Here is a 258,293-nt window from a genome sequence, read left to right on the forward strand (position 1 = left end):
AAGGAAAAACTTAAGGAATGATTTCACTAATTGATCCTAGTATAATTCTAAAGTATACTAGAGTAAAATAACTTTACAAAACAAATTTGATGTACTTAAAATAAGTGTGAAAGTGACCATGACAGTTTTGCAGTTGAGAAACATGAAGTTGGGATGCTGAAAGATGTTTAATATTTTAGATATGGAAATAAGTAATTTGGGGAGTTTGTGATTAAATACTCTCAGGTATCTGCATTCACTGAAAACCAAATAAAGCACAAAAAGCTGGTCTAGATCTAATAAGTGCTGATTTTAATATGTTAATATTAAAATAACTATGCAAGGGAAATTTGAAAGGTGAAAGTGTTGTGCTGTCACCTCCTTCTTTGTACTTGGCAGCATTTTCTTCTGGTTTGTATAAATGTCTTTGCTTTCAAATGTAATTATTAGGCCAGCTGTGAAACAAGTGATGTTTTAGGAATCAAGCGGATTTTGAGGAGCTCTCTAATGATCTGCTAAAATTTGAAGTCCCGCCCAGTTAGTGATTGTTGCCGAAGGGGCAGGAGGATCTCCGAGATCCAAGGCAGCATGCCCAGAGAGCAGGGACAGGTGACCACCAGGTGGCCCTGCTGTAGCGGAGAGCTCCTCAGTACTCAGAAGGGCTTACACAATTTGTCATGTAACAACAGTTCAAAAGAATTGGTAAAGTGCAAGTTACAATTTGCTTTAGGCAAAATTTTTTAGAGTGATCGAATTTTTTTTTTCAGGGTCTATTTCTTCCAAAAAGGAAAAATAATATTATCTTTTGTCTCAGTCCTGCACAGATTTATGTGTTTATATTTGTTAGACAGATACTTGGCAAATTGATTACATTTTTGAGACTTCCCACCTGTATAAAATTAAGACTATGCAGATTCATGTGCAGTATAAGGGAAACATTGTTTATTGGAAGTTCTTGGAGTTTTCTCTGTAGGGAAGTGCTAGAACTCAGTTAATTAACATTTATTGAATTATATTGATGTTGACTCTTTACTGCCACTCTTATTGTCTTATGTTTAAAAAGTAGTTAGGAGAATTATAGCTAACTTCATGTCATGGAAGAGTAATATGTGCAGAAGGTACTAAAATCAGTGGACAGGATGGGATTTGTTTACCTTTGATAACTCATTTGTGTGTTCATCATATTCTGTGTGATTGTTGATTGTGCTAAGGGGTTTCCAGAAGTTCAAAGGGCTGTGGGATGTGATAAGTGTTGCACAAAAGAGGTCAAAAGGCATGGTAGTGTTATAGGTCCAATGTTCAGCACTGAAAGAAGGATCCGTTTAGCAGAAGGACCATTTGGATTGGCAAACCTGTTCTTTGGGGAAGATTTTTCAGAGTTGTACTGTAGTATACCATGGGACTTGGTGTGGAAAATATAATAAAAGTACAGTAACATTTGCCAAAAATGAAACAGCATCCATGGATGCTCTATGAGTGTTACATCATTATAAGAAAGTTATCTACTGCTTTATGTAATATGCTTCAGAGCAGCAGCAGCAGGGGTGGTTTCCCTGCTGGGCTTTGCTGGAAGCTGCAGCATTCACCCAGCTGGGACAGGGGCAGAGAGGAGAGGGCCAAGTTCACTGAGGGAGATGAAGGTGGGAGGCAGCAGCAGAGGAGGGGCAAAGGCCGTTACTCACTGCTGACAACAAGGGTGTGGTGGAATGGATGTGATGTGAGGGGGAGCCTCAGAAGGTTGCAGTTTATTGCAGCCCCTAGCCACATGAAAAGTCACTGTTTCGGCCCACACGTTCAAAGAACGAGTCAGAGTTCTTCAGTTCTCGGTCTCAGAGTTATTTATTGTATCTTATCTATAAAAATTTTTCTCCTGCCCTGCTGAGGTCTGTCCAGAAGGACAATTCCAGGCACACTGACTTCCCTCGGGGCAGTGTTATCTCTTTATACCACAAACTACGTATAACATATTTACAATTACTTTCCAATACCCATCACCTATGTTAAACAGTGAGTGTCTACTCTAAACCAATCCAAAAGTGCCAACATAACAGCAGAAGATGTAGGTAGAGAAGAAGAAGAAAGGCTGGACATGCCCAAGTCCCTTCGTCTTGTCCCCAAAACCCCTATTCTAAAACCCCCAAAATCTACTTTTTCACCTAGTGATAATTTTATTATTACACTACTTAAACGTCTGTGGTTTTCAGGTCTTCATAAAAGCTGATAATTTGCTTAACGGGTCATAATCAAACCCACAAGTGTTCTAGGCTGTGTGCCAGGGTCTCTGAGTCCCCTGGCAGGGGTCCCGGCAAATCTGGACGCCCAGAGGGTGTCCTGAGTTCCGATAGGGGAGCTCCCCCTGTTCCCTGGAAACACTTTTGATTGAGTGCACTGCATGGGATGAGTTTGACAGAAACCCTTTATTAGTAAAAGAATTTTCCTGGGAGAGATTCTTTTATGTCCTGTCTGGGCACAGCAGGACCAGCAGTGACAGCAGCACAGGTGAGTTCCTCATTCTCTTCTCCTGGTGCCCCACAAGGAGAGGTGCTGGTTGAGAGGGTCCCGGGCCAGGAAAGCATTGGCACATTCAGCTCTACAGTTGATTCACATGTCCTTCACAAAATCACAGAATGGCCTTGGTTAGATGGGACCTTAAAGATCATGTTGTACCACCCCCCTGCCATGGGCAGGAACACCTGTCACTGGAGGAAATGACTCATAGCCGCATCTGAGTGGCCTCAGATGCTGCCAAGGATGGAGCATCCACAACTTCTCCTCAGCCTGTTCCAGCGCCTCAGCACTGTCACAGTAAGGAATTTCTTCCTAATATCTGGTGTAAACCTACCCTCCCTCATGCCTGTTATCCTAGCAGGACACCCACCAGATGCTGTGGAAGAAGACTACAGTTCTCCAAGATTATCATGTACTTTCTTGTGCCTTGCAAGCCTCACTTCAGCCCCAAAGTGGGCTGATTTAAGTGCTCAGCCAAAACCAAAAATACTCTGTAGGCTGTTCAGACAGACCCACTGTACAGAACTCCTGGGACACAGAGTAGTTGGCTTTGATTCCCTTTCTGTCTTCTGCATGGCACAAGGGCTGGAAAGCAATTCCAGAGGACGGATGCTCTATGGCAGGTATCCCATAGGGTTGGCAGTGTTTGAAGTTGAAACCAACAAATTTCAAAAGACCTGTAACAAAGAATGAATTAATTCACCTGCTTCCTAGATAGCATCCCATACAGATGGCTTATGATTTCATCTCACTGCTAAGGACATAAATGTGCCAATTGCGCTGGCACTTCATGGCTCTGAAGACGTGTCTAGAGTCTGCTGTTGAGCGGATAACCTACACAATGGTCATAAAAAGATCTTTCAAATATGTACTGTTATTTTTCCTAAAACATCTGTGTGATGCTCTAGTCCTCCAGACCTGCAAACCCACCACTGATGTGTAATGAGAATTTCTGTCTGCCCTGCTTGCAGTTGTTAAGGGCCATGGGGAGCTGGCACCTCTGCAAAACATTTGAAATGTATGTAATTATTGTAGGGAGTTGATACTGAGATGCTGTTGCTGTGCAGATTTTTGTATCTGTTTCAGGCAGGAGGTTGTTGTTGTTTTTGTCTTATCCAGGTAATAGAGGGAAAATAAGATCAAACTTGTATGTCAGCAAGCATGGCTTTAATGATTAACTTTTTAATGGCCAATCCTGTGTATCTTCATTCTACAATATGTGCTATCTTGACTTGCTGTATGTAGCCATGTGTTTTATAAGCTTTAATAGCTGATCTGTGAGGTCAGATGCCATTATACACAGGCACAGACCTCAAGGTATTTGTGTTCATCTTGGTAGTCAGTTTTCTGTCCCCCTCTTTATGTTCTGGTTGTTTGCTGCCTGTATCAAAGAGGTGGAAAGACGGTAGAATATTTGACAGAAATCTCTGTGGAACAGATGCTGAAACGCACTTATGAGGGCTAAGTACAAATCTTATCTTTCCTGGTGCCAACATCAGGTTTCTGTAATTTTTAATTATGAGTCAGAGTCTGATATGAGTTCCCTTATTAATGACCCAGCATTGCATTTCTGTCCACGGTGTAAGTGGGCACCTGTTTCAGAGACAATTTTTGCATTCTACTGTGAAGGACAAACTAGACAATATCCTACAGGATTTTTTAGCAGTATTGATAATTCCCTATTCTAAAAGATGCCCTGGTGCTTTAATTTCCATAAGAACAGAAATATTGTGTACCTCTTACAAAACCTCTTACATACCGCTAGTATGAGGCAAAAAGAGGTAAGGAAAGTGGGAGTTAGATTCACCCTGATATATTGTACCTAGCAGAGATATAGAAAACAATTCTGACAAAGATCTATTAAAATGAGCAATTGATTGTGTTCACCCTAATGGAGGAGAATGGCTGAGGGAAAAAATGTTAAAATAGAGACCAGGACTCTTGGAGCAATTGCTGATATTGAGTCCATGCTATCATAGAATGATGGAATATCTCAACCTGGGGGGGACCCATTACGACCATAGCCTTACCTTTTTGTTCTCTTTTTTTTTGCTCAGAAAAAATTCCTTTTTGGGACTAGCTGTGACCATAGTACATCCTCCAGAATTTTGCTCTGCAATTACATTGCTAAGGAGGAATTTTACTTTATGATTTCTGTTAGCCTAGATATAGCACCTCTAGCACCCACATCTGTGTGTTATGGGACACAAATGCACATGTAATGTCTCTTCCCCATTACAGTCCGTACATTTCTCTGAGGTTGTTCCAAAAAGAAAACTAGAGCAGGAGAAAAGCCTCCATTCTAAGATCAGGATCTAAAGTGGAAAAATAAGAAGGAAAGAAGGAAAAATTAGGAGAGAATAGTACAGAGCACAGTGATGGGTCTATAGTAGATGCCCATGGTGACATCCACGTTATTTGTTTGCCCCTTGATTGTCACCCAGAGGCTCTTAACTGTGCCCTTACAGCTGCATACATTCCAACCCTTCTATTCCATGCAGTGCCACCCCCCTGCCTCTTCTGCCCTGCCTTTCCCTCCTGAAGAGCCTGTAACCATCCAACAGGGCGCTCCAGTCACAGGACTTGTCCCACCAGTTTCACTTATGCCAACGATATCAAGTCTCTGGCACCTGGCGAAAGTTTCCAGGTCACCATTGCTTGTTCCTCAAGTTGCATTCATTGGTATAGAAACATTTTCATGAGTGGTGCTTTGCAACCAACACTTGTGAAGGAAATTGAGGGGTTCCCTTACTGCTCATTTCCTCGTGTTTTGGCACACAATGCCACTGTTGATCACTGGCCAGCCAGGTATTCTCCCATTCCCCTTCCCAGACTAGTTTAGAGCTCTGTCAAAGAGCCCTGCTTGCTCCTGTGCTAGAACTCCTTTCCTTTTCCCCTCTGAGAATGGCTGAACCTGTCAGGTGTGTGTAGACGAGGGGGTGAATAGATCACCCCACAGTCAAAAACCCAACATTTTTTTGCTTGCACCAGCCTTGGAGCCATGCACGGACCCCATGGATCTGCCTATTCCTACCAGTATAATTCCTCGTTACCGACAGGTCAAGGAAATTACTACCAGTGTTCCTGACCCGTCAACCAATTGTCCCAAGGCCCTGGAGTCTCAGTTGATGGAGTGCACTGTGTCAGATGAGTTGGTTTAAAAACCTTTATTGGTAAAAGCATTTTCCTGGGAGAGACGTCCTTTTATGTCCTGTCTGGGCACAGCAGGACCAGCAGTGACAGCAGCACAGGTGAGTTCCTCATTCTCTTCTCCTGGTGCCCCACAAGGAGAGGTGCTGGTTGAGAAGGTCCCGGGCCAGGAAAGCATCTGCTGCGCTGGTCCCTCCGCTCGGCTTCCTTGGCCGTGTCCCTCAGAAGAGCAGGACAGTGCGGATACTGAAAGGTGGAAGGGAAGGGAGGGTTGGCTGCAGCTCAGGAGCAGGCAGTGTGGCAGGCAGGTGTGCCTGGGGACCGGCCACCTTCTCTGTCATCCAGCCTCTTCCTGACTGAGCTGCATGAGGCATGCAGCAGCGGGGCAGCCTTCAAATCCCTGCTGAGGGGATTTGGCCACAGGATCTGTGCTGAGCTGAACCATGAGCAGGAGGGTTCCCTGTGCTGAACATGGGCTCTTTCCTCTGGGCTATGGCAGAACTTGCCAGCACTCAGCTGGGAGGCCCTGCTTCCTCAGAAGGCTCAGGTGCTCTTTGGGAAGCCAGTGTTGCATGCTCTGCCTGTTGGAATTTTAGGAGGAGGTGCTGAGGTTTGCTGAACTTCCTGCTGGTCAGGGTCTCACCTTTTTCCTGCACGTAACAACTCAAATCCCTCGTTCACTTTAGCGAATGGCAGCGTGTGCGTGATCAGCATGTCCGAATTGAATTTCTTCTCCAAATAGCCGCAAATTAATTTGGGGATACAGTCTCTCATCTTCCAGCCTAGAAAGAGGAGAGAGCAGCTGCATGAATAATGGGAGAAAGGCTGTTTTGGTAAGGTAGTGTTACTGTCAGGGTCAGGACTGAGTGACCAGTGCTGGTGCCACACCCTTGTGAGATGTTTTCTGCTCTTTAGGATGAGTGGGTCACTGTGTGGAACGGGTGGAGGATTATTTGCATGTCTAATGCTAATGTTCAATACAGGCAATGCAGTGCTCCTCTTTAGTTGTCTTTAACATGAAAACACTCTTTTACTAGGATTTGTCAACTGCCAAGAGAGGAAAAGCCAAAATATTAAGATTGCATTCTTAAGTTCACTACCTCCAACCACAGTCCCCTTCCAGGTACGCCCAGTCAGCAGAAGTGTGGGATCGATGGAAATCTCTGAACCAGAATCCAGTTCTCCGATCATCACACAGACACCAGTGCTCATATTGCTGGAAGCCAGGGCAGCAATCTGATGGGACAGGCAGGAGAATGAGAGAAAGCCCTTATGGGTTAGTCATGAGAGTGCTCTTTTTTTGCAATCTCCTGCTCCTCCCTGGTAATCTGAAAACACATATTCCCCCTTGTGGAGCAGACCTGGGGAGCTTGTGGCCTCTTTTAAGATTCCTGCCATTTTCTCTCACAAAGATATGCCCAGCAGTGCAGGCAGCCTGTGAGGAACTTCCCATGGAGGTGATTTTAGTCCTGAGAGGAGCCTGTGATGATCTGGGAGGGAGGACATGTGCTGACATTCCACCTACCATGGTGTCCGCGTGCCCGATGGCCTCAAAGGAGTAGTCCACACCCTGCCCGGTCATCTCAGTGAGCACCTCCTGGATGGGCTTCTGGAAGTCTCGAGGGTTGATGCAGTCAGTGGCTCCCAGCTCCTTGGCCTTGGCAAACTTGTCCTTGTTGATGTCCACGGCAATGATGCGGGAAGCTCCAGCTGCCTTGCAGCCCATGACAACAGAGAGGCCAATTCCTCCAAGTCCAAAAACAGCACAGGTGGAGCCTGGTTTTACCTGCACAGATGGGAGCCTGTGAGTCTCCAGCAGGAGGAGGAGGAGGAGGAGGTTTCTTTTGCACAGGATTGATGAGCTTGTGAGGGTGGCTGTGGTGTGCTAGACACACCTGAATACCAACCTTGGCTGTGTTGATGACAGCCCCATAGCCTGTGGAAAACCCACAGCCAAACAAGCAGACTTTGTCCAGAGGTGCTGCAGCATCTATCTTGGCAACGGCGTACGCTGGGACCACGGTGTATTCTGCAAAGGTGCTGACCCACAGGAAATGATGGATCTGCTTCCCTTTGCACGAGAAGCGGCTGGTCTTGTCCGGCAGCAGGTTTTGTGCTTCAGAAAAACTGTGGAGGAGATGCAAGTATTTGTATTTGATTGTCTGAAGCACTGATGGGGGTGTCAGATTTGTCATAAAGTCAATCCCGTGTGTGTGTAGGGGAAGGCAAAGTAAACTTACTGGGACTTCTGGCAGAAGTTGGATTCAGGATTCTGGCAGAAGCTGCATTCCCCACACTGAGGGTGGCAAAGTGGGATTACTTTGTCACCTGGAAGCAAGGAATATCCCATGTTATGTGGGTCTAAGTATGTTACTTGTGTCAGATCTGATTCCTGGGCATGTATTTTTGTGTGTGTGTGTGTGTCAGTTACCTGGTTTCATAGAGGTCACTCCTTCTCCAACACTTTCCACAATTCCAGCTCCTTCATGGCCAGGGATAACTGGGAATTCTGCGTTGGGAAAGCAGCCTTGCAGAAGGTGTTCATCTGTGCAACAGATGCCTGTGGCCACAAGCTATTTGGAGAGGAACAAGCAGATGTCCTGGCCTCTGTCTAACTCAGTTTGTGGAAGCAATTTTCCCAGGGGTGTTTTGATGCCCCTCAGTCAGTGCTGGCACTCTATGCCAGCACACTGAGCCCAGGCTGGGCTTTCCCCTTCTGCTCACTCTGAATGCTCCATGTGGCCTTTCTCTGCACTGAGCTGGAGGTGGAAGTGGAGGGGAGGCCACAGTGTGGGTACCAGAGCCCTGTCCAGCAGAGCAAGGGCTGGAGACAGGAATTCCTATGTGACACCTTAGACAAGAAGTAGTCCAAAAAGGAAACCCTGGCAGATGGTGCATTTGAGCCAAGGCAGCTCTGGGCAATGAAAGCCTCTTGGAGGATGCAGATCCCTGAGTTTTACTGAAGGTATAACCATAAAGAGCAATTCCCACAAAGAAGGAAGAAAAAGTTATTGAGATGTATTTTTACCTTGATCCGGACTTCCCCTGCCTTTGGGGGTGCAACTTCTACCTCCTCAACAGAGAGTTTGCCCGGGGCCCAGGCAACAGCAGCCCTGCACCTGATAACCTGGAAACAACCAAGAGGAATACATTGCATGGGAACGTTTGCATTTAAAAGCACAAGGCTGGGGGAAGTCATCCTGCAATCACCTAAACCTGAGGTGCTCAAACTGGGTGATGCTCAGCTGCACCTGAAACCAAGTGCTGTCCAATGAACACTGGCCTAGTTTGGGGTCTGCGGAAACCCCATTTGTGGTTTGTGACCCAAAGATTTTCAAGTGTAGCCTTGGAAAGTTACTGGGTTCTGATGGCTTTGGTGGATTTTTCATAATATCCCTATGTGTTACTGGTCAGACCCTGCTGTCATGAGCACTGCAGACTCTGCCTAATGGAAATGCCCATGGAGAGCTTTGATGTCAGCCTTGTGACACGCTGGGCTGAAGGTGAGAGAGAGGGATTATGGAATTGTCCCCATCTGATTGGCACCTGGATAGTTTTTTTCCTTTAGCAAGGTTTGATTTATGTGTGACATGGCACAAACCCTTCCCCAATCAACTCAAAGCAGTCTGGCATCAGCAAGATGGGGCTTGCTGCCTGAAAAGGGTATTGCCATGGACAAGGCTGAGTGCAGGAGGTGAGCGGCTGAGGAGGGCACCACTGAAGAGCTGCGTTTGCTGCCAGAGCAGGAGCACAGGGTGGGATTGAGCAGGAGGGTGTTTTTCAGGGCAGCACAATTGCGTATTTTGTCTCCTGAGCAGCCGGGCTGGACGGAGGGGGAATGCACTACCGAATGCAGGTCTGGACACGTGCAGTTGCCTGAGAGCAGAGTCTGGAGAAATTTTCAGGGGTTTGGGAGAGGTGGGGGAGTAAGGGAAAGGGAGGAAAGAGGGCACGCGGAGTGGTGTGCAGGCTGAGCCTTCTGCAGCGGATCTGGCCGAGAGCAAGGCACCTCGGAAAGGAGGATGGGAAATGCCTTGTCCTTACTTTTCCCGCGGTGGCCATGTGGTCTTAGCAGAGCTGTGTCTGTCGCTGTCGCAGGCTGGAGGGAAGCTGCTGTCTGGGCGTGTTGCAGGATCCGCCAGGCGTGGAGCGGGAGCAGTCCCGGTGCGGCACCGTCTCTGGAGAGCGCTGGTTAATGTGTGCCGGGTGCTGGATGCTGGGCGGCACAGGGAGTGCTGAGGGGAGGAGCTGGATAGCGTCAGGGAGATGGATGGGAGCAGAAGTCCTCCAGGCAGGCTTTTATCAGTGACCCTGCCCTTGGGTCATTGCCTGCCCTCCGTGCCTGAAAGGCTCAGAGAGCTCAGAAAGGTTGGTTTATTTCTTCGGGTTGCTTCTGGCAGGGGTGGAGGGAGGAGATCTGCATCTCTGCTGGGGCTTCCTTGGCATCCCCTTTTTGCCAGGTTGGAGCATTTGACCTGGTGGCCATTCACACCACGATATTTGCAAAAGGATTAAAAATGTTTAAAAACTAAAATAAAACAAATCAAAAGTCAGTGAAAATGTGGTGTGGTGGATAAAGACACATTGCTGTCTGGGTTGAAGCTCTAGTGTCTGTGGTATTGGAGTTATTTTCTCCAGAGTAGTAAGGCAGAACATGTCAGAAGAAGATTCTTTTCCCCAAGGACCCATTTGCTTCACTCCAGTGTAACCAGGTTTGTAGGTGGGTTCACTCCACCCAGACTTTTCAGGTTCTCCCAGAGCTGTTTTGTGCTGAGACATTGGACAAGGCGATGTATTGCAGGGATTGGATGAGCGATAGCTCGTTGGAGGACCAGGTAGAGATGAGCAGCCCGAGTGTGATGTAACCCCCACAGTTCGAAAGGAATCTTCCATCTGTGTGGCTGAAAAGACACTTTTGCAAACCAAAGGAATGGGATAATTTCCTAGAAGACTGCCACTAATGACATAAAGCCCCTTTTTGGATCACTAGCCATTTAGAATGCTATAATGAGGAGAAGATAGCTCTTTGGCTATTGAGAAAGTTTATATGCGTGTATATATATTTTTTTATTTAATGAAAAGACATCTGTTGACATTTGGATTAGCAAACAGGATTAGACATGATCAGAAAAAAGTACAGCATTCCTGAATGAGGAGAGCATTGTTCTGTAGACTCAAGCTCGGCACATTCAGCTCTACAGTTGATTCACATGTCCTTCATAAAATCACAGAATGGCCTTGGTTAGATGGGACCTTAAAGATCATGTTGTACCACCCCCCTGCCATGGGCAGGAACACCTGTCACTGGAGGAAATGACTCATAGCCGCATCTGAGTGGCCTCAGATGCTGCCAAGGATGGAGCATCCACAACTTCTCCTCAGCCTGTTCCAGCGCCTCAGCACTGTCACAGTAAGGAATTTCTTCCTAATATCTGGTGTAAACCTACCCTCCCTCATGCCTGTTATCCTAGCAGGACACCCACCAGATGCTGTGGAAGAAGACTACAGTTCTTCTCCAAGATTATCATGTACTTTCCTGTGCCTTGCAAGCCTCACTTCAGCCCCAAAGTGGGCTGATTTGAGTGCTCAGCCAAAACCAAAAATACTCTGTAGGCTGTTCAGACAGACCCACTGTACAGAACTCCTGGGACACAGAGTAGTTGGCTTTGATTCCCTTTCTGTCTTCTGCATGGCACAAGGGCTGGAAAGCAATTCCAGAGGACGGATGCTCTATGGCTGGTATCCCATAGGGTTGGCAGTGTTTGAAGTTGAAACCAACAAATTTCAAAAGACCTGTAACAAAGAATGAATTAATTCACCTGCTTCCTAGATAGCATCCCATACAGATGGCTTATGATTTCATCTCACTGCTAAGGACATAAATGTGCTACTTGTGCTGGCACTTCATGGCTCTGAAGACGTGTCTAGAGTCTGCTGTTGAGCGGATAACCTACACAATGGTCATAAAAAGATCTTTCAAATATGTACTGTTATTTTTCCTTAAAACATCTGTGTGATGCTCTAGTCCCCCAGACCTGCAAACCCACCACTGATGCGTAATGAGAATTTCTGTCTGCCCTGCTTGCAGTTGTTAAGGGCCATGGGGAGCTGGCACCTCTGCAAAACATTTGAAATGTATGTAATTATTGTAGGGAGTTGATACTGAGATGCTGTTGCTGTGCAGATTTTTGTATCTGTTTCAGGCAGGAGGTTGTTGTTGTTTTTGTCTTATCCAGGTAATAGAGGGAAAATAAGATCAAACTTGTATGTCAGCAAGCATGGCTTTAATGATTAACTTTTTAATGGCCAATCCTGTGTATCTTCATTCTACAATATGTGCTACCTTGACTTGCTGTATGTAGCCATGTGTTTTATAAGCTTTAATAGCTGATCTGTGAGGTCAGATGCCATTATACACAGGCACAGACCTCAAGGTATTTGTGTTCATCTTGGTAGTCAGTTTTCTGTCCCCCTCTTTATGTTCTGGTTGTTTGCTGCCCGTATCAAAGAGGTGGAAAGACGGTAGAATATTTGACAGAAATCTCTGTGGAACAGATGCTGAAATGCACTTATGAGGGCTAAGTACAAATCTTATCTTTCCTGGTGCCAACATCAGGTTTCTGTAATTTTTAATTATGAGTCAGAGTCTGATATGAGTTCCCTTATTAATGACCCAGCATTGCATTTCTGTCCACGGTGTAAGTGGGCACCTGTTTCAGAGACAATTTTTGCATTCTACTGTGAAGGACAAACTAGACAATATCCTACAGGATTTTTTAGCAGTATTGATAATTCCCTATTCTAAAAGATGCCCTGGTGCTTTAATTTCCATAAGAACAGAAATATTGTGTACCTCTTACAAAACCTCTTACATACCGCTAGTATGAGGCAAAAAGAGGTAAGGAAAGTGGGAGTTAGATTCACCCTGATATATTGTACCTAGCAGAGATATAGAAAACAATTCTGACAAAGATCTATTAAAATGAGCAATTGATTGTGTTCACCCTAATGGAGGAGAATGGCTGAGGGAAAAAATGTTAAAATAGAGACCAGGACTCTTGGAGCAATTGCTGATATTGAGTCCATGCTATCATAGAATGATGGAATATCTCAACCTGGGGGGGACCCATTACGACCATAGCCTTACCTTTTTGTTCTCTTTTTTTTTGCTCAGAAAAAATTCCTTTTTGGGACTAGCTGTGACCATAGTACATCCTCCAGAATTTTGCTCTGCAATTACATTGCTAAGGAGGAATTTTACTTTATGATTTCTGTTAGCCTAGATATAGCACCTCTAGCACCCACATCTGTGTGTTATGGGACACAAATGCACATGTAATGTCTCTTCCCCATTACAGTCCGTACATTTCTCTGAGGTTGTTCCAAAAAGAAAACTAGAGCAGGAGAAAAGCCTCCATTCTAAGATCAGGATCTAAAGTGGAAAAATAAGAAGGAAAGAAGGAAAAATTAGGAGAGAATAGTACAGAGCACAGTGATGGGTCTATAGTAGATGCCCATGGTGACATCCACGTTATTTGTTTGCCCCTTGATTGTCACCCAGAGGCTCTTAACTGTGCCCTTACAGCTGCGTACATTCCAACCCTTCTATTCCATGCAGTGCCACCCCCCTGCCTCTTCTGCCCTGCCTTTCCCTCCTGAAGAGCCTGTAACCATCCAACAGGGCGCTCCAGTCACAGGACTTGTCCCACCAGTTTCACTTATGCCAACGATATCAAGTCTCTGGCACCTGGCGAAAGTTTCCAGGTCACCATTGCTTGTTCCTCAAGCTGCATTCATTGGTATAGAAACATTTTCATGAGTGGTGCTTTGCAACCAACACTTGTGAAGGAAATTGAGGGGTTCCCTTACTGCTCATTTCCTCGTGTTTTGGCACACAATGCCACTGTTGATCACTGGCCAGCCAGGTATTCTCCCATTCCCCTTCCCAGACTAGTTTAGAGCTCTGTCAAAGAGCCCTGCTTGCTCCTGTGCTAGAACTCCTTTCCTTTTCCCCTCTGAGAATGGCTGAACCTGTCAGGTGTGTGTAGACGAGGGGGTGAATAGATCACCCCACAGTCAAAAACCCAACATTTTTTTGCTTGCACCAGCCTTGGAGCCATGCACGGACCCCATGGATCTACCTATTCCTACCAGTATAATTCCTCATTACCGACAGGTCAAGGAAATTACTACCAGTGTTCCTGACCCATCAACCAATTGTCCCAAGGCCCTGGAGTCTCGGTTGATGGAGTGCACTGTGTCAGATGAGTTGGTTTAAAAACGTTTAAACATTGGCAGTGTATCATTTTAGAAGTTTAAAGTTCTAGGTCTTATTTAGAAATGTATTCAGATCTGGATTCACATTCTTTACTCACAGAAAGACCTTTACTGAATTGGAAGGATTATTAATTTTTGACCTAGCCTGCAATCATGGCACTTGAGTAACTTCTCACTGAACTGTATGTCTGGTTCACCTGTACTCAGTTGTAGAACCTGAGTCCTTGCAAGTTCTTCAAGACAGAAGATATATCTAATTCATTGTCTTTATTTTGGAAGGAAAAAACATATATTTGCCTAAGAGAAATTTTAAAATGTCACAGAAACTTCACATTGATAAAAGACAGAGAATAGATGACATTGGATGTTCAGTATGACAAGTTTTTTTCTGTAATAGCCACTGCTCATTTAGGAGTGCTATATAATTTGAAATTAATGCACCAGACTTGGGTATAATACAGTCCTTTTGTAACCTGTCTCCCTTGACACAGATCTAAGTAGGTATATATTTAAAGGCTTCTTATTTTTTAATAAAATTGAACAGACTGAATATGATGTGCTAGGGTGCTACTTCAGAATTTGCAATAATAAAATGTCAAAGAACAAGCTGCAAGCTGTTTTGTTTTTTTTCTTGAGATACTCAAAGAATTAATTTTATGCTGGCATATATTGTAATTAGAAATAGCTCTGTGCATCATAATTAAACTAGTAGCTATGGAAACCAAAACAGACTAGAATAAGTGTAAAAGGAGAATAGTGAAGAAGCCAATCATAAAATTCCTTTAATCAGTTTATTTTTAATCTTTCTGGGAATGCAAATTGGAATACTAAGGGTCAATACTACTTTCTTACTCTTTTTTAACCTTTGTATGTTTGGAAAGAACAGTATTCTTTCCAAACTACTTCCTAGGTATTAGATTTTTTCACTCCAGAACTTCTCTACCCACACAGTCTTAGGTGTTAAAAGCACACCATTTTTAAAGAACCATTCTGTACTAAATAATTGTACCAATTTATCCTTTTTTGAAATGAGAACTCCATGTTTTCAACAGCTGAAAATCTCCATGGTGCCCTACCCCCTTAGCTATTCCGACAGCCATCCGCTGAACGTGTTCCAGTTTAGCAGCCTCCTGATGGGTGTGGGGGAAGGATGGATGCATCTCTGAGCCGTACTCACCTGATGCAATCTCGAGTACTGAATGAGGGGGAAGAATCACTTCCCTTGCTGTGCAGGTTGCTCATACTATGACCACCAAGCAGGCAGACAGCCTTTGTGACTCAGCGCTGACTCATGTTTAAATTCTCACTCAGCCTCAGGTCTTTTCTGAAAGAGCTGATTCATGGCAAGTCACTCACCAGCCAATGCTGTTGCATGGGGTTATGCCAGCCCAGGTAAGTCAGTTCTTAACAAATTCCACCAGGTACCTCATAGTCAGGTTAGCTGAGGTCCCTTTGAATGCTATCCCTGTGTATAGCCCAGTGTACAGGCTGACTCGCTCTGCCACCCATTTTGCTGTCGTTTACAAACAAAAGGGCACTTTCCCTGCCATCATCCAGGTCAATGATGAAATTGTTAAGTAATATTTGCACCAGTATCAGCCTCTAAAATGTAGCCACTCCTTAGACATCATGCTGTACACCTCTGTCCTTTGAGACATACAGTGGAGCTGCCTTCTCACCTGTGTTCTGGCCACTAGTCCCTAATGCTTTAAGAAATCATGTCAAAATACTTGGTTTAGTCAAGGTAAACAAGATCATTTACCTCTTGTACTCTTGTGTAGAGACAGGTGCCTCATTACAGAATGTAATCAGGTTAGTCAGACATGGTTTGTCCTCAGTAAAGCTATGATGGCTTTATGAATCACATTATTTACCTTGCTGTGCTTAATAATGGCTTCCAGAAAGATTTCTTTCATAATCTTCCCAGGAACTGAGATGAGACTGTGCTGTGTACAGCTCTTTGAATGTCTTTCCTTTCCCTTTTGAAAGTGGGCATATTGATTAGCTTTCTCCAGTTACTGAAGACCTCTCATAATCACCACAATATTTAAAGAAAGACAAGAAATAGCAATATTGGATGCACATCCTGCAGTCTCAGTCTGCTAATATGAACACTTACCTCAGTCTTCCTCTCACATAGTTAGCATTCCTCCCCCCCAGGCTTTCCCAGGAGGCACAGAGGTCTGGGAGGCTAGTGACCTGAGGCCCAAAGATACCACTTTAAGGTTGTCAAAATGGAAAAACAGTAGGTACATTAGCTATATTACATATGAGCAAACTGTACCTGCCTTCAGACAGGGGCAATTTATGACACTCAGTGTCAATATTTGGTACATTCTTGGGCCATTAAAGTAAGAGAACTGTTCAAAAAGTACACTTTTCTCAGAAGATGACTGTGGAAGGGGATCTGGTCCAAGCCATTCTCTGGGCTATGGCAAAGGATGAATAAACATTTCAGATATCATGCTTAATATCAGTACTTTCAGACAGACTTATTAAACAGTTTCCTAGTATGTAAGACCTGACATTGACCTGGTCAGAAAGTACTTAATTGTTGATCAGTATCACGCTTTGAAATGGAAAAATACTATAGATCAAAGCAAAACCTTTTCTCCCCATTGCCCAAATAATAAAAAGCAGATAAATCTTACACTTCTAACTCTCTTTTCAAGAAAACACTTGGTCTAATAAGTTCAGTTTCGTCATTCTCAGTTAAGTGTTTTCCTGGCCTACTCCTCCTGCTGCCTGTCAACACCAGCACAAATATTCATAAAACAAAATATGAAGAGCAACACTTTGAAGGACAGAGACCTTTTTTCCCCTGCTACTTCTGCCTGGAGTTTTTGCTTCAAAATGTGCTTCCAACTATTTTATTTCCTCTACTGCATAGGCCTCAACATCTTCTAAAGGAAGAAAATCTAGTAGAATCAGCCACAGGATCTCATCAACACTCATCATACTAGCATCACCTGGGTGATAAAAACCGTCATTATAATCATGTTTAAATTCAACATCTGAGTCCTGCATGGTGACTATATTCACCAATTTTTGCTGCATTTGAAATCACAGCCTCCTCAGTAGAGGCCTTCATCAGAGAGGTAATAATTTCTTCGGAACCTTGGGAAAAAACAGTTACCAACATAAACTGGATTTAGTTTTGCAACTGTATTTTCACAGCTGGAAGAGAAGAGAATGCAAAATACAATGAATTGTAGACATATTCATGTCTACAAAAATATTCTGACTAGCCATGTCCCATGACCTATACAAGTTTTACACTGAAAGATGAGGAAAACCTCAAATTACTATCTTTACTATGTTATAGAAATAAATATAGTTTTAAAAATCAGCTGGAAAACTTTTCCTCTCAGAATACTGGGATTCTGTCAATGAATCTAAGTGATTCTGGGGGAGAAAAGCAAATCAAAAAGGCTTCAGTGAAATGAATTAGTATTCAGGATAAAGAAATAATGTCTGCCTAGGATACCTGTGACATTTTATCTATTTTGTTAATAAAAGCCAGGAGTTCTCAACACACAAGTCATCAGCAAAGTATTTTCGGTATTATCAATATTTTTCCTATTTCAGTTTCACTCCCTTCATTCATTGATGCTACTATCATCCTTTTTTACCCCATGCTAATAATTTCAATGATTGCACTAGCTTTCTCATACAGTATCAAAGCACATCTGACAATACTCTAATCAGTTGCACTACTAGCAACAGGATTCTCACAGAACACAAAATTACTCAGGATGAGATTACAAAGAGGGTTTGGATTTTTTTTCACAGAGGAGAGCATTCTTCTTTTCAAAGATCACCAAAATATTGCATATTTTACAAGCAACAATTTGGAATAAGCCTTCTCCAACATGCTCCCTTTACCCTCCTTACTGCCTGTATATCTTATTTTCTTTGGCAGAAAACTGATTACTGCAACTCTGTTGAGCCACTGTCTACCCAGCTCTGAAGCAAGCACTGGACTGTTACACGTGCTTGTGAAGACAGAAGCAATCCCCTCTAGGACTATGTGTTTTGGCAATTGTACTGGGGTTATGCAGTGAGGTTTTGTAACAGGGGATGGGGGCTACAGGGAGACTTCTATGAGAAGCTGATGGAAGCTTCGGCTTTGTCCACTGAAAGCACCGTTTTTCATTTGAACTGTATTCATCTGTGAACCGAAACAGCTCTAATCAATCAGAAAAAAAAAAAAGAAAAAAGAAGAAAACAAATAGAAAAAAAAACAAGAAAAAACAAGAAAAAATGGAAATAATAGAGAAAAAATATTATAGAAAAAATATTATAGAAAAAATATTATAGAAAAAATATTATAGAAAAATATTATAGAAAAATATTATAGAAAAATATTATAGAAAAATATTATAGAAAAATATTATAGAAAAATATTATAGAAAAATATTATAGAAAAATATTATAGAAAAATATTATAGAAAAATATTATAGAAAAATATTATAGAAAAATATTATAGAAAAATATTATAGAAAAATATTATAGAAAAATATTATAGAAAAATATTATAGAAAAATATTATAGAAAAATATTATAGAAAAATATTATAGAAAAATATTATAGAAAAATATTATAGAAAAAATAATTATAATAGAAAAAAACAATAATAATAGAAAAAATAATAATACAAAAATAATTATAGAAAAAATAATTATAATAGAAAAAAACAATAATAATAGAAAAAAATAATAATACAAAAATAATAATAGAAAAAGGCTGTGTTTATGATGAGGCGGCGACTTGAATCAAGATCGACCATTCTGACTTCAAGAAATTCCTGTCTGAGATTAGGAGCGGAGTTGTCTTCTGTGTCCGACAGCATCAAACCTTAAATTAGCCTCCAGCTCTCCACCTGCAGGAGGCTGCGGGAAAAACAGTCTCCCTCCACTCCTCAAGGAAAAAGGATTTCCACTCGCTTTAAGAACAAATGATGTAATCCCTGCTTTTCCTTTCTTTTTTTTTTTTTGGGGGGGGGGGGGGGTGGGGCGCTGTTTTGTTTTGGTTTTGCATGGAACAGAGATAATTACCACGCGGTTTGAGAGCAGCCCCCCGGTGCCAGCCGAGCCCCGCTGTGATGGCGTTCGCAGGGGTTTTAGGATGAGGGAAGAGACGAGAATGTTGACTCCATGTTTCAGACGGCTTGATTTATTATTTTAGGATATATAGTATATTAAAACTATACTAAAAGAATAGAAGAAAGGATTTCATCAGAAGGCTAGCCAAAAATAGAAAAGGAATGATAACAAGGGCTTGTGACTGACCGAGTCAGTCCGGACATCTGGACTGTGATTGGCCATTAATTAGAAACAACATGAGACCAATCACAGATCCACCTGTTGCATTCCACAGCAGCAGATAATCATTGTTTACGTTTTGTTCCTGAGGCCTCTCAGCTTCTCAGGAGAAAAAATCCTACGGAAAGGATTTTTCATACATGTCTGTGGCACCCCGCACCCCCGGCGCTGCGGGGACAGAGCGGCGCCCCCTGCCGGCCGCGCTGCGCACCCGCGCCTCCAGCACGACATGGCCGCAGCAGCGGCTGCGCTCCGCCCGCCACCCAGCGGCACCGCGGGCAAATGTCCCCGCGGGTTTCCACCCTGCTCTTGCTTGGGTTTTGCTTTTTTTTTATTTTTCCTTTCCTTTCCTCTCTTTTCCTTTTTGGTACGTCTTTTAAATAGCTGGCAATCAATGTCTGCATGCTTTTTTTCTGCATAAAAAGAGATTGGATTGTTTTTTATAGAGTTGTCAATTATTTTTTCCAGCATGGCAAGACTCCTCTAATAAATTAAAATATTCATTACGGCAGATGCTCTCAGCAAGCTTCTTTGGACGAACAAATGAGATCAACCTGAAAAAACACTGTTTGGCTGAATATGAGCATCACTAGTAAAATCACCAAACCATTTTTTTCCCCTGTGGTACGAAGTAGCCAGGAAAATCTATTTCAATACTGAGTGTTGTGAACTAGTCACATGCATGGGATTTAAGCCATCCATGGCAATGTTGCTGGTCTACTAGAGAAGACAAATCATGAGCTGAGCTGATGCAAAGACCCCCAAGACTGTTGAAATAATCTCATGCTTTACAGATCAAATTCAGTACCTGACATATTTAAAAATATGAAATTATTTTAATAAGTTTGTTTACATTTTAAACAAATCAGCAAACATCATTAAAATTCACTTCATCTCAAAATCACAGAATCAAATACTCTGTGAAAATACACCTTACAGTTTGACATTAATCCAACAGATAAAATAGTATCTGGAATGATTCTACTGATTTCTGCAGCTCACTGATAGAAAACATCCCAACCTACTCAAACAGTAAACAGAAAAGCATTATGATTTAACCCTTATCTCAAAATATCTTTTTGAAGTTACTTAGCAAAAATAAAAAACTCTGCACTTAAAATAAAGGATGTACAATTACAACTGCTCTTATGCAACCTGTAGTATAATCTGTAAAAAAAAAAAACACTCATTTGTTGTCATTATATTGCAAAGGTTCCATATTGCTAGTTTCGTACCTCCTTGATGTTTCTCTCAGGCAGCTCCTCTAAGCACTGATTTCCTTCTTCTCACAGCAGCCAACTGACTCCAGTCCCCCTCAACCAACCAATCCACTCTTTTATAGCACTCTTCTCCTTATTGGCTACAGCTGCAGCCTGTTCCTAATCTCTAATAATTGGCTCAGCTGCAACTCCTTAAGGGGCAAGATTACTTTCTATACTACCTTTATTTTCTTATATTGTATCCCCCTATACTCATTTGACTGTGAGCCTGGTTCCAGACCTGTAAATAAAGACTAGTGATAAAGTCTCTGGCTGCCACCATGCCCAGGGGAGATCTGCTGAACTAGACTCAATTTTGTCACAGAAACTTGCACAACCGTAACTCAGACACAAAAAAAAGTAAATTACCATGGTACTTCAGAAAAAGAGGATACTACAGTCACTACAGTAAAAAGCTTGTATATAAGAATTTGTACAAAATCTGGGCTGACAGATAAATGGCGCTTTAGGAGAAAGCATATCAGAGATTTGTATTTTACCTTATGAAAATCCATCAAGTAGGGCTACAAAAGGACAAACAACTATGAAGTTCAACAAAGTTCTCTACAAGAGAGCAACTATCTGCTTTCATGCAAAGAAAAACCCCAAACAAACAAAAAGACCAAACTTTCAGGGGAAAAAAAAAAAAAAACAACACCAAAAACCATAACTCTGAAGCAGTTATGACTGTCCAAATCTGTGACTCAAGAAAGAAATCATATGAAGCAACTGAGAATTGACTAATACTTCTCCCTCCTGCATGAATTTACAATGGAAGTTTTCACAGTTCCATTGATGCAGTTTAACAGTCAGAAGAGCAAAGCAGGGCTGGGAGGAGTTGGATTAGTCAAACAGTCAGTGTTCTTAACAGTTTATTAATTGGTTATTTTGTGTCCTGAATGTAGGTGGTAAAAGGGTGAATTGTAATACAGAGATAGCAAATTTTTTTTTTTTCAAACCAAGAGCAACCAAAATACATTATTCCACTTTTCAGAACAACCATTCTAATGCAAAGTTGATCACATTAACGGTGCACTTTGTAACAGCCCATGGAGACAAAGCAAATTAGTACTTTGGCCTCTTCTGAATATCATTTTATCTGAGGCCTGGGGAGTAAGCACAAGTTGCTAGTAATTAACTGTGGCCATTAACAATAAAATCATATTAATCTTCCAATGCTATATTTTGTAATAAAGGCATAGCTCCATGGTGGCAGAAGCACAAGAAGATACCAAAAATAGCTGAACATGTCTTTAGCCATGAATGAGAAGATTCTTGTTTTATGTCATAATCACAGAGCATGAAATTTTAACAACTTGGCATGTTTTGAACTTACTTTTACTTCACTCATTTTTAAGAGCAAATGGCTGATGGTGTCTAAAAACAACATTAAATGAAGGGCAGCTTTGCAGGAATAGGAGATGGGATCCTTAAAGTGAAAATCTAAAGAACCTTCTTGTTTGAAACAATAGAAAAATACCATCATTCTACATTAATGAAATTTTTATTCAACACCCAGCTCTTCCATTTGATGGGGAAGCAGACAAACATATTCCTTAAAGAAGAACCTCAAACAACAGAGTACTCCTCTACTGCTTTAGAACTGATGAATGCACACCCATTTCTCCTAGACTTTGTAAAAAAATTTAAAAAACTGGTAGGAACCCTTAGCAGAGTGCCTCATCAGGAAGGGCCAGCCCAACCACTGCTCTTTCAGTTCTTCCAGGAATGGCTTATTTGTGTGCAATGAATAAGCAGATGCTAGATATCATTGGAGTACATCACAGTGAACAAATACTGCCCACAGGCTGGGGTAGTACAGCAGCACACAGGCCCAATCCCTCTTTGCAGGTGTTCCAATTACACCTTCTTAAAAGCTTAACACTTTGTCTGGATTCCAGATATCAACCTCACTGCTAGCAAAGTTGGAAACAACAACAGAAGTCATCAGTACAAAAAGAAATTGCTGTAATAGGCTTCAAAGAACAAACAGCTTCCGTGCTCCTCTTTATTCAACAGAGATGATTCGTTAAGGTGCTTTAGGGTTCTGCACGGCAGACAAGCTGGCAGAGGTGGCCATTCGATAAGCTGTGGAGTCTTTAGCGGGTATGTGAGGGCAGCCCCCGGGCAGAGCCCTGACCTGCTAGTTTCTGTAGCGGGGCATCTGTGGAGCAGGGGCTCCCTCTAAGGGGCCTGAGGAGGAGACTGTCATCAGCTGCCCACCGTGAATTCTCTCATTCACCCGCAGGGCACAGCCATCCTGCAGCATCCTGATAGCGATCCTTGCAATGTTTTTGGAGTCATCAAGTCCACTGTGAGGTCTCCCATCATAACTCATGCCCAGATTTTCAAGCATGATTGTCAGCTTGGTCTGATTCCTAGGAACCTGATGGAGAAAGTGAGTAACATTCAAGGATTAGGTTGGGTACCAAGCCTTTTTAATCTAACACGGGGCAATAGAAACACATGCAGATTTTAAGCCTCCTTAAGTCACAAATTACTGTCATGTTGCCTTCTGTCAGATCACTTACCATTTAACTTCAAAGCACCTTGGTGAGACAGAGACTCTCATTTTTACAGAGGAGAAATACTCAACAGGAGTTTGTCTAGACCTGGGACCTGGGTCAAGAGCCTCTGACCAGCACCAGCTCAAGATACACTTGTGCTGGCAAGGGTGGAAGCTGTGACCTAGATAAGTTTAATCATCTTTATAAAAAACAAAAAACAGTGACATTGCAGAGGGAATCTAAGTTTGGTTTTCCTTTTAAATTCTAAGTGATTAAAGAAGCACCAAGCTCCTGATTCTCACTGACCATCAAGCTCCTGAATGCATTCAACCTTCACAGGATCTGATCAGCAACACCTACAGCAACCCTGTAATATTTGTCCAGCACAAAGTAAAGCTCTTCCCTAATTAAATGTCAATCTCTCTTTTATCTAGAGGTTACATTTAGTATGAAAAAGCCCATCAAATGAAGATCATTAGCTAGGCTGAAATCCCTTTCAAAAAAAGTACTTGAGTGTAGGCTGATTGGGAATTTGCTAGAATCTCCAATAACTCATTTTATGGTAGTCTGACAGAAAGCAGCAGTAAGGTCCAGCACTGAACTCAGTATTACTTTTCCCTTGACAATTTGATTCCACTGTAGATACATCCTAATCTTTCTCTGCCTCCATTACACTGTCAAAAGTCAAGATTCTACAAATTAGTTTTGTAGTGTATTGCATGAAAACAGGAAAAAATAATCAAAAAATCAAGACAGTCTTTTCAGCTGAACTACTTGATCTAAGAGGACCGGTATAACATTTTTAGACAATCCTTCAAAGAGCACAAGCCGATTCTTAAAAACAGGATTAAAATCAAAATGCAGTAATTATATGATCTTCAATTAGTGAAGTGAGATCTGCACATGAAACACATTTGAAAATCAGGCACCAGGCAAGTAGTTCAAGTACTATAATTTTATACTACACAAGTAGAGATGACAACACAACAGGTCATTCTAGACTTTTAAACCAAAACTTCCCGTAAGAGAAACAGCAATTTGTACAAACCTTGTAGAAGTTCCCATATGATTTGCGAATATTGATCCACTTTTTGGCAAAAGAAGGGTATTTGATACGGCTAATACGGCACTGGATGTTCAAAAATTTACTCATGTCCCAAGATCTTAGAAAGTCAAAAGAGGAAAACATTAGTCATTTATAACCCTGTGTTCCACATATTGCACTGGTGTAGAACTAAAAGCTGTCTTGTCTCTGGTGATCAGTAGAATGAAAACAGTTCAGTGAAGGCTCATTTGGTGTAATCCTGGTAAAGAATTTTTTATATGAATCTGTTAATCATGGGGAAAAAAAAATAATGAGAGGAGCAAGACTTTCACCAGGATGGTTTCAGGTCCACAACGGTTAGGACAAAAAATAGCACACCAACTACCACATCAACACTGAAAACTGCCAATAAATTAGATGCTCACACAGCCCTCAGGGAAGCAAGCAACACCTTAAATCTTCCTGATTATTTGGGTATGCATTTATCTCTCTACTTCAGGTAGGTTATTGAAACTAGACTGCACCAAGTTTTATGAGAAACCAGATCTCTAGGAAAATATGGAGAAATTATAATCCTATTTATCTAGCAGCCTGCCTTCCTGAAGGAAACCACCCCAACAAGTCTGTAAGCTGCAAGCTAAAGTAAAGCTTTTTTCCCCATCTCTTCTAGTTGTCTATGCTATCTCACCTATACAACAGATATTTCAATGCACCTGTTTTCCTTAAGGAATTTCACTGAGGGGACTCCTCTGGAGGGGAATTCCAGAGACCCAGTAATATAACCAGTCTTGCATCAGCTTTGCTTTAGCATTTCCTTTCTTTAATTCACTGTTGCTTCCAGAGATAGCAATGTAATTACAGGTAAAAAATTAAAAATTGCAGAGTGTTATTTTCAGGTATTATGTGCCAGATATAAATGGAGAATTACAGTAGCAACAAAGTATAAAGTCTTCAGCAGCACTCTGCTGCATACAGACCACTAGGAAAGAAATGGCACCATCTGATGGATTTAAGCTTCATTTTGAATAGTTCAGTTCAGTTTTACCAATTTTAACAAAAGCTTCAATTAAAATAAACCCAGCAAAATGGCAGTGTCCTGATCCATCTTTAGCAATGCTCTCACAAATATTAAACGTGGTTTTGCAGTTTTAGATATTGTGCTGAAGGCTGCATAAGGACATACCCATCAGTCAACATGGAATAGCTGTACTTTGTTCCCAGGTCTCGTTGTCTCATCCACTCTATGACATTCTGCAGAACTTGAGGAAAAATATCAGCTTTATCAACAGTGTCCTAGGGAACAAAAAAAAAAAAACAAAAAAAAACAAACAAACCAAAACAACAAAACCAAAAACCAACAAAGTAAGGAACTTTTTTTCAGAAAAAAATTCCTCAGCATTAGATGTATCAACCGTATTGGTATATGGGCAATTAAAAACTTGGCTTCATCAAAATCTTTACAAAACCAGATTACACATTAACAGATGACTGGACAGGTTTTTCTAAACTGAAAAAATAGCACCACAAAATAGCACCACAAAAGCTCTGCTAAAGAGGCAACCTCCTAATAGCCTCTGTAAAGGTAACAAGGTTAGTCTGTAGTTGAACCTGGATTAAAACCTTTGAGGTTGTTTCCCAGGCTTCTTCTTAAGTCACTTACCACAAGCCATTGCCATTCTAAGACTCTAAACTCTTCAGAGCAAAAATATTAGGAGAGGAACTGATACAATTCAAAAGATCCTTTGCCCTACTAAAGATTAAATTTCTCCACATGAATTAAAAAGAGAATATTCTTCCCCACAAAATGACCAACTTAGTGAAATCAGCTCTGTGATAATTGGGAGAGGGGAAAAACAAGGATTAAGAGAATAGGCCTTACAGAAAAGTAACCATGAAAGACTACCATTTAAGGTTTCCAGTCTGAACACATCAACAACACATCCCTTTTTTTTCCCTATTTCTTCCTGAAGAAACAAAAGTGCAAATTACCTGGGTTATTCCTGTCAGACTGATGCAGAAGTCTGAAAGCTTGGGATTAATCTCTGGCTTCACGTATTGCTGAAAGGTATCCTCCTGTAACAGGAGAATCAATCTCTCAGCTGCAGCACACTCTGCAGCCTGCAAGGCAACTTCTCTGGCTCGCCTGCAGCCCAGAGGCAACAGCAGCTACTTGTCCTGCTGCAGGCAAAAAGGAATGTGCACCTCCTGAGCCAGCAGGAGCTTCCTGACTGGCCATCATCAGATTCCTAACAGGACAGGTGGCTTTCCAGCCAGAACATGGCCTTCCTCTCAGCCAGTAGGTACCAAAGAGTGGGAATGTGGATTTAAGAGGGAAAAAGGACTTTTTTCTGCAAAAAAGCAGAGGATTTGGGAAGAGTGAAAGTAAGTAAAAAATAAGTGAGAGGCATGAGGTTTTTTAGGTGGTATCTCTAAAGGTTCACCTGCAATTCAAGGAAAGCAACAAGCCGCATGTCTCAGAAGCTTCAGACAAGAAACTTCCTACACCTCTGGATGCCAGCCAGGCAAAGACAAACAAAATCTCACTCTGGGAAACTGAGCAACACAAGAGTGAAGACTGAAGGCAAGTTTCATGGAAAAAAGAAAGCCCCAAATCCCTGCTGTTATACAAACCCTTTTAGACAAACAAAAAAAAACCAAAAACCACTCTAAGAGCCATAAAAACAATCCTGGTAATCTGCACAACCCTTTTTCTGCTCTTAAGTCATACATGCAGCTATTCTTTATTGTAGCATCAGAATGATTACTGAAAATCCTCTTTCCATTAAGAGTTCTTCATAAATGAATCGTTAGTCAGAGGTGTGTGCACATCCTCTGTTTCACTGGGTGACTCAATTTCAGTTAAGCAGCAGGTAGTTTGTCCTAAAAGAAAGCTGTACTGCAACAGAGCACTTGAGGCTACCAAATGCCTGTGAAGTATGTTTAAAATCAGGTTACACAGCTGTCAGTCTGTTGGGTACCATGTGGAAACAGCTGAGCCTGGCAAGAAGTGGAGTTCACTCAACCTCACTTTCCAGGCGTCTCCATTAGTGTCCTCTAGATCGCCTCACAGAGGACCACAGAATTGATCATTTTTGATTATGATGAATGCCTTGAGTCCTAGAAATAGATTTGTGGGCCTTAAAGCAGGGAAAGAAAGGGCAGGTGGGAACATACATGGACAACTGAGAAACTCATATCAATAGAGGGAGTCAACAGCAGGAGAATGATCTACTTGGATGATCATTTGGAAAATGCTTTCAGAAGAGAAAGTTTTGTTTGTACTTAAGAGGCACAGAGGATAAAGCCTTATGAAAAAAAAAAAGTATGCTATTTTTAATGAAGTTCAACATCTACTTAGAAACTAATCTAGACTTTCTGATGCAAACAAGTTACTTCAAAGAATAGCAGACCAACACAGCCATTAGATCACTTACTATTTCCAGGGTACGTGTGTTTACCAAGACAACAGGAAATTCAATTATTTCATGAACAAATTCAGGCGGATTTCCTTCTTCACAGGTTGCTTCAAAGTCCACAACACAGATGTAGTCATAGCAGCTGTCTCCACTAATGTGTTCCTTCTGCATCAGCTTCTGTTTCTTATAATAGTTTTTCAGTCTCTTTTTCAGTACATCTTTCACTCCTCTAAAGAAATAGGGAAAGTGACAAAGATCACACTCTTGTTTAATTATTTCCTTGCTGTAAAACTGAAGCGATATTTAACATTTGAAAGCTCAACACTTCTTAACCTCATTTTGAACAGCAGCATATGTGAAGTCTGAATTCCACTTTACCATAGAGGAGCGTTAGCCCCATTATCTACACTACATTAAACCCACTTCTGGGATAACCCAGAGGCTGTGGTACCCCTCACAATACAACACCAGAGACAGACTGGGAAGCATGGCACAGAGACACTCTGCAGTCACCTCTGCTTCGGCAAGACTTGATATCCAAAGCCTTTCCAAAGCTCAAGTCTTTGTAGATTGCTCATGGTTGACCTCTGGCCCTGGAAGAAGTACTGCTTCACCTGTATTCATTCCCCTCTACCTGAAGTGATGCATGCCTGAGGCCTTTCTGCATCAGTGGCTTTGTGTGACAACACACAATCCATCTTGAATGTCCACATCTTAGATTTTTCTCAATTTAAATTTTTATTGAGCTTGAATAACTCAATTAAAATAAAGTATTTGAGATTTCAGTTGTCAGAAAAACCTTCTGGTCAAGGTCCTGCTTTTCAGGAGGTTTGTGGCTATAAATAAATTCACATGGCAGGCAATTGAAGTTACTTACCGTGTCCTTTTAATATAAACATTTTAATATATGAGTGCATATGCCAGAACTGCCATGTACCAAACCAGAGCTAAACTGAATAAATGAAGATCATTTACCCTTCCAAGGAAGTGATTTTCAAAATTATTCATTGCAAATAAAATCACAGAAGCTGTAGGAGATATGTGTAGCAAGTGGTATTATCAGAAAAGCAGCCCAGTGAACCACAAAGAAGAACTGAAATCAAACTCCTAAACATGCATTTGAGAGCATCAGCTGCTTCTGCAGAGGTAACTCTTCTTCACTCTGGTTTATTGGTCTATTTAAGCCAATGACCAGTTCATTAAAAATTGAGACAGTATGGGAGCTGATGGAGGGGGAAATTACCTCTTTCTTCACCAAACTTATAAAAAAAAGTTGAAAATAGGAAATGATTGACTATCACAATAACCTTGAAGGAAAGGATGGTGTGTGGTAATCTGTCCAATACTGTACATTAAAACTAATGCACTATTTGTTTTACAGATAAGGCACATTCTGACTAGACTTACTTAAATATATTGACAAGAGAAACCCAGCTTGGGGAAAAGAGAAATTTTAAGCCTTCAGCATTTACAACTAAATTAAAAAACTCATATAGAAAACTTATAACCTAATGAAGGCCACAAACACATAATATACTACCTGAATTCTGCTTTCAATTTTTGAATCACAGCAACTGCTAAATAGCTATAGAAATCTAATGTGTTTTACCAAAAATTCTTCCAAGTAACAATAAAATTTTCTCCTCATGAGGCACTAAATTAATTTAACCAACCAACTCCCCAGCACTACTTCCTCATTCCTGCTGCCGACAGGAACAACACACTATTTTTCTCAGCTGACCTTCTTCACAATAGGTCAATATCTTGCCTGGTCACAGAATTATTAATTTTGCAGGTCATTTCCAATACAGCAGGAACTACACTATACTCCCTTGCCTCTGCCCCAGTGAGCAGCTTATCAGCTTATAATACATTCAGCTTATTATACATTATAATACAGCTTATAATACATTCATTTTTTCACATTTTTCTAGTACACATATTCAGAGTAGTAAACTCTCCATCTAAAGGTACTTCTCTGCAGTGATTAAATCCTGAGCCACATCACCAGGGTTTGTAGCAAGTATCGGATCTGTACTGGTACACTAAATAAAAATATGGATGTTCTGAAGCAAGTTGCTGTATGATGAAGGTCTGCAGCACCAGCTGAGAACCACAGCAGTTTTTCTTTCCCCCTTGACCAAAAAGTGATGAGAAGTAACTTTCAGTTATGTATTCTTGCATTTCTTTGGGTTGCCAGTTGAGACAGCACACATTAAGCAGTATGCATTAATCCTACAACAAAAAAGCTGCAACAAGATCGCACATAAAACAATTGGTGTCTGGTGCTGAGTCTGCTTTTCACTTTGTGCTGAGTTTTTAAGCTTTAAAATAATCATCCCTCATGACTCTACTGCTCTCAAAGATAAATCAACATATTTACAAATCACCTGGTTTCAAGCTTGAACTCTGCGAGTTTACTCCTGAGCTCTTCTCTGGTCATTCTGTTGATATAACCATTGGTTATAGCAATCTCTTTGTAAATCGGATCGCTGAAGTCGTTTGAACTGGCAGCTGAGGTTTTGCCATTAGTTTCTTGATCACTGATCTTACAATGCTGTCTACCCTAGAAAAGAGAGAAATCAGGAAGTCATTTAAGAACTTCAAAACAAGATGCTTGAGCATTTCACAGCTCGTTTTGGCACCAGATCGCAGTAAAGCGGCACACTGTTACACTTATGATCAAACTGAGTGAACTAGTTTATAGATAGGCAAGAGAATCAATACTGAAGCCTGCTCTGAAACAATGTTTTCCTAAACAGCAACACAGAATAAAGGGCTACTAATGCCCGAGTCTCGAGCCACGTCGAACAGCAGCTATTGGAGACAAAACTTGAGTACGCATCCTAATATCAACAGAAAGAGTTCTCTGGTGCAAACGGGCAAAGCCTTCAGGAGCAGCGAGATTTCTCTCGACGACTGAATTAACCAGAATCCACATGCGGGCCGGTGCCCAATGCGTGCAAGATAAACAAAGCAGTAAACGAGAGGGAAAACTACGGGCACTTCCCGGCTCCCGCCCGCTGCTCGCGGCCTTCGTGGGGCCCGCACACGGCGCGGCCGCGGATGGGCCCGCGGCACTGGCGGCGTCCCCCGGGCCCCTGGGAGGGCGAGCCCCGGGGCGGGGCAGGGCCGAGCGGGCCGAGGCCCAAGGCAGGCAGCCGGGCCGCCCTGGGCGAGCGGGCGCGGGGCCGCGGCCTTGGCCCGGCCCGGCCCAGCATGGCCCCCGCCGCCCCACGCACTCACCGGCAGGCGGGCTGCAGGAGCAGCCGCCGCCTCGTCCCGGGCGGCCTGCGGGCGGTTCTCTTTCTGCTCCTCCATGGCGGCGGCGGCGGCGGCGGGAACCGCGGCGGGGACGGCGGCCCGTTGGAGGCGGGAGAGCGCGGAGCCCGCCCCTGGGCGGAGCAGCGGCCCCGTGAGAGCCGAGCAGCTGCGGCCGCGGCTCCCGGCGTTTCCGTCTGGCACCAAACACTGCGGTGGGCAGGTGCCAGGCGTGCCCGGCCGCCTCAGCCTCACCCCCGCTGCCCCGCCAGCCCTCGGCCCTGCCCCTCTGCAGCAGCACCGCCGCCTCCTGCGCCCGCCTCAGCCCTCCAGGGCTGCCGCCCTGCAGTGTCCCCGGGGTTTGGGGTCACGGCAGCTCGCTGGAAGCGCTCTCCGTGTTACGGGAAATACACACTGGGCAGACGTCTCATTTATGCCTCCGTCCTCCTTCTCGTGGCATTTTCATCATCTCCTGTGATTTTGCACAGAGCACGCGAAACACGGATCTAGGACACCCGTGGTGTGTTGGGTGCCAGGTCACAGGCACCAGAAGGATGCAGTTGACCCCCAGCCCCTTCCTGCCAGGGAATTTGCCGTGCCTGCTGTTCCCCATATCCCTTAATCCACAGTCAACAAGCAGGGTGAGGTGGGCGACACAAGACGTGTAAAGCTCTCTGGATCTTCTTGACCAGGAGGTGGAGGCAAAGCGCTGAAGTCTCTCTGTCCACCACAGGTCAGTTTATTTTCTGCTGGTGCTTCCCACAGTCCCAAAATGCCGCCCAGTATCCCTCACTGATGGAGGCTCATGTGTATTGGCACCCAACTAAAGCAATCACGCCAATAGCTCCACATCTGCCAGCCACTAAACAGCACAGAATCTTCTCTCTGCCCTGCTGTGGCTGGGACCCCAGCACCCAGCCTCAGTCTCCCATCTCACTCTGGTACACCAGCATCTCCTTGCAGATGATGACATCCCCTCCCCAAGACCTGCTGTGCAGCATTTGTCATCCTCGGGTGGGTGTGCCACAGAGGTCTGTCTCCTCCACATTGAGTGCTGACAGAAGTGAGATCACACACGTCCTTGGGGCTATATGTGCATGTCCTGATTTTGGCTGGGATAGTTAGCTTTCCTGGAGGGTGCTGCAGCACTGTGTTTTTTAGATTTAGTATGAGAATATTGTGGATAATACACTGATTATTTAGTTGTTACCCAGTAGTGCTCATTCTAAGTCAAAGCCTTTCAGTTTCTTGTGCTCTGCCAGTGAGAAGGTGCACAAGCTGGGAGGGAGCATGGCCAGGACAGCTGACCCAAACTGACCAAAGGGATATTCCACACCATGGAACATTTTGCCTAGTATATAAATGGAGGGGAGGAGGAGGAGATGACTGGGAGCTGCTGATGCTCATCCCCCATCACTGGGGGAGGGGCTGGGCATCAGTCAGTGAGTAGTGAGCAACTGTACTGTGCATGACGCATCTTTCTTGGGTTTTATTCCTCTCTCTTTCATTGCAATCACTATCATTAGTATTATTATATTTACTTTGCTTCCATTCTTAAACTGCTTTTAACTCATGGGTTTTACTTTTTTCCTATTTTCCTTTCCACCAGGAGGTGGTGGTGAGTGAGCAGCTGTGATGATGCTTAGTTGCCAGAGGGGGTTAAACTGCAGCAGTGGGAAGGGATTTGCTCCCTTTTTAAATTCATCCTCCTGGTGCTGCCACAAAGGCTCCTGCTGCCAAGCAGAGGACCACCTGCCTTACTACCCTGCCTCCAAAACCTGCTCTGAACATGAGCAGGAAACGAAGCTTTACACAAATGCAAACAACATGGTACCAATGAGAACCATTGAGTGGGCCTCACAAACCCATAAAAAAACCTTAAAAGTGAGTAAAAAAGCTATTCCCCAGAAACCACCTGCCTTGCTGAAATGGACAGTGACTCACAGATACTAAATAAGGGGCTCCATGCACAGATTCATTCAACAACAAATCTCTTCATGACTTTGCTACAGCACAGATCACCAGCTAGGTGCAGACCCTTCCAGAGCTAGAGCCCAAGGAGGCACTGCAAGAGGAAAAACAAATCACACAGCCAGGACTCTCATGGAGATTGAGATCACTTTTATTTTCAGTCATTTTGGCGAGGACATGTGGGCAAGTGTGGGTGTGGTGCGTGTATGTCTGGGCATGCATGTGTGTGTGCGCAGAGTCCTGCCCAGTGATGTAGGTTATATGAATACCTGCAGTTACAGTCCTGAACTGAGCCATGAAGCGTGTGATGAGTGCTACACTGAGGCCCACTTGCTTGCCTCTTCTTGTGCTTACTGCAGTGCAGCATCTCCACCTCCCGGCACAGCTGTTACAAGGATGCCAGCCCAAGATCCCATCCAAAGGGCACGAGAGGAACTGAGCTCCGGGATCTGGCTCTGCAGGAGTGAGCCAGTGCATTTTCATCTCACTTAGTGAGTTCCTAAATAACATTTGCAGCTCCCTTTGACACAACTGTATCTAACTCCTCACCGTGAGGAGCCTCAACTGCTTGGACATCTTTAGCTGCCTCAGAGGTACAATGGGAAAGAGAACAGGGACCCCACGTAAGTTCCAGTGCTACAGCACAGCCATGCACATCTTGAGTTCCTGGGAAAGCAACACCCAAAGACACTACTGAGTTTTTACAGCCACCATGAAACTGTGGCATGGGGGATGCTGCAAGGGAGATGACCCGTGCTTCTGCAGCCCCCAGTCTCTTCCATCTGATCTGAGAGAACATAAGGCGGGTGGGGTAAATCCCAAACTTGCCTCTATTTCAGTTTAACTTTCTAAAGCTGAATCCCCCAAGCTCGGAGCACAGACAATGCAGAAAGAACAGCACTGCCATGAAAGGAGACTAGTCAAAGGGACCCTGGCCTTGTGGCAGACTGGAAACAATCTTACTTCTCTGACCTTTTTGCTTAGAGCAAAGTTAAAACAGAGGTGTCCCATCACCCAGGACCCTCTGCAGCTGCCAGAAGTCTCCAAGTACTCCTGTAAGCCCTAAAATGACCTAAATGTGCAGCATCACCCTTTGGGCTCACTCTCTCTCACCTCTACCTAGTTGTATGCTGCTTAGGGACATGCAATTCCTCACATTACACAGACCCAGAAGAAGGCAAAGCTGCTATCCTGGGAGTTTGGCTTGGACGGATGCAGTTTTGAATCCCAGGTTTTGCTTCAGAGCGTAACACAAGGTACTCCAGGACATCTTCCAGCTGCTGAAAGTCCTGGAGTGCAAAGCAGCTCCTTAGCTCTGCTTCCAAATCTGTCTGAACCAGTTTCAGCAGGAAATCAAAAACCGGCCAAGCAAGGGGTCTGCAAACCAATAAGTAAAACCAGTACAATTGTCTTGGGTGAAAGAGGCGTCTAGGAGATTGCCAGGAGATTCTCCTCCTATTCCAAAGGAGTTAAAATTCATTGTCAGCTCCACAGGGCTGATGTCCCAGTCCTTTCTGACCTCTTTATAATACATCTTCAGTAAAGGCTGCAGAGTGCTCCACAGAGGCCTTAGTCATTTCTAACAGTTTGGTAACTCTCTGAGCAGGGACAAGAACTGGAACATAATACATACTCTGAACTCAGGTATCTGCTGTTAGGGCACTGCATTCAAACCCTCTTTCCTTGTGGATTGAATAATGAAAAATTACAGATCCTTCAAAAATACAGGGCCCTCATCCCTGGGGCTGAGGGATATTAAGTGAGGTCTGAGGCAGGAGCTCAGCAAAGGGATGCTGTATGAGGATCCCAGTGTGCATCCTTAAAAACAGCGACAGCAAAATCAAAAGTACTATGAGCCGCTTGGTTTGGTTCTCCTGCATGGATCTCCCACCTGGCAACTGCAAAGGTGAGATGTTTCTGAACTGCATAGAAAATTAAATGGCTTTTGCATATTAAAAAAATTTGGATGAAAACACAGTTACACCAGTTACTAAACAGTGGGTGGATGAGCAATCACCGTTTTGTATTAAATAGACCCAACTAGATTGATCTCCATACTGCCACACTCCCGGCATTACGGCTTCAGTGCACAGCAGCAGCCTGAGTGCCTGCAAAGGCCAGGGAATGCTCCCACGGAGGTGGCACACCCTGGCAGGAGGGCTGCGGTCCCAAGGAGCAGGCTGTAAGTCCTCTTGCAGTCTGCTCTGTCCTCTCATTCCTTCAATGCTCACGCATCCCAGACCAGATGGGCACACTGGGAAACAGGCCTCCGGCTGGAAAAGGATTCCAGTTTGTGGTTGCTTTACAATGTGGTTTCCACGCAACTTCACAGCAACAAATCGCTAGTTTCTTCCTACGGAGAACGGAAAGAGAGGTGAGTAGCAGCAAAACAGGAGGAGAAGGCCACCCAGCACGGGAGGTGACAGTAGGGAATGCTCTAACACAAGTTCTGCCTGCACCAGGGATGGTTCATGGGCAGCAAGACTCAGGACAAAGGATTTCCTAGCATTATTCCTGAGCACCATTCAAAGATCTCACCTCCTTTTCACCTTCTCCAGCCACCACTGACAATTTTGAGTCTCCAGTTTATCCACAGCAACACAGAAGCACAATCAGTTAATGATATTCACTGACGTAAGGTTCATTACCAGAGGTAGCAGGTCAACACATGAAATCTGAGCCCAAGCTATCCTCCCAAGCTGGAACGATACCCTGAAGAGACAGGAAGCTGACTGAGCTGCCAGCTTTTATTTGGCAGCTTTTCCCCCTGCAGTAAGGTATGTGGCTTGACTTCTTCTACCTGGCCTCTGGATCTCCTGCTGGAGTGGATTCTGCCCTGTTTTCCCAGCATTAAGTTCTTGCCAATGGGAAGATTTACAACCTTGCACATAAGGCTGGCATCTGAAGGATGAGAAACCAGGGGAATATCATCTGTGCAACTGCAGCAGGTCCCAATAGGACACATCACTCTCTTGAAGGTTGCAGGCCTGGCCAGCTCACATCCTGGTGGGCACTGCCTGCTGACCTGTACCACCCACCCCAGGTCTGCCATCACAGCCCAAAGAGTTAAGAGCTGTACATTAACACAAGTATTTTAAGTCCCTCATCTCTCAGACCTCCCCCAGGATCTGATGAAGGGATCCTGGCTCTGGAAATGCCTGCCTCCTATTGATTTACATTAAATAAATATTTGCATGGAGCAAGACTCACACAGCACAATTACCAGGGCTCAGCTGCAGGCATAAACTAACAGCAACATCTTAGAAGTCCTCAAAGCCACACAGCTGGGGGAGAAACCTGAACTTTGGTACCAGTGCTCAGCCTGCCCTTTCCCACATCTGGAGAGGGAAGATGGCTACTCATGAACCATGGCTGCCAGGGGGATCCAGGATCAGCTTGTACCACACAGCCACACACTGCTTCTACCAGATCTCTGCACAAAGATGCCTGGGTGGCTTTCCTAGGAGGACGACCAAGATCTAGATTTTTAGTGCTCCAGTGGACACAATGCACAGAGAGTACCACAATGGCAGCGCAGCAGTACCAGCCATGGCAGACCAGCAGCTGTTCAGGGATAATGGTTACACTAGGGATAAGAAATAGCATGTGCCAGAGGCACACTGACTGCCCTGCTTTTGTCTCTGCATGATCACAGCACGTCGTCACCACTTCATGGCACAACATATGTGAACGTACAGGGCAGGAAACATGTCCCAGCCTGCTTCTCTGCCAGCCTCCACTCAAGATTGCTGCATGGGACACAGCCAACTGTTTTGTGGTGGAGCAATTTTAAAGGCTTCACAGTACCAACCCATTCCCCAGCAAAGCTTTGGCCAGCTGCCACCAAACTCACTTGTCCAGGAACAAATCCAGGGAATCCCGCTACAGCTCATTTCAAGAGACTTTCTTCCAAGCAGGTCTGAATTAAATGGTATACCAAGAACATTTTTACATTCATCATGAGATCCAAATGGGTTTTCAACACGCATTCAATGGGTCCACAGAAACCTATCCCCAGTGTTTTCCCTCCGGCCAGCGGCCCTGCCATCTGCAGCAATCATTTTCCTTCATGCCTTGTCATCCCCAACCTCCAGATGACTTCATCCACTCCAGCCATGAGGCCCCCACCTGGGAGCTGCCCCTGCCCCACAGCATTTCTTTCAGGGTCCAAAGTCCAAAGTCCCATTGATCCCCCTCAGCATCAACTCCACAACTGGAAAGATGGGAGCACTGCAGAGCATCGGCCATGTTCTGCCCGGTGGAAAAACCTTTGGCACCAGCACTGACAGTTTATCTGGAAGAGAAAAGGATAAAGAAAAAGTGATATAGCAGGGTTGATAGTGCTTGTGATGAATAACATAAGACACATGATTTTCTCTAGGCTTCTAAATAGGGAGAGAGAAGTGAAGAAAAAGTAACACAGGCCTTTTTGAGAACACAAGTTTCCTGCCAGCAGAGTGACTGTGAAACTGGGACACAGTTAACAGACGTTGTGGAAGGCCGGCTAGAGGACAAGGAGGATTGGAGGCATAGCCTGACAGCACAGTACAATAAAAATGGCACCTGCAGGTTAGAAATGTGCTGTGCCAAGTACACACACACAGAAGAACCAAATGAACAGGCAGTAATGGCCTGTGGCTCAGTATCAGAGCATTTTTGTTTTCTGCCCCACATGGGTACTTCAACCTCACCTTCACACACAGGTCAACAACCACCCATCACTGGAGCTATTCTCTACCAGGAGTGGTATTTTGGAATGGGAGGGTACTGAACAGAGAGAACAGCATCTAAAGCTACTGTCAAGACACTGAAGTGAAAGTAACAGGCATTCACATACAGCACAGCAGCAGACACCAGCAAGACACTCAGCTGCTCCTCTAAGCTCCCTACCAAATTCCTTTGTGCCACTCCAATTAGACAGACCCTGGGTGAATTTCTGTTTTTCTGGAAAACCCATGCATCAAAAACCCAAGGCACTGACTGCTTTTGTGAGTGTTGTTCCACCTTTTTTCCCATCACAATACAGCTCTGTTTTCCAAGCACATTCCCACTCTGTGGAGTGAAATGCATATAGACTATAGATACACAAGAGGGTAGGGCTCCTGTCCAAGGGGGACCTCACCAAGTTGGAAGACTGAATCAACAACAGTGCTGTAAAATTCAACAAGGACAAGTGTATACCTCTACTCCTACAACAGGACAACCCCAGGCACCACCATAGCCTGGAGTCCTGCTGGCTTGGGATCTGGTGGAAAACATGTTGAACACAAGCCAGTAATGCATCTTATAGCAATGAAAACCAAGTTAATAAAATAAAATAAAATAATAAGAGAGACTCAGATGGAACAAAAGGAAAGAAGTTCTGTCCCAGAATAAAGTCTGGGGGGGGTGGCAGCACCTCCATCCTTGTCATCCAAGGATGACACCCTCACGTCTACAAGGTCCCAAGGAACCTGACCTGTTTGTGAGAGTGGTCCTGCTTGAGAAGGGGGTGTACAGAAATCTCCTGAGCTCCCATCCTACCAAAACCTACCTATGACTGCACTATCTCCTGATCTTGCATCTGCCACAACAGCTCAGAGAACACCTCAGCCCACTTCACTGTACTTATCCTCTGAGTGGGCTGTCTATAGCCACAAATAATTAGAACAGTCCCCAGGCTGTGGGGCTGCTCCCTTCCGAAAGAAGTGCTTAGTGAGGGCATGTTTTACGTAGGCTTTCTGGTGTCTACTGACAGGGGAATAGGTCTGCTTTCTGGTCTCACTTGGAACAAGGGCTGATCACAGTAGGAGTGGGGGGGTAAACCAAGGCAACATTAACTCGCTCGCTGCCGTTCTTGGGACAGATGATCTCCGTCAGTCCCTCTGGTCTCGGCTGACTCAGCAGTTCTCCTGTGAATAAAGGAAAACAGTGACAATTTTTAAACATCAGCAAGGCAATTTTTGCTTTTAGTATGCCCTTCCTCTCCCCCTCACCAGGTAAGCATCCATGAGTGATGCAGGCAAACACTGCAAGAGGGCTTCCTGGTCCTGCATTGCAAGCAGGTCCCATACATGTAACCATAGTGAGTGTCCTGAGTGCAGCTTACAGACATGCTGTTCCCCACACACATAACTGCCATCTTTCCAGTCTCTGGTCTGAATCACTGCACACAGCCTCAAGACCTCCTTAGGCATTCATAGCATCTAGATGGAAGATTCCCTAATGCCTCTCTCTCCCTGGGTGCATTTGCCACAACTGCCATGGGACTGCTGCTGCATCCTGTCAGGACCCTTGGCTATGCTGTACTCTGCTGAGCATGCAAATCCCAGCTCCCAGCTGTCAGCTCTTCCATTTGGAAGCAATACCAGCTCTGTATTGAGTCACTAGCAGTGGGGGGCTCTCACAACGCCTGGTATCCCTCTGTGAAATGAGTTGCCTCAGCTTCACTGTTCAAGTGCCAAGTTGGCAGCTCCTTACTGCTGGCACCCTTGCAGAATGCAGTTCAGGGCAAGACACAGGTCAGCACAGTGACAGGGGAAAGCCAGTTGCTGAGATGTGTCCAGCCTGCGGAACACTCCTCAACAGCTTGCTCAGAGCAAATCAAGTTTCCTCCTGGCTCCATTCCACACATGACTGGCCCCAGCAAGGCAGATCCCCCAGCCATCAACATGTCATCTCCTCAAAGCAGTCCATCTACAGCTTAGACACCCAACAGCACCAGAAACACCTCTTGATACCTGTCTGGGAGATAGGCTATTCAAAGGCAATAGGGGATTACCAGCAAGGGCTCAATTCTTCTGAGTTTGCCTGCATGGGTGCCAAACAGACCTACCCAAAGCAGAGGCACCAGGTCACAGCTGGCTTGAACAGTGACTTTCTTTACAGAGGCAGGTCAGCTGTGAGTGGGCTGCAGCCACAGGTCCACACAAAACTCTCTGGACCCATCAATCAAGCAGCCACTGCAAGCTGTCCCCGCTTCCACTAAAACACTCAAGACAGATGGTCCTTGGACTCCTCTATTTTTAAATGCGCTTGCAATAAACTCCTCTACTGTTAAAGAACATCAGAAAATGTCTTCTTCTATCTAGTGGATATTGCCGGGAACCCCAGGAAAAACAGAAAAAATTACACTTCAAAGTACTGCTCAGTCTGTGCAGCAATAGTACAACAGGCTGCCCCATCAAGGGGCATGAAACCGTACAAATGCTGCTTCCCTCTTCTCCTTCCCTCTTCTGCTTCTCTTCTCGCTTTCAGAAAACAGCACATCATTTCATATAAAGAAAACAGAGGGGAGGGCTTGGCAAGGAATATGCATGGTTCCATTTGAGAGATACTTGTAGGGCCAGCAATTCTAGTTTGCTCCCATAGTCTGCAGTCTAAATTCACATTTGGTTTGAGTATCTCCCCTCACCTCACACCTACACTTAAACCTGAACTGGCAGAACAGCTTTAAAGTGAAGAAGATGCGTCTTCTAAACCAGAAGAAATGTGATGGCATTTGCAAGTCAAAGTTAAGTTTGCAAGGCAGCGTCTTCAATTACATGAGCTGTCATATTTTGAAAGCAGCATTGCACCCCATCAAGCATGTACACCACAGGGCTTCAGCTCCCAGCAATTCCCAGGTTTCCAACCCCAGGCTGACTTCCGAACTGCAGTACTGATAACTGTACTGAAAGTACTAGAAAATGAGTCACAAAATCAGTGCACCATTATGCACTTTAAAGACAGGGCTAATATCCACTAAATCTTAAATCAGAGGAGTGCAAGAAGATTGGTCTGTCTGCTTGAGCCTTCATGCCTATTTCCATCTTCCCACTTTAGAAATACTTAGATGGTGATTTCTCACACAGAGGAGATTGCTGTAGGGTAAAACAGATGTCTGATTTGCAGGCAAAACCCTTGCCACGGCTCTTCAGTCACCCTCCTTGTTTTCATGGCTTTACCTTCCTCCCTAGGCTGTCTCTATGATAAAGCTCACCTTACCCTGTACCCAGCCCCAACCAAATCTCTTCCAGCCCCACTCCCATTTCCTGCTGACATACATGCTGCTCCCCAGAAGAAAGACTTTTCTTACAACTTCACCATAAGACATATCGTGCACCAAGTGGACAGAAGGTCATCTATGTGTCCTTCCCCCTTTCAGCTAAAAGATGTCCTGCTGTTTTACTATACTGTTCCCATCCCCTTCTCATTGCAAACTGGTCATCTTTGCTGCACAAATTCATCACAATACTAAACTAGGTATAACTATCTAAATCACACCTCATATCATTTCCTGAATAAAAGCCAGTGCAAATGCCATTGCAATATGCACTGTAATGTATGCTATAACAAACTAGCATTGAGACACCCTGCTTGGATACAACTCTCCAGCCCAGAATCTCTCGGAGGTTTCAGAAACCTCACATTTCTATTCAGAAATTATTCAAACTGTAGATTATTATTAGATAATAAAAGTCCTCAGGGCCACAGCAGGATGGGAAAGAGGAGATCCAATGAGGTATTGGACTGATTGATACAAAGCAAAAAGCTAAGTGCCGGGCATGGGGAGGTGTTTGCTTGGTTTAATTGCAAAGCTTAAATGCAGTTTAAATGTAGCACCTAGTGTTTGCAGTACTTGTTCTGCCCCTATGTACAGGCTGTATTTTGCACATTCCTCTGTGAGCCTCTCACAAATTTTACTGGAAACCTCAGCTCTGCTTGCCCCCTCTGAAAGGTTGCCTGCAATAGCACACACAACCACAAAGCTTATCTTAGTCTAAACATGGACTTAGTTTTAATGTTAACACTGAAGCCAATAAGGTTTTAACCAAAACTCCACCTACTTTGTCTTAAGGTTAAAGACTATGACAGTCAAGTGTGTGAAGAACGACTTCATTTTTCAGTAGACAAATCTGCTTGACTAAGATTATTCATCTGATTTAAGAGCACGAGCCCTATTTTTAAAGGCACTTTAATGCTGGGTACTTGATGATCAAGGCCTGATGTTTAGATGCATCTAAATCCCAGATCAGTTTATAGTAGAGAGCCTGGTTAAAAGCACCTGCAAATAGAGAGCAAATGCTTAAGAAGATTCTCCTTTGCTGCCTCTCATTTGCAATGGCACAAATGGTGCAGAAAAGTTCTATCTGTTCCATGGCCACCCTCCTGGTGTTTTGGCACAGAAATTGGTCTCCACAACTTGGTAAAATGTGCTGCTCAGCAAGTTAAGATTGAGGCACAAACCAAGATCCTGTCATGAAACTACCATGGTAAGTTTGGCTGCTGCCATAAGTTGGCTTGTAAACTCTCCCAGGCAGATGGGCTGAGCAAGTCATGATGCCCACATTGAAAAGAAATGTGCTACACATGGGCAGTACAAAGGAATGACAGGAACAAACCTTCACCCTTTCCTAGAGCTCTACCAGAAAGGCCTGCTTCCTTTCGGCATTAGCCAGCTCACCTGAAGCAGTTACTTCCATGTCAGCAAGGTGTTCTTCACTGCCACTGTTTTATCCCAGAACACACACAGGCACAGGCTCACTCAAAGCTCATGCCAGTGATCAGAGCCATGCATGCTGCAAAGCACACTTCACTGGCCTTTAGAAAATACCCGTGAAATGCCAGATACCCGTGACAAATCAGAGTGCTATGAGAGAGGCTGACAGCAAGAAAAGCGAGTACTTGTAGCAGTGTTTGGTTACTCCATGCTGGCAGCCAGACAGTGTCAGCTGTAACCCTACTTGGCTGCCTAACAGAGGGGAAGGTTTGCATGCAGGAAGAAAATCCCACCTAGAGCACTTGCCTTCATGGAGTTCCCACTTGCAGTGGCTGTGCAAAGTGGGCCAAAGTTCCCCATTTATGTATGAAGACTCTGCTGCAAGGGCATAGGGATGAGATACTCTAATCCAGCCTGTCATGCCATCTCCTCTCCCTCAGAGCTCCCAGGACAGCACATTTGCACAGTATCAGCCTATGTTTACCACTTTCATGCTGTCAGGATCTGGGCCCCATTGGGACAAACAGTCAGAAGTGGATGAGCAGGACCTGGCCCCAGCTCTGTGGTGTTGCTTCTCTCTCTTCAGTCTGCCAGAGACTTTGAGGCTATATTGCTCATGCTTTACAACAAGGGAGTGAGAGCCAAAACCAAGCTGCTCCTACATCTTGCCCTGCTTCAGCACTGACCCGCTTACTCCATCATATATCCTAGAGCTGCTCTAAGCAAGGACCCACTGGTTTTTGCAGCCTCAGTACTCATATGTTCTCTTACCCTAAATCCCTCTCACTCTTCCTCCTTGCTGAAGGCCTTCCAACACAAACCACTGCAAGTGTGGTTGACTGGGGATAGACTTTACATCTAAGCCTCAAGTGTTTCTCCCTCAAGCCTCCTTTGACTAATCTTTGCTTGTGACATCTCTCAGCATAGTACTCAGCAGTCATGCCTTCAGGAGAATAGAGAATAGAACACTTTAACACTGCCTGCATACCCAAAGCACATGCCTCATGCTTGGTTTCCAGCAGCAGTCAGAAAACAGGGCTCACATGAGAGCCCTGGCTCTCAGAACACCCCTCTGTGTTGCATGCAGTCCCGTCCCGTTTCATCCATACAACTGCAAAGAAATTGGGGCTGGAGAAGCTACAGCTTCTGTGCCTGGCTGTTTGTTGTTTTAAGGTTCAATAGCTGGAGCACGTACACAATTACATCAAAGCTGTCACAGAGGCAGGGTGAGATGAATACCCATGTGCACAGATTTCCCCTTCTGCTTTAAGCGCAGGAAACGCCCTCACACACTGGGACTTCACAGCCAGCTCTACAAGAAATCTTCCAGGAGTCTTGGCAGAAGGAAAGGGAAGGAGATTGTGTCTCACAACAAGCCTCCATCTACTCCACACCATTTAAATCTTCTCTGCTTAGATGAAACTAATTACTTGCTTCATACAAATGTTGCTGTGCATGACACACAAGCTTATTCTCAAGCACTGTGCACAGAAAATACTGCTCTGTACTGGTATGAATTTTTAATATGCTCCTTGCAGCACTGCCTGCATGTCACGCACGAAAATATTCCCCAGAAAGAGAGAACACTGCACTTGATTTATTTCTGGAGTCCTGAGCGACCTAATCTACCCGGCCTGCTTGAGGCAGAGGGATGGATAGAGACCTCCAAGTTAGGATTCAATTTTTTCTCACTCAAGGTCATTCTCCTGGCGACAAATCAAACCAAAAAAAAAAAAAAGGGAGCAGTGCAGGGTGAAATGCACATTATGAACAAAAGTTTCGTAAGCCTCATGTTGCAGTCCCCAGTCTGAGGAGCTTAGAACTAGCAGACAAAATCAACAACAAAACTCCCAGCCTGTCAAAGAGCCCTACTGGGAGAGACTGCTGCGCAAAAAAGGCAACAGAGAAGAAAAACTCTGTTGGTAAGTAATCATCACAACAGTAGGCTGGTGAGCAGAACCACCATCGGGTAGAGTAAATGCCTAGGAACAAATGAGCCTGGGATTTGATATAGTTTAAAAAGAAAAGGAAGGCAAAAAGAAAGTTTGCTCTGGAGATGTGGAGTGGGAAAGGCAGCCAGATGCAAGGCAAAGGACTAGCCTACAGAGGTGAGTCCCCAAGACCAGAAACTGATAGCACAGAGAAAAGGGCGCAGAGAGCAAAGGTCATAGCTTTCCAAAACATGCAAGAGGAACCAATTTCCCCTTTGAAGGGTTCAAGACCAAAAATAGCAACAGCTTCCTTGAGCACAGAGCAGTCTCCCGTGCCTGCCCAGCTCCAATCTAGAGCATTACAAGTGTTAGAGGGGTAGGCTCAGCCTTGGCCGATCCAAGCATTGGACAACTTTCCAGCTTCTGCATCCACAGCATCAGCTGTCTCTCGAGACAGCACCTCACCTCTAGGCCTCACAGCTCTGACTGTGGACATATATATGGCTCACCTTGCCATCCCCCAGATGGCTTGTTTTCTTAAGTCATGTGAGGTGAAGGAAACACAAAACAAGCTTTGGAAACAGACAGCAATGCTTCTCAGCTTGGAGCTGACAGGTCAAGCTTCAGAACCCAGAGCTGCATTTCTCCAGGCCAGGAACCCTGGAGGTGCTGCAGAAACTGGGTTCTGCTCAGCTCAAGCCTAGGCAGCTTTTTCCCCAGCAGCTGAGATCACCCTGCACTCTACCTCCTACCTAAGGAGCTACCAGGCTAATTACCCTGGCAGGAAGCCCAGGGCTGTGCCAAAGGCCAAGGTGCTCTGCAAGGCCTGTCCAGGAGACACAGGCAGACAGATGCTGTACCTGGCAATCACTAACTCTGTTTTCTGCCACTCAGGGAATGGGAGAGTCACACAAACACCAGCTATGGTCTGAAAGGCTTAAGGGGGTTAAATACCCTCCATCTTCCCCGAGTCATTATAGGGTTAGCCAGCTCTTAACACATCACTGTCACAGCAGAAGAGGACGTTGACACACCTGAGCATTTGCAAAAGCTCTGGGGAAGCCCTTGGCACTGGACTGAGCACACCTCTGGGTGGAGAACTTAAGTGGAAAGTGTTCTGGATGTTCCACTCAACAGCTACAGGGGGTTAATTATTCAAATTCAAAATACCAAATTACAACTCACACACTAGTTTTCTCCTCATGAGTTATTTGAGATCATCCCTTACCAGTGTGCCCGTACAAGGCTTCCAAGTACAAAAGTTGGAAAACACTATGTTTCCCCAAAACATTAGTTAATTATGTTTTTCTCAGGCACAAAAAAATTAACTATAGTTATAAATGGAATTCAATTAAAAGCAAATTAAAAAACCCCTTATATTCCCCAAACCACACAATTTAGTACTTCCCATCTGCAGACTCACAAGCACAAATGCAGAGAGCAGTAAATGATCAAAACAGCTCCATCAAAATAACTCCAGGAGCAGTCATAAAAGTTTGAGCCTTGTGTCTCCTGCTGGCAGTACAAAATAAGCAATTCTGAAAAATAAAAGATGATTGCCATCTAACCTGCTCCTAAGCCAGTGTGGGTAAGTGATTGACCATCAATGTGGCTGCACAATGAATGCAACTTCTCTCTCCTCCTTCTGCAGTCCATGAGATACCGAGTGCAGACAGCATGCATGCCAGGTAACACTGACATCTCAGCAAACTGCCATGAGGGGAGAGGGCTGTGACTTTTGACACTACTGCTCCTTCCAAAGAGATGAGGAAAGGGGACGAACGAGATGCCCTTTCTCCACTCTGTTCCACTCTGTTCCACTCTGTATAAACTCCTTATATTTCAAATAGTATTTCAGCATGAGTAGTCTCCCTCGTCCAGCTTCATCTTTACCTATAGGCACTCCATCTCTCTTCTCCCTGTGCAGTAGGGAAGGTGGGAACAAGCCATCTCTTCCCACTAGTGACCAGAGTAGAACAATGGAGAAAGGACGTGACCAAAGGGGACAAGCAAACAGCACAGCATAAAGTCTTAGAAAAATGAGAGGGGGCACTGGGGAAAGATTGAGAAAATAAAACATCCTTCAAATTGCTGAATGTTTTGCTGTCCTTCTAATATCTGAAAAGCTTTTTGAATTGGCAGGCTGCAACACAGCACTTTCTGACAACTGCAATACAAAGCCATGAAAAATTGATTAGCTTCATTAACATTTTAGGACCTTATTAGCTGGAACGAAATTGACTGTCAAGGCATTTTAAGGGAGAGTCATGGTGTAATGAGCTCAGTGCGAATTATCCTCATCCCAGAATAGAAACAGGCCTGTCACCGAGTAACCAAGCCCAGAATCTACCTTTTGGTTATTTTTAATTCCACTCCTTCAGCCATATCTGCCATAAGCACTTTTTCAGTTTGCCAAGGCAAGGCACCAGCTGGAGAGAAAGCTGCAGCCAGCCCCAACCTGTCTGTTCTCATTCAGTAACAGCGAGGGACACCTGCACACAGAGCATCCACCTGAACACTAGACACCACTGGCTGCAGACAGTCCACACAGCAACAATTCCCACCAGCCTCAGCCCATCTTTCCAAACAGTAATTTCAAAGCTTTTACTCCTCCATCACAAAGGAGAAGCTCACCCTTTTTTCATCTAGATGATCAGCATACTGCAGGTCCAACTAAATGGAAAAATAAAAGCAGTTTAAAGGAGTTCTCAAAGCCATTACTATTGATAAACAGTTAAGCAGGGTCCACTAAAGTCTTCAGGGAGTACCAGGACTTGTCACCATCCTGCTACCTCTCTTTCTGTGTTTAGGTCACAACACATGAATAGGTTGAGAGAAGCCAGCCCCCAGAGCAGGCCATACAAGACTCAGTCCCACTGACTTCCAGCCTTAAGCAACTGGTGAGACAGAGCCAAGACTCCGCCTGTCCTTTTACTAAATTCAGAGAATTAGTCAAGTCTGCAAGACATATTTCCTCACAATAGTCTAGCTACTAATACTGCACCCAGAACTGGCTGATGGTTTTCTGCCTGCTCCAACACAGAAACTAGAAAGCCTTAATGCAGGTACTACATGGTGCACTTGAGGAAAAACAAAAGGAAGCACCTGATGCAGACTGCTGCAACACAAGGGTTCACAAGCAGACCAGACCATTAACTGGAAAAGTGTTCTTAAACATTACTAAGGAGACAAATCCGTGTGCTGATGTCATCTGCTGATGACAGACTAAGGCTGGGAGAGCACTTGAGACAAGTCTTTTCCCCTCTTGGCTTGCTCCTTCCTCGCAAGATGTCCATGCATGCCATGGTTGAAGGTTGGATTCTGACTAGGAAGCCCCTCTTCTAGAAGTTGACAGGTGTCCAGCTGGTAAGTGAAAAATTTGGAGTTTTCCCTTTTCCCTTGTTGTAACCTTGTACACTCTGCCACAGCATCCTTTCTTTTCTTCTCTCTTTTTTTTTTTTTTTTTTTTTTTTTACCATTTACTTACCTTCTGCCAGCCAAGAAAAAGGAGAACAAACCAAAACACACATGCAAGACCTGCATCTACATGTTCTGCCCAACAGTTTTCTCTGAGATTAAATAAACTCCTTTCTGGATAAAAGTAATTTGACTCCATGAGAATTGCTGTTGCCTTAGGGCCATTCCAAGGTTTCAGTGTGTTTTGCAAACTGAACTGGAAGGAACTGTATTTTCAGACCTGTGGTGGTAAGTATTCTCTCCCAGATCACTTAAGGTGAGATGTATGCACAATATTCCTCTGTAAAGCTATTTTAGTCACCCTAAAACATTCGCTGCTCATCAGGACAACCACAGAGTCCACTTAAACACAGGAACATTTATTTTTTACCCTTCAACATCGACTGATCTAAGGAGAAAAGTCTTTACACCAAAGGTCTTGCTCATATTCAAATGTTAAATCAAGTGTTTTACCCACTTATTGAACCAACTTGAGGTCATCCCTGTTCTAATCTATCAACATGACTTCGTATTGAAGTCTCTTTACTGGGGAATTTGGTCTATGCACGTACATCACAGAATTTATTCTAGGCTCATGCTTAATTGGAACAAAGTGCCTCCTTGGCATTTTTCCTTCAAAGCTATCCACTTTCTACATAATAACAACTAACCCCACACTACATGCTGTCCACAGGTATGGCTTTAGCTGACCACGAAGCTGCAGGATCAGAGAGGTTTCCTTAATTACAAGGACATCAGATATAACTTCCTTCTTTGCATATATTTGTTTAATTTACATTATAGTTTGTTGAGTACATCCTTAGTCAAGTATTTCTTCCTTATGAAACAAAGTGTATGCAGATTTGCATCAAGATATATGGCTAAAATCAGAGGGAGCAGAGAGAGCACCAATACCAGCCAATTCTCCTTTTGGAGGAGGAGAATTGCATAAGGCCACAATAAAAGCATTAATGGCACACATGGAAGTGCCAGCAATCCACAGAGCTCAGATCCTGAGTCTCCCTATGCCAACAGAGGTGGAAACCTGATACTGTTTTCAATCTGCTCTATTTGTTTGGCTTAAAGTATCTTTTGCTATTACCAAAACTGCAGTCTTCAAAGTTTGAGTGACCTGCTGGCTTTCTCTTGCTCAATGATAGAATAAAGCTCCATCTGTCCTTTTACTATTAACAGCTTTTACTTGCTCCATTTTCCAGATGGGATGAGAACTAATCTTTTAACTTTTCTTTTTGTGTTGATTTGTGATTCCTCAACATTTCCAATAATTTAACCACTCTTTTCTGACCCCTCTCATTCCCTAATATCCAAATAGATGACAGACAACTAATTGCCATAAATCAATGCAATAGCTAGCTTTTTCTTACAAACACCTTTTTCCCAATGAAAAGTGCTTGTTTATGAACTTAATATTATTATCTCTGCTGAGGCCAATGCTTATTGCTTTTTATTCTACTGTTGAAATGCCTCCCAGTGAGAAGTCATGCGAATACAGAAACAATAGCTTTGCTACTTAACTCTTACAGAGTTCACTGCCCGCTAAATGTCATCTGGTCTGGGTTCTCAGTGCCCAAAAATCACCTGCAGCATTCATCTTTGCTGTTTAAAAATCACTTCTATAGTAGTCACATTTTTTACTGTAACAGGAAGGAGCTCTGGGGCCCAGAAAGAACTCATCAGCCTCACAGGGAAGCAGCAGTACTGCCAGAAGAACATTTAACTCCTCCACCATTTCTTCTACTCCTCTGCAACTTTCTCTCATAGAGAATTCTGTCCTAGAGCTGAGCTCTCTCCTGGTCCCCTATTTGTACTGTAAACCAGTATTACTTCTAGGTTTCCACCAGGTGGACAACTCTGGGGTACTTACTCACCAGTGTCATTGTAACACAACCCTGACCCACGCCCCCCCTCCTTCAGATGTTTTATCAGCTCACCTGAGCTGCAAGCTTACCAGCTCTCCTCTGGATGGGATCTGTCTTGGGGAGGAATCACCTTAAAACTTCCCAGTCATCAACTTACACTGATCAAAGAGGAGACTCAGGGATATCTAAAGCATACACTGGAGGTATGCTCCCCAAGCGTGAGGACTACTAGGATTGAAAAAAAACAGGAAGCAGCAGAATGCTTGCTCTCAAATGCCATTCTGTTCAAACATTCTCAAACACCAAGTGCCAGAGTTCAAGTCCTCAGTCAGGCTTGCTCTGGGGGGAGGTGAAGCAGGTGTAGCAGCTCAAGAGGTGGCTACTGCCAGAAAAGTGGGAAGAAGATACATTTCAGAGCTACATAGGAGTTCACATGCTGTTTTAGTCAGTGCACTTTCCACAATACAACGGCAGAGCAACAGCCAAAGAAATAAGGTCAATCACACGCACTGTATGCCATTGCCATTACAAGAGAAGTAAATGCTGCCCTTTGTCCAGGACCACAGCTTGTTTTGAGATGCAGGAGGCCCTAGAGGACTACCAACCAGTGTTTTGGACACAGAGGGTTAAAAGAGGGAGTAGAAGTCAGACTGGACTAGATCGAGCCTTTCTTTCTCTCCACCACCAGAAGTCTGCTCTGTCAGTGAAAAATTCTGAGAAAGCACAGACGTACGAGCTGCATCTATCTGGGCTCGTAAGGATTTTGCATGCTTGGTGCTACTGGAAACGTGTCCCACAGTTCTGGACTTCACCAGCAACCGCCTGGGAGCCAGACAGAGGCACCAGCCTCCCTCCTCCCTCAGTCTCCTGCATTTTGTTCTTAAACACTCAAGCCAGGAAAACAGTCCTCCAAGCAAGGCAAAGCTTTATTAAAAATGAGTTCTGATTAAAAAGGGGTTTTAAATCCTTTTGTAATGATGACCGGATTATCCACATCACGCTGCATTACGCAACTGAGAATAAAGCAGCACAGAGCAAGGGATGAAAGTGCTGTCTCCAGCAGAACCATAACTTTGTAGGCAGCTCTCAGTTCCAGTGCTCACCTGCAAGATTCAGATAGGATCAGGTGCACTTTGTACATGCCAGAGAAGCAGAATCACACACAAACCTTGTACGATGCAGCAGCTGCAGAGCAGAGGGTGTTTTGCCACACAGCTTTCAACCAAAGGTGCTATTTCAGAGAAATACTGATGCTAAATGCTTCAGGAAGCACAGCTAAGAGTAATAAACTCTGACCTGAAGCCTGGGCATGGGTCTGCCATAAAATGTGACAACTGGTGATCCCACAGTGGTGATAAACCAGAGGCTGGTCAAGAACTGCCTTCAAGGTGCCCACCCTCAGTACAAGGACTCTGCTGCCAGCATCCACCCTGGGCCCAGGGGCAGCAGCAGCCATGCAGTAAGTGAACAGCCACACTGCTCAGCTTCCCTTAGCCAAAGACACCTGGCCACACTCACACAGCTGCCAGCATTTAATGTGAAGCACTGCAAAGTGCTGGGCCAGAAGTCCAAGTTACAGATTCAGAGCCAACCTACCGCATTTCCCAAAACAGCCCACTAAGCATCTCCTCTCATCACACCCTCTTCAGCCCAATGGTTGGTTGGAGAGGTTTCTTTACTTATTTTCACTTTTTTTCTCTTTTTTTGAAATCAGATCCTGTCTGAATCACTAAACTGAACATGATCTTGCCGTGTTCAGTAGCCATTTTCTTAACATTGTGTTAAACTTCACTGTAGGCGTTCAAAAATGTGCATGTGTGTAAGTCCATAACATGCCAAACTCTTGTCAGAGAAGTAAGATGTGATTTATTTCAAAGAAGGATAAAGAACAAGTTAAAATTAACAGGCAGCTTCAAAAGTTTTGTGGTAGCTTTCCATTACAAAAGACACAGAGAAAGGTAATTTTTTTTTCTGATCCCAACGGAAGGTTCCCAAGCTTTTCTTTCATCCAAGGAAGTCTTTAGTTTGGCTGAGCCTTTGAGGTCCAAACACATTGCTTAGGAAAAGACACGCACAAGACTCAACTCTTGATTGTTTATTTCAGCACCTCACCCTAGGAAGGCTCCAAGCAGACCACAGCAGCCACTTGCCAAGCTGAATTATTTTCCTATGCAAGCAGCAGCTAAGATCTTTCCAAAATCCAGTAATGATCACCTCAGAGCCTGTAGGGCTCCCTCTGGGCACACACATGCTCCTTTGAGAAACTACAAACTTCCTGCTTGCTCAAGCTGCCATTAAAATGCCACCAGTGCTGGATCACAGCATGACCCTTCATGTGACAGCGTGAGCGAGACTCCCTGCCCAAAACTCCTGACGCTACACATTCAGGTATGCAGATCTGGCTGGACCTTTTAGTGAGGACAAAGCACACTGGAGGAGTTTCACTCCCTACACAGCCCTCTAGCACCGTCATGAACCTGAACAAAACCACCTGGAGATGACCAAAGTTCCAGAGTGAGGCTCACACTGCCTCCATTTTCACCTGCTGAACATTTCTACACAATTGTCCACCAGAAGCTTAAAATGATGATAAAGTAAGAAACAAATTCTTGCTCAGCAGATTTCTGGGATACTGAGGTCAGCAAAAAAAGGCATCTCTTCCCAACATCCCAGCTGTCTTCCTTCACTCCATCTCAATATGAAAGCAGGCGTGGGATGTTCAGAAACAAGTCAGAAGGCTGTTGAAGCGGAGCAGCTAGCTATAATAAAATATGAGCTTGAACCTCCACAGAGAAAGTTTTATCAAAAGAGATGGCTTTAAAAACACCAAACAACCCAAACAAATAAAAATGCCAAACCAAAATGAGTAAAAGTTGGCAATATGCATGGTAATATGCCAAAAGTTGGCAGCTTGAATTACATATCCCTGACACCAAGAGCTAAAGGTGCTCAGCAGGGCATGATTCCACCAGTGCATTTTCCAGGCAAGGATGGCTCAGTCCTAACAGTGTACAGTGAAAGATCCATGTATTAAAGAGACCTGTGAAACCAGAGGCATGACTAGCTCCCATGTAAAGTCCCATTGCATCTTCTACTTTGCTGCCAGTCAAACATCTTTCCTATACTGTCCTCCTTGAATATGGACGATGAGTGAAGTACTGGGGTGGGGGGGTGTGTGTGTGTGTGTGTGTTAAAATCCATCACCACTGCCACTCACTACATCTACAAGATGTTGAAGAAGTTCAGAGCCATCAAAGCTCCGAGCCCCAGAGACCCTGTACTGAGCAGTCAGAGCTCAAGAGAGCTGAGCAGGGCTGTAAGGGGGCCCCAACACAGCACTGGCACATACTCAGCATGAGCAGGCTGCCCTCAGAGCCCTGAAGCTGCAGCACGGCTGCCTGACTTCACAGAAACAAATTTCTTCTTTCACACTGTAGCCATCACTTAGTGCCCAAAAAATAGATTTAAGCTGTTCCGTAGTAAAAATAACAGCGACCAAGAAACATTATGCCAGATCACAGGAAGGGGAAGCTCTTTTTTGTTAGATTTTCTAAATTTAACCACTTTGATATACCAGAGTCATATGGATATGAGACTTTTCCAAATCTAGTGCATGCATCACTGTCTGAAATAAGAGCATGAAAATCTCTCGGACAAAGAAAGAGGCTGCTCAAAAGGAAGATTTAGAGAAATGCACAGGGAGCTGAAAACTCATTTGATTATGCAATGAGTGTAAGTAGGCCTGGTGCTTGCTGCTGACTCCCTGGTTTGGAAACCTGCCACCAAGCATCCTCTGCTTCAGTACATTCAACCCCATCCAGCAGTTCTGCCTATAAAATTGTGGTGGGTTTACCCTGACTGGATGCCACATGCCCACCAAAGTCACTCTTATCACTCCCTTCCTCAATGGGACAGGGGAGATAAAATACAACGAAAGGCTCATTGAGGTAAGAACAGGGAGAGATCACTCACCAGTTGCTGTCATGGGCAAAATAGACTTGACTTTGAAAAATACTTTAATTTTTTACCAATCAAATCAGAGAAGGATAATGAGAAATAAACCCAAATCTTAAAACACCTCTGCTCTACTCAGTCCTTCTTCCTGGCCTCAACTTCACTCCTGACTTTTTCCTCCTAATTTTGTCTACCTCCTTCCTCCCCAGTGGCACAGAGGGTCAGGAATGGGGTCTGCAGTCAGTTCATCACAGATTGACTCTGCTGCTCCTTCCTCCTAAGGGAAGGACTCCTCACACTTTTCCTCTGCTCCAGTGTGGGGCCCCTCCCACAGACTGCAGTTCTTCATGGACTGGGGTCCCCCATGGGGTCCTAAGTCCTGCCAGCAAACCTACTCTAGTGTGGGTTCCTCTCTCCATGGGTCCACAGGTCCTGTCTGAAGTCTGCTCCAGCACAAGCTTCTCACAGGATCACAACTTCCTTCGGACATCTGCCTGCTCCAGCTGCAATTGCTGCTGCAAGGGCTTTTGGTTTTTCTCCCCTTCTTATCTGTTATCCCAAAGGTACTACCACCATGGCTGATGGGCTTGGTTGGCCTTGGCCAGTGGTGAGTCTGTCTTGGAGCCATCTGGGACTGGCTGTCAGAGAGATGGGAAGTGTCCAGCAGCTTCTCACAGGAGCAAACTCTGTAGGGCCCCACTCCTGCTACCAAACCCCTGCTATGGAAACCCACTGCAAAAATACAGCCACAGACAGCAAGGGTGTAAGAAGCACTGTGCAGACCAGGAGAGGAAACAAAATCCTCCATCTCCTCTTCACTGCAGTAGCACAGACATATAAAAAGGATAAGTCTGTCCATCTTCCCCTGCCTGGAATATGCTGGAAATGTGGAGAGGTCCACCTGCTTGTTTCTCTCTGAACACACAGTATGTTGGATTCCTGAAGATACAGTCCAGATGAGGCTTCCCCAAGAAAGCCAATCCATCCAAAGGACTACCCAGGGAATACTTTGAGCCAGAACTGATTATTCCAGCTCTCACTGCTTGTTTCTAGTTGGGCTGCTCAGCAATACAGAGGTGCGAAACAGAGTGACCCAAGAAGTTCAATAGTGGGACAGAGGCTGGCTGGCTCAAAGCCCACATTAAGGCAGTGGAGGCCAAGACAGCAGCTGTTCTTTCAACCTACAGCACACTTTATAAAAAGCTCTCTATCATTAGTGAGAGTTTGTCACCACACAGCTGTTGCTGAGTCAGACACCAGTTTGTCTGGATTTGCAATTTCCCATGCCCTGTGGCTACTCCCGGGTGCGTCTGCAATTTGCAAGACACATTCTCTCAAAGGTGTGCAGAGCAGCCCAGCTGCCACCCCACTGTCACTTTGCTCCAGCTCCTGTGTGTCCCATCATGACTAAATGCCCCTGCTAAGGAAGGTCATTGCTCCAGTGAGCCACTCAGCTTCACAGATGAAGAATTCCAAAAGTAAGGTGACAACTAAGTTATGTAGTTGCCCCTAGTCCCCCTTTGGTGCCATGTACACAAGGTCTGAGCTGTTCAGCTCTTTTTGGGGGAAAAAAAAATTCTGCATAAACAACTTGAACTATTCCCCATCACACATGACAATAAATACAGCTGCATACTATTATACATTGAGGGTGTAATCCTGTAAAATGCAAAGATCAGCAATTTGACAGACAATCAAGCTGTTTTCCCCATAATGTAGTAAAAGAGAATATGTGTACAGACTGGTGAATTAGACACGATATAAATATAGAGAGAGGGTGGAATGATAAAAATTCAAGTGTCAGGAACATCAACATGGGATGACTGCTTCTCAGAATGGATCTTCATCATCAGCCATTAACCCATCTTTTAGTACTTCATTCTTTATTGATCTCAATTTATCTGAGAATTTTCATGAGAGATGAAAATGCAACTATTTGGACATGGGCAACAGGAATATTTAGAGTACAAGACTGAAGTCAGGCAGCCTCAGACAGAAGTCCCTGCCTCTCCATCCTCCACACTGTACAGCCTGTGCATTTCAGCTCTGCACAGGGCTAAGTTCTTGCTTTCTAACACTATCTGTTCAGAGAAAAACTGCTTGCCATCCATACCTGACTGCTGCTTTTAGCAAAGAGGCCACAGGGAGTGGAGAGAGCTACTAAATAGCCAGCAACAGAGTTCCACAACAACAGCTAGAGATGCAGCAGGGAGCTGCTGCACCATGCAGACTCATGGTCTGTACTGCAGGACAATTTTGCAGTTCTGCTGTGTCCATCATAAGTTTTCAGAAACAGCATGATAAAGATGCCTTTTTCTTCTGCTGCAAGAAGCTCTCCCTCTGTATGTTGCCCATGCAGCAAGCGAGAGGGTCTTCCTAAATATGAGAACACTTAGGGATAGCCTAGGGACAAATCAGCTCTTCTTGCAGTCCTCTGCTGCCAACCATGCACTGATACACAAGAACCAAATGCACTGCACACATCTCTCAAAGTCAAGCAAGGCCAAATCACTGTACACCTTCAATATTTTTCCACTGCATGGTTTCATGGGGCAGAAACTGCTAGATGCATTTGCTAAAGCAAATTAGGTCAAGCACCTCTGTCTCAAATCAAACCCTGCAGATTTTGATGCTGTGGAAACCACAGCCAATTAATTTTTCAGGAAGTTCATAAACAATCCTACCCTGCTGTATGGCAGGATCTGTTCCTTATCAGATACCATTGCTCACTTGGTATTGCTGGAGAGAAAAACACCTGAAAAAATGTAAAGAACATGATCCAAGGGGAATTCAGCACACAGACTGGAAAGTTACTACGTACACATCATTCAAGAAACCAGTCTTGAGTGAAGTGTGCCATAATCTTGTATTCTGTTAGGACAAAAGCCTACAATATTAATTTTATCACCAGTCATTTGTGGGCAAAAGGCACATAAATCCCTGTCCTACCACTGTTGTACCTTTGTTTTGTTCCTGGCACACTGTAACAGGAAGAGACTGAAAACTCTACAGAAAGTGATGGGTACCATGAATGGAGGAGGAAGGAGCTTTCCCAGAACAGTGTAGGTTCCCTCAGATAACACAAATAAAAGTGCTTCTCTAAACTAGACTCTTGGCAAACATCATCCTAAAACTGGATAAAAGAGATTTCCTGGTATTGCTTCCATAAAGAGTCTCGCAGAAATGCACTTGGAAAAGCTTGCGAAATCCCGCCAGTAAAAGCCCAGCAGAAGTCTCCCATCATCTTACCAGCACAATTCAATGTATCCTAGATCAACCACACTACAGCTGCTTCCTGGAGTGTTCAAGCACCAAATCCGAGTCAGCACTTGGCAATACAAGGCAGGTCTGAACAGGATTTGAGACTGAACTTTATTTTGTGCTGAAGGTTACTTGCCCTGAGAGTTCAGTGTAGTGTGATCTTCACAAAGTGCTCAGTTTAATGGCCTTCCCAACTGAAGCACCTTGCTCATCTCAAAGCTGTTGTTTGGCTCAGGCAGAGCTTGCCATGCTCAACTGCCAATTCAAAATTAATGCTACCTTGTAGAGTGGTTAAGTCCTAGGCCATTTTCACACTCCTCCCCCAGGAATCCACAGCTAAAACCAGTAAGGAGTGTACTTGGCACACCTTTGGGTAAAGCTCAGAGCTCTTGAAAATGACCACTGGGAAAACAAAAAAAACAAATCTGAAATTAAGGTCTTGCTTTAAACCACAACCAACTCCAGCAGGCAAGCACTCCAGCAGTCACAGCTCAGTCTGAGCACAGCCTCCATCCACTGGCCACAGACAAGTCACCCCTAACCACAGAACCTGCTAAGTCTGAAATCACAGTACCACTGACCATGTTGGCAACCCAACCAGTGTTACCACCAAGCTTTAGCCAGCAAAATACCACAAGTGCAATATGTCTTCAGCCTCCAGCAGCCTCCTGAGGAAGAACCATAAGCCCTCCAAGGTGGGGATGTTCGGTCCATTTGAGCATCCCAAATTAAATTTCTAACAAAGCCACCAGCCATTTTATTTTCACAGGTCTCGCATCCCCCCATCTCAGTTCTTACATCTGGTTCCCCAGAAAGAAATTGCTAGAGGACAAAACTCTCCCACCTGGTCTAGCTGGAACAAAGGCTACATTCACAGAGGTGACCTTGATATCCAAGACTGTAAACTTCATCCATGCAACAGCTTCCAAAAACACCACAGCCTCCTCATCCTCTGCATAAGACAGCTCCTTCACGCTGTGGTCACCAGAATCCCATCAGCTCTCCTGATGTAGGCAAGACCACCATATAACACACCATGGAGGCAGGCTGAGACTCCTGTAACCCAAGTGCATTACTTTCTTAGACACAGGTAAGTTCTTAGCTAGTCAAAAGCACTGACACATTTTGTTTGCAGCAGAGGAGTTTGGTGGTTATAATTCACACTGTACTCTAGGCAGTCTCTTTCCACTCCTTGTCCCTACAAGGAGCTCCCTGAAATAGGTATCCCACAAGTTCCAAAGCACCTGAGAAGAGCTGATCTTATTTGGCACCAGCCTGCTTACTCTCACAGTTGTCCACATGTGTGTAACAAGCACAGGTACCACAAATAAGGAGAGGGAGGTAAAAGGCCACAACTGATGATCTTGTACTCAACCCCCAGAACACAATTTTCTTTACATATCTACAGAGGTTATTCCTCTATTCACAGTGGGGGTGAGGTAGAAAAAAAATTGTACACTGATGACTTCCAAGAACTAAAACCCCACATACGACTTTTCACTACATCAATTTTCCCCCTTCTTCCCTAGAAAATTGTTTTCAAGAATCAAGCAAGTAGCCTGCACTATTACTAGCAAATTACTAACTGGAGAGCATGCTAGGCTATCACAGCTCCTTGCTTAATACTGCAAAAACAATGGACACCACAGCATACAGGAGAATTACCTACCAGATGCACTTTTATGTTGTTTTTAAACTGATACTGTTTTTTACATCTCTATCCCAATGTCAAGTAACATGTTCACATCCCCAAATGCCAACAATTCAGCACTGTTGGTGATTTCCCACCATCCTCTCCTGAGATGCACAAGGATCTCTCCTGTAATACACCTGCATGTGGATCATTCACGTGCCAAATCTCAACTAAACTTACATGGGAAAACTTTTCCACTTCAGTGCTTGTAGAAGCAGGTATCATATCACCAGATGTGTGAGCATACAAGACAATGCAAAGCATGTTGCATGACACCTGTGTCCACAGCATGCTGAAGCAGCACACAAATCAGTCCTCATGTAATCAACTGACTCCAGAGAGGGAAAAACCTCCAGCAAGAGCTTATCTCACCCTCACAGTCAGTAGCTTTTAAACATGCAATGATTTAAAGAATCATTTAGTACCCAGCAACTCTTTTATAGGTCATTTCCTGCAGAGACAAATTTCAGCAACCATAATAAAAAATACAAACCAAAAACACAAACTAAAAAAAAAAAAAAAAAAAAAAAAAAAAAGTAATGCACTGAAGGCCAAGAACTCTGCTTTGCTTCACTAACCTAACCAAAAAGATCCACTCAACCAAATCTAGCATCTCCCTGGTTCAGTGGTGGTAGATCAAAGTCCAGAGGCTCAATGCCCAGAGATGACCCCCATGAGGAACAGGCCAGGCAGGCCAGGGCAAGACAAGTTGTTAAGGGGCAAACCAGAAGAGCTTCCCTGTACCAGAGCTGACATAACAGGAAAGCTTTCTTTTATCAGAAATGCATAGGAACTCCTTGAATAAGGAAGATGATTCCTTCAATAAAGAAAGAGGATTTCTTCAAGCAGTTTAAAGTGTGCATGTTGCCATTCTAATTTCAAGCAATTTTAGCAAGTTCTATATTAAGAGTTTAAAAATAAGAGCCCCCAAACACATACAATATGAGTAACCAGACACTGCAGGACAGCTGTAAGAAGGCAATTCAAAAACCTCAGCCTTTCTTGTGGCATCCACATTCCCTCCTGTTCCTGCATCATACCAAGCCAGACTGTCAGCACAAGCTCAGGTCTGCACTGACTACTTCAGTCTCTCCAAAGACTGATTCCCACATCCATACCCCACCAGGGACAGTCCCATGGCAGCCACCCACTCTGCATACCACATATGTCCTCTGGCAATTTCTCAGCTTCCTTCAGGACCACAGAAATTTTTGTTGTCCCTTTCAACATGTTGTTTAAATTAGAGGTGCCTCAGCCACCAAACAAGAGGACTTCAAATACTGACCTTGCAACACATAGGTTAATATGAAGGAAATCTCTAAAAATCAGTGATGCTGCATAGGCTACTACTGTGTTCCTAAACTGTTACCTACAGCAAGTCACACCAGTCAAGGCTGTCACTTCAGCAGCACAGAAATCAGCTCTAGTCGGTAAACTTAATTATCCATGCTAGAGCCACAGAATGACAGTAGCTTCCCCAAGTCCAGCAACCAATCTATGCTCTTCCCTTGAACCACAGGGCCCTGTTCAGCTTCATCCTGCCACCCAGATCATCCACATCCAAAGATCACACGGTGCTGAAGTCTTGTCCCTCTGTCTCCAATTAGTACTCTGCTGAGTACTCTGCTGAAGCCACAGCCTGCAGGATATGTGACAACAGCCCCAAAATAGCCAGAGCATCTACTTTGAAAGTCAAGCAAAAAAGACTCCACCTGCAAATGGGGGAAATAGAAGACTGCCTAATGTTAGCATCAGGATCTCTAATAAGCAGGTGTTGCTCTATTGCAATTGTCTATGAAAAGAACCCCAGCTACTTAAAGCATGACTACAAAGTGGAATTAGATACCTGACATGAGCCTTTCACCGAGCAGCAGCTCAGATTTTGAGGCAACTTCAGAGCTCTTCTGACAAAACCAGTCTCACCTGCTCTCGCCTCACCTTGCGTGGGGTGACTCGACAGCATGACACACCACAGGTTCCTCCACCTCTCTGTCTCCTGACTCCATCCCAGCCACCAAGGGAGGTCATGATAGCTTTTGACTCCAACTCAGGGCTGGTGAGCATGTTCACTTTGAATCATGTGCACATGGTGGCCTAGTTAGCCCTGCTCTAGCCATGACAGAGAGACTCACAGGGGAACTACACTATGATACCTCCATCTGTAACCCTTAAGGTGACTGGCACTATAATCCCTGCTTCTGCTCACCCACAATGTGGGAGACAGACAGAGTAGAGGCTTGTGATCTCCCTGCTCTGATACCTCAAGAAAGGGATAGCAAGGCAGGTGGCAGATGTGCACTTTCCCTCCACAAAAGACCTCTTGCTAATCCTCCAGAGCCTTTCAAAGCTCCCCAATAGCTCTGAAGCATCCTTTTGGACAGGGGCTGCTAGGCCCACACAGTATTTTTGCCCATGGCTTTCTATTTGTTGTCATGTTTTTACTCTGTGAAAACCCACATCACCTTATCTTACTTGCCCGTCTTCTGCAATGGTCACAGACCCCAGCTTTCTTCTTTCTACACCCATACAGCCCCTTCACAAGGCAGGAATAAAGGAAAAGCACCAGTCAAACATAATCCCTCCCAGCCCAAACACCAGAAGAATCATGCACAGGACATCAGGACACCTCGTACAAAAGGTGCACCTTGTACAAAAGCCAGTCTGGAAGAGTATGTGGTGCCCCAGACCCAGCCTAGCACAGGGCAAGGGCAAACAGCAGCAGGGCAGTTAGCAGGTGCATATGAATGCAAGCTTGGAAAATCCAGTCACATTTGTCCAAACAAAGCACACGTGTCACTATCAGACAGATGGCAAACCACCTCCACCCCCCAATCCCAAGTCACTTAATAGCTTACAAGACATGAATAACCTAAAAGCTCTTCAGTCCAGGGGCTAAAAAAACATCACATACAAATGAGAGCATTCCACAATGCCTGTGATGACCCAACTGAGGTCTTACTGTCTTGGAGAAGTGAACCATTCCTGTTGGTCACTCAAAGAGAGATGTGACTTTCTTAGCCTGGTAGGGACACTTTCATTTATATATATCATGCAAATGTAGAAGAAAAAAAACAATTTAACACACTGAGTTGTTATCAGCCAAGTGGATGACTGCAGCCTCAAAGCACACTGAAATTCCAGCTCAGATGCCAATTCAGTTACTATTTCGTCCAGCTACAAAACTGTTTCAAACACACAAACTTCCTTAAAAGGACCCCAACAAAGCATTTTTATATCACTTTCATTCACTCTTTGCAATAAACCCTCAGAAAACTGAATCCAGAACCTTAATTTTTATTTACCATTTCTACGCAGAGTAGCCCTATTCCTAGAGTATTTATTTCTGTGTGTATTATCAGTGGAAGCTATAGCATGCAGGACAGAGAGGAAAGGGAAGGAGAGGAAAAGCAAAGATTAATCCTCAACTTGTGAACTCCCTTTTTGAAAGGGATTCTAATAAAAATTTTGGATGACCAAAGAATGCACCATCAGTTTCATGAATGATGACACAGATTGCACAACCACACAGAGAGCCAGACTGCACTTCCATTTTTGAGCACAAATTTGGCAGTGTCTACACAGAAATATTTCCCTTATTAAGGTCAACTGGCTGCAAAGCACTTCTTCAGTGCAGTCCTAAAAAGCCCACAGACCTATTTAAGTATTAGGAGCATTGTAATTGTCAGTGATTTCCACTAAAAGAGCTTGGAAAGAAACACAGACATCTCCTTCACTACATATTTTTGTAACATAGACCCCTCTCTTTCCTACACCTTGTCAAAAATGACACCAACCATGATTCACTTGCATGACAGCAAGCTTGGCAGCATGGCTTAAACATGCACGCCTCCTGATCAACAAAATCGGGAGGGAAAAAAATTCTTGAGCTTCGCGATTGCCATTTAGGGGCTCCTAAACAGTCTTTTATTCATAGAGCAGATACACAGCAAAGAATATTTTAGATTAAATGCAGACATACAGGCCTCCCAAGTCAAATCACAGTTCACATTTTTCATATAGTCCAGATCAAACCTGGGCTAGATTCAAGCATCATCCATGATAACAAGCAGGCTTCTCAATAAATTGATTTAATCACTCTTCAGCATTTCCACAGATCAGCCTTGCCTTTTAAACATGTCTGTCTGCTGTTCTCCCAGCTAGAGTCACAGGGTATCCATGTTTAAAAGAGTCATTCCCTGCCCCAAAGCAGGGTCACACCTGGGATGCTATCCTGTGCCCCCGATAGCAAGGCCTGAACTCCCTGCTGGAGTGCCTCAAAAATGCTGCAACCCCCTTTCCACAGGCAGCATCACCCAGGTGTCATTTGGAGACCTGGCACACAAGCCCCAGCTCCTCTCATGCTCAGCACACTGCTTACCTGGGCCTTCCCTTCCCAGCACACCTGGCCTGGCTCCCAGGCAAGATAAATCCCTTTCCACCTCTAAGGAAACATACATGGCACAGCCAAGTCCAAAGGAAAAGGCCATTCAATGCCCCTCTCATGCTTCTGAACCTGCTCTGACCCTCACTGGGGTCAGCAACAACTGCCTGCAGACACTCTGGCTCTTCCTCAAATTTCCCTTTTAAAGCATCATCTACTCACAGGGAGAAAAGAGACAGCCACAAAGCATTCACCAGCTAAAAAAAAAAAAAAAAAAAAAGAGATGCCTGACTAGAGACTGGAATTCACAAGCTAAATCTTCAATAGGTGCCCATCACACTGCACACTCACGTGTCTGCTGTTGTGACTAATTTTGGTAGGTTTTTGGGGAGGATATTTGGGGTTTTTTTCAGGGGTTCTGTAGCAGGTTTGTCTTTTCCAGTTTCCAGAGTTTTTTGTTTGGAAAGCAGATCACACTGCCCTATGCACCATGTCAGCAGCAAGATATCACTCAGCACGTCTCACAGCATGGGTTCACCCCCCAGTCCAATGGCTCTTACATAAGTAGTGAGCAGTTGGAGGGAGATACAGCTGATGAAGCCAGAAGTCAGGCTGAGGAGCAAACTGCACCTCCTTATTCTAAATGTCCAGAGGAAAAAAAAAAACAACAAAAAACAAGAAACCAAACCCCAAAACAACCCCAGAAAACCCACACCTTATTAATCACATTTGCTTATGAACAACTTCAGCACTGCTGCTTGCTCTAAGTCAAATCATGCTACAGTTCCCTGCACAATTTCAGGCTACCTCTTAATAATGTGCCAACACACCTCTAACATGGTTGTTACAATGCAGATTTCTGGAGCATTGCTCACAGTCCAGACTGCATTTTGATTTCATGCAGATTTACACATCAAAGCACCTTTCCCATGGCACCCTGCAAGCCGCAGAGCAAACCCAAGCAGAGCAGGGAGGACACTAGTTAGTACCTGCACACACAAAGTAAAACAGATGCTGCTGGAAAACATCACTGATAAAAATCACAACTTTAGAGGTGACAGCTTTAAAAAGCACCACGACTAGTCACGTTCCAGGGAAAGGTTATGCTTTTTTCATTTGAGGAAGGGAGAGAGAGGAAGGAAAATAAAATGTGCTTGAGAACAGCTCCAAAAGGCACAGTTTGGGAATCACTCCTAGGTGAGATACTTAAACAAAGAAGATGGAGTATCCTTCTCTCTTCAGTGAGGAATGCTTCCTACTAGAGACAGGGCTCAAAGAAAGCTCAGAGAAAGCTCTTTTTACACAGGGCTATGGAGACCAACACACCCATTGTCTACCAGGAGGAGCTTTCCTGCATTCAGACAGACTGCAGCATAGGCCAGGTTTTGGGGGTGGAGGGTTGAAGGGGGGGATGGGGGATACCTGCAATGTTTTAGGCATCTCTATTCATGTTTACAAATAGCTCCAAAGAAGTGGGAGCTGCAGGGTAAAAGGAACTAGGGGAAAAAAACCCCAACAGCACAATCCCATTCAAAGAAATCAAAACAAGGAGGACAGTTCAGAGACTTCTCAACAATGGCACTGCCAACCCTCAGGGCCAAAACCCAAAAAGCAGAGAGAAAAGGCGCAGACAAAGGGGGATGTAACACCCCCCTCCTCTCAGAATAAGGTTATTTTAAGCCTGTCTCCTTGGAGCTACCCTAATATTTTCTCTCATGACTCAAACCACCAGGGAAAGGAGTTAGAGCAGAAAAGAAAAGAAAAAAGAAAAAAAGAAAAAAAAATAGAGCTATGGCTGACCTCATGAGACACCTTTCTAGAAGGGGCAAAGCTCCAAAAGAGATGAAAGGCAAGCTGGGCTGTGCCTTACCTGGAAAAGTGTGTGGGTTGGGTGACCCTCTTTTAAGGCACTTTGAACAGAGGACATGCACAGTGTAGTACAGGCCCGGCCATTCCTGGAGCAGGACATTCAGTTCTTCCACTAAAGGCGTAATAGCTTGCCAAGCTGTCCAGATATTTGGTAGGGACGCGTGACTAGCGATAGACAGAGTGTCTGGCTGCAGAGCTCCCCTGGCAGGCCGGTAGCTCACCACCACAGGCACCTTTCCCCGGTAGGCATAAATCTGGTATTTGCCATCTGACCGCTGAACCACGTGGCTGTTAATCTGGACACTGTAGCGTGCAAACAAGCCGGGTGGGAAAATGAATGGAAAGCTATATTCAATCTGCAGCTGCTCAACCACGAAGGACTGTCCGCTCAGATTCGTGCCGTTGATCCATGCCTCTGCATGGGGCACCTCGTTTTTCACGTAGCAGGGAAACTTGTACCAAGCAGCCGCCCCATTTAAGGGCTTGCATTTGGGTTTGTTGACACAGTAACATAGCCCCATCTTCTCCAGCAGCTCCAGAATGAGCTGCAGATCCTCCCGACTCTGGATGTGGGGCTTAAGAAGGAGACGGATAACATGGGCAGGAAGGAGGCCATGCAGCAAGAAGCCCTCCACGTAATGATGGAGCTGAGTGGTCCTCAGTTCGTCAATCTGGGTGTCGCTGAGCAGTTTCTGGAGCAGCACGGTGGCATCCCGCTGGCAAAAGACGTTGAGGATGTCTATGAGCCGCGGCAGGTTGTGGAACACATACTCCCGCAAGGTGAGATGCTCCTCAAAGTAGAGCAGCTTTCCGCTCTCGTGCAGGTAGGACAGGGCACTCTGCAGCCGATCCTCCGTCAGGCCTGCCTGCAAGCCCAGCCGGGCAGAGTCCCACCAGCTAAGCCACAGCTGCTGAGCTTGAGGCTGGAAGTGCAGCTCCTCCAGAACTTGCCAGGACTTGGGCAACACCCGGTGCAGGTTTGGGAAGATATCCCGGTGCTCGGCCACCGAGAGGAGCTTGTCCCGCAGGCGACGCACCTGGCAACGGTCCTGGCAGCTGAAAGGCAGCACTGGAGACAGGATCTGTGGGCGGTGGTTGAGAAGATACTGAAACTGGGCTTTCTTCCGCCGCAAGTTCTTGTCTGAGACCCCGTAAAAGGCAGCATGCGGGCTGGAGCAGCGCAGGTCAAAGTCCTGTCCCAGAGCCTCATCCACCTGCTGGACTAAGCTCTGGAGTCCCTCAGCATCCCTCTTCTCCTGCTGAGCGATCTGGTGATGGATGTCCAGGCACTTCTCTTCCAACTCTCGCTCCGCACAGAGGTCGGCATGGGTTCCCACCATGCACACTACGGCATGGGGCACCTTGGAACTGAGCCAGTGTAAGAAATAGCCCACAGAGGGGTAGAAGTGCTGAGGGACGTAGGCACTCAAATTCACCACCAGCACATACAAGGCTCCAGGGGAGAGGAAGAAAGACTGGATCACATCATAGCTTGGGTCCCCTGCCAGCTCATACACAATGAATGTCAGGCCCCTCTCTGCATCTGCTGTCCAGTCCATCACCTCGATGCCCTTACTGCCTCCTGATAGTCCTAGTCCCAGTGGTACTCGGGGCACATTGGGTGGCAGTGATGGTGCAGGGGATGTTTTGTCCCCTTTTGCTCGGTGAGAGGGCACGCGAGAAGGGATGTCCTGCCGCTCAACAGGGAGACGTTCCACCTGCTGCATGACAGGTACCCGAGTTGAGGAATTGTCTTGAGGCTCTGAAAAGGGGGAACACCCAACTGCCACCCTCCCAATGTCCTGCTGTTGCCCAGGAAACCCTCTGTGCTGGGTGTTCCCTGCCTCCAGGCTTCCCATGTCATCTCTCTTCTCATTTTCCTCCATGAGGCATCGTCTCAGCAGGGTCTTTCCTGCATCCTTTAGGCCCATGAGGACTAGTTTGAGGCGGGGTTTGAGGGCAGGCTGGGAGTGGGCCAGCTCCTGCTGGTAAGCTGCAATGTAGGGGATGCCTTTCATGCACACCTCATAGGGGGGCTGGATGAGGGGGTTGTCTTTGATCTTCCACAGGGTGACACGGGAAAGCTGCCCGAAGCCCTCAGGCAGGATGGCGATCTGGTTGCCTTGCAGGACCAGCTCCTCTAAGCTGTGGAGGAGCACGATGGAGTCAGGCAGGTAGCGGATGCGGTTGTTGTCCAGCCAGAGAGTGCGGAGCTGGTGGAGCTGACAGAGGTGAGGGGGCAGCACGGTGAGCTGGTTGCGGCTCAGGTAGAGCTCCTCCAGACTGGGCAGTGCCAAGATGGCAGAGGGGAACTCCCCCAGCAGGTTGGATGAAAGGTTCAGCATCTTGAGCCGCTGTAGTCTGCCGAAGCCAGCGGGCAGCGCCTGCAGCCGGTTGCCGTCCAGCATGAGGCTCTCGAGGGCACTCAGCTGGCAGAGACCCTCGGGAAGGGACGCCAGCCCGGTGCCGCTGAGCCAGAGGATCTTGAGGCGGCGGAGAGCAGCGATGCCCTCGGGCAGGGCCCCGAGGTGGCGGTTGCCGGAACAGTCGAGCTCCTCCAGGGCGGCCAGCTCCAGCAGCGGGGCAGGGAAGGAGGGCAGCAGGTTGTGGTCGACGTCGAGGGTGCGGAGGTGCCGCAGGCGGCCCAGGCCCTCGGGCAGGCGGCGCAGGCGGTTGAAGCTGAGGTCGAGCTCCTCGAGGCAGCCCAGCTCGGCGAGGCGGGGGGGTAGCCCCGGGCCCTCGGCGCCCAGTTCGTTGTGGCTGAGGCTGAGCTTGCGCAGGCCCCGCAGCCCCGCCAGCGCCCCGCCGTCCCCCAGGCCCCGCAGCCGGTTGTGGCTGAGGTCGAGCTCGGCCAGGCGGCCCAGGTGGCGCAGGGCGGCGGCAGGCAGGCGGGCCAGCCGGTTGCGCCGCAGGCTGAGCACCCGCAGCCCGCTCAGGGCGGCACCCACCTCCTCGGGCAGCTCCTCCAGCCCCCGCCCGCTCAGGTTCAGCGCCTCCAGCTCCCCCAGCGCCGCCGCCGCCAGGGACGGGAGGCGAGGAGCGGCGGCACCGGGGGGCGGCGGCGGCCCCCCCGGCGGCCCCGCGTCCGGCTCGGGCTCGGGCTCGGGTTCGCCGGGGCCGCCCCGCAGCTTCCGTGCGCGCAGGGCGGCGTCGCGCCACAGCCGCACCGCCTTCGGGGGCTCCGTCTGAGCCATGGCCGGGGGAGCGGGCCCCCGCCCCGCCCGACCCTACCTGCCGCCGCCGCCGCTGCTCGCCATGGGCGCGGCCGCGCTGCGCGTCGCCGCCGTCGCGACGGGCTCGGGGCTCCCCGCGGCTCCGCGCCGGCACTGCCGCCGCGCCGCCCCGCGCACGTACCGCCGCCGCCGCTGCCACCGCCCCGCCGGGGGCGGGACGCGGTCACGGCCCGGCCCCGGCAGCGCCGCGCCGCCCCCGCGCCGGGGAGAGCCGGCCTTGCCTCTGGAGGGGACACCCCGCCCCTGTCTGCTGGGCACCAGGCCGTTCTCCCCGAGAAGGAACGGTCCGGAAGAGACTCCCGGCCTGCGGCTCCTACCCCCGGCAAAGCCCGAGAAGGCGGCCCTTCGGGTGCCCCGGTGCAGTGAGCCCGCCTGGCCCCGGGGTAGCAGCGGTGGCGGTGCTGGTGGCGGTGCCGCCGGGACTCCGGTGTGTGACAGCCGCCGCCCCGGGTCTCGCCCAGCGCCTGGGCTCGCTGAGAGCTTTGCGAGCCGCCCGACTCACCACGGAGTTACGGCAAAAGGTGTCGTGTTGCCCCGTGTCATTTTTTCTCGAGGCAAGGGCTGATTTTTCATCCAGCCCTGCAAGAAATCGAGGTTAACCTTTCTTCCCATTCAGTAAATGTTCTTCCGTGTTGAGAGAGTGCGAAAGCCTGCAGCCCTCTGGTTAATCGGAGCAACTCTGCCACCTTCCTGCCGTGCTTTGTTTCCTGTGCTGCATCCATCTGGCCAGACCCTAAACACTGCCTTCTTCAGGTCCTCAGTCAAGCTTTGCTCCAGGGGGTCGCAGAAATAGGCGTGGAAATTTCCACCTCTGCTATCGAGGGGGAAGAGAGCCCCTTCACAGCGGAGCCGCGAATCAGGGTGACTGGGGCTGTAGGCGCTCAGTTTTCCCGAGATGTGTGACCTTACCCTTACAAATGTCAGTGATGCACCGTGGCCAGAGGTTCACAGATTTTAAAACGTCATTGTCTTTGTTCAGCACTGGACACTCCAGCGTGCCTTGGGGGCTTTGGTGCTTCCTTTCACCATCACCTTGGTGGAAGCAACCCATCACCTTGTTTTAACAGCTACCATTAAAGCATGCTATAAGCTATTACTTCAGACCCACAAAAAGAAAAAAAAAAAGGATTTGAAATGAAAAGTAGTCCACAGAGCAACCAGATTTATAGCCTTTATTGTCTTCCTTATTGTGGAAAGCCCTCACAAGAATGACACCTTTCCTTTTGGGTGGCCCTGTGCATCTGACTGTGCCTGGAGAGGAGGAGAGAGCTGAACCAGCTTTGTGTGGAGCCATAGTCACTGCACTAAATTATTACATTTACAAATTACTAAAACTACAAGATTGCAAAGGCTCAGATTTAGTTTCTGTATTTCCTATCATTAGCAGACAAGCAGAGATAGAAGACTTTTTCAGGCCCTCTGAGTTCTAGGAAACCTTCACCAGGTTGCTGCTAAGTGAGAATGACATCGCTCTGTGTAGAGAAAATCTTCCTGTGTTGCCTGGTAAAGCCAGACAAAGGACACAAAGGACAGGGAGGAAAGTCCGTGCTGAGAGAAAGTGTGGCTGTATGAAGGTAAAACTCATTTCCAAGTAAATTCAGAAGCTGCCCAAAGCCAGCAGAGGCAGTCCTGACCTCATGTTTTGGCTCTGGGGCCACTGTCTGGAGAACAGGTATGCAGGGATACTCATGATCCATGAGACTCTGCTGAGAGGTCCTAAACCTGGGGATAAACTTCTTCCAGATCCTGGCCCTGGGAAACAGAAATACTTCATGGCCTCTTGCTAAATTGTGCCCATCTAGAAGTAGTTTCCAAGATTATACTCATTTATTTTCAGAGCATCTCTGCAGTGGGTCAATACATCTTTTATTTGGGCTAACCTAGTTTTTGTGTCTTTCCTTTTCTGAAGGTCACGTGGGAAGTAGCCCTTCTCTGTGCTCCAAAAGGAGCACTCTCCTTCCTCATTTCTAAAGTGGCACATTCAATTCCTACTGGGGAAAGAGTCATTCCCTTCTCCCACCCTCTTGCCCAATAACTCTTGTAGAAATAAAACCAGGTTGATGGTTTCATTTCCAGCCCTCTGCATGCAAAATCAACCAACCTGTTGCTATCAAAATTACATTTTTAAATCAAGATGGTGTTTCTAGAAACAAAAAATCTCTGCAAGGAAAATTTACCCTGGCTTCAAATTTGCAGCAAATTTTCTTCTTTCCAATGCCTTGTGCAGGTAAAGACAGCAAAAGCAGCATCATTATTGAGGGTCACCCACCCCATGATTCCTGTGGGCACTGCAGATCCTCTCTGAGGCCAGGGCAGGCTTCCAGTTGCTATATGACCCGCAGCAAGTGAACTCAAAAGGCTGCCACTGCATGATCCTCTTGTTTCCCATGGGAAAACTGGAGGAGCTCCTCTACTGGGGATGCTCCAAGCAGCTGCTTGGCTCAGCCAGCTGAAAAACACCAGGGAGAGAAGTGCTTATCTCCATCTGCCTGCTATTAGAGGTCATAGCCTGTATTAAACGTATCTTTCTGGCAGCATGCAAGGACAGACAGAGTAAGTTTTTTTCACTAAGCAGGGAAAGCTTTGACTGTCAACCTTCCTATCAAAATATGCAAAGCAGCAGGAGCTGAATTCCTCCCCATTGAGAAGGAGAAGTCATGTAGCACTATTCAAACTTTGATAAGCTCCTGTAGGTGATGAATGAAGCTAAGGCAGAAGAAACGTGATGAACAGCATGCTGGCACAAAGACATCCCCAGGGCTGCTTGAAGGTTGTCCAAAGAGAAAAGCTCTGCTGCTTTCCTATGAACCTTGCACTTTATCCCATTATGCATGAGTGTGCAAATCCATGATGGTGCCAGCCAGGGATGGTTTCTCTTGGCTTTTTCAACACATTCACCACAGTCAAAGCTGCCAATAGGGAATGAGATAGGTAGTTTCTGGGGAAAAGGAAGATTTTGTTTCTCATAAAATGTGGCTTTTAGTACAGACCTAGATGATTCTTTATCTTCCCATCTTCTTAGGCAGAGGAGATATATTTTTCCAAACATGACTTCCTCATTTTCTCTTAGTTTACTCATCAGCTTACTAGAGGTCCATTAAACATGAGCATCAGCATGCCGGATGCTGGTTTTGGAGCCATTTCCTAATTTTTAGAGGTTAAAAATATTCAGAAACCACACCAAACCCCTTTCTTGCTGCTCAGGATCAGCTGGGACTTATAGCCAGGTGGCTGTAAGATTGCCAGGAAATCTATAAAGCATTTTATAAAAAAAAAAAATCCCATTTCAGTGGGTTCCTTTATATGTCAGAATTGCATTTGCAGTTATTAATTTTAAATAGTAGTCCTGCAAAATCCTATTGATGGAATTTAATTATTCAGATGAAATCTGAAGTGCTTCCACTTTACTGAGCCCTGCACCTGCATCATTAATAAGACTTCTATGTAAAGCACCTTCTTCCTGGGTCAGGCAAAAGGCACTGAGTAATCAACAGTATTTTAGGCCCTTGCAGGACAAGAGGTGCAAATGTAACCAGCTGCTTGTGACAGGACATGAACTTAAATCAGCTCAACAAAAGCACCGAGCTGCTGCGGTAGGCGGATGCAGGGTGTGCTGTGGGCCAGTGCAGAGCTCACAGGCTCTGGCAGCAGCAGTGAGCGAGGCTGGCAGACCCTTGGGAGCCTGCATGCCCTCTGCACCACCAGAGACACAGCCCACTTGTTAAAAACCCCAGGGTCCTGCTTTGGCACCAATTCAGGAAGCCCTGTTTCCAAGGGCTCAGTGGCTGGCTGGCGAACAAGCAATGGGTTGACTGACTGCTTTCAAAGATCCTCCACATGTTCCTCCTCAACCTTAAATAGAAGCCCTGTGAGGATGAAATTTTGGCCAGAACTGCATTCTCCACATGATTTTGCCCACCATTTCTGCAGGAGTGCTATGAATCTACCCCAAGGCTTAACAAGCCACATACAAATGGTGATGGCAGCACTTGAAGAGATCCTGGACATGCTCTGGGCAGGAGAAAGGGAGGGGCTGGGATGAACAGCACTGCTGTTTGTCTCAACCCTCTGTAGAGGAGCAGTGGGGCTGTACTTGTGGAGCAGGAAGACTATGGAGAAATTTGGGAGTGCAAAAGGATAGGGACCCCCACCCAAATGTGAGAGTCTGAAAAGGAGGTGCATCCCCAGAACTGCCCCATATAACCCACGACCCGGCCCCGCTTCCCTGTAGGTAGGTCTCATACTGTTTGTATGTCAATTTCTATGTCAATTGCTTTGCTTGTTTCTTCCTAGGTACAGGAAGGATGATTCCTTTCATAGAATCACAGGAAGTTTTGTGCTGGAAGGAACCTTTAAAGATTATCAAATCCAACCCCCCTGCCTTGGGCAGGGACATCTTCAACTAGGTCAGGTTGCTCAAAGCCCCATCTCACCTGGCCTTGAACACTTCTGGAGGTGGGGCATCCATAACTCCTCTGGGCAACCTGTTCCAGTGCCTCACCACCCTCATGGTAAAGAATTTCTTCCTAACATCTAATATAAATCTCTCCTCTTTTAGTTTAAAACTGTTCCACCTTGTTCTGTCGCTACCTGCCTGCATAAAAGTCCTTCTGCCCTTTTTCTTATAAACCCACTTTAAGGACTGGAAGGATACAATGAGGTCTCCCTGGAGGCTTCTCATCTCCAGGCTGAACAGCCCAGCTCTCTCAGTCTCACTTAATAGGAGAGGTGCTTCAGCCCTCTGCTCATCTTTGTAGCCCTTGTCTGGACCTGCTTCAACAGGTCTAGAGGGCCCCAGAGCTGGATATAGTACTCCAGGTGGGGTCTCACAGGAGAGCATTAAAGAGGAAGAATGTCACTTGACCTGCTGGCCATGCTTCATTTCATGCAGCCCAGTACACAACTGGCTTTCTGGGCTGCAAGTGAACATTGCTGGCTCATGTCCTGTTTTTTACCCATCAATGGCCTTCTTTTGAAGGCTGACTCAGAGTATAGCATTCCCTACTCAATCCTACAACCAACAATTAAATTTTAAGGCCACCATGGATCCCCAATTTTAAAAGATATTACTTGTACTTTTAGAATTCGTTCAGGAAGTAGAATAAATGTTTGCATACCAATACATTTCATAAAAGTGATGTCTTGGTTTCTGGGAAATAGAGAGAGAGCAAAGGAATATGAGGTTTTCTGCCACTGATGCCATTAGAGCAATTGGAGGGTGACATATAAACTGTGGGAAGCCAGTGGTGAGCTGAACAAGTGCATACTGTTGCTCTGGCCTCTTAAATATCTTACAAAGCTTGGTTCTGACAAAGGGGGATGTTGCAATTAGCTTGCAAAATTCCTTTTGGAATTTTGAAATGAAAGACAGCTATGAAGAAGTAGCTGTACAGATTAAGTGCCAGGGAAGTCTTGCTGAGCTCTCTCAGTGCCTGGTCAAGGCCCATGCCTTCTAAGTCATGGCACAAACAAGAAATGAGCTGGGCACTTTCAAATGGATCTTCATTACTTCTCCACTAGTCATGGGGACTGATTTAATGCCTCCCTTCTCATCACCAGCAGGAAGGTACTTTGTAGCACTAGACCAGATCCCAATTTCTTCTGAGTTCCTATTTTCCGTGCTCCCATCACTAGACCTGTCAGTGCTTCTTCAGCACATCCATCACATGGTGCTATGCAAACTCTTCCTAAAACCCTTTTGCTACCAAACAGCTAAGGCAGATCTATTTGCTAGGATGAGGCTGGCTAACCTTGGCCATATTCATCCTTTTAACAGGAATTCCTCATGACTCTTCCTATTCTCTGACCTGTGGCTGTTGCCCCACCAGGTGCACTGAGAATTTTCCAGAAATTGTTGCTGTTTATATTATTCCTGTCGATAGAATATCCCTTTTCTCACAGATTAAAGTTAAGTGATCTCTCAGTAATAGTTATTGGAGCTTTCTGACTTAACCTGTAATTAGTGTTTATATCCTCCCTAGATATCAGAAAGCCAGGAGAACTGTGATCTCAGCTTTCTTCTGTTTTCCAAATCCAAACCAAAATCCTTATTTAAATGCTTCTGCTTATGTTGTTCAGATTTGCTCATTCTTACAGAGGGCATGTTTTGGTCCCTGATTTCCCTAGATTTCTCTTCCTTACCTTTTAGCACTGGTTACCCTGGGTAACCTTCTGCCTGGCTGCCCCAGCTTCCTGTTCCACCTCTCTACACTCTGTTGTTTCTGAGCAGATGGAGTGTTCCTCACTTGGCCTCCCTCCACCATTGGCTCCATGTAGCTTTTTAGTGACTGCCTTGCTCTGGCCAATGGGCTCTGCGCCAGTGCTGCTTTCCTCCCTGGAATGAGTGAAGAAGTGGCCTTTCAGTTTAGCTAATCAACTTCTAAAGAACTTCCAGGCTCCACTTATGTTTCTCCATCAGCTTTCTCTGCTGGTTTCACTCCATCATTTCCTGGCTTTAGGAAAGGAGCTGTACTGGAACGAAGCAGTGTTCAAAGCCAGGTTGGATAAAGCCTTGAACGGCCTGGTCTGGAGGGAGGTGTTCCCTGCCTGTGGCAGAGGATATCGGGGCTAGATGATCTTCAAGGTCCATTCCAAGCCCATAACATTGTACGATTCTGTGATTCTATGGAGCCCCGCTGCCGGTTGGATCGCCTGCAGGGGAAGGGAGGTGAGCGCCAGGCCAAGCACTGGCTACCCCTGGGGACCGGGTAACCCACCCACCGCTTGGGTGACCAGTAAAGGAATGTGATTTGTTTGTCACTGATGCCACAAAAGCACCTAGATGGTGAAACAAACTGTGGAAAGCTGAACAATTCGCACCGATGCCTCTTAAGTACCTCGCAAAGCTTGGTCTGACAATGAGGCGTTACAATTAGCTTGCAAAGACATTCTAGAGTTCGGACACGAACGGCGGCTGTGAAGGAGCAGCTGCCCACATTCTGGCGTCGCCGTCGGACCGTGCCGCGCAGGCGGAAGAAGGCTGCCTCGCCCCTACAGCGGGCTCCGCAGGGGAACGCCGCCCCTCGCCCTCCCCTCCGGGGTCACGCCGGAGGAGCCGCCGTCCCGCCCGTCTCCCGGCACCGGCAGCCGCGGAGGTGACGCGGTCGCCGTGCAGCGCCGGCCCCACCCGGGGCTCCGCCCGCTCCACCCGGGCTCGGCCCCGCCCGCGGCTCCGCCCGCCCCTCCCGGGCCCCGCCCCGCCCCGCCCGCCGCGGCCGGCAGGGGGCAGGCTGGCCCCGCGCGGGGCGGTGCCGGGGCCGCTGCGGCCGCGCCCCGCGGGCCCCGCGCGGGCGTCACGTCCGTGCGCGGTGCTCGGGGTTGGCGGGCGGGCGGAAGCGCGGGCGGGGCGGCGCCGTTGCCGCAGTGACGGGGCCGGGAGGGGCGGAGCGACGCGAAGATGGCGGCGGTGCCGCCGCGTCGCTCCCAGCACCACCATCACCACCACCACCCGCCGCCCGGCCCGGCCTCCCCGCCGCCCACCGCCGCCTCGCCGCCGCGCAGTCCCAGCCTGGCACCGGCCGCGCAGCGCCACAGCCTGGCCGGCCCCGAGGGAGAGGCGCCCCCCGACGCGGACCGGCCCCCAGCCGCGGAGTGCGCGGAGGGTTCGGGCGCCGCCGCGCCGGCCCCGCCGCCGGGCTCGGGCAGCAGCTCCAGCGGCTCTTCCTCGTCGTCGTCGTCCTCGTCCGCGTCGTCGTCGGCGGCGTCGAGCCCGGCGGCGGAGAGTCCAGAAGCGGCGGGCCCGGGCGCGGCGAGCGGGGCGTTCCGCGAGCTGCTGGAGGCCTGCAGGAATGGGGACGTGACGCGCGTGAAGCGCCTGGTGGACACGGGCAACGTGAACGCCAAGGACATGGCGGGGCGCAAGTCCACGCCGCTCCACTTCGCCGCCGGTGGGTACCGGGGCCTCCCGTGCCCGGCCGGGGAAGTGACAGCGAGCGGGACAGGCAGGGTTCCCCCCTGGAATAGCTTCGGGCCGGGGGCCTCCAGCTCCCCGGTGATTCGGGAGTGGGCAAACCTAAGCTGGAAGAGTGTGAGCATACTCTCTTCCCCGGCGGCGTTTCGCTACAGGCTGTTGGGAGATGGTGTTAAATCCCCTTCTCTGGGTGAAACGAGTGGGAGAGGAGATCCTGGGAGCGTAAAGACTCTGTAAGATCTAAAAGTATGGACAGTGATCACTGTGTTTCATATCCATGGGCTGCTGCAGACTTGTGCAGTGGACTTAGGAAGCAAGAAACTGGAGTTCAGGACAGAGTTGACTTGAAGTAAGGGCTTCACCTGTGTTGTAACAGCTCGGGGACTCCTGTGATGCACGTGCACTTCATGGGCATCAGTTTTCATGCCTTGTACTTTGTAACTTCTTTCATTTCGGCATGATTGCTGGTTGGTGTCTGCATCTCTTGTGATCTGAGTAGGCTGGGGAAAAGGATCAAGTGGAACAGCTGAACTTGTAGAAGTTACAGATGTGTCTAGGAAAGAATACACCTCTTTGTGCAGAGATGTCATTGTGATCAGAGCTAGTGTTATAAAAGCAATTTAGCAATAAGGTCCAGCAATGTAGACTAACTGGAAGTAAATATTACCTTTTGGCAAATAGAGCAGTAACAGATACTGCAGTTCATAAAAAGAATATTTCTTACGGGTGTATTCTTCACTGCGGGCATAAGGCACACAAAATTCATGATAAAAGTGAAATGAAGAAAGTCTTTTAAATCATTACTCCTTATTCAGGGCTTGTACAATTGCTAGGTCTGTGGTCAGTCTGAGAGCTCTCTGAGTGTGCCACAGTGTTAGAGAGCTGGACCCTACATAGTGAAGTGCACAGATCTAGTTTGAGCTTTGTGGTGCTCTGGTACATGTAAATTAAGATAATTAACAAGTCTGTATCGAGTGATCAGTGTTTAAATGCTGGCATGTGGCTCTAAATCACGGTTGAAATCAGTAGCAAAATGACCATTGCCTGTCGCTCTGAATAGTGCTGTACAATTTATCAGTTAGATAACACACCCTGAGATTGTATGGGTTTGTTTTCATTTTCAAAGTATAAGAGGCATTTGACAATGCCCCTAACTTTTGGTCCTGAGCTGTTTGCTTTTCTTTCTTCTCTGCTCCCTGAGCTCTACTGCTGAAACAGGGCTTAAGCAAGTGGAGTTTAAAACACAGCAAACTTCTGGGGTATGGAGATGGACTTAATTTTGATGAACCCTGAACATAATGCTGGTACCAACTGCATGTATGCTTATGAAGTTCTTAATGTTTTGGAAGGCTTCAGTCTGCTCTGCTAATTTTGGATTCAGACTTAAAGTTAGATCTTGCTGCTTCCCCTAAAACTCTGAGATCTCAGGTTGTAACTTCAGTGCCTGTACAAACTGCAGTAGCTAATATCTGCCTGAAGCTGCAGTGGGTAATATCTGCTCTGATTAGAGAAGAAATGGACAAAACTTACTTGAGGGGGTAAGGTTTTGAAAGTTGGTGATGTTGGTGGTGTCTGGTTCCAGTGGATTGGACATGTAAGAGCATTAGGCAGATTTCTTATTACATACATCTTGAGATCCTGCATTTTGGAAAGGCCTGTAAGCAAGCATGTTGTTTGAATGCAGCTGATCTTAAGCAGTGTATACCTGCCAGTGAGGCAGTGTGTTGATTTGATCTCCTTTGTGGGCCAAAGGTAAAATAAAACCTGTTTGCTTATGAGCATAATAGTCTGCTGTGTCTAAGAAGCTGTTTTTTGGATAATAGCCCATGTTTGTGAGCCATACCTAGGTGAGAATTGTATGGCCCTCAGTAGGGGAATGGGTGGATGAGAATGCAGGATGTTGTGTTTTAAACTGGTTTTTTCAAACTTCTTGAAGCTAAACTCTTAGATGAATAGAATTTCACTTCTGATGTTGTGATTTGTGAAAGAGAAATTCTTCTTCTAATTTCTTTTTCATTTCCCATTTTTGGGACTAAATTTTATTTATTTTTTTCCTTCCCCCTCCCACTGGCTACTTGACTTCTCAGCTGTTTTTTCAGATGTCTATCTTGGCAGCAATGGCAGTTAAATTCTTTTACTGTAATAGGGAAGGATAACTTCCCCAGTTATAGTTCCCTGTGAAAAGTACTAAGTTTGGGTTTTCTTAAGCTATGTGAGGTTTCTGATTTGAAAATCACCTAAATGTCCTTTCTTGTGGCAGGACTATAAAAAGAGGGACTTCTGAGAGGGGACTCAGAATCCTTGGCATAGGTGTAAGCTGGAGGTAAGACAAGAGATTAAATCTGTTACCAATTATTTAAAAAGCTGGGGATAGGTCTGAATCTGTTTCTAGGAGCTGGAGTCTCCTGTCCATTATTCACTTCCAGATAAATTGTACATGGCCACATCAAACTGGAGCAACAGTTTTATCCACATTTTCTCTGTATGGGATACCTGAAGTGCCAATTGAACTGAATAAAGGGGAGGTGGTTCTTCAGCTCTGTGTTGAAGTGTCAAGTAGTGTGCTGAATAAATGTGACCTGCTTTGGTTAGCTATTAATAAGGGGGAAATTAATACCGAGGGGATATCACAGTTATAGAGGACTCTCTTGCAGGCGGGAAGAGGTTGAGTGTCAGAACCCAGGACATCCCTCTGGCTGTCCTGAGCAGCCAAGACCCCTGCCAAGGGGCTCAGAGACCCTGGCACAGAGCCCAAGATGCCTGTGGTTTTGATTATGACCTGTGGAGCAAGTTACCGACCTTAGATGAAGATCTGCAAGCCACGACACTTTGAGTAGAATGATAGTGAATTTATAATGGGGTGAAAAAGTAGACTTTGGGGCTTTTAGCATGGGGGTTCAGGGGGGCAAGATGGAGAATCTGTGCGTGTCCAGCCTTTCTTCTTCTTGGCCTCCATCTTCTGCTGTGATGTTGGCACTTTTAGATTGGTTTAGAGTAGAAGCTCACTGTCTAACATAGGTGATGGGTATTGGAAAGTAATTGTAAACATGTATACCTAATTTTTAGTATAAAGACATAACACCGCTCCGGGGGCAGGCAGAGTGCCTTGACTGTCTTGCTGAGCAGATCTCAGCTGGACAGGAGAAAATATTTTATAGATAAGATACAATAAACAACCTTGAGACCGAGAATTGAAGAGCTCTGACTCCCTCTTTGAGCACTGGGCTGGGAAATGAGACTTTCGAACTTTTCTTGGGGTCACTCTGACCAGTGAGAGGCCCTGAGAGTTGAGCAAAGCATAATTTTCCTTTCATCCTCCTTGCTTAGACAGAGGAAAACTCAGTTCTGTCTCAGCTGCTGTATGGATTGCAGGATATTTGTGTCTCTGGTACCAGTGCAGGCTTTGGATATTGTCCAGCAGCACCCAAAACCCAGGTTTTAAAGACTTGAAAGTGATTGAGTGACTTTAAAACGTGTACCAAAAAAAAAAAAAAAATTAAGTGGAGGTATTAATGTATACATAATGTATACATAGCTTTTACATTCATTTTTTTTCAATAAAAACTAGCTTGCTAAAAAAATTTAAAAAGCATCTGTGCTAAGCATGGACAAAGGTATGTTTGGCTTAACTTTTTATCCATACTGGTAGCCAAAAGCAGATACCTAGGGAAGAGTTACACTCTTACCCTCTTGATATGATACTTCTCTGAGTACTCTACTTGGAGTTTGTAGCTTAGTAATTGTCTGAACAAAACACAGTTTTTAAATGTTATTAGAGGGTCATCCTGTGTGGAGGGATAGAATGTAAGAGAATAGTACAGAAGGTAATCTCACACCTGAGGAGTTGCAGCTGTACCAATCACCAAAGATAAGGAACAGGCCTGCCCTTTCTAGGCCACAGCTGTGTCCAATAAGAAGACAAGTACTACAAAAGAGTTGGAGTTTGTTGGTTTGTGTGGTGCAGGGGGCTGGAGTTTGCTTTCTGAAGAAGAAGGAGTCAGTGCTGTGAGGAGCTGCCCCTGAGAAATCGCTGAGAAGGCATGTCACTGTTGCAGTAAGTTGACAACAATCCTGTGCTGAGGAGTTCATTAAATTATTGAACTGTTAACTTGTGCTGGAAGTAACTTGTTTTCTCTTGTGCTTTGCACCCTCTTCACTGGAATATTCCGTGTTCTACTTAGCAGAACTTAGTTCTTCAAACTGGGTTAAGTAAGACAAACTTTTTCACTCCCTTGTCTTTAGACTGCATTCCTTTGATCTAAATGTTACCTCTTTTCCTTAGAGAAAAGAGTTTGTCATTGTTTGTTTCACCAAAATAGGAACATCTTTACTGTACTATATGCCTCTCAGTAGCTGAAAATACTTGTAAGGACAGTGTTTACTGTTCTTGTAAACTGGCCCAACAATTCTGCATTTGATGGTGTTGTTGACACACAGTTGATAAAATATGTCTTTTGCTGGCATAATGAAATGATTTGGTTTTTCTGTGTGTATGTGAGAGGTAGATTTATTTTTTCCTGTTGGGAAGGCTACTGACTTTTTTAATAGTTGGGAGATTTTAGTCTGTGATGAGGTGTCACTTTTAGGTACAGTTTGTATGGGATATGGAGTGCCTTTACTTCTCAGCCTAAGATATATCCTGTGCATCATTCTGTGGTTTGTGAGTTGAAGTGCCTGTGTTGGTCCATTATGTTTGAAGCAGGCTGACAGTGATGCATTCACAATTCTGTGTGTGTCATCCTCCATGCAGAGTGCTCACATGCCAAAGTATGTGAGTATTGATTTTCTGTGACTTTTCTACCATTAATATACCTGGGTGAGGAGGACTCCTGTGAGCATTTGTCTGAAATCTATGCTTATTCCTAGAGCCAGGAATAAGCTTGGGAACAGATGTGCTTTTTCCCTTCTGAAACAACGTTGAGCCCTATAAAAGGATGCATTTGTATTTCCTGCTGACACCTTGGTTCATATGTTTTTAGACCTAGTCCTTGCAGGTAAATCATCAATAATAGCACCTCTGTCAGAAGTGACTAGGTGGATGGACCTGGTAGAAATAAGCTGAGTCCTACTCAATTCCTTCATATAGCCACAGTCATAAGCTTGACCAGTTCCACACCCATTTAAGGGGAAATTAAATTTTTTTTTGATCAGGAAGTTAGCTCCTCACATTCTTGTGCAACACATTATTTTAGGTTTACAGGTGTTCTCTTTCTAGTGTTTTATCCAGGGATCTAGAGAGTACTACTAATAATTGCTGAACTGTGGCTTAATGCCCACTTCTGTACCAAGAAGAGGTAGAAGCTTCCAGGAGGGGCTTTTGGAAGTTATGGAACTGGGATCACAGAGTGGAATGTTCTTGGTGTCACCAAAGCTCAGGCTTGGAGAAACCTGATTTAAGGTGACTTGTTAAAGCTTCAGTGATAGAGCTTCTTTTCTTTCTGCTTATGTGTCTAGTAATGGCAAAAAGCTGTTGGGGGAAAGCAGTTTTTTTCTAAGCATGCCTTTGATATCACTAGTAATAACTGTTGGAAGTGTAATCACTTTGTGAAGGCTAGCATAAATAGCTATGCTCTAGAAAATTTCTGGAGTATTCAGCTTTAATCCTGAAGGCAAAGGGATCTCACTTGGGTTGGGAAGTAGCCAGTGGTCAGAGTTTGAGAGCTGATCAAGTTGGTTTGTCAGCTAGCAAGCTGTTAATCATAAAAATACAAGCTGCTTTGACATATATGAGTAAGATAAGCAACTGCAGAGGCAGAGCTGATCTAAGTAGTGACTGAGTGTTACTTGAGGGAGAGCCAGGACATGGCAAGAGATAGTGGGTAACTTATGACACACTTCCACTCTGTGCAGAGACACCTGAATCAAGCACTCCACCTGTGCTGCAATGTAGAGCAACTTAGATAACGTTGCTCTGGAAAGCTTTGCTTGAGACATCACTCTGAAACTACTCTGACTCAACTTGTTGCAGGTGTCCCCTATGTCCTTGTCATAGGAGAGATGTCTGACCTCACACAGGTGTTTGTAAAGCCAAGGCACTGTTCAATTCTGCCTTGTGCCACTTAAAATAGGGTTAATAATTTTCAGCTGGATTCATATGGATACAGTGAAGAATGCAAATTGTGTAGTCAATTAAGAAACATCCTGGCAGTCTTACAGCCTCAGAGCCTGCAAAATACACACTTTTTTGTGTTAAAAAAAAAAAAAAAGAAAAAATTTCAAGGCCAGTAATTTATCAATTCATCTTTTTTTGGCAGCATTTGTGGTACAAAAACTGTTAGTGTCACAAGTGTATTATTTAGTAGAAAGTTTGCTTTCTTTGTGACTAGTAACTTGTTCTCTTGAATTATCTTCTAATACTTTGTGCAATATGTCCCCCTCCCATTTAAAAATTTTTGGAGGGAATTTACAAGAGGATATAAATGCAAAATCTTACACCTTCAGTAATACTGCGCTACGTGCACTTTTTCTGAGCTTGAAGGCTTTTCAGTTTACTTAGTTAAATCACTCAGTTTAATTTTTTTCTGTCTGAAGTGGGAGAAGTGCTTGGGAAAGTCTTAGGGAAAAGGTCTGATCCTGGTGTGTGTTGTAATAAAGCAGTGACACACAATGACTTAGCTTGGACTTCTTTCCCCGTTTACTTATAGCATAAAACAGTTTTGAAAAGATCATGTCTCTAAGAGTGTTCCTCTACCCTAACAGCTTCTATTCCCATATAAACTGTGTTTAGTGCTCTAACAAGTGGGATTGCATTTAATAAGAGCATCTTTCTAGCTTTGCTTAAGATCCTGGTGATACCTACAGGTGTGCTTAACCTGTGATTATACACTTCTGTAAAATTTAACTCCTTTTGGAGTCTTGTTCCTAAATCAAGGAGGTGAAAGGAGGAGGAAAAACACCTAAGGAGAATCCTAAGTCTTCCATGTCATAAGTCAAACTGTGCACATAGCAGCTTTACAGAGATTGGAGTTGGCATTTGGAGGAGTTCTCGCTATGTTGAGATAAAGTGTCATTAATTGGGTGATGGGCGAAACAGTTCAGCTGGACTTAAACTGATCAAACTGACTACTTGATGTATTTACTCACCAGGGAAAGCATTCTTCCAGCTCTTCAGGGAAGCCAATTTTTTACCAAACTTTCTAAAAATTTGGCAAAGAATTGTGTCTTAACTATTACCATGTGAAAGCTTTTGACTAACTGAAGGAAGGTTTAAAGTGGAGACCCTGGTGGGCATACGTAACAGAGGGTACAACTGATGCTTCTGTTGCTTTCCTTGCATCCCTCTCATCATTCAGCATGCTCAGCCTTTGTAGAATGTCTTAATGAGATGGAGTAGCAGGCTCTGGTACAACACAGTTCTGTTCTGTCATGACTGTAAGTGAATGGTCCAGCTGTTGTTTGAGCAGGTGAACAGACTGACTTTACGGTGAAATTAACCAAGAAGTAGATGAGGAACATGAATAATGTACAGTGAACCAAGAGTGAACGGTTTTGTACTAAATCATGTTGTTTGGCCAGACAAATGAACAGAAGTATGTTCTGTTGCAGGTTTTGGAAGGAAGGATGTTGTAGAGCACTTGCTGCAGACAGGAGCCAATGTTCATGCTCGCGACGACGGAGGACTGATACCCCTGCACAACGCCTGCTCCTTTGGCCACGCAGAGGTGGTCAGCCTGCTGCTGTGTCAGGGGGCTGACCCAAACGCTAGGGACAACTGGAACTACACTCCTTTGCATGAGGCTGCTATCAAGGGCAAAATAGATGTCTGTATTGGTAAGTGTCTGTCACTTGTTAGGTTGAAATTTGACCTGATTATGTTTTGTGAGGCTTTAATTGTTTATGTGCTGAACTTGGGATGAAAGCTTGTTTTAAAAGTGAACTACTTTTAATCTAGCAGGTAGGTATAGTGATAGTAATTTAACTTTTTCTTGTCTGTAAAGTTTGCGGAACTTACATCAGAAAATCTATCCTGGAGAGATTGGATGAAGTCTTGTTTGTTAAATTACAGTATTTAAAATCTGGAATATGTAGGTTTGTCTTTCTTGGTTGCTGTCAGGAAAACTAGCTTTATTAGGTAAAGTCTTTGGTTTTTTTGGCTGCTCTATATGTTGTAGTAGTGGTTTGGAAGATGTAAACCTTTCATTCCATGCAGTATGGAGAAACAAGTCAGCCCTTTGGAGCTTTCCAGTACAATTTACAGGACACCATTGTTCAGTGGTGATCTATCTTCAGTATGTGTTTTTTTAGCCTGGAGCCAGAGCAATTTCAAATAAAATTGAACACTTCAACTGTTTAAAATTTGTTGAGAACATACAAAGAGCTTTTCAGTCAGGATGTCTTTAACGTCTGTGTTTTTTTCCTGTACTTAGTTGTACTTTGTTTCTAAATGGGAACTTCTATTTTTATTTTTTTTACACTCAGAGCAGTTTCTTGAGCTTACACTCTTTTAACTTCTACTCACCTGAATAAAATTATCTGCTCACCATTTCTTTTTAATCAAACATGTAAAGAAAAGCCTGACTTTTAGGTACTTCAGTTAAGATTATGAACTATATGTTCTATGTGTTATCCAGATAACAAGACACAATTATGACACTTTCAGATAATGTCTTTTTTTCTGAAAGTTTTATTACATAGAATTCCTTCATAGAAAGCTACAAAATTTACAGAATAAAATATTATGTTAGCTTTTTTGCAATATTTAAGTCATTACTTAAAAATAAACACCAGAAATTGAGTGAAAGAAAACTGGAGGAAACACCAGAATATATTTTTCAGTCTGTTTCTTGTTTCTACAAGCAATGTGATTTCATCTGTGTATGCAAGGTAAAACATGGAGAATATTCTATAGAAATTGAATATAGTTGATTATGCATCAGTATGTGGGAAGAGATTCATTGATATAGTAGGTTCCAGTAACAGTCTACTATGACAATGTTGAATAGAAAAGTTAATTTAATTCCAGTCAGTAACTGGAGTTTAGTATGGGATTTAAAGGAAGTATTTACTTTGGTCTGTTTTCTGCTGGAGTCAGCCTGATTTTGGGAACTGCTGACTGAAAATCCAAATTAAATGGAAGAAAGTTTGAGACTAAGACGCTGAATAGAAAATTGATCTTTTGCTTTGGAAAAGATTTGTCTTTTTCAGTTTTTGAAGCCTTGTCTTAGAGCAGAAAAGGGTGCAGCAGCACACTTTTGTCTTTATAGATTGGTTGTGACAGGTTTTAGGATTTGGCAGGGCAAGGCAGCATGGGTAGTGTTGCTTTAGGTGGTTTGTCTAAAGACTTTGATACTCTGGAGGAGTTGGGGCAGGTCAGATGAAGAGGCAGATGATGTGATACATCCATTTTGATGTGTAGTGCTGGTAGAAATTGAAGATATTTAATTTCTGATGGTACTGATCAGAAGGTACTGATGGTACCTTTAAAGTTCGCTCTTAATTCAGCAAGAAGTTGTGGACTTGGTGGAAGGAAGTACAGGATTAAATGTATGGCTTGTGTTACACAGACCTTCATTCCGTATTCTCTGCACAGGGTAGATCTGTGACTCTAAATGTTGATGCTAGACTTTGGGCATGATCCATGTATATGTAAATGTTGAGCATGTAGTACTTGCTGATCAAATCCCAAGGCCCTTCTGCTGTCTGGAACAGTTTTAGAGTTCCTTGGAAGCAGTGAGCAGGCTTGTAGCACTACACACAGTTCTTCTCCAATCTGCTTGCAAGTAGCTGTGGAGGAATTTTGGGGCGTTTTTGTATAATTTATTTTAAACAAACAAGTGTGATGCTGTTCTGCTCAGTTTAGTTACAGTTATCCATGTCTGTTGTACTTCAGTCAGATATTCCATTTGTCAGGGTGAGAGTTCCTACTAAAGGCAGTGGCACCAGCCACCAGATTATTATGTACTGTAGTATGACACTACTTTGGGATTTACTTGATTCTATAAAACTGGTAGGACATGAGTTTAGACAAAGAGGTCTATTCTTTCATGTTTGTAGTGATTTTGCAATTTATATCTAGTGGGCAAGCGTGTTTTGTTGTCTTCAGAAAAATTCCTGTTTCTTTCTAGGAGTTTTTTATAAAACTTATATTTTGAGGTCTTCAGCTTTAATTTCAAAGTCTTTTGAAGGAACATGTTTTACATCGGGATAATGCAACAATGTTTTTGACAGAATTCAGGGCATGAATTCTGACTAGGAATATTTTAATAGCTTTGGGATTACACTGTACAGTACTGCTGTTTACACCTTAAGTGTATGCTGTTGCAACTGATATGATAAAAGAAACTGATCTGTTTAAAAAAAAAATAAAATTCAGAGAACACATCCTTGGAGCGCTTCTTTTTAAACAAGCAGGGTGTGCTTTTTAAAAAGCATTGTTTGTAGAACAGGAAATCCTGACATAACCTGGGATTTTTTGCTGAATTTGGATATCTGTTTGTAAAGTGATAGACTGTGTAGAAATTAGTCATCTAACCTCATTTTTGGCTACCTACTCTTGGCATCTTCTTCTGAATGATGAGTGAGAATTTTCCATTTTACCTTCTCTCCTTTGCTTCTTCTTTGCCACCCCAGTCTGCGTATTTTCTGCGTCACATATAGCATACAACACTTTTTTTGGTCACTTTACATGTCAATAAGAGAAAAAGTGATAATTGGACAGAGTGTGGAGATGCAGCACATTCACGAATAATGATTTTTCAGAGAAAAATCTCAGACATTGAAGCCTAGCAGGAAGACCAGCAAAAGACACGTAGTGACTCCAGCAGTAGAATACTCTTATGTCTAGCACAAGTGTTGGAATGGAGTGTCTATATTTGTGCTAAAGTTATGGTAGGCGCTCAGCTTTTGTGCTGAGTTTGGAGTAATAGGTACAAACCCTGCCACTGGAGGAAGCTTGTGTAGAAATAAGTATACATGAACTGATGAAAACTCACCAGGCTGTGCACCCAGGAAACTGTAAGACAGCAAATAGCTCATGTGAGTTCTTTTTCTTCTGTTTTACTGATTGCACATTGCAGTTGTAGGGCAGTGTAGAGGGGTACTGAGTGTGGCAGGAGTATTGGCTCTCCTGGGTGGCAGTCACTTTTGTGCTCTGCTTCTGGGGGGAAAGGTCTTGGTAAGCAGTACTCAGCTGGTTTGCTGACAATCTCTTGCAATGTATTCAGTCACTGCAGATCTGTTTAATTGCCAAGTAATTACTCTTGAAAACACTGTTTGCTTTATGTAATCAGTTTTTGGACTAAATTTATTGAAGCATTGGAACCAATTGTTAGCATCCTCCAGTATTTATGACTTCTACAATTGGTTTATCTGTCAGGAAGATGCATTTTCAGTGTCTGAACTGCTTCTAGAGCTAATGAAAAGTGGTTTTGTCCTGGAATAGTGGATGAGTGGTGAGCTCTGCAATATGCATTTGGAGGAATGCTGCGACATCAGGGTAGTGACTGTTCTCCGTGTTGGGCTGTGGAGAAGGAATTATCTGTTTCTTCAGTCTGACTGCAGCATAGACTTTCACGTGAAGATCCTCATATCTCTTTTTTTTTTTCCAGAAATGAAGCTCATGATCTCAGACTGTAAAATCCTTGAATGTATCCTTCTTTCCCATGGCAGTCAGCAATTTAGGAACTTGATCAAGAGCCTGCATTTGAACTGTGTTGCATAGCGATTTGTGTACAAAATTCCTGAAAGCTCTAATTCACTTCTTAAATGCTGTAATACTTTTGGCTTTGAAGGTGTTCTGTGGCAAGAGAATTTTGTGGTTTAAAAGTCTTGCTGAAAGAAAACAACCCTTCCTTTTTATGGAAAGGGGATTATTCTTGATTTCTTGGTGACTTTTATTGCAAGCTGTTCAGGAATTTAGTGAGAATTAGTGAGCAGTCGTATCTGTTTGCAGTTTGTATGTCCTTTGTGATTTTATAGATATCTATCTTTTTTTTTTCTTCCAATAAATGTCTCTTTTCCAAGCTGAAAAGCATAGTCTTCTGTTAAATCATCCTGTTGAATATTCTGTTTTTTCTGCCTCCTGTCTTCCTTCACTCTCAACTTTTTTTAGGGGTGAGCAGTTGGTATGGAGGATATAGACACCAAAAATGGGTGAAGTAGATTTATAGGGTAACCTAATTTTCTTTCTGGTTTGGTTTTCTGGTTGCTGAGCACTGCATGGGAATAGTTCAAGGTAGTTCCTGTGTGCTAACAGCTCCTTTAAAACTATTTGTGTAGCACAGTTGGTTTTTTTCTTGTTAAAAAAAAACTAGGCTAAAAATAACCTTACAGAAGCTGCGCTTATGCAGTTTGTCTGGGTTTGCTTTGCCCTCCAGTGCATTTGTTTCTGCAGAAGCTGTTCTTGCAGAGATTTTTTTTTCCATGTGAATCTCCAATTAAGTGTTGATATCTATAGGACTGCTAGGCTAAATATTATCTCAGGTGTCATACACCTGCTTAGTTTCTAAGGGCATCCTTCAAAATATGCAAACACCAGCATATCTGTGGTGAGGCTGTGATTTATGGATCTAAACATGCAGAGTACTGTAGTAATTTTAGGGAAATAAAAAATTCTATCTACTGAAAAGCTCCTTCATCACTGTACAAAGCTGTAAAAGTTTTTAAAAATCACTTTTAGTCCATGCAGTGTTAAAAGGATCCACCTAGAATTACTTAATGTGACTTGAAAGTAGTGTTTTTACTGGCTTCCTCAGGCTAGTTATAAAATCTACTGCAAAGATCCTGTGGCATGATGAATTTACTGTTCCAGTGCTATGAAGTGATCTCTAATGGTACTGTCAAGGTGCATTTGTCTCTTTTTGACCAGAGAATTTCTGTGTAAGTTGATTTTTTTTTTTCCTCTACCCTTTTTGCACTTGAAAGATACAACAAGCAAGCAAGCTAAAACTTTCTTAAGCTAACAGCTTTTCTTATATAAGTTGTGCCCTTAATATAGAGATCACTGTTATTTAAATGCCTCTTTGTAAGCCTGTCAAAACATTCCTCATCCTGCTGTGCTTTCTTACAACTGAGGAAGGAAAAGAATTCATTAGTTAGTACCTTCTGCTAGTATACATGTTTTGGCAGAAAGATGTGGAGGGACTATTATGTGACTCCTTTCTGCGTGGCAGATAAACCTTCTGTTAGGATTTAAAAAAAAAAAAATCTATGAAAGGTATTCTATGGGTAGAAGCAGCACACAGTAAACCTCAAAGGAATTGTAGAAGTGGTAAAATCATTGAACTACAAAAATCTTTGAACTACTCATTTGTTTGGTCACCTTGCAAAGAAGGCATGTACAGCAAATAGTGAAACTATTGCAGCTTATGGTAATTTTGTCCTAAGAGATTTTAGAATGATTAGAATGCTTCCAAGCAGAGGAACTGAAATACTGTAAAAGTTAAAGCAGTGTCTAATTTTACTACCTAAAACAGTAATAAGAAAAATCATTAGAAGTGCTGTCAAGGAGCAAAATTGTATAGTAGCCAGTTCTTTTTGGAGGTGGAGTGACAGGGAGAAGATTTGGTATCTTAACTGAAAATTAATTAAACTGACTTAGATTTATCTGCTGGGTAGACAGAAGCCTGTAAGAAGACTAGTAGCTCCTTAATAGGAATTAGAGGGGATTTTGGTAATTGAAGTCCACTGGGATCTGGTTATGCATGCTGTTTATGGGAGAGATGTACTGAATTCCTGAAGCCTCTCTTGGAGAGCTGGTGTTCTAGAGGGAAACTTAGATTCAAAGAGGCATCCTGGATATCTGATGTTCAGAGGCTTGTAAAATAATTGGAAAATACTCTCAAGTAAGTACTTTAAAATGTAAAACGTTTTCACTGTTGCTGTTTATATCAGAAGATTCTTAATATTGTTACTCTTCCGGCTTTGACTTTTGAACTACTGGAGTACTACTGTTACTGACTGTTCATAGTGTGTTGTGGGGAGACAGTGACTTGTATTTGAACTTTAGGTTGCAGAAGAGTTTGAAGAACTTTAGACTGTTCTTGTGTACCTGAATTCTGAGTTTTGCTCCATTAGGAGGACATTAATCAATCCCTACAGTGTGGAGCTTTCCTATCTGTTAGCTGCTGTTAATGTTGATATGAGAGGAAAGATACTTTCTATTTTATAAGCTTAACCACAAGCAGTCCTTGTTAACAGCATCTATCTCTTATATGTTCCAGTATGCAAAATAAAAATCCTAGCTATTCTTAATAGTACTAATTATTCAGATACTGATCAAAGCCAGATCAGTTGTTGTGGAAGCAGGCTCGTCAGACTATAAGGGTTAGGAATTATTTTGGTCTGTTCCTGCTGTGTAAGTTACAGCATTTGTTTGGAACCCTGCTTCTTTGAGTAGCAAAGTGGTTTTAAATTGGTGCATACCTAGTGCCTCAAACACCTAATATGCTTCTTAAACTGTTTCTTCATGGGGCCTTTCTCAAAGGAGCCTTGCATGATAGCAGACACAGGATGGAAATTTCATGTTTTAGTTTGAGTGGAAGAATACTTTTGTCTCAATTAAGTACTTGTTCCTGGTTTTAAATAGTTTAATGTCCTCTGACTGCTTGTTTAAGCTAAGTTAGCCTCTAAATGTCAATATTCATCATGGAAATTAAAGCCTCGAGGGCTGAGTCTCACGTTTTTTGTATCTACAGTGTAGTTCAGTAGTCTGTAGTTCGGAGTTGCCCTATTGAAAGAGACCTGAGAATAAGGCTGCCTTCTCTGAGCTGTTGGGGGTGGAGGAACCAGGACTGCAATAATACATTGGTAATTGGGAGGCATTGTAATACTGTTGTCATAGTAACAATGGACTGGAGCGTGAGACAACAGGGCTTTTGTCAAAAGTGACAACAGAAAATGGTGTGGGGCATTCTGCCATGGCACATACAACTGCAGTGCTCCCTGGTGGACTTGGGCAGAAAGACACGAGGGACTGGATCAATTGCTGTATGAGAAGGATACCTCTCCAGTGTGTGGCATTTGTGTGCAGACGGGTCTGTTAGGGCGTGTTGTCTCCAGGAGTTGCTGTGCACTCACTGGTACCTGTGCATGTGTAGCTGTGATAGACACTTTTGGAAGAAATCTCTGAGCAGTGTCAGTCACACATATGTACCCAACAAAGAAAGGTCTTGGAGTGCAAGGAACCTTAAAATAAGTGGGTCATTGATGTAAGGTGGAAGTGCCAAACCACAACATTTTTTTTATGAGGATCAAACACAGAGCTGGATTAATCCTCAGGTTAAATTCTCTTCAGGAACAAAATCAACAGTAAACTTCATAGCAGAGAGGATGATGCTTTGTACAAATCAGATGCCTTCTCTGGGATTTAATGCAATGCATAATTTGAAAGTTGTCTTTCTTTCTGTTAGGTTTAAATTGCATGGACAGCTAATATGTTAGGACCTATCTAGGTTTTAGACTTTTTCCCAGTCTTGTTTCTTTTTCAAAATTCTGTTGTCAAGAAAAGAACTTTTTTCCTTGTTTGCTTGCTTGGCACAGGAGGATCTCTGGAGGACAAAGAAAAGAGTAATTTATTTTATGATGTTTCTTTACAAGTGCTCATCAAATCAGAATATGATTTCTTGCAGTGAAGTAGGTGGTAGGATAATATGCAAACACTACTGGAAAATTTGCTATAGGGTCTTTCTGGGAAGTTAAGGTCTTCAAAAATACTGATGTTAGCTATTTGCAAATTGAGAGAGAGGGGAAGAAGTTGCATATCACTCAGAGCAGAGTAATGGAACAGATGGTCTCTTGCAGACACTGAAACTGCTTTCAAATGTCCAGTATGGGTTTAGAATGGCTTTGTAAATATCTTGCAGAAATAATTAATGTTATGGGACAATGCTTCTGATTACTGTAGCAATATTTGCTTTTAGTTTCTCAGCGGAACCATGTGGTCCTTAATGCAGTTCATATGTGGTTTAAAAACAATCTGTAGATATATGTGTAGATGTTAAGGGCACAAATGAATGGAGCATATTGCAGCAGAGGTCTCAGATGCTTTCTTAGACTAATGGAAAACATTGATTAAAGTATTACTACAGGATGTAAAAGTCTTTCTTTTAAAAATGTGTAGGCAAATAAAACTTTGCCATATAGTGAATAAAGGAAGGTATCTCTTTGTAATGATTTGGTTCTTCTATAAAGCAAGTATGCAAAATAAACTGTGGTTGCTTGAAGCTTACTGGAAATACTGAGCTCTTGCCTCTTGTTCTGGGTGATCTTCATTTCAGCTATTTGTGCAGTTAGGATTTATGATTGATTAGCACAGACTCCTGTAATTCATTGTTTCACCATGTTTATACAAATGCACCATGCAGCACCAAGGCTGCGGTGTCTGATGTGAGTCCTGCTATTCATGCTGCTGTGTGTAATCTTCATGTTTTGCTGATGTCTTGTCCAAGCAACCAATACTGAGTGGTTCCTTGGTTAGGCACAGTGCTCTGGACCTAACTATAGTATTGGATACTGAATGTATATGATGAGGGATGCAAGAAGAACATTTTGTTTTTATATTCTTGTTTGGAGTGATACAAGGATGGCACAGGACATGGGTGACCCAGGCAAGGAGCTCACTCAGACTGATGTAACATGCATTTCTCCCTAGCGTGAGACCTGTAGCATTGACGATATCTCACCTGACAGACTGAGATTTTTACATTGTAGGATATTTGCTTGTCAAGGACCTACTGTTAAATATGCTAAGACTTGCACTGCTCTGTATCAATAGGCCATGCTGGTGAGCAGTTCTAGGGCTGCAGGAAAAAAAGTGGATATAGCACTAGACTTTAAAAATTGACAGCAATCTTACTGTTTTACTTAATAATGTGATCTAAGATAGTTGCTGGGGAAAGTTTACTATCCTGATACATGTAGTCAGTTCTTAGTAGAGCTCTAGGTCTGCTTGAACTTAGTATATTCTTAGCTACCTCATTTTACTTCATAAACAGAATTTTTGAGAACACTTGTGTCATCTGGCTAACCCGTAGCTTTAACCACATTTTCATGGACTGAACAACTTGTTATTCCTAAGATTTCATATGTTACTTGTATCTCTTAAACATTTGGTAGCTATGTTGTAGACTAACGATGAGTTTACAAAATTGACATAAGGTTCAAGTTTATGCAAAATGTGCAAAAGTTATTTTACATTTTGGGGCTTCTTTAATCTAAAGAGTTTCAGGTCTTAATTACATCAAAATATCACTGTGTGTGTGCCATAGAATGTGTGTCTAAGACACCATCTGTGTACTGTTGGAAGCTGGTAGGCACTGAAATTCACCTCTGGAAAAGGAGGAATGTGCTTGTGGAATGTGACAGTTATTCTGGGATTTGGTGGTTGTTTTTTTTCCCCATCCTGTGCTCGCCCCACTGAATGGTGGCATGAGAGCTGCTGCTAGGGTTTAATTACTTTCAATTAATGTTTTTTCAGATGCTTTTCTGTTTTGGAAAAGTGGTAGATCCAGGACAGGTTCTCATAAACTTTTAAGATCCCTTTGTTCGTGTTGGTTCTTGGGTGTTACATTTTGGTTCACTGGAAAATAGTTCCTTCTGATAGCCACACAGCTAATTTCACATGCAATCTGTAACTTGACTTCCACCAAGACTTTTTTCCTCCCCTCAAACTTCATCAGGAAGAAATGGTAAGCTTGTGCAGGAGATTGGAGTTCATTAGTTTCTCTTAACTCTCTTCAATTCCTTTTCCTCCTAGGATGTTCTTTGTTGACCTAATTTGGCTCAGTGACTGCTTTTGCTTTTCAAGGACTCTGAAAGCAGGGCTCTAAATCTGTCAAGTAGGATGTCAGGATTATAGCTGACATTTATTTGAATAAAACTTGAAGTAGAAAGGTGAATTTGTTCAGAGAAAAGTTAAATTGGGACCAAGCAATGAAGAATTGTCCTTAAAGTGGCTTTCAGCTTGGGATATAGGTGAAAACATAAATTGCTCAGACAGTAGGGCAGTAGTTCAGATTTCTAGCTGTTCAGTATTGTATGTTAAACCAATTGCTTGAAGCTTAAGTAGTTGCAGAATTGCTGCTTGCAAGAAAAGGGGTCATGATTTTGTTGTTGCATAGTTAGTCCTCAATCCGTACCATCTACAAATGAGATAAATGGTTTTTGTTAGATTTTTTTGAACCTCTTTTGATGAAAGGGTCTTCTATTCCATTTTGCACACTTAACAGTGTACATGTTCCAGATGACTTACTCAAACACACTGAGATGTGATTCTTAAGCCCCTTTGTGAAATGGCCACAAATCAAAACGTGGGAGGTTCCTTCTGAATACCAGGAAACACTTTTTGCCATCAGGACAAGTAATCACTGGTTGCCCAAAGAAGTTGTGGAATCTCCTTCCTTGGAGATACTGAAAAGGCATTTGGACAGAGTCCTGGGCAACTGAGTCTAAGTGGCTCAGCTGCAGCAGGGAGGATAAGCTACAGAGGTCCCGTTGACCACAGCTGTTCCACGATGCATTGTGATTCGGTGTTAAAGGAGTGCATGTGCATGCCTGCTGATAAATGGGATTAAATAAATGCTCACTGTCTTTCATTGCTTATTAGCTCAATAAAGGTTTTTCAGTTTTGTTATTTTTTTTCTTTTTTCTTTCTTTTTTTTTTTTCTAGCCAAAGCTTCTAGAGTGCTCACATTTTGCAGGCTCGTTGTGGAACTCCCAAAACTTCCTTTACACTACACAGCTTTTTGTAGAGATAGTGTTCTTGAGGGAAATGTTTTGGAATGCCAGCTCTGTCTCTTACATGATGTAAAAAAACCACAAACAAAAGAACTGCAATTGCACTTAGGTTTTGAGGTGGCTTTCTAGAAGACTGCATTCTATGTAACCTGCATATACTTTTGTTCTCACTCTTAGCTGGAATGGAAAATTTTAGCTTGAAAACTGCTACATCAGAAAAATGAAACAGGGATATTTAGTTCACTTAGTCCAGGCAAGATCAAGGCTTTGAACTGCTGTTCATGTAGGCTGAGCAATCTACTCTGGCTCTTTCTCTGAGGGCAGAAGGATATTATGAGCCTCTGCTGTGCTGCCTACAGGCTCTGGAACCTTCTGCATGTTCATTCTTTCTATGCATATTTAATCACAGGTAGGTAGAACTGGCATACCAAGAAGCAATTTTGTCGTGCTTCCTACACACAGAGAACTAATCATAGTTAAAATCACAGAATGAGTAAGGTTGGTAAGGACCATTGGAGTGGATTCAGTCCAACCTCCCTACTCAAGCAGGATTCCCTAGAGCATGTTACTCAGGATTGTGTAACTCAGGATGCACCTACTTATGGGGTAAGACTTGAAGGCAATCACAGAGGGAGGAGGGAGCCTTTAAAAAAAGTATCTTCTTCCCCTGCTGGAAGAGCTCTTGTCATGGCAGTGATACTTGTGGTTTTGGTTGTCTGGTTCAGATCCCTTCTCCTTACCTTGCTTTGATTAGATAAATCTGATCTCTGGAACATCTAGTGCCATCTTAAGTCTAGAATGCATTGAAGTCTTGTGGTACATTGAGAAGTGAGGTTTATGTATGTAGCTACAGACAGGAAGTCAGGTTGTCTTGCTAGGAGGCTGAAACTTCATTGAGCAAAGTCTGAAAGTACTTCTGGGGCAAACAATGACTGAGACAGAAGAGTCTTTCTGAAAAATTAGGAGTTAAAATAAATTAAGATCCTTTCAAAGTGATGCTGTGTATTTTTTTTTTTTTTGTCTAGATCCTTTTTCTCTTCAAAACAAGCAAAAAAGTGGTACTGGGAGACCTTGTTCACAATGCTTCTTTTTCTTACTGCTGCCTTGAAGCCTCTTTTCTCTGAATTGCCAAAATAAGCTGAAGGAACCTGATTTCTGATCTCTAAGTGTTGTTTCCACTTAATCTTTTACTGGGCCTCTGCTCAATTTGGTATTGCATCTTGTTACTGTAGGAACTAGTGCAGTTTCCACAGCATATGGAGTTATGAGAAGCTGCCTTTCAAAGATCAGATCTGTGTCAATAAAGGGAGATGCTTGATATGGCTGTCCTCTGACCCTGCTGGACCAAAATGGACATTTTAGCTGTAAAGCAAGAAATGCCTCTGCTAGGAGAGCCATATTCTGAGCTGTCTGTGTGAGTTGTCTCCTCCCACATACTGATGCCCCCAGAAGTTGCTGCAATTGTTTATCTAATGACAAGGTAACAGAAACATGCAAGCTGGTGCTGTATTTATCCAGATCGCATCACATTTGGTCCAAGTAGCATTTTTAAATAGAGCTTGCTTTTTTTTACTTGAAAATGAGCATTTAACACCATCTATCTGTATAAATTTTAAAACTGTGGATCTCCAGGAACTGGCCTGCAGGATTACAATCATAGAATGGTTTGGGTTATAAGGGACCTTTAAAGATCATGTAGGCCATATCCCCTGCCACGGGCGGGGGTAGTGTTCACCAGATGAGGTTGCTCAAAGCCCTGGGCAGCTTGACCTTGAACACTTCCAGTAATGGGTATCCACAACTTCTCTGGATGTTCCAGCTTTGCAAGAGGTTCAGGTGGATGACATCTGTAGCTTTTCCTCTGTCAACTGATGGAATCATTTCATTGTGGGAGGCTACCAAATGAGTCAGGCATGGTCTGCTCTTTCTGTCTCTAAGCAGCTCCCTGTCTTCCACATGTTTTGATGTGTCTTCCAGGAGAATTTTCCATGATTTTACTGGATGTGGAGTGAGGCTGCTTGATTAGTAGTTCCCAGGGTCTTCCTTTTTACCTTTTTTCAAAATGAGCCTGATGTTTTTCCAGTCTGGGGACTTACCTTACTGCTAAGACTTCTCAGATATGATTGAGAATTGCTTGGCCATTTTCAACATCAGCCTATCCCTTCAGAACCCTGGGATGCATCTCAGTGGCTCCTATGGACTGATGTATGTTCAGGTATCTCAAGAGGTCTTCAACCTGAGCTTCACTTAGAGTGGAGGGAATTGCAGTCTACAGTCGCAGCCTTGAGGTTCAGGGAACTGAGAGATGTGGGAAGAGAGATTGATATTGAAAGCTGAAGTGAAAAACTGTTGAATAGCTCAGCCTTCTCCATATTGGTTTTTGCTAGTTCTCCTGTCTTATTTGTCAAGGGGGGGAATGTTTACTTTAATCTTCCTTTTTCTAGCCAGTGTTTCTGTAGAACTGTGCATTTCCTTCTTACACTTTGGTTTGATCAGGAGGTCCTTAGTTAGTCATGGTTATCTCCTGCTTCCCTTGCCTGTTTTCTTACACGTGGTAATTGAGAGCTCCTGGGCTCTATGAAAAATGTCCTTAAAGGGCTGCCAGTTCTGTTCAGCTCCTTTGTCCCTAAGGGCAGCTCCTGGGGGATCCCATCCATGAATTCATTCAACAACTGAAAGCGTGCTTTGAAAACTTGGAGTCCTTACTCCGTTCTTCAGTGGGTCTGCAAGGGTCTCCTGGACTGCTTGCAGTTTACTGTGCTGCTTTTCCAGCAGATGTCAGGGTGATTGGAGTCCCCCAGCAGGGTCAGAGCCTGCAAACATGACACCTCCTGTAGCTGAAGGAAGAACTCATTATCAACAAGCTTCCCTTGATGAGGTAGACTGTAATAAACACCAGCCATAAGGTTTCCTTTGTTGGCTTAGCCCATAATTTTTGCCCATAAGCTATCAACTTTTTCATTGCTGTTTTTCCAAGGCAGCTCTCTAGAGTCAATGCTTTTTTTTTTTTTGTTGTTGTTTTCTTGGAGGGCAGCCACCTGCTTGCTTTTTCTTCTTGCCTGTGACTTCTGAAAAATTTCCAGTTGTCTATTGCAGCATTCCAGTTGTGCGGTCCTTTGCACGATGGTTCAGTGATAGTGGTTAGATTGTAGCTTTCTAGCTGTGAAGTGGCTTCCAGCTCCTCCTGTTTGCTGCCTGTGCTGTGTACATTGGTATGGAGACGCTTCAGCTGTGTCTCTGACCTTACCACCTTCTTAGAGGACCATGCCATAATTCCTTTGAGGCATTTTCACAGGTGTTTCCCCCCTAGTTCCTAATATATCAGCAGTCCCTGACTTTTCTCTGTTGCTCAGAACTTTATCACTTTTTCTCGGCTACTTGTCTGCTGCTCCCTCCTGCTGTCAGAACTCTTGTTTCTGTCTAGGCTATTGGGGAACACCACCTAATTCCCTTTAAAATTTTTGTTTCAACATAATGGAGCCTAACATTGCTTTTGTAAGCTTCTGCTTCATACTACTGTAGTCGGTGTATTTGTCTCTTGCTCTGTCTGGCCCCATGCTGGTTCATTGGGGACAAACCCATGTCTGGGATAATGGGAAACTGGAATGCCCTGAACAAGGGAAGTAGAGAAGGCAAAATGATGGGAAGCACTAAGCAGCTCACACTGACCCAGCAGGACTTCGGCTGGTAACGTTAGATATACTCTAAACTAGAAACACAAAGTTACTCCTTTCAACTCCCATCCCCAGCATGTGTCCCTGTGCTGTCCTTGTTTGTGCCAACCAGAGCATGTCATGTTGTTGCATGAGGATTGGGCAAGTGATTGCTTCTCTAATCTGCCTTGTTGCCTGCCCAAATGTTTGCAGCTGCAGCCTCCCAAAGCAGGGTGGGCAGCACAGGGCTAGGTGTTGCAATTCTGCCAGTGTGGTCTAGGTGAAACAGGTTGTCCAGACAGGTTGTGAAAGTCTCCTTCTCTGGAGATGTTCAAAAGCCTTCTGGACACTTCTGTCCCTGATCTGCCACCAGGTTATCATGCCTTCTTGCCAATGAATCTACCTGCAGTGTTTCCAGATATGTCTAGTTATTGCCTCTATCCTATCCTGACTCTGAACTATGTACTTTAGTGTGCTTAGCCTTTCTGCTCCTTAATCCTCTCTTCATTCAACTTTGACTGCATTCACTACAGAGGACCATCAAGAGCATAGGACCTGTCTCTCCTTTTTTTTTAACTCCTCTTGACTGACCTGACAGTGGTGTTTGAAGCTGTGGATGTCATCAGGTCCAGCAGCAATACTTAAATCCCTACAGCTCTGTGCAGCCTCTGTAGTGATACTGTCTCTCATGGTTTTTCCTTGCAGTTCCAATGGCTGATGGGTACTACAGCTTGTTTCTCTATGACACAGACAAGACTGGGTTTGCTCACAGAGGTAGAAGTTAATCTGTGATATAGTGGTGGTTGATGTTATTACCCATATCTTATGTATTCAATTTTATAAAGCTAAGAGTAGGGTGCTACAACTTTTGTTATATATGGTCATTAACAAAAAGGCTTATGTATCTGGTAACTTGCCAAAATTGAATTATTGGCTCTAAATCACCTTATATAGTATAATATCTAGGCAAGATACTGGTGTTCTTGTAACATGAGAAAAGCTTCAAAACTTCAGTGGTTTGACTGACATGCACTGGTAGTTTGATATACATGTACTGGTAGTTAGGGGAGAAGATGCATTTAGCATTGGCTGAGAAAAGTTTATACTTTGGATTCCGGTGTGTTGTCTAGATGTTTTCACAATGTGGAGGTAAATAAGCATGTTATGTTTCTTGTTAGCTTGGAAACATCATACACAAGGCCTAGACTGAGAGGTGTGTGTGTTCCTGGGACCTGAAGTTAGTGAGAGACTGACCAGCTCTAGAGGTGCCACTTAGAGAAATGGAAGATAGTGCCTGTGTTGTAAACCAAAAAGAGGCCTTTTTTTTAGATTCTACCCTCTGTACCTTGATTCTTCAGGGGTAAGTAGATAAAGCTCAAGTAACATAATTAGGAAAAAACCTTTGGAGATGGCATCCAGAAGTTGAATTTAAAAAGAAGAAAGAATATATAGTAAAGCTGGGGTAGCTGGAAAGGATGCCAAGCACAAGACAGTGGGACAGTGCTAAAAAAAACTGGTGGGGAGAGAGTAGGCAATGGTACAGCTGTGAGCAACTCTTGAAATATAATTAAAAGCAGTGGGTAGCTTGCAGTACAGATACTTCTGGGAGGTCTTCCTGTTGTTCTTGCATTTTTCACTCAACAGTCAAAAATTTGGTTGTGCCCTTTTTTTTTTGTATTTGCATGCATCTGATTTGAAACCAAATGTGAACTTTTCCATCAGCATCCCTGTAGGGATAGTCAGGAAGCTGTAGATTTTGGGCCTAGAGAAGTCACATCTGAACTATACTGATCTTTGTGCTAATATGAACAAACAAATGTATTTTTATCCTTATTCTATTTCCATTGTATTTATGTCTTTCAATCAAAAGTGTTTTCATTTGGTGCACTTTCAACTGTGGGAGTAAGAAGCAGGAAGGACTAAGTACTTGGGTGATGGTTTCTGTGTAGACAAACTTCCTTCCCCCCACCCCAGAAAAAGCACAGTTGTTGATAGCTACTGGGGAAGTTTTTGCCATACCTTGTTGGTGAAAATGTGAAGGTTGAAAGGAACAAAAGTAAAAATGTTTGCTCTTGACAGCTGAATGAGGTTGTGTTGCTTAATTTCACAGTTCAATATACCTCTGCCAGGAGGCTGTGGGCCAAGTGTCTTATATTAGGAGTCATCCTGCTGTAGTGAGTTGACAGTAATGTGAAATAATTAGTGGTTGTAGTATATGCTCTATGCAATACAGCAGCTTAAAAAAAATAGTAATACTTATGGCCTTTCTTGTCTCTAGTACTGATCTGATATAATATCAGTGTAATTAAATAAGGTATTTCAGATAGTGTGTGAAAATCAGAACCTGAAGTATTTTAGCAGTTGCAGTGAGGGTAAAAAATATAACTCCAGACCAGTCTATGTTTGTACTATAGACAATGTTAGAGGGTTTTGATATCTATATGCAATATGAACATTCAGTAAGAAGACGACTTTCTTTATACTGTTTGTACAATAGGGTCTCTAGAAAAGGCAGGGCTAGTCTGTTAATGTTATTGCTAGATTATTAAGGGCACTGCCTCCAATACAGATAAATAATACACCCTAATGTCCCCGTCGTCCAGAGGAAATAAACCAGCATATCCAAGTATGCTAATTAACAAAGTTTCAGGAGTTACTTTTTGTGCACAACATCCTTACAATACAAGGAACAATTCTGTTCCTTCCAGAACTGGAACAGAAATTTCTTGATAGAAACTTATTTCCACATCCCCTTTTCGGCTACTCAGAAACCATCCTCTAAAACCAGTGTGCAGTGTTTGAAATCCAAAATAGCTACAATTATCTAGAACAATTATCTTGCTCTGTTGTTTCTTTATAGAGGGAAAGTTTTTTTCCCAACAGAGATCTATCTTGCAATTTTTACACATCCCTGGCGTATTGAAAAGGAAATCTAGAGAGACACACTGTGTCTAGATCTCAAATGCCCTGTTGTTAGAAGAGACTTTGTCTTGGGCTAAAGTGTCAAAGATTTTGAATATTCGGGAGAACATTCAATTAGAAGCCACCTGGGGTTCACCAGGTATTGAAGTACAGCTGTGTTATACTGATAGCCTAAACATCAAATGCTGGATTTCTCTTCTTAATTCCTGTTGATGACAACATTGCTCACTGGGATATCTTTTTGTGAAATTTTGTACTTAAAAGATACAGAAATGTTAGAATAAAAAAGTCACTATAGGGAATACAATAATAAGATGGCCTTTGTGACCCATTTGCTTCCTTTGTTCATATGCATTCTAATGCAGTCTTTATTTTTATAATTTGTTTCTTTTTCCAAGGTGCCATTGCCTTAATTTCATGGTGTAGATGTGTTTCTAGGACTGAGTAAGGGCAGTATCTCCAGGACCATACCTGTGGTGTTGGAGAAGCTGGAAGATGAGCGGGATGAATGATTGCAGAGACAAGTAGGATGAGTCTCATGGTTACAGCAATTGAGTTCTGATAAGTTACTTTTCTGAACCTCATTTGGCCACTTTAAATGTGTGTTCCACAGGCAGTCAATAATTCCAGGTTTTGCAGACAACCAGCTTAAGCCTTGTTAGTAAATTTTTTATGTATTTGCCTCGGTTTTAAAAGGCCTAAAAACTGGACACAGAAGTTTTATGTTGTAAGCCATGGCCAAATCCTTCATGGTTCATTAGTATGACTGAACAGGTTAGATATAGTGCACAATCCTTTGTCATTTTACCAGGAGAGGAGCTGGAAGCAGTACTGTGTGTGTTGTCATCTGTGTGTGCCAGCAGAAGTAGCAGGGAAGCACTCTTGATTGGTTTGCATAAGATGGAAGAATCAAGAGACTTGAAAATGTACTTCTGTTTTAGCACCGAGCTCAGGCAGTTGCAGATGCCTTTGAGAGTTCTACATCTGTTATTTGGCATTTTTTAAAGTCACCTTTCTTGCCCTAACCTGCCTCATCTTGGCATCACGTGCTAGTCCAAACCTCTGATTGGGTCAGATCCCAATCATTTCTCTGTCTTGGTCTTTCTTCATGGACTTTTTTTCTGGGCTATTATCTTTACCCCTGCCTTATCTTGTTTTTCAGTTTTTTTCCCTAACTCTTTGTCTGAGGCTTTTTGCCATGTGAATCCTTTGTTGCCTTCTGGTCTGGTCAGAACTGTGTTTCAGTATTTTGTACTGCCTGTTTTCTCTTGATAGACAATTAGTTGCTGATAATGTCTTTCAGGCTACTACTCCTTCACTGGTGCCTCTTGGGACAAATGGCTTCTCTCTTCCCAGGTACATGGAGTCACTAACAGCGTCCAAGGGAAGAGAGATGGGACATACAGAATCTGTCTCTTCATACTCAGTTCCTATACTGCCTGTTTTGTTTAAAAAAAAACCTGCAAAAGGTCTCGTTTGCCTGTTCCTACTGGAACATGCCTGAGTGGCTTGAGAGGCTGGCTCAGTCTCAAACCTGTCCGTGAGTAAGATCTCTCAGTGGGTGGTAGCACGTATGGCACAGATGGTGTCTTCAGAAACGTAGGTGCTAGATCCTAACAAGATTCAGTGAGCACGTGCTAGCTGGTTGTTCTTCTCCCCCCACCCCCGTTTTGGTGTTTTTGTCTTGACACAGCGGAAGAAAACCCCACCACCAAACAAAAAAAGCTGAGGTTTTTTCATAGGCTTCCTACTTCAATCTTCTTTCAAAAATATCAGGCAATTGTGCCTTCTCATCAAAGTGTAAGATAAGTCAATTTACTTCACTGAAGCACCAGACTTCTGCAAAAATTCAGCTTGGGGACAAGCATGTAGCATTGTACCCTGTAAGTTAAAATATATGAAGTTTGGCAATGTTTAAAGATTTTGAAGTCAGAAATGTATAAGAAAAGAGGTTTGAATAAAAACAATAGTACCAGTTAAATTTTTAATTTAGAAAAAAGGTTTTCTGAAAAGTGTTTCCTGGTTAAAGTTTTTTTTAAATATATATGTGTGTGTATGTCTATATATATATGCAGGATCAGTAATTAGTTTTGTTATGAATTAGATTATGTTTTTTCTGGAGAATTCTGTGTGTGAAGTATTTTTATACCCTTAGTTACAAAAACTGTTTGCAACTATTTCTTTATCTTGACTTCTTCAGTCCAGCTGTATCACAACAAATGTTGTTAACCATAAATGTCAGCTGTTTTTTATTACTCATCTCTATGACCTGAGTTTCTGTATACTGTCCTGTTATTCACCTGTACAAAATAAGTGTGTTGCTCTGAATTTGTAATGTGTTGTGCTTATTTTGCATGACATCTGGGGCCTTTCTGTCAGGTTTCTAATGTTGCCGTGGGCTTTGTTTTCCAGTTCTGTACAAAATGTCTTGGTCGTGATCTGTATTGCATTACGTTGTTTCTGACAACATAATGGGTTCACAGGTGAAATACTGGGATTTTTTAATGAACTTTTCTAGTTGATAGTTTACTGTATCAATGCCTTCCGAGGCATGGTTTGTATATTTTGCTTATGGTTGTATATTGTATTCTAAGTGGTTTTATGTACTTGAACTTTCATGTATTTATAGGCTTAGTAGGGGAAAAAAAAATACCAGTGAGTAACACAGCCTCTGAGCATCCAGTCTGCAGGGTAGCAGGTTACAAATCTTACCCTATTTGTTCCACTTCTTGAAGGTGAGCTGATATGCCATGGTTAACATTTCCTATGCAAGTGATGAGCCCCTGAAAGGCTGTGAGTATTGCTGACTTATAGAGGCGGGGTAACTTGGAATATTCAGCTGGAAAAGGAACAGGAGTGGTAACAAGCAGCAGTAGTGGTAGTAAAGGCAGAAGCAGGTTCCACAGCAGAGTTCCCAGTGTGAGTCAGTGAATGCACAGCATACCAGCTAGCTGTCAGGAGGAACCCAAACCTGACTATTGCAAGAGAGTCGGGGTTCATGTTTATCATGCAAAGTCATGTGGTCTTACCATATCTTAACTTGCCAACTTAGCCTTAGCCCAGAGAAGATCCTTTGCTGCAGTGCTTAACAAAAAAAAAAAAAAAAAAAGAAAAAAAAAAGATAAAAAAGGAGAGAGAGGGAGAAAAAAACAGAAGGAAAAATAAATTGTGCAATGTTTGTTTATGCCTTCATCATGCCGAGGAGACACTTGACAGTAAATAACCTGTGTATACCTGAGGTAAGATACTGTTTCTGCTTTCCCTGCACAGTGCTGCTGCAGCACGGAGCTGATCCAAACATTCGGAACACCGATGGCAAATCTGCACTGGATCTGGCAGACCCTTCAGCTAAAGCTGTACTCACGGGTAAGATGCATACATCTCTCAGCACTGTAACCTCAGTTTATTTTGTGTGTGTAAGTTCAGCATCAGAAGAGCGTTCTGCCTTTCCAGATTTTCTGTTGTGTAAGAGCATTTAAAAAACTGTCTTTTACCAGATTTTATGTTGATGTAATTGTTGTTAATCTGCTGTGCTGCTCTAGGTTTGCTTATTCTACTTATGCTAATGCTGTAATTTTCTGTTACCATATCATCTGTTATTTACTTTATTTCTCTGGATTTTTTCTTTTTAATTGATACCCAATAGACAGATTGAACAGGATGCCCTAGCCCCTGAAAAAAAAAAGGAAAAAAATCAGGTCAGTTGTTTTAAGACCTTCACTGTTAGGCAAGCAAGGACATTTGTGTAACTATAAAAGTACCTGTGATCTGAAAGACAACCTGCTACTGATTGCAGAGATCAATACTTACGTTAGATTTTGCTGCAGATTCCATGCTGTGCTTTCCTTCCTCTTCCTTGTTAGTCACTTTGGGTTGAACCCTTTTTCATCTACCAGTTTTTTCCTTCTTTAGGGGCTGTTAGCTGCAAAACAATGTCTCATGAAAATATCCTACAGATATAACTTTGTTTTTACAGAGCTTTGATTTTTTTAATAAATTAACTGTTGCGGCATACCAGTGAGCATGAAAAGCATAATATAGTTGCCTGTCAAATTGGTATCAAGAAATACATGGTCCTCTGTGCTGATTTTGTCATCTAGGAAATAATGCATAAAACAAAGTAACACTGGATTTTAAAATATATACAATTAGATTTATAGAAAGGAATTCAGCAGCTGAGGTTCATTTGAAGGAATAGCTGTTTTTCTTTTGCCTTTATTTCCCCTATTCTCTCTCTCTTTTTATTGACAGCTTAATATATGGGTTATGTGCTATGAAACACCCATATTCTTTCTTCAGATTATGTTCAGAGCACACCAGCTCCCTTCACTTTGTCAAGAACATTTCCTCATCGTCTTTCTTCAGTGAGCTGAGTGCTATACATAATTATCTACAGCGCTGCAGTGATTTGAGAGTGCCTTTGGAACAGTGTACTTTAAATACATATGATTTACTTTAATTACTCTGTGTCAAATTTAAACACGTTCCTACAGTGTTAACACTAATGTTAGCTGTGCTAAGCAGGTTAATCTGACTTTTGGCTGTTAATGGGTACAGTTGTGCAGATGCTGAAGATAGAGAGGGCAACAGGGAGTCAGTGTACCTCAGAAGTGTTAAAGGATATAAGCCATTTACTTGTGGGGAAGTTGACATACCTACAGTGTGGAGGTTACAACCCCCAAGCTGCTCTTCAGGCTATGCATCTTCAGAGGATAGTAGAAGATTAGGAAATTCTGTGACCTCATGTCTGCTCCACTGATTTCTCTGGGCACTGGATCACCTTGTGCTTTAGGCAGAGGAGAGGGCAATGTGTCCTAGCAGACGAGTGGAGATGAATTCGAAGCAGCCCTCTGAGAACATCCTGTGAAATGAAGCCAACCCCTGTCTCTGGGCTCACCCCCAGTACCTCACACACAACATCAATGACTGAAGCGGTCTGCAGCCAGTGAGTGTTACCAGGCTGTGCGTGGAGGCACACGTGATGCTATAAACGTGTTTAGTTGTTCATAAGAAAGCATCATTTTTGTATGTGTTTGTTCTTCCTAGCAAGAAAATCAGCTTTTGTTTTATCAGCTTTGTCCTCAAGGTGGCTCTTGGCTACGCAGGGCTCTGTGCTGTGTACCTGAGTGCCAGGCTGTGCAGACAGGGCTCCAGCTGCCACGTGATGCACAATAACTGAAAAAACTAACACTGGAGATGTCATTTAAATAGAGGCTAGCTATTAAGAGCTGTATTTTTCTGGGTGTTGCCCTGTTTTATACTATCTCTGTTAGGTTGCTATTTCTCATGCGTTTTCCATATGTTGTTACCTTCAGGTCTTGCTTCATCCCTCTGGAAGAAGGAGGCTTAAGGGATTTCTTAGGATCTATCTGACTGGGGATAATCTTTAGCTACAGCAATGCTTTGCAATTAGGTGCATCAGAACTTAAAGGTATTACTGGATTAAGGATGAGGAGGATATATTACCTTGATTTTCAGTATTTAGTATTGAATGGTGGGGTTGTAGGAATGCTCATATTTAGAGTTTTTGAAAATGGAGCACAGTCCATAATTTGTTACTGTATTTGCATCTTTTAGCAGCACGTATGTCAAGGCTGCTCTCGTTGTTATTTTTGATTCCTTTTTCTATCTGTGTTTATCGTAGAATGTCCTGGGTTGGAAGGGACCTTAAAGACCATCTAGTTCCAACCCCCCTCCTGTGGACAGGAGGCACCTTTAATTAAGTCAGGTTGCCCAGAGCTCCATCCAACCTGGCCTTAAACACTTCCAGGGATGGGGCATCCACATCTTCTCTGGGCAGCCCGTTCCAGTTTTACAGTAAAGAATTTCTTCTTAACATCCAACTTAAACCTACCATCTTTCAGTTTGAATCTATTTCCCCTTGTCCTATGCCTACACTTTCTTGTAAGAAGTCTCTCACCATCTTTCTTGTAGGCTCCCTTCAGGTACTAGAGGTGCACAATTAAGTCACCCCAAAACCTTCTCTTCTCCAGGGTGAACTGTTGCAGTTCTCTCAGCCTTTCCTCATGGGAATCATGATAGATCATATGACCATAATAGACTTTTCCACGTTGCTGCTGTATTGGTTGTTGAAGAACATGGGCTCTTCTTAAAGCTTTTTTAACCAAGTGTTTGCATAGGTTCATGCATCTGTTTTAATTGCTTTGTGAATGAACTGTGATTACAGTGTCCCTTTGACCTCCAACACAGCAAAAGTAAACAGAAAACTGGTTGGTAATTTATTAAACCTTTTCATTTTGGCAAAGAATTCTGTATGTGTTTTAAAAGGGAAATTCCTGCTGCATAAAAAGCATTTCTGCTGTTCTGGCAGCAAATGCTCAATCCACAATGACTTGTTCTTTTCTGTCTTCCAGACTAGAATAATGTATACTCTCCTTTTCACCTAGATAGCAGAAAGGACATGTAATGCAGTAGTTTCTGGCACGACTTCCAGCCATTTTCCTGCAACACCCTCTTAAAATATGTGTTTTATAAGGATACATAATGCAGATGAAAGTAATATTTTGATGGAAATGGACTTTGGAAACTTCTTTGTAGAATAAAGGGAATGATATAGAAATTCAAGACCCAGTACCATCTTCTTATTCAAAAGAAGTTACATAATTGAGGAATCTGCTTTTTCTACCTAGAAAGTAGCCTCTTTTCCTCCTTTTGCAAGATAGGCAGCATTTGTGTGAACCAAGCACTTCATGTTTGAGAGGGTGAATATTTTGTTTTGTCAGGGAAAGGATTGTAATCCTCTTTTTCTCTAGGCTGAAGTGGTACTACAGGCTCCAAAAACATATCATATCTAAGAACTGTTAAATACACCAGATTAATATCCTAGTTTATTTTTTTTTTTTAGTTTAATTGTCTTTGTGCTTTCTGAGATGGGAACTCATCTTTGTTGGCATACATAGCAGTGTGACACTCCCATCCAAAACAGGGCCTTTGGGAGCTTTTGCACTGCTAGTCATATTAGTCTTCATTTTTTTCTTATCCTGATTATTGCCTCTTTAAAGATTAGCATCCTTTTATATCTTCCCTGTACAGTATATGACAAGCCAACACTATTGTTAATTAGGTGAATGATATTTTTGTTTGTTTTTTTTTTCCACACAGTGATGCTTTCTTGCCACTTATCCCTCATATTATCTGCTATTCAGAAATGCTTTCTTTATGTGAATAGTTGTTCTTTGTACTTGAGCAGTTTCCAAAGGAGCTGAGCAGGAGCTGAAGGCATTTTTGTTGGATAATATATTTTTATCTGCTTCCTGCCAGTGTTTTGTGGGGTTGGTTTTTGTTGGTTTCAAGGATTACTCCCTTGAGAAAGATCAAAATGGAAAAAGTCTGAAAACTGCTGCATCTCTAGATTAAAGGAAGATTTCTTAGGTATGAAATAATGTCTTATTTGTTAATAGAATGAATTTTCAAAGTTAAACAAGACTCTGATCTGCCTGCTTACTATGGAAATAATGTCTTTTACAAGCAAAGTGCTTTAGGTCCTATTGAACATTTCTCACTTGAGTTTTTTGGAGGTGAAGGACAGCTTGATGAGTGAAAGTATAGCTGGGCTAAGGTTACTAGAGGTGTTAATGAGGATTCATGTTTTCATCTATTTGTTATGTCAACTTTTTAATTTAAGCAGGAAGCATAGTTCATGTGTTGAAATATATGTGCACAATTCTTTTTGAAGTGAACTGCCATTTACACATAATTTGCCTGCAAGGAAGAGAAAAATCTGATATTTCATTACAATAAGTTTACTAAAGTTCAGAGAATGGAAAATGGATTTTAAGTACAACTTACCCATTTTAAAAATAGCAGTAAGAGAAGAAATTCTAGATTGTTAATTTTGTTTTTCCTGTGGCACCTTTATAGCTTGACTGTCTGAAATCCTGAACTATTTCCTTTTGGGTTGGTGTTACTTCCTTCTAGGTGCTCTTAGGATATTGAAGGCCTTCTGGAGAGACTGTAGCATTTCATTTTGGGAGATGCTAACCTCCTCCAGCTTATCTTTAATTGATCTAATTCTTACATAGTGTGTATTAAATCCGATCATTTGGACAAGGTTTAGCTTCTGTCTTTACAAAACTACGTAATAAACATCAGTACAAAAGAAAAAGTGATTTCATGGTAAGGAGGGCAGGTGCTGCTAGAATGGTTTGGGCTACCCACTTGTCCAGCCATTGTCCTTTCTGACAGTAACACTGGATCTGCTGCCCTACAGGAAAGAGCAAGAAATCCCTCAGTTGAGGAGTATTGTGGACCTGCAGAAAACATTCACCTTATTTCATATAAGCTGTTGATACACATCTTGAAGCAAGAGGTCTGAAGAGCTTCTTCCAGAACTTGTGTGAGCTTTGAATGTATGCTTTTGTGATTGTTACTTGTTTAGCATTCAGGCAGGTTTACTCTTCCTTTTCACCATGACCTAAGAGGAGGAAATAAACCATATGCTCTAGTTCACTGCTGTGAATGCCATATGATGATTTTACATTTGGAGTCCATGGTGGTTTGTTACATTTACTTCCTGGAGCATTATGAGCAATATCAGTTTTCCTTTGGGAATGCTGGGGCCATCGCTCTTCCAGTCTTTGGCAAGATATGGAAAAAAGGTACTTGTGGCACAGACTGGAACATAAAGTCTACCATTTTGGTGGCCCTCATCTAGAAACTCTAGTTCTATAGATTTTAAATCTTGTTTTATGTTTTTTAGAGAATATTATAATGATAAATATCTTGATGTATTTATAAATGTATAGTTTTAAAAATCTCATTTAGTGTGTGGTCTAGTTCGCCCTTTCCTCTTTGAAGAAAGTGCACAGGTTGCTTAGCAAGCCAGGAGTTAAATGCCATCTATCTTCTCTCAGTTCTGGCATGGTAACATTTCAATTCTAAAACTGAAAAAAACCTGTTTCCTTTTTTTCTCATTGAGAGGAATGTGGAAGAAACAGTCTTCTCTTTGTTCTAGACGTTGTGCCATACTTGCTGTGCACTTCTGCTGTATTTCTTCTTTGAGGAGAGCAGTTCTTGATCTTTAGAGTGTGGACACAGGAAGTTTCACCTCAGGGAAAAGGAAGTTGGGCTGTGGCGGTACTGCTGGAATCGCTGATTCTCCTCCAACTGTCCAGCACTGCATTATTATTTCAAGATAATGTATCTTGATTTGAGCACTGTGCTCTGGTACAGCATCCCATTGACTTCTGCAGGGATGATTTAATAGCTTTCGTGGCATTTTGTTATTCCAGGTTTTATTCAGGCTAAGTTTGTTTTTTATTACCTCTCTGATTGCAGAAGAGCTAAATGGTTTATGGGAGCTTCTAAAGCAATTCTGAGTTCTGAAATTTGTGGTTTATATTCAAGTATAATTCTAGGTGATTTATATTATGCATGCAGTGTTTATTGCTTTGTCAGTTCTCCATTTTGTTGCTCATTCCCTAGGTTTCTTTTAGGTCCTTCTAGCTTCTACTGTTTTTTCTCTGGTAATTAAATAATTTAAATATTTCCTTCAGTGTGGTAGGTTATTTAACACAAGTTGCAGTGTATTTTATCCTAAAGGAAACAAGTTATTCCAGCTTTTAAGTGTCTGAAGTATTTTGGTTCTGACTCCATCAATGTGTAATTTCTTTAATCTCTTATTGAGGGACTTGTGCAAGGATTTGTGTGAACTGATGTGCATGTACTGCTGCCTAAAGTCCGTTTCCATGCCTTAATGTGCTTAGGTTTCTTCCTATTGTAACTTCAGCTCTGGGTGCTTGTTTCATAGGGCTTAATTTTAGGATAATGAGAGCTTCTCTCTTTCCTCCTGCTCCATAGTTTAGAGTTAAGTGCTATTATCCTTATCTTTTGTTTAAGCTTAGATGTGTATCTTGAAGTGGCTTCTTTGGAATGTGGGTGTCAACCTAGATCAGGCAACTTTTCATTCTTTGTAACCTCAATTTAGGCAAGGAGTTAAAAGTCTGCAGTCTGTTGTGTAGGTAGTCAGGTAACAAGAGGCACAGTAGGTTAGGATTGGTGCTTTTATGAAAAGCATGGCTTTGATTTACACAATCCCTCTGGCAAGGATTTTCACTCTTTTTTTCTTTTTACTGTTATAACAGTTCAGTAGTATTTACTCTTCAAATGGAATCAAACTCTCAAGTAGCCAAAGGAGCAAATTGTCTTTTCAGAGTTTTCACAGAACACCTAAATCAGGTGTTTTGGTTTTCTCTTTCTCAGTTCTGCTGTTATATAGAGTTGTGGATGCTTTGAAAGCTTTCTGAAACCTAATGTACAGAAATTTATTTAGCCTATACTTCACACGAAATTTTACAACATCAAGCTGAAAAAAAGCATTTCTTCCCAGGGTTTGTTGTTATTCATATGGACAGAAATAATGAGTGAGATCTCCGTAGCTTGTAAGTAAAGAATACAAAATATATTTTTCATGCTGCACTAGGAAAAATAATAGTAGAAATGTGTAAGAAGCCTTTCTGTTTCCATAGTGCATCAGAGCACTCTTCTTTTTGTTGCCCTGCCTTGAGCACTGACCTATCTTATACTTTATTGATTTTTTTTTCTTCTCTAAGTGTTGATTAGGTAATTTAGTTTGTTGCTAATTTTAAGCTTTGTTTGTTTGGTTTTTTTCCATATTCTATGTTGTACATTTGATTTTCATAGCAATTTCTGCCAGTCTTAAGACCAAATAGAGTTTTGATCTCTACTACATTTTTCCATTGTCCATGGCCTTTTCACACTGTATACTGCATGTGATAAGCCAGGTGTAGTGGTAAGAATTAAGTGAATGCAGAATGTTATGTCATATAGCTTCTCATTTATTTAGTTCTGTTTGTAAGTAGGATAGTTAGGCTGCAATTTTAACTATTTAAATGTAGTTTTTGTTTATACTTGATTCTAATATGAAATTTAGCCTGTAAGCAAGCATAGAACTCTTAGGAAGGAATTTTTAGCTAGCAGGACAATTCTTGCATACAAAAGCTCCCATTGCTTTTATATCTCGTACTGTAGCTTCTAGAACAGTCTTTGATACTTGTTTTCTTTGTTTAAGTATTGAAAGTGATGAGCCAGTCACAGCTGAAATCTGTGGGGTCTGTGAATTCATGCACAAAACATTTAAGTTGATGTTTTCCAGGTTTTAACAGATGGATGTAAAAGAATGCTAATGTTGCATAAGGAAAATATATGGACTAAGAAATGGGAGAGGAAGACAATCTTAATTTGCCTTTTTATGCACGTGTTAGGACACAGCCTGCTTATAAGACTGTGTACTGTTCCCCACTGCCTCATTCAGCAGGATGGATGACTGTGCTCTGGGGAGGAATCAAGACTGCACAGTGTGGCTGTGCTGGGCTCTCTTTCTGTACAGAGCTGCTGCACCAATTTCTTGTGCTGAGAATGGGCATTGTTCTTGCCACCTCAGGGGCTGCTCCTGCTGTCATGAGCAATGGGCACAGGATGCAATTCAAGTTCTCTGCAGCATAGGACACTGTGGGGTCCCCTTTAACTTCACTACACATGTGCTTGATGTAATTTAAGTTCAAGTGTAGGACTTTGCCAAGGAGTTAATACTCTTGAAATTTAAAGGCACTTGAAAATTCTCTCATAGATCAGACAATTTGTACTGAAGACAGGAACAGTGCTCTGTGAGTTTGTTTGAAGCTCTTTGCAACTTCCATGCCCCAGGTTTTGTATTCTCTTCTGCTGGGCTTGAAGCACACCATGTGTATTTGTCTTGGGTATCCCATTTCACCTTAGGATGCTCTGTCATAAACTGATTGCTGATGTGTACTGGACTCTGCTGCTAAGTTGCTCCTTCCAGCAGTTTCTATGTGGTTTCCCATTTATAAACAAAGCAGGTATCCTGCAGATAAGATTTACTTTGTTGTGCTGTCCTTATTTATGATAGTGAATACAGAGAGTCAGTCAGGGGTCCTGTGAAAGTGGTAAGGTCATAGTGGAATGCACATACAGACTGGTTGAGTTTAGCATGCATGGAAAGTCAACCAGATATTGGAGGGGAATGTGTTTTAATATAAATAGATTCCTGTAGCTTCACTTTTTTTAGACCTTCCCCTGCACTCTCCTTTATTCCTGTCCCTTATTTGTGTAGGTATCTACTTGCTTTTCCCTGGATCTGTGTAATCCTAGCTGTAGTCTTCAACAGTTTAGACATATGGGCTTGGATTTATCAGGTTGGCCATACTAGGCATTTCTGCTAAGTTTGAAATGTAGCAGAAATCCTGGGTCAATCAAGTCTCTCTTCTAAAATACCTAGATATTAAAGTTTCTTCTCAAAGAGAGTAGAAGAGTTTGATTGTATTCAAATGCATAAAACGTTATGTATGAGCTTTGTGGACAGCACAAACACTCCTTGTTTTACAGATGTGGTGAATTTATAATTTAAAAAAAACTAAATTGAGATAAGCAAGAATTTCAGCCTGAAGGATTCAAAATTGGCAGCATTATGATTGGGAACTAGCGTTTAAATCACAGTTGTTAAATAACCTTTAGTTTCCTAGCACCTATCACAAATGCTACCAGCTCTGTTTACCATTGATTTATTGTAAAGAGTAATTTCTTGAGTGAAGCTTGTTTTGCTTTCTTGTGGTGCTGTGCTTAGACCACCTACCTTGAAGTCTTTCCAAATTAATTGGCATAGAGAACTTTTATAATTGTAGAAATATGTAATGGAAATGGAATTGACCCGACTTATTTGATGAGATGATCTGATTCAGCAGGCTCAGATGCAGTTTATATTTCATATGGCCATGGGTTAGATATTTCTTTGATATACAAAACTTTCCAGAGATGGGGGTAGGAAAAGCTTATTTTTAGTGTCATGTTACTTATACTATCACACAGGCCAAGCACCACAGGTCTGATGTGCATCTTTTGTGCCACAACACAAGCTTGGTGTCCAAACACTTGAGGCCATCCATGCAACTTGTTCTGTTGGAGGGGCAGTACACGGAGGAGAGAAGGGAAGGGGGGAGGAAGGTAATCCAAAGCAAATGGCTGTGACCTCTTCCTTATTGGACAGGTTGCAGAGAATAGTTGGAACCTATAAGAGACTCTGTTTTCTTTCTAGAAATATTCCAGAAACCCCTCTACAGCTGACTATGGCATCATATGGAGTGTTAATGTGGCGTCTTGATACGTGTATCTCCACATAAAGGGTGTCCCACTTATAAGAATAAAATAGAACTGCATTGCTTCTGTTGTATTTTACATATGCTTTTAACTCTGGAGAGAGTTTATGTTGATTTATACTGGGGGTGTAGTGTGTGGGAGTGTTGTAATTCTCATGTGCACACACATATGTGTGTGTGTGTTTATATTATCAACAAAAATGAGGCACTTCTGGGGTTAGGCAATGGCAGTATTGTTTTTATGTAGTTGAAGTCAAAAGTGTTGTTTTTCATTGGTGCGTGAAGAAGCCTCTAGAAATATGCTTCTCTCTGAACAGGTATTTTAGTGGTACAAGTTAATTAATAAACTAAGAAGTTTCTTAGTTTATGAATTAAATGTAAGTGTAAATTAAGGAGCCATTTCACTGACTGATTCATTCAAGCTGTCACAGATAATATAAGTATTGACTACTAAGTCTGAAGTCACAAGGTTTGGAGTCTGGGGGACTTCAGCTTGTTTTATCTTTCCCTTTTGCAGTGGTGAAAGAAAAAGCAGTCTTGATGACTGAGTTTTTTGGTTTTTTTTAAATTAAATTATTTAATTAATTATTAAAATTATTTCATTGTTGTTAAAAATCATCCCCAGCTTACCTGCACTTTAGAATAGAATGCACCTTAAAAATGCTAAAACCTAAACAAACCAAACTATATTTATATCCTCCTAGGAGGCTGCAATAAGAAAGGAAAAAAACCTACTTCTATACTGTTTGTCTAATTTCCTAATTTATCATTGAAAGGCAAACAGATGCTGTGGTGGATAGTGCTGATGCATGAACTTGAACTTTGTAGAATACAATGTATTTTATATTATACAGGTAGCACTAAAAAGAAATCTTCAAAAAATCGTTTAAGTAGCTGGGTGTTTCAGTTTAATTTGTGCAATGCCAATATGTGGATCTGTAACTGAAAAACATGGAAAATTTAGTCTAAAATGAAGAAAATTGGATTGAACTATTTTTGAAAACTTAGAGTGCTTTTGTTTGCTGAAAATGTCAGGCTCAACAGAAGATTTATTAGCTTCATTTCATGCTTTCTAACTATTTGTTGTGATCATTAAATAACAATCAAGGCTCTTTCTGTGTGCTGAGAGATCACTTGTTATACTTCAATTTTCACTGGGAAGAATAAGTATTAGGATTTAAATAGAAATCACTAATTTCTTCTTTCATATCCTTAGGTCTCAATCCTGCCAGATGCTGAGCCACTCTAGCTGTGGTCCAAGAAAGATCGAGGGTTAAGCTGGGGTTTATTCAGAACATGCTGAATAAACCCACAATGCTCACCATATGGGGAAGGGAGATGGAGACCATTCCAATGAAGCTCTCAGTGGGTGCTGTTCTCCTTGGGGTAGAATGGGTAACAATGAAGGCTGTGGCTGTAGTCCACATCTCGTGAGGAGACAAAGCCTTTTTCCAGATTTTATAAAATGCAGCAAGTTATTTTTAAAAGTGGTTTTTTTTTTGTTTTGGTTTGCTTGTTTGTTTGTTTTTTCTGCATGCAATTATTTAGAAGTATGATATGTGGGTATAAAGGAATAATGCAAGTCAAAGCAGTGTTTCCCATCAGAGTAATGAGCGTGCAGACCCATTATTTTTCATTTTCTATTTTTATTGTCTTCATGAACAAAGAAACACGGTGGGTTTTTCTTTAAAAATTGAAGTTAAATTTCTGAGCTGTGGAAAGTGTGGTTGAGGTTTTAACTAACTTGGAGCATTTTCCATGATTGTTGTTTATGAAAGTGTTGTGTTAAGGTATGAAAAGGCATAACTTGGCCTTCAAACCATATGCACTGATGTGAGTCAGCTTCTTTTGTGTGTGTGTCCAACACACTTCTTAGCTGCAAGATGTTTGGCTTGGTGCTCCCTCTGGAAATGGGGCCTCGCATATCAAATCCTGGGATGAACATAAGATCTCTTTCCTCTTAAGCTTTGTCCCACAGCCTCCTGCAGTCACTGCAGTGCAGTCTTCCACTTTGGGCATGTGGTTCTTCGTGGTAGCATTGGCAAGAGCCTCTGATAATTCAAGGGCATAGCACGAGCCTTGAAAATCTTCCTATGCTTATTTCTCCTCACTCCAAGCAGCACAAGGGGGACAAGGAGCAATAGCCTTTTTTCTCACTGTATCTTTGGTCTCTTTTTAGAAGAGATTAGTAATGAACATTGCTGCTTTTTCCTTTCAAAGTTCTCGAGTTCTTTTTTGGTTTATTATTTTCTTATCTCATGGTTGTTGTTATGTCTAGGTGGTGGATGAGATTTCTTCTCATATTTACTGCTCATCCTTGTCAAGTGGATGAGGCTAATTGCTGCACTTTTTTTAGTGTTGTTGTTTGGTTGGTTTTGGGGTTTTTTCCTGTTTGGTTCTTTTTCTGTTTTCTGGGTTGTTTTTTTTGGTGTTGGTTTTTTTTTTTGTTTGTTTGGGTTTTTGTTTGTTTTTGTTTTTACTGCTTTCCCAAGGGTAGGGAAGGATTTTTTTAGGTAGGGGGGCTAATGTCAGTCTCTTGTATGATGAAGATTGTTACTGAGATATAGGAGTTTTCTCTAAAATTAGACTGAATTTGTCATTTGTACATGGCTGCTTATCAGACCTGCATGAAGGTTCTAAGTTTATAATATAGCAAAAATTAACTTACTATCAAGCTTTATGCTGAACCTCTATGTAATATTTTTGAGGTGATTTTAAAAAACTTGACCTCACTGGGAAGTAAGATGTCATCTGTATCTTTGAAAATGCAACAGCTATTGTCTTCCTTTATCTTTACATCTTCCATACATGGAAGACAAACTCAGGCAAAAAAAGACTGTTTTTCATGTCTCACAAGCCCATTTGTTTTCAGTGTGCTTTAGAGACATTTCAAAATTACCTTTTGTTTTGTGATTTGCACCCAATTTAGTTGCATTTAATCATATGCTTCTTAACTTCCCTCTGTGGTGCAATGCAACTGTTCTTATGCTTTAAAGAACTGTGTGATTAAGTGCTTACTTGCTTGGTAGCCTTGAACACTTTCTAATTTTAAAATAATAGTTAATCTATTGTCAGTCTTGCACGAAGACACAAAATTTTGAATTGGTACCACATTATTAATGGAAGTCTTTCATGCATCTGGCAAGCTATATTGTAAGTTAAGTAAAACCCTTTTGTTTTGGTAATGCATTGATAAATCACACTCTGTCATGTTGCAACACATACAGAACTAGAATTGTAAAACAGTAGACCATAAAGTATGAGTGCTATGCTATTGATTATCTCTAAATAGTTACTATGTATCTGAAACCTGTTTTCCACAGTGCTTTTTCCTGTCCTACAAAGACAGCTACACTTTTGTTCAGAATAGAATAGTAATTTTCAATGCTGATTTAGAGGCAGGATCCTGAGACTTGTTACAGGTGTTATAGATCCCATTTACAGGCATTGGAGGTATTTTTACTTTTCCTTGCAACAGCTTACAGGCCCAAAACTTGGACAAAAGAGGTTTTATCCTGTGTTGCAATTCTTGTAGTTTAATAATTTCCTTTTTATAACAAAAGTGGGCTGTGTCTGATATTTCATTAGTCTGAAATGTTTTAAGATTAGGCTTCCCACTTTATGGATAATAAGCTTATTTCTCTGCTGCTTTGTCTCAGATTCCACAGATCCTGCTGCTTTGAGTGATAAGTGTTTCCATAATGTTAAGCACTCATTAGACCATAGGTGGCTCATGTATTTTTCATTGTTGCATGTATTAGTCCTTTAAACAGCTTGGGAAATGGATTTTGGCAACAGAAATTGTGGGATTAGGTCAGCTAAATTTGATCTTTGAGAGCTGATCACAAGAAGCGAGTGGCAGAGTTAGAGCCTAGATGAGAAGGGAGAAAGGCAAGCTATCTCAGTGAACAAGAACTATTTTATAAAATAAAATATGAAATCAGCCCCCTCAGACTTATCCAGTAGATAAAAAGGAGTATAAAATACTTTCCCCTTTTTCTTTGAGAACACAGAAGAGAACCTGTGAGTTAAATCTTTCCTCTTCAGATTTCCCATGCTTCTGTGCATGTATAATTATTGGCTGAAGAGCCCTACACTATGTCAATGAGCAAGCTGGTTTTAGCTGTCTCCTTTTAGCACTTCTTGGGGAAATGGTTTTCATATCCCCAAGCTTATTCCTTTGGAAATGGCAATTTATATAGCTGTGTCTGTGAGAGCTGGGACAACTTGGGTGTTGGGACGGGTACCCTAGGCACAATATGGGGCCACTTGTGTTAAGTCTGGACAAAGTGTTTAGAAGTAGAAATGAAATAGCATGGGTATTTAATTGACACATAAATGCAATTGGCCATCTCTGCAAACCAGCTGCATATTCCCTTACTAAAGCCTCAGATCAATTCTCTTTTATGCAGTTATTCCAAGGAAGTTTCTACAAAGCTCTGCTTGTCAGTAGCTTCTTGTCAGTAAAAAGTTGCACCCATGGTAATTAAATTTGCAAGCACTGATCCTAACAAAGTCCAGACCTTGGAAGGAAGAAACTGACAGCAAAGTTCATGTCACTGTGTCTCTCCCCCTGCACCTTCCTCAGTTTCCTAAAGTACCTTCATGGTTTTCACAGCTTTCACTTGGTTAGAAATTGTAAGAGGGCCCTGAGGGTATTCCCTTCATCCCTTCTTTTTACTCTCTTTACTTTTCCATTTGATGCACCGTGTTTCTAGAGAATGTCGATGGACTGCAGTGTGGATGGATATCTGCTCTGGCACTGTGGGGGGAGTCTTCTCTGGCACCTGCAACACCTCCTCTCTCTTCTTTTTCTCCGACCTGTGTGTCTGCAGGACAGTTTCTTTCACATGTTCTCACTCCTCTTTCACAGCTGCTGTGCAGTGTTTTTAACCCTTTCCTAAATACATCAGCACGGAGGCACCGCCAGTGCCACTGATGGGCTCAGCTTTGGCCGGCTGGGTCTGTCAGAGCCAGCTCTGAGTGGCTGTGTCCAGCACAGGACAAGGACATCCCTTCTCAAAGGGGCCACCCCAGCAGCACCTCCTGCTGCTCAAACCTGGGCACCTGCACACACTGCACGCTGGAAGCTACACAGACAAAGTCTCCTACTGCCCACATTGAGACTCCAGCTTGTTAGAAGCACTGCTAACTTCAGCTCCCCAAATGAGCCTCTGTTGTAATGATTGACATCTGCTGTGGACCATGTATACATTGCTATCAGGCTAATTTGAAATACAGCCATCTGGAGTTTAACCTCAGTTATTTAATACTGCCCATTCCAGAAAGGCCCTTGGGTCTGTGGTGTGAATGTATCAGTCTTTTTGCTTCTGTCCAGAATGCAATTCTTCTGCAATGTATTTGTCATTAAAAAGAAACCCAAACCCAACATACTGATGCGAAGAAAGGTTCTCATCTCTTCTTTTTTACAGTAAAGCAGCCTAAATTTGCAAATGGCTATCTTCATATTAAAACTTAGAATAATTGGAGATAGTGCAAAAATGGGTAGACCTCCACTGACCCCAAACTGTGTGATTTACATTTTGACATTTTCCATGTAGTCTTTTAGTAACATTTTTACAGCATGAATTTTAGATTTTCTATTTTACATTCTTAACCGTCTTGGAAAATACTTTGCCTCTACAGAAGTAAGACACGAAATATTATTAAATTTCTGTGATTTGAGCTTTCAAAAGAATGAATACGGAATGCTCGTAATGATACTATTTACTCAAGCTTTATCTCTTCTTGGAAGAAACATATATTACTCTAAAAAATTTAAATAGATCATTTCTGCAATAATTCATGAGATTTTCTTGAGAGTTTTAGCTGTAATTAAAGACCCAGTCTATGTCATTGTAAGTAGCATGATCTTTCAGCTCCTCAAAAATGACATTAATGTAGAATGTAATAGTAATTTGTCAGTGTGCATGAAGAGGAGCTGTAATTTTACATTTAGCATTCAGCACGTACACATTTTGACTACTGTGAATTTTAGTCATTTCTATTGCATTATGCTTTACAGTCTGGTAATAATTTAAGAATATATCTAGATTTCATTTGGCATTGCTGCAGTGATGGTTGTTAGTACTTATGTAAGCAAAAACATCTATAATGTTAAAAGCAGAATTTTATGCTAATGAGGATAGCACTTTCTATTCTAAAGAAAGCATTTCATCCTCCATATAGAGCAAATATAAATAAAGCTGAGGATATTAAGTATTGCATTTAGTGGGTAAGGAAAATGTCATGCTATGTGACTACTTACTAGAAGTTTTATTTCCTGGTGTTCATCCTGTCCCAGTAAGTCTCTTAACATTTTCCAAGGGTTTCACAGCTAGTACTTCAGCTAATAGGTTTTGGATTTTGGTATCACAGCCAGAATAATCGTTTAGGAGTTCACAAATATGCTTCTAAAATGTCCCTCACCTCCCTTTGTCCAAGAGCTGGCACTAGGAAGCACATAGTCCCCTGTCTGTTGTGATGTTTCCACATCTGTTCTGTTTTTCAGGATCAGTATGTAGAGAGCCGTTCATCATGGGTGCATACTGTGATTTTTCCTTTGTGCCAGAGTATCTTGTGTTTTTTTCTACAATGACATACTTTACCAGGAGGATACTGCTTTGCCCTGTGTTAATGGTGTTCTATAAAACATGTATTAGGTCTGGTAAATTTGCTTCAAAGATCTTAAAAAGTGTTAAGTCTGGAAGATTTCTACAGGGGAGGTTCTTTTGCGTCTCTTTGGTGTAGGTAATTTCGTCTTGCTGCAGGCCATCTGCACAAACCAGTGAATTTGAATATTCACTACAAGACAGTTGTAGTCAGTTTTTAAATCAGACTTAGGTGAGCTAACTCTTACCCAGGGTGGTCTTCTGAGAACATCATGGGCATGTCAAATACATGATTTGGCATGACACTGCTGCATTGTATTTGTGCCAGCATGCTGCATGACCTACAGAGGTGCATTTTTGTAAGGCTGCTGAAAAATGCCTTCTCAGTTTGGGCCTGCCTGTCTTGTTGCTGTAATGTTCTTCTTGTTTCTGATTGTTTATTCCATAAATGCTTGTCCTAGTTTCCTATATTTGAAAGGAAAAGTGAGGAAGTGTTGTCAGGCTGTGCAGTTTAAATTGAAATTTGCTATAGGTCTGTTCAGAAAAGTCTGCTTAAATTGAAGCGCTGAAATTATTTAGTTCAACAATGGTGCTTGATCTCATTTCTTCCTTCTTAGTTGTCGCTTGCCCTTGGGTTTAACAGAGATATTAAATTGCCTGGGAGCCAGAAATACCTGAGATTCATTTATTGCTGTTTCATTTAAGCCTACTGTTAAAGTTAATGGGTTTATGTCGTTTTTGTACTGTATAGTTTGAATATCTGAGATCTAAAATCTGGTCTGGTGTCACAGAATTGCAGAAGCTCTGGGGCTGGGAGGGACCCCTGAAGATAATCTAGTCCAACCCACCTGCTCAAAGCAGGGTTGACTGGAGCAGATTGCTCAGGACCATGTCTGGTCAGGTTTCGAAAAGCTCCAAGGATGGAGACTCTGGAAGTCCTCTTGCCAGCCTGATCTAGTGTTTGATCATTCTTGCAGTTGAAAAAAGGTAAAAAAGGTTTAATGGCAACACAATAACAGCTAGTTGTTTTCTCACTGTCTGAAATCAAATATTTCTGTTGAATTGTTTTAATATATCCATGGTTGGTGCAGAAACTTCAAATTTGGCAGTGGATTCAGAGGTGTGCCTCTAGCTGCCCCAATGGAAATCCACTTCAGTTTGAGTGACTGTAAGTTTCTGAAAATTTTCATTTGCAAAACCTCCAGAGAACTTATTTTCAGGTTATAGCTGAAAGGTGTATGCTTTATTACTGCTGGAATTATTTGTTCCTATTGACTTCCTGAAGGTACCAGCTATGCTCCAGAATATGCTAGCAGGTATCAAAATGGTGGGAAATTGAGGAAACAATGCAAATACACACCAGCAAGCTTGACCATGAGTTGTTAAAGACCTGTTCACATCATGAGGTCATTCAGTGTAAATAGGGTGTATAGAGTTACATAGTTGTTAGTGAACTGCTTTGACTGCTTAGCAAGGTGACAAAGCAGTTAACAAGGATGATTTTTAAAAAATTGCTGTTGTCAAAGGCATATTCATTTCAAATTAAGGAAGCAATTAACATGAAGCAATTAGTATGCTGTAGTATGTGCTGTGTCAATTCAAACTGGGTTTTAGTTTCATTTACTTTGCATTTCTTTCCTGATAACAGCTAGGATCTTCACTCTTGAAAAAACAAAATAAGCTGTGTAAATTATATTTCTACGATTTCCTGATTCCTCCAAATAAAACCACCAAATGTTGCAAATGGTCAGTCACAGCATTTAGTAACACTTCTCCAAGACTGCTGCTTCTTGTTACACCTCTGCTCTGGAAAACATGTGTAATCTGCTGGTGGGAAACTACATGATTAAAGGTTTGTCTGTAGTTTTGCTTGAATTGAGCCAAACTCAAACTTAGTGAAGTGCATATAGGAATGGGGGGAGGTAGGAAAATTGCAGAAATGTCTTAAGGCTGAGAGTCAGATGTGAACATACTCAGAAATGTCAGAATTGAAGTTGCACAGGTAACCTGGATCCAGGTCTTGGTATTTTTTTCTGTCCAAGCCAGTTATTGGGGCTCCTTATATGCTGATAGCTCCAGATCTTAGTTAAGGTAGAAGGACTTGTGTCTAGAGTATAAATCAATTGGTGAATTGTAAGTTGTAGGATTTTCACTTTGATTTAAGACATAGCTGAATGAAGAGCTACGGTGGGAAGCATCACCTATGTTTTTAAGTAGCTAGACTTCATAAATATGGTCTTGACAAAGGCTATTACAATGTCAATGCTGCTGGTTTTATCCCGGGCACTCTGTTTACAAATGCTGGTTTGAGCATTTGGAAGCATCGGATTCTTCCCAGTCCTTGCTCCAGGAAGCTTATTGGACTGTATTAGGATGGGCAGGGAAGGGCATCTGAATATTGCTGGACTTCTCACACTGATATGCTAAGTGGAAGAGTACTATGGGAGAGTGTGGATAAAGGTTAATTTTCTTAGTGCTGGGGGACAACTTTGGAACTGTCCCTTAGCATACTCTGCTCTTAGCCTTCTGGAGTGTGTCAGAAGAGCTGGCTTTAAGCAGGCAATACCATCCCTCTCTTATATACTGGTGAAGTCTAGTTTTAGCCTCCTCTCCTAATAAAATGCTTATTTCTCTGCTTCCAATTTCTGTTACAGGGTGAGATTATATAAAATACTGAAAAGTTCTGTCTTCTGTTGCTGCTTTGCATGAAAATTTTAAATGCTAGCTCTGTCTTTGTGAAGACATGTTCATTTTTCTCATATAATTATGCCTGGAAACAATTTTCTTTACTTTTTACTGATTCATGTTCCTTCATCATTTATCTTCTTGCTGTTTTCTCCTCTGCTATATTTGCTTTTTTTTCAAGTTAGGTTTTAAAATACTGATTTTGGGTGTTGCTGAGCATAACAACAGTCAGGTTCAGTTCCCTGCTTTGGAAATACAAAACCTTATAGGCCTTTGCTATCTCTCCTGTCAACAGCTTATTAAATACAAAGCTTTTTGGGTTTTGTTTGGGGTTTTTTTCAGTGTAGGGTAGCTGATCTGGTTCAGTCCTGAGGACTTGGCACACACTAGCTGTTACTAAGTAAGGGTCTACAGTCCATTCTTTCAAAAACTTCCAGAAGCATCTATGTAGTGTCCTCCAGGACTGCTACAGCATATGCACGAAACTGCTGTAAGTCAGGATTATGATTACTTTGAAAATCCTCTCCAGATGTAGAATTAAATGCTTATGTAGATATGCCATAGTTCATAAGTATCAGAGACACCTTTGTCAGTCTGTCTTGTTGCAGCCCTCTGGTTAAACTATTCTAGGTCATTGAACTAACCCAGACTTTTATACTAACTGTATGGACTGGCATTGCCTTTGGCAGAAATAAGGGGAGATGTTTTTATGTATGGCCAAAGATACTTTCTCCTTAGAGGATTAGGTTTTTTCAGTCACTTTGCTTTTCATTCTGTTAATGCCAGATTTATTGTCCCTAATTAATTTGATCTTGCTGTGCTATGTTTAATGCTATTCTTTGTTATTGAAGCAGTCAAAGCTTTTTTAACAAATTGAAGAATGGCATCAGTATGAATTTGCTGGCCTTTGTGTATTGCATAAGCACAGCTGTATGCTGCAGTTTGCAGTGTTGCTGTTGCTCTCATTCCTTCAGTCTTTGTAGGTGTTTGCTAAACAAATGGAGTATGGAGGTGTGATGAATCTTGCTATTGTTTTGAGAGGTGAAGACTTTGAGGAATGTCACTGGGTCCTGAATATATTCACCTTACCATCTTGTTTGCATGTGTCATAGCTGTCAGGTGAATATGTTTTAAAAGCCCTGCTCCTAAGTACAGTCTTGGGAGAGAAAGACTGCCTGGAGCAGGGCCTTACTACTGGTAAAGGTGGTTTGAAGAACTGTATCTGTAACAAGGCAGTATGTCAATGGTCAGTGCTTTATGACTTCACTCCAGGGTGTCTTAAGTGTCTGGAATGGATTTGGATGCAAAATCCCTATTTTTACAATTTTTTTCTGTTGGTATATATGCTCATTGTATCCAATGAGGTGCGCTACACACCAAGGAAATATTTATACACCTTAATTCACCTGGAGGATTCTTAATGTCTCTCTTTGTCACTGTTGGGTAAGAGAGCAGCACAGACTCCAGGAAGGCTGGTTTGCACAGCAGCAGCTTTGATACGAAAAACTCTATAGACTGTTCCGATACATTCTACCTGATTGACTAGTTAACAAAAATACTTTCTCACAAGCAATCCTTGAGAAGAACAGGAAAGCAGAGAGTAGGAAAACACCACCTGCAGGTTGTTTATAATAACAAGCTATCATTGTTACTCTACAACTCCCTAAAAGTCTCACAAGTCCAACGTGAGAACTTACCTGGTTTTCTCGCTCTCTGACCAGGCTGTCAAATCCACATCTCTTGGTATTAAAGTAGTTCCTGTCTGTAACTCTTCTTTCTGTTGTCTGAGACCAGCTCTGTCTTTTTCTTGTTTTGCTTCTTTTCCCTGTCATCATCTCTAGAACAGCTTCTTTCTATGTTTCTAAGTACCTATATACTTTGAGAAAGTCATGTCTGAAACAAGTCCTTATTTTTGCCCTTGTTTTCCTCTTCCTCTAGTGGTCTCCAGAGGGTTGAAGTATACCTCCTTTGCTTAGCAATCAAGGAGAGGTTGGAGAGATTTGAAATAAAACTGCCTGAATGAATTGAGTCCGTATCATGTAGAAGTTGAAAGAAGTGCATTTGCTAGCTTGTCAGAAGAGAAGAGGATTTGGTACTTGATGCAAATGCAGGAAGAATCCAAATTTTCATAATTCAGTCCTCAGAGTTGCTTATTGTTCCCATAGACTACTGAGTGCTTTAGACAGACTGATAACTCTATTGCTGTTATTGTGCTCCTCCACCACTATACAATGCATGTGTAAAACATTTGAGGAAGGAAGGCTGGCTGTGATAATGGCACCAGACAGAGCAATTGATTATGTGCTTGAGCTGAAGAGTAAGGCATTTCTTTTTTTTTTTTTTTTGTGGTGAAGAAACATGATAGCTTGTCTTTGTAGCTGCAGTTCAACAAAGTGCATTAGACATGAGACTATCAAGGTCACTAGGACTGCTCACATGCATGCTTAAAGTTAAGCATACTTTAGAGTGTTCTAACTACATTATTTTGGGGAGCCAAGGGAAGCTGAAAAACTGACTGGTGTTGATGGTTTCCTTTTTGGCAGAAAAGCAAAGTGTTGTGTTCCAGAGAGAACATCATAATTTTTCAGGGATTGGGAAAATACAGGCATGGAATTTTACTCTGCAAAGAGTACAAGCAGTGATTTGAGGCTTTTTGGAAAATACAGGAAGAGGACTGGTTATATAAATGTCTCAGTATATAAGGACTATTTCAAATAATTTACAAACACAAAAAAGTTCTCAAAGATATCTCCAGGAGACTGTTATTCACAGATAATGTTCTTTTTTTGTCAAGTGTCTATTCTTTGAATAGAAGCTTCATTGTGTGCAGTACTGCACTGCACACTGCATTGAGATAAGAGGACTGACGCTATAATGTTTTCAAGCATTTATTTTTAAATGTCTTCAGAACAAATTTTACATAGCTGCCTGTTTGTAGGGTACAAACTTTGGAATGGCATATTTCCTTTCTCTAGACTTGTATTTTCCTTTGGTCACCTAAAAAGTAAGTACTTTACTCTTTTGAAGGCATTCACTTGTGTTTTGAAATTAAACCTTGTGTATTTTCTGCTGTTTCAGTAGCATTTTCAGTTCATAACTTAATTTGATTATTTATTGGCCATAGACCATCATGGTCCGTATCCTTCTGTGCTCTGCAAATTTGTTTTTGCTTGCCTTTCAGGAATACAATGTTGTACTTGTTTATTTGATGTTTATTTTGTATGATGGCAAGAACATTTTGGCATGAATTCAGAATTCAGTTTGTTCTTTCAGTCCGGGCAGGCAAACAGCTCTGTCCTTACATGAGTAGCAAACTCATGGCAGCTTTCATCTGACTGCCACCTTCAACAAAGTCATTACCTCTTGCTATGTGTGTGTGTCTGGCATGGCCAACCCGGGTGGTACAAGTAACTGACAAGGCTGCCAGCTGTTCTCAGGAATAAACCTAACAGACTTGCTAGAGGAGCTTGTCTCTATCTGAAAATTAAAACTCCTATAATGCATACAAGTACCTTTGAAAACCTCTCAGATCCTCACATCTACCACTGTCAGCCCTAAAGTAGCAGCTTCTCATGACGAAGGACTGATTCTGTAAAGAATGCCTTCATTTTCTGTATGCAGTCTACCTTTACTTTCAGGAAGGTAATATGGGAGGGAGCATACATAAGTAACAAAAGCCAAACCTGTGATGTCATCAAATGTAGGGAAATTGGGCTATTAATTTCTAAAAAGCTTTTGAATAGATTCGTGTAGGGAGCTGGACTCTATAAAATACGCACCTTGCCTTTACAAGCTCTGTTCCTACAAACAGTGGAAAAGGAGGGCAGAGCCATGAGAATCTTCCTTCTGAGAATCTATTTTTTTGATTAATAAAATCCAGCCTTTATTTTTGTAAGTAATTTTGGATGATCATATTACTTCTGCTACTTGATTATATTAATAATAACTACTCTGATAGACTCTACTTAGAGGATCAAGCACCATGACTTCTGTAACTAAAATACTCTTTTGCAATCACTGACTTGCCCAAAGTCATAAGGCAGGTTGGTGTGTGTTCAGCTCCTGCCTGATCTCCTGCAGTGGGCTTCCCTGGAGTGGTAGGCTCTCAGTAGTCTGCTCAGGAGTGAGGCAGGGTGTAGGCTGCACTGACATCTTGACTTCCATCCACTGTGAAACTGGGCAGTCAAGAGCTTACCTCAATGCTCAGTCAGTTAACCTTCTTCAGGACAGACTTCCTCCAGTGGCCAGGCCTATTGCAGGAGTGAATGCAGGGAGTCTACATTTCAGCTACCTTTGCCTACAAGGTAAATCTCACACATTAAAGGCAATTTTGTGCTGAAGTTGAACAGATAATCTGATGCTGACCGCTGCCAGTTTGCAGAACCATTCAAAAACCTGGATGTCTATTGCGCTGTTGTAAACAAACCTAGGTTTTTGTTTTTGTTAAAGTATGTGCAAGGCAGACCTGTGTCAGAGACATTATTTTCTCAGTAATATTCATTTGTGGTTCTGCTGGTTAGTCTCTTGTCATCTATTGCCCTGGAAGTGAAGGATTTATTCTATCTGGCAGAACAGACAAAAATAACCTTTCCTAAGAAAGGAGGTGTGCAGATTTTATTTACTTTCTAGCAGTCATAGCCAAAAATCTTGTGAGCAGCCTTTCCAGTAGAGAAAGACAATTTCTTTCTTATGTGCACAAGAAAAAAGAATTTTTTATAAAATTAGAGGGATGGAAAGAACAAAAACCCAAACCAGCACTGTATGTAAGTATAAGATTAAATATACTTGTCTAAGAATGGAGGGAATAACATTTCTGTGTTTGCATTGCTGATCTTCCCACAAATCTAAAAGGTAAGTATTTTAAGTGATGCCTTTTCAAATGGTGCATTATCCTCAGGGAGCTAGATGAGAACTCTCATCAGTGTTCTAGAAATTGTTGGTCTAATTATCCAGGAAATCTTCCTTTCATGGATCTCTTTTCTCTTGGAGTCATGTTGAGCTATGCAGGGAAACCTGTTCCTGCCCACTGGCAGGGCAAATGTAGCTCCATCTCCAGAGTCTGCCTACTTTTGTCTGCCTGCACTAATGCAAGGCAGTAGGTAAGTGTTTTTCTCCTTAAGAGCTAGCAGATCAGAAGGAAAATAATTTATGACTTGTGTGCATTGTGGCTTCTTACTGTATGTGGCTGTAATTTCTAAATAGGGTATTCTGTCTTTGCTAAGGCTGGGAGCAGCATCTTTGAGAAGGTAAGAAAAAGGGAAAGGAAAAAAGGAACCCTTCTTAACTGCTGGCTAGGAGTCTCCCTGCCCAAAATCTGAAAGTATTGTACTTCCAAGTGTGGTTTGAGTTGCTGAAGGACACCACTGAGGGAAATTTTCTTGTGGAGCACTACCTGTATGCTCAAGAGTTATGTGGGCTTCTCTATCTAGCACAGCCTTCTATTTGGACGAAAATGGTAACTGTAAAATCTGTCTGACAAAAACCAGAGGCAGACTGACATCTTAGACTGTTGGACTCCTAGAGAGCCCACTGCCAAGGGTCAGGGCTGCTGGTGTGACAGTTGAATGGAAAAAGAGAATCCAGAAAATTTTTGTACTCTCTCTCTTTGACCTTGCCTGTTCCTTTCCTTGTGTCCTTTATCTAAATCCAAAACCATTTTGATTGCAGTAAAGGATGTTATGGCTAGAACTGTTTTAATGGCACAGTGTGACCCAGCAAGAGCTGTCCTTTCTCTGGGTATTTGCTCTTCCTCCCTGCAGTTTTCGTTGTGCTGCTCTCTGAAGACAGACCCAATTCTCTTATAACCTGTCTTTGCTCTGCTAAAGGATGCTCAGGGGATGGCAAAAAGGAGAGTCAGGAGGCAAGTTCTGTCAGTAATAATCTCACCATTTCCTGCATCAGTAACTGGGCTTTTATAGAAAGGGACAAGCAGGAATCCTAAACTGGTGTTGGGGAAGGTACAGTATGATTTCTCCTTGATGGTATGTACTCTCTGGGAGGAGTGTAATACTGAGTTAGCTCCTGCTGAACTAACACACTTAGGGCACAGTAGAGAGAACCTGTGCTAGCTCTTGCATGGTGTTTCCTTTTAGGTTAAATGGAGATTTAAAATACTACTTTTTTGAAAGATAACAATGAACTGTATCTCAGAATAACTTTGAAATAAAGCCATTGGAAAAATAGACTGGTTTAGGAACTGCTGGTAATCACATTACCTAAATAAGAGGATCACTTAAACATATTTTCTTTAGTGTTTTTAAGATCATTAGTGGTTGTGATGAATGAGGAATGTAGAAATACTTTCTGGCCAATTATATTTTGTATTATTTGGGGTAAGCAGAGTCTTAAAATCTAGTGAGATTTCTGAAAGTGAGAAAGCAGTATTTTTTTCCTACTTCTTGCAGAACACAATAAAACTGTCTTTTACTGCAGATTTACACAGAAACCTGCAGAGTTGTTATGCTGAGGATACATGCAGTTTATGTATTTCCTTTCTGTCCAGCAGCAGAGGGAGCATCTGTTTTGGAAGATGCTTTATTTATGGATATACCTGTGACAGAGTTCTTGCACTTAGTTTTTCAGCAGCAGTGAAGTGTGCATGGTGTATCAACAGTTTCCATTTGGGTAGGACTGATGGCTGGTGTCCGTGGTCACCTTGTACAGGGATGTCTTGAACAGGCAGCCCTGTGCTGCATCTGATCAAACTTGCTGGTGTGAATGAAAGTTGAAGGGATATCCTTGTAATGACAGCAGTCTGGTAAACTGAAGCTCTTTAATTAAGGAGTAAGCATCTCTTTCATTCTCTCAGACTTCTTTTTTTCCTTTGGTGCTATTTTGTTTCCAGTCTTCATAATGAACTAAATTTAGGGCAATAAATTATTATTTTGAAGAAATCATATGTGTAAACCTGTTACCTCTGAGGAGCAGCTAAGGAATTTGGGTTTGTATAGTTTGAAGAAAGGGGGCTGAGGGATGCCCTCACAGCTTTCTCAAGTTTCCTGAGGGGGGGAGCTGCACAGGAAGGTTCTGAGCTCTTCTCCCTGAGATCCAGTGACAGGAAGCATAGGAGTGGTTCAAAGGTGTGCCAGGGGAGGTTCTTAGACCGCATGTTGGCATTTTTTTCACGGAGAGGGTGGTCATACCCTGGAACAGGCTTCTACAAGATGTGGTCAATGCCCTGAGCCTGTTGCCGCAGAAGAGGCATTTGGACAATGCTCTTAACCACAAGCTTTAGCTTCTGCTCAGCCCTGAAGTGGTCAGGCAGTTGAACTACAAGATCACTCTAGGTCCCTTTAAACTGAAATAGTTTGTTCTATTATGCATTAAACCAGTAAAGTATTTAAAACAATGAGGTTGATATAAGGGACTGAAAATGTTTACAGAACTTGAGTTGTGTGTAGTTAATTATTCTTTCATTGCTGGTAAATAATGTAACCCTTGTCAGACTTCCAGAACATTGGCAGTAGGTACTGTTATTGCTGTGCTTCTGTCTTGTGTTATGTTATTCCAACAGGAATAGCAGAAAGTGCCTGAGTGTAAATAGAAAATTAATTTTTTCCCCAGTTGGTGTTTTAATCGTTATTTTTTAGTGAGGATAGCAGTTTGCAGATTCAGATTTCAATCATTTTCTGTAAACTGCAGCTTTTTTTCATCTTAGAATATGCTCTTAGTCACATTAGGGCACAGAGCTGCTCTTTGCCTGAGTGAATATGCAGAGACCCTACCATGGCTCGGATCAGCAGAAGCTTGAGTTGAGTTACTGGGACTGAGCACTGCTACTGCAGATGTCTTCAGAAAAGGTGTTAAAAGATGACTTTTAAAAATGAGACAAAACAAATGGAACTGTTGTATTTAAGTCAATAACATCTTTATCATAAAATCTGATGGGGAGGATAAGGGAGAGGAAGAATGTTCCAAGTTAAGCAGCTGCTTTTTACTCTAGGCTACCAGTACTAATCTTTCATATCAATCCACATATCCTGTGTCCAGTCAGGGCACCATCTCCTTTCTTCCCTTGATTTGTACCCAACTTTCCTTAGTTTTCCAACTGTCTTTTGACTCTTAGATAGCAAATAAAAATCCAGGGGGGAAAATTTGCCCACAGCAGGAAGGTAAATGGGTTGATTTTGGGGAGCTATTTTGTCACCATCTGTTTGTTGGGCAGATAGGTGTGTTTTCCAAAATGTTTCAAGTGAACTGTTGACAGATGAGTTTTGTGGTTTTTGCCATGACAAAATGGTTCATTATAACAAAATATATATTGCCTCTGTTTTGTTATTCTTTTATTAAGGACTTCCTTGCTGTACTTTGCTTAAGTGTTTCATAAATATACGTTGGCTCTCTCATTGCTGTGTGTTTGACAGGTTTGCCCCATTTCCTCCAGTTATAAAGGAGTTCCTCCCTTCTGCTCACTACTCTGGGGCCCAGCAGGCAAAGGAAATGTTTTGTATTTTTGTCTGGGAGCTAGAGGAGTGATTTAACTGGATTTGAGTTCCTTCCAGGATGTGTGCTGCAGGGCAAGCGTGGTAACACGCGTGCATTTTTTATGAGGTGGTAGCCTGTGTTTCCTCAGGTTTGTAGAGTAAGTTTAGATACACAGGGCAACTTCAGGCATACAGAGGAAGGATTGTACTGTTCAGTAAAAAGAAATACTTTGGCACATGTGTACATTTTATGTCTCCTGTTCATTTTCTAGCAAACATTAAAAACTCCCACTTCTTTAAATCTGTACAATTTGTTACTACAAAATCTGTCATGTTTGCTGTAGCTAAGAGAATATAGATTTTTTGGTTAAAATGCTTCAGTTTTAAATCCAGCTATGGATTTTCAGACACGCCATCCCCAGCTTGTTAGCATGTTTTATCTGCAATGGGAAAATTGGAGAAACTGCAAAATTTAGTCTTCCTGTATTTACTCCAGAGTTCTTTTCAGAGAAAGATTAAATGATGAAGCATAATTTTGGAGCCTTGCCTTTATACAGTATGGCTTTCCTGAGGGTTGCATTTTATATTTTTCTTGCTAGTTTTCTTCCATGCTTTATGTAAGTTATGTAAGGTATTTCTGTGGTCTCTCTTTAGAGAATATTCTGGGGAATTGAATGATTTACTTGTTTATGGATATTGTTTGGAAAGAGAGGGTAGGGAGCTGGCTTTTGAAAAAGATGCAGTAATACAAGAGCAGCTTGGCTATCTGTCCACCCCTACTGCACTCAAGTCTTTGACAAAGAGAGTTTCTTAGTCCTTTGTCTTCCTCCAGAAAGTTTGCAGTTTGCCTTGAAATCCTGGAGAGAAAATGCATATGTGGGCATGTTGCAGAAATGAGAAAGTAATTGTGGCTGAAAAATTGAGCAGTTTATTAGTTATTAATACTGAGCATGGCCAAAGTAGTGGCAATTACAGTGGATGATTGTTTTTGCTGATAGCAGGAATTAATATAAGAAATGAAGGGAAGAGCCATGGTCTTGTTGCTTTTGCTATAGGCATGAAGGGGTGGATAATGGGGAAGACTCTGGAAAAAACCCGTCAGATTTCTTTTCTATATGTAATTTCACAAAAGATGTCATGAGTATTGAACTTTGGTGAAAAGATGAGCCTCAACCCCTTCAATTTTTCCGTCACACCAGTGTGTTTTGAATTGCTGAAGGTTTGGGTTTTCTTCCCAGTCACTTGACATGATATTCTGCAGTCTTTTTAAGTTTTTCAATCTCAGTCTGAAAACATGACAGACGAGCGGTGGTGTCTTCAAGATAAGTACAGCATTCTAAAATAGTACAGTTGTAGTGAAAATACTAATTTTTTCACACTAAGAATAAAAAATGGATGTGTGCGTGGTGTTTATATGAGTAGCAGGCACTGAAACTACTTGTACAGGTCCACTAAACAGGTTCTAGAATGTTTGTCAGATTTAATATTTCAGAAGAAACTATATGCTAAACTTGTAGCATGTGGTAACATTGTTGAAAGTAAAATTATTTATATGGATAACCACATAATGGGTAGTTGTAGGGGTTTTTTGTGTTTGGCTTCATCTTTGGTTTTGTCTAATTATTTAAGAGTTAAGACACTTGAAATCCTCTGACAAAGGGACTGTTTTCATCATTCTGCTACTGTATAGGAAATCTGGTAACTTATTTTAACGAATAGACCAGCACCACTGAAAAAAGGCATTCTGAGAAACAGACTTGTTACATGTCAACCGTGAACTTACTGGTGCTATAACTGCACATGCACTGAAGACCCATTTTGATACACCACCTAATCCTCCTTAGTGACCAAAACTCTAATGTGCAGTGTGTGTAATTTATGGCTTGATATGGGGACAGCATTTGGTAACTGCAGTATCCTGTGTATGCTTATGTAATAGATGTGCTTTGAACTGATGGCTTAATAGACAAGAATCTCTTTTATCAGGTAAGATCCTGGCAGAGGTTTTGCCAATCTGCACTATATAAAGCTGCAGGTTTTTTGACGTAGTGCTTTCTGCCAGGCCTTAGGAGAGGCTTTTTTCTCTGGAGCTGTAAATCTGGAATGCTCTGCATTTGAGCTCTGTCCACGTAACTGAAAGATGTTCCAGGTCGGATGCTGCTAGCTCAGTGGTTTGGTAGAGTTGTGGCCAAAACCAAATGATGTTTGCTTTTTTCTTTAACTTCCACACCCCCTTTTAAAACGTATCCCTGAAAGACTTCACTATTAGCTGAGTCATTTTCAGTTTTAAAATTTCAGTTACAAATGTCTGCTTTGAGTCCAAATGCAGAGTGCCTGACTCATCTCATAGAAGAGGCAGAGTTAAGGTGTCAAACCTTTCCTCCTTGGTAACATTCCTCCTTGCTGGAACTTGTTCTTGAAGGCATTGTCTTCTGAGTTGCTTTTCTGTCACTTGCATATGCTAGTGTTACTTTGGTGTATTACATCCATGACAAGAGCTTAAAATTAGGGTCTTGCTGTGTTCCTGGTTGAGCCTATTTAGACAGCTTATAAAATCAGCCCATTTATTTGTGAGAGACTGCTGAGCAGAGAAGTGCAAGAGGCATAAAGAAATTAACCCTAAACAAGTGGGAAGTAAAGTATAATGTAACTATTAATAAAACCTTAAATTGTTATTTTTTGCTCCTCTTTATTCTCATGTGTTTCTCAGAGTACTAAGTTACAGATGCCTTTTTCCAAATAATATTATTTCAACATACCTTCTTTTTTTTGTTGACTGGTTTTTTTTGGCAGATATTCCCTCAACCTGGTGCTATTTGGATGGTAAAAAATTTCTTACTCTGATTTAACTCCATATTTTAGTGTCACCTGCTGATTTACATATAATAAAAATTAAATGGGGAAGAAAGAATTGATGAGTATTTTAATAGTATTTTTAGACCCTTCAAAAGCAGCCATGTTGAAAATAAAATTTAAATTTGCTAAAATAATGCTAAAAAATTTTAAAATTAAAAAAAACCCCAAACCCAAAATCTCATCCTCTCCCAATAACCTTAGCAGTCTCTCAGAAGCACAAAAAGTCTTGTGCTCTGATTATAACTTGAATATTTGTTTTAAATACTTAAATATTACTCAGAAGACCTTGGGGGATTTAAAAGGATGGTATAAGGGATGTGTATTATTGATCACCCATAGGTGTGTGTGCAGTCCTGGAGTGTCAGGGAGAAGGTGTATTTTAATTAACTTCTGTGGAGTTTTATTTCTTTGCTGAACTCTACATTGCTTTCTTTGTAGCAATGGCAGCCCAAATGTAGAGTTTCCATTCCCCTCCCTCTTGTTGCAGCACCATCCTTGTTCAAGGTCTTCATTCTCAGGAACCTGTTTGGGTCCCTGGCCATGGACTGAGCTGGATGAAGTAACAAACCTGATAGAAAAACAAGTTCTCAGCCCTCCTAGATGCATCAGGACTCTGTTGTTTTCCCAACAACCCCATGCATTCCTGTGCTATCAGACTATAAGGTTGGAAAGGCACCAGAAGCACTTCTAAATGAGGAAAAATTGGGAGGTTTTGACACCTGCTGTCTCTACTCTGATGGAGAGCCCATGTCCTCTGTGTTGCTGGGTAATCGTGAGTGCTTGTTTGAAAAAGAAACAAAACAATCTGCTGGACTGCTGACAAAGATCTTGTCAATCTTCTTGTGGGATGTATATTTTGAAGAATGGAAGCTCAGGTTTTCATGGCAAGCAACCAATAACAAGTGTTAGGTCTGCACATGGTCAAAGGTCAAATTTAGAGCTGCCATGTTTTTTAACAGAGCAAGATTTCTCCCCAGACTTCCAGTGCTGCTAGACCTGAGCTGCCAAGAGGGAACAGGAGGTCCTGAGGAGATTACCTGAGATTACCATGAAACTTAAGGTGTTGAGCTCAGTGGGACCACTGAGCACAGGTTGCCCAGAGAACTGGTGGAGTCTCCATCCTTGGAGAGATGTAAAAGCCACCTGGACACAGTTCTGAGCAGGGTGCTCTTAGGTGACCCTGCTTGAGTAGAAGGGTTGGATGAGAGACCTCCAGAGGGCTCTCAGTCTCAAACATTCTGTGATACTCATGAATTTTCCCTCCCCAGCCTGTGGCCATGGTTGCATGTTCATAAGACTCATGTTCCTTTGTCACAGGTCAGAAGCAGGGGATCGTTGGCTGGCATAAAAATTTTCACTGTGTTTAAGTATTCTGGGGATTTAAATTTATAATTGTGATTCTATATAATGTACAACTTCATATGGAAAAACCTCTTTAGGTTTTCAGTTTGGTTTAGAATATGTTAATCCACTTTGTTTCCATTATATGTTGCCATTGGATAGTAATGGCTTGGTTTAATTTGTGGCATTGTTTTTTAGGAAATTGTCTTCACTATAGAAAGCTGACGTGATATTATGGTGAAACAAAACCTGCTTTATCCAGATTGAAATTTTAGATCTGGCTGCTTTCTGTATTGGCTGACGTGTATGGAGGGATAGGAAAGGAATTCACCTTGGTTTTGAGTGTAGATGCATTGAAAAAGCACTGTTGATTTATGCCATGCATTCAGATAGGTTTTTCAGTATTCTGTTGAAATTTCAAGACTTTCAGGATAGACTGAAATAGGGTTATTTGTCTGTAAAGATAGATTCATTATGCTATTTTTTCCCAGCTTCCCGCTACTGATCTGCTCAACCTCCAGGTGCAAGCAGCCACTGATGTCTGATAGTTAATAAGCATTTGCTAATTTGCTAATCAGCTACTGCAGAATGCAGCTAGGGCCAGGCACAGCAGTGACAGCATAGCAGCAGCTGATCAGGAGTCTTGGAGGTAACTGGTTTTCTCCTGGGAGGGGAACAGAAAGAGAGCTGGTTAGCTGCCTGATGGTAGCTGTGATCTGAGACCCTGATTATCTGTGGTTAGCTGTGGTAACTTCCTCATTCCAGCATAAATGGAGCAGCAGTGGTGTGATCTGGAGCTGGGATCGAGTAGAGAACTTCATTTAAAGAATGCTGACCAAGCTGTAGACAGTGAAATTGATCAGATGCAGTGAATACCACTGCATCCCCATGGTTTCTGCTTCCCTACTAGCTTTTGTCTGATGAGATAGGAACAGGGACACTGCTATGGTGCTCTCTGCTCCCCATTTCACACCTTGTCTTTGCCTTAAGAAATTCCCAGGCCAGCTGTCACTGGGCTGCCTGGCGTGTAGATGCCCTTTTACAAAATTATAAATTCTAACCTGCCTAGAGGAGCTCTTTAAGAGATGTTATTAGCTTAGTTAAAGTCAATTTGACATTCTTTGAACACAAGTGTTATGTGAGGTTGATGGTCTGTATTCCTGTACTTCTGCTTAGAACTTGAAATTCATCTCTGCCCATGCACGCATGGTTTGTTTTCAAATGCTTGCAAATGAATATTTGATGAGGTAGCTGTGGCCAATAGCTGCAGGATGGCCTTTGATAAGCAGCGTTGGCTGTGTTGGCAGAGCCCTCTGCTGGGAGCACAGCCTGTGCCAGCAGCAGTCGGTCCTGCGGCCAGCGCCACCCGCTTCTCCCAAATGCCATCAGCCAGACCCCTCTCGGCTCTGTGCTATCCCACCAGCTGCCTGCTACAGTGCCCAAGGGGTTCCTCTTCATCCCACAGAGCCTCTGGAGTTCACTTGACCTTTTCTTATTTTTTTTTTTTTTAGCAAACCTGGTAGTGGGCTGTAAATGCTTATGTGATTTTAGGTTTTGATTTACAAAATACAGTGGCACTTTGAGAGTAATAAAGTTAGCCAATTACAAAATAATGTTTTCCTAATCAGTGTGGGAGAACCATGATGAATTTCAAAAATTGCATGTATGGATTACAGCCCTGTCTGTAAATACCTTTTTTAAAAAAGTACTGCTTAGTAAAACTAACTGATCTAATTGGGCATACATGGGGACATTCCTAAATCAATAGCCACAGCTTTCCTTTTTCATTGGACAGTAAGGCTTCTGCTATTCAAAGTATTAGAGGAAACAGCTTTTGTGTGATAAAATACTAACTTACTGAGCATGAAGGAAAAATGTTGTTACTCTTCTCTAACCTAGTATGTTCAAAAGCCTGGTTAGGACTACTAGATGCATTGCCAAACCAAACTGTGCAAAGAGGTATTTTAATCTGGTTATGTCTCTAAAGTGTTGATATGATACAGGCCAATAATTCTACTGCAGGAAATCCAGCTGTTTGAGATTGTTGCACAAACAATGCAGTAGTAATAAAGGGTCTTTTTTTCTTCTTCACATGCTGGCCAGAGCTTTTCACTTACCATTGATTTGAAACACTCACAACTGTGCCCAGTATTTTATATTCATTAAATAAAAAAGAGGAACATGTACCATGGCTTAGAAAAGGCTGTTGCCTGTGGTGGACAGGCCCCCCTTCTGATGAAGCTGAAGAGTGGTAGAAGTCAAAGGCAGTCATATTTCTGTGTCATTTGATTTGTCTCATGATGAAGCTTTCCTTAACAAAGACATAAATTCTTTCAAAAGCTAGGTTAACCTTCCTGGCCTATATTTGAAATAACCAGTTTCACCTTTGCTTTGAACTTACTTGCTCCATTGCTGGGGTTCAGCAACACAGAAAACTCTGTTAGGAGACCCATTATGTGAGTGGCATGATGGAACTCCTTGCTGCAGGTTGTTGTGAATTCCCAAAGCTGAACATTATTCAGAAAGCAATTAAACACACCTGTGAAAGGAAAAATCACCAGTATGATGAGATGTAGATATTGCTTTTGAAAATTCCCCATCTGCATCCAAGGGAATGGGCAGAAACTGCATGGCTGTGTGTACTCACCCTCCTCCTCCTTACCCTTGTGTGAAGGCAGGATGAAATAAAGGGGACTCCTTAAGGAAAAGTCAGGTTTTGTTGTGGTTCCTGTAACCCTCTGCTGTTAGCTGGAGAAGCCATGGTGGGGGGAGGACCAAGCTCTTCATGGTGGATGGGGAGTCTAACCCTCCTCCTGCACCTTACAGCTGTTCTTTAAGGGATGCTTTCAGATGAACCTTCCATCTTACCTGCCATCCAATCTGGCATTTTCCATGACCCAGTGCCTTTCCTCACCTGTAATGAGAGTTTCACTGGAGGCTTATTACAATTACTCATAGGGGGCGGCACACAGAGGTTTTTTTCCTCTTTTGTGACAGCTTCTTCTTCCTGTTTTTCTCACAGCATTTTGGTTAGAGGCTTTAATTCTCCGGCAGATGGTATACAGTATGTTTTTCAAACCCTTTACCTTTTGGGTCTAGGATACACTCTGTTCTCTGACTGCATAAAGCTGCTAAATAGCTATTTTTTTGTAATTTCTGACTTGAAATTCCACTCCATTTGTATTGCACAATGTCATAATGATTCAGCTTTGTAGAATTCTGTCTTACTTCCGTGGGTTATCTTGTCCCATGCTCTTTTTAAAATACTAACATGCAGTTTTAATCCTGTGCTGCAGCAACCCTTGTGAGTTGTCTGTTTTAACTCAGGACTTCAAATATAAATGTTGCTTTAACATTACTCGTGGTTATCTCTAATCTCAGAGTCTCGTAGCAAAATCTGTTGCAGAGTTCATCCTCTTTTGTCTGTGCTTTTTATTTCAACCGTGTATTTTGTTGAAAAGTGGCTGATGATATAATACCTGGATTTTTTTTTAATAATCCGTGCTTTTCTAAAGAACTTAGTGAAGTGTAACATTACCATTCAAATAGGCAGGTGAGAGCCTCGGAGATCAGTAATTTGTACCTTTTCAAAAGCCGCACTGCCTTGCTTTGTCTTGGAATTTATTATGCTTCCCAAGTATAATGTGACATACTGAATAGGGCAGGGGGTGGGGACATTGTCTTCAGCTGACATGCCGCTATCAGCGGGACTGTGTTTCTGGACACAAGATTTCGCAGTCATTGGTTGTCCGAAGAAAGCCTTTCCATCTGAGGATTGGACAAGAAGATGCGTCAATTTGCTGCCCGTCTCCAAGGTACTGGTGATGCTGCCTCCACAAGCTGGCTAACGTCACAGCTCCATCACCCAGCGGGGTGTGGGCTTTTTTCTCCTCTTCTCTGTTTTAATTCTGTATTTGCTTCCTACTGCATTTCTTAATCTGTCTTCTGCCAAATGCTAACAGCATGATATTTTGCAATCATTTAGGTGAATACAAGAAGGACGAACTCCTGGAAGCTGCTAGGTGAGTGCTGCTTAGAATATAAAACGTATTTTGGGGGTGGAAGCAGGCGAGGAAAAGGGGTTTTTAAAATAGTACTGTTTTGTCATCGCCTTTCCATGAAATGCTGCAAGCAAACCACTTAATTAGCATAAATCTCTTCAGACTTTAGTCTGGTACAAATGTAAAAGCCTGTTTATGTAATTGAAATCCCCCACTATGGTGGTTATAAGGTTAATATTGAGTTTTTGTTTTAAGCTGCTTAAATCCTCTTTATTGTTTTGTGACTGTTCTTTTTAGGGGCAATTTAAATATTGGAATCTTTTTTTTTCTTTGGGTTTTTACTGCTACCATAGGGTGTATTTTGAAAATAGGTTTTATCCGAACAGAGCATAAGGAAGCCTATACAAAAGGTGTAAAGTTCAATTGTATATTGCAAAGGTGCTTTTCATCCTTCCTTCTGACTGCACAAGACCATTTTATATAGCCTGTTAACCCTTCTAAAAAAATTTTCTGGGTATTGGTATATAGCTGTTTCACATGTTATAGGCCATATGCTATGAAAATATGTTAAATTCAGAACATTTATTGCGACAAATGGTTTCAGAGGATCTGTAAAATTAGAAAAAGGAAATACGAGGTTAAGGAGAGAAATTGAGGTGTTTTTGTATGATCTTTCGCAACACATTTAACTGCAAATGTAGTATTCTTTTTTGTATTTACCCTTGGTTTTGAAATGTTCAAAAGATTCTTTAGCCATCCAGCATTCTCCCTGCCACAGCTCAAATTTAAAATATACTATACTTTGCAAAATACTTGCTAAGGAGATAGATATCAAACAGCTCTGCCCTTTTCCCACCCTTTCCATAATATTCTCCTCATTTACAGGAGTGGTAATGAAGAAAAGCTGATGGCTTTATTGACTCCTTTAAATGTGAACTGCCATGCAAGTGATGGGCGTAAGGTAAGTTAATACCTGCTTTATATTTCAATTATTTAAGAAAGGCCAATTTAAGCATACTAGTAAGCATAGATGTATAAAGGAGAATGTATTGGGGGGGGGAACCTGTGATGCCTTTTCACCATAAAATTAAACATTGGTATACTTGCCACTGGCAGCTGTGACAGATTAAGTCGGCAGACATGGGTTTTGTGTGTGTCTTTCAAACATCAAACACTGGTCTAAATGTAAACAAAACTTTAAGACCCTTTGTAAGAAAAACAAAATGTACTGTTGCAGATGGATAAAATTACTAAAGGAAGAAAGTTATTATTTGTATTTGAACATTGCCTGGGTGAGGTGCTTGGTATTCAGCTTAGCTGCTAATACACTGCCACATAGACTGGCACTGTATTGCTATGTTTAACACCTTCTGCATTTTCTTAAATTTGACATTATTGTTTTGACTTTGTCTGGCAGAGATGTTTGAATGAGTTAAATTAAGAATTAGGCTGAAACTGGAGGAGGGAAGAACATACGGAGTGAGAAGTAGATCCTATGATTTTTGATGGTTTAGATTTCGAGATGATAGTCTGTCTAGACTGTTGATTTACAAATGTTGCATTTGGGTTTTTTTTTTTGGTTGGTTTGTTTGTTTGTTTGATTTTTTTTTTTTGGTATTTTTTAACTGTGTACCAGAATGTTTTTAATATGTATCTGTTAAAGTGTTTCACCTGTAATAGTACATCTCATTTTTGGAGAGAAAAGCGTGGGAATGTTTTCTTTTCTAGCTTTTTTTAAATTTTTGATGGAGTGTGTTGGAGCACAGTATAAACATCTTCCCATCCTGGACCTGTTGTGGAACAGCCCAGTTCCACTGAAATCAGTAAAGATAGGTTAATTTACACTTTTGGTTAACAGGTATGTTGTTACTGAATATAAAAAAAATACAGCTCCATTGTACAAAAATTCCTGGTTTTTATACACATTTTTAAATGTTTTTCAGTTGTAGTGGCTATCATACATACTATGTGATGGAAAACTCAGCCATTTTTTTGCTTATTTACATTTATCACTGATTGAAAGTTGATGCATCTTCCAGGTTTCGAAAGCAATTGATTTTACGAACTGAGGACAGGCAATTGAACAAGGGCTCTATTTAATTTAGCAGTGTTGAAAATGATGAAACACTCTCCACATTTTAAGATTAAAGATATTGTCCATATTTTTTGAATTTCCTTTTCTTATTTTAAGACTTTGCTGTTCAAGTAAAAGTGTATTTAGCTATTAATAGTGCTCTATTGCACTGTTATAATTAAATGGGGTGGTGTACAGCAGTGCATTACTGAATAATTCAGCCCCCATCACTATTGATCTAAGGCCAAATGCAGAGTTATGACTTCTGTCAGCAGGGCAAAGAATGAGCCCTTGCAGATGTTTTCTTGAACATTTATCACTTCAAAGTAAAAATTAAAAAAAAAAATTACAAAACTTTTAAAATTCATATTGAGATAGCAGAAATTGAGATAGCAGCCTCTGAATTAGTTAGGAAATTTGTGCCCAAAGCTTGGAAGGCATATTGCAGTTAAAGTTCCCGTGTATGGAGACTTTGAAAATATGTTTGGTTGGTTGGTTTTTGGTAAGTGCACTGGGTTTTGAAACACCTTTTAAGATGCCTTGCCATTGATATTAATTAGCTTTTTAAAAATTATATCTACCAGATTTTTTTTTTTCTACTACCACATGTATACAGGAAGGTTGGAAAAACCTTCCTCTAAACCTATGGAAGGTTTACTAATGCTTTGTAGTAAGCATGCTATATAATTGTTAAGTATTTAATTTGTAAAGCAAAGTGTTCAGGTCCTGTTCTAGTGCAAGATCACTTGGGGTTTGATCAGTTTAAGCTGTGCTGCAAATTAACTGAGCTTGTCAATGGAAGTCTCCACTGGTGTAGCTGCCTGTAGTTGATCTGTGGTGATTTATGCTAGCTGAGGATTTGTCCATTTTGGAAGTTGCTTTTTGCATTCCTTGATACCTTTAGTAATTTTTTTTGCAGATCTTCTGAGCGTTCAAGCTCAAGCTTAGGACAGCATAAGGCCACAGTTTGAATGCAGCTCTCAGGCCAGGAATGCAGACTCTGCGGATTGGCCCCAGATTCTCAGCATCATGCTTGTTCTGCAGTACAGCTGGACCCACAAACTCTTCCCTCAGTCTGCTTACCTCTTTCTTCAGTCTGTGCATTCCTTGATTTTCTGAGATGTCCAGCTCTAGTCTAGTGATAAGGGAACACTTGCTGGGTGGGTGAAGAAATTGGGTTCCAGTACTGAATGGGTAATTATTTTTTCTGGATTAGCAGATGGTGATATTTTTGTCCTCATACTTTGGGGTGCAACTGTATGCAGTTTAGTTTTTTCCCCCTGGGGGATTTCTCTCATGCATATTAACATCTGGGGTTCTGGATTTCTCAAACACCACATGTGCTGTGAAGTTGTGCTTTATAGAATGGGTAAAAGGAGTGGAAAACTCTGACAGTATCTTGCTGGTCTGAAACCAGCGAAGGTTGGAAGTAAAAAAGATTTATTGCATTCTGGGTGCTGCTTGCAGCCTTTTTGAAAAGTATTGACAGCCAGAGTCTGATTCCTACTGGACAGGATTCCATGATTCTAAAACAGTTACATCTGGTGCTGATAACCATTGCTCCATCTGTTTATTTAGGATAGAGGTCAAGACAAATAGGAATGAAAACTGAAGTTCCTTCTTTCCCTCCAAAGTCACAGTTTAGGTAGGTTATAGTCATTGTAGAAATGTTCACATTACTGAAGCTTTTGAGCTGCTGTCTGAAGAGGGAATGTATTCTTTGCCATTATCTTCTGGAGGGAAAAATGAATTAGTGTGCAAAACAGAGACCATTTTTAAACATCAGCTGAAGTCTTCCTGCATACCAAGGATCATGGTAGTTTTTGGGAGTTTTGATGACCAAAGAAAATCAGCAATAATCATCTCAGGAACTGCAATTTCATTAAGCTAGGTAATGATTGATTTTTGTGCAAGTACTGGCTTATGTGCATATTCAGTGTCTCTCAGGGCACAAATAATGAGCTGTATAGTGCAGAGCTATGTGGTACTGTGTAAGCAAATTAGTATTACACAAGGGTAAATTTTACAAAACCTGTTTTTTTAAAACTGTCTTATTTGTTTACTTTTTAAAAAGCAATGCTTGAGCCGAAATATAATAGTGATTTTTCATGGCAATTAGTCCTGCTTTGATGTCGGTGTTTTTTGGCAGGAGACTGGAAATTTGCAGTTGTTATGATGTGGTGTTGTATGTAAGGCAACATTTACATGTTGCATCATTTCTGTTCACATTGCCTCACCAAGTATCAGAACAGAACTTAGACACAGTGCACAGAACCTGCCTATTGCTGTGGGTCTGAAATTTCCCTGCATCCTACCTGTGAGTTCTGCTGGTCTCCTTGGTCTTTACATTATCTGTAGAAGTAATGACTTCTAGAAGACAAGGCTGTGGTGTTGGTGTTAGCAGATGGTAATGAATTTCACAGTTAAGAAGCCAAGATAGACATCTATTTATGTGTCTGTATAAAGGTATGTTGGTTTTAGATCCCCTGTTATTTTCCCTCAAATATTTTCCTCTGGGGTTGTCTTTTTCAAGGCTTTGTTATGAGTGAATTTCCAAAAAATGATTTTTGACCATTTTAAATCACCAGGTTCATCTGCTGGAAATTAACGCTGTATTACTTCATCATGGAAGCTGGATTTATGACTTGTTACAACTGTCTCTGCTTACCTAAATCAGTGGCAAGAGACAGGTTTAAAATTGCACATATAATGGTTGCAGGTTGAGTAGAAGCACTTAGTCCACTTATTTCCTTCAGGAAGCTGATGTGAACACTTGAAAGCTGTTTAAGGAAGAAATTGATGTTGCCTCCATTTCAAAAATGCAGAAGTATCTGACCTGATAAGAAAGGATTGGTTTCAGCAGTTCAGATAAGAACTCTTTTCTACAAGACACTTCCCATGTGACTAATCATAGCTTTCCAAAGTGACCTGCATCCAGCTGACGTGGTAGCTGTTAGCAATAGGAGGTTGGATTTTTGGTTGTACATAATATCCTGCTCCTGCACTGCATTATACATGCTCAGATCATGCTGGCACTAAAATACTCAGGTGCTGGTTGAATAAAACCTTTTCTTATGCAAGGGAATCCAAACTCCTCTATTTAGGAGTTACCCAAAAACCAATTTGTTGAGTGGTCTTCTTGAGGTGGACCCCTTGAAGTAGAGCAAATATCTAATATTTTGAGCTCTTAGGACCATAGAAAAGTCATTAACTGAAAAATAAAATGCTTGTTTTGTACTTTGAAGTAAAGTTTCTGTAGCAGCTGTGTTTTGTATTTACATTTTGTATCAACCATATGAAAAACAGAATACAATGGCATAACCTGTGACAGTGTGATCTCAGGTATTAGTTCAACTTGAAGCAGGAATTGCTACCAGAGGGCAGCACAGAATGCAGTTCCTCCATAGCTACATTGTTTTGTGTCCTGCACCTTCCCTCCCTACTTCCTGTTTTGGAAACTAGAAATGTTCTTTTTGCAACAGGTGAATCAGGGATCCTGCAAACAATGCACCTCAGTTTTTCCTTGCATGGGACCGTCCAGTACTGTGGATAATGTAGTGATCCCATGGGGAAAAATAGGCAATTAATTAAAATGCCATTTCTGTCATGCACGTGGTCATACCTCACTTATTTGCACTGTTGTCTTCTGACTTGTAGTGTCCCTTTGTTTATTCCCAGTTTTCAGTCCTTAAGAGCTCTCACTACCAGTCTTTGGTATTTTGCTTCTGCAATGCCTTTGTTGTTGCACCTTTCCAAACTAGCTGTAGACAACCCTGGATCCAGAATACCAGAAACAGGCCTTTTCATTAAACTTTGTGAGTCATAGGAGACATACTTGCCTCTTGGGTTTGACTGAGGCTGTTGCTTCAGCCTGTTCTTTCCTGACATAGGGATATTGGTTTTTCTCATGCATGGCCTCATTCCGGTTCATTGGCACAGGGTTCAGATGTAAGAATTCCAAGTCTGAGAAGGTCTGCAATGCAGTGCTGAGTAGCAGCATCCTTGGCCCGAGGTAACCACTGCAAAAGATCTTGAGAACAATGTGCTCCTCAGCTTTTGCTGTGGGACATCCCTGATACCAAGTAGCATTGGTAGTAAGTAGTATTTGGATGAAATTGCAAATTCTTTCTCTTGCTTCCTGTGCGTCTTTCTCTCTAATGAAAGATCAGCCTGTAAACAAAGGGCTGGTAAAGAGAAATTAAATTCTAACAAGATCAGGTGAGTTATGTCTCCTCTTACCAGGGAGTCTCCAATTTGCTGCCGGTAAGTGAATTTGCCAACCCCTGTTCAACAACTCTGGTTGTTTGCAGCCATTTTCAAGAAAAATCCTGCAATTGGAAAGAAAATTGGTATAACTTCCAATTTCTGAGTCCGTATGGAACAATCGATCCACATTTTCACAAGCTTTCCCTTTACAGTTATTAAGCCTGCAGACTTGGGTAGAGCTTTAAATTCCCCTGTAATATGCTTGGCTCTAGGAGCTGGGGGTTGAAGAAAAATGCCACGTACTGCAAGATGTGAACACATTGTGTGCTGGTGAAACTGTAAACCTTCAGAATTGTGTGCATTTTTCTTGTCCTGTGAAATAAAAAGCAAAATTAATACCACATAAATCCATAGGTCTGTTTGTTCTGTAATCTATGTCATAGAGATTATATTCAGATGGGTGTGGAATGTATTTTGGAAGAAACTATTTCACATACAATAAAAAAAAGTTGTTTGAGTTATTGGGAAAATCTACTTTTCTACAGACAAAAGCTGTTTATTTGAGCAAAAGACTTGTGAACAGATAGCCAATGTAAGGCCTTGCCATGCCCAAGGGTATTTCTGAATGTCACTGTAGACTTTACATGTTTGGAGTTTTTTGTCACATATAGTATCGTACCTAGTTTCACAATTTGCATTTCATCTTTCTCAAAGTTTTATGAACTCTTCTGCTGGTATACATTGTTTGTTTGTGTGGCTTGTAAATACAGTCCCTACTCTTAAGGCTTCTCTACAACAAAAAAATAACTAACTAGTGCAAAGGAGAGCAAGCATCCAGAATAATAGTTAACTGTATATTATTCTTGGTTCAGAATTCTCCTTCATTAATCTAATAAAATGAAAAGATTAAAAATTGTTTAATGAAATTCATTTTGTTTCAGAAAAAAAGAAAGCTCCACAAATCCAAAACAGTTATTTCAGAGTAACTGGAGAGACAAGCCCTTGCTAAATCTGCTCACTTTCTGCTTACTAGCATAAATGTCAGTCTGGTTTTGATGAAATGCTTTAGACTCAGTTTTGTGGGTGGGGAACATGCAGATTTTGGCTTCTACATTTGTAGTCCTGCAGGGATTTGCCAGAAGTTTCCTGATGTGCAATTACAGGGCTGTGGAACTGCAGTTATCAAAATAAGCAGTAACCACACAGGCTGGTAGCTGATGTTGGCTTGTGTAACGCTGGCTGTGGCTGATGGCTTCTGGACACTGCAGCCCTTGTTGGCACTGATCTTGAGTGTGTTTCATGAAACATGTGTATCAAGGTTATATCTAGGGCTGTGAGCTGGTAGATTGATAAAGAGAATCACAGAATGTCCTGGCTTGGATGGTTCCTTAAAGATCATCTAGTTCCAGCCTCCCTGCTATGGGCAGGGACACTTTCCATCAGACCAGGTCAAATATTTTAAATCAAATCCTGTGTGCAAAATTGAAGGTATTTTCTGGATTTAGTTAATGGTGTACTGTAAAAAAAAAAGTGATATTTCCAACATTACAAGAAGATTACAAAGCAAGTGTTAAATGTCATAACGTTTGTGTTGTGCCTTGGGCAGAAGTGCCCAATTCCGTATATGTACAAAGAACATTCAAAAATGGTCACAATTGTGTTTTGCCTTTAAAACACCTATTTTATTTGTTAGTTCCCAGGCTTCATGCATGTTAGAAAAAGTGACAAGTTATGCACTTTGTTATGCTGTGATCCTGTCTTACTTCATCTGCCAAGCATGATCAAAGTGGGTAGCACAAGAATGCCTCTGCAGACTTTGTATGGTATAGATGACTTGGCTTAATTTCTATCCCTGGTGTCACTTAAAACCTTTTATATTCAAGGATGATACCTTTTGAATAAAATGTAAAACTGATCTACTTGATTTAGGTTTCTGTTATGAGATCCTAAATATTTTCCCTAAAACATTTCAGTGAGTATCCCTTCATATATTATTTGAAGTGTATTCTGTCATGTCCACAAATAGAAATTGTGCACCAAAGGACCAGAAAGAAATTGTTTACGCTGTCATCGTTCTCTTTGTATTGTTCTCTAAAATTCAGGAAATCTTATTTGTTAGATCTTAATTAATGTGCTCTTTGGGAGGCCTCAAATGTGTTGAAGGCACGGGGGATTTTTATACCTGAACTGTTTTCCCCTTGATGATTAGCTTCACACAGGAGATGACTTCCTGCATTAGGCTATTATCCATCTTTTGTCAGGAGAAAACAAGTCAAACTGGCAGATTTGGGCAGAGCTGCCATGTAATATTTTATGCACATTAACTAAAAGCTGTCTTCTGGATTTGGCTCTTAACAGCTCACAGAGCATCCAGAGGCCGAGTACCGATAATATTTCTTCTACTGTGATCTCAGGGGTGGAGCCCCTTCCAGAGCTTGCTGAGATTGTTTTGAATTGAAATGCAGCAGCTCAGTCCAGGGACTGAGTGCATTTGACTTCTTTATATGGTTGACTGTAGTGAATACTGTAGGTGATATTTCCATGCTTGGTGTCACTTTGCTCTCAAAATCCCTGCATGGGAGCATAAGAAGTACTGAGAAGCAAACTGATCTGCTTTCTGGTTGCTTTTTGCTTTGGAGTGTGGCATTACTTTGTGGCCTCCCTCTGTTGTGACATCTATCACTTCGTTGTACACTATTTCCCATCTCTCTCTGCTGTTGTGCAACCACCCGAGGACCCAACATCATCTTCCTAATAAACCACTGGTGAGGATTTAGTTAAAAAACCCATTGAGTACCTATTGTAACTTGTATGTGTTGGCTTACCCTTATGCATGTGCTTGTTGTGCTTCAGAAAACCCAAGTTTTTGACTCTTCTCAAGCAGGTTGTGTTTATGCAGGTGTTCACTAAATCTAGCTGTTATTATATTGTATTTTTGCTTGCACAAACATCAAGATTACGGGCCTCTATGTAGTTCCTCAAAATGTGCACTGATGATTGGTTTGTAACTTCCGTGTCTTCACATACCAAAATAATCTTAGGTGAAGGTCATGTACAGCTAGTAATTCACCTGTTTTAGTCTCCTGTGCTTTAGAGTAGATCCACTTTAGTCCTGGCAATTTGTTGATGTTCATTTTGGTTATGGGGATGGCAACCTCCTCTATGCTTAATTCAGAGAGATCCTTTGCCAAGCTTCTCCCAAATACGTACGTGCTCCCAAATACGTACATGCTCAAGCTTTGCCAAGCTTCTCCCAAATATGTACCTGCTCACTCACCAGGATTTTGGAATAAGACTTACTGTTTTTTCTAAGATGTATACCAAACAAAAAGATCCTTCAGTTCTTCACAGTGCCTTCTTGCCTGTGAGATCTCCATTTCTTGCCCTAGCATCTCCTTGCCCCACTGAACTGGCTGGTGTATTTTGTGCTCCTAGTTGGTTTGAATCCATTTCACCAGTTACTACTTAAACTGTTTTTGCCTGTCTACTTGGTTTTTTTACCTCTAAACTACTGGAGTTTGTGGTCCTTGTGTTTTTCTCCAGCTTCTAAATTCAGCTTTTTGAATGTCCTCTTAATTCTAGTAAACTCTTTTAGCTTGCTGTTGGTCATACTGGCTTCTTTCACTATATCAAGCCTTTCCCAGTAGAAGGTATGCATTAGCAAAGTGTCTCCAGTATTACCTTCACTAGTAGTTTTTGTGCTGTCTGTAAGGACATAATTTTATTACTTACTAATTCTAGCTTATTTTTAAAAACTTGCCATTTTTTCCATAGCTCCACTTTATGAAGGCTGGTGCCTCATGTTGGATTATTTTAGCAAGCATTTCCCTGAAGATGAGTTGTATCTGAGTGTGTTATAGCTGCTGTTAAAGACAACTTCTACTGAAAAGTTTTGCTTCAGGTGTCATTTGGTACCCTTCCAGTAGTTGCATTTACCCATGTGGTGTTCCAAGCCACTTTCTCTGTAGGAGAGTCACTGATAGCATCCAAACATTTCACCTCTTAGGTCACCCAAAGCCCTTGTGTTTTCTGCCCTTGCTGTGTCTCTCTGATTTTTCCCAGCACACCAGTTATCACTTGCTCCTACAACCCCATCACTGACTTCAGAGGTTGTATGGATAATTTATAGTGATCAGTTTAGTTCTGAATGAAAAGAACTGCAAATACTTATGTGCAAGGAGAGGTGTATTTACATAACCATTTTTAAAAGTATTGTTTAAGTTGACTGAGCAGGCAGCAGATGAAGGATAAAGGGGAAGGAAAATGCCAAAATGTATTGTAATTGATGATGGATGTGTCATTGATGAACAAGAAAATTGAGATGATTTGATTAGTCTTTTCCAAGTAATATTATATGTGACTACTTATAAAAGAAACTTATTTCTTACAAGTGAAATACTTTAAAATTTTAATATTCTAGTAACAGTTGCTTTTCAATTGGAATTACAAGATGAATTCTCTGTCTTTTCCCTGTATTTTGCAAGGTTGCTCTTCAAAAGGAATGGTAAAGGCTATTTGATTGGATGATAAAGTAATTTAATTCTAAAATTTGCAAATTATCACTGTAATGCAAAAAGAGCATTTTGTGTATTAATTTTATTAATTATTTTATATTTCATGTTTTAATCGAATTCCAAAATATAAGGTATGTTTATTTCATACTCAGCGCTGGAGCTGAAATGCAGTCAACATGCAAGTGTTTCTCATAACAGTTTTTTCTGACCCAAGTTTCAATAAAATGAGTGAAGTGCTGATTTGACAGAGAGAATGATCAAATTCATTTATTCCTTCTTAATAATGTGAAAATATTATGAACTGAAGCCCAGAAAGTTTCTAGTTGGAAGGGGAAGGTGGGGAATCAAAGTAAATACATCAAGGAGAAGTAGTAAAAATAATAAGATAGGTAAAAAGAAAAGGGAAATGAAAGATTGGTAGTTGACTGTATTAGGAAGAACATTGATGTTTGTACAGACCGGGGAACGAGAGGCTGGAGCAGCGCTGCAGAAAGGGAGCTGAGGGTCCTGGGCCATGGCATTGAATGGGAGTCACTGAGCCCTGGCAGCCAGGAGGGCCAGCCCTGTCCTGGGGGGCAGCAGGCACAGCCAGGCAAGGGAGGGGATTGTCCCGCTCTGCTCTGAGCTGGGGCAGCCTCACCTCCAGTGCTGGGGGCAGCTCTGGGTGCCACAAGATCAGAAAGACACTGAGCTGTTGGAGAGTGTCCAGAGGAGGGCAACAAGGATGGCAAAGGGCCTTGAGGGGAAGCTGTGTGAGGAGTGGCTGAGGTCACTGGGTCTGTTCAGCCTGGAGCAGAGGAGACTGAGGGGAGACCTCAGTGCAGTCATAACTTCCTGGTGAGGGGAAGAGAGGGGCAGGCACTGATCTCTTCTCTGTGCTGACAGTGACAGGACCTGAGGGAATGGCCTGAAGTTGTGTCAGGGCAAATTTAGGTTTGATATTAGGAAAAGGTCCTTCACCCAGAGGGTGGCTGGGCACTGGAACAGCTCCCCAGGGAAGTGGTCACAGCACCAAGGCTGACAGAGTTCAAGAGGTGTTTGGGCAATACTCTCAGGCAAAAGGTGTGACTCTTGGGGTGTCCTGTGCAAGGCCCGGAGTTGGACTTAATGATCCTGGATGGGTCCCTTCCAACTCAGGCTATTCTATGACTACAAAAGATTTTGATAGCATGTGGTAAAAGAAGAGACTGCAAGAGCAAAGAACCTTGGCAGTTTTGGTTCTCTGGTGATTCAGTGTGCATCTTCTTCAGATTGCCAAAAATGGCTATGCCGGACACAATGATACTGTAAGGAGTTTCTCTGTAGGGTTCTACCGTATCTGTCAAGTCAGCATAGATCTCCTTTCAGTGTTAAATAACATCAGCCACATTCCTTTAGGAGAAGAGAGTGGATCTTTACTGTAATTCTTTCCTTATGTAGCTCAGCAAGCCACTTTTCCCTCAGTTGTCGGTATGTATCACCAAAGAAACAGCATATACTCCTCTGCTTCTCTGATAATCCATCTCAAAGTTCCTCTCCCTGTGTCCTTGAGTGCTGCCAGAGATGTATTCTGTGCTTCTGAATCTGGGAAAACTACAAATACTACTTTGTGGTGAAAGCCCCAGAATTTCTTTTCATACTGCAGTTCCATCCCCAGCTACACCCTCATCATGTAGCAATGGAAGAGATTCTTGTAAAGATCAGTCTTCTGAGAATACTATGGTTTTGTGAGAAGTGTTACTCAATTTTTCTGACACATCCTCTGTGGAACTGTTTTGCCAAATGGTGTCTGAGATACGTGCCTATACAGAGGATTTTCGGGGAAGGGAGGAGGTGTTGCATTTTAGTTCTTGTTTAGGAAGAGGTCAAAGATTACTAGTGCCCTATTTATGGGATCTGCTGTTTGTGAAATCCTTCAGAGATCAATGATGTTCCTATTTAAAGTGTCTCTCCCAGTTCTCTAGCTTTTTCCCCTTAGTCTATGTTTCTAGGTTTGTTTCTGAAAGTAATGACAACCCCCTGAGCGCTATAGCCTGAGGACAGAGTGACTGGACAGTGGCCAGGCAGAAAGGGGCCTGAGGGTGCTGGTTGAGAGTAGCTGAACATGAGCCAGCAGAGTACCCAGGTGGCCAAGTCCAGTGGTATTGTGGCCCATGTCAGGAATAGTGGGGCCAGCAGGACAGGGTGGTCATTCTTCCCTTGCACTCATCACTGGTGAGGCCACACCTCGAGTGCTGGGTCTAGTTCTGGGCCCCTCAGTTTAGGAAGAATGCTGAGGTACTGGAGCAGGTCCAGAGAAGGGCAACTTGTGTCTGGAGCACAAGTCCTGTGAGGAGCAGCTGGGGGAGCTGGAGTTGTTTAGCTGGAGAAAAGGAGGTTCAAAAGAGTGCATATCACTGTACAGCTGCCTGAAAGGAGGCTGTAGCCAGGTGGGGATCAGTCTCTTATCCTGGGCAACCAGCAACAGGACAAGAGGACAAAGCCTTAAGCTGCACCAAGGGAGGTTTAGATTGGGTATTATGAAGAATTTATTCACAGAAGGAGTGATTGGTCAGTGGAATGGGCTGCCCAGGGAGCTGGTGGAGTCTCCATTCCTGGAGCTGTTTAAGAAGAAACTGGATGTGGCACTGAGTGCCATGGTCTAGTTGACAAGGTGGTGTTCAGTCATAGGTTGGATTCAATCTCAAAGGTCTTTTCCAATCTAATTGATTCCATGATTTCCTTTTCTATCTTATTTTAACCTTGAGGTGGAGACTCTCCAGTTATTTCTTTGTCTACCCCTGTGCAAGATCACACTTGTCATCCTGTTGGTCCTTCCCCACGCTAGGCCCGTAGGTGATTGAAAAAGCTTGTCTCTTATAAATCTCCTGCCCCCTTATTTGTCAACACTTACCCCAAGTTGCAGTACAACAGGGTCACTGTGTTAATATGTGGGACTGATGCCAACCCTTGTCATGCTGTCTTAGAGGTTCAGACATACAGTCAGAAAATTGGGTTGTCTCTGAAAGGTCAGATCTACTAGAGAAGCATTCAGTAGTCAGTAGATTGGACAGTACAGCCCCCTGAGAAGGAACATATTTGAATACTCACTGGATATGAGGAGCTGGTCTGTCTCCCAAGCAGACCTCTTCCAAATGAGGCCTTACTCTGTTGGTGTGTTTGCAGTATTTTTGGCCTTCTTTTTCCGTGTTTTTTAACTCTTCCTCGAGTTTATGAACATTCTTGCCCATTGATGCTCTGCCCTAGCACTGCTGTGTCTGTGCAGTCGAGCTGGTTTTGTCTTTGCTGGTTTACAGCTCAAAACAGTTGGTTCCTCACCACCACCACCCCCCACCTGCCAAGAGATCATCTGATATACCAGACCTCTAAATTAAGATACTGTTTGCCTTGCAGATTCTGAATTGGTTAACTGTTCAGTTCATTTTCCCTGTCATTAGCTGTTAGAAAGCAGCACGTGAAATTTGTGACATAATGTTTTGTGAAATTTTACTGTACTAAGCCTGTCCAGTTCAATAGTCTAATTAATTTCTACTGTTTGTATTCTGAAGATGAAGCAGTTAAATTACCACTGGAAACAGTGGAGTGAGAAATGTTTTCCTTAAGTATTTTTTAGTTCTTGTCTTTAGGAATTTTGTTTGTTTGTAGGGGTGTTAGTTTGTTTCTTGTTTATTATGTTTTTTTTTACATAAGAAAAGTGGTTTAGGCTCTTCACCTGTGTGCTTATCTCCAGAGTTGCAGCTAGCTCATCTACAGTCAGCAGTCTGACATGACTTGTTTTCCTGAAGCAGCATCTATAAGTTTGTCCCTAAATTGTCAACCACGAATTTAAATAACTCAGTGCTCCTATAAAATGTCCAAGGAAGCTGCATGATTAGTGTGACAAGTCATGTGGCTGGTGAACAGAAGCATGGACCCTTTCCTGCTCATTAAAAGCTTAATTATTCAGTCAAGGATAGGGAACTTCATTACTTTTGTACCAAATGTGTGAGAGCATTATAGCATGAATATAAAATAATTATTTTGAGTTACTTGAAATATGTGTTTATAGAAGGAAATATTTTGTACCTAAGTCCTGTCTTGGCACAATACAAACAAATGTTAATGAGCTATTTCCCAAGAAAGCTTCCAAATTAATTTAAAATAAAGGTGTAAGATGGGTGCACTGTTTAAAATTAGAATGCAAGTTGGTATCTGAGCAGCAAAGGAAAAGCCTCATTGTTTCCACAGTGGAAAAGTTTAGGAATGTGTCTGTAAGATTTTAGTGTTGTTGCAACTTGTTTTCTTACCCCATTTATCAGAATGATAAAGTGGTGACAGGAGGTACTCTGCTTGCATCCGGAATGTCTTCCTGATGTACTCTCATGATTGATGTGGTTCATTTTAGAGATGTCTGCAAGAGAGCAGCATCAAGCACAGGCTACTGTGATTGGAAAGAAAGATTCTGTCATAAATTCTAACACAGTAAAGAGAAAGTTGTTTGCTTTGCCAGGAGTCAGGACATCTTTCAAAACAGTTTTATGAAAACTATGAAACAAGGGTCCCTTCTGCGATTAGAAATCCCTGTGCTCTTCCCTTAATTCAAAACGCTTCTCTTAAGGGAGTTTGTATGACAAGCTACAAGAGTTTTAAGGTATTTTTGTTGCTGTTTTCTAAGGGCAGTATGATCTGAATACAATAAATGTTTTTTTTTAACTACATTTGTTAAATGGGAGTTTGCTGCATATCTGCAATTTCCAAATCTACTAAACCTGAAGATTACTACAGACATGATATAAAAAGTCACAAATATTTAAATCTGCGTTAAACATTTTAAAATCCCTCCCTCTTTTTTTTTTTTTTTGGTGTGTCCTCTGTCAGCAGGGTGTTGTAGAAGAGTTAACATTAAACATACAGGTATCCTTAGCTATTTTTTTGCCAAGCTTTACTTGTTTCCCCATCTGTGTAAAAGCCACCCTTACTGGTTCATATCCCTGTGGGGACCTTCTGAACTTGAGAGTAGCCATATGTGATGGCCAGAGCTGGCCATCAAAATCAGAGTGTTGACTCTTTATTATGAGAATGCCCTTTCTGTAGACAATTATATGAATTTATGATAATTCTAAATCACTGTATATTGATGTAAATAAGATGTGTGATGAGATCTTATTTATGTAATAAGATTGTTGGTTTTAATAGCCTTCAAGATGGCAAGTTGAGAATGAGAGAAACGTATAGATTAGGATTTTTATCAGATAGCATTATATAAAGATTTTGGCAGTAGAAAACAAGAACAGGAGATATTAGTTTTTAAAACAGTTCCTGCAGCTGTTATTAATCATGCAGATAATGCATAATATGAGATGGTTACATAAGATCCCTTGGTTTAAAATTGCCCTTAAAATGTGTAATTTGAATCTGAAATGAAACTTTCTTCTGAGGCAGTGTGGCAGCATTACCGTCTGAAGGCTGCTGAAGACTCTTTAGCAAGATAAGGGAAATGGCTGGTGCTTGGAGCTGGAACTCCCACATTGCCTGTGGACAGCTTGTTGAAACAAATTTTCAGATTTTAGCAGAAGCTTCCCAGAGCCTGCAGCGCTGGAGATCCCTCCCGGCCCCTTTTGTTTGATGCAGGTGAACAGGGGATGGCAGGTCCAAGGCAGCTGACCTTGAACAGGGGTCATCAAATCAGCTCTTGGTAACAAAGCAGTGCAAAAATACCTAAGGCTCACTGAGAACAGTATCAAATTATCAAATCTAAAAAATGCATTTCTTGTATTCCCAGGCAACACATTATCAAAAAGACTGCAGGCAAAACCACCTCCCTTACTATAAATAGTAGGTATATAGGTTGACAGCAATTGCCATCTTGTGTACAGTGATGTTCCTTAAAGTGCTCTCAGTACCTGCTTTGACTCAGTTAGAGCTGCCATAAAATTTTCAAATAATATGAGCATCTTGCATGATGGTCTACTTTACTTAATAAAAATGGAGTTATACTCTTTTTAATTATACTAGCAAGTAAGCCAGTGTGATTGGCCTGGTAACTGTGAATGTGAGTCTTGGAAGGTAAGTGCCCTCTAAGGATTTTTGTTAGTAAGTCTTGCCAAGTTCTGCAAGATATGGGAGGAGGGGTTAATTGATAAATCTGTTTTCTTAATATTAAGTCATTAATTTGATATACCTTTGAGGTGCAGTAGACATTGCTATCAATGGTGTTTAGTTTTTACTTCCCTGATGCTATATAAATAGCATGTTAATTTTAAGAATCACTCTCTACTGCTGTAGTTAGCTTTTTTTTTGAGGGCTCATAATGTCATCTAATGAGTAGTTCATGTAGCACAATATTATCTTTTAGTTACCTAGATTCTGTAATTAGCATACAAAGTTGTAACTCCACATGAGTATTTTTACCTATTAAATCTATAGTATGGATGAATCCTCTTTCTTAGGAGTAAGGAAAAGATGTTTTTAAGAATCATGGAGACAGCATCTTCCTGCTTTCTCCTTCCTGAAGCGTATGTAAGCACGGCATTTATAAGAGCCATTTAGCCAAAATAATGAGCAACTGGTTTGTGAATAAAGGGGAAGCAGCACTCCAGGTTGTCTGCTCCTGCCTCCTGCACCTGTGTGTGTGTTCACTTGTCCTTGACCATCAGTTAAGCGGTCTCTCTGGCCCTCTGACTGCCTGCCTCTCCAGCACTGGGTGTTTGCAGTTGCAGAGTTGAAGCATGCTGCCTGCTGGAGATCTCAGCCCCCCTCTCCAGGATGGGCCCAGGGAGCATCAGTTGATGCTGCTTGGAGAGAGCCACAGCGCGGCACACAGCTTTGCTGGAGCTGCTCTGGGCCACAAGGCAGGCACATCAAATGTCAGGTGCCTGGCTGCAGTTAAATAATTCTGGTGTGCTGGGAAAGACAAGATGCTCTGTATTTCAGTCTTGGGACTGGGGTGTCTGCATGCCCTTGCTTAAGAGAAGGAGGTAGCTCACCTTACTGAAAGACACGGATATAAGTTGTCTAAAGATTTGGGTTAATGCTGATTTGCTTCATTTATGCCATTTGTTGTGAAGCTATAAGCTTGAAAAGTTTTGTGTTTCTTCTCTAATGAAGTTATTTGGCAAATGCAGATCTATTAACCCTAGAAATACAAAGTGCACAGTCCCAGCATGAGTCATAATAGTTTTAATTTTAAGGAGTGAGCAAGACTCTGGGGTTATGTGTCCTTACTGAGAACATCTCTGTTAATAATGTTTCCTTTTAGTAAAGCATCGTTTTGGAAGTCTGCCATCATTGTTGTAGAAGTGGCGCATAGACAAGAAAAATGAAGTTTAATTGTTGTGAGGTTAAAGGATCCTGCAGTGTTCCAAACATTTATTGCTTGGCTCCAGTTTTTCTGGAGTCTAGACCTTTGAATGGACAGACTTCTCTGTAGTCCATTTCAAATTATTTTTCGTTTTCTGACTTACTAATTCAATTGATAAAACTGGATTTAGTAACCAACCCAAGGCAACTGTCAGAATAAATAGTGCTGAAGTATTCTGCTAGTGTCAATAGCAGCATCATCCTTATCCACATTTTCATTAGTATTTATGATATTGCATTCTAGATCAGTCTAAATTGTTAATTATTTTATAATAGGGGCAGATATAAAAAGAATATATTGCCTTCTAGATCAGTCTAAATTGTTAATTCAGTAGCAGAAGCCTTAATAGTAATAGATCCTGATAATTTGTGTGGTCAAACAAGTAAGTGTTTGTTGTTCCTGGTATTTTGTTTCTTGGAAACACTCTGGGGATCTTCATGTTAGAATGTTAGAGGTCCTTCAGTAGAGATAATTCTGAAGATGGGTCTTATGGAAACTTGTATAACTACTTCCCTAAATTTACTGAGTTTTCCAGTTGTTTTTCTAAGAGATACCCTGTGCTGTCATTTCTGATAGTACAACCTGTGTCCTCAATACAATACACGGGACATTTGGTTGTTGTCAAAGTTGTTACTCTTTCTGAAGCCAAGTAGCATAGTGTTGAGACTTTAGTAAAATATAATACAGATTGCTCCCAAGTTATGGACATTAAATATGTGTTCCTGGAAATCCATACTGTTTATGGATGTATAGTACTTGCTTCTATTTATCACAGATGAGACCATTTGTCTTGATTTTTTTTTTGTTTTTTAACCTCTTGATAATAGTGAAATGTGACATCTCCCCTTGTAATACTGTATAACGATGTTTTAATGCTGACAGTAAATTTATACTTGGCATAATACAGTGAGATATGTACGTTTTCCCATGTTTCAAGCTGCTTTATGTGTGAGGTTTTACTGTGAGAACATTGTATCATTTGGTTGCCTGCCACAAAATAAATTGCAACCAAGACCCCTTTAAAATCCTCTGCTTCTCAGCCTTGGAAAGGAGGAAACAACATCATCCATTTCTGTAGGAAAGCAGTCCCCTCAGGCTGAGACAGCACACAAAATTTGTTTTATAATAAAAAAGCTTTTAAAAATAAACTTCAAGGGGGATTACTGTTGTCAACTCAACTCAAAAGCTTTCAGTTAAAATTCATTTGAGCTAGCTATGGAGAAAGGTGTTATTACTCTGTTATTATGCAGCAAGGTGCATTACTGATGAAGACCTGTATTTTGCAGGAAACTGCAATCTGCATACAATTTTCTCTTTGTCTTACCACAGCACAGTACAGAAGAAATATGGATACTTTTTTGGTGCAGAGATGATGATGATGATAATGATTTTTAAAATTAGCTTTAAATTAAGAGGCTGTTATTGCCTTGGGAGTGCCTCTATTCTTACCCACCTTAAGGCTTTTTTATTTATTTTTTTTCTTTTGGTTTGACAGCATGTGCTGTGTATTTGTTAATTCAGCTAATCACAGAAGGGTACTTTAACTTATCTTGGTGCAATGTATGAGAGTAACTGAGAGTATTTCAATGTCAGGAAGTACAAAACTTCAGATTGATATGGCTCCCATTCTTCATCTTCTTTTGTTTTGCAGTCCACTCCTTTACACTTAGCAGCTGGCTACAACAGAGTTCGGATAGTCCAGCTTCTGCTTCAGCATGGTGCAGATGTACATGCAAAGGACAAAGGGTATGTAAAATTAATTGATTTATTACCTGTTTGCAGCGCTGGTTTTGTATTAGTCAAGATACAGAATTATTTTTTTGGTTCATGTTGCAGCACAATCTCAAATAATTGTCTAAGAACGTGATGTTTGCTACCAGAAATCTGAGTGTGCTTCAGATTAGTTGTGATTGCTCTTGTTTTAAGGCTGCTTTTACACCTTTAAATTTTTTTCCCAAACTTTGAGCTTTACTTCCATTTACAGACTACCCTTTAAAATTACAGACTAACAGCATTTTTTTTTGGATAGGCGATGGGGAGAAGATACAAGGGCTTAGTGAAAGATTGCATTGAAAACTTATCTATGGCCTTATTATCTTGTTTCACATATATGGATGTAATTCCAAGTAACATCAGTAATGCTCATGTGCTCACAACTAGTGGTCCTCATAGATCTATCTTCATTGAAGCTGACAGCAAAAATCAACATATAGTAGAGGCTAAACTATTCTATTTTTGCATTAAGGGTGGTAGTTATGTAAGATATCAGCAAAGTGCACAGCAGTCAGAAATCTGAAATGATACTTGCTGTGTGTTGTTCTCAGCCATACATTTCTCATCTCTAAGATGATGATTTTCATGATGGTTGGATTGGAAGGCTTAGTTCTAACATGGTAGAAATTGGGCCCCTAGTTAAAGGCATGCATTTTGTATTCAGAATCCATAGAATTAAGATATGTGTGTGTGCCGTCTCCAGCAGCAAACCTGAGGTACTTCCTGTATTTTCATTTTCTGCTAGTGTTAGAAGTGATTTTAAATTTTCTTAGCTTCTTTCCCTTTTTTCCTTTTTCTCCAAAACAGTCCAAAGTGTACTTAAAACTCTTAAAGTTTAACTAATTGTAGCTCTTTTGTCTGTCCATTTACCCTAATGGCTTTTTTAAACAGTATTGTTGTTAAATGCATAATGACATATTATACAAGTCAGAAAATAAAAATACACCCCAAAAACCCCACAAAAACCACAGAAAACCAAAATCCACCACAACCTCCCCCATCCCCCCCAAAAACCAGAAAACACAATAAAACACCTTCCCCCTACCTGTCAAAAAAACCCCACAAAAAATAAACCACAAAAGTCCTACAGTAAAGCTCCATATAATACCTATTTAGGTAGATCCAGCATTATTTAAGCAGGTTGAAGGTCTTTTGTACCTTTCCAAAATTTCAGCATCAGTTGCTAGAAAATTCCAGTGTAGATGCTGTATGATGAGTTTTGAACAATTTGCTTGGAATGTGTGAGAGGTGGTTGAGTTGAACTTGAACTTGGGGCTGGAGCAGGAAGGGAAGGAAAGCAAACAAAGAAAGGAAAACCTTTCAGTACTTACTCTGTACTGAACTTTAAAACAACCCAAACGTATTTAGAATCATCTAACATCCTAGTAAGCTCCTACTTTTTTTTTTAGTGGCACCACACATTTAGAATCAGTGTGGTGTTTTGTTTCACCTTGCTGTTTTTTCTTTATACATAATTTATAAGAAAATAGGCTATAAATAACTGTCACTTTTCATTTAAGGAGCTAAATTAGGCTACATGGATTTTATAGAACTGTTAGGTTGTCTTCAATGGAGTCAATTCAGAGAAAGTGCTTAGGAATTGTTCTGTATTTTCAAAAGGGTCACCACTTCTAGTTAATCCCAAAGAGTAGCACAGTCAAGGAAGCAGCTCTTTCTCCACTGATCTTTCCTTTTCCTTACTGCTATTGTGCTGGAAGAGGGAAGGGGATGCTGCAGAAGTGGGCAGATGCATTGCTTCAGGACTGTCTTTGCTGACAGGCCTTGAAGCCCTCAGTCCTCTGAGATGACCATCATTTTGGAAGTGGGCAGGTTTTTTGAGTGCTCTGTGAAATGGATAGTCTCTCTGTCTCACACATGCACTCATAAGTTGTAATTAAGAAAAATAATGATGGAAAAAACAGTCTGAAAAATTTTCCCCAAACAAATTTTCCTCTCTTGTCACAAATGTGTTGCTGCTTCTGAGAGCATCCGCCTTAAAATTAAGTTTATTTAATGCTGTCTACTATTTGCTGTCCTAATTATCTCTGAGTTGGTTTTGCAGTCCTGGGAATTACCCCCTGTATTTTTCATAGGTATTATGGGGTTAATTATGGTTTTCATGTATTATGTGTACTGATCTGTTGAGCCATAACTAGCCTGTCATCTTGGCTTGAATTAAACTCATTTTGTCCTCTGCAGTAATTGCCCATCTCACATCTTCTTTTCAATGCATGACTTTTATTACATCTTGTGCTTGTGACTAAATCCCTATTATTTACTTTGCTAGTGTCATTTTTAAGTATGGCCTGCAGTAATATAACACTACAAAAATTACAGGGACTCTCTTAGAAGTATCTTGGGTAGTTAAATAGGTTGTACTGTAAAAAATGGAGGAAAATCAGGTCATTTCACAGTCTAGAGCAGCAATTTGAGTCTGCTTTCTATGGATATTTGTACATCTTCATAAAATACCCAGGAGTTACGTTAGTGTTATCTGGGGAGTTTTGCCTTTCACATAGCATTTAAAATAGGAGTTCCTATTTAGGCAGAAGCAGAACACTGTTGAGGAAATTGAATGTGGAATGGGACTTTTCCCCCTCCTTAGTAGCTTCAAGAAAGATCACATCAAAGCCAGTTAATGCTAGTTTTAATGGTAGATTAAACATCTGTGGCCTGTTAAGGCAAAAAAAACCCACAAAAAAAAAAAAAAAAACAAAAACCCTCCAAAAACCAAGCAACAAACCCCCAAGTTTTAATGCCACTCTTAAGTAATGTGTTGTTTGGGAAGTCAGATTTTATCATTAGTTTGTAAATCCTAATTTTTAAATGCTTAACTACTTGAATATTTTAACTTTACTTTGATCTTTTCATTTCAGTAGGGAGAAAATTGTTCCTCCCCTAAAAATGCCACTTTAAAGAAAATTGTCATTTGCCTTCTTCTTCCATGCAGTGGTCTTGTGCCTCTTCATAATGCCTGTTCCTATGGACACTACGAGGTTACAGAGCTGCTGCTTAAGGTAAGCAGAGGGATGGGAAGTAACTGCTGTTGGTTTAGATGTGTTAGATGAGATATGAACTGCTTATAACAGAGTTGAAAAGTAAGATATTTTTTTTTCCTACTAGTAACAGGTTTCAAACATCATATTGTCATTTCAGAAGCCTGTAACTGTAGGTCTTTGAAACAGTAAATGTATTTTTTTCTTTATCTAATTTCTTTGGACTGATAGTAGAGTTGAATCTTTCTGTTCAAAAATTAGCTCACATAAAAATTCCAATTATTTTTCACAGATTGAACGGTATTTTTGTGTATGCTGGTATTTTTAATTAAATTTTGTTTGTGTGTGTATGTTCATACATGAGTGATTTGAACCAATTTTTATAATAAAATGAAAATCTGTAAGCTTTTTAGTTGTTGAAGCCGATTTCTTCCTAATGCAAGGCTTTTTTTGCTGTGCTAGCATGGTGCCTGTGTGAATGCCATGGACCTGTGGCAATTCACCCCGTTGCACGAGGCTGCTTCCAAGAACCGCGTGGAGGTCTGCTCGCTCCTGCTGAGCCACGGCGCCGATCCCACCTTGGTCAACTGCCACGGCAAGAGCGCCGTGGACATGGCTCCAACGCCTGAGCTCAGGGAGAGACTGACCTGTAAGTGCTTCCAGACTGAAAACACTTGCTGGTGGGTGCAAAGGGATGCTTTCCTTCCAGGCCACCTTCCTCGAGCTTCAGAAGTGGATGCAAGGCAGTAGAGTAGCTGCAGCTCTGCCGTGTGCTTTGAAGTGCACAGGTACCTCTGATACATCATTTGTCATATTGCCTGGTTTTGTGAAGTCTAGAATTATTAAGGCACTGCTGAATCAGTGACTTTGGGGTTTTTTTTAATGTTTCAAGTCCAGTTCAGTCACACAGGACCCTCTGTATGGAGGCTCTGTATTGCATTTAGAAACTTACAGAAGGTAGGTAGCTTTGGTGTGCAACCATAGAGATGGAAATTCCATCACCTTCTTTTGTAATAATCCTTATGCTGTTTACAAACCAGTATTTCATCTCTAATTTTAATTTGTATGCCTTTGCATTCCCTCTTTGGGGGATTTGTTTCCCGACTCTTATAAAATGTAAAAGATAATTAAATGAGACAGATATGGAAACAGAGCATTATGAAGTTACAGAAAACTTCTTGAGGATTAGAATCTCAATTATAAATAAGTTTTTGGTTTTGTCTCTCACCTTTCCAGTATAGCAGAAGCCCCTAGATACTAATAATGTGATCCTGCACTACTCACAATCACAGCTAGTCAGGTTTTAGTGTAGTCACTTTTCTTTGCAGGGGACAATGGTGAGATCATGTGCAGCAGAAAACTTTGGTCTAGAAGAAAAGAGGAGGGCATTAGTATCTTTTAGGTACTTCTCTACTCTGAGTCCTGGGCTATAGCTTCTGACTCTGAGAAGGATTAATTTAGCATTCATTTAAATTAACAAGCAAAAAAAAATCAGTTTAAACTTTGGTTTATTTCTGTTTAGAATTCCTCAAGAGCAATGAAGGAAGATAAATGTCCATTAATATCCACTGAAATTTGTAAACATATGCGAGCATTATGTCAAATTTGACAGTATCTTGATGGGAGAGCTTGTATTTGCATCCCAAAATATCATGTTTTTATGTTCTTGAGTTGTTTTGTCTTATACTTTGGGAATAAAGTTACATTATATTTGTTATTTCAAAATTTATTTGCACTTGTGCTTTGAGTAGTGCTTTGCTTACAAAGAAATTTAAACCAGACATTAAAACAAAGGTGGGAGAAGAAAGCCCTTCATTACCAAACTTAAGATTTCAAGCTTGCTTATGAAACAAAAATATTTATTTTTTTACTGAAATTGAGGTATTTTTTTCTAGTTCCCAAGGTCAGATGTAATTTTTGCTAACCTGCCTTTTGTCTGAACATTTTGAGAGGAACACTTCTTTTCAAATTCAAAGTTATTTAAAACTCAAATGAACTAGTTGCTGAACTAAACAAGATTTGGAAATAGCAAAATTAATGATCTGTACTTGCAAAGATACACCTGCTGTCAAAACTTGTTTCATCTTGGGAACAGACTGGCTTCAAATGCTCAGCTACTTAGCTTTCTTTAAGACCAATAGTTTAGTGTTTTATATGTGTGTGTATTATTGTTGGTTTTGTTGTTATTGTTGTTTTTTATAATTTTATGGAAGTTATATATAGTTAAGCTTTACAGTGAATTCTTTGTCATGTAAATACAATACAGTTTTTGAAAAACAACTGTAATTCTTTATTTTCTGAAGAATAGCTCATAGCATTGTGCTTATTTGAACACAGACATGGGTAATGTAGAGGTCACATATGCATTTAATGTCAGGTGGGTGGAGGATAAAAGGGAGAAAAGCTATAAGGATTTAACTCAAGGCATAGCTTCCCCTATCCTTTAGCATATCTCTTTGGTTTCAGCAAAGCTTCTTTCATGTTCTGTGTCCCAGCTCAGCTGGCACCCAAAGACATGCGGAAGCACTCCTCTTTCCTCTTAACTGAGTATAGCTGTCTTTCTGCAATAACATTTATAAATGTGACACTTTGCTGAATATTAAATGTGTCTTTTTCCTCTAACAGATGAATTCAAAGGACACTCTTTACTGCAAGCAGCCAGAGAGGCAGACCTAGCCAAAGTGAAAAAGACACTTGCTTTGGAGATCATTAATTTTAAGCAGCCACAGTCGCATGAGACTGCACTGGTGAGATTATACAGTCAATCCATTTGCTTCATGATAAATGTGCTGGTAGCCTGGAGTCAAGGAATTTTATTTCTACACTATGAAAATACATTCATCATCTGAGATAGGGAATTTGGCATTGAACACTTTCTATGCTTAAATAAAATCACCACTTTAGAAAAAACATAATATAATTTATTTTATCACTTTTTTCCTTCCTTCTGGTAGATTACAGAAGCTCTCCAGCCACTCTTCACTTTTTAATTTTTCACTTCTCTTGCATTTTTTCCTATGAACCTTTTTTTTTTGTTGGACTCTTGCTGTGGTTTTTTATGGGGTTAAATTTTATTTCTGTAGCCCAATGGTTTCCTTCATGTTTTATGTGAGCGAACTTGGATTACAAATTTTCTTTACAGGATACATAAAATTATGGTGAAAACAAGTGTATATCACAGGGTCTTACAAGTTTGGAATAGTACTGACAATACCACATTAGCTGTAGAAACAGGGTTCTTTTGAGACTTTCCTGGCATTATCCTGCTCTTATTTAATTGTTTAAAGAAGCAGTGGAAGCAAAGAACACAGCCAGTATCCCAGATGTAGTGAAAACTTTGAAGCTGAGAATGATGGTATTATTAAAACCACTATAGTTATGATACTTTATTCCAATGGAACATTTTCTTCCCAGTGGCAGGTCTCAGCTGCAGGCCTGCAACTCCATATTTAGTGTTGGGAACATTGTGATTGTGATCAGAACATTGTGTGTTGGGCATCAAGCATCCATATGCTCTGTTTCCTCTGTGGAGGACTCAGCATCCTTGCCTGAAGTTAGAATCAAGATAGAGAAGAGAGGTTTATAGGCTGAATATGAAGGCAGTATGAATTTTAGGATGATGTTATCCTTTTCTTTCTGAGTGTATCAGCTGCTGCTATGTGGCATCTCTTTAGCTGTGTAATGATCACTTCATAGTCCTCTAATGTTCTTTGCTCTTTTCTGCCTGCTGATTCTGCAGTGACAGCTGGACCACATGGAATATTTTAGGTCTATTGATGTATTTGGTTCACTGTTCATTAAGTGCTTGACTGTTATTTTTCAGTTTTTGGCTGCTATGCATGAGCTTTCCAAATCATCACCAGTCCAAATGAAAGGATTTGGCTTCCAGGGTCAGATGAGGTTATGAGTAATCTAACTGAGCTATTTCTGCCCTAAGCATGATAATGTTTTCCATGGGCCACTGGCATCTCTGCTGTATTAGCCAAAAGGCCACAGCAAGCACCTGATGTAGGTTTTAGTGTTGCTTTGAGATTTGGCAATATTTCAGCGTTTGTGTGTTTTAGTACTTACCATATAGGCAGGAAATAGGGACAGGATATTATCTGCAAAGCCTTAGAAATTCTGCCTCACTTCACAGCAAAAGCTGATCTTAATGTTTATTTACAAAGCTTGCCTTTGCAAAATTTGGATGTGCCCTGCTGATTAACAACAGTGTGGAAGCTTGAGTGAAAGTTACTTCATAATGAAGGCTGAAACTGGACAAAAGATGATTATTGGTACTAGTGCTATCTGTTAGCATTGGGTTGGGGGTCTGTCTAATTGTAAACATTATCATTTTGCTGTTGGAAAGTTAGAGAACTCTTCCAGGAGACTTTCTACCTTTTATGGGTTACTGGTTTAAAATGTGGGTAAAGATACAAACAGAAAAATCCAAAAGTTTCTCCCGTTTCTCGTAGTCTGCTATCTTGAGAGGTCCAAACTTGAAATAAACATTTCTGGACTTGATTTTAAAGCTGGGTATTTAATCTCATATGGAACCATGCTGGTAATTCCAGGCTTCAGGAGGAGTACATTGATAGGGCCACTGTTGAGAAGCCAGCAGATGCCAGCCACATTAAGGACAATAGTTACACCTAGCAAAGGGCTGTGTGGTCCCACAAGGGCAGGCATGAGCATTGAGAAACCCTGTGTTGAAGGCTGTATCTTTCTCATAGTATGGGAGGAAAGATACTCCAAGAGAAATGTATTGCCTGTTTGCTTATTACGTGATCTGTAGTTGGGTGCATGACACAAATGGCCATTAACAAGGTCAGTACACATTGGAGCAGAGGAAGAACCAAAGCAACATTCAAGTCCTGTCAATTTGACAACTGCAGCAGAATCCTTACAGACCCCTTTGGAGACTCTCTGTAAAAAGTTAGGTTGTTTCAAACTCTTTGTCTTTTCCTCCTTTGTTCACTATGTGTCAGTTTTGTCCTGATAGCTGGTTAATGTAGTTGGTAGCATACTGCTTTTTTCCTAAGTGACAAATAGCTTTAAAGTTGTTTTTCTGAGTAGAATAATTTAGCATTGATCACTAACCTGTATTTTGTTCAGTATGATGAATTCTGTTTGTAAATTTTGTAGTCTGTTTTTAGCAGAATAATTAAGGGATGAAGTAATAGATCTTTAAAGTTCTTTATTGTCTGTGTATTTGAAATCTGCTTTATTTTTACTTTTTTTGCAGCACTGTGCTGTTGCTGCCGTGCATCCGAAGAGGAAGCAAGTTACAGAACTATTGCTCAGGAAAGGAGCAAATGTAAACGAGAAAAACAAAGAGTAGGTTTCTGAAATGTTTGAGTTTTCCAAAGGCCTCTGTCATACTAGAAATGTAAAAAACTAATACATCACTTTTTCCCCCCCCCCCTCTAGTTTCATGACGCCTTTACATGTTGCAGCTGAAAAAGCTCATAATGATGTCATGGAAGTTCTGCATAAACATGGAGCAAAGGTAAATATACTTGCATGTATTTTATTTAAGACAAAGGGCAAGAAGAAGGGTTATGTTGATTATATACCACCTAAGTTTTTTTGATAGTTGCTACTTTTTATTCTGTATGCCTTATGCTTCTTGTGTTAACCTTGAAGTGTGTTTTATCTGAAATAAGTACAGGATCCTCAGGAATCCAATTTGAAAAGTACTTCTCTCCAAGAAACTGAATAAAGGTTTTTCAGTATTTTAAAATACTCATTTTTAATGAATCTTGATATAATTTCTAATAAATACGGTTATCTAGGTGCCTCACATTGCTTTATCTTGTTGGCTTGAAAATATCCCAGGGCTGAGGGTACTGACACTGAGTTTAGTATCCTAATGCTGAGTATTCCTTAGCCCTTGCTTGCTTTTATTCTCAGGGTCAGATTGTTTTGCTGTGCCCTTTAGCTGTTGATAGGTGCTGACCTAAGTAATTTGTGAGCTTGTGACCACATTGTTCAGCAAGTTATTAAAGACAGAGAAAGGTATAACTTAACTTTATTTAGAATGTGGTTTAACTGTCTTTCAGAAGTGCTTTGGAATGATCTTTCTGCAAGTTCTTGCAGCAAACTTAATATTCATAGTAATGATATACATCTCTACTTAATTTTCTCAGAAACTCTTCTTGATGGATACTTTCTTTGCATTGGCTAAAATATAAAAGATCTCTGTGTTTTTTGCTTTGAACGGGGCTCAGATTATTCTTTTTAACTCTTCGTCTCCATTTAGGGAGCTAGAAGTGAAGAACTCATTGTTACCAATTTTTACCTGTTGTATTATGTTATTGCCTGTAATGGTGATCAAGTGTCACTCTTGCTGTGGTTGGAGGTATGAGCAATGTAGTTGTATACACAGTCAAGTGTTTTTATTTTGAAACAATGAATTTTAATTTATAAGCCTGTATGAGAGCTCACTGCCAGATTTTTTATTCACTTTCATAGTACTTTAATGGATCATACAATAGCTTAACAGCAATACCACAGCGGAGTTGATCGTGTTTGAGAGTCCTAATGCAATGGTGACTATTAAGCTTTGCCTAAGGGGGAAAGCAAGGCCAAAGTTCTTGATTATAATCATTAAAACTGTTGGTTATTATTTTCCCAAATTCACTCTTAGTAGCATATCTATGCACTGAAAGTAAAAAAAATCATTTTGCCATGGGAATAGATATCTCATGACTTTTATGCATCTGCTTTTGCACAGGAATTCAGTACTGATGGTATTTGGGTAGACACTGAACTGGACATGCTGGAGTTTTAGACATACTGATACCAAAGTACTACCTGCTTTGAAATCCAAGGAGCTTCTGTGTGCTGCCACTGTATTCTCCTTAATTAAATTAGTGCTCCCTTGAAAATCTGTCTCAGCTGTAGTCAGGTTCAGGAGTAAGCTCAAAGATGTCATCCTTACTAGAGTGGACCCATTTTGTTTTCTCAGTAGCACATTCTGATGATAGCTTGTAGTTCTTTTATCTCCTGAAGCAGGGGTTCCTAAGTTGTGATCCATGAGTCACTTGTGGACTGAGTAATGGTGCTGAGTGGTGCAGTTATCTACAGAATGATGCTGAGTGGTGTGTTCTGTCTTTTATTCCATCAACACTATGCAAATAGAGGTACATAGTGATCATTAAACCTTCTTCATTCATATCCCATATCCTATGCTATTCTGAGGATAGGCCATTCACATTTATGATCTAGAAAAGCACTTAAGTGCATGGCAGGAGACTAATCAAAGTTAACATTAAGTGCATATTTCCGTAGTGCAGTGAATCAGTGTCCAAAGTTTCTTAGCTGTAAAACAGTAAATAACACACCCATAATTTTCAAAGAGAGGTAGATCATTAAGGCTTTATGAGGCACTTGGAAGTTCCCAGATGGCATATGCTCAAGAATATTAGTTAGTTAACTAGGCATATTTAATCACTCTAAAATGTTTGTCTTGCTTGTAGATTATCATTTGACCTCTTGCTCATGCTTTGAGGTCAAAGCACTGTAGGCATTTGGTTCTTCAGAAACTCTTGACACTGGGATTTCTTTGTTTCTGACTGTTGTGACATGGCAGCTTTCGTTCCTGAAGCATGATGCGGGTTTTGATGTTTTTCTTCTCTTGTGTGTTTGGAAGTTTTTCCTTCATGTTTTCTCTTTTTGTGTCTTGAATTTTAGGTACTTCATAAGATGTAATCAGATATATTAAGCTCTTTGATCATGTCTGGTTGTATTTTTTACAAGGGAGGATTCTCATGAGCAGGCGAATCTAGTCTCCCTACCATAGCAGCCTCCCAGTGAAGATCCATTTGTTCTTTGAACTGCACCCTCCTGATTTTTAAATACCTCTCTTCTTATTTGATGCTTCCTTCGGTGAGGTATTTACATTGAACAAGCTGATTCTTCTTAGCCTTTGTTGTGGTAGGCTAAAAGCCTCATCACTTAGTCTTCCCTCATACGGGAATGTTGCATTTCCTATTCATCCTTATAAGCCCTTCTCTTTACTAGCACCAGAGGAAATCTTGGAGTTCAGGCAGCAAAAATAGAATTCATTCCACCACTACTTTCCATGATGGCACTTCTGTACCTCTGTTGTAAGTGCCTGACTCATGCATACTGGGATCATATTTGCCTTTTTAATAGGCATGAGACAGTAGTACTCAGATCCTTCCTGTAATCTTACAGTGCACAGAGAATCTTGGTTTTGCTAATATTTTATATTTGTGCCCTTCAGCACAATTCTCCTGTGCCACAGTCATTAATGCAAATAGTAAAGCAAAATTATCCCACAACCAGCCACCAAGCAGCCTTCCCCTCTTCAAAATATTAAGTTTTTCCATCAAACTCTATTTTTTCAATATAAAATAAAATAAAAATTTCCACTGGGATCTCTTACAAAATACTTAGTGAAATGTGTATAGATGATATCTACCATGTAGGGCTTTCTTACTTTGCAGCCATTTCTTCTGTCAAAAGAGAGGTATTGTTAAAGCCAGCTTCAATCCCCCTTGTGGAAACTACTACTGATTACTGAGAGAGTAACAATTTGAAAAAGATGTGTAATTCAAAGAAAGCAGAACTTTCTTCTTCTGAAATACTATGACAAAAGGCAGACAGCTGATCCACAAAATAACCTGCAATAATAGCTCTAGGAGACAAAGTCATATAAAGTTCTGTAGATAGAAAATAATTTAGGATTGTTTTAGCATTTTATAGGAATTTCTGCTGTTTTCATGAGGAGCAGCTGTGTCAGCAAAAGTGAGTTCACATACAGTGGAGTATGTATGTGTAGCCTATATTTGTTCTATGGAAAGGGCTAAAGCATGATGAAGACTGCTTTGGGGAATTTGGGATGAACAGGGGATGGTTTGTGGTCTTGGAACTGGATTTAATTATCCATTATGTTATTACTGTGTAAATTTGCTGTTTGAAGTATGTTAAATGATAATAAACAGCGAAGGACTGCTTGAATAACATGTGCTTGATTGAGACTTATTTTACAGAAGGAACATCTGAGAACATCGATCTCTTCACTCTGGTGACCAGTGACAGAACCTCAGGGAACAGCATGAAGCTGTGTCAGGGGAGGTTTAGGTTGGATATCAGGAAAATGTTCTTCACCCAGAGGGTGGTTGGGCACTGGAACAGGCTCCCCAGGGAAATGGTCACAGCACCAAGGCTGACAGAATTCAATAAGTGTTTGGACAATGCTCTCAGGAACATGGTGTAACTCTTGGGGTGTCCTGTGCAGACAGGACCCATCGATGATCCTGATGGTTTCCTTCCAACTCAGGATATTCTAGGATTTGTATTGGCAAGAATTTGCCTACTGGCAAGCAATTAAAATTAAATTGCTTATTTTGTTGTGTCTTGGAGGCCCTTACTGACAGGACAGACTAGGTTCCTAATTTGAACTGTGAAGTAATCCTTGTGTGCATTAGTTGCACATCAGATGCATGTTGTGTCTAATCAACACACGTTCCATGGAAGATGTTTTCATTAGCTTGGTACTTGAGTTTGCAGAAGTTGACTGTCAATTTAAAGAATAGGTGAGAAACCTTGGGATATCTTGGAATTTTCTTCAAGAATGTTGATCATAAATATTTGTGGTTTTAAATGCCAGTTTTTACTTGTTTGCCTGCCCTGTTTGTGTGAGACAGCATTTCACACCACTGCTTTTTTGATGTGGAAAATTCTCAAAGTACCATATGAAAAATAAAAGCAGAGCATCTTCAAAGAATCCTCAAACATAAACAATTCTTATTAGACCCTTAATCAAATCTTCAAATGCCGTGATTTTATCTTTGAAGGTTATCAAAATCTTTAATTTACAAAATATTTTGAAAGTGGTGAACTAGTGAAAAGTGTGTTTCATCCTGTTGTTTTATTTCTAGATAGTTGAATATTTCATATGACTAAGTTGTTGTCCAAATTTATAGACACATGGGAAATCAATGTGTTCAGAAAAACACTCAGCTTTCTAGCAGTGCAGAAGTAAAAGATTAGAATGTTTTTTGAACTGGAAGGATTGTTGGAAAGAAAGACCTGCAAGCATGCAGGTTCACTGGGATCCTGGGCAAGTGCAGAGATGATGATGAATGCTCTTTAATTATGATATGCCTCTCTTCTGCAGGAGAAAATGAGCCTTTTTGAGGTCATGTCAGAGAGATAGTGTCCCTATTTGTGATGGTAGCAGAAGTTAATTCATTCTGCTCTGCTGGGAAGATCTTGCTTTATGCATCTTTGCATAATGCAGTTATTTCTGTGCATTGGAGTAGCATGTTGCCAGCCTTTCATGATCATGGATTTGCAAATGTTCACCATCTATCTAGACCCACACAACAAACTGAAATGTTTTTGAATAACCTTGTTGTGTAACACATTTACTTCCAGCATTTCAGAGAGAGATATGATTTTCTCAGGGACCACTAAGAATTGAAAAATTAAATTGCCTTTCAGAAATGTAGCAGATTCTAAATTATGATGGTTAACAACATAGAGACCTGTGTGGTCTTTTGTGATTTACTGGTTCAGTTTTTCTCACTGCTTAGACATCCAAACATCCTGACCTTAATGTTAAGCTTTTATGCAGAAGAGGTAATTGTGGAACATCTGACTGGATCCTATAGGAGTTTTCAGAGTGAAACTGGCCATATTTTCCTGCTTTTTTTCTGCTGACTGAGCTTGAAATTGTCACCAGTGCTGCTTCACTCCTATGTTTATTGTTGGACAATGTCCTAGTTTAGAGCAAATTTTGAAGGAGACCTCTGCCCTTCTTCTCTCCTCCCCTTAGCCCTTGAAACCAATCTTAAAGGTGCAAAACTAATTTCTGGGCTAAACAAACAAATGGCAATGCAAACATCATAAAGTCACCCCAGGACAGACAACAAGACACAAGACATACTGCAAGTTTGTCTTCAGAATTAGTGCAGGAGGAGAGCAGTTAGAGCACTTGCATTGCAGGGAAGGATACTGTGGTATGGAACTGCTGGCAGAGCACAAGTTACATATGTGTTTTTTAGAATGTACACCTAGATTTTACAGAGAAAATCACAGTTCTTGGAAGCTGTTGCTTTTTGTGCTGCTGTTTGTAGTGTCAAGGAGCAGGAGGAATATTTAGGGCATTTGATATTGATAGAAAGCTGATATGATTATGAAGTATTGCAAAAAATGTTTCCTGAACAGATCCGAGCTGTTGAGCTGCCACAAGTGCCTGGCAGCCAAGGGAGTATTGCTGTAACTGTGTGCACTGCTCCAAGAGTAGCAGTGAGGGAAGGGCAAATCTCAGTAGTGTCTGATGACACGTGACCACTTCGATTTCTCTACTGTGTCTGTTCAGGATGGGGAAAAGGAAATTAAGGGAAAGAGAGGAAAGAACAGAAGGAAGTCTGCAATGGGTAATACTGAATAGGACAGTATCTTTCTCTGAAACCACTTATTTAAAAACTCTTTTCAGTTGATAACTGTATTCTGCTTTTACATTGCATTTTGAGCAGTGGAATGACTGCTTCCATGCTAAAAGGTGAAGAAATTGGATCCAGAGCCAGTGCACTGTGGAGTAAAGCTGTCAAACCTGTCATTTTAACTCCTTGCAGAAAACTTGTCTGTAAGATAATTCAGAGCTATAGCCTTCTAATTTCAGACTGCTTATAAAGGGGACCAAATTGATATTTATCTTTTTTTTTAATAAGTGCAGCTGGAACAATCTGGCTACTGGCTACTCAGGGCACAGTTAAAGCAGTATACCTTGCATATTTCACATTTTGTCAAACAGAGTGTAGACTTTGAATTTGAAATGGCACATGATTTTGGACCTGGTATTGAAGATTGTTTAACCAAGGCGTATGATTTATTCTCAATTTTGTATTTCAATTTGTTGTGCTTAAGTTGATTTTCATTTGGAAGTAAGTCCTCTTGCTTTAAGCCTTATTGGAGTATATTCTTTGGTTGGTTTTAGAGAAGTGGTACATTATTGCTGAGCAAAGATCTGCCCCAAAGTAAACATATTCTCAATGAAACTGTCTTGCAAAGCCTAACTCTGCTCCTGAGGGAAAGAGCAGCTGCATTCGGTGCATGCATCTGTCTGTCAACTGCGGCTCTTTTTGTCTCAGAAGGGAGCAGGTATTTCTTCAAATGGCTGATGTTCTTCTGCCAGAAGAATTGATTGTTGGCAAACATAATGGTTTAGAGGTGAAAGGAGACCTGGAAAAGACATGTGAGATAATGGCTCTGATGACTCTGACAGTGTTCTTTTCAAATGAATATTAATATTTTGTCTAGGGACGTAGTCAGTATCGAATTGTGCACAGTGAATGCCTTGCTGCTATTGCTTCTACACTTTGTTCAGTACAGGCCTGTTTAACACAGGAAGTCAGTAATAAAGAATACATTACTTATGATTTTCTTTTTTGGATGAATGGAGCCTTATCAGCTACTTTGAGAATCCACAAATTTCATTTCATTCTGCTTTTACCATTGCTAAACTTGTGTAGCCCCAGAATTCTGCTTCCCTCTGTGCCCTTATCAGCGGTGAAAGGTATCTGGTGTCCTGAAACAGATGAGGATTATCATATGAACAAAATGATGGATTTGAGACATTCAGCATCTAGTTAATATTTATGATAGCAGTAAGTTCTTTATTTGAAACAAAACTTTTAGGGCAATCCTGTTAGAGTGGCATGAGCTGAGTGCAGTTAGAAGAAAGCAGACCTCTTCTCCTGTACATCTTGCTGCAAGAGAGGTTTGTGATCTGAGAAATTCCTACCCTGTCAGTCTGTAAAATAATTTCAGACTATATCAAATTACACTCTTCTTCATTTATTTGGTTGTTCTTTGTTCTTTTTTTGTGACTTGATATTGCGGTATTGCAGGTATATTTTACTTTTTTACCCTATCTGGTAGTAGATTTTTACATAGTTAATTTAATTTAGTTTTAGTTAAATTTTGTTTAGTTATAAAATAAGTATATTAACCAAATGCTTTTTCACTGGTTTCATGAAGGCTAGCAGGGTTTGCATACTGAATTTTAGGTAAGAAATAACAAGCAAAACCTTTGTTTGCTGTCACCACAAAGATTTTGAGATGGTAAAAAGGTGGATTTTACACAGTAACAAAGTTTATTATGCATGCAGTTCACAGCCTGCAATCTGTAGGCTTGGAAACAGATAACAGGTTCTGAGTTGCTTGCAGAGACTATAGAGTAGTTCTGTATTTCATAAAGTGGTAAAAAAGCTGCTGGGCATTTGCATTTAAATTTGTCATGAATCGCTGCTAGGTACAGAGTATCTTCTTGAAAGGTTATTTTCATGGGGGTGTTTTTCTGCTTTTTAAAGCTCTCTATTATTCTCTTCCTTTTTTTGATAGCACACTGGGAGAGATGCTTCTAGTTATTTAGCTGCTCTGTTAGATCTTGACAGATGGATGTGTTTCCATTATATCATACTCTTTGAAAATTATACTCCATTTTTCCTGTTTATACAGCCTTGTATTGAGAAGAATTATATTCAGTTATACTTAACATTGATGTAAAGGCACAAAAAGTGAGGAGGAAATGTTTTTATCCAACTCCTCTCCCCCCACTCCTTCATAGAGTTCTTCATTTGACATCTTTGTTTTGCATTAGTTCTTGGTACTGGGTAATGTTGAGTTATTCTTCTTCTGACAATAACAGATGGAAATTTCCTTAAAGCTGTAAGATCCTTGAATTGTTTTGTAACAATTTATGTCAAGTTACCTCTTTTTCATACTGTGATAGTGTTTCTTTTCTTGCACGAGGTTGGTCTTCATCAAATTTCACAAAAGCTTGATCACTATTTAAAGTATGGTTCTGGGGATCCTCTATTGTTTGTTAGCCATGCAAACAAATAATCTGTGTTAAAAGACAGGAAAACATTTGTGGTAAATTATTTTTCCTTTGGAGTGTTTGCCTGTTTTTAATTTAGTTTTGTTTAATTGCAGTGCAGAAGAATTCATAAGTAAATTTTTATGCTGAAAAATTCTTCTTACTGCTCTTCTTACTAAGGACAGGGACAGGTGCAGCCTTTTAATTACAAGAATGTTTTATTTTCTATTGTTGCTGCTTTTTCAGATGAATGCACTGGACACACTTGGTCAGACAGCGTTGCACAGGGCTGCCTTAGCAGGGCACTTGCAAACCTGCCGGTTGTTGCTGAGTTACGGCTCTGATCCCTCCATCATCTCTTTGCAAGGCTTCACAGCAGCACAGATGGGAAATGAAGCAGTGCAACAGATCTTGAGTGGTGGGTAAAAGTAAAGGCTTGTGTATTTGAACTTCAGCTTCTCCCTTTACAGCTTTGAATCTTGTTTCTTTCTCAGTGCATGAGACTTGAAGTAGTTTTTTCATCTCTCCTTTCTGCCATCAAGTGCGCACAACTACAGTATGTATTGTGTGCCACTTGTCAGAAAATAAGTAAATAGCTCTGCTCAGTTCAGTGATTTTGAGCAAATGGAGAAGAAGATAACCATCTTGTAGATCTAGAATATGCTGGCTGTACAAGAAGGTTGTAGGAAAGCACATGTAGGGAGTTTTGGGATTCTTTTGGTAGCAAGTTCCAAGGCAACTGGAATATTGCTGAGCATGTAAGAAACCTTTTTCCCTGCATCAGCCAACCTGTTAGGTACTCCCTACTTCAGCAGTCACAAGCAGAGTGTTACTGGCAGAAAAACCCTGATAGTTGCTAAACAGTTTGAACTTCAAATCTCTTGCTTGTCCAGTAGAGAAAGATTTTACTGTGAAAGTGCTCTAGATAGTGCTTAGGTAACAATTTGTCCATATCTTCTATTAAAATGATGAATAGATGTTTGAAAAGGGTGGCACTATTTTTCATATAAGTGCTTAAGGGTTTGCATCCTCTTACCCACGTTACATTTGAATTTTTGCAAGTACAAATAAGAATAATTCCATCAATAGATAGTAAAGAGCAAGTAACTCACCTTACAGTGAGATGTGGAGGTACTCAAACAAAGGCAGATATCCAGATAGATGAGAAGACATGTAGCTAGAAACTCCATTTCCTCCAGTGTTTTCAACAATATTGCCTTAAAACAGGACAAAACAAGGAAAAAGCATTTTACAGCAGTGCAAAGGACTGTTTTGGAGCGTACCCACTCCTGAGATGTAGCTGGTTACCTGGGTAGTGTTACCTGTTAAAATGTGCAGGTGAATGTATGTATGTGGATTGAGAGAGAAGAATGTTGGCAGAATCATGTCAGCTTTAGAGTCAAAATCTGACTGGTTTGCTCTAAAACTGAAGTGCCTTATTCAGACATGTTGGCAATATGAACTTGAACATCACAATCCCAGCTGCATTTTCAAAAGTAACAACAGACCAGCTTCACCCCTCAGATGTGGAAAATATGTTGAGCACAGGTTAATACCACTTATGTATCCTAAGTAATCTTAAAGCATCCTTTCCCTTTGTAGAAAGTACACCGGTGCGCACATCCGACGTGGATTATCGGTTGTTAGAGGCATCCAAAGCTGGAGACTTGGAAACTGTGAAGGTAGGTTTGCACAGTTCATGGGAGTTTTCTACTTGGCATTGCTGTGCAAGGCTTGTGGAAACAGTGCCCAATGGATGGTAAATCATAAAAAATGGGAAGTCATGGAGTCATGGACCTTTTCTTTTTTTTTCCTTCTAGAAGGTAGTACATTAAGATGTACTGAGGTGTGTTTTTCTTGGGTTTCTGCTTGTTTATTCTGCCAGTCCTTCACACATTCATGTCTTTGATGGACTCAGATGTAGCCATAATTCTTTGAAGCAGACTCTGTGATTCTCAGAATCACAGTTTAGTAGAAACAAGCCCTCAGGTGCATGATTCAATCAGATGGCAAGCAAATACTGTTAACAGGTAGCAACTTAATATTATAAACCATCCTTAATCTGAAGGTGAAGGGTCAGGCTGTAGAATCCCACCATCACAGGAAGGTTTGATCTTGTTTTTGATGCTTGGTCTGTGGACAAAACAGCCTGCAGATGGACTCTTGTGCATACTTTCCCACCCATGAACTTCAACATAATATACATTAATATTCAAACAGCAGCAATTTTGTGTACCAGCAGCTCCTTTGACTGCCAAGCTAAATATTTCTGGTTTTCTGAAGGCAGTATAGACCAGAAATGGTAATATATCTGGAGAAAGTTACATGGCCTTGAACCTGGTACTTAGTGATGTAGAGGTTCACCCTTTCTTCTACATTAGGAACATCTTAACACTGCTTCCATCATTTAAGTCTTATTTGTTATAGAAGTACATTCAGATCTAAATTTAGAACTGCTATTTTTTAAACTTTGCATAAGTGGAAAGAAATTTCCTGATACTTCAAAAAATTTGTGTAATATTAAATGGATCAGATTTTGTGTTGGGGTCTTTGAAGGTGGTAGTTTAGGTATTTGCTTTTGAGTGAGTTTGTTTCGTGTTTTGTTGTTGCTGTTTGTTGTTCCTTATTTGTTAGTTGTAGTTCTGTACTAGACTTTGTGTTCTTTTGTCTCCACAGCAACTTTGCAGCCCTCAGAATGTGAATTGCAGAGATCTGGAAGGCCGTCATTCAACACCACTGCACTTTGCTGCAGGATATAACCGGGTGTCAGTGGTGGAGTATCTCCTGCACCATGGAGCAGATGTGCATGCCAAAGATAAAGGGTACATTTCATTCCTTGATATGTTCTGCTGTTCTCTATTGGTGTGAGGCTTATATCCCTTATATATTCATTTTGCTTCAGGTTTCAGTGACCATGGTGTTTTCCTCTTGAAAATTTTTCGCTTTCCTCCTTGTTGAGCATTGTTCCTGTGCTCTAGGGAGGTTTATAGACCATTACAGCATACTTTGCTTTCTGGAAAAGCCAATATCAAGTACATACCTGGCACTGTAATACATGATCCTTCTCTTCCCCTTTTTGCCCATTTTGGAGACTTTGCTTTTGCTTAAAGGCAGCCTTAACTTGGTGATATTTTTAGATGATCTAAAGTAAGTTTTGAATAAAATGGGGTAAAATGCATTTTTCTAATTATGTTAGCTTTTATTATTAAGCTAATTATTTTTACAGTTAATATTCAGTTAAATTATATTAAAAATTTACTTTTTTTTTTGCGTTAGTTTTGAAGCAGCATGGTTATATTCACTCTTTTACTCCATATATTAGTTCAGGGTGGGGGATAATAAATTTCCAATACTGTACTTTCAGGCTTACCCTGGAAGAAGTGTTTGGGTATCTTTCTGTATCTATCATATATGTGTAGTACTTACTAATAACTGCACTTCAAACACATTATATGGTGTTATGTCTTTCTTGAAATTTACACTCAAATATCCAAACTTAGAACAACTGTGAGCCTTGCAGTTTAGTTTTTGTCTGTTATTAACAGCATTGAAGTTGCTTGTGGAAGCTGTAACATTGGGGCTTGCTAAGTATTTAAAAGTCTTGTGGATGAGAACTGAAGGAGGATAATTAAGTTTTAATTGATTTTTAAATAGAGAAATAAAACCATGAAAACTGGAAAACTGAAAGATAATAATGTCTGGTAAAAGTGGGAGTTTTATCTACTGATTGCATATAAGATTTTATTCTGTAGCTGTTAATGCTTTCTCTTTGATTAGTGGCTTGGTACCCCTGCACAATGCCTGTTCTTACGGACACTACGAAGTGGCTGAACTCCTGGTGAGGCACGGTGCTTCTGTCAACGTGGCAGACCTGTGGAAATTCACTCCTCTACATGAAGCAGCAGCAAAAGGAAAATATGAAATCTGCAAACTGCTTTTAAAAGTATGTGCTGGAGATCTCAGATGTGTCCTTAAATGCATATACATTTATTTTTTCCGAAGATTAATTAATGCAAAGTTAATTGCATTCAGTGAATTCTTTGTGATATCTTTGAATCAATTTTTATCTTGCAATGGTCATATGGTTTCTTGTGTAATATCATTGACTTAAGAAGAATCATCTTTACAAGTACTGTTTCTAGCATGTGTATTAATACTGTTAGCCAAGTAGGACAAGACTCTGAAACTGGAAAAACCAGCTGAATTAATGTGAAAATGGCAACTCCCTACCTTGTCCTATCCATCCCTTTCTGAAATAGTTACTGCATTTAAGTAAATTTTGTTAATACTTATGCAAGAGTGTGTTACAGAGCCATAGCGGAAGGTGGGTCCTAAATACTGTTTGGTATGAGAGGAATTCAAAACTGTTATGTTAATGTATAATTTATCAAGCTCCTGGAGGAAATGCATGTTAATATACTGTGGCATAAATATTCATTATACTTAAAGGAAGAACCAGTTAAAAGCATGAGGTAATGCAAAGATATTTCTTTGAGAACATGAGTTTGAGAAACTTCTTAACATAAGGTCAGATCCTGCCCTGAGAGGATGAAAGGGAGTGCTAGAGTCAAATTTCTTGCCAATCCCATTTCCTCTTTCAGCCTTGCCTACTTATGTCCCTCCCACAACATTTAAAATAGGAGTAAGTCACAATATGGATTGTCTTAAGATACTGAGGCCACTTTTCATTTGCTGCTGCAAAACCCCACTATTTCCCTCCTATATCATTAGTTATTTCACTTGATTACCAAAAAAGCAGTCAGAGAGAAAAGAATGATAGTATGAAGCACATCTACAGCAGAAACCAGGGGATATTGAGAGATGTCTGTAAAGTAGGCATGGTGGTGGCCTGGAAGTAACACCCTGATAGAGATGTTAGCTCAAGCTATACGAACACCTGTAATCTCTCAAGCACAGTGTTGCATTATAGATACTGGAGATCTCTGGCCTTTTCTGGTCGTTCCACAGGGAATTTACCCATATTTTGTCTTCAGAGGATCCTGAATTGATGTCCAACAGGAAATAGAAAAGTGCTGAAATTTGTTTTTTTTTAAATCACTCTTTCACAAGATAAGAGCTAAATATGCCCTTAAGGTGACACAGATGTAAAGTCTCTGGGTGTCTGTGGATATGTGCTCACACTGCAGTTTACTCAGGGTTTTTCTCCTGCTGTGCCTCTTATGCCAGCTGGCAGTGTTGTCAGTTCTGCTGAGTTGTGGATGTTGAGCTTGACCCCTCCTGACTTGTGCTCCTTCTCTCCTGATCTGCTTGAAGGAGGAAACAAAAATAAACAGGCATTTTGGAGACAGTGTCTTTTTTAATCACCTTTCTTTGAAATAACCACCTTCATTTATTTCTATGCCTTGGAAGGGGTCACAGAAGACACTGCCTCTTTGTTGAGATATTTATTTTGGAACTATTTAAATAGTTCCAATTTTGATGAGTTTTAAATTAAGGTAATTTAGGTCATATCTTAGAGAAGTTATTGCAGTCTAGAAATCTTTCCACAAAGAATGCTCTTTTCCTAAAAGAACCACAGCTATGGAAACTGCTTCTACGTAATCAATACTCTGTCCTTTCTGTCCCTTGCTCTTCATCCTTTGCACCATGAGCACAGTTGTACTGCTTCCAAATACAAAGCAGTTAATTCTCTCTGTTCTCCTATTGCTGTTCTCCCAGTCCAGTGGGAAATGGCAGGGTAGACTTGCTGGCAGGGACTGTGTTTGACTGTTCTGAAGAGGTCAGCCAGAGAACTCTAGCACCAGCAGCTGCCTCTGCTTTATCTATCTTTGTTTTGTCCCACTGCTGCTGAGAGTGAATAGGGAAGGAGCTGTCCTCCCACAAACCTGAATGTGGACGTGACTCACACCATATGCTCTGCATAATTGTGTGCTCCCCTTCTCATCCCCTGATGCTCCAGTACTGTGTTCTTATCACTGCCTGATCTACATGTTTTATCAGCACAGATACACTCCAGCAGATATCCAACTCCACTTGTCCACCAAAATTTTTTTTCACTTCTTCCAAAGACCTGTGCACTGATTAAGGTGGTGCTGTTGTCTATTGGAAAGTGTAGAGAAGAGTATTTTGCTGGTTCCCTTCTGAAACAAATGCCTTTTGATATCAGGGTGACCTTTAGTAAAACTCAGAGCCTGGCTTTGCTAGCTCAGAAGGTTGTGCTCAGGAAATACCTCTGCCAGCCATTTGCTTCCTGCCAGTTTTCAGGAGAAGGGGAGGACTGGTAGCAAGACACTTGCAGTTGGCTTTCCTTTCACGCTGCTGTGACAGTAAGAAATAGCTACATGCAGGAAATGCTCCTGAACATAGTTCAGTTGCAAGTAGAGCAGGGACAGCTCTTGCAAAGGGCTGCCATTCTTGCCTGTGGAATTGAGATTCACTCAGCTGTGTTTCAGACCAGTGCTTTTAGGCCTCAGACTTCTGAATTTATTTTCTTGTAAAAATAACCTACTAATCTGTACAATTATTACTTCATTATGGTAGGTCTGCAAAATCCCATTTTATTTGGCAGAATAGTGACACACGTGCAGTGCTGTGTGCATGACTGTGACACTAGCATTCCACTTGCTCTTTGCAGCATGGAGCTGATCCAACAAAAAAGAATCGAGATGGGAACACTCCTTTAGATTTGGTGAAAGAAGGGGACACAGATATCCAGGACTTACTGCGAGGAGATGCTGCCCTGCTAGATGCTGCCAAGAAGGGGTGCCTGGCACGAGTGCAGAAGCTGTGTACTCAAGAAAATATCAATTGCAGAGACACCCAGGGAAGAAATTCAACCCCGTTGCATCTTGCAGGTGGGTAACGTGCCAGGTTTTCAAGGCTTGTATGTTTGTGGTAGGTCTACAGATGTAATTTGCCAAAATCAGGATTGGTATAGGAAGAGTTTCACAGAGAATTGTCCTGTACAAAGAGTTAACTAGGGCACCTATTTCAGGAGGTAATACAATTGCTAGGGAAGAGGAACACTGCAGTTGAAAAATTGCCTTTTCTGTTGAATATTTTTCTTTAGTTTAGCTCTCCTAATACCTACTTTCTTTTCCTGTGCTTTTTCCACAGCTGGTTACAACAATTTGGAAGTAGCTGAATACCTTCTTGAGCATGGTGCTGATGTTAATGCCCAGGACAAAGGAGGATTAATTCCCCTACACAATGCAGCATCCTATGGGGTAGGTGCAGGCAGTCTTGCCATGAGTAGAACAGCAAGGGGCTCCTTGAAGTCATATCCAAAGCCAGATATTTTGCAGCTGTTTTGCTGTGAACACAGTTCAGGTTTTGATGAAGTATTTTTCAGGCTAAATTGCTGTTGTGAGTCCTGTTTGCAGTCCTACACATTAAATAGGACACAGATTCAGGTGTGCTGTAGCAGTTAAATGATGCAGTTTGGAAAGATCACCGCAATGTAACTTTTATGCAGGCAAGCAGATGCACAGGATTGAACAGTTTGGGGTGATATTCAAAACAGAAAAGACCTCAAGTTGTGTCTGAAAGACTTAGATGGAAGGAAGAGAAAAATACCAGGGGGTTGTGTGCAGATGAAGACAGGGAAGTGGAGGTGTGTTACAGCTGGTGTTTGGTGGGAATCTATTGCTAGAGTTGAAGGACTACTGTGTTTGTAATGTGGTTGTTCTCCAGGGCAAGCCATCTGCTGCAGGGGGTGCAGTGACAGATTCAAGCCATTTCAGATGAGGCAGGCTCCCTTTCCTCCATATAGGAGTAAGCATCTGTGTCCCAGTTGCACAGATGCCTAATAGATTGCTTATAAGCAGTTGTTAGTTGTGGACTGGGTGAGAAAGAAGTCTCTTGTAAATAATTGTACAGAGACAGTGCTTGAGAAGCTTCTAGCACTGTGCTTACAGTCAGAGAGGATCTGAAGCTGATGAAGTACTGGGTTTGATGGTCACAATATGCTTTGTCTGTTACTTATCTGGCCCTGGCACAAGTACAGCAAAATCTGGGACAGAACCATGATTGCTTTTGTTTGAGAGCAAATGAATTAAAAAGGGCAGTGTTCACCTTGTTTTTAAAAAGAGCATCAATGGAACTCAGTCTACACCATTTGTAGTGGTTCTTTACATCACTCTGGGATCCCAGTGTCCCAAAGAGCAAAAGGCCCCAAATCCTGATGAAAGATTAGAAAGCAGCACAGAATTCTTTTAAGTTACAGAGTCTTAATACCAAGTAATATTGTTTATCAGCATCTGCCTTTAAGCATTCATTCCCAAGATGTTTCTAAGATCTAGAGATAAATTCTGTTGGAAAGACTGTGTTCTTTTCTTTGCCATGAGAAAACAAAACACACATTTTACACAAACCCAAACCATTTCTTATTGGCATAGAGAAATATCAGAGATTGGTTTTAGTGGATTATAATTTCTAAAAATCATAATGCCAATCTAACCTGGTTGCCCTGCTTCCTCTAGGAAACATTAAAAAGGCAGTGTTTGGTGCTTTTCCATCAGCTTATTTAGTTAAGAGTTGCTTCATACCTTTCCTGGCATCCCACACTTCTCTGTGAGCTGTCATCAGCCTGTTCAGATCTCTGTGATGGGAGGTAGAGAGGAGAGGAGTAATGGTTTCACAAGTTCATAGCTGGCAAGATTCACAAGCTCTGCCTTTTCATCACAAAATTTCTTCAGTTCTCCCACCCAGTACTTCATGATGCTTGTCCCTCAATAGGGCTTTCTGTGACAGCAAAAAAAAAAAAAAAAAAAAAATCACAGAAACAGCAATTGCTTTAAAAGTTTGGCAGAGAGGAAAAATAAAGTTGGCAGTATTTTCAAACCACACTTGTTCAGAGACCAAGCTGTTTTATGAGAGCTGCAAAGAGTCATTTAATTGCCATTGAAGGGAAAAAGGAAATCCATTGGCAATTCTTTGTGCCTCTGCTTACAATTTCAGTGTTTCGTGCTCCCACCCATTCATTTTGACCACCTGCTTTTTTTTCTTTGCTGTCTTGCACAAGAAGGATCTACTGGTTAGAGGCAGGCAAAAATTTAATTTGTCAGTTTTCTCTTATTTTTACTTGGGAGACTTCAAGGACAGTATATTGATGGAAGCATGGGGTTATAAGTTCATTACTTTTATAACCCATGTAAAACAGCTGTTCCTTGTGACACTCATAATACATTTTATCAATTGCAGCTCTCATAAAGTATGAGTGAAGATAGAACAGATCTGTGATGCCACAGATGAGTTCAAAGTCTTGCAAGAAAGAAAGTACAACAAAGACTTCTGTATACACACAGAGGTGGCTCAGTAGCACAACACATGGATCTTCAGAGTTTCTAGTATTGTGTCACAAAAGTTGCAGCCCAGTAAATTCACCAGTTCAAATTTGTCCACAAATAATTTTTTTATGCAAGGTTAAGTATCATGTCTGCTCCTGCAGCTGGCACAAACTTCATGCTATGTACTTGGGGTGATTTGACAGAAATCTGCTTCTGTGCCTGATCCCAATTCTTCTGTGCTAGTGAATGATCTGTTAGTGCACAGACACAGATGACTGTGGAGCTGCAGTATGAATTGGTCTCTGGAGAAGTGTGCTGCTCCTGTGACACAGGAAAGAGAAACCAAAGGAGTCTCTAGGCACCATTACCTCCAGCACAAAAAAAGGAATGTATGTTTTACCAGTGTCATGTTGATTAGGATGTTCTTGTGTTTTCCAGCATGTGGACATAGCAGCACTGTTGATCAAATATAATACATGTGTAAATGCAACAGATAAATGGGCATTCACACCTTTGCATGAAGCTGCACAAAAAGGAAGGACACAGCTCTGTGCTCTGCTCTTAGCTCATGGAGCAGATCCAACCATGAAGAACCAAGAGGGTCAGACACCACTAGACCTGGCAACAGTAAGTTCATGTTAGCCAGCCACAGGCTGCTCTGAAGGATGTACTCTGCATATTAAATTCATTTCTATGGCTCCCTGGCATCAGCAGTCCTCAGCTTCCATTGTGCTGAGGTGGAGAGAGAAGGGCATCTCCTGTGTGCCTCTTTGTGGCTTTTTATCCATGCGACCAGGCATTTTCCTTTGGCTGAAATCTTAGCATGGCTTGTGATTTAAGGTTAGCTTCTCCTTAAGTATTCACTCCTGGAATCAATCTCCTCATTCCCAGGAATAAAACTCTCTGAAATGTCTCTGATGGTCAGAAATAACTGTACTGTTGGTGATTATTTCTTTGAACCTAGGAGGAACACCAGATGGGCCTTTAGAAGAATGGGAACATTTGGTGGATTGTTACGCTCAGTGCCTTCATATTACTTCAGTTCCTTTTTAAAACATTAACTCCAAAAGAAAATTCCAAAGAATTCATTCTACCTCTAAAATTTGTAGGTGGCTATCAAACTTTTTCTAAAACTGGCTTCTGTAAACTTTCTTGTAAATGGTTTAAAAGCCTCATAAGGTTTTATGAACATGTATGCCCCAGCTTAAACAATCTTGATGGAATAGATAATGCAACCAAATTGGATGCTGTGTCTGGTCTCAGTGCAAGTATCTTTTAGGGTTATTGATTTATTTATGGCGAGTTCAAGAAATATCCTTGAGTAATCTGAGCTCTAGAAAAAATGCTTTGTGATGAAGGATATGAAAATTATTTGATTTCTCTGCAGGAAAATAAGAGTGTCTTAATCATGTTCTACAAGAATTTTTAAGGAGGAAGTTCTTGAAGATGAGGGTGTTGTTTAATCAAGTCAATAAAGGCTAAATCCAGCTGTTAGCTAAGACCATACTTCTCCTGGGCTCCTGTCCTTCTTTTTTTCTATTCTAACCCAAGAGATGTGATTATAGCAAAGGCAGTGGTAATCTTTCCACTGAAACCTTGTTCCAGTGCACTGAAGTTGAGCCTGACAGAAATTCAGAAGTGGCATTTCCTGTCCTAGGTTCTGAAGGATTTCAAGTAAAATTGCTGCATTGTTCTCTCTGGCTTTAGCACTTACAAAGCCATTCTGCCAGAAAAAAATTAGATGTAGCTTCTTATATACCTTTAGAAATGGGGAGAACCTGATTCATCTATGTCTTGAGTGGTGAATCAAAACGTTCTTGCAACTGTGAATTCCCCTGTAACAGAAGCTGGCCGTTTTCTTTCTAATGGGGACCAGAACAATCAAATAAAGCAATTAAAAGTTATTTCCAGAGATCAGTGACTTGTGACAGTAGGAGCTCACGTTGGGTGTTCTTTCTATTTTTCAGGCTGATGATATCCGAGCTCTGCTGATAGATGCAATGCCCCCAGAAGCTTTGCCTACATGCTTCAAGCCTCAGGCCACTGTTGTCAGTGCCTCTGTGATCTCTCCAGCATCCACACCATCCTGCCTGAGTGCTGCCAGCAGCATCGATAACCTCACGGGGCCACTGGCAGAGCTGGCCGTGGGAGGGGCATCCAATGCTGGGGATGGAGCTGCAGGAACTGACAGGAAGGAAGGAGAAGGTGCATTTGCTGCTGGACAACTTTACATTGCCAGAAGTACAGTAGTTTAGTATCAAAATAGACATTGGTTCATCTGAAAAGCATTTCTGACTAGCCAGAAAATACTGTGCAGTTTGAACTGTAATCAGTGTTTTAAAGTGTCTGGTGTTTGTTAACTGTTCACTGTTAACTGTTCATCTGTGTTTGCTATCAGTCATTAGATCTGACTACAAATGCAGGTCTGATTAGGTGCCCTGATGTTCATTGACTTCATAAAGAAAATCCAATGAGAATTATTTTGATGAAGAAGTTTTGATTGTGATGACTGGGGATTTTGCCAAGGTTTTTAAACCCTTTGATTAGTATCTGGAGTCCGTGCTTTAGGTCAGAATCTAAGGGGGTCACATAGCAAAAATATACCCACCCTTCTTTTCCTTCTCTTTGCAGTATGAGCCTGTATTTGTCACAGATGGTTTGTGCTTTTAATAGTTGATTCTGAAGAGGGAATGGTGATGAGCTTTGCACAGAGCTTTGACACAGTGGAAGTAGATTGTTTATTACAGACATAGACAAATTGATTTAAAATTCCAAACTCTGATTCTTTTCATAGAGAATCAGTGGTATTGCTTGATTTATTTTTTTAAGGAGGTTGGTTTGGTTTTTGTTACTTCAGATGTATAGTATGTAAAGACTTGTTTCTTCTCTTACAGTTTCTGGTCTTGACATGAACATTACCCAGTTCCTAAAAAGCCTGGGTCTTGAACACCTTCGGGACATCTTTGAGACAGAACAGGTAAGTGGCAAACCTCATCTCTATTTCTGTGTTTAGGAGATAAACTAATGCAATAAATTTGAGTGACATTTTCATTTTCTAATTGAAAAAGGGAAGGAAAAAACCCACACTTCACATCTACAGAAAAAGAAGTCTATTCGAGTTTTCTTTCAGTTTTCTGCAAATGAATTGCCAGATACAAATATGGTGAGGTTGCAAAACCTATGAAAATATCTTTTCTTGTTGGATTCAGGTGTCAAGTAGCTTTCAGTTACACATACACTGTGACTGCCAATTTGGCTTGTATTCTGAGAGTTATTTTGAACCTTGTGAACTTTGAACATGATGACTATAACGAAGTTAGGTTCAAATGTCACCTGTGTTTGTCCTTCAGCAGTCTTGACAGCCAAACAAGCCTTTCACCACCTGTAGTGCTACATGTGATAGTTTGGTTAGTTGAGAAATAGGGGAATAAAACCTGCAGATTTATCAGTAATTCAGCATATATTAAAAGGGTACAACTAATGTAAATTTCTCAAGCTTTCATTACGTTTTGCAGCAGAAGTACCTGTAATGAATTTGTAGATTCCTTTTATGTACCATTTCTTAAATTTAACGTGTTGCAGTTAAATTGATCTGTTTACATGACTGAGATGGATGTACATGTGGAAGTGAAAGGTAGAAGTTCAAGAGACTGGAATTGATGATTATTTTTTCCTCTGGTCTCTGCTGCTAATCTTTTATTGAGGAATCAGGAAACAAAGGTTTGAAATGTGATGTGTTGTTTACAGTTCCAGCTGTTTCTATAAAATGTTCAAAGATAAAATACCATAGAACTTTTCCCCTTCTCATACATGAAGGAAGGATAAGCTCCTCTCTTTAGTTTGGAGCTCCTTCTGTTCAGAGGGAAACCAACCTCAAACCAACCTGTGCACTTCTCAGGTTTTATTATTATTTTCACACCTTCCTGTTGCCTAGCTGGTCTTGTTCTACTTTTGCTTCCTTGACTCCTAACCTGTTAAGAGCTTCCCTGCTAATAAGATTTAACAATGCAAATCGGATTCAATATATTCATCATTTTGAAATCATCTAGCTCTTCTTGTAAGTTTCTTTGTAGAAAAAACAAGCTCATCTTCTTTAAGCTTATTCTTTTAAGCTGGTTTTCCATGCACTGCCTTCATGTACACTTTTTCACCTTGGCTCATTATTAGTAAGGTTGTAGAATATTAATATCTGCTTGTGTAGTGAAAGTAATGAATTGTACAACACTGTGAAACATTGAATGCTTCAAAAGCACTCCCATATTTGTGCCAGCATTTCAATGTATCCCCCTTCTACCTAAGTAAAAATGTTTGTGAGAACCTTCTTCAAGAACCAGCTCTTGTTAATTGGTGTGAGAGAAGTGAAAGTTTTGCACAACTTCAGTCTGTAGCAGCTGGGTATGGTCCTGTGATAGGACAGGTTTGCCAGAAGGTGGCAGCAAGTAGAAGTGAAGCAAAACATTATCTACCTTTATGCTTTTGGTTGCACCATGAATACTTTCCCATTTCTGGAGGGATAGGTCTCCAGCCTTGAAAGTCAGGCCAGGTTTGACAAGTGATTTTTGTGATCTTTCATCTTTCCAGATAACCCTGGATGTGTTGGCTGACATGGGGCATGAGGAACTTAAAGAAATTGGGATCAATGCATATGGACATCGCCACAAATTAATAAAGGGTGTGGAGAGACTTCTAGGAGGTCAGCAAGGTAAATGTGACACTTTTACTGGCTAGTCTAAGTGTACCACACAACAGGCTCCCATAAGTCACTTTCTCTAAATGTAGGCGTTGTCACCAGACTTGAAAGAATCTGGATGTCAGAGAAGTGTGTTTGCTGCAGACATGGTGGCTGAGTGGGTTGTGATAGCTAAAGAATATATTAAGGAGATACCAGACCAAGTGATCACTTGTCTTTTCAGAGAATGGATACCCCTGAGGCAGCTTTGGAAGCTGTTTCCATTTCTCAGGACCCTGTTTCACCCAGAGAGGAGCTTTTGGATATGATTTGCCCACCATACCTCCCCCCAGGCCAGTTATATCCTGAAGGATATGCCTGATAGGGTTTTAGCTGCCCCACATTTCTATGGCAAGAGGAAGCAATAAAGGGCAATTATATCCCACATGCATTTTTCTCTCTTTTAAAGCCTCTGTTGCTAAAGATGGCACTTTTTTTTTTTTTTTTTGAGGTTGTGCTTATGCTTTGTGTTTATTTTGCATTTTCTGTACTGGGGTTGTTTAAGAACAATGATGATGATGGATACAAATAGAGCCGGTATTGGTTTTTCCTGTTGGTTTTTGCTCCTTTTCATTCCTTCTCTTTGCAGGTACCAATCCTTATTTGACTTTCCACTGTGTGAGTCAGGGGACCATTCTCCTTGACCTTGCTCCTGATGATAAGGAGTATCAGTCTGTAGAAGAGGAGGTAATCCAAGTCCCATTCTTAATGCTTCAGGGGCTATATATTTTTCTTTCCACTGATAACCTGTCAGAGCTAAAGTGTGCAATACGTGCTGAAAGTGCTAAAATAGGCTTTGATGTATGAATTGCATAGTGCTGATATGAAGTGTCGGGTTCTTTATTTGTCCTTTCATATAGAACAATGATAGAAATTATTTTGCCATGTCCTGCCAATTTTTTTAATAAGTGGCCTCTGCTCACTTAGTGTTATTCCAGTTTTATTTTGTTGTTGTGTTTTGGATCTTGTCTTGGATATTGTCTCATAGGGAGGGTTTGCACAGCTTTCTGTAGATAGGTGGACCTGTGAGAATTAAAAGCTGTGTGTGAAACCAAGGCATCAAGGCCTTGTGATTCTCTAAGCATTTTCTGTGAACCAGCTTGTTTTCTCTTGTCTCAGTGGCTTAGTTAATCTGTAACCCAGATAAACAGCTCTTGGACAATTGAGAATTGACTGTCATTTTGCCTCCCACACACACACGCTCTTTTATTTAAGTAAACTACAGACACATACCATTTTGAAAGCAAAGATCATAACAGAAAAGAGACTTCCTGAAGCGTTGTGTTTGGTAGAAACTCCATTTTACTGTGCATTTGCTATTTGTGTCATGTCCCTACACTATAGCACAGAAGTGTTTGGAGTCATTTAAAATGTCTAGAAAATCAGGATTGCTGCCAGCTTAGATGGGCATATTTTTTATTAGTAACTTCATAAACTGGAGTTTGTGCAGATCTTTTTATAAACTCTTCTGAAGGAAAGGGTCACTTGTCTGTCATAGTAAATTTGAATATTTGTTTGAACTATTACAAAATATTGTTGCTGTAGCTATAAATACTTCTCTAATAGACACAATGAAACTATTTTTGAGGAAATCAGAGATGCTCTTCTAATGACATAGGAGAATTTACAGTGCAGGTATTTCCCTAATACTAAGAAATGCAAACTAAACTCATTAAAATCACATTTGTTATTACTATGAAGTGATCTTTTTGTATATTAATTCTCAAATATTGCTTTTTTCTAATTTAAAGACGATTTTCTAGTTGTATATCATTTTGATAGCAAATACCATTATTCTATTTTTCTTATGTGGATTTTTATTACAAGATTGGATAATTGCATCATTGGGTGCTTGAGAAATTGGGGTATACCTCAATTTAAAATAGAGTGGGTTTTGGGGGGTTTTTTGGGGTTTTTTTTTTTACACCTTTTAATTAATTTTCCATCAAGACTGTCTGTTGTTCCCAGTGATATACTGAGACATTGCATGGATACTTTGCCTTGCTGGGAAGGTTTATGTGCTGAACATTCAGTTTTGGGTTTTTATGTAGATGCAAAGTACAATCCGGGAGCATCGGGATGGTGGAAATGCTGGCGGGATCTTCAACAGATACAATGTCATCAGGGTAAGTTTCAAAAGCTTTCAGTTTTCTGTGGTAAAGTATGTTAGTATTTATACCAGCAGGCAGAATCAGTTTAATGGTTTGCCCTTTTATATTTCAGGCTTTTTGTTGAAATGGTACTCAGAAACAGTTAATGCAAGTGCTAAAATGAATGCATGCTCTGCACAGGGAATGAGGGAGAAGTGTCCACTTGGGCTCCTAAAGGAGTCTGAAGGACTGATGTCGAAGACAGAGGTGGTGAAGAACCTGACTGAATTTCAGAGGCCTATAACTTCTGTGTTTGACCCTTGCAACACAGATTTATCTCTTTTCTCACTGTAGTCTTTTCTTGCCATTTTAAAGGGGATTTGGGGTATGAGTATATGAAAGGATGATCATGATTTCTAATAAGAAGTTTCGAACTCCCTGTGCAACCTTCCAGCTTGACACCACCTCCTTTGCCCTTGCCAACTAGAAAAATGCATTTTCCAAGCCATGGTACTCTAGAAAATAGTGTTGTCTTTCTGAGGGAAGGTACACTTTCTGGTTTCTTTTTCTGGGGAGAAGGAAATAGAGGGAATCAGAACAGAACTTGGTTTCTGAGCTTCAGCAAACCTGCTGCCTATCTCTTTGAGAAGTAAGCCTGTGCAGAACCTTTGCAACTTGATCCAATAGATCATGTGTCCTGAAGTAAACTCTTCTTCCATCCTACTCCTAATCAATGGTGAAGTCCTTTACAGAAACCTCAGTGGTATTAAGAGCATGTGGCTGAAATTATATGGATAGATTAAACAGCGCATCTCATTATTTTTTATGAAAAGAACCAAAAGTTGGTTCTTTTCATAAAAAATAAACCTAAACCAGATAGCAAGTTTCAAAGAGCTAGACAAGATCAGTCAACAGAGCTCAAAGCAGAGCGGGAAGGAGTTTCAGTTTGTAATTCTTTGTGGTATTGAAGGCTGTGTGAGAAGCCTGAAAGGTGTCCTTAAACCTGAGGACTTCGACTGCAGTTTCACAGTAGTTTCAGCTATTTGTGGGTGTGGGCTACGGAGTTGTTGGAGAGACTTCAGCTTTGCTTGCGGAACAGCCATGGGGTTTCTTCACAGCATTCATGTGTCTTCTGTCAGTTTCCCTGTCAAATTAATGTGAACTCTGTGAAACTAGATTTCATTTCAATTGCAATACAAATACATTTGAGAGATTGAAATGTTATGGTAACAGCATGGTTGGATCTGTTGTTCTACTGCAGATTCAGAAGGTAGTGAACAAGAAGTTGCGGGAGAGATTCTGTCACAGGCAGAAGGAGGTCTCAGAGGAGAATCACAATCATCACAACGAGCGCATGCTGTTTCACGGTAAGGAAGTAATGTCTCTTTGTATGTATTGGTATTTAACAAAAAACCCAAACCTTGCAAAGACCCACAGGCAATGTTATTGTTGCTGTGTCACCATCCTATGCGAGTAATTGTGTTTCTACACTAGAAGTGCAGGGGGTGCATTGGGGGTGTGGGGGTGGTGGAGTTACTCTGTGTGGTAACTGAAATCCAGAAAGCTACACTGGATAAGAAATACTTTTATTATGTTTTGGTTTCTTAAGATGGAGGAAGGTTTTTTGCTAAGCTGTATCTTAGTCATTTCTCCAGTAAAGTAATTTCCAGTAAAGCTGCTGGGATGATGCTACATTGCTGTGAGAAAGACATGGTGTCTTCTAAATGAGGGGAGCAGCACACAATAAAAGTGTTTTACCCTGGTGCTTTAGGCAAGCACCAGGGAAAGGAATCAAAACCAACCACGAGTTTCAGCAAGATTTCTCTAGAAATGCCTGCAAATGACAATTGCCTGAAGGTCCTTCTGTCCTAGATTCTTCTGTGATTCTGTATAGGAAATTGGTTTTGGGTATGATTGTCCTGACACCTTGCCCCACCTTAAGCAGTGCTGACTCCTGGAGAGGGTGTGCATTGACAAGATAAATTGCACTGAAATGTGAGTGGGGGGAAAGCCATTTAATGAGATCTGTGAAATGAGTAAGAAATGAGTCACACGTGGGATTTTGGTATATAATGATAAATCCCACACATCACTGCATCCTGCTGGGTATCGCCCCCTTGCAGCTGACTGAGCACACTTTCTGCTATTTAATGGTCTATTTGAGGCAGATCAACACCTCTTGACATTGAGTCCTGTATTACTATACAACTTAACAAGTATGTGTCTTTTTGTGTCACTGGTCTAGGGTCTCCTTTTATTAATGCTATCATTCACAAAGGATTTGATGAAAGGCATGCATACATTGGAGGAATGTTTGGAGCTGGAATTTACTTTGCTGAGAACTCCTCAAAAAGCAACCAATATGTGTACGGAATAGGAGGAGGAACTGGCTGTCCCACACACAAAGACAGGTCCTGTTACATCTGCCACAGGTAGGAATCCAGCAGAGTTCCCCACACATAATTCTGCTTGTCCTGGTTTTTATGATCCTGGCACAGGGTGATATGCAGGCAAGGAATGGCCACTTGAGCTTGGTCATGGCAGGAAAAATGCAGTTTTCCATCTGTCAAGGTTGAACAAAATGAGTATAAATGCAGCAAGTCCCACAGGAAGGTCAAAAATTACATCTAAGCATGCAGTGAGTATAAATCAAAGTGAGCAGTGGCTCAGGAAAGAGGCTTGAAACAGCAAGTTTGAAAATGAAGAGTCAGGGGAAAATAGCAATTAAACTCCAGGCACTCTCAGGACAAAACTGCAGTGCAAAGTGGTGGTCAGCAGTACAGTGTGGTACTGTGGATCAGATAATATTGGAGGTAGATAATTTCAGAACAGGACTTAATTGCAGCTTTGTTTTGTCCTGGAGTAGATCAGTGTGTTTCTCACACTTTGACACTTGTCCATTCCCTGCTGGTAGGATCACAGAGAGTTTCAGCTTCTTTCAACAGCTTTATATGAAATGAACTAGAACAGGCTTCCATGTGAGGACTAAACAAACTGTGTGTTTTCCCTTCTGAGTGTCATGAAAGATTTTTGTGACAGGTTTTATACAGTCTTAGAACTGGGTTCTTTAAGTGTTTCTCTAAAAAGCCGTGAGAAATTAATTGTAATGAAATAAACTCAAAAGACTGAAGTCCTTCTGGAAGCATACAACTCCTAGTAAGATATTTGAAAATTATACTCTCTTTTTTCATTTTAGACAAATGCTTTTCTGTAGAGTGACCCTTGGCAAATCCTTTCTTCAGTTCAGCACAATGAAAATGGCTCACGCCCCTCCCGGGCACCACTCTGTTATCGGCAGGCCAAGCGTGAATGGACTTGCTTACGCTGAGTATGTCATCTACAGAGGGGAGCAGGTAGGTGGCTTAGCTGGGACTGCCTTTATGCAAGGACAGAGCCTGAGCTGGAGATGGGCTGTGCCTGCTTTCCAGAACAAACGTGCTGTGATAATGCTGCTGATTTCGGTTGTTGGGTTTTCTTTCATTTAAATGGGGAAATAAACAGTGAACTGTATCTAGACAGCAAATGCTACTCCTGTCCACTGATCTGCTCTGATTTATGCCATGCAGAATTGTGTAATTTCCCCTGTGCAGCTCTGATGGAGTCTATTAAGAATTGTAGCTTCTCTCAGCAAGCTGTCTTACTCCTATTGCTTTTTAGTGTCACTGCTGCAGCATCAAGGTCATGTGCATTTTTGGGGCTCCAGTACATCTTGAGGATCCTGGGCTTTTTACCTGTAGGTTCCCAGCAGTGACAGAGACTACTCTTAAATGGCAGCTGGAGTAGCACAGGAGTCTTCAAAAGTTGATTCTTAATCTGAAGAACTCAGCTAGACCTTGACTCCATAGAAGTGTTTTGCTTACTACCATGGGTGGCTCCCAGATCACATGATCAAACTGAATAACCACAAATTTGTGATGACAAACATCCCAGGTCCTGAGAGAGCTGGCTGATGGTGTTGCCAAACCACTCTCCATCACACCCTGAGATTACCTTGGTTGGTTGGAGCATGCTGCTAATAATACCGAGATCATGGGTTTGATCCCTGTATGGGTCATTCACTTAAGAGTTGGACTTGGTAGTGTCCTTGCAGGTTCCTTCCAACTCAGAATATTCTGTAGTTCTGTGATATGTGAAAAGTCATGGCAGTCAGGCAAGGACCCCAGTGAATGGAAAAAGGGAGAGACATCACTTGGATTTTTTAAAAGGGGAGAAAAGTAGACACAAGGGAACTACAGATTGGTGACTCTCACCTCTGTAGCTGGGAAGATCATGGAACAGATCCTCATGGAAGGCACATGCAAGACCAGGAGGTGATTCAAGACTGCCAGCACAGCTTAAGTAAGCACAGATTGTGCCTGACCAGTCAGGTGGCCTTCTATGATAGAGTGACAATTATGGTCTCACAAAGCCTTCTTTTTTGATCAAACAAGCCCATCTCTCTCTCAGCATCTTCTTTATCCTGTGCTCTCTGCCCCTGACTATCTTATTGGTCCTTTGCTGAACTGGGCTCCAGCTTGTTGGCATCTTTCTTGTCTTGTAGAACCTAAAAGTTGAGTGTGGTTTTCTAGATGTGGTCAAGGAGGGAGTACTGAATAAACAGCAGTCGCTGCTACATCTGGCAATTTACCACAGGATGCTCATAGCCTTTACTGCTGCCAGGACACACTACTGATTCTGCTTTAGCTTGCTGTCTCCCAAGGACCCCATCACCTTTTCAGCTGAGTAGCTTCTCATCCTGCAGTGTTACAAGGAATTCATCTCAGGTTCCTTTGCCCTTTCTTGATTCCATGAGGCTTCTGTAGGCCCAGTCTCCTCTCATCTGTTGAGGTTCCTCAGAATGGGGCCCTGCCCTCCATCAACTCTAACTTTGTTCTGGGACTGAACTGGCTACCAGCTGTCTCCAGGAAACACTGGACAGATGGACAGATGACTTACTGGGTCATGTGCTTTAGGTGGGCCAAGTATTTTACTGCCAGTAAAGGCCTTTGCAGGTTACATTGCAAGCTGTTGTCCCTTTTGAAGTCAGACTTTATCAGTCATCTGAAATTTTTGAGGAACTTAAAAAAACTTTGTAGGATTAGCTAACAAGGAGAGTAACTCTGAATTCCTGTTGCACACAATTTCTGGCAGTGACTGTGTGGAAGAAACATCTTTTTGTTTGTGTATTAACCAAGGTGTTAAGTACATCCAGCAGTTCCTCACAGTGCTGGCTAGGTTTGAAATAGCCACTTTTTCTTGCACGCTGTTAACATAGAGGTGGTTCTTGTGCTGTCCTTCCTGGTCACTGTTTAGTGAAATGCAAAAACTGGAACTTGCTGAGTTACCCGTGCATAAATCAAGGGTTTCTTTCTTATTTTACTTTCAGGCATACCCGGAATATCTCATTACATACCAGATTGTGAAACCAGAAGCTCCCTCACAGACAGCAACAGCAGCAGAACAGAAGACCTAGTAGCTTCAGAGCAGTGGAGAAGGATGTGACTTCAATCTTGGACTGGATGGATACATGTTTCAGAAAATCAGTATCACATAAAATTCTTAACAACCTGGAAATAAGCTGTATGTCTTTTATAAAGTATTGCTGTCTTGATGAATATGATAATGAGTAACTCTTGCATACTCAACTGCTACTGTTCCTCTTGAGGAAAGTTTACAAGGGACTGCCTTTTAATAACATATCTCAGGCTCCTAGTCTCTGCAGATACCATGTGTAAAATAATATTGTTTTGATCTAGACCTTGGGAACATTATTGTGCAAATGGAAATCTTTATTGCTGCCATCTCACATGTTAAAATTTCAGACACTACTTTTCTAGTTATTTTATTTGCAGATAAATTACATTAAGCCCATCATTTTCTTTTCAGCATACACCATTCATTTCCTGTTTTCAAGAGATCCTATTTATTCTCCTTTTGTATTCTGAAGTTGAGCCAGAACTTTCTTGAAAATATTTTGCACAAAGTCAAGTCGACTAAAATCATTAACAATGCAATATAAATTTCATCTGAGGAGGGGCTAGGTCAAGTTATTCAATATAGGGGTTTTTTTGCACACCTCTGAGCAAATGATAACATGAGTGAGTGTAACTTTGGAGTGGAAACAAACGATGTCAGTTTGCTGCCTTGTCTGTGTGAGTTTTCTGGGGGAAGCCCTGGGAAGTGTTTGCAAGGGTAGAACCAGCTCTTGTGCTTAGAAGAACTTCATGCCCTCTTCTGGCATCTCTAAAAGAACATTTTATAAGGCTCCTGTTAAGTACAATGCAGCTTTTGAAATGTTCTCCAGTTACAGCAGGGTATGGTTTTGCTGGGAGAAGCAGGTGAAAAGTCAGAAGATTTCATACAGAAGGGTGTATTGGGTTCATGTCCCTCTGTAAGATGAGACCCAGTAAATGGGTTTCGGGCTGGTAAGGGAGAGTTATTACAGCAGTTTCCTGTCACATCTTTGTGTGTGACATCACAGTTGAAGAGCTTAAGGGATTTACAAAAGTAATAATTTTTTTAAATATCAGTTTTACATTTTGATGAGAACAAAATTTTAAAGTATCAGTTGGCAAGCAGATTTGTTTGCAGTTATACCAGAGAACAAAGTTAGGATTTATTCACTTAATACCCTTCTTCCCAAATTCCCAGGTTTATTTTGCTGGGTAGGAGAAAGTTATTTTTAAGCATTGCGTAGCACAGCATCAAACAGTTTCAAAAGTCCCCCTCATGGTGGATATGGATTTAACAAAAGTAGAAACTGTTTCTTTTTTGTGGTGTTTTACAGTTTCAGAGAAGGTTGAAGATCAAGACTTGTTAATTTTTTTCCTAACAACCAGTACCAGGAGATGTGCTTCAGTGTTGACCATGTAACATCTAGAGGAAAAAAAAATGTTCCTTTGGACACAACATGTGGTACATTACCCTATCAACCAGCACTATCTGATGATCCAGTTCATGCATTCAGGTTTTATCCCCCTTAAAGCAAGAAAGCAACAGAATAGTGTGCTCTTAGTTCATAAAAATATACGTGCTCCCCAGAAGTGGGATTTTGCTAACATGTTTGTATAAAACAGACTTAATCCTGAAGAGCATTTCACTTTCAGCATTAAGACACAACACTTTTGTTTTTAATGGTAAGGCATTAATGTTGAAGCAAGTCATCCTCACGGGAAGTAATCACCAGTAATCACCCACTGTAAAATCAGTCATTTGATGCAATATGGCTACCTGAACATCATCTCTTTGTAATATCTCTAAAGGAAACCTTAGAAATAGCAATACTCCAACAGAACTTGAACTCTTACTTTTCTTGAGCTGACAGTGGATATATGGTTCTCGCTTCATTTTGTGACCTGATTAAATATGTAGCTTTGAAGTCCCAGCCAGGCTTTAGCCTAGTTGTCCTTTTAAACAAGTTTCATTGATAAAATTGGGTGCTTGTATTTTGGCTACTCGTTTCATAGTGTTAGAGGATTGCAAAGATCACCACTAGGCTTTGAAGCTTTGTATTCACCATTGAAGTTTGGGGTTTGTTTTTCATTTAGTTAATAAGGGCATGAGGGGATGTGCCTATCTGCTCTAGGGTTTCAGATAGCGACCAGAGCAAGTGCTGCTCTCCCTTCCCGGTTAGACATAGTTTTAAATGGTGAAACAGCTGTGCTGCTTAGGTGAGAAAAGTGGTTAATGTGGGTGTGAAAGTTAAAACTTTACATCTTTCATAAACAAGAACAAATCTAAAAAGGAAAGCCCCACCGAGCCCACACCGGATGCTGTTCTTGCTTGTTGTTTCCTATGTGCTGGTTGAACTAATGGCTAGTCTGGATTCCTTTTGCAGCCTGAAACTTCTAGAAGATAAAAATAGCCTGGAGGAGACTGAGGGGAGACCTTATTGGGGTTTTCAACATCCTCATGAGAGGAAGTGGATGGGCAAGTACCAATATCTTCACTCCCATAACCAGTAACAAGACTGGAGGAAACAGCATGAAGCTGAGATTAGGAGGGAGATTTAGGCTGGGTATTAGGAGAAAGGATTTTCACCAAGAGGGACTCCAGGGAAGTGGTCTTAGCACCAAGCCTGACAGAATTCGAGAAGCTTTTGGACAACACTCTCAGGCACATGGTGTGACTCCTGGGGCTGTCTTGTGCAGAGCCAGGAGTTAGACTCAGTCATCCTGATGGGTCCCTTCCAACTCAGCATATTCTGTGATTCTACTTTCCAGTATCTTTGAACTGCCAGTGTTAATGTTTCTGATGTTCTGTGCAGAGTAAAGGTGCTGTGTGAGGAAATAATTTTGCAGTGGTTTTTGTCTCGTGATGACGTGAGCTCATACCCATTTGTGGCCAGACACAGAGGAGTACCCAGGCCTGATGATGCATCTGTGTGTTGCAGACACCTATGCAGGAGTAGCATATGTTGTCATAGGTGCTCTTACAGTTCAAAACAAAGTGAGGATCTGCCCATCAATACCAAAGTTACCCGTTGGTGGTGGTTGTGGTGCTTTTGGCAGGCTGTTAACGGTACAGACGCTGCTGCTTCAGCTGGGGGAGTTGACTACAGTGGGACCTTATAAATACTGTGACCCCATAACCAGGCAGGTGCTGCCTCCTGAGAAATCAAGTTTTTGGCCTCCTGAGAAGAGCAGTCCCCTGATATGGGGATGCTCATTTTGCAGTATTGGGTCACCAGTGGGAGGCACAGTAGGAGCTGAGGACCTGAGAATACTGGGCTAAGCCCTCATAGGCTTGGGAGACCAGGGACAGAACTTGGTACCTGCTGGCACCAGGGACAGTGTGTCTCTCAGGGCCTGTTGAGCTTTGTCAGCGTCCCTTTGAGGCAGCATTTTGAAACTTCTGTGTAGTTTCGCAACAGGACCTTAATAGGTGAAACAGAAAGAAAAGTCACCACCTAACAAAGGAGGGTTCTGCTCTCCATTGCTGAAACTGTTTCCATGAGACTGATGACTTAGATACCTGGTGCAGAGTGACACTGCATTCTGATTGCTGTCAACAAAACTTTTGTTAGGATTAAAAGCAGACAGTACAGTACCTTAATAAGGTATATTTACTTTTTTCATTCTTATTTTTATCTACCAGTTGTGTTTGATCCCAGCTCCATAGAGACTGTTACAAACCTCTTATACTAGTTCCACCATGTTGCAGTCACTATTGGTTTTTTAACCTCTGTTTCAAGTGTCTGCATGAGATGCAATTGAATCCCACTGCATTATGTAGCAGGAATTTATTTTGCCTGCAAACTTAAACTTTGCTTGTTTGTTATGGGAGTACCCCAGAAGAAAATTCTACACTGAAGCAGGGAGAAAACCCTGCAAAATGTTCTGCACTGTTGGCTGTGGTGGCCAGCAGACACAGAAAAGAGATGTGGCAGATGGGAGGGAGTAGCTCCTGGAGAAAGGCACTTTCTTGGTTCTGGAAACCAGCTGCTCCTGCTGTTCGTTCTAGGTTAGAGGAGGTGTCTGCTCCCTGATGTGTGAGGTGCTGAGGGATGCAAGCATGTTGTGCCACTGCATGCCCTGTGAGAGCTACTTAAGACAGTGGCAAATCAAAAAAGCCTCCTGCATCCCTGCAATGGCATCAGTTTCTGCACAGTTCATGCACTGCCTGCAATTTCCATATGGGACTGCTAACAGAAATTGCCCTGAATGGGATTTTTCAAGATGGGTAAAAAGGAAGGGTCCAGCCACAAAACAGATTAGTTTGAACATTGCTAATTATTCTCAGAAGCTGAATGTCAGGAAATATGTGAATTTATTTTCAGTGGGATTTCTCTGTTTCCATGCTGCTTTGCTACAGAAAGTCTAGCTCAGAAATCCAAGAGGATGTGCATCTAATGCATGCTTCAGGTATGTTAAACTGAATATTTGTGCAACATTTGTAAGCTATGCTGCAGCCTGCATAGGGAAGACCTGGGAAAGCACATCCTAAGTTCTTGTCTTAATGTAGCAACTGGCTTGTGGACCTCCACAGGCTTGAATCCATTGGTGATCAGAGGTGGTGGCTTGGCACAGTCCCAGAGCGTGTTCTTCTGGTCTTTCCAAGAATGGCAGGACAGATGTGCAGAAAGGGAGCAGCAGTGTTCCAACCTCTCTCAACACAGAGTAGATGTGAAACCCAGGGGATTGGGGAACACTGTATGTGTGTTAAAATCTCTGAAGCAAGGTGATGAGCCTGGGAAATCTGTAGGGGACACGGGAAGCAGATGCATTTCCATTACACTGACACATATGCCTGTCAAGTCACATTATCTGGCTAGTTTTGATGTATCAGTCTCGCTGAATGTGTTGGTGGCAAGTTTTAGTGCTGGTCCCATTAATTACTAATGTAGATTATTAGAATCTCTGTTATTACAAGATAATTTTGACACTTTCTTAACATCTGCAGAACTTGCTTCAGCTTTGGAAATTGAAATGGGGATTTTCTGTGCTGCGGTCCCATGAGCTTGTGCTTTGTCATTCCTAATTGCTTTCTGTGGCAAGCCAGATGGCAATGTAGCTGGGGGTTGAATTTCTAGATCTTTTTTGTGTAACTTGTTTTCATAACTAGTCCTGTATTTGTCCTCTCTTGGTTGCCAATTACCTGGAGCTGGGATATCATTTATTTATTTCTTCTTTTACCTTCTCTCTCAAAGTTGAAGACGATGGGCAGTTTCTCAGCCTACCTACATGGTGGACTTTAGGTAACATCTCTGTAACAACTGAGTTTGATCTATAAGTGTGCTTGGCTAAATGTCTGATCTGCAATACTTGTAATAGTTTAAAAGTCAATAAATACATTTTTAACAGTTGCTCTGTGAAAATGGAATGTGTGCAGAACCTGCTGCTCTGTCTTGGTTTTAAGACAAATTTGCTCCAGCCAAACTGTTGAAAACAGTTTTATTTTTATTTTCTCCAAACAATGTTTTCTCCCTCCCTCAGGCAATAAATAAAAAGTTAATTTCTAGAAAAAAAAAAAAAAAGGAACAAAACCATACATATGTACATCAGCCACACAGGCATCTTGTGTGTTGGACTGGGCTGGAGGGAAGGACAGAGGTAGGGTGGGAAATAAGGCTCCAGGTGGGTTGAAGATGAGGCATTTTCAAGGCTTGGGCCAAAAGCTGCAGAAATGTTGCACAGGTGAACAAGACTCAGCACAGGAAAAGGGCTGGTCATGAGGTGGGGGAAGCTTGAAAATGCTGGATGAATGACACCTCTGGGCCAGCCTGTCCTCCACCCCACAGCTTCTCTTTTCCATTATAGCCCACCCATGTCCCTTCCTGCTTCTTTTGGAAGAAGCAGCAGTGGGACCAGTGGAGAGGAAACTGAACAGAGTAATCAAAAGCAGCCCAGACTGCTGCCCCAACCCCTTCTTTCTCATCTTAAAGCCACAGGAGATTGGACCTAAGTTTTCTAGAAACCAGTGATCCACAGAGGCAAGAAAAGAGGCATTTCAGACTACATCTCTCCCTCCAAACCACTTCCCAACCACAAAGATTGCTCTCCCCCTGGAATAGGCTCAGCTGGTGATTTGGCAGGTGCCTGCCAGCTCCTGCCTCATTTCCCCAGCCACTGGCAGGGCTGAGGTTGAGTGCAGGCAGCCCTGTGCCACCACTCCTGCTCACCCCAAGGCCCTGCCTGCAGCTCTGCTTGTCCGAAGTGTACCTGGCTCAGGTAAGCAGCACCCACCACACACACAAAGGTGTCTCTGCAAGAGGGAAGGCTGCTGCACAATAAAAACAGGGAATACTCCCTTGTCAACCTAGATGAGTTGGGGCCAGAAACATGGGGAGAAGAGGAGGTGTAAAAAAACAAGACAGTAAAATAGGGATGGAAACATGTGAAGACCAGGCACTTGAGGAAACCCAGTATACTATTTTGTTCCTCCCCCAAAGCGCCTGGACAATGTCAAGGTTTGTGGCTTTTACAACTTCGTGCTTTTAAAACATAACAATAAAAAGCAAACAAACCAAGATGAGGTAAGAAATTTCTCTACGAAAAAGATGGCGAGTCCAGGGTGAAGGGCAGTGTCCGGCACTATTGCTTAACATCACAGGGCTCGGCACCCCTGCACGCCCGGCACTGCCTGCCCGGCTGGCCTGGCCCTGAGCTAACAGCTGGGCGACGTGGTGATGGGGCTGTGCAGGTAGGGCAGGCTGCTGGGGGTGGCATGGACACCGACAGACACCGGGAAGCTGAAGACAAACTGCGAGGTGGGGGTGGAGGTGGCCTTGCCCCGCTCCCGCAGCGTCCCCGAGGGGCTGACGGCCTCCACCGCGTACGAAGTGGCCAACACCTGCGACTCGAACTGCAGCAGCTGCCCCATGAAGCTGAAGTTGGGGGAGATGATGCTCCGGCGCTGCTTGACAAACTCGAAGGCCTCCTCTAGCTTGACACGCTTCTTCATCATCAGGTACGCCAAGCAGATGGTGGCCGAGCGCGAGATGCCAGCCTGGCAGTGCACCAGGACACGACCACAGCACTCCTTCACTGAGTCTGGAGGGCAACAGGGGTGAGACGTGAGACCACACCCTGCCACTGTGGCCCAGCCCCTCACCAAACCTGCAGGTAGTGGCTGACCTCCCTCCCACCGGTGCCACCAATGGACACAACATCTCTGCACAGGCACTCACCAATGAACTCAATTGCCTCCATGAACCAGGAGCTGATGTCAGCTTTGTGGTTATCCTCCACAGGGATGCACTTGTACTGGTAGTGCCCCTCAAAGTGGTTGGGGCAGTCTGAGGAGACGTTCAGCAGGGCTGTGATGCCCAGCGCATCGAGCATGTCCCGCCGGGCTGCGTGGTAGGCGCTGCCAAGGTAGAGGAAGGGAAGGATCTCCACAGGCCCACCCTGTGACAGAGGAAAAGAACTGGTTGGCCAGGGGACGTGGGAGGCAGGACACACATCCAGATGGCTTGGAAACATGGAGCTGCACAGCAACCTGGCACCTGATCCAGGTCCCTCAGAAGAGGGAGCAGAGGCTGCCTTCCTGAGGCGCTAAACCTGTTTCAACCCTTCATCTCCTTCTCTCTGTCCTGTTCAGAAACAGGCAGGTGTGGGTTAACAGGATGTGGGCTTGTCCACCCTGTGGGGCACACAAATACCCAGGGCTTAGGAGGACCACCATGCTTTCCCATGAGAGGAAAGGAAGCAGGGCTCTGGCTCCGCAAGCCCCAGCTGAGGGAGAGCAGAGAGGCTCCCACTGGAGCAGGTTGCAATGCTGGAAGGGCAGTCAAGATAGCTGAACACTGGGCTTTTAGACATACCTGGTCATGGAAGGGGGTCCCACAGGAACTGCAGCCCAGATCCAGGGGCTCAGCGCTGGTGGGGGGTGACACATTGCTCAGGGACTTGGTTTTTGCACAGAATTCGGGGTACTCCGAGGAGAAGCGCTCATAGCCCCCTGCAAGAGGAGAGGCACGAAGTGTTATCCCAGACCGCATTCACAGGACTGCAGAACGCACAGCCGGAGATGCCCTTGGCCACTAGATGATGCTACAGCGATGGAGAGTGGTCCCTGCCCCAGGAGGAGCAGTCGGGCTCTCGGCAGCAAGGGGGGAATCCCTGAGGCCCCACCATTCCCTTGGAGCAAGAGCACCAGGAGCAATGATCTTGGCCACCCAAAGTCTCTGCTCCAGGGTTCCGTCCCCTGCATACTGCCAGCCAAAACTCCACACTGAGGCCAAGGTTGCTCTCTCAGACAATGAAGAGAGGATTTATTTCCAGCATACTCAGACTTTAATGGGAAAAGCTGCTCCGAGGCCAAAGACTGTTCAGTTCTCATTTTCCCTTGACACGTTATTTTGCCACAAAAGACAGGCAGGTCTCACATTCCCAGCTTGACCCTCCAGCTCAGAGGTCCCAAAACAACAGACCAGGAAAGCCCTGGCTCTGGCCAGGTACAGCCAAGCTGCCCTCTGAGAAAGGTGTCTGCTGCTTCCCAAGGACACAGGTGCAAACTGAACGTGGAGCAGCTTGTTCCTCTGCCCTGCTGCCAGGGGGATAAGCACAGGGGATGTCAGGGCTTTGTCATGCCAGTCAAAACAAGAGCAAATCCTGAGTTCCCAAGTCAGGGAAACTGCAGTGTTGGCCTGCCAATAAACACTTCTGGTGACATTTCCTTCTCTCATTCAAATCAAATTAACAACCCTGACATCCTTGAAGGGTCTGACTTTGAGCCTCGACATCAATGAAAATCAAGTACTTTACTATCACCACAGGAGACTCCAGCTGGATCATGGTCTGACTCTCAGGATGGTTCCTGAAGACTCAAGCCAACTGCAGGACCTATGCCTGCAGATTTCAGCTTACCAGAGCATACAGCAGGACACATCCTTCTTATCCAGCCTTAGCTCCAAGACTGCCCTGAACAAGGCTGGATATTCAAAACAATGGATGCAAGTGTCTCAAGCAGCCCAGGAATCCCTAGGCAGCGAGAGCCCCCCACTGCCAGCATCCCAGCATCCTTTGTGGTTTCCTCCCCCTACAAAAGGAAGGGCTCTAGTACCTTAAAGTAGATTTATCACTGCATTTGCATTGTCCCTCCCACGCAGCCAGGACAGTTTGCAGAGGCTTCATTTCCCTGGCCTGACATCCCTTTACAGTCCTACTGCTTCAATTTGAAAGAGCATCCAAAACCAAGAGCCTTTGTTAGACAACTTCCAGGGATCTGGTCCTAAAATCCCTGGTTCTACCACATTGCACTCCAGTGGTCATCGCACCATGAGAGGGAAAAGCTGCCCAGGGTGATGGGCAGAAACATCTTGGAAAGAATGGTTCTTGGAAAGAAAAAGAGACCGTTTCAAATGCTCCTCTTCAATGAATCTCATCAGATGCATTGATCCAGCAGCTCCTGGCTGTTCATGCCAGCTCTGCCCGGTATAGGAGCCAGGCAGAGCAGGTGCCCATGGCCAAGCAACCCCAGCCAGGCTGTTTCACAGGGAACCTGGCAGCAACCTGACCTGCACAAAACACTTCAGGATCTTCATTGTGACCTGCACCTGACAAATGTGCACTTGGGCATGCACAGCTCTGGGTTAGTGCAGCTCTCGTGGAATCAGAGCAAGATCATTTTAGTGGCTCTGTGGAACACAAGAAAAAGACTGTAGTGCTGAGACTGAGTCTCTCGGAGCCCGTTCCTTAAAAGGGCTCCCATTCCAACCAACCTCCCACGAGAACCACAGAGGCACCAGAAGCTCTCAGCTGACAAAGGCCACCCTTGAAGCAAAGCAGCGTTTCCTGCCACATGCGTGGCTCCGGCACCACGCTGGCTCACGGTGAAGGAGCCTGCTCCTGAGCGAGCCCTTGCTGTGCAGGCACTCTCGCAGCAGCAAGCACATCGTATCGCATCCCGGGAACAGCTCCTGCTGCTTTTACTGTATCTAGTACAACTGAAGTGCTAGTTCCTCCATCTATCAAGCCTCTTAATGTATTTGCTACTCTGCATACACATCCTCACCCCTGCTGTAAGTAAGCCAAGGAATAAATTGACTCTCAGGCTGTAAACAAAAAAGAAAAAGCCCCACAGAGCTCATCCAGGAACCCCAGCTGAGCATCCCCCGCCCCTAAATCATCTCACGGCAATTCTCAGAACCAGCAGCTCCAAATGTGCACAGCTTCCCATTTAACACACGGCAGAGGAGGGAAGCCCTGATCCCTGCTGTAGTCGCAAAGGGAGCACAGAGGCATCCCCGCGTTTTCTGCCCGCTGCAAGGGGACATCGCCGTGACAGCCGGTATTTGACTCTGCACAAATACCTCCTCTGCACCTCCGTGGGGCTGGGGATGGACTCGAACAAAGCGTGCGGGGATTCCCCCCACACACTCACTTCCCTCAGGTCCCGGGCAGGGCCACGGCGCCCAATCGTTGCCCCTGAGCCGGCTCAGACCGCCCGGGCACCCCCGCTCGGGGCTGATGGCCGCGCTGCCACCGTCCCGTACCCCAGCTCCGGGCGGCGCGCCCCGGTGCGTGCGGCCCCCGGCGCTCCCGCCGGCTCCCAACTTGGGCAGGACGGACGGCCGGGGGCAGGAGAAGGCAGCGCCCTGCCCGGGGCGCGGCGAGCCCGGAGCCCCATTCCCGGGCGGGGGCAGCCGTCTGCGGCCGGTTCCCCCCCCGGTTCCCGGTGTCCCCCCCTGGTTCCCGGTGTCCCCGCCCGCCGGTACCTGCCAGGAGGCGGATGTCGGCGCGCGCCGTGTCGCGACGGAGCGCGCGCACCACGAGCGCCACGGTGCTGTCCTCGCGCAGGGCCTCGGCGCGCGGGCTGCGCTCGTCGTACACCACGACGGCGGCGTAGAGCCCGGCCCGCAGCCGCGCCCGCACCTCGCCCTCGGCCGGCAGGATCTGCTCCAGGCTCACGGCGCCCTTGGCCCGCCGCCGCACGATCGTGTTGCAGCGCACGTTGAGCGCCCCGCGGATGTGCCCGGCGCTGTGCGCCAGGAAGGGGCGGCAGTCCAGCACCAGGCACCGCGCGGCGCCGCCGGCCCCGGCCTCGTCGCGGCCCACGAGCCGGCGCAGCGCGCTGCCCTCCATCTCGCGCAGCCCCTCGGTGGCCACCATGGCGGGAGGGGGCAGGGAGGGAGCGAGCGCCGCCGGGCCCCGCGCCCGCCGCCCGCGCCGCTCGCGCACCCCCGCGCGCGCCGCGCGCAGCCTTTACTACCCGGCGGCGGCCGGCGCGCGCCCCCGCCCCGCCCCGCCCCGCCCATCCGCCGCGCGCCGGGGCCGCATGAATGGAGGGGAGGCGGCGCGCGGGCCCGGCGACGTCACCGCCTCCATTCACAAAAAAAGAAAACCCGGCCGCGCCGCCCGCCGGCCGCGGGCTGTGAATGGGGGAGAGCGGCGGGCCTTTGTCACCGCGAGCAGCGCCCTGTCACCCCCGCCCGGAGCCCGCCGGGCCGCGCACGCTGAGGGGCACACGCGCACGTGCACATGCTGCGGGGCACGCGCCCAGCATTCGACACAGACACGCAGACACACACACACAGAGACAGACAGACACACACACACACACGCTCAGGCACACACACGCACACGCTCAGGCACACACAGACACACGGTCAGGCACACAGACACACACACACTCACACACACTCTCAGGCACACAGACATACACACACACACACTCTCTCTCTCTCTCTCAGGCACACACACACAGACACGCACACACACAGACACAGACGCACAGACACACACGCACACACAGAGTCAGGCACACGCTGCGCACACTCCTGCTCCTTTGTCCCCTGGCTCCTGTTCGGCTCGGACCGCCTGCCGCGGCGGGGGGCGCTGAGCAGGGCCCGCCGCCGGCTCCGCAGGGTCCCCCTGGGTCCTTCTCACTGCGTATCTCTCACGGCCACGCTCCCCCTGCCAGAAAACGGCATCTCTTAACTGCAGAGCCCTGAAAGCACTGCAGCACCCTGCCTGTGATGCGGCTCTGTGGAGGGGGCTCTTCGATTTCATTCCTCACATAGAGGAATTCTATTTTCGACTAAAAGCCTAAGGAGTAAACGCACAGCCCTAGAGCGTCCCAGGAGGGTCTCCCCATAACGCAAACACTGAGCCATCATTTCACCCCAAAGTCCCCTATGGGACTGCTTTCAAACAGAAGAAGTGTCGCAAACCACAGTGCCAGCAACCGTGCTCAGGGCATTTCCTGCAAACAGATGCCGGCCAGTCCCAGGTGAGTCTGCTTCAGAGACCTGGAGGTGTTCAGCTATTCCGGTGTGGACCTGGATGTGGTGGGTGTAAGGTTAGGGGCCCAATGGTTATTCAAGCCCATCTGCCCCGCCACTGCTTTTCACAGAGGGCAGCACTTGGAGAGGCAGCTTGGCTTCCCCTCCTCCCCTGCATGCCGGTCGCTGTTTAGCCGGGCACGGCAGGGTAACACCTTTGCTGTGCGTGTGCCTGCCTGGGAGGAATCCAGCCGAGCACACACGTGCCGGACCTGCAGCTGGTGGCACTCCCGCCTCCTGTACACTCTGCTCTCTGACCGCTGCTGCCTTCTCCCCTCGGCCTGAGTCAGCCCGATCTTTGCACCGGTGGCTTCTGTGTGCCGTGCCAAGCCGAGCCAGATGAGCTGGGGGGGAAACACAGCTGCCATTTGGGCCATACACCCCACTGCAGGAATGCACCAGAGCTTGTTGCCTAATACAACAGGGGTGGAAGGCAAATCGTCTCCCATTCCAGCCTGCATCAAACACAAGGACAGCAAAACCCTATTTCTGCTGAAGTAAAGCAGACTCTGGGTGGCCACTGACATAGCAGACACATTCTTTCTTCCTTTTGAGAAAGCTGTCAGAGACAAGAAACTCAAACTGAGAATTTGATTACAAATTAATGGAAAACTACGCTCTCATTCCAACAATACTTGAACTCAAGTTGGATCATCAAAATATCTTAAAAAGTTTTGGGCTAGGACTGATGCCAAAATATGTTGTTTTCTTTGTTCCTCTTGGGCAGATGTTGGCCACCAGCACAGGATGAGCTAGCCTGGTGTCTCCAGTGCCCTCTGCACTGTCCAATCCAGCTTGTACACTAAAATTGGATGTCCTTTGAGGCAGGCCTATCATCCTCATTTTTCCCTCTCTCATCCAGCACGTGACTGGGACAAACTGATCTGAGGTGGGAGAGGAGGGCAATATTGTCATGGGTGCAGGAAGGGGCATTTGGGCTGATGTCCCTGGTCGTTTGCAAGAGCACTGATGGAGAACATTATTTCAGGGTGGAGTGTGGAAGGATGTGTGTGCATGTGCATCTGGTGGAGATTTTCAAGTATTTCCATGTGCCTGAACCCTCTTCCCACTCTTCATCCCTTCCTGCTGCCTGTCTAGATGTGGCAGGTTCTTGGCTCTTTCTTCCTGGAAAACAATCTGCTGGGAATCCCACTGTGCACTCACACTGGGCATTGTCACCACTGTGCTCCTGGCTGGTCACCTCTGGATCTGTGCTGTGCTGGGGCTGCTGGCTCACAGACATGTGCAGAAATTGATGAGAGTGCCCAAAATGAACCAAGTCAAGGCCGGTATTCACCGCTGGAGGAGAAGAGGGATCTCCCTCACTGCAGTTAGCCCAAGAGGAGATCTAATTAACTTTATTTATAGAGGTTTTAAGATAGGAGTCACCAAAAATGCTTGCAAGGCAGAAGCCACAAGTCAAAAGAAGCAGCACAGCTATGTGGGGTGGAGGGGCAGGGCGTATGGAAAGGACTGGGGAAAGGGGGATTGGGGATTGGAGGGGACCACAGGGCTCCATGCCTGACTTTGTAAGCCCAGAGAAGTGTGAAAGCTAATATTCCTGTCAAACAGCATCCATATGGTGCAAACTGAAATATATCCCGCTGGAAAACAAACAACCAAAAGAAAAGAGAGAGAGAGCAAGAGAGATTCATTTCCTTTGCTGCAGAGTCAAGGAATCATCTTTTATAGGGCCCTGGCCAGAAAAGGCAATTGTTGAAAGGGTTTAAGGGAAATGAATTGTCAAAGGAGGCACATATTTGGATGATTAAATGTCAATATGTACCTTGAATTAAGAAAAAGGAATTTACACCTCATCTCACTGTGGCAGTGAAAACCAAATTAGCGTCAGACTGTAAATTTGCCAGCCAATAGATACCAATTCGTTGGACCACCTAAAGGCTTTTTCTGCCCAGAGAAATGCCAAAGCAGAAGTTCCTCTGGGTGGGCAAGTTCCTCTCTGTGGGCAGCTCTAAATTGCTGGGCTCTGTGAGTCCTCCGGGCTCCTCCAGGCTTTCCTGGCTCTGCTCCCCTGGCTCCCCGCCCCAGTGTGCACTCAGGGAATCCTGATGTGCTGTGTCAGGCTGCAGGTCTCAGCTCCCTGGCAGATGTGTCTGCCTCTGTGCCACTGGGCAGGAACACCTGCCAGGACATTGTTATGCTGGAGTTTTCCCAAGAGCTTGACTCCTTCCATGCTCCTGGTCAGCCAGTGCAGCTGTGGATGGACAGAGGTACAGAGCTCAGAGCTACATCCTCACTACTCCTGGCATGTGACAGAAGCTGCAGCATAAAGATGCTGCCACCTTTCCCTGGCTGCTCCCAGGGGCTGGCCAAAGGGTTGAGTGGTTTGCCCTGGCACGTGCAGGAAGCCTTTGGCAGAAATGAAAGGCAGAATTAAGGTCTCAGCAACTTGCAACTCTGCACTTACTGACAAAACCCAACCCTCCTGGAATGCCACAGGGGCATAGTTCTCTTCTATCCTCTTGGAGCACCTTAGAGTTCTCCTTTCATGCAATCTCCCTTCCTCACAGCTTTCCAGGCTGGGGAATGCACCCTCCTGTCCACAGAGGGAAGTGCAGCAGTGAAAGAGTTAAAAGATTCATGTTAATAAATTCAGGCTGTCTTTTCCTCTAGGGCATATTTACATATTAATGGATGGGAATTGTAATGAACCTGTCTAGGGAGGCTAAAGGGGAAATTATGCAAGGCTAGATGAGAAGGTGGAGGAGGGGGAAATGTTCATTTTCAGTGCTTTCCAACCCCTCAGCTGCAAAAGCATGTGACCAGCCTGGGCTCCAGGGCAGCGCCTTGCCTAGTGTGGGACACCCCAGAGTGAGCATAGAACCAGAGGGCAGGAGCTGTTTGGGCCTCCTGCATCCCTCCTGCATCCCTCCTGCTCTGGCTTCCACAGCTAAGCTTGGCACTGTCCCAGATGTTATTTTAAGCCCAGGGTCACAACAGCATATTTCAGCAAGCATGTCCCAAATCATCACCCCATCCTCCAAGGCAGCTCTTGGTGGGCAGTCACAAGAGCAGCTCAACCACAACTTGTTTTCAGCAGACAATCTCTCAGGGCCTTTCAACAACACTGTGTGTGCTTGGAGCAAGAGGCAAGGGAGCCAAGGAAGGGGATTTGTTCCAGGCTGGGCTGAAGTGCTTCCCTATCCCATCCCTGCTCCTTCACACCAGGCTGCTTGAGCCCTGCCACAATCTTTGTTGCCTCAAGCCCCAGAGCTCTCCGCATGTGAACCCAAAAGCCTTTGACAGCCCATGAAAAATGCCAGGAGCTTTGCCAGGTCTGCTTTCTCTGCTTGCTGCTGAGGCCTCAGTGTGCAATCCCCACTCCAGCCCTACAGATTTTATCTCAAGAAGAATAAATAATCTGTTGCTTTTGCCCTGCAATATCAGATAGAGCTATAAATCACTAGATAGGAGCCTAATTACTGGGCCTCTGATCTGATTTAGATTGGAAGATGAAAAAAGCAGCCTTTATTTCTGTAAGCAATGGAGCACTTCTTCAGAACATTGATGGGTCCTCCATGTACCTCAATAGCTACAAATGGTTTATGCCCATGCAAATGAGATCAGGGCAGGACCCACTCAAATTAGCAGGATACAAAGTGGCTTGCAGATTTTCTGTTGCAGATTTGGTTTCTCCCCCCTCTCTCTCTGTCTCTCTCTCAACCCCCTGCTTTTGGCAACTGCTTTATCTCTGCTTGTAAAAGTCAGTGCAGCTCCAGTTGCTCTGGGTGAGAAAGATGAGGTCTGATCCAGCATGGTCAGGAATGAGAGCAAGACTTTAAGAAGCTTCTGCTAGGTGAGGGTTGTTCTGCAACAGGTCTAAATGCTGCCTCCAGAAACAGGGAGCCTTCCCAAATCCTGGGCTGTTTCTTTTTGACCTGCCTGGTTTTGGTGGGAAGTGTGAGGGGACACCAACTGCAGTGTTTGGGGGTTCACTGCTGCTGGGACTCCTGAGGACTGGACGGTAGTGATGGATGCACACAGAACTCATGCATTCATCACTCCTGCTCTGAGGGACTAAGGAGCCCAATGTCCCCACAGGGGTGGCAGACTTGCCCCTCAATACCACCCCTCAGAAGCACCAGGACCCAGAGACCAGCCCTGATTCGGGTCCTGGCAGGTGCAGAGCCAGCCTGGCTGTCCCCTGGGCACAGTCTCTTCTAGCAGGTGCTTCAGGCTGGGGGCTGGATGCTGGGATGCAGGGTGATTTCTGAATATTTCTGCAGCCTTGTTGCACCAGGGTAGCCCACATTGGGAAGCTTCTTCCTGACATAAGAATCTGCATGGGCTATGCTTAACATTTTGTCATTTTTTTATACAAATGTGGGGCTGTGCCCGCTGTCAGACCCCATCAGCATCTTCTGCCAATCCCCATCCATCTCCTGCCTTCCACAAAAACCCTGAAGCTTTCCCCATTCCAGGTGTCAGGACACACATGGTCTGTGGTCATGTTATTACAACAAGGATTTTAAAGCAGATGTATGTGAGGTGGGTAAAACAGGCACATGGGTCCCTTAATCCCAGAATTTTAAGTGCCATGGGGATTAGTCTTATATCTTTGGCTGCAGGATTTGGGGATGCAGCAGAGCCAGAGAAGTGAATCTGTGAAAGCAAGTTGATCCCTCCTCTCAGTTTGCTGTAAGACAAAGGCAGAGTAAGGGATCTGCTTTGAGAACTAGATTGAAGCCAGTAAGGGATGTGGCGTTTTAACCTTTAACATAGCCTGTGGCATTTTGCCTCTAACACACATTATATCCCCTATGGCTGTGAAGCTAGGAATCACTCCTGAAAACTCTCCAGCCCTGCTGCAGTATTTAATCATGGGCACAGAGATCCTAGCAGCTGCCTTCTTTGGGGACATCACTGCTTGCAAGTTGAAAGAGAAATGCCTGGCTTGAATTTCCCAGTGTTTGGTTAAGCATCCGGCCTCAGTGATAGGATTGAAGCTGAGCTTTGAATGACGTTTTTTGCTCGGAAGAAAGGGCTGGGGAAGAGACATTTCTCCCTTGGGCTTAAGATCATAAATAAGGCAGTGTTATGTAAGTGTGACTATAACCTATTTATACATAGTATCAGACTCATACACTCAGGCTATGAATGGCAAATCTCCCACTAATTTTTATGAATGTAGCAGTGGTACCTGTATGAGTTTTGAAACAGCAGTGGAAATTCAGGCTGTTCTGTGCCAGCAGTAACTGGGACACCCCTCCAAGTTACACTGAGGGAGGCATGACTTGTCTCTGGCACTTTTACAGACACAGAGGGTGCAATTGGCTTCAGGCAGCTCCCTTGTACCCATTCCTGATCCCAAGGCCCAAGTGGCAGGCACCAGGGGAATGGATACCTGCTGCTTTTCCTGGGACAAACCCAGTCTCTTGTCCCTGAAGCAGTGGGCTGAGTGGGAGCTGGGGTCCTCAGAGGCTCTTTTAGCAGGACTGTGCCCTCTTGTGAGGTGTGGAGATGCTGAGGGTCTACCCAGATGGCAGGACATGGGAACCCAAAGTGTGGTCTGGCAAGGCCAAACCCACATAAGGAGCATCAGCTCGCACGAGTGTTAACCAGGGCAACACCTTGCTGCAGGCCCCGTGCATGCTCTGAGTTACAGGGCATCAAAGTAAAAGGATAAATTCCTGGAAGGAAAGCACATGGGTGGTTACTGAACACAGGGAGATTGCTGAGCTGGAACTGTTCAGAGGCCAGAGGTGTAGCTGAACTCCTCCTGGCACACACCTGTGCTATTTCTGTGTGTCTGTGCCTCATACTGGTGTTGCTCAGTGTAAAGCTGCTGAGCAGAGGGGTTGGAACCAAAGTGGCCTCACGCAGGCCAAGGCAGGCCAAGGCTCTGTGTGTCTGACTTGGCTGGAATGGCCTGATGCCTGCCTGGGACCAAGACAATAGCAACTGCACATAAAAAAAATCAAAGGAAGATTTATACCCAGAAATTACTCCTGAGGCACAGAGAGTCAATCATCGTAATTGTGACGAGACAAAACCCCAAATCAGCTTCAAGTTTAAAGACAGGCTTTTTCCCTCTCCATTGCCTCCCAGCCTGGGCTCTGCCTTGGGCCCTGTCTCAGCACAGCAAACAACCACACATCCCTCTCATGGGCCCTGTGCCAGCAGCCATGGACCCCAGAGACCTGAGCATCACAGCCATCCACAGGAGGCTGTGACAAGAGGAGAAAGTCTGAAATCCCTCTGGGGCTTCTTTGTGCCTCCAGTTAATCTCCCTTCTCTGCTCCACAGATGATCTCAGCTCCCGCTGCGACCTGATCACACAGATCTGGCAGGGACACGTGGCCCTGGCTTGTCATGTCCTGCTGTCCCCTGCCGGAGATGAGACAGCCATGGGGTCAAGTGTGGATGGCCCAGGGGGTCAGAAGTGACCGCAGCTGCCGTGATTTTTCCCTAGACACCCCCAGCAGAGCCCTGTGACTGATTCACCTCCTGCCTTGGTGCATCAGGCATTGACTCACACCCAAAAGTACGTCAGATGGTTGTGTCTGTGAAGGTCTTCATGGATTTGCCCCAGGCGTCCCCACTGAACTCTAAAGCTGGGCCTTCTCTGAGAGGTGGGACAGATGAGAGACCTTTGCTGGCCAGGCTCTGTGCCTCCAGAGGAACCTGAAATGGGGCTGGACAACTGTCCCAGCCTCCTTCAATTCACTTCTCAGTGGGTTCCTGTGCCAGTGTGAGGTCTCTCTTGTTGAAACAAACAAAAAAAAAAGGCTTTATCTGAGAAAGGCCTGATCCTGCTGCCTTTGCCTTGGTAGTTCCATCGGGGCAGAGGCAAGCAGCAGAGACCTCGGGCTCTGAGGCTGCTGCCAAACATATGCTCTCAGGGCTGAAATCAACTTCTGCAGCAGTTGGCATGCAGACAGACAGGCACATGCCACAGCCTTGCTGGCAAGAGTTTATGCCCTTGAAAATCTCTCCCAGAAGCTCACTTTTTCTGCACTTTGCTTTGCCCAATGCATTCAATAAAGGGGAAAGAAAACCCCAGAAGAACAGGAAACAGTCTGACAGACTACTTGCCAGCAAGAACCCACCACTGAGCTGGTGACTCTCTGAGCAGCCCTTTCAAAGGGCTTAGGTCACCCCAGGAGTGTTGTCAAGCACCAGCAGCAGAAATACAGAAAAACCCCAGTAAAGACAGTAAGTAGTACAACAGCAGGAACAGCAAAACCAGTAAAACTGTGTGCTCAATAGTAGATGTCCCATCCAGTCCAATAACATGGGGAGCGCTCAAAGGATGTTCATTCTCCAGCCGTAATAAGGAGATGTAAAAAGCCCAGCTGGATCAATGACCTGGCTGCAAGGGCAGCTAACCTGCTTCAGGCAATTTGGAAACAGCAGGAACCTGCGCAAGTGAGCCAGTGCTTCCCAGGCCACTCTTCCCATCCTGTGCAAAGTGCCTGGGGGACTTCCTGAGCCAGTGCTGGGATCTGTGCCCCTAATAACCCCTAATAGGTATTTCCTCCATGAATAGGCCTGGGTGCTTTTTGAACTCATGCAAATGTTCAGCATCCACAGCATCCTGCAGCAAGGAGTTCCACTGCTTCATTATGCCAGAGCCATTTCCTTGGGCTGGCTTTGAACCTGCCACCCCCTTCTTTCACTGCTCCTCTCCATTTCTGTCCTGGAAGAATCAGTCATCTCAACACATCTCCTCTCAGCTATGGGAGCAGAAGAAATGGCATCTTGCTGCCCTATTTGGGGAGATAACAGTATTGCATTGAATTATCTAATAAAATCAAAGTGTAATTCTGCCCAACAGATTGAAAAATATTGCTCTTTTTGCAGGGCAACTCTCTTTGTCACACAGAGGATGCAATGACCTGCTTCAAGTCAGCATTTGTAGACTGCTCTTCTCCATCAAGACTTGCCACATAACTGTGTCAGGAGATCATCTTTGAGGCTGGCAGAGTAGAGCACCATGCTCTTCTCAGGGGATGAAAATGATTTATGCCAGTGAGGGCTCCCCAGGTTGCTGGTTATTCAAGCTCTGTCATTCTGGGCTCTGAGCTCCAGCCTCGTGAGCTCATGGGGTGTAACACGACTAGCAGAGAGGAAGCTGTGTTTTTGTGGAGTGTGGCAAAGCAGGGGAGCCCATGCACAGTGCTGCCAGCACATCTCACCAGTGGCTGACAATAAAGGGAGATGTGGCCAAACAAGCCCCTCTGAAGGCAAAGATGAATGAACAGATAGGCTCCAGCAAGCTTTGCATAGGAGGCAAAATATGAGGGTGTGACAAGTCACAAACATACACAAATGGGTATGTCAGGTCTGGGGGTTGTTCTCACCTGTTTTCAGCATCACTACTGAGAGCCTTCAATACACAGCTCCAGAGACAGGGCCATCTGTTTTGCCATGACAGCTGGCAGCTAGCAGAGGCCACTGTGAATAATCTGCCTCCTCTGGAGTCAAACTTGCTAAGAAAAGCAATTTCAGCCATGTCAGATGAAAGCCACCTGCTGCCCCAGCCAAAGGCATGGCAAGCATGGGCACCGTGGCACCAGGTTCTCCCAGCTCCCCACCACATCTCTCTTGTGCTGCAAGGCAGCAGGATTATGGGACAGAGGAGGTTCCCAGCAACATCTCTTTTCACTCTTGAATTTTAGCAGGGAGAAGCTGCAGTAGAGCTGTTTGCCCTGGGTGGACTTTCCCTGTTTCTTTGGGGTTTTAAAAATTTTCTTTTGAAAAATGAAGTGTTTTCCTCTCTCTCTCTCTCTCTCTCTCTCTCTCTCTCTTCCAGAATCCCTGGTGTGAGTATTGCTCAGTGGTTGAGAGAGTGTGTGAGTAATGGTACTGGGCATGAGGAAAGACTGACATAGGAAATGAAGTGTGGAGAAGGAAGGGGTGCAGACAGTGCAGCCCCACAGGCTCTCCAAAGGGCAGAGCAATGGTGACAAAGTGCACGAAAGAGGAAGCAAAAGAAAAAAAGAGGAACTGCCAACCCTCCACTGGGCATCCTCTGGGGAAGATATGCAAGACAAAGTCCCCAAAGTGAGTAATGTGTGGCCAGCTGTCACAGCTGCCTGCTCCAGTGCTGTGCCACCTCTGGAAGACTTCTAGGGAGACACTGACCTTGCTACACCACGATCCTGAAGCCCCCTTTGGCTGGTGTTGATTCCACATGCCTTGCTGCAAGGGGAGAGGGGTGGTCCGTAATCACAGGGACCCCTGGGGATGGCCCCCTCCTTCCCAAAATTTGCTAGGCTTCCTCATGCAGAGAAAGGACCTGGCACCCCTTCTGGGAGACACAGCTCCAGCTGCTGCCTTTGCAGCCTCCTACAGTCCTCTGAGTATCCTTAGGGCTCTCCTGAATAGAGGAACACCCAGCTGGTGGGCCTGGCCCAGGTCTGAATGCAGTGCTTGGAGAAATTAATCTGAATTATAATTTCAAATGTTGCCACAAAAAGATGGCCAGATACTTTTTAAGAGAATTAGCCTTGAGACTATCCCAATAGAAGTAGGATATTTTGTGAGGGAGGGACAAGCCCACTGTCAGCACCAGTGAAGCCACCAGGAGGCTTTGCAGATGGGAAACTGAGACAATTTTCCCAGAAGCAAGGACCTCAGCAAGGTTATCACCACATTAAGGGAGCTTTATTAATCAGAAAGAGGGCCTGGGGTCTCCTGCTGAGGTAAATCCAGAGGTGCAATTGCAACCCATGGCAGTCCATGGAGCCCCCTAGCACCATGTCTTGGTTTCAGTCCCACCCAAACTCCTGGGCTGATGTGTGTCAGAGGAGGAAGCCAGAAGAGGAAAGGAACATTTCCAACATGAGGGTTTTTCAAAGCTGTCCCTTGTGTTTGTTTGGCCATGTAAAAACTCACTTTTATCTGCAAGGAAAATTTCTGTAAATGTGGTCACAGAACTACTTTGCAGAAAAACTTTGAGGGCCACAATGGCATCACTCCTGCAGTCCTCCTGGGCCAAGGGAAAACCTGCCTGGCTCCCCTTCCCTGCATTTGGAGAGCAAAGTAGAAGGGATATATCCTTGCAAAGTAGCAAGGACACTTCCTTGCATGAGGGCTGGCCTCCTCTTTCTGTGTGCTAAGAAAAATCTGCAAATGTCTCAGGACAAAGCTGAGCTTTCCAATTCTCATCAAATCTGTTGTGATAATTTTCATCTTTTCCTCCCTGAGTTACACATGTCCCTATTGGCTTTGCTGCCCTGTTGGTCAGGACATTTCTTATACCACTCATTCATTTTTGCTGAACTTCCTTGATTGAGGCTGTTGGAAGAAGAACAGCTGTGCCAAAGCATTAGGGACTGTAAAGGGCTTGGAAACACCAGAATCGAGAGGTTAAAGCATCCTTCTATCCAGCAAACTGCCACTAGGGCATGCAGCAAGCACTGGCATGCACGTGCCCGCTGTGTTGGTGTCTCATGGGGAAGGGGACTGGGATGAAGGAGTAGTTTTAATTGTACACACAGCCTTTTGCCCCAGTCTCACCAGCTGAGTGCTGGTTTGGGGCACACACATGCTCCAGCATCGCCGGCGCCTGTTGCATGGGGAGCAAAGGAACACTGAGCCGGCATGGAATGGTTTTGCGTTAGTTTGTTTCCTTTTCCCTGACACAGGAGAAATTTGTCTTGCATTTGTGTTGTTTCCTACCCACTTGGAAAGGAAGAAGTGGGTGGTGGCCACATCCCCTTCCCTGAGGGCCGTCCCTGGTGCAGGGGGCCCTGGGCCGGAGAGGAGGGAGCGGAGGGGGCCCAGTTCCTCATGGCATCCGCTCAGAGCATCTCAGACTGAGCTTTTAACCTGTCATCACACAGCCAAGGGTCAGCTCTGTCTGCCACACACCCTCCTCATCCTCATCTGACCGCCACAGCAGCACAGATTGCTCCTCAGTGCCCAGCGATGATGGCTGCAGACCTGCTCCCCCACCACAGCATCTCTTCCTTAGTATGAAATCCCTGGCAGGCAAAATGTCCTCTTTGTCCCCTTGTCCCCCAGCAGCTATGCCATCCTGCATTGTTCATTGCTCAGTGGGGAGTTTTCTGGCGTGACTGCAGGCACCAGCAGGGAGGCTGTGTAGCTGCTGCTGGCCATGAGACACAAAGTCCCAGCAGGGAAGGCTGGCCCGGCTCATGAATGACCGCTGCTTGCTCGATGTAATGAGCAAATATTGTTAACAAGCAGCTGTAATCTCCTGGCTTTGTGTGCACTCCCCCCTGCTGCTCCACACACAGAGGTGATGTCAGGGCGTCAGGGAAGACATGTCCCTCCCTGACACCCTGTGTGCTTCCTCCCCGGGATCAGCAGAGATGCTCTCTGGAACTACACCAGCCAGCAGTCCCTTTCCACCTTCCCTCAGTGCTGCAGCCTCTGGGCTAGCATGTGATGGTGTGAGGATGCATCCATTTGTGCCCAAACACCCAGACCAACAGAGTGCCCCTCTCACTCAAGTGTGGGGTAGGGGTGAAGGGGGCAAAGCCTTCAACTCAAACAGCTATTCAGCCTTGCTGGCATATTTAGGCCATAGATGCTCCCTCTGAGGGACAGTGCTCTTTGGCATTAAGTGCTGACTACAGCATTATCATTTTGTTGATGGAAGAGATGCTAGGATTAGGGGCAGAGGAAAGAAAGGGATGGAAACGTGCTCCATTTCCTAGAGACAGCGGCTTTTTTCTCCTCCCAAATTGCCCAGCCAACCACAAGATGAGTCACTGGTCTCCCGCATTTCCACCTGACCCACTTTTGGCTTGTCAGGGCTGACTGCAGAGCTTTTGTTTCTGGGATGCACATATGCACAGCCATGCAACTGTGATGCTTTGGGCTTCTCCTCTGTGAAATAACCTGGAAGCAGGGAAGCTTTTCAGCCCTGGGCTTCCCTTGAAGGCACAAAATTACATCCATCCCAGGCCACAATAATCCAGGCTCCGCTAGGAAGGTCCTGGGGGCCTTGCCTGAGCTCTGCAGGGAGCTTTGATCCTGGCTGCTCCAAGCTGAGCCTGGGGGTCCGGCGCTGTGAAGCCGTTATCCCATAGTTAGGTTTCCCTCTGGGAAAAGCTGAAAGGAATAAACAGCAGATGGGACAGCTTGTTCTGCTTGCCTGCTAATGGGTTTCAGTAGGCTGTTCCCAATTTTCATGCTCCTGTCTGTGAAAAGGTACTATGACGTGTCATGACACTCAAACAGCCCAAAATAAAAGCACCTCAGAGGTGCCCAGGTAACTGTGCCCACCAGGTCACTGTTTGCCTCCTCAGTGCTGTGCCTGGCATGGACCTCTTCTTTTCCAAAACCAGGAGCAGCACTGTCTCGAACCACAGCTGAGTTGGAGAGATGAGAAACACAGATTAGTGGCAGAAAGCAGAAATGGCATTCCAGGCACAGGAACAGCCTTGGGCAGCAGTATAAATAGTTAGATGTTTGCTCCATTTTGTGCATGGTGGTGTCATCTTTTTCCACCACCCAAGGGAAATTCCCATGGGTGAAATGTCCATCCCAATTGTATTTTCCATGTCCAACTCATTGTACTTCCTCAGCCTTCACATCTTGAAGGATGTTGCAGGGGACTTGCCTTGCAACCAGATCATGTCTTGCTTTCACCTCCCTTTGCTGGCCAAAGGGATGGCTTGTTCCTCTGTTCTGAATGATATTTGTGTGCCTGTCTCTCTCTGTGGCTGCTGAAAGGGCCCCTGCCTGGCCTCTGGTACCTGCAGCCAGTCCCTGGCTTACTTTGCCTCTCACCATGCTTTGTTGCAGTGTTTTAGGATCCCAGATTCAGCTAAGTGTCTCAACACCTCTAGCCAATGGCTATGGCCCTCATGGCTCAGGTGCAGGGCAGCAAAAAAGTCCAAGCCTACCCACAGGGCAAGGTAGGATCTCAGGAAAAATCTGCTAAGAGAGGCAGCGAAGGGGAAGGTTGTGCTTATATGGCTGCTAAAGGTACAAGGAATAGGACTGCAAAAGCCCCATTTGACTCAGGACCTATCCCTCACATGGCAGCATCCAGGTTATCCCAGATCCAATTCTAGCTCCACTTGTTCTGAATGGAGGACATTTAGTGTTAGACTGAAAATCCTTCCTTAGCTAGCTACTGACAGCTGAAAGAGGTCTGTGTGCATGCACTGTCTGTTGTGTACCCAAGATGTTCACAGCTCCACCACAGCAGGGCAGCCATGAAGTGGCACCTTCTTTTGGCTGTCCCCACCCCTGACAAACCCTGAGAGCAACAAAGCCAGCAAAAAAATCATGCTGTTCCTGCCCACAGGCTGTAAAACGTGGGAGAAGGAGCCCACACACCCCAGCGAGCAGCTTCCCAGGCATTTGACCACAGCGAGGGCTGAGGGCCAGGTGCTGATGAAATGGCCTGTTTATGTTCCCAGTGCACATGGCACTAATTACTGGTGTCTGTGCTCTAATCCATGCTCTGAGGGCAAGCCAGGAGGTGAGGCTGGGCACGCCTGCCCAGTGTGTGGGACCCAGCCCTGGCAGGGTCGGGCAGGGGGGTGAGGTGCCCGTGCTCCACGTGTGCAAGGCATCCGACCTCTGCCTGGGCCCTGGTCATGTCCACTGTCCTGTGCAGCAAAGCCATGCTGCCCAGCATGAAACCATCCAGAAAGCCTTGCCAGGCCCTGTCTCCCAGATTCTGGAAGGATTTGGGATGCCAGGGACTGGTACTGCCTGTGCTGGAAACGTGCTGATCAAGGCAGGGCTGGGGCTAAACCCGTGCCGGAGTTGGCTGCACCCTGGCTTCCATCTGAGGAGGTGGCTCCCTTGGCCAAGATACACTCCTCCACAAATGCTTACAATATTTGGCACTGGCTAAGTCCCTGACACTCTGCGCCAAGATTTTGGGTGGTGTGACTATTTGTTACACCCTGGAAAAGTGGGAGACTGCATTTGTTTGGAAATCAGGGGTTGTTTACTCAGCTCTTCCCATGATCGTCTCTGACAAATGAGAAACTGTTTCATGAGGCTTTTTCTACTTTTTTTTAATGGGAACTTCAACTTCTGACGTGACATTTCTCAAATGTCAGATTCCTCAACCTAGTACCTATGATAAACTGCACCTACTTGCAGCCTCATAAGCCCAAAAGAACCAGATCCTTTTCATGCCTTTCCCTCTGCCCCCAAGGTCAGCTTGTGTTAGAGTTCTATCACATCCATTCTATTAAGTTTCTTTCCACCCCAGAGCAGGGCACACAGACTGCTGACCATGTTTCCTTCCCAGCCACAGCCTAACACTGTGCCCCATTGCTGATGTCCACATCTGGGGAACTCCTTCCCAGGTGACTGGCAAGGATAAAACCCACTCCTTGTTTCAGGATCTGAGGTACATAGCAAAGTGTTTGCAGGAGGTGCAGATGTACCTAGGGTCACTAACATACAAGCCACTGCACTCAGCCAAGTCTGGGAGCATTCACGAATGCCTGGATTTACACTGGCACAGCAGAGCAAAATTTAGGCTTTGATTAAAAAAGAAAGAAAGAAAGGAAATCCCACATAAATATTTTAGGTTTCAAAGGAAGATGATAGCTTTTCAGTGGTGAGAAATATAAAATTGTGCTGAAAGTCAATTAAGCAAGCAAGTCGTGTCCTTTTCTCCAGGCTTCAATTTGGGAATGACATAAATTTGCTAAATCTCCCTTTGGGAATGACTTTTAGCTCCACTGTTAAATAACATTACTGGAATTGCAATGGGAAGAAATCAGAGGAATCCACTGATATACGAACCTGACAGAAGAGAATGGGGTTCATCTGAAAATGTGGCCATAATTCTTCTCTTTGCATTATTTCCCCACTTCCTGCACTTTCCTGCTTCTCCCTTTGTGCTAAAACCCTCAGCTCAGCTCAACTCCCTCAACTGCAGCAGGAGTGGGGCGTCTCCACAGAGACAAGTCAAAGAGACACCCACGAGGGGGACTGAGCAAAATTTGGGCTGAAGTCAACTCCTGGGGCTCTCCTCAGTCCATAGGGCATAGCTGTTGAATAGCCAGCACTTCCTTAGCAAGCCCCCAGACCCTGAAGTGCACCCTGCCTGCCTGCCAGTGTCTCAGCTCACTCCACTCTCCCCATCCTCGGGATGATGCCTGCAACACCCAGCTATTACTCATTTTTGGCAAGTAATTTAGCAGCCCCTGGTTGCTCGTAGTGCAGCGAACATCCTGTGAGTGCCAGAGGCGAGGGGGAGACCACAGGATGTGAAGAGCAGAGCTTATCAGAAATGCCCCCACAGGAAGCACAGTGATGAATATAGAAACCTGATCAAACCGCAGCCGGAAATGGGCTGCTGAAGGCTCGGGGAGATGCTGAGCTCTCCTGTGACCTGCCAAATAGCTGTCTGCTTCCTTCCAGCAAAATTAAAGGAGGGGTAGCGTTATCTGAGGAGGAGAGTGGAACACACATGGGAAGAAGGTGTCCAGCCCAGCAGAAATGTGTGTGTGTGCTTTTGCAGGAGCCTGCTGAATTGTAACCTTCCCTCATACACAAACCAGCTGTGCTTCTCCACCAGCTGCTGGGTCAGGTCCCCAAAGTGGGAGGCTATGAGGACACCACCAGGGCTGGCCCCAGCCCCAAGGTGCTGCACCGCGCTCCCACCCATCTCCCACAGCCCATGCAGCCGCCTGAGCTCCTCCACGTGCCTGGGGCAGGACCCACTCATGTTTGGCAGGGATGTTTGCAGGCGGTTCTGCCCCACGGTGGGTGTCAGCTGGTGACCTTCCAAGGCCAGTGCCTTGACAGACTCCAACAGGTGCATTGCTGAAACACAAAGAGTGGGACTGCCTGCAGGGATAACAGCCTCAGCTGGCAGGCTGGAGGGCTCTGCTACCATGCCCCTCCTTGCTGAGTCTCTGCCTGACTCCACAAGTGGGATCTCCATCACAGCACCTTCAGTCCCAGCAGTTGCCACTGAACCAATCCATCTCATTCTCCCTGAGAGCCCTGGACAAGAAAGCAAGGGGGAAAGAGACATCCTGGCAGTCTGGGCTCACAGGAGTCCATAATGTGTCGCTTAAAATGTCCCCCCTCCCTGGAGATAGTCTGTTGGTGTTGAAATTCATTTGTTAGCTATTTTAGTGCTGGCCTCTTTCTCCAAAAAGCCCTGGAGCTGGAAAGCTTCTTGAGTTACCTCATGCACTGCTCCTCTCTGGCTCAGGCCAGTTCCTAATGCTTTTTGCCTCTCCAGTAAAACAAACAGGTTTTGCCTGCAGATCCCAACTTATCCAGTGCATGCCACACAAACAGGTTGGCATTTGTCTTGCTCACAGTGCTGTCTCTGCTTCAGCCACAGAGAGCCATGTTGTGAGCCCCCACACTTATTCACCCGGGCCTAGTAATGAATGAGCTGTAAGGGCAATGGTTAAATGGCACTCAGTACCCTACACAGGCACATAATGGCACAATTAAATCTCCTGAATAGATGTCAAATTACTTCCTTAAGGTAGCTGCTAAGCTCAGGCAGTTCAGAGAGTATTTAATACCAGTTGCTAATGGGCTATGCTCAAATATAAGCCTGGGTTAATTAAATTGTGCTGTATCAATCAAGAACGAACGCAGTCTAGTCGGCATTTCCAGTTTATTGTTAATATGCGACCCCCAATCGGCCCAGAATTAATCAGTACAACCAATTGTCCTGCCCCTGCCAGTGACACCAGTGCTCACCAGGCCTCCTCCTGGCAGGCACAGACCAAACACAGGCTGCCTGCTCAGCCTCAGGGTGCTGCCTCTCTGCCCCAGAAAAGCAGAGTGAGACCCTGCAGGGCTCACCCTCATTTCAGACAGGGGGGCAGGACCTAGAGCAAGCTGTGCAGACAGGCACTTTGGCACTGGGGTCGGGCTGCGGGGAGCTTGCCTCACCTGGAGGAGCAAGGGGGAGGAGGGAGACCCAGGGAATGCAGCGGAGATGGGTGAGGGCTGGGCTCTGCCAGAGGATTTGAAGCCACGTGTCAGCAGCCCTTTCCACACATTTGTTTCCCCATCTGCAATAAAATAAGTAAAATAGCACTTAGTTGCCTCATAGGGTGTGTGAGCTGTACTTAATTGATATGTGCAACCGATTTAAAGGTCCTGGGAACAGGGGAGCATTGAGAGGAACCAAATGGTGCTCCTGCTCCTGCTGTGTCCTTGTGTACTGCACCCTTCAAAGGGTGAAGTGTGCCCTGTACCACCTCCCTTTAGCAGTACCTCCCACTTTGAAGCCAGGCAGAGACAACCTGCCCTGTCTTGTCTTGAAACACGAGATCCCTTTGTAACCTTGACACACTGATCATCAACATTCGAGGGTCTGTCCTGACCCAGGGAGACAGGTGAGCTTTCTGAATGCACAAAAACACTGCGAGCAAAGTTGTATTTCAAAACAAAGCACCTCAAGGCACCAGAGCTGGGGGTTGGAGATGAACCAAGAAAAAGCTGGAGGGAACCTGGGCTTACAGAGTGCTGCTCCTCTCTGCTCTGCACTGGTGTCATGAGACAGTACAAATATATCTCCATTTCTGTGACATGGCTTTTAGGTTCCTTTGCACTGATGCACTGGTAATGTTATTCAAGAGTCATCCAAAATACAAAATAAGCACTCTTCTTCAGGTGTCACGGCATTCAGCCTGTTTGCTATCACTGTCTTGGGCTGCACTCTGAGGTGTGTTAGGACACCCTCTTTTTCCATGTGCTCCATCTCCCTGCCTCTCTGGATGATATCAAAGTTTAATTTTGCTTTGATTTTGCCTCATCCTGGCCTCCAGCAGCAGCACCAAGACCTCCCAGCATAGGTTGTCTAAGGCACCAGAGCTGCTGGCTGCAGGCATTCCTTCCCAAGGCATTCCTTGAACACACCAGCACCAGGTCTGTCTGCAGCAGAGCAGGCTCAGGTGTGCCTGTGTAAGATGTGCACAGAAATGTGTGCACAGGGACAAACCAGAGCTTTCAGGGGTCCTTGCTGTTGCTGCCCAAAGGAAAACACTTGTAGTGACAGACAGCACTGCTGTGCCAGCCGCTGGAACAGTCTCATTGGGATGATGGGAGAGCTGCTCTGAGGGCTGGGTGAAGTGATGACTGTGAGAGAATCCTGTAACGAGATAATGGCCTAAATGAACCAGGACTGCATCTGCCAGCTCCTTATGCAGCATGGAGCCACACAGTGACACATGGCTCCTCACAGAGCAGCTGGGAACCTCAGAAGAAACACAGAAGAAGAGAAAAGAAAGAGAAGGCGATGAAGAAAAATAAAATCAGCTGATTCAACTTGGGCCATCCACAGGCAGAGTCAGTCCCTGCCACAGCACTGATACAAAGATGAGCAAGTGAAGGGACAGGGCTCCTGCCAATGCTCTCCTGCACCCAGCCAGTCATCAAACTCAGGCAGGATACTCTTTTTATACGTATGCAAGTAACTAACTCAGACCTCTGAAAAAAGTCACGGGAGAATTGCTGCTCACTTAATTAAAGAAAATGAAATGCTTAGCCATGTCTAGAGATGTGCAGGCACTGGTAAGGCCCTGCAAGACAGAGAGCCCTCTCAGTCCTGGGAACTGTTGGTACAGGAGTCAATTCATCTCTGATTTTATGCTTCCTTCCCTTCAGACCCCTCGGGGTGCTCTCCCTCTGTACCCTAGGATGGAAAACACAGCATGGGAAGAGATCTCAAGGCAGTACCAGAAATCAGTGATGGCTGGTACCTCTGGGCTGGCTGCTGTTGTCTTGCAGGGCAGCAAAGCAGAGGGAGTTCAGCCTGTGTCTCAGGAAGCCAGCAAAGCTCCATCAGTGGACAGGGGAGACACTGAAGGCCACCTCACAGGTCCTCTCACAGGCAAGAGAGAGAGACCCAGCAACTGCCAGCCAGTGACTCATCCTCCTAAGACTGCTCGGATGAATCATCTGATGCAGATATCTGCTCCTCTGCATCAGCCACAACAGGGCTTCAGCTGTCCTGCTTTGAGACATTGGTCTTTGGCATTACCCATCTTATGTGAGACCTTTAGCAAGATCAAGTCTAGATTTACTAAGAGTCTGAGGAGCTACTGAAACCTGACCTTCCCCACAGGCCTTCACATCAGCTTAAGGGTGTTGAGCCCTGGGCTGGGACCAGCGTTTCTGATGTGAAAACAGCTTAGCTGAGGGGTTGTATTTAGCATAGCCCAGTTAAGCACCACCACTCCCCAGTGAAAGAGGGCTGCAGGGTGGATGGGACCTGGGTGGAGGTGTTACCCAAGTTACAAACCACACTGACCTGCCAGGGAAGATGAGACAGGAAGAGGTGGCTAATTTAGCATCCTTCAGACCAGAAGAAAATTAATTCACTTAACCAACACTTTGCTTTCCACGCAAGCCTTCTTTGAAAGTTTATTACTAATGCAATTAAGCTGGCTTCTCTGGCTACAGCTGGGGTATCTCTACCACTGCTCTGTGTAATTTTGGGTTAGATAACAATATAAATAGCCAGAGTTGGCTGAAAATAGAAGTCTTGGCTTGTCTGAGGGCAGCAGTATGGCTTGCTGGGTGTTTTCAGGTAAGTCATACCCCTAGTCTTTATCAGACTTTCCCCAGCTGTCCAGTAAGGGCTCCTGTTCCAACTTCAGAATTGCACAGAGACTGAGGGTGTTTCTCACATGAGGATTGTCTTTTGCCCTGCCCTTGGCAAGAAAAAATTTCCAAACACTGGTTTTAAACTTCAGTGGGAGCTAGCCAGAAGCTCAGGGGGGCAGGATTCTCCTTGAGGTGCAAAGTGGGCACATCAGCCTGGCCAGGGTACAAGAATAGGAAATTCCCAAAGCGAACATCTCTTGTTCTCCCTGCTATAGCTCATCCCATCTGTGACACTGTTTAGTCAGCACAGCAGTCACAAACCTATTGGAAAAACAACTGAGTCATAAAAAAGAGAACCTAAAATCCCTAAAACTCAAGGCCACAAAATGCAGTTATCCTTGCACAGCTCTCTCAGGCTCTGGTAAAGGGCCTTGTGCCCATCAGATTTAACAGGCAGCTAAGATCAACAAAATAAACAACCTGTTTAGGCATTTAAAATGGGAAAAAACCCACCACTGTTCCCACAGCTGCCATTGTTAAATTAAAAAAAAAAAAAGTTTAAATAGTTATTGTGCAGGTCACCATACAGTGGAACAAGTTGTTAGAGAAGTTGTGGTGTCTCCCTCACTGGGGGTATTCAAGAGCAGTCTGGACACAATCCTGTGCCATGTGCTCTGGGATGACCCTGCTTGAACAGGGAGGTGGGACCTGATTGCCCACTGTGGTCCCTTTCAATCTGACCCATTTCTGTGGCTCTGTGAAAATGCAGAGCAGCTGATACATACATAATGCAACCAGTTAGAAAATCTCACGGAAGTGTCTTGCCATTTCAGGTCATTAATCATGGGAGATATTGCAGACACATTCAGCAGTATGGGAATGAATCCACTCTTTCCTCTGCAACTAAGAGAAATAAAAAGTGCAGGTAAACAGGGCCTAATCCTTGAAAATGTCCACGTAAAGCCCCCAAAAGCTCGTGTGGTCAATGAATCATCTTCAGTGATTTGGTAAAGGCTTCTGAATTGTGCAAATGGATTTACAACAATTTTTTTTTAAATCATGCAACAGTTTATTAGATAATGAAAGGGGAACTGTGTAGAGAGGAAGCATGGGACATGGAGTATTTATATAATGTATTTAATAAAGGCTACCTATGAATGCCAGGCTGATCCTTTTAACTGCATTTAAAAACTACCTTTTCCAAAGAGAATGGATATTTAGGCTCTCTGAGAAACCTCCTTCTTAGGCAGGTCTTTCCCTTTACCTGATCCTACTCCTGATGGGAACAGGACAGGGTATTGCAGCAGCTCAGCTGTGCAACTGGCACACAGTGCATTGCAGGCAGTGTCCAGGGCTTGCTTGTAGCTGATGGCACCAATAATGTGTGAGGTTTAGTCTGCAAAAAGAGGATTAATGAGTAATCACAATCATTATCCTTATCAATGATTTCAAATCGCCTATCACGTACCTTTTCAATCAGCAAGCCATGGCTGTGACAGCTCTGACTCATGTTATACCCACGGTTATGGAGTCTGCAAGTGCATGACCTACAGGAGTCTCTGTGTGCTCCCAGACACATGGCCCAGGAGCAAGGCTTCCTTCAGAAGGGGTTGTTCCTAATAAAATGTTCCATCAGAATTCAATTTCCTTCATGGCTCAAAGACTGCCTCTTCTAGTGCCTATAAATATTCTGGTGATCCTGTCCTTGACAAGCTCATTCCACAAACTGATTGCTGTTGCAAAAGCTGACTTAGGCAGTAAGACCACAAAAGGAAAAATTTTAGACTCAGAGCTATGCACAGTCTTAGCACTTGACTGAATCACATCCACGATGTGTCCAGCTCCAAAGCTGGCAAAACTGCTCAATTGTCTTAAATTGACTTTCCCTGCCATATAAAAATTTATCTTGGATGCAGCAGCGTTTCTTGTGTGTGTGCTTGTGGCTCATCTCTTGAGGGAGAGTAGGAGGAGTGCCACAGGGAGGAGCAGGCCTGGGCCTGTGCTCCTTGGCTCACAGGTTGGTGAGCTGGATGGTGCAGGGGTCGGGAGAGGCAAATGACACCAGCTGACAGGTCCCACAGAAGGGACATCTTTGCACAGTGCATAGCTAGAGCATGGACACACTGAACCACAGGATGTTGTGCATGCTAAAAGCTCACACAAGTTCAAAGAGCAATTAGACAAATTCATGACAGAAAAATCCATCAAGGGCTATTAATTGCAAAGGCAGAGCCTCTGCTTCAGTTGCACACACCTGGAGGCCAGGACAGTTCCCTGGGATAGCACAAAAACATGCTAGCCCCATGATTCTACTTCTTGCCAGGCATTTGTTTTCCAGCCCTTAGTAGAGAGGGGATGGATGGGCTGAGTAGTGCTGCTCTCATGCCAGTTGTGTGGCCGTGAGGAATTGGCCTGGGAATACCACATACCTACACAGCACGTCCTGCCTGTAAAGGAAAAAGGTAGCAATACATAAGACTACAAACAAAATTGCACAGAAAAAAAATTCTTGTTTTCTTGGAGCGTATCTGTGAGCTCTCTGGAAGTCCCCAGGAGCCAGACCTAGTGCTAATGGGAGGAGGCAAAAGGCCATGCCATTTTGGCTGAGCTGCCCCTCTGATTTGCAGGTGCCACCCCTACCTCATGTTGATTTTTTCTTCCCCGAGGCTAAAAGGCACATGAATCATTAACAAGCTGGTGGAGTCCATGCGTGCTATCATAGCTTGCGTAATTAATCCTGAGCCAATGTGATTTGGTGAATTAATAAAGCTGCTGTTGCTGGGGTGGAAATTCCTGTTACCTGCAGCAGGGCTGGATTTGCTCTTCATCTGCATCTGCACATTTGTGGATGCCTGTGATCACAGCAGCAGGAGTTATGCACAGGGTACACTGATGGGGGGAACCATGCACGGAGCAGAAGAGAATGGGAAGAAATGCCTCATGATCCATGGTTTTAGTGTCTCTGCTTTCCAAGAAAGAGGGTTCATCATCACTCCTGCACAGGAAATCAGGTTTGTCATGAGAAGCTTGGGTGTCCATGCACCACTTCTAGAGCCTTGGAAGAAATCTCCAACACTTTGGTCTTTTGCTCTTTCTAGTTATTCCAGTGTGGTTTTTTACTTAGCATCTTGTCTCAATCGCCTTTATCTCAGAGATCCTTCTTGAGAGGGGCAGAGAAAACTAGCCTGGATAAAAGGGAGTAACTCTGTAACCCTGGGCAGGACAGAAGTCCATGTCTTCTCATCTCCATCCATTGTCCATCCAGCAAGTAGATGAGATGCTCAGGTTTTATCTGAGTTCCAGAACTTGGTTTGATTTCAGAATATTCAGCTCTGGAAGCAAGTTGCACATGCTCCAGACCCCAAGTCTTATGCAAACCTCTCTTCAACACTTGGCCTGTGATTCCTCCAATACCATTGTCCAGGTGAGCTGTCTGCACTTGGCCTGAATTTAAGACACTCCTGTTGTTGAATCCAAAAATCTGTCCACAACTGAGGACATCAAGACCCTGCTGACATCTCCTCCTGGAGGGTAATTTTGTTCATTCCTGCTTGGTAGCTGCTAAGGTACAAGTTCTAGTCCTGCCAGTGATCTAGCCAGGTATGAAACCTCTCAGTAAAATGCTGAGGTTCTGGGTTGGAAATGTTGAATTTGATGATACACCTCTCTCCCCATACATCTAGGTTAGATGTCTCTTGCTTTTACTGATCTTTTATTTGCTCTTTCTTGAGAGTCAGCAGACAGAAAGTGTGTCTGGCTCAGGCCAAGCTGCTGTCCCCCCTCCCTGGGTGCAGAGCCCACCTGTACAACACAAACCATCCCTGCTTTTCACACCAAGGCAGCTCTTCTGTGTCAAGAAGGTGTTGTGTTTTCAGTGAGTGAGCAAGAAAGGAGTCATATAAATACAGTCACACAGCTTCCTTTCCCAGCACAGGTTTCACAGACTCCTCACTCACCATTTGCCAGATATGGTCTGTCCAGTCAAGCAGGAAGGTCTGAGTGTACACAACTCTTTTTCTTTTCTTTTATTTTTTTAAAATACATTTTGGTTTATTTTTCTGAAACCTGGGCTTGAAGTATTGAAAAAACAGCACAGAAATGGAGAGCTTGCAAAAAAACAGAGTGGTAAATTTTCTATCAGTGCTAGACTTCACACTGGTATCTGGTAAGTGATAGAAAAACTCCATAATATGTCCTGAGCAGGCTTTTGCTCACCATCAAAGGAAGGAAAAATGTTATTTGTCCTAAACAGAGATGTGGTAAAAATAGAAATCAAATCCTAGGCCATATTTAGCATTTCAATTAAATGACCTCATTTTTAACAAGCGTACCTAGATGATTCACATTTTAGAAAAATCAGGCTATATGCAGAGCTGTCCAAATGGGAAAATTTAGCTTGCCCAGATAGAACTGGAAGATTAAATGCATCCTGGGATCAGATCTTCACTCCACTGACCATGGATTTCTCTGCCATTCCTTGCTTCTGCTTTTTCCAATAGATGTGGACTACAATCCACCTTGTGCTACAACAGCTTCATAGCTCCTCTCCCCAAAGTTAAGAGAAAGGAGGTGAAAGGCAGCCCTGCCAGAGCTGCTAGATCTAGAAAAGGGAACAGCACATGCTTGAGAGGCCAGCTGAGATCAGGACAAAAACATGAAGTAAGCAAACACCGACAAGGTAGGAGGAAATAAATCGGCTGCAGGAGAGCAGGACAGTCCTGGATGGGAGCCTGGAGGCATGGTGGCATCTCCATCCTTGGGGACCATCCTCCATCATACCTGACCTGACTGGGGATGTGAGGAGAGAAGGGGCAGAGAGATGCCCAGACCTCCCTTCCCACCTAAACCCTCTGTAATTTTACAAACCTGAGAACTGCCCCCATCTACCCCAAAGGATGCACCAGAAAATGAAACCTAGGAAGCAGAACTTTGGCCGGAAATTATCACGGAAGTGAGCTGTGGAAACAAAATGATTGTATTAGCAGACTGGCCTGAGCTTTAGCATAAGTCTATAATTCTGTCAGAATAGAGAAATATTTCCTGCAGAGTTAATAGAGCTCTACTGGGTTGCTCTTAATAGTTGTTTATTTTATTTTTCACTGTTCATAATAAACTTCTGTGCATCTGAAAATAGCTCTCTCTAATTACTGTGTGAGTACCTGTGCATTATCAGTGTGCATGGGTGTGTTTGTGTGTGCTGATGACAACTCAGGTATGTGTAGAGAGCTATTCAGCTTCATTGAAAAATGTGTATTTACTAAGAAATCTAAAATGTTCCTGCTTCACAAGAGTTTCACCAAATCCAAAACAGGGTTAGCACATGACTGAAAACCTTGGCAGTCACTGCCAGACATGGGACAATTGAACAGAAAAATCAAAAATTTAAGGGAAAAAATGGCTTGCTGTGATTCATACCAAAATCAACTGTCAGAAAAAATGATGCTTCCCCTGAACCTGAAGCCTTGCTGTTCTTTTACAGAAAGACTCCACTCATATGCTCTGCCACCTCTCTCTTGAGATTTTTGTCTCAAATGCCCTCCTGATAAGATTCAAGATCCTGACATGTAAAACAAGACAAAGAAGATGGATGTGGGGGGCTGGTGATTTCCAGCAATAAATCTTGGTGCTACATAAAAGTGTTAAGTAAAATATGGCATGTCTTCCTAAGGAACAAGTTGCTTTTCATTTTGGTTAAGGCATTTCAGCTCATGGAGCACCTGGACAACAGCTGGGTTGACTTAGAAGTAACATGTGCTCAAAAGCATGATTTAGCTCAAAATTCATCCCAGGGGGTGGGATGACCTGAGTAACAACAGACAAATTTGACTCAAAGCTTTGCACAGAGTTTGGTTCACACAGAGAAACCCAAGGCTGGGGAAGGAAGATGGGTGATTGTTCATCAGTGGACAACAAACAGGGAGCATGGGTGTTCAACTGAACAGGGACAGATATTTTTAAAGGGAGCCTGGCTGAACCCCACACCTTTATTTTTGCCTGGTTGAGTGCAGCTGAAAAAGTAGTCATGGACAGATTTGCACCTCATGAACCTCTAGGACACTACACCAGTGACTGCCCCCATTCTGGGTAAAAGCAAATTAAAAGAAGACCAGGCCAATTTACTTAAAGATCTTCTCCAAGTCCAGCACTGTCTTTGGAGTTTAGCTCTAAGCCCACCTTAAGCTAGACTACCCCCTTAAAGCTAGACTATCTATTGCATAGCATTAGATGTGCTTCTTTCTTTCCACTGCCTTTTTACAGGTGACTTATCTCTGGAGTGACCACCTATGCTGGGGTGTACTGCCACCTCTTTATTTTATCCAGGGGTGTCAGTTGCAGCATGTTTTTGTGTTCTTGAGCTCTTCAAAATGAAGTCCAGGACTGGAAACAATGATGCCTGCTGAGAAATGTGGGACCAGCTGACTACTACATTGTTCAGCACGGCCTTCATTGTCTTTTTTTTTTCCTTCAGAATTAGGAACATGAGGTAATGTCAAAATGGATGACTTTTTCATGGGATAATTCTATCCAGCTCTGAAACAGCCTTATTTCTGTCCAAAATATCTCTGGCCTTTGAGCTGTATCATCAACATTTCCTTCCCACCGGAAATATTCAGGATTTTTTTTGAAATTGCATGCATGGGATTCAGCCTGTGGGTCATATGTGCTGCCATTTGGTGATGGGACAAGCCTGACAATGCCAGGGACATTGTTTCCTCTTTAACAAGTTTCTGAGTGTGCACTAGTGTGCCTGTGAGAGAAAAGACAGAAAGGTGATCCTAACTGTGGTGGAGCCGGACACCTCCCACCTCTGTAGCAGGCTGCAGTGTGGGTCACAGGTGCTGTACAAAAGCTGTCTCTTGCACTGTCTTTTCTCTGCCTTTTCTCTGGCTGATGTGCTTTTAGCACCACCACTGCCAGATCACGTTCTCCAGAGGAAGCAGAGAAATACCAGGTCTGTGCAGCCAGCTCAGCATTCAGGAGAGGTAACAGCATCCTTGCTGTCACTAGACTCAGGCAACTGAAAGCCAGAAAAGTAAAAAATAAAATAAGTGCCATCCAAGTCCCTATGATTTGCAGGCAAACATGGTTCAGTGCCACTGTGCTGCTGCCAGGGCAGCACAGAACCCACAGTTTAGCCCCAAAACCTTGTCTAGGAAATCAGCAAAAGTGCAGGATGCCAAGCTAAAGGCTCTAGAAGGACTTGTACCTGAAAAGAAAGGACCTTGCAAAACAAAACCAGGAGTGTTTGCCTAATGGGAGATAACAGGAAGGTTTCTAAGTTTTGAAGGATGCAAATGGACAGAAAGAAAATCACTCCTTCACCTGCAGGAGTGGTACTTCTGTGCCCAGCAAGAAGGCTAAATCCTTGCTTGGTGTGATGTTTCTCTTCCTTCTCACCAAACAAAAGAAGTTGAGCTGGTGTCAGTAACTGCTGTGTGCATGTCTTGGGTCACCTGCAAGGGGCTGGCAGAGGAAACCCAGGGTCAGTTTCTTGCTTTCTCTCTCTCTCCCCCATCCCAGTGCTGTCATCTTTTCAGGAAAGCCACTGAATGGAGATGAGGTGTTTGAAAGAAGAGGCTGCCATGGCAGCACCAACCCCAGTGAGATACAGAAGCTGCCTTGTTTTCATGTAGACCAAAGCCACACAGGAGCTGACTGATGAGTTTGTAGCATCTTGGAAATCTTCTTAGAACAAGCCTATCAGTCTGGTGTCCTGAAATCCACCTGGCTGGAAGCACCCCAAGCACTGCCCCACTTCCCATGGTGAATTGTTGCCACTGCCAGAGCACAGGGCAGAGCAGCAGCCATGCCCCAGCCCCAGGAATAAGGTGTTGGGGAGGCAAAGTGGAGATGAAATTCCCTCTGACCCATTCATGTTCACTGGTGGTGAGGGGAAACCCAGCCCTTCGCAAGCAGCTCCCCAACAATCCCAGCTTCTCAGATTTCATCCCTTAGGATCTACCACTGGCTGGTCCAAGCACTGCACACAAAGTTACAAATATGCAAACAAGTGACATGACCCAGCTCACGGTTGGTACAGCACCTTGCCCTGTCCTGCCCTTCCTTGCAGAATCGTGTCAGGTCAGTTAAGAACCATTTCTCCTCTGTTAAGTCTGTGCTGATTTCTCCTGACCACCTTCTTTTTCTTCAGGAGCCTGGAAATTATTTCCAGGATTAGCTGAGGTGAGGCTGGCTGGCCTGTAGTTCACCATATCTTCCTCAGGATAGGAGTGGCACTTCTTTCTTCCAGTCTTGAGCAAATGCTCCCACTTGCCATGACAGCTGACACACCAAAGGTGGGGGAAGCAGTGGACAGGCCCTGCTCAGCAGTTCCTCACCTCCTCACTGGTATTTCCTCAGACAAATTACACTAAAAACCAGGGCTGCTGAGATCTTACACAGTTTTGACCTCTGATAGTGAGGATTTTCTTGCCCTGTATGCTGCTTTCTCTGGAAAGCAGACAGTGATGTAACATGCCACTCCAAGCTCTGCTGGGACAGGGTTTGCAGCTCATTAGAGCATGGCTTTGTCTTTAATTGACCAAGATGCTCAAATTTAAACTCATAGTCAAGGACATTCCTGGATCTGGATCTGAAGGAGTGAGAGACACTGCTGCTGTAAATGATCCTGCTGCTTCTCCTGGCCACTTCTACAGTCTCTGTTCTGACCCACACTCCTGACTGCCCCTGCACATATGTGTGGCCCCTTCTGCAGAAATAAGAGCAGCACTTTAAACCTTTAAGGTAATTATTGGTTTAGCTTCAAAGCATATACACCCTGCCTAAAAGAAGAGTTTTGCTCACACCCAAAGCAAGAAAAGCCACATGGGGATCTCTGGAAGAGCTGAAGGAAAATTTCTTTAAAAGCCTCGGGTTTTGAGAAGATGAATAAACATAGGAAGTCAGCTGTTTGGCATTCACTCTGAGCTCTCTCTGTGTTTTCTAAGTGTCTACCAGCCCCGAGGATGGAGCAAAGGCTGACGCATCTGGAGGGGTTGCTGAAATGACAAAGCTTTTACTTCTGCAGAGAATTACAAAGCTATAGGGCCATGGAGAAAACAAACATGGGAAGTCTAAAGAACAGGAAAAAAACCTACAAAATTTGACAAGAAAGCCCCCTTCTATTTTGTATTTTCCATAAGTCATGATCCTACACATTGCTCTTGGTCCCATTTTTGGCATCTACATGTTTCTGATTGACTTTACAATCCTCACTCCTCCCATCAAACCAAACCAAAGACCAAATCCCAGTCCTACCCCCCAGAATTCCTGGACTAGACAGATATTTTGGATCTGGAAGCAGATCCATGGGCCATGGACCTTGGCGAGCATTGTTGGGTCTCCTCCGCACGCAGGGCAACACGTGAGGAACAACAGGGCCCTGGCAGGGCTGGGCAACAGGGAAGGCATGTGGCAGAAAGGCAGTCTCCGTGACCCATGTGGGTGGATTTGGCTCCTTTCTTTGGAAATGCTATTGACAGAGGCAGACACTCCCTCTGGATGCTCCAAGCCAGGCTACCAAACCACCCTCCCATGTGCAACGTGGCTCTCTCTGCTTCTGCCAGCCAGAGGCTCCCATGGGCAGTTTGCCAAGCATGGAAGGGACAGGAAGCAAAGGTAGCATTAGGGTCTTCAGTATTGGCTCTGGTCTATGCGGCAGCAACTTCAAAAAACATGGAAAAAAGATTTGGAGCTACTTCATGCTCCATTCCCCACTGGTGGATGATCTTTAAGGGATTTTGTGCCCTCCTGCCAAAGAACTGGGAAGTCCTTGGGAAATATCTCTACACTACTCAGCATTGTCCAGATGCACAATGTTCAGAGCAGCACCTGCCAGGATGAAGGTCCCCCATGCCCCTCTGATCCCCCAGCTAGGATGTGACCTCACCTTGGTGACAGAGCCAGCAACACATGTGTTGAAAAGCCCCAGTAATTTCACCTGTGGGAGACAGCAGCGATCACCTGGGACAGGTGAGTGCATCCTTGTGTATTTGCTTTCTTTCTGAAACTAGTCATTAGAGAGGGTGTCACTTGCTTTCAGCTGACAGCAAGCAAGGCGTTGTTACAGGAGTCTTCTTTGCATGTCAGAACTTTCTCACGGTCAGAAGCGCTCCTGGGCATGGGAAGGGTAGAGGAGGGAGTGGTGCTGCCCTCTGAATGTGTGTCTCATGCATTGAGGAAACACTCACACAAGCCAGGAGGAACAGGAACTCCGTTCAGGCGATTGCATCAGGTCTTGTACATCAGGATCTCACCAAAGCAGCCATTTCTGTATGGCTTTCTCTACATTAACTTTCTTGTCCTCCTGTGGATTTTTCATGCTCTCCTCCCTGCTTACAGGGCACCTTGTGTTTCGACTCGAACGAGCCTGCCAGGCCCCATGGTACCCCGGGAGCTGATCTGCTTTTAGGTATTTCTGACATTTCAGAGCAATGGGAGCACCTTACAGCTGATCTGGAGAGGGAAGCTCCAAGGGACAAATTACTGTTCTTGCCTCCACCACATGCAGCTCTCCCACCTAGGGGTACCATGGACTTAGTCCTCCTCCAATAGCTCTTCTTGTTGCTCTGCTGTGAATCCTGACAAGCTGTCTCTGTGGAGCCAACTCTTCTTTCCAAATTCTGCTGCATTGCTCCCAGGCTCTCCTCCCACCTTCCCTCAGCACAGCACACCTTTCTGGCCAGAATCCACGCAGTATCATCATTAGAATGTTTGTTGATCCCCAGAATAACACCTGCACGTTCTTTAGCAAGCACAGAATTCAGTTCATGGCTGTTTTGCTCTACGTGTATTTTCACTGAGTCACACACTGCTTGCTGACTCACAGAAAGCATTGAGGTGGAAAGTGGCAAGAATGGTAGGATGCAGGCTGGATAGACTCTCTCCCAGTGGGAGGTGGATGGGGCTCATCTGTTTAGCTTAGAAAGAGACCACACACCTCTATATCCACCCATATTGAGTGGAGGTTTCTGACATTTGAGATTTATGATTTCATAGGCAAACACAAAACAGAATCCAGAGGCTGGACACGGACAATGGACGAATGCAGGCTGAAAGAAAGGAGAAAGGTACTTTTCAAAGGATGGAATCTCAGAAGCTGCCCTGCCATGTAACTTTAATAAAATCTTCCTTCCTTGTGTTCTGGTCGAACATTGCTGCTTTACCAGAAGCATGGCTCCTGTGCTCTGAGCCACTCCCAGAAGGGATAAGGCACTTGCAGGACTCAGGGTACACCAGCCCTTGAGCCCTCCATCCACACAGGCATCACAGCTCTACCAGGAGCAAAGAAGAAAAACACCTCTGTCCATTCACATGTACAGAAGGGACTGGAAGACTTCTTGTGGGGTATGTCTGTGGCACTCCAACAGGGACAGGCCAGTCTGGTGCTGCTGCTGTTCGTTCCCACAGTGCTCAGTCTGGGACTTTAGCACTGTAGCATCTCATGGAAGTTCCTTTCTGACAGGGTTTTGACAAGACAGGACAGCCTCCACCAGAACAAAGGCTGGAGCCAGGACCAGATAAAGCAGGTGAAGTGATTTATCAAGCTGGAATAGCTATTTCATAGTTCCTAGCCCAGCCCTTTTGCATGGTGTGCTGATATTCACTGTGGGTGTGTGTTCCAAAGTCCCCTGTGCCTGCAGAATATCCATACATCTTTAAGAAGGTCCTTAATCAAAACATGAGAAGCAAAGCAGATGTAACTTCCCTGGCTAGCAATGTTGGACCCTGTGGCCTCTGCAAAACTGTAGTGAAGTCCCTACAGCTTTTGGGATGAGTGAGGACCACGTTAGTGGCACTGGAGGGGTGACAGTGAGCTGTGAGGCTTGCTGGCTGCACGTGTGTTTACTTCATTCATTCACATCTCACATGTAGGGAGCTGTGGATTCAATTAGAAAATAATACCCATTTACAGTTGATTGCCTGAGACATCAGCTTTAATAGCAGCTGGAGAGAGTTAGACGCCTGAATTGGTTGTGAGCTGCACTTCCTAGTTATTATGCTTCTAATTATGGCAAACCTGCTATTTGTCAACAATGTTTTATCAAAGGTGGGGAGACAAGACACTCATCTTTTGGGAGGTGGCTCAGACTTTCTATTAGGTATTGTGCAAGATGGAGTCTGCCATATACCTGTTTGCCTTTCAAAGAAGCATCTGAGCCTTTCTTTTTGTGGCAGTGCAGAGAGCCCGCGAGCTGTCAGCCTGGAAACGTTGTGGCATCCCTGTTTCTCTTCTGACATACGGGGCCTTACGCACGCTCCAACATATTTTTCGCTCCATCTGGACCAAATCTGCGAGAAGATCTGTTCTAGAAGCCATTAAAATTTTCATTCCAATCAGGTCAGCGGACAGGTGTGAAATGGTCTGGAGCCCAGGACAGAACTTTGCTGATAGGCAATATGTGTGTAATGATGGAGCAAACAGTACTTCTTGTTCCTGCTGCATCAAGGACTGGCCCGTGGACCTTGGTAGCTTGGTCTTGGGGATGCCCCAAGACACAATTTTTTCTGGTGGAACCTGATTCAGAAGAGCTGCACTTGTCCATTACACAGGACTCTGATATGCACTGCTTGGTTTGATGTAGAATGTACAGCAGGTGGCTACAGAGCAATCCCAAAGCTCTTAAACTAGCTTAAGATTGTCTACCAAACAGACCCACCCCAAAAGCAACAAAAATCCCTACTCCAGGAAGACAGCAGGATGAAGGTTTTTGCCAATGTCCTCAGTGCCTGCAAGGGAGAGAAATTTGTTAAGTGGAATTCCCATGGGTGCCTAGTAAACAGACCTCATCCCTGTAGCAGAAAGCAAAACAACAACTAACCCAACCCTGCTTTTGCTATCCAATTTACTTCAAATTCCTTCCTGACTCCACATTTGACTGTCTGTTTACCTCTAGTCAAGACACACCAGCTGGACACTTGGGAAAATTGTTGGCCTCCATAGATGCACCATCATCCTCCATACTTAGCTGCAGTTCAATGTTCAAGCAATGTGTGTTCCACATCCTTCTCTCCAGCACTGACTCTGCTGGCCTTTTTCCTGGGGCAGTCCTAATTCTGGCCAGTGCCTCAGACACTGACAAAGCATATCTCTGGACAGGCAAACATAATTCCTTTTGGAGTGTCCTTGGTAGTGTATCCCTCATTAACTTAATGATGAACAAGCATCTCACTTTTGCAGAGGGATATGAACAAGTCCATTGGTGATATTAGGCTCTTTCAGAAAAAAAGAGACCAAAGATCCCCAGGAACTGGAGCTTCAAGACAGCAGCACTGACACTCCCCAGAAAGCTCTTCCATGGAGAAAAAAAATGCCCTTCCTGTGAAAATCACAGGAACCAGTTCTGGTCAGGGCAGAGGCATAGTAAACAGCTTTCACCTTCCTGTGACCCTACTGCACATCACTGTAGCCCATGTGCAATATATTTGGGATATATAGTAATCCCACAAAGAGCAGATGACTATAAAACCAGAAGATAGCAAAAGGCATGTAGTTAAACTATAAGCTTAATTGTTAACATGTAATGAGGTCTCATGGTATTTCCTATAACATCTGAAACCCTGAGGCCTCAGGATCCTGTGGCTCTAAAAAAAAATCTCAATACTTTACTTAAAATATGTCCAGAAGATAGATATTTCTTCCCACTTCATGAAAAAAACTCGAGTTTTTTTCTGAAGGCAATTGTTAGCTTGTTTAGATCTGAATTTTTAGGGGATAGTAATACATAAGCCATCTTGTTCATCTCCTGGATTTATGAGACTGAGAATACTCTCTCCAGTTTCAAGGATGACTCCGAATTGGGGGAAGCAGCTGATGTTGGCAGGAATGCAGGGCTGTGAGTCAGGGGGACTGCAGTGGGCTGGAATGCTGTGCCAGAAGGAACCTCACAAAGTCTAACCAAGGCAAGGGCAGACTCCTGCACCTGGGATGAAGTGGCCTTTTGCACCAGGACAGGCTGGGGACTGGATAACTGGGCAGTAGCTCTGCAGAAAAGGGCCTGAGGGTCCAGATGAGCAAGACATTGAATGTGAGTCAGCAGTGTGCTTCCACCACGATGAAGCCCAACTGCTCCCTAGTTAACATTAGCTAAAGCACAGCCAGCAGACTGAGAGAAATTATTATTCCTCTCTGCTTCACACTTACAAAGGTGCATCCAAAATTCTATGTCAAGATTTGAGCCTCTTGAGTGCAAGAGAAGTTTGAATAAACTGGAGCAAGTCTGGCAGAGGATAGTTGTTGTGGTTTGTGTTTGGTTTGTTCCGTTCCCCCCTCTCCTAGCTTGGCAAGTTGGTCTGGCTCAAACCCCCAGTTATGTCAATCACGGTTTTCCCCTCCTCATTTTCCCTTATTATCCCTTATTTGTCCTTGTATCCCCTCCCCAGGCCTTCTGCCAGTCACCGGCACCCCGCCCCAAGTTCCAGAATCTTCCAGCTAGGGTGTCGAGTGATTGGCTGGTAGGCCTGGGCTCCTCCCCTGACCTATCCCCATTGATCCACACCACCCATCAGTCTTCAATGTATGCAAATTTTCGTTCTGTGATTGGTTTCTTGTGTACCCACCCCTTCCCTGTAAAACCTGGTCCCCGGAAGGGCCCGGGGCTCCTCCTCCGCTCGCCACCTTTGGGTGGCCAACCTGTACTTCCCCTACCCTGGATTAAACCAAGTTAATTCACCCAGCAGAGGAGGGCCGTCTCTTTTCTTCACTCCTGCGGCGTGGTTGCTTCAATATCGGTGACTGTTTCCTCTCACCCCACCCACGGTCGGCACATGCCACTGGCTTCGTGCCAGGGGAGTGCCGGTGTAACTGAAGGTGGCTGGTCTAAATCCCTTCAGCCGGGCCCCCCTTAAAAACAGCCACAGCTTCAGCTTCAATAGTCAGGGCCTGGAGCATGTGCTGCAGGAGGAGAGAAGCTGAAGAGCTGAAACACTTGTCCTTGTTAAGCATGGAGAAGAATCTGACTCTGTCTTTCTTGTAATTCCCCATTCAACTGAGATGGACAGCAACTAGATCCCTCCCCTATACACATCTTTCTCTTCTCCAGGCTGAGCATACCCAGCTTCCTCAGCACCTCCTTGAACATCATCTGCTTCTTCTCATATCCCAGCTGGCTTCCCCTGCCCTGCCTGGGAGAGCTGCCAGCAGTGAGTTTGTGAATGTCTCCACGGGGCAAAGAACTGGGGACTAGGGTACAGGGGGAAGAGGAACAAATGAAATCATCAAGGAAGGCTGATGGTAGTCTTGCACCAAGGTCCCTTTGCTTTGCAGAAGCTGAGAGTTATGACTAAAAGAGTCAGAGAACCCACACTGCTTCCTCCAGCCCCATCACTGATGTGCACCCACACAAGTTGCCTTTCAGAAGACAGTGAGGATTTTTTCACTGTATTTCAGGCACACCATGAGCTATGAGCAATCATTTGGACTGGAAGGCTGTTCTGCAATCCACTGCCTACTCTGGGGGATCAGAGTACCTAATGAGTCTCCTGCCTCTTCTAATTGTTGCCCCTAAACAATTACTGAAAAACCTGCCTCAACATGACCCAATATTCTCTCCCCACACTTGCTAATTGCCACAGGTCCTTAGTGCTGTGCACGTGGCTGCAGCTACTGGGAAATGTTCTCTTGCTCAGATGAAAATTGTAACACAGGTGCTTAAACTGGGTGGCTTTGTTTATTCATTCAGCTAGGAAAAAAAAAAACAGCTGAGGGAAGAGCCAGCTAAGCAAACAGCATTAGATGAGCTGATACACCAATGTTTTGTTTAGGCCTATGCCATGCAGTAGGGTCTAGAAGACATGTTCCTAGCAAGGGGCCCCAAAGGAAATCAGTCCTAATTAACCTATCTGTGGTCTAAGAAGTGGCACAGTTTGGGATCCTGAATCTCTTGGACTGTCTCCAAGAGTGCAACAAAACTGTAGGTGTTAAGCTCTCCTGAATGAGCCTAAGGGATGGCTGAATCTACTTGTGGCTGAGAGCATTGGCAGGACTGAAAGAAGCTGGAATAATTCCTTGAGGTCCAACAGAGGTACTCCATTCACACAGGTACCTCTCTTAGGAATTGTTTGCCACAGCTCATTTCCATTCTGTCTACTGAACCCCCTGCCCAAATTCCTTAGACCTGGCTCTGACCAGTTGCTCCCCAAGGCTGAGAAGTGAGAAGCCACCTGAGATATATCCTATTTCAGTAACCTCAGATGCTTCTGCAGCCCTAGTGCTGAGTTAGGGGATTGAAACAGGGATGAGGTTCTTTGGTTTATACAATTAATTTTACTGAGGACCGTGATGGGAAAGGACAGGGACAGTAAATTCTTCACCTACAACAGATTTGCTGTTGGGGTGAGCCAGGTCCTTGAAAAGATGGAATTTTACAGACACCACATCCTACAATTCCCCCTTCTCGCTAACAGTAATGTTGGCACCTAGCAGCAACCTTAGACTGCACACTCCTGAAGCCAGGTAGGATGACCCCTCTCTCTTGGACCTGCATAATGAGATTTATGTGAAACTGAATCCATCTCCTGTCTCTTTTGTTTTGTTTTGCTTTAATTTCATTCAGGCTTTCAAAGGAAAAACAGTCAACTCAGGTGTACCACCAGGTACCAAATATGTTTCTAGTGTACCATCCTAGAATCTTGCCCAGATTCATCTGAAAATTTCTTCTGCTCCCCTAACAATCTAGATACCAATCAGATTTGGTAGCACAAGTATTTGCAGAAGCACATATGTTTCAGATACTAAGAGGAAAGAACCAAAAGGTGCCTAGGAGAGGAATCACTCAATCTCCATCACACATGGATATGAATCTCCCCTCTTTCTTCTTCAAAGGATTGCCAACTTTTACACAACAGGCCACAAGCTCACAACGTGCTGCGCCTTGAAAAGCAGGATGAAAAGTACCCATTTTTAATCTGTTTGAGCCATACTGAACACTGCATGCTGGCCACCCATGTATCTCAGCAATGACAGTTCAAATTACACCTTGAAGAGAAAGTAGAGCCAGAGAGTATGACTCCTACATTGAACAGGCTGCATCTAAACACAGTAATTAGGGATTGTGCAACCTCTCTGGTACTTAAGTATCTGTAATAATTATGCACCAGGAAAGTAAACCCAACATATGCTCACAGTCTTCTCCTAGCATATGGATTGTTTACACATTCAAGTTCCCATCTGATCTTCTTGATAGGTTAGGAAAAGCAGAAGCTGAATATGAGGCCACTGATGATGCCATTTAATTCATAGCTTTTGGAAAGGAAACAGGAAGCTAGGTTCAAGATCCAGATATGAGTTTCTGCACTTGTACATTCCACTAACTACCACCATTCCGTGTACACCAGCATCAACATCCCTTGCTGGTGTTTTAGTCCAAGTCTTGTGCTCTTGTTTCTTCAGTGATTGTCACACTTGCATTCTCAAGTGAGAAGTCCCAGGGATCTGTCTTGCAGACTCCAGGATCCTACTATGAATCAAGTCCGGAAAAGATGGAAAAGTCTTGCCTTCCCGTGAGAAGGCTCAGTCATGGAGAAAGAGCAGCCAAGAGGATACAGAGACTGGGCCTTTATTCAAGCCCTGCTGTGGGCAAGCAGCAGAGCCATAACTAGCCCAAACCAACTGTGAATGTCAGCTGAAGTCTGCTCAGGTAGCTGGTCAGGGTTAGCCAAGGAATCCTACGATTGATAGCCTGGAAGCTAACAGCTGGTACAAAATTTGTTTTAAGCCTGTGGTTACAAAGGTCCTCCCATTATCACCTCTCCCTCCTGTTTGTGATTTTGAGGTCCAAGATTTAACACACAATTTTAACATGGGAACACATCCAAAAAGATCACTAAGAAAAGATTACTATATACTGCACCAAATTACAGAAGGCCTCAAATGACAAATACTCCTGAGGCCCTTATACTGATCTTTAAACATTGTTCTTTCCTTCACACTCCAGCTATTTAATTCGAATTTCTTACAAATCTTTTCGATTTCTTTTTCAAGGCTGTTTCACATAGGTGGATTTATGCAATGCTGTAAGCAGGGCAGAAGGCAAACAGATGAAACATGGACTGCACTGTTTAAGTAATCAGGAAGACAAGGAATGGGGCTTGCTGAATTCCTTATGGCGTAATTTCACCCATTTACTGCTTGTGAATTACCTACAAAACTATCTTTCTTCAGCCCAGTACCTGCTGGTACCCTCAACTTCATCTGAGTGCCAGTGCACTTGTTATTGAGCTGTATGATTGGTCACTGAAGTAGTTTCATAATTTCTTCCAGCTCACTGCATAGTAATAAACCACAAATAAGAGCAGTTCCTGCTGAAACCACCTGAGCTTGCCCACAGACCTGAGATTTTTCAAATAAGACAGCCTCTCCTCGGGGGATACTTGGTAAGCTATGACCAAACCCCTGCAAGCTGAACACTGAGTATTTTGATTTTCCACAGTGGTAATGCCATGAGCCTGAGCCACAAGATTATACAGGAGCAGGAGGAAACCCTTCCTGGAGAAGTGGCCTCTGAAGAGATGGTAAAGAGATGAACCCATGTCATGCCAAAAAATGTGCCTGTTGTTTGGAAGGACATGGCTTTTTTTTCTGGGCTAGTATTTTGTGTAAGTTTGGGTTTAACTGTGAAGTCTGGAGGTCAAAGGTATATTTATACTTAGCTATTTCTTCAGCCTCTTGATTATTAAGAAAGATGGAGAATATTTATGTTGTCTGGATTTTCATGTTCTTGTCACCATTATTATTATATATAAAATAGGAAAGGAAGGATTTCATTATGATTTTCTCTGTTCATTGCTGCTGTTTACAACATTGATGGCAAGCTGGAGGAAAGGTATTGCAATATTGCATCAATTTGGTGAGTTCAGGATCAACTCAGTGTCCCTAGGATGGCTGCTACTACCCTCTCTGCTTGCTGCATGTTCCATGCTATGTGCTGCCTCGAAAGCAAGGTGGATTGGCCACACAGAGAGGATGCAAGATGTCCCAGACAAATCCAGATAAACTACCAAATTTGGGAATGTCTCATGGAGCCCAACCCACATTCCAGAACTTGTTGAGGTGCACTCCTCTTGACTCATAGCGCAAAGCTGACAAACTACCCACAAAGGGCTCTGAATTCTCTCTGTAATTAATTAGCCACAGGAAAACCTCAGAGAAGGGAGAAGGGAGCAATTTAACACAGCTCTCAAGATGACACAGGATGCTGAAATGCTGAAGAGTTAACCTGTCCCTTCTTCTCACCAACCTGCCCCTTAACAAGGTCTCCCAAAGGCCATCCCTCTGAAGGGGAAGGTCCCTACTCCAGAGCAGATGGTGATTCTGTGGTTAGTTTTCCAAGTCATGAGAATGGCTTCCTTCCAACCTTACAGGTTTTATGCTGTAGATGACACAAACAAGCAGCATTACTCAGTGGAAACCTTCCCACTAACTTCCATGGCAATTGAAAGAGGCCTCATCCTACTGCTGATCTTCCTGAGATGCCACTGCTGAGATATGGGTTGTCCCTTTGCTGCTTCAAACACCTCCTGATGACTTAAGACCCAGACTAGATAACAACATGTCTTGTGTGCTAGACTCCCTGCTTCTCCCTCCTGCCTCCATCCCATGGCTTTATTCATGATACTACTTTGGGACATAACAGCAGAGCTTTTCTTAAACAATTCTTCATCCACGGGCGTCTTTGATCACATCATCCTATTTGGTTGGTATTTCCCCCAAAAACATCTGCTTAGAGGGTTTGAGAAAAGAGGAAATAGTAAAATGAGGGGAATTCCTCCTCTCTCCTTCAGCCTGTCTCTAGCGAGTGAGTCCACCTCATTCTGGGCTTTCATTTGTAACATCTGTGACATTTAAGAAAAAGATGAATGAATTCATCATCACAACATGGTGTGCAGCAAAGAGCTCATAATTTCCCAGTCATTTACTTAAATTACTACAGAATAAGTGAACTAAACTAAATTACAATGTGGAGAAATGAGAAAAAGGCCTTGTTGTCTTTGATTTCAATACTCCACCTAAGTGCCAAATTTACTACCTCATTATATCTTCTGCTGTGTTCAAGAAACAGGAAGGAGAGCAACATGCCTACACTTTAATCACTTATCTAATCAATCTTTCTGCTACTTTTAGAATGGGAAGGTTGGGAAAGAAAAGATAAATTTTCCCCTCCCAAAGCCGTACTGCTAGAATGGTCCTTGGTGTACACTGCCCTCCTGCCCTAGACCATTCTCCTGTCACCCAGGTGCAAACCTCCTCTCCATGGCTGTGGAAGTGATCCTTCAGCACCCTGTCCTGCCGTGGTGAGGAAGCCCAGTCCAGCCAGACATCCACCTGTGCCCTGGCTGCCCTGTGAAACCAGCCTCCAGAAGAATAGGCACCAGGACAGATGTAGCCTTGCTGTCTGGGCTGTGAACATAAAACTTCTGAGGCATGGCTTGTGTAAATGGAGAACTGCAGCTGACCCACTGCAGAACAAACAGCAGGGTCTTCACCCTGAATGGTTTCTTCTAAATTTCCTGTGTACAGCCCCTGTTTGCAGCACTCTGTTTGATTCCCCTGTCTCACTCAAGCCACTCTGATTCTTCTCCTGTCCTGACACACAACAGCTGTGTGGACACCCAGCTGGTTTAGTATTGGTGGATTATTCCAGACCTTTGCCAATATATTGCTCCAAGCCAGCCTAGTCTCAGCTGCCTTTCTACAGACTTCTGCAACTGTGTAGTGCAGCTTAAAGGGCCAAACTAGAAGGGCACATCTGCTTGTTGACTTCCCAGAGCCCTCTGGTGGCAATGAGGAAGAGACAAGGAAAGGCCCTTGCCTCCCTGAAAAACAAGAGGATTTTGGGAGGTGCCCTGCATGGGTTTCGCCATCCTACAACGGCACACCAAGGGCTGAACCCAGAGCTCACCTCAGCAGGCACATCTTTGCTTGGCTGAAGCAGAAATGTTTCCACCACAGCTTGGTTGATGCAAGACCCCAGACAGTCTGTTCTGGGTATCTGTTGCTGTCCCTTCCTTGCTTTGACAGGGAAGATGTTCTAGATGATGATGCCAATGTCTTTTCATGGCTCCACATTAGAAAAGGTGGAGCAATCCAGTAATTTTGAATGGGTTGGGAGCTTAAAGAGGCTCATAAATTTTAACAGAAGTGCCTCCTCCGCTAAATATGGACTGTTTGCATTTGCAGGTTGACTTACGTGTCAGCACAGCCAACCAGGACTCAGAGCCAACAAACCTAAACTCATCACAGGTTTTCATCCAGACTGAGATGTGGCATACCATACCTCAGGTGAAAAGCAGATCCAAGACACTGACATCAGCTCCTGAAGCTGGTACCAGAGTAAGGTTGTACAGCGGCACAGGTGATGTCACTGAGGGCATCCCACTGCTCCTGCGCCGTGCCCAGGAGCCTCGCAGGTCTGGTTCTCGAGGGAGGTATCCATTCATAGCTCTTCCCCACCTCAAGACATGGGGCTGCATCCTGATTTTCTGAAGCTTACACTAAAGGGGCTGTGTGGTTTTTTTAAGGTTTATCACTGCTGTAAAAAGAGGCAAATTCTCCATTGCTAGGCAAATAAAGCAGAAAGCAGTGGACTTACAACACACCTTTTCCCCAAAATGCAAAGTGTCAGTGTCACAGGAATTCCTGCTCTGCCTCATTATTATATCTATGCAAAGCCAACCAAGGACAACATCTTTACCGCAGTGGTCCAGAAAAAAATGTATGTGATCAACATACACAACATACAGCTGAAGTACCACAAACCTGGCATTTCTGTGCACAGAAAATTTGATCTGCCAGGAAAGGATAACAGCACAAGCTGTTATCCTTGCACTTGGTTCTGAAGAAATCTCCACTGCAGGAAGACCAGAATCTTCAGCTGAAGCCAAAGATAAATTCTGTTTGGTCTTGACTCAAAAAGTCTACAGGACAAAGTGTCCTCCAAAGTGTCCTGTACTGGTGCAGTCTTCCTGTGAGTATTTAAATATCTGTGCTCTTAAAGATGTAGGTTTGCATTTATTTTTATTGTGCACATGATTTTTTTAATAGGATTCTTGTGATTTTATATTGCAGGATTGGAGAGATGTGAACACAGCCTTAGTTTATTTAGTCCAACCTCTGTAAGCCAAAGAAATCCCATAGTCATCTGATCATGGGAGGAGGGAAATTTTACAGTTAAAGGATACAAAAGGATAAATTTTTCATGCAACATATTACATTCTTCCTCCTGCATGATAGTTTCTCTTTTCTTTGCCTCTTCAGAAACACTAGGTAGAAGACAGACAATGATGCTGTTAAAGCTTCTCTGAGTCCTGCCTTGTTTTTGCAGCAGGATCACACTGACAGCTCACATTCAGTCTGTGCTCTTCTACAACCCCCACATGTTTTTCTGAAGTACTGCTCAGACAGTTATTTTCCATTCATATAAAGATCATAGCTCACATGTTCACAAGGTTTTTAATTCTGTCCAGCTAGCATGGCATTAGGAATTCTACTTCTGAAGTGTTCACCTGTCTTTTATCAAACTTTATCTCACTGATTGCAGATCTTCTCTCCAGTTCAAGAGATCATGCCAAAATCATTGCTGTCAGAGTTCTTGTAATTTGGCCCCACAAATTAAATAGCATGCCACTTGCTATGTAATATGTCCAATTTAGTAACAGAAATTTGAAATTGTGATTAGACTGTGAAGATGAAGATGGATCCCTGAAGATGGATCTCTAAAGCCCTTCCAGTTTGATAGTTGCCTAGATGTCAAGCTGCCCGCAAACTACTGGTAACGACTCTTTTTATTTTATTTTTCTAAGAAAGACCCATAAGGAAGGCATATCCAGTAAGGAGTGGCTTTGGGTTTGTCTAGTTTAGAGAAAAGGAGGCTGGAGGGTGACCTCATTGCTCTCTACAGCTTCCTGAGGAGGGGAAGTGGAAAGGGAGGCGCTGAGCTCTTTTGCCTAGTACCCAGTGACAGGGAATGTGGGAATGGTTCAATGCTGCACCAGGGGAAGTTCAGACTGGATGTTAGGAAGCATTTCCTTACCAAGACAGCAGCCAAACAAGAGGTGGTCAATGCCCCAAGCCTGTCAGTGCTTAAAAGGCATTTGGACAATGACCTTAACAATATGCTTTAGCTTTTGGTCAGCCCTGAAGTAGTCAGACAGCCCTGAAGTAGTTGGCCCAGATGATCACTGTAGGTACTTTCAAACTGAACTAGTCTGTTCTGTTCTGTTTTATTGTATTCTATGCTATTCTGTAATTTTAACAATAGTCTAACCTGTGCTGTCATTCCTGACTTGAATGACAGACTTGGTGAGTCTGTCACCTGGGGCAGCATCACAACATCTTCTGTCAAGGCATATCACACTGATGATGTGCCCTGATTTAAAAGGCACCTGAACTACTATAGGAGAAAGTTTGGTTTAACTGGATATAATCTCCCAAACTAGCCACCAATGTATTGGCAGCACTGAAATGTCTCCACAGAATTTCAGTTTCATGCAGCATTTGCTGTTGATGGCTTTTGATAGTCAGACTGTTTTTCAGTGAATGCTTCGGTGGAAGCACAGTTTTTGATTTTGACCATGTACATTCTATAGGTGCATTAAATGGTAGGACAGAGCCAGAGAAAAACACAGTATGCATTTGGCTGCCCACGTGATATCCACTCGTTGTCCCTCCCCATCTCAGAGGCCACCAACAAGAATGTCCCCACAGAAAGGTGAGCAGCTGTCCTGTACAGCATCTGTGGTCACTGCAGGCCAGCAATGAGCATAGTGATTCTCATCCCAACATTCTTCAACCTCACATAAAAACCCACCCACAAAATAATCCTGAAAAAAATGTAAGCTTGGTTATTTTCCCATGCTGCACCACTTAAAGGCAAAATGATTTTCCTTTCCCGTAACAGATGGAAATAATTCCTACGGTTTCCATCTGTTAGTGAGTGATACTGCCCTGATAATGCACAAAACCACTCCAAGACAGAGGCATTGATTGTACTGAGAAGCACTTATTAGCAAATAAAAATAAAAAATGTTTCCCATTTTTACGATATAATTAGAGCATGAGGGGAAGTGGTTTCTAGTCCTGTTCTGTGAATTAGCTTTTTCCATTTTCTGCTAGATTCAGGGAAGCTTGGGAAGCTGTTAGCATGCAGATAACTAAAAAGACAGTAATTCCAATTTGATTCAATCTGATGCCTAATTCTCAGAGAAGAAGGAAGAAGCTGCTGAGAGCTTTCCCAGATGTCAAGCTGCGATTTTTCCTGCCCACATATTTTGAAACCCTTATGACAACTGTTTCAGATGTTTGCAATAACAAAGCCAAGGCCAATAACAAATTCAGTCATTGGCCAGTGTTAAAACACTCCAGACTCTCTTCTGAAAATTCCACCTACCTGGTTATACTTTCATTCCTTCTGCCCCAGCTCATGGTGTTACTGAAGACAATCAAAGGTTTGCCAGCCAAATCTACATGGAGACCAGGAGAAGAAATTTTTTTCTGAGCACTTGAGCACAGAGGTCTCCCAGCACTTTATGCATCCACCTATTTTTCGGTGTTTTTTTCACCACCGTCCTTAGTAACTGCAAATTGCAGCAAAAACCTTGGAAGTTTTTTATTTGCTTTTTACCTGAGGAAAGACAGATTTTTCCTTGAGGGGGTCACAGATCCTGACAGCAAACCCGCTCCAGTGTGTGTTTCCCACCGGGTCACAGCCTCCTTTGGACATCCACCTCTTCCAGCGAGGAGTCCTCCAGGAGCTGCAGGTGGATCTCTGCTCCTCTGTGCACTTCCATGGGCTGCAGGGAGACAGCTCCTTCACCATGGTCATCACCAGGGCTGCAGGGGAACCTCAGCTCCAGCACCTGTCCCTCCTTCTGCACTGACCCTGGTGTCAGCAGGCCTGCTCCTCTCATGTATCCTCACTCCTCTCTCTGCAGAAGCTTTTTTACCCATTCTTAAGTATGTTATCTCAGAGTGACTTCCAGTGTCACTGCTGGGCTCAACCTTGGGCAGCCATGCATCCATCCTGGAACTGGCACTGGCTCTGTCAGATATGGGGGAAGTTTCTGGAAGCTTCTTACAGAAGCCACTTCTGTAGCCCTCTGTCACTACCAAAACCTGACCTTAAAAACCAAATATGCTCTTTGTGCAGCTGCTGGTACCTTTTTTCTTTGAAAAGATACAAAATATTTTTCCAGTAATTTGCTCTCAATTTTTCCAAAGTGGGGATTTAGTGAGAAGGAATTTAAAAGACAGTTCAACCCTCAGTGATCAAAGGCTGGCCTCATGACCCCCACACTGCATTTAGAGTTCATGGCAGCCTCACGGGATCACATAATGTGTAGGCACCACAGGGACATTCCCTGTTCACTTTGTGTACAATGTGGGCAAGATCTGATCCACTTTACTTGGGAAACAGTTGCTGAAAGTGTGCCTTCAGTGTCTGCCAGCAGGTGTCCAATGCCCCATCTGCTCATGAAGCTCAGTGTGTCTTCAGACTCACCACTTTTCCATCACCTGCTCTTTCGTCATTGCCCTTTCCATGAGCAATTTCCAGCCTTTCCAGGGAGCTATTGGGTCTGTTTGCCATCTGTCCTTCTCCTTCCCCTGAGAACACTTGGACAATGTTTCATTTACTGCTGTTTTTTTTAAGTAAGTTGAACATCTTTTGATAATAAATTGCTCTTGGTATCCCTTGGAGCCACTTACATCTCCTTTGGTGACCTCTTGCTCTTTCCGTGCATTACCACGTCTTAATGTACACTTTTGCCATTTCATTGGTCCACATCTGACGCCAGAACAAGTCATGATCCTGAGTCATGATCCTATTATTCTTCTGGAGAGTGCTTACTACTACCCAGGATTATTTTTCCCCTTAGCATTAGTCTTTTCTCATTTACATTCTTTTTTCTACTTGTGTGTGTGTGTGTGTGTGTGTGTGTGTGTGTGTGTGTGTGTTCTCCATTTCATTCCTTGATGTTTCCCATCTTTACTTCTGGCACTCCCCTTTCTTTTGCCCTTCAGAAACAAAGATAATAAAACCTATTACAGCTTTCTAGATAAGATTTTTCTCCTAATTAACTTTTTATTGGTTTTGTTTGGTAGAATAAAAAGTATTTGTGTATACTGAACATAGAAAGGAATAAATATGGATAAACTTAAAGACACATCTAGGTTAAGTTAAGGGAAGAGGTAGACAAAACTATATTTAGGGTGATGAGCAGAGAAAGAGAGAACAAGAGGAAATGAAAGTGGAATCTGGGAGTGTTTTTCACTTAGCCAATTTTTACAGACAAAAATAAAGCAAAGTTCTTCTAATCTGTTAAAAAAAAAAACAGAACTGGGCAAATATATAACTTCATCTGAGACTGAACTTTGCCTCTCTTTTTTTTCCCATGCAGGAATTGACAGAATTTTCCAAATTTCCTTTAAAATATTATTTACTTAAAAACCAAACAGACAAATAAAACCCAGCCAACCAACCAACCAACCATCCCAGCACCAGCTGAAATGTTCTCTATGAATGACAGCAGTATACAAACAGGAAGTAGTCTCATGAGATTTCTAAACTCCTCCTGGTTCCTGGACTGACCCCTTCCTTCTTCCACTTTCTTTTCTTCAGAGGCCTGCTCCTGGCTATTTTTTGATGGACCTAGTGAGAGCTAATATGGTTTGAGTCTCTGGGAGCCTCCAATGTCCATGCTGTCCGCTCCCCTGGGCAATCCCCTTGCCACTGAGAGCTGATATCTCCTCAAACAGCAAGCATAACTGAAGCAGGCTGCTCAGGCAACTCTTCCAGCCTCCTACACCAACACAGCCAAAACTGTTCCCCAGCAATTACATTTCAGTAGGGAATCCCAATTGTACCTTGCATTTTTTGTTTGGGATTGTGACAGGGAGGGTTTTTTTACAGGGTGAGGGAATACACCCTGTAATGGTGCATTAGTGTTCAAGCACTGAGCTAGTGAGCTCCTTCTGGCTCAGGTGAGTGACAGAGAAATTCTGACTCATTTGCAACCAGGAAGGAAGCAGAGTATAGTGTGTGCTCAGAATTAGGGACAGCCGGCGAGATTATAGCTGGAAAGGCTGCCTGCTGAGAGCACAGTGTATTTAGAAGCATCTAAAATTATTTGTGTGACTCAGTACTGTTTTCTTAACACTGGCAGCAGCATGTGGTAACTCTCCCCCTTAGGATGCTCTTTTTATCCTCCTTGGTTTTTAACTTGTGGGTGAAGAGGAGGAAGAAAAATTAGGAAGAGAGAGACTTTCTCTGCTGTTTTTCAAAAACAAACAACACTTTTCACTTTTCCAGGAATTCTAGGTTATTTGCAGATGAACTTGGAGGTGTTGGACTTGGACCTGGGTCGGTATCACATAGTATCTGTTGTTGTATTCAAGAGCAAAGTTGTGTGATTACCTCTAAGCTGTTCTGATTGAGCTGAAGGATTTGTTTGTCCTGGAACAAATCCTTTCTTTTCTGCCAAAGACAATTTTACACAGTTAAAACCATGGCAATGTGTGGGTGGGCACCACTATGAAATCTGGAATGTTTAATACATCAATTTGAGGAGCCAGGAGGACCCGACAATAGCAGCACCAGGAAATGCTATAGGGAGATGCTAAGAACTCTACTACAACTTCTTGACCTTTGTATTACAGAGGTCTTTGGTGATCCATTACCACCAAGTAGTGTTTGATTTTCGTCCTGTTTATGCCAGTTGCTCAAACACATTCTTCTATCACTCATAACAGTGTGCCCCTTCAGAAAATTTCATCTGATGGCATTATGCATAAAGTGATACCTGTTCTCAGCTCAAGGACTTTGAGGAATCTACCCCATGACCTGTCCCAGGATTTAATCTACTTCCCAGGCAATAAAGCTCAGTACCTCCTGCTTTCCCTAAACTGCTTCCCATGTGGATCCAGTCACTACAGTTGCCTCTGCCTATTGGATCAAGCAGCACTTGGCAGTCAGGAATGCTCTGCAGGTTCCCAGTGGTTGGAGATCATGACTGAGCTACCTCTTTGCCAGCTCATTTGTGCCCAGAGCTTTCTGGGAAGCCTAAAGGAAAGAGAGTTTCATGTCACAGTGTGTCTCTGCAGGTCCAAATGGACCTCATGCTGGGCGGGTGAGTAGGCACAGAAACTGCTGTGCGGTCGTGATGATAACACACCAGCGCCTGAGCCAGCTATTCCCTTCAGTGATTCATTCTTTCCCCTCTTATCTCCTTCCCTAACCAGCTTTGCTGACAAAATTAGCAGCGTACC

At 43.2% G+C, this 258,293-nt stretch overlaps 5 protein-coding genes across 8 annotated transcripts; 1 reads left to right on the plus strand and 4 right to left on the minus strand.

Moving 5' to 3' along the window:
- Positions 1-5,710: 5,710 nt before the first annotated feature.
- LOC136556073 (alcohol dehydrogenase 1-like) lies at positions 5,711-9,699 on the minus strand. The gene is made up of 9 exons (XM_066549127.1): positions 9,682-9,699; positions 8,666-8,764; positions 8,069-8,210; positions 7,878-7,965; positions 7,545-7,764; positions 7,163-7,423; positions 6,738-6,873; positions 6,281-6,419; positions 5,711-5,883 (listed from the first exon to the last, which is right to left on the minus strand). The coding sequence occupies exons 1-9, from the start codon at positions 9,697-9,699 to the stop codon at positions 5,859-5,861; spliced, it is 1,128 nt and encodes a 375-aa protein (XP_066405224.1). The 3' UTR covers positions 5,711-5,858.
- A 10,356-nt stretch (positions 9,700-20,055) lies between these two features.
- LOC136555422 (3'-5' exoribonuclease 1-like) lies at positions 20,056-30,819 on the minus strand. 3 transcript variants are annotated; one of them, XM_066548072.1, is made up of 7 exons: positions 30,713-30,819; positions 29,857-30,032; positions 27,485-27,695; positions 26,040-26,123; positions 25,234-25,343; positions 24,054-24,168; positions 20,056-22,884 (listed from the first exon to the last, which is right to left on the minus strand). In XM_066548072.1, the coding sequence occupies exons 1-7, from the start codon at positions 30,785-30,787 to the stop codon at positions 22,642-22,644; spliced, it is 1,014 nt and encodes a 337-aa protein (XP_066404169.1). In that variant the 5' UTR covers positions 30,788-30,819; the 3' UTR covers positions 20,056-22,641. The 3 variants fall into 3 exon arrangements, with proteins under 3 accessions (XP_066404169.1, XP_066404171.1, XP_066404170.1); XM_066548074.1 differs by having other exon boundaries at positions 29,857-30,027; positions 30,713-30,817; XM_066548073.1 differs by lacking the exon at positions 26,040-26,123.
- Positions 30,820-32,833: 2,014 nt separating this feature from the next.
- MFHAS1 (multifunctional ROCO family signaling regulator 1) lies at positions 32,834-67,777 on the minus strand. Its single transcript, XM_066548075.1, has 4 exons — positions 64,585-67,777; positions 38,463-38,589; positions 36,552-36,992; positions 32,834-35,051 (listed from the first exon to the last, which is right to left on the minus strand). The coding sequence occupies exons 1-3, from the start codon at positions 67,775-67,777 to the stop codon at positions 36,989-36,991; spliced, it is 3,324 nt and encodes a 1,107-aa protein (XP_066404172.1). The 3' UTR covers positions 32,834-35,051; positions 36,552-36,988.
- Positions 67,778-75,212: 7,435 nt separating this feature from the next.
- TNKS (tankyrase) lies at positions 75,213-203,611 on the plus strand. Of its 2 annotated transcripts, none has more exons than XM_066548077.1 (27): positions 75,213-75,702; positions 83,271-83,495; positions 104,243-104,338; positions 140,025-140,061; positions 140,926-141,001; positions 159,804-159,898; positions 162,876-162,942; positions 163,384-163,570; positions 165,547-165,668; positions 168,149-168,240; positions 168,334-168,412; positions 177,008-177,179; positions 178,364-178,443; positions 179,438-179,583; positions 180,539-180,704; positions 183,357-183,576; positions 183,839-183,948; positions 186,448-186,636; positions 187,977-188,250; positions 188,904-188,986; positions 190,591-190,711; positions 191,328-191,425; positions 192,790-192,864; positions 194,090-194,195; positions 195,074-195,260; positions 196,025-196,181; positions 198,194-203,611. In XM_066548077.1, the coding sequence occupies exons 1-27, from the start codon at positions 75,213-75,215 to the stop codon at positions 198,278-198,280; spliced, it is 3,837 nt and encodes a 1,278-aa protein (XP_066404174.1). In that variant the 3' UTR covers positions 198,281-203,611. The 2 variants fall into 2 exon arrangements, with proteins under 2 accessions (XP_066404174.1, XP_066404175.1); XM_066548078.1 differs by having other exon boundaries at positions 187,977-188,214.
- A 122-nt stretch (positions 203,612-203,733) lies between these two features.
- On the minus strand, positions 203,734-209,360 carry DUSP4 (dual specificity phosphatase 4). Its single transcript, XM_066548079.1, has 4 exons — positions 208,967-209,360; positions 206,072-206,208; positions 205,436-205,655; positions 203,734-205,298 (listed from the first exon to the last, which is right to left on the minus strand). The coding sequence occupies exons 1-4, from the start codon at positions 209,358-209,360 to the stop codon at positions 204,913-204,915; spliced, it is 1,137 nt and encodes a 378-aa protein (XP_066404176.1). The 3' UTR covers positions 203,734-204,912.
- Between the last annotated feature and the right edge of the window lie 48,933 nt (positions 209,361-258,293).

The sequence above is a fragment of the Molothrus aeneus genome, chromosome 4, assembly GCF_037042795.1.
Source record: "Molothrus aeneus isolate 106 chromosome 4, BPBGC_Maene_1.0, whole genome shotgun sequence".
NCBI lineage: Eukaryota > Metazoa > Chordata > Aves > Passeriformes > Icteridae > Molothrus > Molothrus aeneus.

Coding starts and splice junctions, on each gene's coding strand:
- LOC136556073 (XM_066549127.1), bottom strand. Junction 7,966..8,068: donor AGTGACCTCTATGAAACCAG/GTAACTGACACA, acceptor CCTTGCTTCCAG/GTGACAAAGTAATCCCACTT. Junction 6,420..6,737: donor GAAGGGGACTGTGGTTGGAG/GTAGTGAACTTA, acceptor TCCTCTTTCTAG/GCTGGAAGATGAGAGACTGT.
- LOC136555422 (XM_066548072.1), bottom strand. CDS start 30,787: ATGGAGGAGCAGAAAGAGAACCGCCCGCAGGCCGCCCGGGACGAGGCG. Junction 25,344..26,039: donor GTCTGACAGGAATAACCCAG/GTAATTTGCACT, acceptor TTTGTTCCCTAG/GACACTGTTGATAAAGCTGA. Junction 24,169..25,233: donor TATTCCATGTTGACTGATGG/GTATGTCCTTAT, acceptor TGACTTTCTAAG/ATCTTGGGACATGAGTAAAT.
- MFHAS1 (XM_066548075.1), bottom strand. CDS start 67,777: ATGGCTCAGACGGAGCCCCCGAAGGCGGTGCGGCTGTGGCGCGACGCC. Junction 38,590..64,584: donor CAACCCACACACTTTTCCAG/GTAAGGCACAGC, acceptor CTTTATTCACAG/GAGAACTGCTGAGTCAGCCG.
- TNKS (XM_066548077.1), top strand. CDS start 75,213: ATGGCGGCGGTGCCGCCGCGTCGCTCCCAGCACCACCATCACCACCAC. Junction 178,444..179,437: donor GAGACTTGGAAACTGTGAAG/GTAGGTTTGCAC, acceptor TTGTCTCCACAG/CAACTTTGCAGCCCTCAGAA. Junction 186,637..187,976: donor CACCACTAGACCTGGCAACA/GTAAGTTCATGT, acceptor TCTATTTTTCAG/GCTGATGATATCCGAGCTCT.
- DUSP4 (XM_066548079.1), bottom strand. CDS start 209,360: ATGGTGGCCACCGAGGGGCTGCGCGAGATGGAGGGCAGCGCGCTGCGC. Junction 205,656..206,071: donor GGACCCCCTTCCATGACCAG/GTATGTCTAAAA, acceptor CCTCTGTCACAG/GGTGGGCCTGTGGAGATCCT. Junction 205,299..205,435: donor GGAGGCAATTGAGTTCATTG/GTGAGTGCCTGT, acceptor GTTGCCCTCCAG/ACTCAGTGAAGGAGTGCTGT.